The 264959-nt window shown below is 41.8% G+C and overlaps 1 protein-coding gene across 3 annotated transcripts; it reads right to left on the bottom strand.

Moving 5' to 3' along the window:
- Nucleotides 1–11039: 11039 nt before the first annotated feature.
- Nucleotides 11040–233510, bottom strand: pvrl2l (PVR cell adhesion molecule related 2 like). Of its 3 annotated transcripts, none has more exons than XM_026299770.1 (10): nt 233056–233510; nt 142254–142366; nt 140112–140355; nt 131420–131713; nt 128701–128818; nt 127882–128030; nt 17830–17956; nt 16762–16819; nt 15302–15394; nt 11040–15052 (listed from the first exon to the last, which is right to left on the bottom strand). In XM_026299770.1, the coding sequence occupies exons 1-10, from the start codon at nt 233141–233143 to the stop codon at nt 14846–14848; spliced, it is 1491 nt and encodes a 496-aa protein (XP_026155555.1). In that variant the 5' UTR covers nt 233144–233510; the 3' UTR covers nt 11040–14845. The 3 variants fall into 3 exon arrangements, with proteins under 3 accessions (XP_026155555.1, XP_026155554.1, XP_026155553.1); XM_026299769.1 differs by having other exon boundaries at nt 17830–17959; XM_026299768.1 differs by lacking the exons at nt 11040–15052; nt 15302–15394; nt 16762–16819; nt 17830–17956 and adding an exon at nt 103040–103938.
- Nucleotides 233511–264959: the final 31449 nt, after the last annotated feature.

Here is a 264959-nt window from a genome sequence, read left to right on the forward strand (position 1 = left end):
TGCTATTCTTTACATAGAGGGATGGTTGGATGCAGAAAATATATAACCACAGTATCTGCCTGTGCCTTTAAATTAATATTCCTCTCTGTATAAATCTTTCTCTATTCTATTTTTCTCTCCACCTGTCTCCACACGTCTTTTACTCCACCTACCACCCTGTCATGCTGTCATCCTGCAGATTCCATCCATCCATTACAAGGACAGCTGTGGTTACAGTCCGATGGGCTCTCCATTTTAACAGCAGCAGCACAGCACTGTCTAAAATGGTTCCCAATCGCAGCACTTGTGGGTTGTGGAAGCTGCAGAGTGAATTAACTTTGGGTCGGAGGAATGTTTAGTGTATGACATGAAGATTATAGTACAAATAGCACATGAATGTACCGCTGATGTATATTACGTCATTGACATATGTATGACCATGCAGCTGTATCTGGGTTATGCATGTTTTTTTGGTATTTTGATGTAAAATTAACTCTCTCTGTATGGATTAGATAATTTCACACAAATGGATCTTCTTGTTTCACACTTCCACACTTCTCATGAGTCCTTGTCATCTTGTCGTCACTCTTCTCACGGCATCTATGAATGAATCTGCCAGAGAAAGCGAGTGAGCAAAGAAAACCAGCACAGAGAGAATGAGAGAGAGAAAGAGACATAGAGATAGAAAGGGAGAAAGGGAGACTGCAAGTTTAATTTTAGACTCAAGACGTAATTTCCCCTCTCACACTCCTACGGCTTCTATAAATATGTTGCTCTCTCTCTCTTATCCCCCCTCCACCCACACAATCACTGTGTGATAGACTTAGAAAGACATGGGGAGATGGGGAGGATGAGAGGGTGTTGCTTAGCAACCGTATCCTGACTTGGCAGATCATGTGATCTAGAGATGACATGTGGTAGTAGCACACTTGTGTCTGGGACGGGGGCACACACACTTAGACGGATCTCCCAAATACGTGCACACACACCAGTGGTGGAATGTAACTAAGAAATTTTACTAATGTGGTGAAGGTACAAATCTGAGGTATCTGTACTTAGAGGCCACTTTATATTTGTACTGCACTACATTTGAGAGTGAAATACTATACTTTTTACTGCACTACATTTATTAAACCCAGTTACTCTACAAATTGAGATTGTTAACTGAACGCATGATCTATTAAAACCTGAAGAAACCAACATCGGTTTTGGTGAGAGAAGAGCGGTATCAGGTGCAATTACTTAGTCCGCTGATAGAGAAATTTAAAGGATAACCCAGAGAAAGACGGAGCTGGGTGTGACATATGGATAGGTGGATGAGCAGAAGGTAGGAGGCAGTAATTGATGATACACTCCGAAGAGCTGTGAGTGAGCGAGAGATTGAAGGTGTGAAAGAGAAGAGGATCAGTCCACATTTACTGGCAGCAGCCAAATAAAAGTCTCAGTTAAAGGCCTGATTTAGTGTCACAGAAAGACACATGCGGTCTTTCTAATTTACAGTCGAGTACTGATTTATATGACATATGACGTATATCACCCAGGCTGCCGTCTACTACATATGAGTGCATTTCCCCTGTAAATGTAAGACAACCCTTTCTTCACCTGATTCATAAGATTAAAGGTATAGTATAGTATAGTCATAGCAGTGGTATCACATGGATGTAATGCCATGGCCACTTAAGAAAACAATAAATGAAATCAAACAGAAAACATTGTTATTTCATGATTATTGCCACTTGTGGGGAGAAATAGTGCTAGACCTGTCCAAAGACCCTAAATGTATAGATAGACATGTTTAACTAGACCTTAGGAAACATTCTGCTGTACCAGGGTCTCTTGATTGTCAGTGCAGTATTTGTTATTGCAGTGTAGACTTATTATTTTATTGAATAAAACTGCATGAAAATTAAATTTCAGTTTTGAAGACCAGTGTGACAGACATTAAACCTGACTCACAGTTTGTGTCAGCGACAATAAGAACATGAATGCCTTACATCACAAAGGTGGAGCCATCGCTTTGCTAATATGCAGAAAGATGTTGAGCTAAAGGAAGGAATTTAATTTGAAAGTTGCTGTGATGTGTGAGCGCCTGGAACAGAGAGGAAGGAGAATCCCTCATCCTTCTTTGTGTGTGTGCCCTTCAGGTGTACCCACAGGGACATATTCAGCCACAGTGTGAAAGGTGTGAAGACACTCTCCCTCGTTTCCTCCCTTTCCTCCTGACCTTTATCCTCCCCTCCGTCTGTCTCCTCCCTGAGTCTCCCTCTCCGTCTCTCTAGCTAACTGCTCCCTCTGCTGGTGGTCTGTTGAAACAACATCTTTGGCTCCTTTAGCACAACATTTTTCAGCAAGAACTGCATTAATGAAACAGATCACTTGAGGATTGTGGGTAATTTAAAACTATAAATAAATCTGAATCCAAATTTTATCCTTTTATGTCCTATCATCCTTTTATACCTCATGTATAGTTATAGTTCTTTGTCAAGTTAGTTTGTGTCAACATTTATGGTTTTAGGCCATTATTACAATTTTAATGTTTTTAACAAACTATACAGCACCTTGTGTCCTCAGCCCACTGAACTGGAGACACACAAACACTCACCCAGTAAGAGAAATTGATGAGAAATCCCTCTGCTGTATGAAAAGACAAAAACAGAGCCCAGTACTTACAATCAACATTAGATATTGTACATGTTTATGAAAAATATGACCCAGAGATTCCACTAATAGATGCTGTACCTGAGCCAAATAACTTCCTGTCCTCCACCTTATGGTTTCTAAATATTGGCAAAATGATGAGAAAGTAAATACAAACATAAAAAATAAAAACATTCTCACAATTTAAGGCCCTGACTGTGAAACTGCAAAGGATTCAAAGGAATAAATATTTGGGGAATACAGCAGTGAACAGCAAAGATAAACAGTGCTGCCTGTTGACGCTGCAATCTGCAAACCAAGAGATATTGAGGCAAAATCTTTTATATTTCAAGCTTGATTTGGTCAGTTATTGTTGCCGCTATCATACCTGACAGAGTAATATCATTTAGACCGATAATCCACACTACCTTTGCAGTTTCACAGTTGCAGTGGGTCACAGCTTTTTATGTTATAATTTTGGGTTGTACAGATGGGAGATTTTTAAAATAAAAATTTATGGTGGTCATGGTTTGTTTCCATCATTTCCTCCTTGTGCAGCAGTAAGGCCTGTTTTAAAATACATCTAAATCAATAGACGATGTCAGCTCTCCCTAAATGTTATTACTAAGAAACCTCTTGCATGCATTATAGCTAAAATCTAAATGACTCTTTCGCAATGTGGTTATTTCATTCAAGCCTGGATTAACTAATATAAATGTTCCTCTAACCTTGACATAAATTGCAAATTATTCCCTCTACAAGCTCATACCCAAGAGAGTCATTAAAGCAACTGTTTCAGGCAGAAAATCTAATTCATAAAATATACAGTCATTTTCTCTCTCATTTGAATACAGCTGACTGATTGGTTTACAGCTCAGTAGCGGTTCAAGCAAGCAGACAGAATGTAAATTACTGTCACTGTGTTAATGGCTCAAACTTTGAGCTATGAAGAAGGAGCAGAGAGAGCAATTAACCCAGTGAAATTAGCAAACACGGAGGCATTACGCCACTGGAATGGCTTTTAGATGGCAGAAATGACTGTGCAGTAAAGCCTCAGAGATGAGAGACTTATCAGAGAACGCCAAACTTTACAGCCTGTGTGTCACCATACGTACAAATGCCTGCTGTCATTTGATCTTCTGCAAAATTTATAGGCTGCAGCCAAAAAATGAGCTCAGTGACAGAGTTACTGTTTAATGGGTGGGGTTAATGAGGTGGCAATGAGCCCTGAGGTTTTTTTTTTAATTTGACTTGATTTTGCAAATATTCAGAAAACAGGAAGAAAACAGTTGAGGAAGGAAGATTGTTTAGAGAACTCTTTAGCATGAGTCCACAGCAGTGGCAGCTGTGGCTCTGTGGAATGCTTTGAGCTAAATGCTAATATCAGCATGCTAACCTGCTCCCAATAACACTGCTGTGGATGTTTATCAGGTGTAATAGCATGTGCTAACATCCACTAATTAGCACTAAACACAAAGTGCAACTGATGCAAATGTCATTGGTTTGTCTTTACATGTCAATAATGTCTAAAATGAGTCAGCGTCAATTCATCCTGAGGGAAAAGGGATTTTCAACAAGCAACAAGCTGAGATCCTTCACTCACAAGCTCAAGTGTCAACCTCATGGTGGCACCAGAGGAAAAGACATGGGCTCACCACAGTTGGTGGGATTATGGGCACCATGAATGTGTTTTACAGCAACCCATCCAATGGTGACTGGATGGATGAGATGCCGGTCTGGATCAGTGGTGAACTGACTGACCAGTCAACAGGCCGATGTTGAAACCTACAATATAGCTCTCAGCTTGTGCTTTCACAGTGACTCCCCGACTGCCACCACAGAAAACACCTCATCACCTGAGACCTCTCCATCTGCAGCTTCTCTCATTAACTTCGAGTGTCACGCTTTAACATCTTTCTAGTAAGAGAACAAAATATACAATTCAAAAGAACCGATAACAGAACGCGGAACATTTCACTTGCTAAAAACAGTTCAGCGCACCGGTTAGTTTCCTTGACACTAGCTGCTTGTTAACTGTTAACTGAACAAAGAAGATATAGAGATAGATCTTTTTCATCTCTTATAACCTTTTCTATTTTAACCTATTTATGCAGAGGCTTATATAGACTTTAAGCATGTTCTGGGCAATATTACACCTCTATTTATTCTAGTATTAGATCAAACTGTGGTCTTGACACAGCAATTTCAGAGTAAAACAAAACAAACAAAAAAGGAACCTTGAGCGAGATGAGATGTAAGGCCCTAATACAGCTGCTTTTCATTGACACACACAGCATTTGATAATTTTTAATGGTAACACTTTGCATCTTATTGCTGCTGACAGTTTAGATCCTGTTTTATGTCTCCCAGCAATGACTGATTATCACTACACTCTTTAATCTCTCTATTTCTTTTCTTTATTGCTCCCACTCTTTGTACATTATGACACTTGTGTAATATAAACTTTAAACAAATCTGATTTGACAGCAGATTTAGATCTGAAGTGCCTCAGGGTGACAATCACTCCTACCTGCACTTCCTTAGCACAGGCACAGGGGGGCAGTGTTATTACAGGGCGATGCTGAGAGGACTGACTGGCAACAACACACTAGTACATGCACTCTGAGACTGAGACACACACACGCACACACACACACACACACACACATGCACAAGAACATACACAGACAATGATTTCTTGTGTTTGGGTCCATTATGGCACCTGACAGTGTGTCACCAGTATTCTCCTTTCTTTGCTCAAATTGCTGCAGGACAGAAAAAGCCCACAACCGGAGCTGTGATATGTACTGAGATATATGTATGGTAGGAGTGTGTGTGTGTGTGTGTGTGAGAATGTATTTGTAGGTGTTTGCATATGCCTGTGATAATTCTCACATTGTGAATAAGGGTGCTTTACTGTGTATGCGTGACTGCTGCATGTGTGGGCAGGTGGAGTGTGTGTGCTAAAGTGTATAGTTGGTAGGAGTGTTAGAGGGAATATTTGTGCATTTATGAAAATGAATGATTTTATGTGTAACTGAATCTCAACATGTTTGTGTGTGTGTGTGTGTGCGTGTGTGTGTGTGTGTTTTGGCATCTGAGAGGTTTCTGTGCTTAACAATTTCACATGTTGTTCCTGTTGACACAGACTGAGCTAAGATACCTGGGTTTGTTAGAAAGAAAAAGAACAGCAGTCTGTAATTAGTGCTTGTGCACACACACACACACACACACACGCTGACACACACACAGACACGCACAAAGCTAGTGGTTGCTCTGTATACAGACAGTTGTAATTCAGTGACGCTCAAACAAAAGCAAGACACACACCTCAGAGAGATAGAGACATCAGTGCTTGTCAGACGAGATGTTTGTTGTGTTTTGAACAGGAGATTCACTGCACACACCCCTGGGACCGACTGCTTTCCCCCCACGAAACAGAGATTAAACCCACAAATCATGGACCGCAATCCATCATCGAGTTTACCTGCTAAATCATGAAGTGGAGATGAAAAGGCAGGGGGAGACGGCTAAAATGAGGACTTTTTAACTTTCAGATAAGGACCGCATCCTCCTCTGACTGGAGACTTCTCTGATGCAGCCTGCAGCGATAGCATCTCTGCTGAGGAGCGGCTGTTGTTCTGACTGCAGCAGCATTTTCTCTCTCATTTGTCTCGTCAGTGTCGAGAGGGAGAAAGGAAATGTCAGCCAGCAAGTGTGAATGTTACAGCCGATATCATTTTTAATAGGTTATGAGACCCACGTGGACAGAACTTGACAATAAACAGCTTTTTATAAATAAAATGACCTTCCGGGCTTTTAAGATAAGGCCATTTACAGCTGTGTCCTCTGTTACTGCAGCAGCTGCAGGAACATTATCAGCCAATCCACGGACTAGTTTTTTTGGTTAAATACGTCTCTAATTTAAAAGAGGAAGTGGTTAAAATTGATTTATCCAGAGGAAAAGATGCAAAACACAGAACAACAGCCTATTCAGTCTATATTAATCACTGATGGAATCGCCTGCATGCTAATTTGCCAATATCTCTACAACCTGGTCGTCAGGAAATGTTGTTCACACATTCATGGTCACCAGAGGAAAGACCTCAATGGTCAGCTTCTCCTTGGTTTATGACTAAATACTCGCAGAACTAACGACTTTTTCATGAGCCTCAGCTGTACTGTCAGTTTGACCTACGATATATAGTGCGTACAAAGGTTTTTACCTTTGGAGTCCAAATTTTTAAAAGGTCATGGTCGCCTCAATCTCTACAGTCCCTCACCTGAAGAGAAGGGCAGTGCATTAGTGGCACTGACAGCAAGCATGTCCTATAAATCGACCAAAGCCAAAAGTACACAGGACTTTACGTGTACCCATTTGTTTTTTACCCGACTTAGATAGTTGGATTATTTTGTTAACTGTGGTAATTTCAGAAAGTGCAGCTGTAACTGTAGCTATTGGTTTTCTACCACATCAGTGGTGGTTTGAAGTGCTCTAGTGAATAAAAAGTCTCTCTTGGGTATGAAACATGTTTTCAGCAATTAGTTTTTTTTTTTTTTTTTTTTTTTAAGTAGGAGCCTGGTGGAGCACTTTAAAACCAGTTTCATCTCTGTAGATTCTTGAAAATGTGGCTTTTTAAAAAGGTTTTGAACATAATCATCAGCTGTCGGTTGTAATAACCTCGGGCATTCTGCCTCACAGCTTCTTTACATTTTGTCCATCCTCTAGCTGTCTGTCATCCCGAACACAATCATTAATTTCCTACTGAGATTAATGATTTATTGTACGTAATAATTTCTTAAATCAAATATGAGACTTGTATTACCTGATCATTCTTCCTGTGGATCCTTCAGAGAACAACTGTCAGCCAATTATCTTGATTCTGTACCTGTTTCAGATGATAGCTCTAAATAAAACAGGTCTTTTCAATCACTTGTGGATTCTCATTTTCTCTGGGACCATTTTTCTCTGTGGGGCTCCAACACAACAGGGGGTGTTTTCCTGCACCTACTTCATGCCATTTTTCTCTCTCATCACATCTCTCCCACTCACAATCGACTCGCTCATTGATTCAGCGGCCCACTCTCTCTTGGTCTATCTCACTCTGTTAATCTCTCGGAGTCTACCTCTCTACCTACTTACACTAATCCCTCTATCTTGCAATTTCTTTTCCTTCGCTTTCTCACGTCTCTGCTCTCAATCACAGACCCCTTTGCTCGCTCTTCATCTCCGCAGTCGTTCCTCTTCCTCCACCTTTCCCTAAATCATCATCACTCCTGGCTTTGGGAATGGGAGTGCTAAGTGGCCTTGTTACTTCCAGCTTCATGGCTGTAACTAGAGGTGAGTCTCTACAGAATCCAGACTGTAAACCTGTAACCCACTAACCTCACTAACCCTCAGGAGTCTTTGCCTCATGTTTATATAAGACATTACAAATGTTTACCATGTCTGGTATCATTTCTTCAACCTATCAGCTTTACAGACCTGACAGTTGATTGTCTTTTACGTACTGTATCAACATCAGACCTTAGACATTTGACCCAGACACAAAAAAACCCCACATAAATTCAGATTTGGAAAATGATGTGTGTTCCCAAAAAAACACAAACTTGCTCCAGGGAGGATTTTAAAGGTTGAAAATGTAAATAAAATGTGAACTTATAATTGTCAAATCAAGCTGTATACACCTTATGATTTATATGAGCTATATTTCATATCAAATTTATATTGTTATATCTTCAGTAATTGGGGACTGCCACTGGTTAAAGCTTAACCCAAATCATAAACTGAAATGGTTTTGTTGGTATATAAGGTGCTATAAAAGCCTCTGGTACACTTGTCTTTTTATTTTTTAAAATCAGTTTATCTCTCCCCCATCAGGGGACAACAAATTCAGAAATTCAATGCACGATGTCAAATCTTTATCTATGCACATAAGCATAAGATAAAATATTCACAGGGGGGCAAGGATGTGTCTGCACAAAGTTAAATGTTTTAACGTGAGTGAAAAAATCATCCTGGTGGTTTTAGTGGATGCAGAATTACTTCATAAATACACAGAGAAGAGAGGAAGAAGAAGAGAGACTGCAGATTATAGTGAGTTTAAGATCAGTCACACACAGATACAATCCCACACTCAGATTTCGAGTCACATTTCTCGAGTCATGTTGCAAACCAACTCCTCACAACAGCAGCTGCTTGTGTTTACCTCTGTCTGTCTTGTTATGGAGGGTCCATGAATCTGTCTTGTTCGATCCATCTCAATTTGAACGCTACGTTCAAACTTCACTCTCTTAATTTCTTTAAGACTAGGACAAATTATGAAGATGCATCATCCCTCAAAGGTTTGTCAAAGTCACATCTGAAGCCCGATGTTCCAGCTTTGACTGATGCTCGACGCCACTGGATGGAGGACATAAATCAGGTAATGTGCAGCCTCTCTCTCTACAGTAGCTGTGACTCTGAGCTTTCATCATCCATGCTGTTTAACATTTAACATGATCGTCCATCACACGACAGTCTGTGCCTCTGATTTGAAGTAAATGGCTCCTGATGCCCAACCCTCTTCTCACTCACTTTATATCTTTGTCAGAAGCGGAGCCCGGAGGGGCCCAGGCTGAACTTAACGATACAGTTAATTAACCACAAAAGTGAACAAATGCTCGCTGACAATGACTGTGTCTCATCTCATCTCATCTGACAGGGCTGAAGCGTAGAAGCTCCCACATACAGTAGCTTAAAGTGCACACCTGCTCCACAGCATGGAAATCTAAAATCCTACTGAATATACTGCAACACCAGTGTTATAGTACCAGCTACTGTTCTGTGTTTTTTTTTATTATTTGCCCAGTACCAATTATTTTGACGCTCCGTCAACATAAAACTGAACTACAGCATCATCCTTAACAGCAGAGTGAGCACTCAATCCAGAGTAAATTTAACTCAGAAACAACAGTGAACCTCTTCACTGTACCACACAGTTTTAACAACATCCCACTGAACAACATCTGGGCAAAGCTGAGGTTTGTAATAGTCACATTAGAGTCTGGGTTTAATGTTAAGCTGTAACCCCAGATCAAGGTGCAGGTACATGCGCCTCCATATGAGTCATCCGAGTCTTTCCGACAGGTTTAGCTGCATGCAGGATGAGAGCGTTGTAGTGTGTGTGGGTTAATGGATTTTATGGTAAACACTGGGTATTTCTCAGCTATTTTTTCCTGTCTGACACTTTCCTTTAGCAGGAAGCATAGCAGACCTTGACCTTGGTCAATGCTAAGTGTTGAGCAGAGCTGCTTTTTTAAGGAAATGTAGCTGAGTAGAGTTTGTCTGAAATAAACACTTATCAGGGCATGAAGGGGAAGTGGATTTTCTCCTTCTATAATATATTGGCAATGTTTCTCACACTGAAAGCAGAAATAGATTACATAGATTGCAGCAGTGAGGTAAATATCATCCCTTCAATACAAAATAGCTCTACGAATGCAGTGAATATCAGAGACTGAAAATATAACACATTTTACAGTAGAGTGGAACAGTCTCAGTGTCACCTTAACATGTGCTGGTTCCTGCTGGATATTTCAAAAGAGAAACTATTACAGCAAAACACATCAAAACATTAACAACAAAAACTAAAGTAGAAGTTAATAACTGCATCGACCCCTGTTTGCACATTCAGCAGGCAAACAGCAGCATCAGCATCATTTGGATCCAACTGATTAATGTTCATCCATTATTCACTCTTCTTTTAGCTCAATTTTCTCTCCACCAACTTATGAGGAAAAGATTTAGCTGCGAAATAAAAAATAAATGCTGCTGCTGCGTTGACATGCTATTTTTGCTGTCATGTCATCCATCTGCTGTCTGAGGCTACGTAGCTAATGCATTGTGGGCTTTTAGGTATTTTGTTCATTCCACACAATATTATGAGAGCAGAGAGTGAACCACAAGACAGGGCACTGGGCCAGAAATCCAAAACAAAAAAACAAAAAAAACTGAGTAGATGCTTTAACTTACATTCCTGAGCATGTTCTCAATCTCTTTGTGTCACTCTTGGAAATAAGTGGATGTATTAAAGGTATTTCCATTAAACCCAGAGATTTCTGAGTTTCTGAACCTAGCTGACACTAGTGATTTTCTTATATTATTAACAAGATGTTTGGACTCACCTCATCTGCAGGACGCTGCTCTGCTGTTTCTTCAGGTTATTTTTCTCGGCCCCAGGGAGGCCGACAGTGGTAATAACCACCAACACCTCTTGCTCTTTTCGTTTACATTTTATTTGACAAGACAATGATCTGTAAAACATGTACAATAGGTTTCCCAAAAAGCATACAATCTGTGATGAACACAATAAACAAAGGAAAATTGATAAACACTCAAAAACATGATTACATCTCCAGTGTGTGTGTGTTTTTCTATAGCATTGCCATCATCAATGTCAAACCTGTTCTGTTTGTGTTTCCACCTTGCATCGCCTGCTCTACTGTCTGACAAGAAATGTGAGAATTGAAAAGCTAAAAATAACATAAAGAAGGCACGTCTGGCTCCGTGATGAAAAGCTGTGATGACAATGGATGAATGAGAGAGAACGGAGAGGAGAAAACGCTAAAAGAAAGGGAACAAACGAGGGAGAGGATTCAGACTGAACAGCGTTATCGCTGACATTCACAGCTTGTGTTTCTGGCATTGAACCCGTAAGGGGGGGGGGGGCAGGCCACAATAGCTTGGCCAACTAGCTCTTAGAGAAGGGATGGACCCAGAGCCTTGATCTAACAGCTAATCCATCTGAAATCAATGCTCGGCCTGCATATCACCTTGATACTCTTGCAGTTGGGAGAATACAACCTGTAAACCGAGCTTGGGCTCATAGGTCTTTCTCTTTCAGGAGGCAGCTTCAAGACTATTCCTGGAGATCTCACAATTGTAATTCAAGAGAAGCTCAGTGAAGCAGCTCTGTTAAACACAAGGCTCTGGGTAGAGCTGAACAATCCTCCAAATGAAATGCCAGAGCTTAAATTCATCAGTAAATGCTTTTTCTGAGTCACTGGTGTCTGATATAATAGGTCCCAATGATTGTCTTTGTCCTTTTGCTCAGTCTATCAACAGCAGCCTGATGGCAAACCCATTAAACACATTAATCCACAGGAAACTAAGTATTCATTCATTCTGGGAAATTAATTTACAGGCAAAAGAGCAAAAACCATCAGACTTAATTCTGCTTTACGACAGTTTTTGTTCTGTTACGTTGTATGTGATTGTCTCACACTGCGCCATATAAGTGAGTCAAATATATCTGTCATTGTGGCACGACTCCTCTTGCAAAACAAGGAAATATCTTTATTCCCATAGATCCATGCAGCATGCAGACATTCCCTTTAATCAAAATAAACATGTCAGAGACTTGTAGTGTTTTGCTGTCGTAGAAATCCCTATTCATCCTGCATGTGTCCTGATTTTCTACTGCAGATTAACATGATATAATATTGACGTTCTACAGTTATTGAATTTCACACAATAATGTGGTTTTATTATGATGGACCCAATTGAAACTGGCAAATAAACCTGCAGCAAGAAAACACTAAGACCTTTAGTTTTCATTTTTAACCCACCAGTGGATCAAAGGTGTCGCAGTATTTCAGGTAGCAAAGCGTAGAACTATCATGACACTAACTACAGTATATGAACAAATCTAAATATTAAGATGTGACTGTCACACGTTAGAAAAACTAAAATATGGCATTTAGTTCTCACGTTGCAGAAAGTGAAAGCAGTGGTGATGTAATTTTTTCCAGTCCACTAACATTTAATTCTTTTATGTCTTTATCCTATGAGTCTGTTTCATTTCTCCACGTACGTGTGTCTGCTCTTGTTCTGCCAGCTCCATCAGCCTTTCCACCTGTCAACAAGCTGTTTACAGATCTGCACTTTATCCACCACTTGAATATGAGTCTTTGCAGGTGACTTTACATGGTGCGGTCAGCTGCAGCCTGTTGTCACATCGTCAACACGATATCTCAGGAAGATTTGTTCAGCATGACGTCTCGAGCAAGAGCTCAAAATTAAGCATGGTGAGAGAAAAGCCCGAACCTGTGTGTGGCTGTGACAGATGATGATTCCATGCTGACTGGATTTCTGGATCAATGTTAAAGACAAAAAAAAACAGGCAGCCTGCCAAGCCAAAAAAAAAAAAACAAAAAAAAAACTCCCGCTCTCTCAACTTAAATTGGTCTTGTGCTCATGGTGTGCATGGATGTGATAGATGCTTTGAGATGGAGATAATAAAAAAATAAAAAAAACAGCTTTCTTTTTTTTTTTTTTGACATTCAAAAATGTTTTTACAAATGAAAGAGATTATTCTGCAAACAGCCTTGGGAAAAGTGTTTCAACATCACCGATCATGCCATGCAGAGTAATATGAACAAGGAGTAAAATCCACACCATTTCATTTTTTATATACTCAAATAAAACAGTTCAGTATTAAGTGACGACCGCGGTGTACCCGTGAAAAGTAAAATAGTAATATACACTTTGTTTTTTTATGCTCTTAATTTGACATTTAACAAACTTCCATCCCTGTACACAGGCACTGATAACACCTAGACTTGTTTATTTTTTATGTGTACACATTTAACCAACAATATATTATTCATCAATAGTATCAGTAATATTTACACCACTTTTCATCATTTGGTACCATCTGACATCTGTAAAGACCAATCTTTGATTCAGCCAGGCATAGTTGTTGCTCCCCTTGTTCCCTTTTTATTTAAACCTGACTGAATGCATGTTTCCTAAATATTCAAAATGCTCTGCATATATCAGCGTGTGGCCACTTTAATCTGTTAAAATGGCTGTAATGGCAGTATTTCTCCAATACATGCTGAGCATTTTCACACTGAAAATACATTCCTTGTAATGTTTTTGCAACCTTAATCGTGTCATTTATTAAAGGTGACTGAATACAAACACTGGTGTGTGTGTGTGTGTGTGTGTGTGTGTGTGTGTGTGTGTGTGTGTCACACATGTAAGAACCATGTGGTGTGTGTGCTTTGCTGAAACTCTCCAACACAGACCCTCACCAACTCTTGCAATTAACAACAGCAAATATGAATCATGGAATCTTAATCATGTAACGTTGCCAGGAGACTCAAAACGATGTCACTTCCCCTTCGTTAGTGCTAACGAGCAGCCCGGCACACTGACAGCTGCTGTGGTCCAGGGATGCCCTTTGACAACATAATAAACTGGAATGTTTCTGTATTGGACCATCGCCTGGGCATGACTGGGAAAGGCTGTTTGTTTTTCTAGTAGCTGATAAACAAATGAAATAGTTTCAAACATCTTGTGTGATTAATTGAAGCTGCCTGGAGAGCCAAATGATCAGGCTTTAGACTTCCTGGGACCCATTTCAACTATATGTAATTTAAACTCAACCAACCGTGGAACTGAAGTACTTTAAAAGCATTTTAAAGATGGTATTTTTACTTTTCAGTACAAGGCAGCAACAGGGGGTTGAGGCTCTATCCTTATGTAAAGTCACTTTCCACAGCTGTAAACAGAAGAGACGCTGACTGGCAGCCACACGCATAGCAAAGATTTAGTGATGGGGGTGTTGTATGTTGCATATAATATTGTGTTAATTAGCTGAGTGAGTGTTCCAGTTAACCTACACTGCAACACCTCTCAACCATGTAATTAACACATTGTAAAAGCCTGCCTCTTCATATGCAGCTCACATATGATTTCAATAGCTATCTGGCTCTGCAGATATCAGGAAACTGCTGTTTGTGCATCTTAAACTGCTTTGAAAACACGTGTACTAGTTTTGCTTTTTGTCTACCAGATATTTGAAAGGTAATGATCATTAAAACTCTGAATGACACATCCATCTGCAAAAGTTAAAAGAAAACAGAAACAAAACAGCTTTTGTTAATATGCCCATTACTCAGTAATCCTTTAGTAGAAATAAAAACACTGCTAAAAAGCTGTTTTTCATGGGGAGATGTGAAACATTTTTAACCCATATTTTCCCTGAAATGAGTCTGATTAAAATAAACTACATAATGTCACCGTGTGGAAGTTCAATGTTTAACATTTTTAAAAGTTGAATGCATAATAAAATGGGTTTTTAGGTGTGAAAACAAGTGTGCTCGCCTTTGCTGTTCATGCAAATTTAGGTGTCCTGGAACTTGCCTACATGCCCATGATGAGATGCTGTGGTTGCCACGGCTACACGTACATGGGAGGAGATACAAAACTCTCGCCACGAGCAATGTTAGCAGCCGGCGGCTCATGATTGGATGAATCCAAGTTATTGCCATGGTGACCGTCGGCAGTGTGGTCTTTGAGCTCGTTGCGGTTGTCGTATTTGGCCGAGTCGTCCAGGACGGGAGGAGCGCCGCCATTCAGGGCTCCAGTGGTCTCATCATCCATGTTCTGCAGGGTTGAACGTTAAACCATGTTCACTGTTTGTCACTTCATTTATTCATTGAGCATGTGTGTAAAAACGACGTACGGTGGCCCTTAAGGACAAAGCACATTCTAAAGTGAAAACCTTAAGTCTTTAACCTTAAATACCATCAACAAACTATGATTACATGAGCACAATAATACAATTTGGAAAACTCATCTTGACTGAATGTGGTGCATGTGTCACTGTTATATTTGTGTGTGTGTGTGAGTTACCGTTACAGGCTCTCCCCCTGTGGGCTCGTAGTAGACCTCTCCTGGGCTAAGTGGTGCTGTCTCTGTGGCCATGGGCCCTGATGACTTGTTCAGCTACATGCACATAAACCACATCAACACAACGAAACAGAGAACAACACAACGAAACACAGCCGAGTGGAGAAGACAAAAGTTTACGTTAACCACTGTAGGTAGAAGAGGAGGATATAAAGAGAGACTACACATATCTAGCTGGGTTTAAGGTTTTTACTTGAACTAGCATGAAAAAGTAAATTTACTGTTAATATTAAACTTTAACGAGCTGTGTTAACTGACATTAATAAATCAAAAAGCAAATCCGCTGAACTTTCTATATCTTTGCTCATGTTTAACTTCATTGTGAGGAAGAAACGTCACGATGTGTTAAAAGCAACTGAGTCAAGAAAACCCTGGCAAATGACAGTGACAGTGCCCTGCGGCCACAGTGGCTGCTGTTCAGCAACAATCACACAGTCTCGCTTTTATTACAACTTCTTTTTCATAGCTCTGGCAATCGATATTATCAGTTATGGTAGCACCGCAGTCACCTAAGTAACTGCTGAGATCTGGGAATGTGATCACACTGCTAAAAATAGTTGAGACCAGGCAACAAACACAAGCAGGCAGATGATCAGACAGACTATAAGTAAACTACCTGCTTAGTAAAATTATTTCAAGGCCTGAATAAAATATGATAAAAATGAGGACTCGACGCTTGGCTGCTGGAAGACTTTACCTGGGGCAACAACATTCAACAAGTCTGAAGTTTAGTGAAATAGTGAAATCTCAAATAATAAAGAAATAAGGCTTTTGTCTATGTGCACTGCTCAAACATGTAATAGTTTGGCTTTAGCGTCAACAACGCTGAAAGCAAAAAGTTCAAATGAGATTCAGACTCTTAAAAGACTGGAAAGTGACTTGCATATGGAGACATGGGACAATCCTTAACCTTCCCTTCAAAGACAGGAAGCTTCGTTTGTACATGCAAATACAGCTTTAGACATAATGTTGGTTTTTTTTTTTCATGCTCCTCAGATGGAAGTTTCTCAGACTTTGTGCAGACGTCTAATAAACTTTCACTGTTGAACCCTGTGAACCCCATTGCAGCCAAGGCATTTATGGCCATTTAGTCGTCTTTTATACATCTAATCAACATAAAATTGCGGAGTTGTAGTCTCATTACATAATGTGGTACAAGCACAACAAAATGTGATAGAATGATGGAATAAAATAAATGGAGAGAGGAGGAGGAGGCACTCTAATGGAGCTCTTTACAAACCAAGGTAATTATTTCGACACACATAAACCAACTCAGATCTCCAATCAATAGCCATTAGCCCCATTATGACTGCCCAAATGGACTGTGTGTGTGTGTATTTGTGTGGTTTGTGTGTGTAGATTAAAATCGCAGTGACAATAAAGAATCCATGTAGACCACTCACCATCTCTGTTGAACTGCCTGCCTTCATGGGGGGAGGGGGCTTGTGCTTGGGAGGGCCCCTGATTGGACGAAAAAACAGAGATAATATGTTATTGATCACGGCTTCGTTAAGACGTCAGATTTCTTTGTATAACGCAGACGGAAAGTTGGGCCACAGAGAGAGAACAGAAGGAAAAGTCTGAAAATAATAAGCGCGATAGACATTTTTGTATCTTTCAAATCAGCTGAAATTTACTTTTTGTGTTGTTTAAAGATTTTAACACCAGAAAACAAGCAGGAGGTGAAATCAGTCTTAGGGGAGGAATATAAAAACTGTGCATTTGCAGCTATTGTGCAACAATTTGTTTACTGCTTTGTAACGTGTGGATGATGTTGTTGCTGTCAGAAATCCCTGAATGCTTTTTCTCACTTGGACGTCCACAATTATGGCTTGAACAATATCAGGTGAACACGACATTAGCACATAATCCATCACATAAAGACCCTGGCCATGAGACACGATGTGACCCTGCTGCTCGCCCATTGTCCAGCTTGGATCCAGCTCTGCCCCTGCGACACTCTGAAGGATAAGCGGGTGGAGCTGATGGATGGGAGGAGTGTTGCATCACTCTAAGTGGCTGCTCATAAGAGCATCAGCAACTTGTCTGCAGCATAAACGTGAATCTAACTAAACCCTCTGACTCAGCAGCGAGGCAGGGAACTGAGTGTGGTTGTTAAATTTACAGTACACTACCCTCCTTGTTCTACACAGAGCTTCAATTTGGAAAGTCACCTTTAAAGCTGGAATTAAAGCAGGGAAGGCTTTATAAATTCCTATTTACAGCTGCAGCCCAGGGGAGGAATTGCACAGGGTGAAGGGGAACTGAGGACCAGGCATTTTGGGAGTAAAATCCCCAGTCGGCCTGATGCTGTAAAGTTCAGGTCAGGATTTGTCACTGAGCTACCTCTCCTGGGTTCTCTCATCACAAGTAATAAGTTTTAATGAGCCTCAGTCCTGGAGGGGGAGATTAATTTTTGCTCAGGAGGTTAAATAAACAAAGTACATGCAGAATTGCTAATGAAGACTTACTCTCCATCCTCTTGGCGCTTGCGGATAAAGAAGGCGGTGGCGATGATGATGCCGATGAAGGCGAGGCAACCGAGGATGCCGCCGATAACGGCTCCTGTTGGTGGGCCTGAAGTGATTTGTCTCCGCTCTTCTTTGAACGACACAGAGAAAAAAGAAGAGAGAATTTTATTGCCCTTTCATTTAAATTTCATGTGTTTGCTTCTGGCACTTCAGCGTTGCTCACTTGCAATATTTGTATTTTTATGTGTTTTTCTATTCAAGTTTGTTTGAGAGAAAATAGTCTGTGGCCATATGAGTAAGCAGCATTTAATTACTAACTGTAGCTCGGCAAGAGCTGCAAAACAAACAACACACACAACAACAGCAGGGTTGATTTTAATGGGATAGAAGTAAAACAACCATCAGAAGACAAGCCCAGAGGAAATGTAACATTAATGCAGGTGATCAGACGTCAGGTTTCTACCCAGCATCAGTGCTGCAATTATGATGTGACACTGAAGTACAGTCGCTCAAACATAAAGAATCCAATATGAGCTCTTATAAAACGAAAGCCGCTGTGGGCTGTCTGTCATACACTAACTATCATGAATGCCACAAATCTTTGTGATGCAGCTTCACATCAGCTGAGTCGCACACTGACCTCCGCATCTCCCTTCAGTTAAGAGGCTGTTTATGATTTCCGCAGGGCGGTGAGGCATCCAAATTGACTGTAAAAGCCTCTCATTACAGTAGTGCTTTTATTTAAAAGAAAAAGGCTGACAGCAGCTGCACACAGCACACAACAACTGTGGATGCTTCTGTTTAATCATTGCCTAGAACAGAAATTTTGGCAGGAACAACAAAGGGAGGCCTGGATGGTTTTCACAGGTTGTTGTACTTTTTTTTTTTTTTTTTTTTTTAGGAAATTGTATTTTCATCAGTACCACTGAAGTAAAAGCACTCCACTGTGTTTGATACTGAAATGATAAAAGGATAATTGCTCCCATGATTTCAACTCATTTAATTTTGCCACATACATTTATCTGATAGTGGATTATTCACTTAAAATGAAGCAAAATTGTGCTTCTCTCTAAGAAAAAAGTATTGTAATCACTGCACATTCAATAGCTTGACCCTCCCTTTAATTAGGGCTCTTGAAATATTCTAAATGCAATTTTATACATTTAAAATCTAATTTGCATCAAGAGCACACTTTCCTTTCTCTCCTATGTGTGAAAGCTGTTCATCCTCATTTGCTTTTAATTCTCAGGTTAAAACACTTAGTCTGAAGGGGCCAGGAGAGGACACACACACACACACACACACACACACACGCACACACACACACACAAAGAGCAAACGGTCTAAAGGTTCAGTCTACAGAGGCAATAGTTCCTGCTGGAGTCTTTGGATTAACAGACAAGTTATTTTCTCATTGGTCTTAAACAATTTTTAACACTTGTTCATCATATTGTTTAAACCCCTGACTTCCATTGTTTGTAGGTGGCCACAGAAGCTTCAGCTGCTGATAAATAATCATAAAAAATAAACATTAAACTACATGCTTAGTCGGATATTGCTTGGGATTTGAGAGAAGGTATGCTATGTATGAAGGTATGCTATGTATGTAGACTAACTCTTTTCAAAGAAACCTTTTTAGATACACATGAGTTACTGAGTGCATGTCAGATCATATCAACACTGCTGCATCTCTTCCTCCTCGCCAGCAGGTGGCGCTCTGCTCCAAGCTTACACAGTCCTCCAGGAGAGAGAGAATGAGTGGTTGCAGATAAATGGACAGATAGCTGAGGTGAACATGCAGATTGGTTCAGGGAGGCTCAGTGAGGCCATCTTTGCATATTCATGTCTGGGCTAATCCACCGGCGAGTACGTGCGAGTTTAGTTACCATGTCTGCAACAGTGGTGACAGACAAGAGGGAGCAAGTCTCAGTTATTCAAGTTCACAAACACACGGCAAGGAAGGAGGGAGTGAGGAGAAGCATGAGGAGAGAGAGAGAGAGAGATAAAGGGGAAAACAAAAGGAAAGAGGAAGAGAAAGATTGGAGGCTGGAAGGTGAGACAGAGATGATGCTGAGGATGAGGAGCCATGCAAACTAACAGGATGAATACACAATGATGGCAAAGCAGACACAGCCCCCCCCCCTCCCCTGACACACACACAGGGCGTATGACGAAAGTGATTCCTTACTCCCTCGATGTGTGTGTGAACATATCAAAAGCTCATTTTCTGTGTGATATGGTGTTACCAAAGTTTACAGCGGCGACGTTTGCCACTGATGTTGACAGGCGATAACAAACTTCCTTTTCAAGAAGCAACGTGAGGTGGAGCTGCATCAAAAGGGCCACACGGGGGGGAGGAGGGGGTGGGATTAGTTGCATGGGCAGAAAGCTAATTGGTCAAAGAACGGCGGTTAAGAGCAAGCAGCTTACAGGAAGTAGTGACTTTCTCTGAGGGCAGATGCCAGTGTTAACATCACCGAGAACACGCTCACACCTTTCATACTCATTACATCCACAAATAGACAGAAAGCATCACACATTTTCCTCATCAAGCACACCTGTTCTTCTCACTGCAGGCAAACCTGAGCTGTTAAACATCACACTGCAACAAGAAGGGCTTCCATCCACCTGCCCTTATCAGCAGCTTGAATTAAGGCAGAAAACACAACAGAAGGGAAATGGTAGAAATGCACGGACCAGATGTCATTCAAAAAGTTTTTTATGCCCTGCTGCTGGGAAACGGATAATGAGAATATGCTATAGCTTAATAATAACAAAACCAGTGAAGGAGAACCAAAGAACCTCAAGCTGTTTCCTCCGTGCTGTCGGTGCACGGGGTCAGAGCATGAAGAGCTAAATAAACTCTGATTTTGTGGGTGCTCAGTTTGCACTTTTCTGTCATAAAAGAAGTCTGTCTTGTCGGACGAGACAGCTGGAGGGCTCTTGCCAACAGGTTTCAAAAAATAAAACCTATTTGAATCCCTCCATTCACTATCTATACCTGCTTATTCCTAAAATGCTGACAGGAAACATGGGGAAGTATTGAAACCTGATGGCAGAGAAAACATGGAGTTTAAGTCAAATCCAATCGGACTTAACTGTGTTTACACATGGCGTTTGCAAGCAAGTGGAAGTGACGGTCAAGATGTAGAAAGATGGCAAACAACTGATATCAGGTTGCTTCCTCACGACCCCGAGGATCCCCATGATTATCACTCACAGAGCTCAAACCATATCCCGCATGTAAAAAACTGTTGATCTATACTCTGGACTAATTACTGCCCAAGTCTGTTGCAGCACGTCTGTGGTTTTTCTGGTAATTAACTTCTATACAAAGCTACCATGTCAGGTGGGAAACATCAACAAAATGTTGTGACCTAATGTTAACCTGAGGTTACACAGACAGTCTAGAATCATTATTAATTATATCATTGCTGGTATCAGTGCCAGGGCTCCTTGGCAGCACAGCAACTATAATATAGTGTCAGCTATAGTATAGAGTCAGGATTTGGAGGTTGGGGTGGTCGATAACTGTCTGGGGAGTCTGACTTAGTGCAGGAGAACTGAGATTAAACTGTGACCAAGTACCAAACCCTAACCAGCTTTAACTAGTGTTTATTTATGTAACAAACTTTAAAAACATCAACATCATCCGGTCCAAATGGCAGAAACATCCAATGGGTGTTCCTCTTCAGCAAAAGGGCCGTACAGAACTGTGGCGCGTGTTCGGAGGTAGGTTTGTACTTCTGATTTACATTCAGGCTTTTTTAAACATTCGCCAGCGATTTGGGAATTAGCATGTCTGTGACTTTGCTTCTAACTTCAGCTCAGATTTTGGTTGAAGTTCAGAACGGCAGCGTGGGCAGCAAAACAACCAGAAAGTGTTTCCATTCATGTATCTTTGAGCTCCAACAGGGACCACATGACTCTGTTACTCCACTGCAACTTTTCAAATCTTTCATGTGCAGTTTGCACCGAGTCAACACAACCGCTGACCTTTAATGTTTGTCGAGGGCTCAACACGTTTTCATTTCTGCCACACACACAAACACCGGACGACTACACCTGTCGCTTTCATTCACCTTCATTAGATTCCATCATTGTCTAACACGCAGCTCAATTTCCTCGTCAGTGAATCAGCACCAGCTCCTGCAGGAGTTAGAATATTTATATGAATTATCAAACATTTATACTGCTAAGTCAATAGCCCAGGCTTCATACTCTTTCACCGCTTTTTAGATCAAAAAATGAGTGGGTGGGAATTCGCTGGCGTACATACTCATGCTACAGCACTCCTGCTTAGCTCGATCTGTTTCTGTCCATTTCTCACTCCATCGCCTGGTGGCATAACACCCTAAATCTGCAGATATAAGGCTATTATCTATGTGACACTCAAGTGGTAAGAAATTGCTGCTGTAGCACATGCAATTTAAATGAAATTGAAACAACAAGCTCTGTCTAAAGCGCTCCGTTGCTCTCTTATAACCAACACTCCAGTGTGTGGGCTGCATTAGCCATCAGAGAAACACAGCGTGTCCAAGGCCTGCACTGAACCGTCTCTCTCTGCTGCACAACATGGATGAGAAACATGCATTTATTAAAAACCAAACTCCCAAACACCCACTGCAAAACAAGTACTGTACTTAAAATTGGATATGATGTTAGGCTTTTTAAGCTTGTTGTTACTATTCCCATGGCAGTCATTATTATTTTACATCATGTCACAGAATGGGAAATATGAAGCTCGAAAACTTGTCGGAGCAGAGGATGCACATGAGATCAAACGAGCTAAAAGGCAGCAAAGGAAATTAAAGGGAACAATTTTTTCTGATTTTTAAGGTTTTGTCCCCAGTTTGGTCAAATTTGAAGGCAGTAAAACACGTAAAGGTCACGTTTTGTGGTTGCATGATGTGACTCTCTATGAAAAGGCTGTAAGTCTGTGAAAATAACAGGATAGTACATATCCTGTATCTATATCGATAGTACCTATAATAGGATTTATCTATTGAAAATGCTATTTAACATGAGAAAAATGGCTGTTTTTGACATTTGAGTCTGTACTGACTGTAGAAAAACCATGGGATTAAACAAAGAGCATCCTAGCCTACAATATGATAGTGAGAACACGTGACTCAATCCAAACACTAAGCGCATGTCTGTTAAAAAAAGCAGATGAGTCAAACACACACACACCATCTCCAAGTGTAAATGTCAAGAAAAACTGTGTCGTGTTTGGATTCTACTGTAGTTGATGATAAAACTCTGTAGCTTTAAGACACTTCACTGTTGGCATTTCACCTTATCGTTGCAAAACTAAACTAAACTAAACGAATTAATGCAACAAAATTACGATGCACGGATGCCATACTGTTTAGAGACTGTAAATGTGATGCATCATGTTGTAAAACATGCCATAACTGAGAGTCAGAGAGAACAGCGAGCTATGAGCGTCATGTCCGAGTTTTCCCAGCATTACGGTTCTTTTTGTGTAATTTTGCATTAACGTCTCCAGAGACCTGGAAAAGTTCAAGCCCAGAAGTTCTTTAGAAAATGGTGAGGACACAGTGGGCTGTAATCATAACAATAACCACTGGAATGATGCTAGAGAGAACTGAAGCCTGAGCCTGGTGCTGCTGTTCACCCGTCCATAAAATGGCATTTCCAAAGTGAGCATTTTAAAACTCACAGCCGATTGAACGGCTGCCTCAGACTTTTTAAGGCCATGTTGTTTTTCTCCGGACGCACATGAGCTTAAAGGGAACTTTTGCTATAATTGAAATGTAGTGGGACACAAGACTGTGATGCGGTGTGACAGCATATGAATAAAGATTACCATCAGATTGAGCTACTGAAATTTGTTGCCATGCTTCACTCACACATATACACATCACACATTGCCTTACACTCTGCCTGCTTCTCTCCTGAACGTCACGCTCGTGTACAGTTAGTCCGTCTATAAATAGCAGCTCCAGTGTTGGGGGGGGGGAAGCAGGAGGGAAGATGAGGAAAGAATATAAGGATCTGAAGTCAGCGAGGAGCTAAAGAAGAGAGGAAGGAAGACAGTGAAACAGAGGAGTGTGAAGGTGAAGCAGGGATGGGGAGAGGGAATTAGAGTGGGGCTGCGATTCAAGGAGGTGGTAGGGCTGAGGAGCGACAAACACGGGAAGGAAGGTGGCAAGGAAGGATGAGGAGTGGGGTGATACGAGTGTTAGCGGCCTGCGGAAAAAAGAGAAGGAGATTTTAAAGGTCTAAACACTCCTGAGGGAGGCCATGAGTGACAGCTTCTCTTTCTCACTCTCAGTTTCCCACAACCCCTCTGCACATTTCCTGCTTTTTCACTTTTCTATAACCTTCCTGCTGCATTTTAACCACTTCCTGTCTCTTCTCTCACACTTGTCCTTCAGCCTCTGTACAACTATTTGCCTCCAGTTAAGACACAGTCTCTCAATCACTTTGTTTTTTTCCTCTTCACAGCCAGTCTGTCGCTTTCTATCGCAGTCTGTTGCTCACTTGGTCTCTCGGCTGCTGTGCCAACATGAGAAATGTCTCTGTTGCTTTGTCCTTCCTTTACAAAAACACCTATATTTCCCCATAACCCCCGTCTCCCCCCATCCCATCCCGGCAGCAACATTACTGCAGCCTCTCACATTTACCAATTCTGAAAAGAGACAAACTAGCTCACACACACACACACACACAAACACAGAGAAAACAGGAATCCATAAATATGGTGAGTGGTGTGTGGACACCAAGAACTAAAAACACGACTAAAATTATGAGTGCACAGAAATGACTGCAATCAGCGAGCAATTATAATGAATAAAAAAGGAATGATTATAATCTCAGAGGCTAAAAGCATCTTTATTTCTTCCAGCACGGCACTTCAGAAAAGATGTAGAGCTGGGATTGAGAGGGTGAAGAGTAGGAAAAGGTGAGTGGGAAACAGAAGGAGAGAAGCTCTGTGAAGATTTGCATAATTGAATGATGTGTTGCATATTAAAGCTGATTTTTCACATTGAAAAACCTCTTCACCGCACAGGTCCCCTGCAGGGAAAATCTTAGTTTTTACCATGATGTAAGTCAACAAGTGGGATGAACAGAATAACACTTGCAGCCAGTAGGTTTAATATACATGATTTATCACAACAAATCAATTGAAATAATGTATTTTCATTTCCTTAACGCTTCATTTCAAAAATTGCGAACATGTAACTAGAGAGTTATAAAGTCCATGCATGTCAACACAGCCACGTCTTTCCATTTGTGTCAAATTCAATCGCACACAGATAAAAGTTCCCTGCTGAGGTAAAACTTCACCATCAACATCAGTGTTGAGGTTCTGGTGCTTGATAAAAGACAGCAGAACCCGGAACCCGGCACGGTGGGGCCTGATGCTAAATGAAACGTGCTTGTACAGAGTGGAGATGGGAGCAGGCAGCAGAGCTCATTGTTTTGTATGTACAGCGTTTTGACATGACTCATCACACCAAGCAGTCCTTGTGTGCCGTTGCGGGGAAACAGGACACTGGTGTTTTCTGATGCATCGATGCTCTAAAAAAATTATTTCATCCCATTTGCTCCCGTGACTAATTCATCTGTCGGTCTAAATATACACAGACAGTTAAAGGTTTTAGGCTGCTGTCAGTCCTGCTGTCAGTCCTGCTCTCTGTTCTGTTTATAGAGATTTACAGATCTGTTCTGTGTCCTGCATCCGACATGCTTTTAAACATATACCCACTGCAAGCCACCGTCGGTCTGAAGCTGCTCCTGGTTTTTCAAACAGTTTCTGGATCCACTGCATGTTTGGTGGTGAGTTCTTTTCTCTGGAGATTGAAGAAAAAGCTAAATTTGAAGGACCAGAAGTTTTATCGAGCACAAAAGGAGTTTTGTCACTGAAATTATTTTAATGGGTCTAAAACATCAATGGTAAATGTCAGGAACTTGAAATCAGCCCTTTGCTAACGATGCATTGATCAACCTATATACAGACTCTCTCCATGGCTGATTGAAGAGATTCTGAATAAGTCTAAGTATATAAGTATGTATATGAGAGGGTTGAGTTCTCTTTTTAATGTTTGAAGCTGTTTTAATCAAAAGAAAATGAAGGTGAAGGAAGCATGAGGAGGCCAAATGATTTGCTTATTGTGGCTGCATTAGACGACGACTTGGCTGATGCGAATAAGTGGGAAAGTGGAAGAATCAGAAATGATTTTGAGACAGTTCCATCATCAGACCTCTGAGACGACACAAGAGCCACCCAGCCCGCCGCTCTCTACAGTGTGTGGCGTTTCCAGCAGCCAGCAGGGAAACAAAACACACACGATAAAACACACTTGCGCCTACTCATGGCACTAATAGGGATGCAGGTCTGATGGGATCTTTAAAATCCCATTGCACAGTGCAGCTCTCACACACACACACACACACACACACACACACACACACACACACACACACACACACTTACACGCAAGCTGAAGCGCAGCGTGACCTTTTTGAATAAATCTGCCTATCTGTGCTCTCTGTGTTTGTGTGACGGATATCTTTGGATATGCAACACTTCACAACCTTATCTGAAGCCAAAGATCCCCTTTCATTTTCTGACAGCTCTCTGTGCGTGAGCTTTTTCCTGGCCTTTCTCCCCATATGTCTCTACCCACTTAACAGATTAAACTGCACACATATGCACACTCACACTCTCACACTCATACGCATGCAGGCACATTCTGTTGCTTGCTTCCCCAAATAACATGGAGGGTAGAGGGGGTGATGAGGGGAGTGAAATGGCATTGCTCTCTAAATGATCCAGAGCAAATGAGTTTATCTCAGAGACAGACAGCCCCCAAACCGTTCAGGATCAAACTAGGTCACACTCAGAGACGGGGAGAGATGGTGTGGAGGACAAAGGAGAGAGAAAACACAGATGAGGAGGGAGCAAACGGTGACGAAAAGAGAGAGACGACAAGGAGCGAAGACGCTGGCTGAACTTATCTCCTCTCCTTGGCCCCACTGCGTCTTTTCCTCCATTTGTGTAAACACACTGAAGCTGACATTTAGAGTTGTCCCCTCTCTTAAAAGAGCTGTCACCTACCCAGTCAAATTATATCAAATCACGCCGAGCAGGGGAGGGAGGGGGAGCAAAGCAAGGTGCTTCAAAGGAGCTTTGTCAAGAGGACCTGGAGGACGTGCTCAGTCTGGAGTAGAAAATCTGCTATTTGATCCACCAACACAGTGAATTGTCTCTTTGTGTTGGCCACAGTGTCAGAAACTACCTGTGTTCATATTTTTAAAGTCTTAAATCATCGTTCGTGAAACAACTTACAACATATTGTCATGAACAGACTAAACTGCAGAGGGGCTTCTGAGTTACAATGAGCTGTGGGCCCCTATTACTCCTCTGCTCTCAGAGCACACAGTAGATTACACTTGGCATGTTAATTATATTTAGCCAATAGCCCCAGAGACCAACCAGTGTTTCTCTGGTGGACTAATATCTGGTCCAGGTTACCTGGGTGTCAATTAGCCTGCAGAAATATAATTAAATGCAAATGTATATTGGACCAAGTGCCTTTTAACACACAATCAACAGAAATAACAAAGGCCTTGATGAGGTTTTTATAACCACACTGAGGTGGCCACATATCACACATATTAGTTTTATGACCAGTGCTGCAAACATTGTGCTATTTTCTTGATTAACCAAACAGCCACTTTGTCTATAAATGTGAGAATTTCAAACCTGGACATATTTTAGTTACCATTATAGATGTTTGGTGCTTTTGCTCTCGTTTTTAATGGATGTGCCTGTGCTTTCTGTTGATACTGATCCTCATATTCTTTTAAACTTTAAAGGTTTTGTAAAAACACTGCATCACTGAGGAGGCTGCTTTTTTTTTAAAAATCGAGCATAATGTTTTCTTCAGTATTACTATTGACTCCTGTAATTTACCACAAACTCTACTGTACTGAATACCTGAAACAACAATCTGCAAACATCTGTCACGTTGTGGAACAAACAGGATTTATGGATCATAAGTAGATGTTGATATATGACGCATGTTTGTCCAGGCTTGTTCCCGACACGTTAAACATGTTAACATTAACTGGCACCTTGATATTTTCTGTTCATTATTTCTGCATCTTTTAGGTGGCGACGTGGTAAAGACCGAAAGTGCCGCAGCAGGTTATGTCAATAATATTTTAATGAAAGTTTTAATGGATTTGAGAGGAGAGTTGGGGAGTATTGACAGAAAGAGCAGAGACTGGGCAGAAACGCACATGAGAAGTTGGATGTATTAAAGAGATGAGAATTAGAGATACAGACTTTCAATTTTAGCTGTTGAAAAGATGCTTTATTATTAAGAATCTCCAGCTATTGATAGATTTGTCTATTGCTGAGGGTTTTTAAAAAGTTTAGGCTCATTATTTTCCCTTCTTAGTAAAACCAGTTTAGATTTTGCCTTTTGTTCAGTGTTTCTAGCCTGGTTTTGTTCATTCTGAAGGTGCAGTCTTCACACCTACAGAATCCATTGTGGCTGAGGTCGCCTGGGCTGGGGAGATCTCTGCATTTCCTCTGAATGTGATTTATTCCATTTTTTCCTCTTTATGTCCCAAGGATGTTTTTCTTTGTTTTCACCGAGAACTCGCTCTCTCGATAAGGAACCATTGCTCTAGTGAGCCTGTAAATACATTTTTTATGACATGGGGCAAATAATAAAAAAAACAAACAAACAAAAAAAATGGGGAAAATCAGATAAAAAAATAAACTGAAAACACAAATACTTTTTTTTTCCAAACAAAAAGGCTTTAACTTGTCCAATGATAAACTAAAAGGTTTTTATGTTTTTGCACAAGTTGCTTAAAATCCTTCATGAACCATCTGAGGTTTCTTTGTGTTTTCATGCCTGTTTGGCTCCATTAAGTTAAACTCTGACACATTTGCCCTTGTACAGTATTTCTGTTCATTACGGCAGGAACGAAAGCTGCAGACTGAACAACCAGACCAAGAATCTTGTTAAGGAGGATCTCAGTTTGTATCCAAGCAGAATCTGCTGAACTATTTGGTTTAAAATGAAGCTGGTGCAATAGCCACCTGCCGATCTACGTTTTTCCATCGCCATGTGCTTATTTTTCATTAACTAAGGCTGAATCACAGGTTCTATATCTCTTTATGACTCCTATGTGACACATCAAATAACTCGTAGTGCTGATGATAAAGAGTTCAGACCTGAGTCACGCTAAATATCCAGCCCTGTGCTGCCGTCTGCACGTTCATCTTTAGAGTTTCACCCCTGCAGGAGTTAGAGTCAATTTGGCTCTTGATACCATTTGACTGAGCGCCACAGTTTAAAGGTTAAGCGACGGGGATAATACCTACATGAAAATGGGAGAACTGAGCGGTAACATTTAAAGGACTTGGGGTGTGTTCAGTTTCAGCTTCACCAGAAACTTGGAATGGCCTTGAGAGTGGAGATCAGTTAAATCAAGCACTCGGTGAGTTATTTCAAGCATCTAGAATATATTCAAGTGCTATTTTGCCCAGGTCTGGAGCCAAGGGAGCACTTTTAATATTCAACCTACTTCACCGCTCAGTTCACTTACTCCTGAACACACTCACGCACACACACCCCCTCCACCCACACACACACACACACACACACAAACCACATGTCACTTCAAGCCACTTCAAACACACTTCACGCTACAACTTCAAGTCCTGCAGGCTCAAATCGAGGTCATATTCTCCTGACAGCCAATCATCACGGCACTGAGACTGAGGATATGACTTTCTGTGTGTGTGTGCGTGTGTGTGTGTGTGTGTGTGTGTGTGTGTGTGTGTGTGTCCTTATCACTGGGACTCAGATCATGTTTATATGCATCTAGGTGAGTTTGGGTCTGTGTGCGTGAGAGGGAGAAAATAAGAGCACCAATCGACAGCCAATCATCCGTCATTCTGACAGCTATTTGGACACCTGGGCGCCTGGCAACAGCAGTTGTCTGTTACCAGGCAACTGTGCATAAACAATGAGCTTAGGGTTTAGGCAAGAGCAGAGAGGCATTGTGGGAGAAACAGAGGTCAAGAGAGGCGCACACGCACTCTCACACAGGAGACAGGGGAAGGTCAAACATGCAGACAGGTGGCAGGTGAAGGTCTCAGATGTATACTCTCTCTCTCTCTCTCTCTCTCTCTCTCTCTCTCTCTCTCTCTCTCTCTCTCTCTCTCTCTCTCTCTCTCTCTCTCTCTCTCTCTCTCTCTCTCTCTCTCTCTCTCTCTCTCTCTCTCTCTCTCTCTCTCTCTCTGGGATGCATAAGCATGCAGACAGCCCCATAAATGCCCATTAGATATACATATTAATGCAGAGGCCTGAGCATAAACAGGACAAAACACACAAACACACACACACACACACACACACACACACACACACACACACAGAGTTTTAAAAGTACATAAAGAGAATAAAACACATAACGAATCAGAAACCACCATAATACACACACATTCATACAAAACATACAGTTGTGCTGACACACTTACACTTCATGTTACTGTACACTTATGGCACACATACACTCAAGCACACAAACACACACTAATGACTAATCTCCTCACCCTTTTGGTTTCTGTCACATTTAAACTGTTATGCACTGAGCATCACACTGATGGCTGCAACACAGCCTGTGTCAGTGTGTAGGAGAAAGGTGAGGGGAGAGAGACACAGTGTGTGTGTGTGTGTGTGTGAGTGTAAGTCCTCAGATGTTATTAGTGAGAAAATGATCTTATGTTACACAAAGCAATCATGTTGTTCAGCATCTCTGCTGATCTGGTTTTTTGGTTATGTTTCAGGTTTGCTATTCCTGAAGTCCGTCTTAATATGTAGTGACAGTGTTTTTTTGAGTGTGTGTTGATTTCACATATTATTGTGTTCAACAATAACGATGTGTGACAACAATAAAGTGCAGGTTTGTTTGTCAGTGAGCAGGCAGGTGAGTGAGTGTGTGTGTGTTTGAAAAACAGTTCACACATTTGTACTGTATGTGTTAATGTGTGTGTTGGTATATTGTGCATGTGTTGCCTTCCTGTCTCTGTGAGTAAAGTCTGTGTTTAAGCCTCAGTGTGTGATAGAGTTTCAGTGAATGAGTGTGTGTGTGTGTGTTAGCTCCACTCCCTGTGACACTGCTCTCTGCTCGCGGGGAACGTATGCTTCCTGCCATCCACTGCCACACCGAATCACTCTCTCACACACACACATAAAGACACACACACACACACACACACACACACACACAGACAAAGACACACACACAAAGCCCAAGGCCAACATGGCCTCTGTGTCCTTGCAGTCCAATCGGTCATCTGTCCCCTCACTGCTGACCTACACACACGCACACAAAACAAATCCACGCATGCATACAACAACAAGGTGAATGAAACCACAACCACAATCCAAAATTAGGACAGATCCTAGTATCATGCACAGACACACACACACACAGACAAATGCACACACAGGGCACTGAGATAAACAGGATTATGAACACAGACAGAAACAATACGCATGCAAACACCCACAAACACACACACAGGGGACAGAGGAGTAATGTGCAGATAAAAACACACACACAGAAAGAATCAACCTGCCCTAAACCTCTGCAGTGATGACTACAATACTAATAATATATAGAAAATCAGTAGCAAACACTAATACACAGTCACAAAATCATCCGGGTAAAATATGTAAAGATTTACTTTGCATTTAAATTCAGAACCTCTGGCCCTTTGGAAATGTGACAGAGCAGGATTTACCCTGAAAGTTTCTACTCTCTGCTTAAACACTTCTGGAGGATGAAAGGCACCGCAAATCTTTTCTTAACAGAGTTTGTGATGCACTTTAGCTCACAATGGAACAAATATAATGACACTTAAAGGAGAGAGCAGCCAAAAGTGCATCACAATGAAAATGCTCCAGTTCAGAAAGGAAACAGTGGAATATGGACATTTTGCAACACATTTAAAAAGATAATAAACTAAACAGACTCTTTTTTGATCAACATACACTGACATACATGTACAACGACACCTTTTCTTGCTAAGGTATATTGAACTAAATACTAACCTGCATCCACTAAACCCATTTAGTGTAACATGGCAACTGAGAATTTCTGCTTCTGACTGGGTGGGTTTTACTACGTGTGCATTGAAACTGAGCATCTAATTACTGTACCAGTCTTAAGCTGTAAACAAGGGGAGTGAGGCTACTTTATCACTTCGTGCTACAGTAGAGATATTTGTTTAACCACTGACAACAACTGAAAAAACAGCCTCTTACTCCCAAAGCAATTTTAATTGTGAGCACTGTGCTACAGCTGGAAAAACAGTTTTTAATAACACTGTATGGCAAACCACAGAAATATTCTCTGTTCTTGTGTTAGAGAGAGCAATCAGTGAAATTCTCTCCAATGACTGATGTTTTAGCCCCTTAAGCTCCAGACAATATTTCTGCTTGAAAAAACAGATCCCAAATTTAATCAGTAATAGCTTCACAATTTTAAGGCCAAAATAAACAACCTTGGGATGTTTGGGAGTCCTGTCCTCATAAAAAAACAAAAAAAAACAAAAAAAAAACCAGCCTTAAAATACTGAGCCACCAGTCGATGCTGGTGTTATTGAACCAGTTCTAAAAATTCTGAACTGCACCTCTGCTGAACGTGATGCTGTATTAATGAGGTACAACAGTGCAGTTTTTCAGCTTTGGAGAGTAAACGTGCCACTCTCTGCGACCTTGCCAGGTCATATTTGAATAACAGATACAGCCTGTTCCCAGCACCGGGACCACTGGGGTGGAAAGGATGAAATGTGATCACATATTGCTGTTTTTTGGCAAGTGGTCACAATATGAATGTGGCTATGTCAGCTCTCATCACTTAGCAAACACCACTGTACACCACTCAACCTTCATCTGTGTCAGCTGACTCTAAAAAGGCTGTGAACCCTGCAGTTTATTATATGAAATGTTAATTATTGGCTAACTATTAACCAGTTCATGAGGTGTACCTGGAGGTAAACAATGATACTTGTGCGTCCTGTTATATCAGCAGTTCACTAGTGAAACAGACCAGAGTATTTTCATTAAAAGAAATGAAAAGTTCACTTACTACTTTATAAATTTCATTGTGAATTGTCGCCTTACTCAGGGCCAGAAGCTTTTAATGAGAGTAGTAACTACAGACTCCTTTCAGCAGCCTGATGAAAAAGCTCCTTTATATTTAACCACCAGCACTTAGGTCTGAAGAACATTTTAACTCTTAAAATCAAGCAACGCCTGTTTCAGACATCTCAGCAGTACGTCCGGCTGTTCACACCAACTCATAGCATTTATTGTTTTTTCTCATTTCAGCTGAATAATAGTCATGAGAGGAAAAAATAAAGGAAAATTTAATTTGGGGCATCTCGTGACCCCTTAGATTCACCCTGAACAATATAATGTAGGTCTGGAGCCGCAGTACATTTAAATTGAAGTACTTAAATACTTTAAGCTCACAAAAGTAATATTAGGATTTTAAATGTTTCTGTGAGAACACTTAATCCTTCAGGTTTTTGACAACACTACAATTTGATTTAAAATACACCCCGTCAGATTTTGTCAGGGTATAATGATAAGGTTTTATTTCCCTCTATAGGACTTATACACACTTAGTACAAAAACTGGCTGCACATTTGGATTGTATGAGTTTTTCTTATAAAGGAATATTCTAAGATTATAGTATTTCCTTTTTTCACTTAAGGATTCTCAGTAATGTTTTCATCATTACTATAAAGCATGAATAACATTTCAAACACTGCTCCTGTGTTTGCCTTTAAGATGGAATAATACTATAAAACTATCACTGCATATAGGAAGATGTATATACAAAATACACTCAAACTAGCCCATTATGTTGTTGCATTCTGTAACCATTGACATTTCCTCAGCAGATGTGAGCTGAATTATTATTATTACTTGTTTATTATATAAGGACACCTCACAGTTGAATTTAATGCAACCTGTCATGTTTGCATGTGGTATTTTCATGCTGCAGATAAGTCACACTAATAAAAATGTAAATGTATTTGGTGCCAAGACCCTTAACAAATATACATGCGAGTTCACACTTAATATACTGTATGTGCTGAATGCACGCTTTGGTTTCCACATCTTGTTTGTACATGACAGATACATAGGTATCTGTGCCCTTAAAGAACATAGTCACACTGTTACTGTGCTGGCAGGTGGTTTTGGTGTGTGTGTGTGTGTGTGTGTGTGTGTGTGTGTGTGTTTGTCTGGGAGTGATTTGTCGCAGTGCCAACAGCCAGTAACGAACTTTTTGACCTCAGACAATATCCTCCCTTGACTAGATGCTCCTGGGTGAAGACACACACACAAATATAAAGACACATACACAGACACTACAGGGCCAACAGCTGATTTTTCTTCTCTGGCTTTCGGCACCAAAGCAACCGTTTTCTCATTCTGCACACCTCCTCCACACTCATCCATCACCTCACACCTCCGTTAAAGACTCCTCATCTTAAGTCTTTTTCTTCTCCCTTGCTCACCCTGACCTCATTTCCTCCTTCTCTCTCTTTTCCTGGTTCTGTTTCACGTTTTCCTCCCTTTTTTATGCTCTCTTTCCTCCATCCACTACCTTCTCCTCCCTCTCTCTTTCTTCTCTTCAACTTTTCTCAATTCTGCGTTTCTTTCAACCACTGAATCCTCCACTTCATCATTACCTCAGGTTTTCTCCCAGTCAAACATTTTCTGAAATGATGCATTAAATAGCTGTGAAAACCAATTTCTCAAATTATGTTGGCTGAACCTTGATGAATGGCCCCGTGTCAGATGAAAACTGACTTTGGACATTATGAAATGTCATCAGCAAAATATATGTGTTTCACTAAATCTCAGAAATGTCTTGCTGCATTTCTGCTGCCCCTGATGTGTTTTATGACTATTACTAGTTTTATTGCCAAGTATATTTGTTTTCCTGTCTGGTAAAAGCATGAAAGAGGGTCAACATTAGCTGATATTAAGGAACAATAACAGCATGAATAGTACCAATCTTCTTGAAAGGGTTCTAGTCACAGGTGGAAGTGGTTCAATAATTTATGTTTTATATATAAATTTGCTTGTCAGCTGAATGAGAAATTCACCAGTATCTAAAACAGACACGAAATGTTACTGAAAAGGGAGTAAAGCAGAAGTTGGAGCAGAAAAGAGAAGAAGGAGAGGGCTCAAGAGACCGGACAGAGGAAGAGAATGAAAGTATTAAGTGTGAGCTGTAGAAGTGACAGGAGACGAGAGGGAGGAAAAGAAAGAGGGTGAAGAAAAAACAGAAGGAGACGAATGCTTCTCTGAGAGCTCTTAAGCTCTTGTTGTGTACTGTGATGAGTGATAGTGTTTGCAGGGTTAACAACCCAAAGCCCAGGACTGTAGGGAATACACAACACACACACGCGCACATGCACACATACACACAAATCGAGGTGGGGGGGCAAAGGCTGAATGATTATACCCACAACAGGAAGGGATGAGGGCAGCAGAGGAGGCTGAAGACCATATGATAGGGGGAGAGAGGTGTATGATGGGAACATAGGAGAGTACGGGAAAAACAGAGAGACATGAGAGAGACAACTGGTGACCATGAAGAGGAGGGTTTGCTGCCAAGAGACTCAGCTACCAAAGATCAGTGGTTAGACCAGCATCTCAGAATTTCAGGCAAACGTCAGTGGATTTTAATAAGATAAAATGTAAGTAAATGTAGACTTCAGTTGTCCACTGGCATATATCCCTGTTCTGTGTGTAAACGACTTTAAAAACGACAGGCATCATGGTCGCAGTCAGTCATGAGACAGGAGTCGCTATAACACATCTACTGTACTGACATCTCTATACTGACACCTACAGGAGATCACATGCATCACATAATGTGAGCACCACAGACCTTTAAACTCAATCTTTTGGTTTTACAACCTGCAACTTCCAGCTCTTTGCAGCACAGAAACCATATATAAAACCACTTTATGTCTTGTTGATTAGCACCTGAAGACTTATGTGTTTCTCTCAGGAGTGGCTGGAAACCAAAAACAGAGCTAAAAGGACTTGGATTTGTTATGTGGCCAGAGTTCCGGATAAATGCTGTTTTGCTTCTCGTCTGCTGGATGTGAAAATAGACGTTTTGCTAACAAATTGCATGGAGCAGGTAGTTAAAGGGTGCTAATTTGTCACTGGGTTTCTGCTGCCCCCAAACGACCACAAAGATCACGTTAATAAACAGCAGACTTGGCTATGAAACACATTCATTTATCATGAAATCAGACAAGGAAATGTATGTTTTCAGCCTCAGTGCTCTGGGGGTGCAGTCAAAGCCAAGAAGGAAAAATACACAGATTTAAATCCAAAATCAATTGCGAGACAGAGACCGCTGGTGAGGAAGATCCATTAAATGCAGCATCTGATGTCATTGATCAGAGTAAAACATGAAAACAGTAAAGAAAAATCCAAAATTAGCTTGCTAGCCATTTTGTTTCTGCTTCTCTTCCATTTCCAAAGACACTTTCTAGTCATGTCAAGTGTTTAATGTGCTCTGCATGAGGCTCGTCTGCAAAAACCCATTTTGCTCTGAGCTAGAAGATTCAGCAAATTACAATGCTGTCTTCAGCGGTGTAAAACAATGTTCACTTTGCAGTAATTGTTTACCTGCTACAGCTGTGGAATACTAAGATCCTGATTGTGTGGAGGAAGAGGGTTAATGGCAAGGATTTTATTTACTCGTCTTGAAAGGATTAGCTCCAAGCTCATGTTTTCCATTAGTTTCCTTTTTAAAAGAATGAACCAGAAAAAAACACCAAGAAAAGAGAACAAAACAATCTACCAAAACATAAAAGAGGAGAGAACAAGATTAACAGTAGGTTTGTTGGCAAAATGTATTGCACATACAAGGTATTCAACTTGGTTCCCCGCCCTGTAGGTTTCAATTCCATAGGAATCAATAGAAAATTACACACCACAGCTGGAGCCTGAGGAAAGGCACTGGTGGGAAGCTATCAAAGGCAAGAACGGAGACACACCACAAACCATAAGGGCAGTAAAAAAAGACATTACGCGAAGAATCAAGTGGCACGCTGGCAAAATTACTGACTCGAAGCAAATTGAATTAAAGAATAAAAGAATTTAGGTATAACTGATGGTTGTTGGTAGTTTATGTGCTATTTTTCCCACTGGCAAACTGAAACGGATTTTCTTGGGAGAGATTCATTCAGGAACTGGAGATTTAGATGTGTGTGTATGTCTGTGTGTGTGTGTGTGTTGTGTCTTTTGTTGTGTCGAGGCAGGGGATGGGCACATGTTGGCCTCCATTTCCGTTAGCAGGGGGTCTATGTACGGGCCCCGGTACAGTCAGTTCTGTTTCCAACCAGGGACAAACTCTGTCGTCAACAAAGCCGACGCATCAGGCCACATGACTGTCACAGTGACTGGATTGGTGCAAATACTATGAGGTCATGTTGCCATAACAGCAGAGCAAAGGGCCGTACTTACACGGCATTCAGCATTTGCTTATTATTCATAATTCATAAACAACATTAGAACATTAGGGCCTCACTTGCAATATTACAATAAAAACCAAAGAATGGTTAGCACCAAGGGCTCCGTCAGGCAGAATACAAACTCATACAACTAGTTATGTGTTGCATTTTACAGTGAGGTGAAAAAACTGCACAGAACCGTGTACGACGCAGCTCGGCATGAGAGATGGAAAATGCTATGAATCATATGTACATGTATGTGAGACTGCACCAACTTAGCTTTATCGTATTATTTTAAGGTGCTGAGAAGTGTTAGTGTCGTATTTTAATTCAAATGAAGGCTACAGAGACGCACAGGAAAACTTTAGAAGGTGACCAATGAAGGTTAAGGTCAGAATGAAGTGAATGTTTATTACATTCCTTCACCCCATGTGATGGCGTTAGAACAGAACAGCACAGAAATAAAAAGAAAATGTATATCATGTTCTTGCTACGTCCTGCATACACCCAGCGATCACTCTCACACACACACACACACACACACACACACACACACACACACACACACACACACACACACACACACACACACACACACACACACACACACACGAGTTTCTTTTAAATAGAAACTCAACAAAAGCTAATTACAAAGTCACCTCTCTGGGAAACAAGAAAAACGGGACTACACATGCTCTTTCTCTATATACAACAACTATATATATTCACATACAGCTGCAAGAAGAGGTGCATGAAGAATAGCTAATGACTGCTCATAATGGTTGATGAGGTCCAGTCAAAAAAAAAATGTTGGGCCTTTTGCAGAACTGAGATAAAACACATTGCTACAGTTTCCCTGTTGAGGACCATGTGATTATCCTGCTACAACGTATTAGCAAAGGCTTGATTTGGTCACAGGACATTTCATCCACATGGGCGATAATTTGCAGCGTTAATCATGGCAAAAAGGGTCAAATGAAAAGTGGCAGTACTGTAAAGTGTTGTAGAACATCTGCATTGAATTTACAAATACATCAATACAGATAAATATGTAAGGAGATGTTTCCTTGGGTCCGTGTACCTGACCTTCATTCTTCATCTGACCAAAGACACATCTGTTGCTCTGCTGTGACTTTAACATGTACAGTGTTGAGCCAATTTCAGTATGACTGTATAATTATAATTAATAATTAATGTTCAACACATCTGTGATGTTATGATGTTATCAGCTGATGCAGTGAAGGATCGTATGTTGAGGCATCTTCAGCAGTGCTATACAAAAACATCTACCTCCAGCTAAGGTTTTTTTTTAATATTAGTTCTTTATCTTACTGATGATTTGTGTCTGACATCCTTCTCTATTAAATCTGCTGAGACTTAACTCACTGGTAGTAAATGAGACATCTTCAGCAGTATGATATAAGAAACGACATCGTTCCTTTGTGGTGGTGAAGTTGTAGTTGTCATATTTTAATTGGCCATTTACTGCACAGGGGAGGGGATAAACAAACAGGCAATTGCATGTTTTAAATAAAGCTTTAAACCAATAACAGCACAATTATTACAAGTTTTGCAGATCTGCCCAAACTTTTAAACTAAACTGCTCTTCTCTCTAATACCAATAGGCAATTAGTTTACACTTTAGATGAATTCTTCACTGCTAATGTCCCCCACCATCATCCCGTTGCAAAAGAAAATACATCACATTAGGCCTGTAATGACTTGTTAAATAGCCACTTAAAAATGAGATGGTGCATCTCAAGAGGCTTATCCTGTATACACTACATTTGTTTGAGTAATGATATAATTTCACGGGACCTTTAAAACAAACTCACCTTAGATGTTGCTTAGAAACTGGATGTGAAGCCTGAACCCACCTACCTCCTCAGACCTCCTACCTAACACAGTTTGCAGTATTGTAAGAAAATCAGGCCACTACTCGCTTTGCTACCTCATGTAGATACTGTAAACGTGCTGTCATTTTCCAGAGAGACAGCAGAGAGGAGAAGACATCTGCAAGATGACCTTAAGAAGTCCCCATTACGAAGATCTAATGGGGACTTCATTTTAGGCTGCTTGAGCAAGGGATGAGTGCTGACGTTTTTATGGTGAGCACAATCTCACAGAACACAAGAAACACATTTCCACATCAGCTCTCTGTCTGGCTCTTGTTCTCTTATTTTCTATCTCTGCATCTCAATCCTATTACCTTTTATCTCCTCCCAGCCCCTCTCTCTCTCTCTCTCTCTCTCTCTGTCTCTCTCTCTCTCTCTCTCTGTCTCTCTGTCTTCCTCTCTAACTATATATCATGCCTGGAACACAAGCAGGGTTTCTCAGTAATATCTGCATTCCTCCACCTCTGTTTTTCGTATCTATTACTCTCCGTCTCTCTCTGCACATGCTCCCTGCCATACCAAGACACCAGAAGAGGCTCATGCTAATGTCTGTAAATGAGAGAAAGCAACAGGCTTTACAATAACAAAATGAAAATAAGCACAGTGGCACCGAGCACACTGCAAACACACACACACACACACACACACACACACACACACACACACACACACACACACACACACACACACACACACACACATAACCACAATACACGTGCTTGTACATCCAGGGCTAGGTGCCCCATCTCACACACACGCTGAGAGTATTTGAGGGTAAACAGGAGTAGTCCATTAGTCATACTCAGAGCACATTAGAAAGAATACTGTACTGCTGGGAAGCAGGAACATAGACAGACCACAATCTGAAATATCACACAGTAGGACCGACATCAGCCAGGGGAGGCACTGAGTATATACCCGCAATCTGAAGCATTGATTATATAAATGGAAAACAAGACACTGCAATATGGAAGTCTGTTTAAAGAACTGCAATATTTAAGAAAGGAGACGAAGCCAGAGCAGAAAACTGAGCATGCAGGGAATAAACTCTAATACACTACAGCATGTAAATAAGGCATGTAAATGAATGACACTGTGCTGTACTAAAGAGCTAGAACACCATAATGAATGATAGGTTGGCCATTCTTCAAGTCTGTCTTCTGAGTAACAATTTACACAACCACTCCTGAGCACAACAATTTACGGCTCTAATCATCAAAAACCGTCAGTTTCTTCTCATGTACACAGAGAAGAGTTAAAAACAGGCTGATAATCAAGAATCTGTGATAACGAATCTTCAAAACTTGCAGTGGAGTTTGGAGTTAGAGGTGTTTAGTTGCCTTTAAAGCACAGAGCTGGCACTTTAATAAAAAATTGTCTTTTTGTAATAGAGCTGCACCATTTGAACTGCCCCCCAGTGGTGAGTGGGGCCAGCAGAGCTGCCTGCCAGTCACAGTAGTAGTTTAAAACCCTCTTTAATGTCTGAGGTTTTAGTGCTCTTTGTGCTGTAGGAGCAGATGGCCTGGATATCTGATGGGACTGTTGATTGTGTGTATGCGTGTGTGAAGGGGTATGCTGCTTAAACTGGATGTTCTTATTTTTCTACATCTTTTGAAGGAAAGGTGTCACCAGTGTATCCTACTTTGTTTTCCTTTTTTGGTGCAAACAGTAAAATAGTCCATGTAATGACGGTGGTCATAAGTGGCTGACTCCTGCTGTTTCTGCAGCTGTTGCTGTAGAAACATTACAACAAACACAACAAACTCAGCTTCGGAGGGTCTGGAGTCACCCAGAGGTGTTACTACTGGGAACAAGTGCAAATTAGTCTGAGGACTGGAGATCAGGGATGTACGGCTCTTTAACACTAGAGGTTTACTTGCAGAGCAACGTGCTAATGAAGGCATAAATGCACCAAAACTGGAATGTGAACTAAATGAACATATAATACAGGATGTAGAAGAGCACAGAAAGAAAACTGCAATATCGGGAATAACAAATGAAAGACCAGCACGTTCTGCACAACCTGCAGTCAAACCACAAGAAAGCCAAGACAGATGAAGAACTGGACTCTCTCCTAAAACGCAGCGCCGCAGTCACTCTAAAGTATTTTAACACCCATGAGGAGCTCTTACTATTTGCTTAGGTAAGATCACACCGGAGAGCAGGTCCTGCCTCAGGCCCTTGGCAGCTCAGCTGGCATGTGGCAGGAGGCAGGCAGTAATTAGCTCTTCAACATCAGAAGACAAACACTTAGGCAGCCAGACAGCCCCAGCCTGCTTAAAGGAGCAGAAAAGAGTGGCGCACTGACACGATTTAGGTGCATCCAGACAACAGGCACACACCCACCCACACATGCACACAAACACACACGGAGCTACACAAATGACACATTGCACACACACAGGTGATGGTGCAGCTGGAGCAACCAGAGCATCTTGAATGTGTGTGTTCTTCAAATGCAGCTATAAGAATTTAGATGTTTTCTTGACCACTTGCACTGCACCAAAGTTGTAATTAATGAGGGTCTTGATGAGCTGCCCCCCCCCGTTCCCTCCCAGTGTGTGTGTGTGTGTGTGTGCGTGTGTGTCATCAAGGCCTGTATGATGTTAATGGGGGGTAATGATATGGATATAATTGTTATGGTGGCTAACCTAGCATGAAGGGAGGCTTCTCTGAAATATATACCACCACACACACACACACACACACACACACCCACACACATACACACACACACACACTGATGATCCCCCACTTAACCTCCTCCAAAGCTACTGTAGCTCAGAGATCGTTTTTGTCTGTGTCCACAGTTTATTATGTCGGCTACTAGAGCAAAATCAAGATTCAGATGTTGATCCTTATTGTGATCTAATAGGTAATAAAATAAAAATAAACAATACCCAACTGTTCACACAGCTGCAAAATAATCAACCAGTGTCAAAACAAATCAGAGCTGTTTATAGAAACACAAATAAATAAACCCTGTGTAGATGTTTTGGCATATTTATTTAGAAAATGAAATATGCACGTCTGTGATTGACTGTACAGGGCGTACCCTGCCACTCGCCCAGCTTGGCTTCAACCCCACAGCAGCTTGTTAGAATAAATGGGCACGGCTGATGGATGGATGTTTATCAAAATTCAGACATAATCAGTAACAATGCCAGAGACCCTATGTCAGCAACAGCAAAAGAAGCACCCTTTAAGTCACAATCCATCATCCAAAAATGTCCAAAAGCATGTTTAATGGTAAGTTCTTAGCACCCTGCAGTGGTGATATCAACGAAGACAGTATGCAGACTGCAATGGACTGAAAGCAAACATCCAGATTTACACACATTATTCCACAAAAGAAAAACTGCTGCCACTGCAGTGAGTTCAAAGCTTTGAAGGTTAGTTTGTCCTGTACCTCTAATGTCTGTTAATGCAGCAAAAACAAAGTTAGAATTTTAGCATTGATCAGAGTTGAGAATATAACTTAGATCAACACACTTCGCATTTGTGGCTGAATAAATTACGCAGTGGGGATTTTAAAGCAGGAGCCTTAATGCAGCCGCTTCAACCAGCCCTCAATGCAGCAGTTAGAGCTGCTAAGTGTAGCATTTTTACATCAATAAATCATTACCACTTTCACTGAGACATTAATGTTATTATGATATACAAACGAGACCAACACTGACAACGTCAGCCGCCTTATTGACTATGTTTCCCAGCCATATGGAGTCAGCGGCAAAAGGGTTGATGGGAATCGTGACGTTAATTCTGAGAAACATAAGCATTGATAACACAAGAGCTGTGCAATGGAGAGGCCCAATTTCCTCTGTAGGGGTCTTTTGTTTACAATAATTATACCACCATATCACAGCTAATTTGACAATGACTTATTGATGTTTGAACGCAGCAGTGAAGTGAACCACAATTGGAGGAGCTGATCAGACAAAAGCCCCTGCTGGCATCACTCATCATACATGTATTGGAAGTGACAGCTGATGGGTCCAGTTGCACGTGCACGGACCAGACGTACATGGAGGTCTTAATAATAAGAACAGAAGAAAATACAGATGCATATATTTCCAAACTAGCAGGTCTGCACTGGAAAAAGTCTCAGTTAACACCAAAGGACACACACAATATCCTGTCCATGTTAATCAGATGGTTCATTAACATTATAAAGGGGTGTGGTGTCAATTGGACTAATGAATGCTGACTTCTCCTCTGGTCACCTTGTCACCTTGCTGACAGAAGGCAACCAGAAAGGTTAGGGGGCCGTGTGTGTGTGTGTGTGTGTGTGTGTGTGTGTGTGTGTCAGTGAAAGAGGAAAAGACTATGAAAGAGAAGACTTAAAAGAAAGGTACTGTCAAGCCAACAGTGATTTCTGCTAATTTATTTGTTCTTTTATGAGGGAAAAAGTGAGATGGCAAAAGAAAGAAAGAAAGAGAAACAGAGCTGATGCACAATTCTGGGCTCAGGTTCCTTTCATTCCTCTGACATTTACATCCCGGCTGGTGTTTGTAAGCAGTTGTTGGGGCAGGTGTGTGTGTGTGTGTGTTAGTAAGTTAGTATGCAGGTGTGTGGGCACAAGTTTTCTCTTGCACTATCCTCAGGGTGAAAGCTGTTAGAGCTGCCTGCTTGTATGGGCTGTAATCACAACTCTCAACCTGTGAGACATGCACAAACACACACACACACACACACACACACACACACACACAATAGAAGATGTCTATACAGTTATACATTCATACTGACACACACGGACTGAAAGGTAGCCGCAGGAACACACGGGCCAACAGACAGTGTGTTTAAGTTAAATATTCACACACACACATGCTCACACACACATTAATGTGGAGGAATTGGAGGCACAACGATGACAAGCCCCCCAGAGCTGGCTTTTTTTCTGAAACGCCTGTCAAACTGTCTTTACCTGTGGTGTGTGCAGGCACAGGGTGCAATAACACAATATGACACACACACACACACACACACACACACACACACACACACACACACACACACACAGAAGAGGAGGATACAGACAAGCACAAACAGACACATTCAAGTCAACAAAAATATAAAATGCATAGAGAGCATGACATGTTTGTGTTTTTTGTTTGTTTTGGGCACAGACATACACACGTTTCCAAAAAACACATATGTTTAGGTAAGAAACAGATTTGTCACAGATATGATGAACACAAAAATGAATGCTAGCACACGTCTTAGCCAAACTCAAGCAGACAGAGCAGACCTAAAAAATCTCTTACATACACATTGTTGAGAGGACACTCAATCACAATATGCATTTTCTAACCCTTTACCCTAACCCTGACATAAACCCTAAAACCAGGTCTTAACCCTGACATAAACCCTAAAACCAGGTCTTAACCCTGACATAAACCCTAAAACCAGGTCTTAACCCTGACATAAACCCTAAAACCAGGTCTTAGCCATGACATAAACCCTAAAACCAGGTTTTAACCCTGACATAAACCCTAAAACCAGGTCTTAACCCTGACATAAACCCTAAAACCAGGTCTTAACCCTGACATAAACCCTAAAACCAGGTCTTAGCCATGACATAAACCCTAAAACCAGGTCTTAGCCATGACATAAACCCTAAAATCAGGTCTTAACCCTGACATAAACCCTAAAACCAGGTCTTAGCCATGACATAAACCCTAAAACCAGGTCTTAGCCATGACATAAACCCTAAAACCAGGTCTTAGCCATGACATAAACCCTAAAACCAGGTCTTAACCCTGACATAAACCCTAAAACCAGGTCTTAGCCATGACCTAAACCCTAAAACCAGGTCTTAGCCATGACATAAACCCTAAAACCAGGTCTTAACCCTGACATAAACCCTAAAACCAGGTCTTAGCCATGACATAAACCCTAAAACCAGGTCTTAACCCTGACATAAAACCTAAAACCAGGTCTTAGCCATGACATAAACCCTAAAACCAGGTCTTAACCCTGACATAAACCCTAAAACCAGGTCTTAACCCTGACATAAACCCTAAAACCAGGTCTTAGCCATGACATAAACCCTAAAACCAGGTCTTAACCCTGACATAAACCCTAAAACCAGGTCTTAGCCATGACATAAACCCTAAAACCAGGTCTTAACCCTGACATAAAACCTAAAACCAGGTCTTAGCCATGACATAAACCCTAAAACCAGGTCTTAACCCTAACATAAACCCTAAAACCAGGTCTTAGCCATGACATAAACCCTAAAACCAGGTCTTAGCCATGACATAAACCCTAAAACCAGGTCTTAGCCATGACATAAACCCTAAAACCAGGTCTTAACCCTAACATAAACCCTAAAACCAGGTCTTAGCCATGACATAAACATACCTGTGAGACCATAATGGTCTCACAGGTAGCAGCTGCATTTTAAGTAGGTAATTGCAGCCAATGGCCGTTGCAGAAACAGAAGGAAGACACACAATCACCAAAATACAAAAGTCTGACACACTCACTAACACACGAACATCACACACTCCAGTCTCCCTATTTCTTTCAGGATAATGTTCCCTTCACGGAGCACACCCACGGGACCACGCAGCTGCTCAGGTGTGTCATGTAATATATTCACAACACATACAGTATGGTATACGCATATAAAGCCACACACACGGGAGCACACTACTCACAATTACATCAGGTCCGCAAACACAACCATCTGTCACATTTAAAGTCATATCGACACTATTTCAGAACAGGCAGGGTGTTTTTGTCTGCCGGGAAAAGGTTTAATTAATGAACAGCTAATTTATCAAAGATGCCTCTTGTAACGTTCTGACATCAATAAATCATTACAACATTAATATTTGTATAACTGCTGAAATACAACAACCCAGTGAAACAATCAACAACATGCATTCGCCTACACAGCTATTGTTTCCACACTTTTGTGATTTTTGTGCTTTGAAAGATGAATGCAACCTTATTTTTTACTAATCTTTGACCTTCAAATTAACTAATCTTAGCAGAACAGTGTTATTTCGTGCAGCCTGCAGTCATTATCTGTTGCTGCTCTTCAAATCGTCTCCAGGCTGTGCAGAAGCATGGGGCAGGTTGTGAAGGAAAACATCATGCCTGTTTGGGAAAATAACCCTTATTTTGTAAAACAGAAAGTCTTAAATACATCATCTTTGAAGGAATGTGCTATCTCCTGAGAGGTTTATCAATAGTGGAGAAACAAATCTGATGCAAGCCAGTATTTTCTCAGAAAAACTCAGTGAGTCAAAGTTTCCAAGTCAACAAAAAGCATTATGAGCTTCTGAGAGCGGAGCGTCGGCACAGCAACAGACCGTCTTCGCACTTCCATCTGAGGGTGTGTAACAAACCTACACACTGCAACACTCAGAGTCAATCCAAAACAGCCTGAAATAACCACCAGCAAGTGTGGGAACACTGAGAACTCTCAAGAACAAAATGTTAAACACAGTAACACGAGTAACGTTACAGAAGAATGCACAAGTAAAAACTAATGTCCACAAACACGTGGCACTGGTGCATGCTGGGGAATTTTTCCCAACACCTACTTTCCTTGGGATGCCTCAGTGTGAAACCGAGGCTTATTAGACAGAATCCCTGTTTCTGTATTACTTAGCTTTCCATTACCTATTGTCATGATTATGGGTCACTGCGGCGAAAACGTAGAGTCTCTTGTCAGAATGTTAAAAATGAAGCTACAGAAATTCATAATGACTTTATTATTGTTGACTCAACCCGTGCTCCATTCATTCATTTATTTAATCAGTGATTTGTTGAGGTGCCTATCCCAAAATTCATTAGTCCGAAGGTGCAGGAACACCTCAGACAAGTTGCCAGTCAATCAAAGTGCATTTGGTGCTTGAATTACAATCTGATAATGAATCAAATTTTCCAGCAGAGCTTTTGTGTGTGTCTGACATGGACTGCTCCTCTGACAGTGCTGTTATTTTCCTGGAGTTAACTGCAAGTGGGCCGCTTACCAGCACGCCGTGCTCCGCATTTAAATTCAGCATGAGTGTTGTGCCTGGCAGATGGTTGGTATGTTGTGTGTGCAGCATATGAACAGTTGATTGCAACATTTGCATGAATTATTTGACTTCCTGATATGCTTGAAAATTTCTTCTTTTTTTTGTTTAGTCACAATTTGCTATTCTATAAATCTTCTTGGCAGCTGAAAAAAAAACAACGTCCAAAATCTATTTGGTGTTTTTTTTTTTTTTTTCAAAATCTAGAAATCAGTATATAGACAATATAGCACTCAAAAAAAAAAAAAAGAACAAGACTTTCTACCTTAATCAATGTGACTGCAGCTTTTTACTTCTGAAGTAATTTCTCTCCATTGATTGTGAAAGGCCAAGGCGATCTGACAAAAAGCAGAGCTTTCAGCGAGATAAAAACTGTGAGCTGTGTATGTGTTTTCGCTGTGTCACACATGTGCGTGGCTGCTGGCTCATGTGTATTTCAATCTGAGTGTGTGTTTGTGTTTGCGTGGGTTTCTTTGCTTATGTGATCCCAGTTTAAAGGACTATAACAAAAGCCTCAGAAGCTTAGTACCTAGATGGTACAAAGTGTCAAATACCCACAACAGAGGGGAAGAGACTGAGCGGGCGGTGGGTGTGTGTGCTGGCAGGGCCTGGTAGTAGAAATTGAGGACGAAGAATAAAGGAAGGAGGAGGAGGAGGAGGAGGAAGAGGAGGAGTGTAGGGCAGGTGAAGGCATCCAACATCAAACACAGAGGATTTCTGTCTTTCTGTGTTCCTGCCTACTGAACAGCTAACTATGGTTGAAATTCAAAGCTAGGTTCAGTTTAGCTAGTGAGTATTGAGGCCCAGGGGCCCTGTGCCTGTGTGTGTGTGTGTGTGTGTGTGTGTGTGTGTGTGTGTGTGTTTGTGCATGCACCCTGGTGTAAAGTGTGTGGTGGAATATAACAGGTTAAAGTTAGACAAAAAAGAAATATCGGTGCTGTTTTGAAGTTGTGTATGCAACCCAACACATGCGCAGCTTTTAGATTCACAGCAGGGAGAGTTGCCAGGAGAGCAGCCATGGTTTCAGAACAGAGGAGAGAAGAAGAGACGTTCAGAGAGGAAGAGAGGTGATGAGAGGAGAAGAGGCTAAATGAGATAAAAGTGGAGAGAAGAAAAAAGAAGGAAAGAGGAGGTGAAGGGACAAGAAGATACGGGAGTTGAAAGGGGAAGAAAGGTGATGAACTAAGAACTGATGAAAGAAGAGAAGATGAAAGAAGAGAGAGCTGAAATAAGAACAGAGAAGAGGAGAAGAGAGGAGGGGGGGAGGAGAGGAGATGAAATGAATAGTAATTGCGGCTTTAACGCTGCCAAGGTTAGGTCTCACTTTCCCACTCTGGCTGCCTGTGCTAACAACGTGCGCAGCCCCTGTCCTGTAAAGTGGATAAATGCCTCCACCAAACACTAAAATTTTATGAGATGCACAAGTGTAAGTATACACGATAAAGAGCTGCAGCCCCAGTCGTCCGCCTTGACAAGCATCTTGTTCATCTTTGTCGTATTATGCAGATAAAACAACACAGTGCTGTGACCGCAGGCTGCAGTCAAGTCTCTGTGGATGACAGATACCCTCTCCTGCACCCTCCCTTAGCCACTGCCTTTCAAACTGCTCAGCGCCTCAGCACACCTGTTCCCCACCCCCTTTTTCATCCGCTCCGCTCCTAACTCTGTCTCCTCAAACTGGAATGAGATTAAGTGGAGGCACAGAACAATATTTTTTCACTGGAGAATTGATTTTAAAGGGGGAGCAACTAATCTGATCGGACACAGCAGTAAAAAAGCTGCCACTCTCAGACTTCAGGGCAAGAGTGAACTCCTGGTCTGATGAAAGTTACACCAATGCGGCTATGAAAATCATTAGTCACGAGCCCTAAGGTGTTTGTCAAGAAACATTAACGTTTATTACCAGGCTCTTGCATGACCACTTACTCCAGTAAACAAAAGTGAACATCTATTTCTTGAAGTTTACTTGTCATTTTAATGCATGGTAAAGTTATTTCAGTCTCAAGGAAGTACTGTTGCCATGGTTACAGTTTAAAACTACGCCATCCATCCATCCATCCTCTTTGTGTAGTCCAGTCCAGGGTCATGGTGGGGAATGGAACTAATCCCAGCATGCATTGGGTGAGAGGCGGGTCCCCCCTGGACAGATCAGCAGTCTGTCACAGGGCCGACACACAGAGACAAACACTCACTCAGAGTCACCAACCAACTTAACCTGCATGTGTTTGGACTGTGGGAGGAGAAAAACCCATGTAGACATGGGGACAGCATGAAGACTCCACACAGAAAGACCTGAGTTCAAATGGGATTTTCACTGTTGCATCACAGGAACCACTGAACCACTGCACCACAGTGCTGCCTACACTAACCAGTATTTTTATATCAGTGTATCCAATGACTAATATGAACTCTTGACGAGGCCACTGATAATTATAACCTGACTTCACAGCTCTCGTCAGCTGTTTGATCTTAGTGAGCATTTAGCAGCTCAAGAGAAAAATATCTCCATTAGGAGTTAGACCAGGAGAGTAAATACATAAATGTGCACTGTCCCTGCTAACACAACTCCATATATGCTAATGTTATCTGATGTCTGCTGGACATGTTAACTGTTTGCTAACACAGTCAGCACAACAAATTCAGGAAGTGATAATATGTCAGTGTTGTGTTTGCTGCTTGTTCCACTGCTCAAAAGTAAACTATTGCTGCTTTATAACCTTAGGTCTGCAGCAATTCAGGTCAGTGGGTAGTTTCCACATTATTACACATTTGCCCACATACCATCAGGCTAAATGAGGTAATGTTTCAAAAACCTCAGTGCCAAAATACATCTGTGTTCAATTATGTCTGGATCTGTAGTAAGATTTGTTTATGTAAAAGTGAGTCTGAATCTGTTTTGAAGAGCCAGGAAAAAGGTTTATGGGAGGTTTGTGCAGCTTTTGTCTTTCGGTTCCTGTTTTAGTTTCCCATGATGAGTCTGCACACTGCAGAGAAGCAAGATGAAGATAAGATAAGCTAGACTTTATTAATCCACAAAGGGGAATTCAGGAAGGAGGGTAAAAGTGAAAACAGCTGTGGCAGAAATGTGATTTTTAGCACAAATGGCTTTTTTCCTTCATGTTTCCTCATTCAACATGCACAGTATAGACACCAGCATATAACATAATATAGGAATGACGCTGCCTGTGATACCCAGACTGCAGCCAGATTTGTGTCCACAGACAAATGATGTGTGATGGGAGTATGTGATAGAAATTGCTGAATGATTTTGCGGTCCTGGGCTCTATTTGTATTCCTTTGAAAAAGGGAAATAAAACTGTATTAGTCTGTTATGGTGATTTGCAGTGTATGAGTGGAATTAGTTTGCCTTGTACTAGGCAGAAAACCTGACCTTTTCTATGACCCATTGCCCCATCAATAAACTAAGATGTTGCTGTTTTGCTCAATGAAGTAAAATGGAGACCGCTAGTGAGCTGTGCAGAGCAGATAATCAAGACGCAAAGGAATCTGAAAAGCAAATGTGCTGAAGTACTTTTTGGGGTTTTACTTCGTAGAAAGCAACATTATGGGCAAATACAAAGCTAACTTTGTTAAACAACTCTCTAACCACAAATCTGTAACTTCAACACAACAACAATATTGGTGCCATAGCACATTTTAGGGCTGAGATGATGCTGCAGAAGAATTATTCAGACATTCTCCTGATCAAACCTCCACTTGCCTTCATTAGGACCCAATGCAAACTTCAGCATCATGGAGAAACAGTGGTCAAACTGTCACCCTGTGAACCTTCAGGTGTCACAACGTTCTGACCTGTCCCTGTAACCCCTTCCTCTCCCCCCAGCTCCATCTGGCTGTTACAGCTTTTCCTCTCTCTCTCTCTCTCTTCTCCTCCTCTCCTCCCTATTCATTCTCACCATCGTCACCATCTGCCATTTATATATCATGCATGCATGCATGCTCCAGTTATTTTCACAGGTACATGTTAGTTGAACTGCAAAGTAAAACACACAAAATTGGCTTAACTTGGCAAAAGGTTATTGCTGTAAATAGCTGCAGAATAGGTTTCACAAAAAAACATACACACAGTGTCCCTACAAGAACACACCTTTCCTCTTTCACACACACACACCCTCATGGGGATGCAGATCCTCAGACTCTGCAGTGGCATCCTGATTACAACAGGGGGTGGGGGTGAGGGTGCAGGGATGGGTCTGATTCATAAAGCGCTCCACAACTTCTTGTTATTTTATAGTCAGCCTTGGGTGGATGGATTATTCATGGGTGGGGAAAGTGGGAGAAATGCGGGGAGAAGCAGAGAGAAAAAAGTATGGGAGTCAGAACGAAAGTAAGAAAGGAAGTAAGAAAGGAAAGGAAGGAAGAAAGGAAGATTTAGCTGCTTGACAAAGGTCAGAAAAGAGAAAATGATTGAGTTGAGAAGCTATAACCATTACACTCTTGATGATCACACTGCTCCAGCTCTCAATCAATCACGCAAACAGACACACACTCAAATACACACCTGAATAAACATGATCTACTCTCCATCAGACAGATCCATCAAACACGGACGTAAAAGCACACAGGTGCAACTGCATAAACATGACACGGCTAAAACACACAAAGCACAAACATGCACTGAACTTGAATTAAACCACACTCATCTGCATTCAGCAGATTATGTGGCTGTTGTGCTGCAGTTGGGCCTGACTTTTTGTGTGGGCTGAATACTCAGTCGCAGCTGAAATGTGTGTCGTGTACACACCGATAAACGTTACAATGCCGATAAAAAAAAAAACCGCAATTGCATCCATTCAACACTAACACACTCGACTCCAGTCAGAACGGACACAGAGCTTTACTCCACAACTCTATAATTCACAGACAAAGACACACACGCTGTAAAACACTCTACATACGCACACATAAGAGAATACACTCACAAAGTCAGTGCACACACTGACAAGGAGAGCCAAGCAATGAGGCGAAGACACATAACCAGTGACATAAATAGTGTAAATAATAAATAAAACTGCACAATATCTTTTCACACTGCTGCTCATCCTAAAAATCCTTTCCTCGAGTTGGAGATCTAAATCAGCCTCTGTACACACACACACACACACACACACGTACACAGATAGACCACAGTGAAGTAAATAACACAAGAGCAACAGTAGTGTCAGTGTGATGCCCGTAGAGAATGTCAATAAGACTGACAGAAACACACACACAAACACATCTGTATAGAAATAAATGAAATGAAATAAAATGGAAAAATACAACACACATTCACATACACACATGCACTCACACCACTTCTCTCTCTCTCTCTCTCTCACACACACACACACACACACACACACACACACACACACACACACACGTAAATGCAGAAAGGTCAATGCTGTATTTCTATGCTGACAGAGTCAGTGTGACTGTGATCGCTGTAGACAGAGGTGAGCTGACCATTTGTAATTTGTAGTGACCTTTAAAGCGCTGCCTAACCCAATGAAGAGCCTGTAGGCCTGCATCTGCGCTCACTAATGTGTGTGTGTGTTGAACATATGAGAACTCAAAAGCCTCTAAGCTGGTGGAAACAAATTATAAAAAAAATTTGGAAAGTTGCAGAAGTTCCTGCAACGAGCAGGAGTCACACTCTGGTCCATCTTCTTTTAAAGATCGATTTAAGGAGCGCCAGCACTTCAAGGGTTAGAGGTTTCATTTCCACCGGTGCCAACTATGACTGTAAATGTGTTTGCTCATGATGCTGTAAGGCATTGTGGGTTAAAAGTCTTTGTTGAGGCCTTCACTTTCAACATCTCATATCTGTTTTCTGCCCTTTGGGATGGCTGTTGAGCTCTATTTCAGGACGTAACCAGATCTGATGTCAACGTGAACCGACTGTGATGCCAGAAAAGACAGAGATATAACAAGAGACGGCACATCTGTTTTTGGAACTGCTCTCTTCCATTAGACCTGTTTCCCATAGACCGGTCCTGGTATGCACCTTCATCCGTTGACTGAACCTCCAGTAGCAAAGACATGGCACAGTAAGTGTGATAAAAGGACTGATGATGAGAAAGTCACAGAGCTGTCACAAGTCGAGTCTCAAACCATTTAGAGGTTGAGTCACGAATCCTTACGAGCTCAGACGTGTAACTACGACTTGACTTGTGTGTCACGTCTCTGGATTCTGCCAAATAAAATCACACATTTAAAAAAAAAAATTTCTGTCACATCTAAAAGTGATTTATTATTACTGAGACGCTTCCATGAACACACGCTTTTTCTTTGTTGGACGATTTTACCAGGTCAGACCTTGGTTGTTCCATCTAGATCATTCAAGCCTTCATTTCTTTCTCAAAGCCAAGACAACTAATAAATCTACAGTCATTTGGTTGTTAATGAACTGAAGAAGGATGAAACTGGTCGTGTGGCACAGAAGAAACAGAGTTTGGGTGGAAAATGCAAACCTGCTGCCGTCCTGAAGGGCTGAAGGACGTGGGCCTCCTGTCCAAACTGTCCCGTCTCCTCATATGTCATGGGGGGAAAATACAAGTCAGCCAAACGAATTTCATGTAATCTTTATAATGCACTTGATAGGTATATTCATTATAATGGCAACACGTTCATAGTCTGATTTGTGAAAAATGAAAGTGACCTTGTTCCACATCATCAGGCGTGACTGTGAATCCTTTAGCTGCTCTTACTGAGGAGAACACACACAGTCTGTGCAATATGTGCGGGGAAATCATCAGAACTGGCACTCTTCCAGCTCAGTGCACAACCGAGAGACATCAGTGAAAATATGACTGCTGAAAGCTCATTAGAGAAATAAAACACGTCTGATTGGTGCCAGTTTGAAAATTAACATTCAAATTGAGCATTTCCTTCTATCACAAAAACATCTGACTGGGCTGCGGGTCATTGGTCAAGTGCTTTTAACTGCTTCTGTGAGAATTTCTTATGCCAGTGCTCGACCCGAATTGGACTGTGCAGCCTAATTGTAATTGGCATGAATCCTGCATGTGACTTTTCATGGGCCATTAAAGCCAAAACACTCTGTCCATTTTGGAGAATGGTGCTACCAGAAAATCAATATTTCAAAAACATAGACGATTGTATCCTCAAGGTTATCACCATTTAGTAAGAGGAGTGTTTGTAGAGTGGCTCTGAGCCTTAAAGTGGCTGACATGATTTATATTCATGCCATCAATCACTTTTTAAATGGGGTCAGGTCCTTTCAAATGCTCTCTATCACTCCTGAATGAAAAGGTCTTTGCATGACTCACGACTTTTAAAACATAACCCAGACAGTGTTTCTCGCTTGTGCTGCCAAAAACTGTGTAATAGCAGGAGACAAATTCCTTTAAATTGGAGATCTCTCATTTAGGCTTTTGATGCTCTGGAGGAAACTCCTTGCTTTAGAAATCTGTTTTCCTCTTCTGCTGTGGACTGGAAATCACACAGACAGAAACCAATTCTATCTCACCCAAAATATGTTTGAATGGGCAACGTTGCTTTGAGGAAATATGTTCTGAAGTAGACAGAATTGATGCATGGATTATGCTTGCTCTGAATATTTTTCTAATCACAGAATTGTGATTCACACTAAGGACACTGGAGACCAGGCTACCAGTCCTGTCTCTGCTTCTACAACTCTTGGTTGGTTTGAATATGTTTATACTAATATTGGAAAACAAATGGTAGAGCTGTTGCTTCTTATGATGAATCAACACAGAGTTAACTTTTTAAGTTGCCCTCAGATAGACAGAGAATCGTTCTATAATTAAACTCATTCTTTTGGTTTTCTGACCTCCAGCTCTGTTGTTATTGACTGAATTTCCAGCTGCAAAATGCGGCTGTTTGTAGCAAAAAGCTCCGGCACTACCTACCCAGCACCGATCGGCAGACAGACACAGTTAGCTGGTGAACAAAGTGGATCATTTAGCGGCTAACAAGCCGGATATGCTCCCCAGGAGTTAAAAGAGAGCTAGTGCAAACGAAGAGCCAATACTGGGCTCATCAGGTGACAAGACTCCACGTGAATGCTAATGTAGCTCCATGTCTGCTGGATCTGTGGGCAGACAGCTGTTTATTACCAATTTGACTAAACATAACCATAAATATTTTCATTTGTTCTTTCATCCATCCATCATCTATACCCGCTTATTCCTAATTAGGGTCACAGGGATCTTTGGGGGAAAGGCAGGCGTACACCCTGGACAGGTCTAGGGCAGACTTTACTCAACAAACGTTAAAACACAAGCTAAGACTGATTCTCTTGTGTAAAATTCATCATCAGGAAACGTTATAATATATAAAATCTGTCTGCAGCTATTCAGTGGTAATTTCACTGTTGTAACGTCGGGTGTGTTAGACTGGTTAGCTGGTGTCAGCTCAAAGAGGCGCAGTATTAATTTATTATTAAGCCCCTATTAAATAATAAACTGGATCCATTTTAAAAGGAGAACATTCTCTTGGAATCCACTTATTACACGACATGGACTCCATTTTCAAGACCTCAGACTTGACTCAGACTTGCATCCTGCGACTCACCAGCATCTCCAGAGGGTGAATGTTTTGCAGACAGAGTGCATTCAATCTAGTTTCCTTGTTATGTTGATCAAAACTCAATCTGGGCAGCGTTTCATGTCTGAAAAAATTTGATTTGGTAAAGCAAATTAGTTGTGTATGAACAGTCATTAGGAGAGAGGCTGACAGAAACACACACTGTTCAAACACAAAAGGCAAATGAGACATCTTCAGGTACACACATACTGCTGGGATTTGGTCTTTTTCAGTCTGTGTGTTTGTGTGTGAATGTGTCTCCAATCTATACACAGAGGTCATTTCCCCACAGTCTGCCTCTGATTGGATTTGGCTTAATTCAAACAAACTGAGGCCTTAATTTAAATGGAAAGCACTATAGCCTATTACACAACACAGCGGAGGACTGTCTCACTATATCAACTCTGAATTGCATTAAAGCTCTCACTCACAATCCCCCCCCCCCCCCCCCCAAGGTCACTGTCTGACTGACAGGCTTGCACTAACAGCAGCGACAAAATCCAGAGCAGAGACTGTAGTTCGCATGTGTGAATGTGTGTGTGTCTGTATGAAGGGAGGTCACATACACGATGCATGAACACACAAATGGCACACACATATATACAAAGAAATAAGTGCCAGGGTGCTGACAAGCTACGATAACTTTAGTGCCACTGTACACTATTGAGGTTGGGTTAGGTGACAGTATAATATAAGACTTTTATTGCTGGGTGGAGGTGTGTGTGTGTGTGTGAAATAGAGATTCAACAGGTGGGTAATTGTTCTGACGAGACAGAAAGTCCCATTAGCCCTCTGTCAGAAAGAAAAGTAGCTCCCTCCACATTGGTTGCTGATATAGATCTGTGTATAGGTGTGTGTGTGTGCGTGTGTGTGTGTGTGTGTGAGAGAGCGATAGAGAGAGAGAGAGAGAGAGTGGAGACAAAGAGAAGAAGACAGTAGAGAGCGAGGGGGTAGTAAAGTGTCTGGAGTGAGTCTAAAGGGATGGAGTGAGCAACTGTGGCCGAGAGAGGAAGACAGAGTGCAGAGAGAGAAGAAGAGAGGTGAAGTCAAAATAAAAGAACGTGACATGAAAGAGAGCTGTTTGATCATCTAAAACCAGGGTCAGATTACTGTAGCTCCTAATGGACCCAGCCGCCTGTCACACACACACACACACACACACGTATACACAGACTCCATGCAGCAATATGAGATTGTTTCTTTCTAATGGAAATGGTCCCTGTATGCACACACAGTCACATATATACATTTCCACAGCAGCATCTGATTGGCTGCTCCCTAATGGAGACAGACCCTCTCATAGAACAACATACAGCTGTCTCTCTGTCACACACACACACTGGGTACAAAAACACACCTTCACGACAACACACACAAACACACAAAGCCTATTTCTCTTCTCACTAATGGACCCGGACCCTTGAGAGTGACAACCAGGCTGCTACGCATCAGTTGCCATTACCCACAAGGCAGTGCGGTAGGGCCATGGGGCCGGCTGGCCGCCCACTCTCTTCGCCTTTCACCCCACATCCGTCAAAAACAGGTACACACTGCTTCATGTGTTCCTCCACTCTCTCTCTCTCTCTCTCTCTTGCTATAAATATCGTTTATCTCTCTTCTTCTCTGTCTGTTTCAGGGTGAAAAAAGACAAATTTAAGACTTTTGAAAGAGCTTGTTAAAGCCACCCAGCCAAGTAAGAAAGTGCATTTTCTTTCAGGGGACTTTTAGACTCTCAATCTAATTTTAAAGGAACTCGTTCGCCCTCAGGAGGGTTTTTGTCGAGCCATGAATTAATCACCCTCTGTACTGGTAAGTAAACAGTGTATTGTCTGTCACTGACATTTGTTTTATTTTAAATCACCACATACCTTGACATTAACAGCGATATTCCCGTCTGCTCCAGGCTGAAAACACTGTTTGTTTTCTGCTCAGAAACCATTTCATTTTTACACCTGGAGCACACTGGGTAAAAGTGCCCAGTGATAAGCTATCATGCATCATCTACGGTGGCCCACAAGGGACACTGGCTGCATTCAGGAGGAAAGGGCAGAATGTAAAAAAAGATTTACCCTCTTCTTTTTAGTCACTGGGCAGAGTGTGAAAGTGTGAAGTGTAGTTTTTGCATCAAGCCTTGTTAACCTGTGACACTGAGTGGATTCAAACTCATTTAAATAAGAGAATAATAAAATAAACTAAATAATACAGGATTCAAAGCAGCATGTTATCATCTGAACACAGCTGATTAAAGTCTTGAAACTCAATATGGGGAACCAAAGAAAACAAACAGGAAATTAATTGTTAAGGGACATGAAGCCCAAACGTGTTTCATAAAATGAATACAATACAAGTGGAAAACCAAAAATCACTGCTGAAAACAAAATATCAGGAACAACCAATATAATAGACAAAGTAATTAAATCTAATACAGCAAAACAAATGAATGCCTCATTCAGAGCAAGAGTTAATCCAAAACTTTCTCTGACATCATGAAGCAGATGGACGTGGGTCATGATGTGTGTCAGCGTCATTATAAACTTTAGGGTTTCTGCTTTCAGTCACATAAATTGTCAGTGGCAGTGTAAATGTAGTCCACTTTGTTTGGCCACCACAGAACATTCCCCCCTCATGTCTCACTGGTATCAGAGCTGCACTTTCCTGGGAAAATTAGGCTGATGAATCCCTGAGTAACTCACGGTTTACAAAAATCACTGTTTGTGATTCAGTCCTTCTCTCCCAAAACATGAATATATGATAATCCTCCAGACTAATCCAAATTAAATCAAATATTTTATCTTTGCCCTCTAAAACAACCCAGATTAGCATTTTTTTTGATGTGGACGACTTTAGCTTGTCAGTGCATTAAAATGAATTGGGTCTGGCTGACCACCTCTGTGGTTTATGTTGGACTACCCAGTTAAGGTTAGAGAAAAATAGTAGTCACTGCTAAAGGAGCCCAGCATTGCGAGGAGTGGTCTTCAAGTCACATGGTTTGTTTACCCATCCGTCCGACTGTGTGGGGGGGGGGAACAGTCACATCATTTGTTCTAATGCAACCACTCGTACAGCTCTGCAGGGGAGCCAACCAAGACCAGCTCGACCTGGATAACTCCACCCCACAAAGAGCTGCATTAAATACATGTAAGTGCATATATGGTTGATTACTTAGTGACAATGACAATGACTGTGACAATGACAATGACTGAAAGGTAAAATGATTATCACAGTGACTGGTTCCAGCCCCCCTGTGACTCACTCAAGTAAAAACAGGTGTAGTTAATGGAGGGATGGATAAAGGGATGGATTATAACTGACGACAGCAGTACAATCCTGTCTCACTGCGATACAGCGACGTGCACTGTTTTGCCGTTTGATAAAAAGCCTCCAAACTTCTAGGATTTCATCATCTTTGTGAAGCAACACACTCCCGCCTACACAGCTCCTTGCATTTTTAAATCTCAGGGCTGTTTTCTGTCTGAACGCCCACTGAGAGGTTACAAAGTGCAATAACAAGTTCACACTACTTCAACATTTGCTTCTGACAGACGACTGTTGTAAATGCGGCACGGGCAGAAGAGGTCTTTTTCAGGTAAACCTACACTTAACATATTTTTGGAGTTTGAACAAGAAAATGTTGGTGTTGGTGCAGCATTTATGCTCTAAACCTTTTCTCCATTAGTCTAACTGTATCTGTAATGTCAGTGAATCCAGAACCTATTTGAGATATTAGTCTGTGAAGTAAAGCTCCGTTGTTGTTGTCAGTCCTGAAAGTCCTGGACCTTTGTTGTCATTTAATAATCTACATTCTGACAATTGCCTGTTTCTAACAGCACCAACTCTTTATAGGCCCTTATGGCAGCTTTTGTTTGGTGTTTGTTGTTTCTCTCATTCTGTCTTCAATGCCTTTCAGTCATTCCCCCAAGTATCTGCTGTGTCTCTTCCTTCTTTCCCCCTTCTCTCCGATTGTCACTGTTGTTTCCTCCTCTCTTCGCTGTCTCCTCATCATTTCCACTTTGTCAGACTAAAGGGAGCAGACAAATGGATGGACAGATGAATACCCAGATCTGCACAGGGGCAAAAAGAATGATGGAGCGATGAAATAAAGGAGTGGCAGTGCGTGACTGCGCTCAGCTGAGCCCAGTTCAGGGCCTGGGGGGGGGAGTGGAGGAGTCAAAGAAGAAGAAAAACACAGACAAAAAGGAGAAATGAAAGCAGTTCTGTAGGAAAACACATTGAAAGGCCTATTGTACCATATCTAATGGTAAGGGGTGGTAATTCATGACATACTCTTGTAAACAAATGTCATTTGTTTCATTATGCTGTCTTTCTGTTGCCATTTGATAAATCACAACAATGATTCACACTTTTGTCGTGAAGCCACTTAAATGTGCTGCTTTAAACACCCACTAAGTCTAAGTCTTAGAGAGGAAACTGTGAGGCAGGTGACCTAGAATTTGTAAAACAGAAGAACAAGCCCCATCCCTCCACTTATTACTGTACACCTGTCAAGTATTCAGGTCTCACACAGCACATTTGCAGTTTTCAGTGACAACAGTGGCAGACTGATCACTCAAAATGTGGGTCAGAGGACACAAACGTGGCTTTTCATTTCTAGCTGGTACCAATCAGTTCAGCTGAAATGACAACTGTTGCTGGCAGCTTTTTCCAGCAGGATCAGCTCGCTACTGAAGCTAGCTAATGAAGCTAGCTAATGAAGCTAGCTACTGAATTTAGCTAATGAAGCTAGCTACTGAAGCTAGCTAATGAAGCTAGCTACTGAAGCTAGCTAATGAAGCTAACAGGAAGTGCCTGAGTGGTCCTGAACATACATGGTTACATCACAGATATTATGCTGAAAGGTTAAGGCTGACTTACAAATCATTCACTAGTTGATGGTGCACATAGAAAACACAAATACAAAGCACCAGCTATCTTATCTTGTTGTATCTTATATTCTACAACAACCCTGTTTGGCTTTGTGCATTACGATACACTAAGTTAAGAGTCAAGTGTCTGCGGACATGTTTTCACATCAGTTTTATTTTGTTGGTGTCTAATCTAGCAGGATGTAATTTGTGCGGTGGCCCAGAGAGCTCAGTGAACTGCATCTTAAGAAGACACACAAATAAACAAAGAACAAACCAATGAAATAAATAAATAATCAGAAAATGTTTGTTACAGTACTTCATTTTCGAAGCCACAGTGGTTATCTACTCCAGTAACTTGTGCATCACTGTTGCAGTAGTTTGTGACGAACATGGAGCTCTATAGATTATTAAGTTGCTCCTGGAAACATTGTCATTGTCTTCTGTCTTTGCAGGGCATTTCTCTATTTGGTTGTTTTGTGTATTTTGCAGCATGTTTCTATATTTGGTTGTTTTGTGTATTTTGCAGCATGTTTCTGTATTTGGTTGTTTTGTGTATTTTACAGCATGTTTCTGTGTTTGGTTGTGCTTTCGCTTTCTATAGCCTGTTTGCATATTTACTTCTAAAGTTACAGTATGTTGAGCTCTCAGGGCCACTGTAAATTTAAGCTTTGCATTTAAAGTAGCTTAAATACACCTTAAGAGGTTCCAAGCAACAAAAACTAGCATTTAGTGTCTGTTTTCTTTATGAATTATTAGTAGGAGTAAAACTTGTAGACATAACCTTTCTTAAAAAGGAGGCATAGTTGAATGTTAAAACTATTTCTTGTATTTTGCTGTGTTTTGTAATATTAGACGTGTTGGAGTGAATCTGTGATTCACAGTGTTACATTTATGTATTGATTTTTTACCTTTTTGGATCTGCCCATTGACATGGACAAAAAATAAAATGAACTGGCTCTGTCAAAGAAAAGACCGAGTTGTATTTATTTGTCCAACAGTCAAACATTCAAGGACACACTATACAAAACAAGGCAATCACACACATCATAGAAAACTCAATGGCTAAAAAAAAAAAAAAAAAAAAAAGCTCTAAAATTGTTGAGGAAAACCAGACGTCCTTATTCTTTCACAGTCCCATTCACACTGCTCCAGCACCCACATCACAATTTAATTGTGGCTTTTTTAAAACTACTCTGTTCCATGATCCCTTAAGGTATGGTAATCCTATAATTACTGGATTTAAGTACATAGGTAGCTTCAAAACCACAGCCTTGTAGATAAATACGGCTCAGTGCATTTTCTTTTCTCATTTAAGAAGCAATAAAATGTGTTGTAGTCTCATGAGAGGCGGGCCACATATGTGACATGATAAAACAAGCACAGCTGAAATCACGTGAGGCACTCTGAAATACAGAAAACACCCAGGGGGATGTTATTTGCTGGGATTAAAGGTAGAAGACTGACACAAAAATACCCATAATCACAGTATAAACACAGCCCTGTCTAAAGAGGTGTACATGAAAAAGAACAAAAAACAGGAAGCAAGAAGAAACTGAGAGACTGCTTGGTACAATCTTCATCAGAGGCACATTTTTGCTTTGTCGACTCGACCACAGGGAATTAGATTTTAAACACAAAGAGGTTACTGCATTGACTTCCAGCCTCAGCTTTCAGGTGTGTTAGAGGTTGGAGGATGTATTTTCATCTCACAACTAGCCCAATAACAATGTTCACTTTTTAGGGTTAGGTCAATAGAGGGAGTGCTTTATGTCAGACGATTGTGTCCTGTCTTGTACGTACGGTAATGCTTTTGTTATTCAACGATAATTCCCTGAGAACCAGAGAAAAAAACATTTAGCGTTCTTGTCTGGCAATAGAATTGGAAAAACAATGAAGAACTTCTGGCCCTTCTGTACATACATCACTTTATAATGTGTATAAAACACTGTTCACTGAACGAAAACACCCTCAGAGACCTTTAAAATTCAGTACATTCAGTACATTTAACTCGTAATCACAAATTTCATTCAGATCCACAAATTGAAACAACATCACAACCCAAATAAAGTTGTTACTGTGCTGCATGATGCCAAACAGTTTGCAATATGTCAGAGGTGGCCAGAGAAAGTTAAATCACAAAACAGTGATTTAGTGTTCATTAAAATTCATGTGGCGGTGACAAAGTTTTCCACAGCGTCACTGGTTTATCTAATATATTGATACAGCTGGTGTAAAAAACACGCCTGCGATGGTTTGGATTCCTGTTTCCACACTACAGCATATTTTCCAGTCAGACAATTACTTCAGCAGGTGTAGATCTAGATATGCAATATACATCAGGTCCATAATAAGCTGCTGGATCTAACCAGAACAAATTACGGCTTTTTCAATTTGAAAAATTGATTCGCCAACATTTTAAAGATATTGACGCAGCTGTCATGAAAATGAAAGTAACACTGAGGACACTGGTGGATTTAGCTAATCTTTGCTTTATGGTACCAAACAGAGCAGGGAGAGGAGGCTAACTGGGTCTAACAAGTAAGTTTTTCTTCCAGCCAACATATTCCAGTGGAGGAAACTCACCATCAAAAGCAATAATTAATCGTTCCTACTGACAACTATTGTCCCAGTGTGTGTTTGAACTCCATTAAAACACATCGGCGAGTCACACCACTGCAGTGAGTCATTCTGAAAAATGTGCGGACTGTAATTTATTTCAGATCAGGCCTCTATAAATGACCTGGTGTTGTGAATACTTATCAAATGTAAAATTAATCCACAGATGAAAGAGTCACCAACAGATGACTAATGTTTCCTCAAAACTACTGTGTCCATTTGGAAAATGACTGATCCTGTTTTAAAAGTTGACACGTGTGCCTTGTTTTTAGGGAGGTACTGTTTTTCTCTGCAGTAGCAGCCAAAGGGCTCGTCAAAGTGGTATCGAGATATGAATTAAGACGTTGCTGCTGTTGATCTTTTCGAGTTCTGTTGACAGTAGGAAAATACTGAACAACATCCACCTCACCCTTTACAATGGCCGACAATGGAATTGGTGAAGCAGTTACTGAAAATAGCTTCCACCTTTGTCCATCCTGCTCAGTACTGACGCAAACATGGAAACAAGACAGGTGAACAATTTACTGAAGACAAATAAACAGAAAAACAGACAAAAATGAAAGAAAATTACTGATGGGAAATAAGGTCTAAGAAGATAACAGGCAAAGGGTACAGGTCTTACATTAATTTAAATTCTTTGAGAACAGGAAGGCCAAACGGCAATCGATCGTAAAATTGATTGACCACTGCTTTAAATTAGAGAACAAACAGTGTTCATGTCTATAATATTTCCTGCATAAATCACTGTAGTTGTTGAAAGTTGTTTAAAATAAAATTGAACCTTTGACTTGATGGTGCTCTTTGAGATAAAACTTCAGCTTGTAAAGCTTTGCTAATGTTTCTGCCTCTCTGAAAACATCTTAACTTAATAGCTTAAATATGTTTTCATCACATGCATACTGCCATCACATTGGTGAGATGGAGTCTGTTGAGATGTAATTTTATATCCAATTATCTATGAATCCATCTGAAAGGAAAAAACAAATTGTAAAATATGCCTGATGTCAATGTATGAAGTGAGGCAGGTAATAATGGAGATAATGACAGGAATGAGTTAGAGAGGAAAAAATCTTCTTCTTCTCCTCTGGGCTGCTCCCTTCAGAGGTCTCCACAGCGAATCATCCGCCTCCATTTAACCCTATCCTCTGTATCCTCCTCACCCACACCAACTATCCTCATGTCCTCCTTCACTACATCCAAGAACCTCCTCTTTGGTCTTCCTCTAGGCCTCCTTCCTGGCAGCTCTAACCTCAGTATCCTTTTACCAATGTATTCACTGTCCCTCCTCTGAACATGTCCAAACCATCTCAATCTGGCTTCCCTGGCTTTTTCTCCAAAACATCTACCATGAGCTGTCCCTCTGATGTCCTCATTCCTGATCCTATCCATCCTCATCACTCCCAGAGAGAACCTCAACATCTTCAGCTCTGCTACCTCCAGCTCTGCCTCCTGTCTTTGTCTCTAAACCAGACAACATTGCTGGTCTCACCACTGTCTTGTCCACCTTTCCTTTCATTCTTGCTGACACTCTTTTGTCACACATCACACCTGACACTTTCCTCCACCCGTTCCAACCTGCTTGCTCACGTCTCTTGGACTGTTGGACTCTAGGTCCTTAAAATCCTCCACCTTCTTCACCTTCTTCACCTCTGCTCCCTGTAACCTCACCGTTCTACTTGAGTCCCTCTCATTTACACACATGTACTGTTTTACTGCGGCTAACCTTCATTCCTCTCCTTTCCAGAGCAAACCTCCACCTCTCTAGATTTTCCTCCACCTGCTCCCTGCTCTCACTACAGATGACAATGTCGTCTGCAAACATCATGGTCCACGGAGATTCCTGTCTCTTGCTTCCTGTCCATCAGCATTCTCAAAGCAAATATTGCATCTGTGGTTCTCTTCCTTGGCATGAAACCATACTGCTGCTCACAAATGCTCACTTCTGACCTCAGCCTAGCCTCCACTACTCTTTCCCATAACTTCATTGTGTGACTCATCAGCTTTATTCCTCTGTAGTTTCCACAACTCTGCACGTCTCCCTTGTTCTTAAAGATGGGCACCAGTACACTCCTCCTCCATTCCTCAGGCATCCTCTCACTCTCCAAGATCTTGTTAAGTTGCCCAGTCAAAAACTCTACTGCCACCTCTCCTAAACTCTTCCATACCTCCCATCTCTGTCTCTCTGCCTCACCAACCTGTACAAATCCACCTCTCCCTCCTTAGTGTCCAACCTGTCATACAAATCCTCATACACCCTTTGTTTGGCCTTTGCCACCTCTACCTTCACTTTACCCTGCATCTCCCTGTACTCCTGTCTGTTCTCTTCTGTCCTCTCAGTGTCCCACTTCTTCTTAGCTAACCTTTTCCTCTTAACACACTCCTGAACTTCCTCATTCCACCACCAAGTCTCCTTATCTGCTTTCCTCTTTCCAGATGACACACCAAGTACCCTCCTACCTGTCTCCCTGATCACTTTAGCTGTAGCTGTCCAGTCATCTGGAAGAACCTCCTGACCTCCCAGAGCCTGTTTCAGCTCCTCCCTGAAAACCACACAACACTCTTCCTTTTTCAACTTCCACCACCTGGTCCTCTGCTCTGCCCTTGTCAGATATAAATAAAAATGAGTAAAAAATAGACAGATTCGAGTGTGGAATGTGAAGATAATCCAGTGGTAGAGCACATTTGTCTTCGCGTGCGGAGATGAACGGATAGTGGCTCGTGGAAACAGATGGACGGAGGTGTGGCCGGACGGATCGGTGGATGGATGAAATGAAACTTCTAATCTGAGTGATGACGTCTTCTGGCCTGACAAGAGCAGATACATAATCTAGTCTGCCAGGTGTAGACGGATGAATGGAGACAGAGAGGGTGAGACAGCAGCAGGTAATGTAAAGGAAGACGTGACGGTGTCCCTGAAGCCAAGATTCTTTAAAATGAAAAAGTGTCTGACTGTGCCAAATATTGGGAGAGAGAGAAAGACAGCACAGGTAAGGGTGTGCAGAGGTGAGAGCAGATGCTTTTTACTGCATGTCAGTGCAAGTACAGACATCCAGGTTAAAGTGACAGATGGAGACCGATGAAAAGCAGATGATGGAGAGAGTGAGGACAGGAAGAGAGTGATGAGACAGATGTGACAGAAAAGAGAAAAGAGGAGAAAAATATTCTGCATCTGCCTTTCTCTCTCTTTTGTTATCTTTCCCTCCTGTTCCTTTGCTTCTCTCTAACGTGAGCTGATGGAGGAGCTGAGTAAACAAACCAGAAGCTGCATGTTTGCTGTGAAGCTGTTTTAAATACCACACGCGTCAAAGACGACCTATTGATTTGTGAGCTAACACACACACGCACACGCACACACACCAATGTATTTCTTCATTCTGCTGCTCAGTGAACAAAAGGAAAACTGATTAGAAAACTCAGATTCAATATAGCTGCAAATACATGTACAGACACACACACAGACACACACACACACACACACAGTTTAATTAACTATTGACAGATGGTATACTGTAGATATTTACTGTCTCCACAAGTAGCTGCTCCAGGCATGTGCAAATCACTCAAAACACCAAACTGTAGCTAAAACTCTAGATATGTATATAGTAAACAATGGAAATGGAGCCACTGGATTGAAACAGGACTGACATTTTAAATATTTTAGCAAAACTAATATATTTTGCTAATTAAATTACTGCCAGAGCTTTTAAAGCATATCTGAACTGTCTGACATCTCAGACTGACCCAGCTCACAGATCAACGATGCTGCAGTTTGTACAAATGTACAAATCAACATCACCGTCATGAGAAGATTTGCATGAGAAGGAAACCACAGCATTTTTTTTTTTACCTGCAAGTTTATTTATTTTCCACCACTGTGCTCAGTGAAGTGTAATCTCCCCAGGCAGCCATTCAAATCCCATAAATCTCCTCCTATGTTTCCAGGTAACTATTTTACTGACTCCATGCTGATCAGTCAAGTTGTTCACCTATCTGCAGGTCTGTTTACGGACAAACAGCATGAAACTTTGAGTGGGTCTAATCAATAAAACAGCAGCTGTTTTCTTCCTGTTTGTTTCTCGAGCAGGTCACTTGAAAACCATTTTGATCACTGAACACATCAGCAGTTTTAATGTTATTTATACTGAGGCTGTGGGGAACGGAGGACACTGAGGCCAGACGACGCTTCAGTAGAGCTTCAAGAGTAAATTAACAAATCGTAAACTTTCACGAGATAATAAATTACCTGTAGAATACAGTACACCCATCAGCTGTGGATCATTTGCAGCCTTTGTTCTCAATCTTTATGTAGAAAAATTAAACTGAAGTTATAACTTACTGTACCGAAATGTTGCTTGATGTTATATTTATGTACTAAAATGTCTAAAAATGTCTGAAAGACACCAGTGAGACGACTGGAGCGAAGACTTGACACGGCTGTGAGCGGGGTGGGAGTACTAGTGTTTATGGAGGTGGAGCTGTGAGTGTGTAGGTCAGTGTTGGGGCGATGAAGGTCTCAAACTCAGGTCTCTTGGCAAATCTTGTTCTTCGTATGTCCTCAAACTCCATCAGTTAAACAACATCCCCCTCACTGGTTGAGGCAAAGAAGTAAAGCTGATCTAACAACAACGGCTTTAAGAGCATAGCAAAGAAAATGAGTAATATTAAGAGACAGGTTGGAGGTGAGTATTCTGCAAAGCGTACACAACAACAAAACCACAGGAGTACTGTAAAGCACAACTTCAAATATGACTTTAGAGGAACATAATAATACAATCAGAGTATTCAACATGGCCTAACAAAAACAAGCGAACATGCACACATACACACACACCCACACACATTCATCCTCCAGTCCGCCCACACTCTCCCAGATCACGCTATTCATTTCATCTTTGATTCCCTTTGCGGAGATGATGAGTTGGAAACATAAAAGGAATCCAGCGAACTGAGGACAGACCCGTTCTAATCGCTCCATCTCCCCCTCTGTCCTTCTGTCTCTCTGGCTCCTTCCATTTCTGTTTGTCTCTCTTCCTTCATTGCTGTCTTTCCTCTGACTAACCCTCTCCTGCTTTCTCTCATGTTCTTCATGTGTCAGTGATTATCTTGTTCTACCTCCCTCTGTTTCTTTCATCCCCTCTTGTTCTTACGTCTCTTCACACATTATCTCTCCTTCTCTGCGCATCTTTGTTTTCCTACGCTCTTTGTGTTTCTCTCTCTCTCTCTCTCTCTCTCTCTCTTCCCTCCTTCCTCTTTCTTTGTCTCCATCACTTCCCTTGGGGATGTATCGGATAGTGGATGTTGCCACTTGGGAATGACGAGATCGGTGAAGCGGTGGATTAAACACTGAATGGAATGCCTGGAGTCACTCGCACACAAACACAGACACACATACAAGACACCCTGAGACATGCAGCACAACACACACCGTCACATCAGAGTCTCCAGAATCTATTCTTAGAGTGGGAATATAAAGAACATCCTCTCTCCCTTCCTACTGCTCCCATAAACATTCATCAACATCTGACCCACCCCGCTTTCCCCTCTTCACTCCCTGCTCCGGTTCTGCCTCCGTGTGCCTCTCTTCATCAATCTTCTCCACTCTTGTCAGAAAATTTCATTAAGGGAGCTTCAATTAAGGCTGCTGGTTGCTGTGACAACGATAATTCTCGTATTATGATCGGTGTGGCCGGGACAGGGAAGGGTGAGAGAGGAAAGTGGTCAGATAGTGAAAGAGAAGGGGAAGGCAGAGAAAGAAAGTCTCAAGTTTGAAGCGTATAATGTGTTTAATTCAATAATTATCATAAATGTTCCTGATTGAGGGACTGTGCAGAAATTCTAAGAGAAGGGAGGTCTTTTCTTTAGTTACAAAAAGGAATAAGGGCCTTTTTTAGAAACGTTTCAACACCACACATTTATATTTTAACCTTCTCCTGCAGGGATGATAATCAAAGAAATCAAATAGTCAAAAATGATTGCTTTTGTGTGCCCTCTGCAATCTGCCATTTACAGAGGGCAACGACATCCGAATGTATTTTTCCTGTCACATTAAATGTTAGCACTGCCAAAAGCAGTTCGTACAATCAGAAATTTTAAGTTAAACGTTTCATAAAGTCTATATTTTAAACAGATTCAGTCTTTGGTTATGAATTTGTCTTTTTGGCTGAATCGAATCAGTAATTTATTTTAGGATATTAATGGGAAGGTGATGATTTAGTTTGAATAAAATATGAATTATGTTGAGAAGGGCCTTTTATTTCAGATAATGAAACAATTCTGTTAATGAACTATAATAATATAAGACTATACAGTACATGACATAAGCATAACACTACAGTAGTGTCTAAAGTCTCTGATTGTAAGAGACTGGGAGATCAGCTAAAGGTTCATATCTGGTAAACATTCCTGCCTTATACATCATCTGTATTTTATTTCAATTCTTTGCTCCATCTGAGAGAGCTGGATATGGCTCTCAGGCCCTGGGGAGGCAGAGCTGAAAGCAGCAGGAGAGATAACTAAAATAGCTGCCATAAAGGAGTAAGAGCTAATTTAGGTCAAACAGTGGTGCCTGAACAAATTGAGACTCGCATATCTCTAAAAGGGGGAGAATGAATTTAAAGATGACATAACTTTTAGAGGACCCATAATGATTTTAAGGTGAATGAAAGATGGGAAAATTGTGATGAGAATGAAAAGAGCCCGATGAATATAAAACCAGAATAGATTTTTTTTTGCAAATGAGTGAAGGATTGGATTCGACTGTCTGATTTCATAAATCCTGAAGCTCTGATATGATTAAAGCAGGTTGTTACTCATCATTCAAGCCCTGAACTACTGTGAGCTGTTATCATTCAGGGTGTGCACTGCCCAAAACTCCAACACTCCACACAAACAGTATCTGCTTTGACTCTGCTGTTCTCCCTGAGGCGTCTGCCCCTGGGATACAGTTGTCGGTTTGAGTTTGAGTTTTTGCTTGGACCTCTCAGATCCAAGGAACAAACTACATTCCTGAAAATAGTTGTGTTGCTTTTTCAAATCAAGTTAAAGCTTCCAGTCCTCTGATCTGCACTATAGACTATTGGTTGCAAACTTCCACCTGCTGAGGATGGGACAGAGAATGTATAAATATAAGTTTGATCAGTGTTTGAAGTGTGTTTATTGTATATTGCATGTTTTTCACAATGGGTAAGATAACTTAATTGTGTTTACACCACACAGACAAAAAACTATTTGCATACAACAACACAACAACAACACTACATGGCTTCACACTGAATGTGCAGAACAGTCCACTACACATCGATTTTCTTACATTACACTGGGCTGTTTATCTCGTTCCTCTTTCAGTCCGTGAAGACAATAATTACTCTGTTGGCAAACTCAAGTTACTAGAATGTATGTTGGGAATATTGCAATTTTAAATAACAGTGGAATCAAAGCAAATATTTAATGGTCCTGTCATCATTTTAATGGAAGAACAGCAGGACTTAATTTTAAAACTCTACCTCATAAAACATAAACATTTTAATTTGACATTAGACTCATTAGACACGGTATCTTAATGATGAATACTCCACTAGCTTCCACCTACAGACACAAAATTTAATCAAGTTTTCAAATATTAAATTTTTGTTTTTCTCAAATATTAAATCTCGGGGTGTATTTACCAAATATAACCAACCAACCTGCCAACTATTTGAATTTCATACACGTGTTAATAGAAATTCCCACACATGAATGTTGACATACGGGATATTGGTTCACCATTGACCTGAGAACACACAGTGTGGATGGGGACCAACAAGCACATGATTATGTACCTTGAAGTCTTGTTTGTCCATCTTCACTCATGTGTGCATGAAAACACAAAATGCATGAAAATGTCTGAACACAGCAATGAAACAGAGTAGAAACATAGTCTATTGTGAGAGAAATCTACCTTAAAGCGCTTAAATGAGCTATTTAAAGCATGAAGAAAGTCAAATTGCTAGTTGCTAGGCTCTGCATCTCAACAGGTAGAAATGTACTGTACACAAACAATTTCTTCACACCAGTAGCTCCATCATACCAGAATGCAATGGAGCCACAACTTGCATTTTAGTAGATCTGAAGTCACAGAGGGTGAAATGCGTCTTCGACAGCTTTTATCACAAGCTGCTGCCTGGAATGCGCTGAGCGTCTTGAACTCATGATATCTAATAGCATATCTGAGGGTGGATTTCTTTCATTTTAAAAATCAATGATTACACTTTGCAGTCATTTCAATCAAGCTATTTCCAATTTTTGCTACAGTGAGCCTCAGCTTGCCTCGAGCGGCACAGAAGCAGCACTGGGTGGAAAAACTTGTTCAACTAATCCAGCAACATGCTGATCTGTGGCTCAATCTGATTTCCCGCTGCGCCCAGCAATGTATTTGCCTCTATCTGCACTGAGGGGAGATGAATCACAGGGTGCTATCCTACTTTCAAACTCCCACACCCAGGGCTGCTACAGAGATGCATACACACTCATACACAGCACAGCGGTGAACAAGTATTCAGACCCCTTTCCTACGGTACGTGGAAGTAGCAATACATCAATGGAGAAGTATTCATTTACAAGCTCCATCAGCAAATATACAGATTCCAAGCCAATTTTGAGTCATGGCAACTGGACTTTCAGTTTTTAAGTCGAAACATTTCACCACCCATCCAGGAGGCTTCATCAGTCTGAGAAAAAGCTGGACTGGAAACTCCAACTTAAACCGGTTGGTTTCAGGCCACCCCTAGTCCCATAGAGGTTCACTAGGTGAGCTATGTAAATCAGGTGAGAGTCCTTAGACCCACGTCCCTGAGCTGGTTTCACTTCACACCTGGTCTGAATAGGCTCGTTAGGTGAACAAAGGAGTGAGGGCCATTAGGACCTAATGGTGGACTCATGTGACTCCTCTGATCCACCAACTGGCTGCAGAGTGTGTCCTCCCCGGAAAACATTTGATTTGTTCCTTAATTTCCTGGGAACAGATGGAAGGGCAGCCTGGTAGATTGAAGACAGATTATGTCTGAGCCCTCCACCCCTGTTGAGGAAGGGTTTTTCCACTTGAACATATATAGCTTCCCTGACCCTTCTCTCAAACCATCTATCTTCTCTGTCCAAAACATGTACATCACTGTCTTCAAAAGAGTGTCCTGTTTGCAGGACTATGCACATCAACATCAATGACTCAGGTCAATAAATCAATTGGAAACTGATCCAAAATCACAGTCTTGTCTCTTTAGTTTATTGGTGTGATGATGTTTTTGTTACATTTTCAATTGTACATTTACTTATCAAAAGTTGATATAAGACAGATTCATATACAAAGTTGATTTAATGGGCTGATTATCTGTTTGAGATCTAAAAACTACACGTATAATGTGCACAGTAACTAGTAACCATAACGTCCGTCATCAGATGCAGAGGACTAAATGGTTTCTTTCTGAAATGCAGCTGAGTAGAAGTATAAAATAGTTTAAAATGGATATACATAAAGCTGCCATAAATCCACAGATAATTACTCTGCAGTTCCCCTCAGCTCTACTTAGCTCTGCAACATCTTTCAGCTCATTGGTTTGGTTTTCCAGTCCACCAATTTACTGTTCTGGTTCCCCATTACTGCTCTCATTAGCATCTTTTCTAGATGCAACAGAGAGCTGTTTACAGTGAAAGAGCTCAGATAGACCTATAACCTTCCTGCTCAGAGGACAGTTTGTGAAGATAGTGGAGTGTTTAGCAGCTAAAGAGCCAGATGTTTCCCTCTGGAGTTGGTGGACAACAAAACAGAGCAAATATTGGACTTCCATTCATCAGGTGTCAAGAAACAACTCAATGAATGCTCGAGTTTCTCTGTGTGGAAAGGATACTAATTGCTAACACATCATGACACCAGCCCAACAGCTGTCCAAAAATGTTTTGCTGCAGGTTTAAGTAAAGAAGAAACTACTAATTCCATTAAAGGCAGTAATTTCCACACTGAAACACACACCAACATCTCTACACACATGAATTCCACCACATTCAGACTCCAACCCATGCACAAATTGCCATCCTCTGACTGTAATCCAGTGTAGCCTAGCAGTGAGTTATAGCCTATTATTCCAGTGCTACACAACAGGATTCAGACTATGGAGGTGGGAGATAGTGGCTCCTCAGCCGCTTAGCAGTCACACAAAGCTTATTCTACCTTGTGTATGAGCGGCAGCCAGGGAGGACCTGGGCTGCTTATCAGTATATAAAGTGGCCACAAATGGAAGAGTATTACATGTGTGTCGAGGAGGTGTGTGTGTGAGTGTGTGTGTGTGTGTGTGTGTGTCAGTGTGTGAGTGAGAGAGAGAGAGAGCATCCATCCCAGAGGTGTCACAGTTATCTCCTGAGGCCAGAAAGACAGAGTGCGAGACAAGGCGAGAGCAAGACAGAGATGGATGGATGGATGGGTTGATGGATGAATGGATGGATGGTGGGAGAGAGAGGACGAAGAGGGGAGAGACATAGAGACTGAGGAAAGGAAGTGAGACAGAAGGTGAGAGATACAGAGTAGGTGCTGACAGCGATGTGCAAGGAGGCGTGTAAGATTTGGTCACTGTGTCAGTGGCTGATTCGATCCCACACCGACATATGAGGTGGACACACACACACACACACACACACACACACACACACACACACACACACACACACACACACACACACACACACACACACAGAGGAACCAATTGACCCCCACCCTCACACACCATCTTCCTATCTAATCTCCACTGGCTCAGTCAGAGTCAACCTATTAGTGACACTGACTTAGGATCAGCCCATCACTGCGGCTCTTGTTGGCCTCTGTAGGCTGATCTACAATGGAGAAATGTAAAACTGTAACTACGGTAAAATATGACGCTGATAAAATCCACGCACAGTGAAATAACCACTTAACCCAACAGTGAATGTTTTGGATTTAGGATACACCATCATATAACAGGCCAGTGCCAGAATGATTTTCAAACACTAAATAAAGTGTGTCAGGTATTTCTGGATACTGGTTAGTGCTGTTTGTATACTGACCACAGAGAGCAGCCTGTTATTGGTGACTCATGGCCATCACCGTGTGTGGATGGATAAATGCGTGGCAAAGTCTAAATGGTAAAGCACTTTGTGGAAAAGTGCTTTACCATTTACATAGATTTGCTAAGAGGTCATGTCTATCAGTCATTAGCCTGACAGCTAAATTCAATTAAAAATAAATTGTATAATTCAATTACAATTTGAAACCATGTCCTATTAAAACTATACATTTTGCTGCTGACATTGTGGAAAACAAAATCTCTAACCAGCTTGTTATTCTCTATTCAACTTAAACAACTTCTGCACAGCCCACAGTCAGAAGCCTAGACGAAGAGTCAGAAGATAATAATTTTTTATCTAATGTGCACAAAATATGGATTCTAGGCAATCAAGATAATAACAAGTGTGTTAAAGATTAAAAAAAAAAAAGTGCAACAACTTATCTTTTTGGATAAAAAACATATTCCAGAGACCAGATTCTTCTCAAGCTGCAGTTTCTTCTTCTTCAAAATAAAAAACAATTTCACATTAACTTCAAACTGGGCTGTAGACATCTTTTTCACAATATTTTCTATAATTTGCTCGCCTGTTTTGAATATAAATAGCATTAGTGGTTGTGGATGAATATTGTATGTTCTGTGCAAATTAGGAGCAGAGTGCAAAGAAATATATTAACACATTTAAATGGTACAATTTTCACATGGTTTCACAACCTTCTTCACTACATAGTGTAATTATTAGTGATTTCAATAGTCATATCAAGGTCAGTAAGTAAAGAAGTGTGCCCAATAAACACAACGTTTCCTGGGGAGTTTCTTTATCTTAGAAAAACATGCTCTCCAATTTTAGCAGCAGTGGTCAGAGGGAGCTGAATATGTCACTGTGAACATCAGGACACACACACAAATACACACTCACATCTTTACACACTCACACATGCACACACACACACACACACACACACACACGGTGCTGGGCAGCAGGCTGGAGCAGACACCTGCTCCCTTGTCTAGAGTTGTTGTGAAGAGGTGAGGAAACGCTCAGCGGCTGTGACAAGGTAACACACAACAACACCATTCCTGGAGGAGAGAGAGTCGGGGCGAAAGAGAGAAGGAGGGAGGTAGAATTAAAAAGAGACACCAGCTGCGATGCAGGTGGGCGCAGTTTCTGTGCATTCTGCCTGATGATGATAGTAGGTGGAGGGAAACAATGAGAGAGGATAGAAAAAGCAAAGAAAACAGGAGGCGAGGGAGAGAGAAAATGTGTGTGTGGCTGCAGAGGAGGCCAGACAGTGGAGGGCAGAAGTCAACAGGTAAATCCTACTGGGAATAAAAAGATTGACACAGAGCCGAGTCCGTCTGTGTCAGTCTCTGCAGCCCAAACCGACTCAGTGACCTCATGATTGAGTGACTGACTGGCAGAAATCCCTTTCTGATTACCGACACACTCAGTAAATGGCTGGCTGATTTTATAACTCACCCAGCTCACTGGCTGAGCGTGTCACTGATCACCTGACCGACTGGTCCGATGACCAACACTTACGACTGATCACTGGCAATAGAATACAGGGATTTACTGAGCGGACACTTAAGGCATCAGCAATAAGACGACTGAAAGTGCAGAATGACACTACAGGACATGGTCAAAATTATATGGACATGTTTTGGACTAATCCTTTCATTCAAATTAATGTTCTAAAAAAATTTATTTTCATTTATCTCTTTTTTTAAACAATCCTTTTGGACTGGATTTGATATTCTTGCTCTTTAGCTAAGCAAAAATCCCTCTTGAGTCAACTCAGTTTTATTTTAAGGGGTCATAAAAGAAAAAGTTAAGAATGAAGGCCAGGTCTAGAAAGTAATGGCTTCCACAGTTTGGTGTGGAAAAACGTGACTGCAGGCTGCAGTGAGCCCTAAATCTCTGCCACTTATTCCTGCCATCCAGGGTCACAGGGAGGCTGGAGCAAATCCCAGCATGCTTTGGGTGAGAGGCAGGGTCCCACCTGGACAGATCAGCAGTGTATCACAGGGCCGACACACAGAGACAGACAAACACTCACACTCATATTCACACATATTGCAATTTAGAGTCACCTCCCAACCTAAGCTGCCTGTGTTTGGACTGTGGGAGGGAGCCAGACTGGAGCAGAAAGGCACCAGGTCCAGCAGGATTCAAACCATCCTGCTGTGAGGCGACAGTGGTAACCACCACACCACCATGCTGCCCATGTTTGGATACTTATGTGCATACACTAAAGCACCTACATCTCTATTGCAGATCCTCAAACACTTCTCTCTGTTTTATTGTAATTTATGCAAATAGTAGATTTTCTCTCCTGGGTACATACGGTTACTATAAATAATAATAGCCAGGCGATGATGATTTCCAGCTAATTGAGGAAATGAATAAGTAATAAGTGGGGGCTGTTTTTCAATTAATCATTGTTTGACAAATTACATATGAAACACCAGCCTTTCTTCAGATCATTGTATGAAACGTTATAATATGACACTCACTCACAGTGAGGCAGCTGTTTCACTCTGACATGCTTTGTGTGTAAGATTAGTTTACTGACCCTCTCATGTCTCGTCTGTACCTGGTGTGAAGTCCTGTTACGCTTTGTCCTGCGCTCTGTGTGTGTGTCAGCTGTGATGACTGGCATTAATGCATCACTGCCAATTGGCCAAGTCCAATTGTGTTTGTACCCGTAGTAGTTGGCACGTCAAGACGATACTGATTCTAGTTGTCTTTCCGCTGAAAGAGTGTAGCAGAAAGTGCTTGTATCTGACTTCTCCTCTCTGATCCTTTTACATCAGTGAACATATCTATCAGGCTTTAAACAAGCACCTTTGGGAGTTGCAGTAGGTGTTCAGAGCATTTAAATGTCCAAGTCAGAAGTGCTCTGGCAGACGGCCGGACCATCTGCTCCACTGGTCGGCTGGCCCGCCGCTACAATAGAGGTGGTTGTTCAAGTTCTTCTTTTTTTTTTTAATTAATCCTGAACTTATTCTCTATTTGAAAACTGTAAAACAAAACTCAGTTGTCTCTAATCTTTATTAAATTAGAGCTGGGAGATGTGTGGGTGTCGGGGCTTATAACACTCAGAGGGACATGTGTGTGGAAATACCACTAAAACTTGGACCAATGCATGAACACACACTAACACACACACACATGAGAAACTCATAATTTAGAATATAATTAAGAATATCATATGATGCAATGACCTTCCAGCGCGTTTATGTTTACACAGGTAATGAAAGTTTAAAATGACAGTGACCTTGTCAATTAGACCTAATCAGGGTCAACACTGATTGACTGACACATTTTAATATCAAAAGCCACATCACGACCACGTGCAGAAACAAGCTGAATCATATCAGCTGAAATAGAAGAAAAATCTCTGGTGTCCTCTTAACCTTCTCAACTTCTCCTTCACATCCAACAAAGGGTCCTGCTGCTGTCAAGCCGCGAAATTAATTGCTGCCATGACACATTCTCAGTTTTCTTTCATGTTGTTCATACGCAAAACAAAACCTCCCAACAAACACTCGCGGCCTCACCCTGACCTCTCAGCAAGCACTTCACTTTCACATAATTTCTTTTTTTCCAGTCTTGCGCTTCATTCCCCTCAGAAAGACCAGCACATTTCTAAACAGTCTGGTATTTATGAAAAGTATATCATGAACTTTTTATGACTAATTGTTGGACTTAAAGTGGGATGCGTGTGAGGCAGCTGTGGATTACAGAATGACTGGATCTGACAAGTGGAAACTTGTGTGATTAGAGTTTACACATGGTTTTATAAATCAGGTTGCGTTAGGCACAGTTCCTCTTTTACACTTTTCCTCCTTCCACCATCCAACTGTGGCACACATGCACATTTTTATAAATTTGGCTGCGGATCATTCCCTTCTGGCATATGACATCATGTTTTTTTTTTGGATGTTTCCTTTGTGCCAAAATGAATAAGTTAAAATGTGACTCCTACAGTGGCTATATCAGTAACTGGCTGGCTGGCAGGATTTTTAGGAGCACGTGAGGTGACAGAGGAGAAGGAGGTATATTTGAAGGTGTACACACACACACACACACACACACACACACACACACACACACACACACACACGTGCAAGCACATGCATAGAGAAAGCCTGAGGCAATGTGCTCTCTGGTCCATTAAATCAGAGCAAATGTAGCTATCAGAAGAATGTCAGTAAGATTAAGAGCAGATCAAAAAGATCACTGAGATCATATCATTGGAGTGGAGACTGTCAGACACAGACTGATATCTGTATCTATCGCCTGCAGTCAGTCGGAAACAGAAAGAGAAACAGGCAGACAATCCATGGCATCGATCAGTCTGTTTAGCACAAGTCTACAAATACACTTCAGATGCAGACAAGCTCTAAAAGAGACTATCCAATCCTAAAAATGACCAATCAGGTAAATCCAACCCATGCTGTTAGATCCCTGCTGGCTCTAGTATTGTAACGTACTGTATTATAACATCAGGTGACAATGGTGATGACACCTGTAGCCATAGAGGCTCTATTTTTTAATGGGTCCTACCTGAGAGCGGAGAAAAACACAACAGTGCATATGGCTTAAAAAGTAAAAGCATTGCAGATCTCTATAAATCCCAGGTTCACATTATGTGCTGACAGCATTACAGATGCAAAACGGTCTAAAGATTTTAAAATCATCGTGAAAAGGAGGAGACATCCCTGGGAGAAGGGGTTACCTGTGTCCCCTCTGAAGACAACTGGGATGTTTTTACATGACAGTTCAAATGAAAATCTTCCCATTTATTTTTTAAAGCGCCAGTAAAGTTGTGTCTGTTGGCCGAGGCGCCGCCTGAGCTGCCTGTGCCAAAAACAAATTTCTGAGGAGGAAGAGGAAGCGACAGTTATCGTAGCTTTTCATTAGCCACCATTTCTGACAGCTTATCTGCCCCGTGTTTAAAAAAATCCCTCTCTTCAAAAGGCTTGAGAGACTTTAGTAGAGAGAGGGGATAAAGAGGGAAATTCAGAGGGAGGGAGGAAGATAGAAGGATTCACTCCGACTGTGGTCCACACCAAGACCACAGTTAGTAAATCAAAGCTCAATCAAACATATTTTCCAGTAACAAGCCCTGCAGATATGGCTTATATTTGGAAGATTTAGCAGCATTTACATGTACAAAAAGGTCTTGCCCTGAACATTTTATTATGCATACTTTGAAAACAACATCAGCAGGGGTCCTAAAACAAACACACCAAATACTGAGGGTCATGCAGCACAAAAAAAATCAGTCTGATGAGTGCAGGTCTACGTTACTGCTACTGCAGATTACTGTGGAATATGAACAGTCTAGGCTGAGTGGATTGATTCCTCAAGTATTTATACCTTTTTGTAGCAATGGAAGCAGAATAAGACTAATACCAAAGCAGAGATAGGTCAGACATTAGAAAACATTATGGACTCATTACCAACATCTTTAATGCTACACACTTGACTTCTTGGCTGCAGTTGTCGGCATATTTATGTAAACAGTGTAGTCTCTCACTTAAACTGCCCATCTCGGATTCGTTTCCTCACATTCTACTTTCTCACATTTTCAGACATATTGTATTAATTCAGTGATATTCATATTCATCTACTGTAGTCACCTGTGCAAACTGCAGCTATTGCAAAGAGGGAAAAACAAGGTGAATGCGAGAAGGGAGAGAGCAAGTCTCCATTTACACTGGATTACAGATGATCTATTCCCACTACATATATCTGACCTATACAAGGAAAAAATATCTTACTGCAACATGGAAAAGGACACAGCACACACTGCCATAAAAAAAAAAAAACAACAAAAAAAAAACAATCATACTTGCCAGACTGCTCCCCTGTTGGTGATAGCACCTCAGCGGGTCAGCGGGGTTACAAACTGTATGTTTACATTTGTGGAAAAATGTCCACAGGCATGCGGAAACTAGCTGTGCTGATAAAAACCATCATTGCCAAGTCATCGCCTTCGCTGCTAAGTAGAGGGCTGGTGAGGACCAGGCCTCAGGAAGTGATAGAAAAGTCCAGGCTGCAAACCCTGCCAAGTTTGTCAATTCTCAAATGTTGTTCAGGGCATTTATTTACTGCAGCTGAAGATCCAGGACTTTATTTAAGGCAGGTTATTATTCGACTGACCAACCTTATGCATGTATATACTGAAGATTCAGAGTGAGGTGTAGATCTGAGAGATTTAGCATCAGCCCATAAAAAAAAAAAAAAAAAAAAACAATCACGCAATGTTTTTCTCATTTGATCCAAGTAAAGCAACGAAGCAGGAATAAATCATGTTATACTTTTTTAAAAAAAAAAGCTGTGCAGTTGATTTTTTTTCCTGTATTTCTTGTCATATTTATGCCAAGTGGGAAGGAAGGAAGCGATGGAAAAGATTCCCAACCTAATGAAGTGCATATGTTCAGATCAGTGGATGTGTGGTCCTATGATTCATATCAACGTTAAACATTTTGTGTATATTATATCACAATATTCATTAAATTTGGCTTTAATTGCCGTAGGATGGCTGATATCAGGCATCTGTGTTTAGTTTTCAAGCCCATGATAAAGTGATATATCCACATAGATCATAAGATCATTTCTCTGTCGAAAATATGATTTGGATGTTGCCAGAATCTTGGGTCTATGATAACCCTAATTAGACACAACATGGCCTTATTGCCTCTGTTGTCTGCTCTCCTCTTCTGTGCAGTTTTAATTTGACATTTGCTGTTAATGCAAACTCAACACTTCCTCCATCTGTTTCACATTAAAACACTTTTGGCAGTTTAGGGACCATAATCACTTCCCTTCTTAGGAAGCAATCTACTGTGAAACATCTACAGGAGGTGTTGATTCTCATCAACAGCAGCTTAACAGCAATAAACAAACAGCACTTTAAAAATAATCTGAATTCAATTAACACACACACAAAAAAAACCCAAAAAAACAAAAACGGATTCAGAGTAACACAGTGACCAGTACCGGAAAATTAGGTACGCCAAATTCACAATCAGCAGTTACCATCTGCAATCTACCCTGAATGTACTACCACCAAATGACTCTGATAGTGAGAAAAGCTAAAACTTGATGATGAGCTCCTGAGGTTAGAAGGAGCTTCTTCCCTGTGATTTCTGAGGAGGATTTTTCAGGATGGAGATGAGAGATAACGACATCCTCAGAAAGTGTAAGTCACAGTGGATCTGCAATAATTAACCACCTGATATTTCATTTGCTTCAAAAGTTACCTGCACATTAAATGGCCTTTTCTCAGTAACAGGTGGGTTAGCAGGTCTTTACGGCTCAGTGTGTTTTTATCTTCATCACAGTTACAATAACAATAAGTGCAAAGCGTAGCAGGTTTAGGCAGGAAACCTACCTGGTTGGGCTGAGAAGAGAACATGTTTTGGGTTTGACTCCCAAGCAACAGACAGCACCAGCAGAGACTTTTGCTTCTGTCAACTGGAAGGTGCAGTTTACCCTTAATGAACCATAATTACTGTATGTGCGTTAAAACAATTTAATGGGGTAATATAATTCGAAACAGCTGGCCGTTTTTTTTTTTTTTGCTGCATGCACCAGTCCCTTTCACTTCACAGTCTACTAACCATCCATGCTTCTCCTAAATTAATTTAAATAATAGTCAAGCAAAATGAACATATTAAAATACACAGGGTCCATTTTGACTAAGCCTTTAAAACTGCTGGCCCCACTGAGCTTCGCTGGAAAAAAAACTGACCTGTGGTTGAACTTAATTGATTCTTCTTTTCTATTCCCCCTTTCCCAGGCTGTTATGTATCCATAAAGAGCAGGCTTCCTGCCTATTATCTTAGCCCCTCCTGCACTTGAATACCAGTATTTATTTGACAATTTACGGTACTGTAAAAGAATAACAACTGTGCAGAGTAGACGGCGACATAAAATAAGGGCTGAAAGAGAAGAAGTGAGCCAAAAAGACATGGAAAATGTGGCCCAGGCCGGTGAAAGAAAAACCACAGTAAGAGAGCATAACCTTATTAACACATCTTTATGAAAGCTGCAGAACAACAACAGCCCATCCCTTTGCAATCAGCTCTGGATCAGTTAAAAGCCTGAAAGGTAAATGTGTATCTACAGGGGGAGAGCAGCATGCAGCTCATGTAAAATCCTCACAGTGAATTAGGCAGTTCATCCCGAAGGCAAAGCTACATGGCAAAGAGCTCCACACTCTTTTCTTCCACAGAAATGAGTGGGTTTGGTTTGAAATCCATTTTTTTCCCCCTCTCTCGACCTTGCTGAGCTTTTCCCCATTCAGTCAGCGGTGCCTGCATCAAAGCTGCTCGAGCACAAACACACACACACACCGTGTGTGTTCAAAGGAAAATTCACATAGAGAATAGTTAACACATGTAAAGTCATAACTAATCATATATAAGAGGAAGGCATGGTGGATGGAAGATAATATAAATACATCTTCACATTCTAGCTCTTCTAGCTGAGTGTAAAGGAGCCTGCCAACTGCTGGCTCTTAAAGAAAGTCATTTATAGTCACTTTAACTTCAGTGTCTCCACAATAAGCTCTACTGGACGAGGATGCTGCTGAGTGAAATATTAAAGTTACCCCTGAGTGAAAGCCTTAGAGGCAGGCTGTTGAAAAAGCTCTCAGGGGTTTGGTCGTTTCTCATGTGGATTCCTCTTTTGTTGTTTTTCAGCTATGACTGTAAACGGTCTTTTATTGTGCAGGCTGAACTAAAATTAAACTGACAGCAGCGTAGTTTTGCAGGGGAATTGGACCTGTGGCAGTGAGAAGCTGCAGCCCTGGAATAACCTCTTCTGCTTTTCATGCATCTATTATATTATAACAATTAATAGTTTTCAGAAGGGAAGGAGAGATTATTAATATGATCTTTTTTTTTGTGTTGCCTGTTTATTAACTGAATCATTAAGGCTCTTAACAAGCACATACATATCAGTCATGTCCACAGTAAAGTCATTCAACCTGCTCTAACAACATTAAAACAAACCTATAGACCGTCAGTGTCTGTCACATCAAATCATCCAGAACACACCACACAAAGTATGACATGTCTATGAATATTAAACAGCACACCAAAATATACTACACCTAAATATAGCCCCAGTGACAGAACATTAAACTTCATATTCATGAAGATACCTTTGTACTGAGGCAGCTATACTATCTACAGTACAGTACAGTACAGTACAGTACAGTACAGTACAGACAGACAGACAGACAGACAGACAGACAGACAGACAGACAGACAGACAGACAGACAGACAGACAGACAGACAGACAGACAGACAGACAGACAGACAATAAGCTGAAAAGTGTGATCATGGATATTTGCAGCAGCAGCATCACTGATGGTGCTGGATTCATTCTTTAACACAGCCGCCATATTTGACTGTACAAACTGTGAGGCTGTGTGCAGCAGCTGATCTGTTTGCTGTGCAGACAAAAACCTTTGGGGTAATGGTGCTACAGTACAATCACTGTCCCAACAGGAGATTTAAGTAATGAATGGAATTAGTGCTGCACGTGCATGAACTGTGCTCCTCTCTCAGTCTGGAGACACGTATTGATCCTGCTGCTCTTTGGTGGCCGTGGCACTTTAACAACGTTGGTCAGCATGAGGCTGTGCCGTCAGTGGAGGTTTCAGGCTCTAATTGTGGCCTATGGTGCTAAAGTAGACGTGAGTACACAGTCATGTTTCAGTCCTGCTCTGGGGAAAATTAACTAAGAGGAGCACTCTGGGATCTAAACACCACAAAGCTCCTTACTGGTATGAAACGCTGAGCTCTGCTGAGGCAGAAAGACATGAATCTATGAAACGAATCATTTTCACTTCAGCTCTACATTTCTGTTGCTTAGATATATAAAACAATAAGATGATGTGCTACCATCTCCATTTGACATAAAAGATCTCTTCACGTTTAAAATCTCTGCATATCACTCCTTAGTTTTCAGTATCCACCTACATACAGTATTAATCATCCTCGTCTCTCTACTTTTTCAGGTGAAGACAGTCAACACAGTCAAATTAGTTTTATTTAGACAATAAATGCGATATTTATCTTAGAAGACGAGTTAATAGAAGTTTACAGCAGCAGGCTGGCACGGCTAAAAACAGAAATACAGCGAAGGGAAAACCTTAAAAGCTCTGACAAACTAATGAATGCAAAAAGCAGCACCCACCATTTGACAATCTGTCCACGATCCCTTGAAGAGGCATCTGTATTCTCCACAAGGTAATGCACATGATCAGAGAAGAAAGCACAAGGTGAAGCAAAGTGGCATTTGCATGGACAGCTATTAGCTGTGCAACAGACAGAAACTGAGACGAGCCCTTGTAAAGTTTTCTTTCTTAAGCTAATGGCAGGTTGTTTTAGCAGAGCATGAAGGACGAGCGGAGACACGGGCTACAGTAACGTGCAAACAAACCAAACAAGTCAAGATAACGACTGCAGGATTAGAACTGAAACGGGAAACGCACTGAAATAATTTTGGCAAATGCAAACAGAGCTGAGGATTTCAGCATAGTCTCCAGTGTTTGTCAAGTGTGTACCATCAGGGAAAAGACCCAACGGCTTTCATATGTCAAAGCTACAGATGGTTCAAAATCATGGCAGCAACATCATGAACTAAATTGTTAAAATGTTGAGAGAAAAAAAAAATCCCACAGCCCTGAAATAAAAGTAAAAGAGGGGAAGCTCAGAAGAAATATTTGGCTGAGGTAACAGTGAGGAATGGGAGAGATTAGAGGATTATACTTTCCTGGATGTTACTGATGGATCAAAGATGTGTATACAAAAAGGTAAGCCTTCAGAAATGATGAATGCTTATTATTCCTCATTGATGCACATTTATTCATTTTTATGGGATTGTGTCTGCAGTCAAAGGGTCATGAAACAGACTCAGTAAACTGTACAAAGGAGAAAACCTGGAATTTATGTTAAAAAATGCAAAAACTGCAGTTGTATGGGATTTGAGGAGATCAGCATGTTATGGTTCAGTCAAAGTTTAGACTTACCGAGGATGATGATGCATTAAGACGGAGAAATGTAAGGTTAAGCCGTGAAGACGCAACATGGTTTTAAAATAAGTCCTTGCCTTCTAACTTTAACACTGGATGGACAGGACCTCAATGCTGTTGCTTCTTAAGTTCTGTACCTATTGATTTATTTCATTTTATGGCACAACCTCATTGGCCAATGACACCTACAAAAAAAAAAAAAAAATGCTACTTGTCACATTTGATCTTCCTCTGAGAAAATTCCCCTGCCCCTTTCTCAGAATTATATTGTCTGAGAATATTTATAATATGGCTCATAATGTTTTTGTACTTTCATCTATATAAGAATATAAATGCATGGCTTTAATCTAAGAAAAGTCAGGTAGCTGCAGTTCAGTGCCCCAAACCCAAATATTCAATCCCATCCTGTGGTGAACTCGTCCTCTATAGTCAAACATGTTTGAAACTCTCACTTTATTTTTAATTCCTGAAATCTTTCTTAAAAAACAAACATTTGAGCTGAATTGTGGTAACGTGGTTCCAGACCTCTGGATCGCTGAGCATATCTAATTTAATTTTCAGTTTGATCTAATTCAGTTCGGTCTGGTGCTGTGATCAGTGACCACTGTTTTCCCAGCTGGAAACAATCAACCAATCAGAGCTTTGTACATGGACTTACTCACAGGGACGTCATCGTCGTGTCTCAGGGCCAATGAAATTGCCAATTAGTGAGAGAGTAGATGAGGTGGCCACAGAAAGGTTACAGAAACAACACGACAAATGTTAAGTTAACTGCCTTTGGCAACTTCATCTGTATTGAATGAAAATAATGGAGATTTGAGAGACACGGTGTTCGGTTCAGGGGGGGAAAAAATCCTCAAATGGAAATGCGGTCTAACGACCAGCCGAGGACTTTAGGAGACTTGTCCAGTATAAAGTAGCGTACAGCACAAATAGAGTATCTGCAGGCAACAGGATGGTGCAGCCATAAACATGGACGTTGAGTATTTCACTCCGTATAAACATCCAGCAGCTTCAATTAAAACACAGAACAAGAAAACAGAGATACGATACTGTCACTGATACTCAAAAGGGTATCGAAAGAAGAAAACCCTGGATGTCTAACCTCATTTAAAGGGAAATTCAGGGTCAAAAAAACAAGAAATCCACAGAACAGATACGACAGAAACAGCCCAGGAATCGATGATCTATGCACTGCAGGTTTGTCACTGCTGCCTCCATTTAGATATAAATCTCTGTCATTCCGACTTTGAAGCTGCTCCGCCATTTCTCACCGTGCATCAAATCCTCTGGTGTCTTATTTTAAAACTCAATTTCCTATTGTTTACCGTCGCATCAGTGCCACTCACATCATCAAAGTCCGTACTATAAACTCAAAACCAATTTCTTCATAAATCCGTCCCACTTTAATAACGCTGAAATACAAAAATAATGTGACTGGGCCAAGTGTAAAGATATGAAATGAAAAAAAACCAAAGAAGAAAAAGGAAAACAATATAATCACATGCCTCTGCAGTAACCATAATGATTGATAGATACAGAAAGCATTCACTCAGCTGTGCAGGGGAGACAGCAGGGGTGGAGGGGTCTGTGCTGCCCGTTTAGATTTGCATATTTATGTTGAACTGGGTGCACTGAAGCCTGCTGCACCTCACAGAGGTCATTTCACCACAAACCTGTCTCACTTAGCCACCAAACTGTGCTAATTAAAACTAAGTTGTCTCTGTTTTACCAAAGAAAACCACAGTGTTTACACTGCGACTCATCTGAAGCTGCTGGGAAAGATCAGACAGACTGAAATCACCTGCGATGATCTGATCATATGCAGACGGTACAGATCCACATGGACCGCTTCTAATATTTTCACCCACATCTGCATTACTTGGTGTTTCTGATATTAATGTGAAATGGTTTCTAGTGTTAATACTAAAGCATCAACACAGCAAGCTGCAGTTCCAGCTACTTTCAGCTCAGTCTGTGGGTACAGACTGTGTACTGTGGTATCCTGAGCTGAAGAAAACAAGCATAAGAAAATAATCTGGCGAACAAAAGACAAATTGCAGTTTCTTAAATGAAATTTTTCTGAACACTTTATTACAACCGGATAGTTGATGTTGTTCTGATTCAGTGGAAACGTGAGAACAAATCCAGAGTGTAATTTTTGCAGGAGTGGTGCATTCAGGTGCTGAATAAATGGGGAGGACACCTCATGTCGAAAAGCGTTGTACTTCACTTGGAATGAATTTTGACTTCCTGTTATTGTTACCACTAAAAATAACACTGCTGTGGACACTTGTTACACTCTTACATTTATACCTGGATGCTGGATGACAGCTAGGTCATATTTACTCTGTGTATCTGTGCGGAAACAAAGTGGAAAATCAAAACAGCCATAAAACAGGACGAGTAGCTACATCAGTGCCTGCGATAAATGTACCTGCACCTCGAACTGTGACCCGCTGCTGCAATAAGCACCTTCATATATGTATTTATGCAGCATAAATGCTACATATGGGATTAAATACTGAGGTTCTTAGAGCCTCCCTTGGTCCTAATAAATAAGAACCTTACTAACCAGTTTCTGACTTCAAATTATTTACAACTGATTCGTGCCCAGTGGTCAGCACTCCCAGTAAACTGACAGCTTTGTCGTTTTATTTTTCTTCCAATAACATCTTGTGACAGATAGCAGCTGCCGGCCACTACCTTAGAATAATTTCTTCCTTGAACACAAATCAAAAGGAAGTTTAAACCCCTGCAGACAGAGGCCAGAGCCTTCTTTCATCTGCAGAACAGATGGAGAGAAGAAAGGAGTCACAAAAACTTAGAAAACTTAGAAGAAGAAAGCAGGAGAGGCAGCTCAGGAATCTGGTTCTTGTTAGAGCAATAGTGGAGGTGTGGTGGGTGGGTTGAAGGATTGTGAGTTCTAGTCTGTGGGTTTGAAAGAGACTGGTGTGAAAGCAGGAATAATGAGGAGGGAGACAAAGAGGTGGCGTGACAGAGACAAGTAAAGGAGAGGCAGGGTTGAGATGCAGAACTCATCTCTGAGGTGAGAACCTGTGTGATGATGAGCAGAGACTCAGCCTCCTCCTGTCGTGCCATCAAATAAAGTGTTTAATGCATCCAGGAACACAGCACGGCCCGGTCAAACTCTACCTCGAGCATTTTCTATTAAAATGAAGAATCTGCCATGTTAAACACCATCACCTGTTCTATCATAGCCTCTTTAGGAAAAACATGTAAGAGAATATTTAAGTTCCCAGGTATTTTAACACCTTTAAAGCCTGTGTGGATATTTTTAACTGACACACTAATTAAATTAGTTTGAGGTAAACAGTATCCATCAAATATACCAACCAAGAACCAAGAGCGATAGTCAAATTATCTATTAAGTTAACAGATGAAGCCTCTGCCAGTTTTCACTGCCGGAGGTTTGAAGACAGAAGCATCTGTCAGTCTGTGTGAAACATCTGTACGTGTGAAACGCCACACCTGAAAAGATCTGCTGCTACCTGAAATTTATTAGTCAATAATTCCAAAGCCGAGATTACTCTCTGCACATCAACATTTTAGGTTGATTCATTACCTCGACATAAAGTACTTTCCTTGCATGCCAGCAATCATGTTGTCAAAGAAGGAATGTTTGTTTTTCTTCACTTGGAGGCCTTCACTTAAAAATTCCTCTCCCCAAGCAGCAGCTAACTAAAAAAAGTACTCAGCCACAGAAAGATTTATGTGGCCCCAATCTACAGATAATTTAACTTTCATGGTCATTTTCAGACTAATCTGCTTTTAGTCCTATTTGTATTCTGGAAGGTTAAGGCTTTGTCTGAACTGAATACAGTCCACAGAGAGAGGCAGCAGTGATGAGTGCTCAGTCAAAAGCACCGCAAACATTCAAATGACGGAAACCTAAACAACAGGCTCAAACGCTTTTGCCACTAGGTAAGAAAATGTATGAGTGTGTAGGAACACACGGCGTTCTCTGAGCTAAGGCTGATGTTGATGGGACACATCTACCACACTGTACAAAACATCACGTTCACGTTCTAACAGAATATTTTAGGCTCATCATGACGCTGCAGTGTGTGTGTTTTTTGTGACGCAACACAGACTGAAACTAGTTAGTAGTTACTCAGACAATCCTGTCGCCTACAAACAGGACTCTGCCTCCACAGACCAGGGGGTTCAGGGGTCACTCTTCAACATAACACAGGCAGGACACATGGTGGTTAGTTGCATGAAAGCTGTAGTTTAGGAGACAGGGTGGACGAAGAGTAAAAGCAAAAGTGCCACAGTCAGTCCAAAGGTATTGACAGAAAGTGGAAGAAGAAGAAGACATCACAGCACTGCCCACAGTACCTGACTGACAGGTGATTTCTGGGAATTGCAGTGAAGAAACAAGACGGCAATTAATGTTTAGCACGAGCGACTTAGCAGAAAAACAACATAAGATGAATATGGTATGGCTGGCTGCTTTCTAAATGATCACACGTCAGTAATTGTTCGGTGAGCAGCTCTGGATTTGCCTGTGAAGACTTCACCGAGAGATCTTCAGCTTCCCACCTCTCAGGAGACTTTATCACATCAGTAAATTAAAACTGTATGAGATGATGACTAACATAATGAATTCAGGGAATGGGTTTTATAGAGGGTATTACTCCTCCGAGAACCTTCACCATTACACATTTCTGTACATTTATTGTACTTGGTGAACAAGTGTCTCTGACACTAATTGTAATTACTCAATCGGCTCTGCAACAACAACAATTACGCTGCTTTTCATGCTGTTTGAATACACAGGAATCTTGAGTGCTGAATGTACAGAGTTTCAGGGAAAAGCCTTTAGCAAATAGAAATGTTTGTCTTGCTTCTCCATAACTACACCGAACAGTGGTTCTACAATCAAAGTGTTTATCTTGTATCTTCGGCAGCGAGAGCCCAGTTTTTCTAAACCTTGGAGCTAAACAGATATTCTGTTATTGTCAGCGTGGAACTCAGTTTACACTGCACTGGCAGTTATTGGCTGATTGCACCAATTTATCGCACCCAAATTGCAGATATAAATGATAAACATACTCATATCAGAAACTCATATATCACCACATATGCACACGCAGTCGAGTCCCTTCAGACCGAAAAGCCAAAACACCCTATTTGCTTGATTGAGTTAGAGAGAAGGGGAAAAAAAAGGGGAGAAATGAGGAAAGTGGGACAACCATCCTCACACTGTAACCACTCAGAAAAGATCTGGTGAAATGTAAATGGCAGCGATTATGTTTAATGTAGATCATCTTTTTTGCCTTTATTCTCTTTTTCACATTTTCTTGTCAGAGCCAGGCAGCACACAGGGGGGACCTGTGCAGAATGAAACAGCTGGCGGTGAAATCAAAAGTGCAATTTAAGCCAATAGATTCGGCAGAGAGGCAGAAAGTCTGAGCACAAGACAGCAATGGAGGACGTGGCTGCAGATCAGGGATGCATTTATTAATCGAAAACTTTTTCAATGATCTCGTTGCGTTCTTGCTTTTTAGTCCGGCCGGACTGACAGAGAGACGGCCAAGGGCTCGCTGCTTTCAGAGCGATCCAACTGGCTTCATCACGCCACACACGATGAATCAAACTGGAGGAATAACTGAATCCTTTCCATCCAACAATCAGAGCCTCCTCTCACAATCTATGTTGTTACAGCAGTTGTATTGAATTAAAGATATATCACATTAGGTGTTGTATTTCAGTAGATGCTTCTGCTGCAGATGTCACGTCTCACAGGAGTGATAAAAAAAAAAAAAAATTCTCGGAGTTGCATGGTGGTCAACGTAAAAAGAGATTGCTTTTCTTTTCTAAGTGACATTCTGAGAAAATGAGATTTTCATCCAGCACCAACCAAATATTGACACGGAAAATAAGCTTAAATTCCTTGTTTGGTTAGAGTTTAACCAACAACGAGGCCTCAAAGGTCAAACCTGGATGACAGATATGACAAACAATCTTGTGCCTCTACTATGTTATTTATGGCACAGAGGAGACAGACAACAGACATGAATCCATCTCCTTAAATATGGTTCTGTCTGACTTTGTCTGAGTCTCTCTAAAGGCAGTAAAAACCAGACAGCCCAGACTGGAAATCCTCCCTCCTGAGAAGAACCTGAACCACTGTCTTCAGGCCACAGATGAAATCAGACTCAAGTTACTTTTGGTTGAATTGTGAAAGATGCGATTCTTCAGCTTCCACTGCCTGATAATTCACTCCAGTGCTTATACAGCTCAGCCTGTGTGTTTCTGTAGATATGAAGTGGGATAGTTTGTCTCACTGCAAGACATATCGTGTGGCTGCTCGTTTAAATGGTTTAAAACACATCTACAGTAGCTACACAACAACACAACACTATTTTATCTCAAGCACTGAGTGAACAGGCGCTATCTGCTTCTATGCTAGCTACTGTCTATAACGTTGGATCACAACACATGATCATCTCAACAGCTGCATCATAGTTTACAGTGTTTTCAATCCTGAGATGATGCTCAGTGTCAGTGAACCTGCAGCAATACTGCATGTTCATAAGTCAAAGGTTTTGGTCTTATATCTTTGATATTTTAACTTTCACTGTAACTATAATAATTTGGTTTCTTACAAAGCTCTATCACATTTAAACAATACAAGTTCACTGGCTAACGTGAAGATAATAAACTATAATAAACTTTGTTAATGTCTGTAGTTCTTTTCGTTCAATGAGACTTATCACTGCTGTCAGAAATTTCTCAAATCTCAACTCAAACATCTAAAGCTGACAAGAGCAGTTTTCCCATTTGGCTGCTTGTATGTACAGTTTAAATCTAGCATATTATACCATGCTGCAAATGCTGTGACACTAATCACTTGATTTAAACCCAATCCCTCATTCAGCTGAGCAGCTGAAAAGGTCCATGAGGTTAGTTTCCAGCGGTAATGATTTTATGTCAGAAACTGAGTTGTGAAACTCATAAAGAAAAAGAACCTGCAGGGTCATTGTTATTGATCAATAACCCTCTCAAGTTAAGATCATCTTGTTCTACGGGGCTTTGAAATTCCTCAGATAACGTGCAGTAAAGAGAGAGCAGAAGTCCTCATCTTTGGGCCACAGACAGAAAAAAAACCGATCCTAATAGAAATCTGACGTCATGAAGAGACGTACAGTTCTGATCTTTAACTACATCTCAAACAAAATCAACACTGACACGTAAGAGCCATGTAAAAAAAACAAAAAAACAAAAAAACTCTGAGCCAGTGAGAAAAAGTGATGAGCAGCCATCTGTCTCCTGCAGTGACTGTAATATTTTGGACTGTGAATCTGCAGCTTTTCTTTCTTTCTACTTCTGTCTGACTTTGCTCTGCTCCTCATGACAGCAGAGCAGATACTGACATGATATACGGTGCTCTGTGCATGTGCATGACATTACACTGATTACTGCATAATGCCATCAGCGATGCTCCGAGAAGTGCACCAAGAGAGAACACACCTGCAGGCACACAACTCACACACTCACCCATCAAATCCGTTCCCTAAGGTAAAGCAGCATACACTCAGATGCACACTGCAAACACACACACACACACAAACACACAGCACACATCAATACTCACCAAGAACAAGCCTGTTGATGGCATATGACCCTGCTCATCTTTAGCAGATCATAAAAAAAAAAAATCAGCTAAAGCAACATATCAGCTCAGACCAGTTTAGGACAATTTGGAAAATGCAGTTCACTAATTAGATGAGAAGCGTGACACCATTTTCTGAGCAAACAAACGTACTTTTGGAGCACTGGGGTCCCACAGGAGGCCGTAGACGTGTAGCAGCAGTGAGTAGCTCTTGGATGCTAATTTTGTGGTCGGCCAATCAATAAAATCAAACTGTGCTGACTTTCCAGACGCAACTGTGTCACTAGTCTGTTTATCACTGTGGTGGAGTCTCCAGGGTAAAGACCCAGATCCCAAATGGAACATGTCATACTGATGAGGGGATGAGGAGACTCTGAAGCTCCAGGGATATGAGGTGACCCTGTTCCCCACAAGACCACCATCTGTAGTTTCCTCACTATGTCTGAACTGCACCGAGAGACTGCAGGTCTGAAAAATTTAAATCTGCTTCAGAATCTGGAGGAACCTGACTGGGTTCTGAAGCCTTTCCCCATGAGTACCTTTCCAAATAAAACTGATAACCAGGAGCTTCTCACTGAGATACAAAAGACCGAGTACTCACACACTGTGGGAACAGGTTCAACTTCTGCTCATTGTTTTCTCCACCTTCTATTTTGATGAGAAAAGTTTTAGCCAAAGAAAACCGGCTGAAGTTGATGGCCTTAGGTGCATTCAGGCCCAAGTACCATCCCTCCGTCCAGCCATAAAGCAATCAGCAGCAAATCACCAGGCACAGGCCTCACACTAATGTGCTCACACAGTGAAAACTCTCCTCTGGGTAATATTAGCACTGGGAGGCGCTGATGAGTTTTTTTAATTGTTATATTTGTTTAAAAAGTAAATGCAAAACTTGGTGCTACTCAAAAACCACAGTGCTCCAGTAAAGTAGGTGAGTGACTTCTGCAGTAAAGGGCAGACTGCTCTGTAAGCATTAGAGCGTGCAGAATGGATGGACAAAACCTGACACACACACACACACACACAAGGATGGAGTTTGCAGCTTATCTGTCATTACGAGAACAGACTGTCAGGTAACACTCTGGGAGTTCGAGCCCAAAATGAGGCATCTATCATTTGACATCATTTGCACAGAAACTGCTCATTTTTCTTTCTTTTTTTTAAGAAGAGGAAGTAATTTAGGTGCTTGTCAGGCAAAGTGAAACCACTCAGGCCAGCTGAATATGCTGTAATTCACAGGCGCTGAAAGGAAAATTTTAATTGTCCCCCCCCCACACACACACAATGTAAGTTTTCAAGCTGAAAAAAAAAAGGCCTGAACAATGAAAAACTCTGACTCAACATTTCTTGCTAAAATTTCCAAGGCTTAATCTTTTGGGCAGGTTAGTTTTTCCATCAGCTTCAGGAATATGAGGTGTGAATATTCTTGATTGCTGTATGGGGCTGCAGTTTAGCTAATTTCATCTATAAACCACTATAAAAAAATGTTATTCTGTCAAAGAGAGAAAAGGATTTTTTGACAGACTTGATGAATCTGTTAGATGGTGAGTTTTTCTTCTCATCCTGTGGTTTTCGCTTTTAAAGGAAGCAGATGAAAACAGATGCTGGGCTGCTCTCCAACACGGCTCTGACTCTGCACTATAAGGAACATCTGTCTTTGTAAGTGTTGTAATCTTGTATTCAGTCATAAAGTCTAAAGAACAAAATCCACCCGTGGGGGAAAATAACCTCACTTGTTTCCATCCAGCTTCACTTGTTTGAAGAGTTTAACATTTCCCTAAAATGAGTCACAGTATAAACAGAGAAAATCATCCAGCTTGTTTTGCCACAATGCCAAGTGATGAGAAATCTACGAAAATAAAAAAAAAAAAAAATCATTCTTCGCTATGAAAAAGATCATTACCATTTAGGAATTTCCCGGTTATTTCAGATTTAATAGTTAACACCAAGATGCCAAGATAAATCTTCCTCTTCTTCTTTTGTTGAATGATGAATAAGACAGTAAAAGTATGAACATGATGTTGTCAATAAAGAGTAAACAAGTCAAGGTTCACTTGACAACAGATTTAAAAACCACTAGATGACTTTCAAGGACCCAGAATTTCACACTATGTGGTAAGACAGGGCAGTTTTCTCTAAACCAGACATCACAGACGCTCCGATGTTTACTTCTGCCACGAAGTGCTGATGAAATTATTTTTAAGTGTCTGCTGAATGAAAACAAATCTATATCGCATGTTTCTGTGTTTTGATCCTGAACCTCTCCAGCCCTACAGAACTGAGGCATCTCCAAGGCATCTCCTGTTGTATGTGATTAACAAAAATAAAGTATTGTCTGGCTTGTGTGTGTTTGTTGTTGTATTGCTACAAAACACTATAAAGTCTTCAGACTGATGAAAACTCTAGAAGTCACTTCAGGTCAATTTTATTTATGTAGCTCAAACTCAGTCTGTCTCAGAGGGGTTTGTATGTGTAGGTTTGTATACTTTCATCACACTGTTTCATACATTATTGAACAGCCTTAACATTACCTTCTGCTTCCTGAAGTTAGCACTTAGAGTTGAATTATTACAACAGGGAAAGTGAAATCACCATCAGAGCCAATAACTGATCCAAACAAATAAGAACTGACCAAACAAAAACACCAAATATTTTCTGGTCCCCTACTTTCACGTGTTCTCTAGCATTTCACGGCGAATATATCTGACTTTGGGATTGTTGGTCAGCTATAAATGGTGACACACACACTCTGACAGTGGACGTGTTGCGCATCACATCCGAACGGCCTGTCAGAGAGTTGCATTGTGGGTACGTTCATCATGTTTGTTTGGACAACAGATCACAAAAAAAAAAAAAAAAACATCTCCTAGTGTTTGAAAATCTGTGTAAATGTAAAAACACTCTACACAAAACACTTCTTCTGTTCTGTTATTTCAAATTATATTTGTTTTACTTCAGGTCACATGGTGATTCTGAGGGTAAATGTCAAGTTACCAAAACGCAACTTTATCCAACACAAAGCACCAAGAGTGCTACAAGCTCTCAACCTTTAGATTTAATAAGAGGCTTAAAATTACAGTCAGGGGTGAAAAGTATTATTCCTTCTAAAGCCAGTAAAGTCCTGACAGAGCTACGGGGGGTATTTTTGTCAATTGGCACCACATAAAGCCAGAACCGTTTCCTGCACAAGTTGGAACGTCAAAGAGCCTTTTGATTCAGGTGGGAATAAAGAGAGTGATGGTCTTTTAGGCAGGAGGAAATAAAAGCTCTGATGTTTCTTACTAAAAAGAGCCAGAAAACAGGCCTGCACAAGTGTTTTATCTGAATATCGACGTTAAGGTCACCGTCTCAAGCTGCCGACATTATATCAGCTGATCCAGTCCACATGCAGTCTGAAATAGATCAATGGCTGTGATACCTGGAATTCAGGATTTTAAGGATCGGAAACAGCAGCAGATACAAAGGGCTCTTCAAATCCACTTCATTAAAGAAATGCTCCAGGATTCGGAAGTGAATTAAAATTTCTTTTTTTTTTTTTACTTTAAAATAACTAAATGGAAGATGAGAGGAAGGAGCCACTCACACTGAAGTGCTCAGTAAACACAGAGGAGCCTGGAGATGGAAGATGGCTGAAATAAGGACGAGAAAAAATCATCGTGTTTCAAGCATAAAGTACTGGAAATGAAATTCATTTTCCATGAGTCAAGATGGATTTTAATTAGTAAATACATTGACAGGCAAACAAAAACTGTTTTCTTTAGCTGGGACTGAGGGTCACCCTGCTTTATTCTCTACCAAGTAACAACCAGTGTTTATTATAAGGAGAAAGCAGTCGACAAACTAACAGTCACAAGGCTTTCAACTCTTTTTTTTTTTTTTGTCACAGCCTGTAGCTTCTCTGTTTTGGTTCATTCTCACTGCTGCCATAGCCCTGACATGCTGAGTTAGCCACTACCTGGTTAACATAGAGAAGCAATTAGCTGCTGATGAGCTAACGATGTTTCTACGAGGTGGTAGAGACCAAAGAAAAGCTAAAAGGAAGATGTATATGTGACTTACATTCCCCAGAGGCTACATCTGCAGGTGTCTATGTGAAAATCAAAAGGAAAATCAACTCAAAAGGAAACATAACTAACCAAATATCAGAGTTAATGTATAAACTAAATCAAATCAACTTTTTTTCTTTATGGTCACGATAAATAAAGTTCCAGTTAAAACAGGGGGACACATTAGTAGGATTCTTAAATGTTGACAATCTTCCTCTTTTTTGAAAATACACACTTATACATACGTGTTGGTGTTGTTCTGCATAAAATGCCATTTGACAGGAGACATTTTGATCATGCCAGTTCAATAAAAGGATAAACTGGACCATCTGACAGGACCGTGGGGGTATGGCCGACAAAACAGCTTGCAAATCACTGCTATACAGAGATACTGCTGGTTCTGCAAAACCCAGGGACAACACAAGGAGAATTCATCTTAAACTGAAGCACCACACCATGAAAAAAAAAAACATGAAAAATTATAGCAAACATTTTAAATGAATTGAACATTACGTAGCAAACCCTGAAATAATCTGGACCAAAACAAGAAGTGCCATGACGAATTACATCCCTAAGTATAGCACAGAACACTGTGCAGGAGCAGCACTGAGAGGAGGAAGGTATCCTGAAAGGCAGGAAAGCCGGACAGCACCGTTAACTAAATTGGTTACAGAGTACAATGAGACCTCTTCTACACGGTGCTCGGAGGAGGAAACTTCTTCCATATCTGCTGGAGTCTCAGCTGGCCTGGCAGATCCTTGGCTTTAACTGGATTAACCACAAAAGCCGAGCTCAATAACTAATAGGCCTCTTTTTCCTTCTCTCTGTTCCTCCATTCTCCTCTAACCCCTTCTCTTCCCTCTTCCTCCCCTTCAGAGCGAAGCAGAGAGATAATGTGAAACACTTTCATGCCTTCTGCTGAATTAAACATAGAGAGAACTGTTTGTACTGGGTGCTAAAGCTGAAGAAAAGAGACAGAATAAGAAAAAAAAGAGGATATATACAATTCTGCCTCCGCACAGGGGTCCCTGCAGTGCTGCTGAACATTTCTTTACAATTAAAAAGACGTGTCGCTGATAGACTGTGCTGAGGAAAGCTAAACAGGACAGCCTTTTTTCACTAATTGGCTAGGCTGATAAGAACTGTCAGTTGTCATTCAGTGGAAGTGGCCAATCTCCGAGCTGAAGGGTGGAACGGTGCTCAAAAATCCTCCTCTGAGGTTTCCTGGACACCTCTAGCTTTCATTGTCAGAGCCATCAATCCCAGCTTGTCAGTCTTCTATTCCTTTCACATACTGAGTCATCTTCACGCTGCAGCCGACCAATTGGGCATCACAAGTAACAAATCTGCCCATCTCTAACTCCAGGCTCGATGGTGAATAATTGACAGTGTTTCAAACGTTTTTAGTCTCAGGTGAGTTTACAGAAAAACCTGCTGCTGTCTTCTCATCCTCTCAGCAGGGGCTGAGGTTTCAGTTCCTTTTTTTAACTCTCTTTTTATGATCTGAGAAAAAAAGTCTCCTTTTCTCTCCCTTCTCTCTCTCAGTCTATTTGATATTCCCCAGATGAAGCATCAAGCTTCCACCCTGATTCTCCATCCTCCCTTCCCTCTGTTCCACTCTCTTTCCCCCTGACGGAGCCAAGTGACCTGTTACAGCAGCCTCTGCTTAGCATGGGTGCCACACTCTCAGCAGCCAGGACGAGACTTTACAGGGGTTGCATTTAGGCCTGCAACCCCCCAGAGCACACAGCATGTGCTGCAGGGCAGCAGGCGAAAGATCAGAGAGGGATGCTTGTAACTAGCATGACCCCATTTTCAACTCGCCGGACAGGCTGCTGTTTTCACTCGCGATGCAAAAGAACAATTCAAGAAAGTCAAAATGACTTATGTTACCACGATATGATGTTATTTATTCTAACCACAGACAAATAATATCATCAAGTGGCATTTTAATTAGTTCATTAGATTTGCACAGTCTGGTGAGATTTGTTTCAAGGTTGTGTTTTATCCTTCTTGCGAAGTTCCTCGACATAAAGCAGCAGAATTCATTAGGGTCCTTAGATATGTCTCTGTCGTGCCTTTTTAACTTCCTTCTCTGTTAATAATAAAAAGATCAAGCACGGTTATCTGAAGATTCACTGCTTTTATTGAGTCTTTATTAGTTTGGAGGTCAGATGAGACACACGAGTATGAGGGACAGGATTTTATCATTTACACTTACTCTAATCATATTTTGTCTGAAAGCACATTTCTCAATTTGAATTGAAGAGGTGGTGTTTTTGGAGTAAAGGCACCAAATTCTTTCACCCCATTTGTATCTGGGTCACATCTGTATCAACATCTGTACATTATGACAAAATGCACACAAACTGAAAAGTCCCTTCCTGGAAGCCTGGGAAGAGCCGCTGCACAAGAAGGAGCAGAACAGCAAGTCGCCGCTCTCAGAAAAGTGATTTACGGATAAATGAATGTTGTCAATGAGAGCCTGGGATGCACCGGATGAAAATGCTAAGGCCTGTGGATTACATTGCCAGCTAATACAGATCACACTTTAATACCAGGGGCTTTCAGTTGTGCTGCATTGCAGGTAAAAGTGTTATATAACAGGAAGCTTTCAGGTGTTTAAGCATGTGTACGTCAGCAGGACAAAGGGAGCGTACCTCTTCCTAAGTTAGAAAAACTTGAGCCAAGTCCTGTTGCATATCTGTTGAGGAGACCAAACATCCCAGTGCAGGTGCACTACACTGTGTCGGTAAAAAATAGATGGGGACACTGGTATTTATAGACTGTTAGCACTGAAGATTTGTTTCAGAAAGGGTTTTTTTTTATTGAAAATGGGTTGTGCAAAAACAAAGTTATGACTGATGATGAGTTTTCTCACTAGGGGTACATGCACACTATAAGAATCTGGGACTAATTAGGCACCAAAGTTGTGATCACAGTCAATTGTTTAGAATTATGGAGCTGCTAAAAACCTCTGGAGAAAACATATGCTGAGGCACACAATGGCCGAATAATACAGGGTACATGTGCTGGAGAGAGATGAAACTGAAGGCCTGCAAAAAACGTCGTTTAAAACAGAAAGAAAACATGTTCCATTTTGTTACTTATGTTTTTGCAAGCATCTGCTTAAAAAACTGTAAATCACTTTTATTACACAATATACTTTTATCTATCCTCCTCGTTCTCCAGTGTTTCTTAGAGTATGCATGCACCCTGCAGAGCTGGAAACACACTTCAATACTTCAATCCAAAATGTACTGCAGTGATACAATAAACACATCCTACTACATGTGACATGTGGCAACAGAAGATATAGTATATCTAATTCTCAGGTACTTTGAGATTAATTGGCAACCTGACCAAACACTGTGAAATGTGATGAAATGTTGCGTTTCATAGCAGATATAACGGTCTCATTTACAGAATAACAGATTGCACAGCTTATAATGTTTGACAACAATCAACAACAATGGACCTGCTCTCAGGACTAAATGGGAAGTACAGCAGAGCTAAAAGTGGCTCCTTAACACAACAAAATCAATTTACTGGCTGAGGTTTTGAATTTCATCAAATCTGAAATATCAGTCTACTATTTATGGACAAGCCTATGCTCAGACTTTAAACCCAGAGAGAAGTGGTTATAATCATAATCACAATATTCTTACATCGAAATAAGAAATGAGTATATGAAATTGGAAAGTTTTATAATATGTGGCTTAGATCTTGGCCTTTTTATCCATTTAAATGTACGTACGGACATTTACAGTATTGATGATCGTCACATTCCTGCATCAATCCCTTTTCTGCTCCTTTTTCATAGAGATTATTTGTGTACTACATTTACAACACCTTCAAAAATACTCTGCAATGAAAATGACTCAGATTATTTAAATCTGTTAATACCACTTTTAAATTTCATTTTTGCTCCAGGTGTCCTTGACAGAAAATGACTTACAGTAAGACACCAAACTAGAACACAGACCACACAGTCACACCAGTGCAGTGAGTTTTAAAAGCAGAGCATGTTCTCAGTTCAGCTGCTGGTGCATGTACTGCAGCATCAGTCTGATCTGTTGTTCTTCTCTAGCTCTTTAATTGTGGTCTTGTTCTCATTTTACTAAACTTTATCGGGGGCCGTCTGTTCATCTGTTTGCTCCTGTTGCAAAGTCTCCTCTGTCCAAACACGTGATATAACTCAACAGCTCAGACTCCGTCTACTGTCCAAGTGGTGAGCAGAAAAACCTTAGTTAGCTTAGCTCCCAACTCAACTGACAAATACGTTGTTAAAAATGATCCCCTCTAAAAAGAAATGGAATTAATTTCACCTGATCCAAGTCCTTAAAATGAAAACTGCAACGTTTCCCACAGCAGTTCTGCAAGTTCAATCACCTGTTTTGAACAACAGGCTGATCTTAATGTTTCGTGGAATATCTCATTAAGGACAAGTGGTCCCACCTTGTTGCTAATTGTTTTAGTGTCACCTGTAGTTTCAGTTCAGGTTTGGGCCTTGATTTAGGCTGCTTTTATGAAATGTGGCTTCACTGTGTCTTTCCGACCAATCAGAATACAGAACATGGACTAATCCGGCACATAGCCCAAGAACATTCTGCTGGACAAAATGAATAGCGTTACATGAAATACGGCAGCCTCCAACAAAGCCGGTGAATATTTTGCCTCGTTGAATGCGACCCAGATAGGAATATAAATACGAGTTATCCCCTTCTCCCGGCACACAGTCATCGCGGCGCTCGTGTAAGCCGCCCATTATGTAAATAAAGAAAGAGCAGAATGGGAGAAAAATGTAATGTGTGTGTGGGACAGAGCGAAGGGAAACATTCGAATGTGTGTTTACCATAAAGAAGCAAGAAAAAGAGGAAAACAGAGAAAGAGAAAAGGGAAATAAAGAGGAAACAGGGAAATTGAGGAGATTTAAAGAGGAAAAGGAGGGAAACAGAGTCAGAAACAAAGAAAATCTTTTTTTTTTTTTTTTTTTTACCCATTAAATGAGTCATTACCGACCCAACGTGGAACTGTGTGAAACTCCCAAGGCTCCTGGTGCGTCTTTTCCTTAGCAAGATCAACACCATTACACAACAGTAACAACAACAACATCTACAACAACAATAACAACAACAACAACTGTGCTATAGTGACACGGCGCCCAATATATAGATGATGCACATCATTAACACCACAGCCAGCCGCACATTAGCACACACTGTTAGGTCTGTTATGTTACTCGCTTTAGTGGCCCTCGCTTCAGTGGCACCCATCAGAAAACCAGGTGGTGTCACAGGGTGGGGTGGGAACCCTGAGTAACCGTAAGCCCAGAAAAAGTCCCCGCTCGGTTGAAAAGAAACTCTCACGTTTTAGCCTGAACAAATTCGGTCTTTTCAAGTTTTGAAAGTATTCAGGTGGACTCTCAGGCATATCAGAAGATCCAGCGTCAGCAGCACAGCGGCAACATCCACGAAGCCATTTGGACACTTTCATGTAGAGTGGAACATGTTGATGAAGGTTTTCTTCTTTTATTTTGAAACAGGAAGGCGACTGGGAATAGTGGTTATTGTTTGTGGCTTTGCACATTAGGTCTTGTAGGTATAAAACAAACGATGCAGTCACTCAGCACATAATCACACATTGCAAAGCAGAAGAAACAAGAACGTAGCAATAAGCAGCATTGCACAGTCACTGTTGCTGTAATTTTTCTTTGCTCTTTGCAGTATTTTTTTTTTTTCCATTTTGTCATATTTGGCTGACACTGAAAAAACTCTGTCTCCATGATACAGTTACACACAGTCACATATTTAGCCACAGTGCCACCCCACAACTTTTGCTTCATCGGCATACCAGGAGCTTCGTTTTGACTTTCCATTTCCCCGTAATTCATTTTTTAATCCTCATCTTTAGGAAACGATACAGTCGGTGTCAGGCAGAGAGGATATCACTGATGGCATCTCTTTGACAGGGTTGATGTTAAGCTGGTAGGTGTTTAGCTGATGGAGGTGATGTTGATTTATACAGTGGCAAAGTAGGCTGGCTCAGACTCTCCACTTCCTCCACCACATCTACTTCCCCTATTTTCAGCCTTCTTTCCTCCCGTCCAGCCTCAGACGTAAATGGCAGTCCGGGAAATGACAGACCCATCTCTCTGCGACTCCATGTCATCATCGAGGTACACATCCATTTCTTCTTCGCTGCCATGGCCTCTGCGGACATGATAGGCTGGGGGTAACATGTTCCCACCTCCGCCGACGCCTCCGAAGCGATCGTATCGCTCTTCGTCGTCCTCCATGCTGTCATCCAGGTCGAACTTCCTCCTCTCAGCTTCGACCATGTCACCGCTAAGGAGGATATCATGAGCAGTGGGGGCGTTGCCAGGCGAAGTGTGGTGAAGGTGGTGATGGTGGTAGTCGTTGGCCTTTTCCGTTAGAGTCCCTGTGGCATCGCAGCCCTCCCGGTACGTGTAGATCGGCCCGTTATTGTTTGCACCGGTCCCGTTCTTGCTGCTGTTGTTGCCAGTCCCACTAAAGAGCAGGCGGGCTTTGTTGCCATAGTCTCCGCCATTGCTGCCGCCACTACCTGTCGCTATGGAGTCCCCACTGCTGGGGTACCCACGCCTCTGCTGTCGCCGGCTGCGGGTCAGGAGAACGGCAATGAGTGCGACAACCAATACCAGGGCCAGAAGGGAGCCAATCACGGCACCCGCCACAACGCCGGCGCTGGACGGATCCTCCAAGGCTTCTGCAGAGGGGATGGAAGGGTTGGAAGGAGGGATGGAAAAATGGATGGAGGAAAAGAAAAAGGAAGGAAGTGATGGCTGAATTTAAGGAAGTCAGCTTTGGAGGTTCAAAGTTCTTCTTGTATTGTAAGTGTGCTGTAGTGATAGCAGTAGTGTCGTCTTCTACATGTGTTACAATCCTCTTACAAGTGTGTAGTAATGTTCTTCTGCAGTCACTGATTGCTGGGATCAGGCTGAATGCGACTCTTTCACTCTCTCCCAGCAGCTTGTTGCGCTGCATTTTGCAGACATGTTGCTCATACACATGTCTGTCCAGCTGCTGGCACGTCAGCGTCTGTTGCCCTGCCCCCCTTTGCAAGCAGAGCAAAAGCCTTTATCACTGTAACGGTCCTGTGCTCTATACGTCATGTTGGTGTGAGCCAAGTTTGCCTCTCCACTCTTGTTTCAGTTGAAGATTGAAACAAAAAATGAGAGATGGGCTTACAGCATCAGCAAAAAAGCAGTTTGTTTTGCTTCGTCTACTGTCTTTGCCATGGGTCAGAAGCACAGCAGAGCCACACACACACACACACACACACACACACAGAGACACACACACACAGGACAGACAGGCACAGGGGTTATTTGAAAAGGGTCAATGGAAATGAGCACACAGTCTCTCATGGAAAGTGCCGCAACGTTTCACATCCCTCGAGTCCTCCCATTTCAACCCTTCGTTTCCTTCCAAGCCTTCTACTTATACCCTCTTCTCATCCCCTTTTCTCTTTCTCACCCACCCACCCCTCTCTGTCCTACCCATGCCATTCTTACTGGTCAGCTACTCAAATCACAGGGCAGAGCGGTCACCTGCTGTCAAGCCAGGACCAAGTCCAAATCCCACTGATCAGAAGCGCACAAAGGTAAAAGGTTCACACTGCGGAGCAAGACTCATGCCTGGACATTTTTAAGAGGATTCTCTGCAGGTCTGAAAAGAGGTCTGGCTCAGATAGTGTAGGATTTGTACAAGTGGATTCACACTGGGTTAAAAAGAGAAGAAAAGAAAGTGCCAAATCAGGCCAGAAGAAGCGTTGAGCCTACAGTGAAGAATTTCACATTGCCAGCTAATTTTTTTTCTGTATTCATGTCGATTTTTCTTTGGGGTGCAGCAAGGGCAGCGGAACGCAGAACAGCAGGGAAAGCTGAACCCCCTTCCTGTTTTATGCAAATAACAGCGAGGTCCTGCCAGCACTCCTGGCAAACAAAGCAGTGAATGCCAATCAAACAATTTGAGCTAGTCTGAACCGAACACTGTGTAGGGTTATGTGCCAGGGCAACACCAGTGAGGGAAGGACATTATTCTTCTTTCAGTAAAACCACATTGGACATCAAGTGACGATCTGTATGCTGCTGGTGAGCATGACTTATGCTAACAAAACCAGTAAGTGGACAGAAAGCCTGTGATTCATACCAACTCTTCATTCTGAGGGTGCAGTAGAAAAAGGACAACAGATGAAAGAGGGGATGAAATGAACAAGCAGAGGAAAAACCAGGAAGAGGTTTTTGGTAGTGACAGGAGAGCAGGACGAGAGGAGAATTAAGGGGAGAGGTCTTAGATTGATTTCAGACACTCTCCTGCTCTGGTCTCACGTGGGGATGCAGGAGGGTTATGCCAGCATGAGACAGACGGGTTTGGCGAATGAGGCAGGACTCCTGGGAAAGGATATGATGTCTAAATTAGGGGACAGTGTCTGGTGATATCCAATTGAAGTGACAGAACGCATTAAGGATGATAAATCCAGCTTTCTCTGTCCTACTTTTCTCTCTCTACAAACCTAAAGACTGCATGGAATCACAACATGCAGGCCAAAATGTTATTTATATTTATTGTGACATTTATCAGGTGCCTGAGTGAGAGACAGCTGAACAAAAGCCTTCTCTGGAAGGTCTTTGTGCCTGTCATCTTTCTTTTAATCAAGTACTAAAAATCTATTAGTCTGTAAAGGCTATGAAAAACAAGGCTCCAACAAAGGCCCATTAGAGCTGGCAAGTTCATTTTTAAATAAATCTTGGGTCACATGCAGGAGCAGCACGATTTTCTCTCCAACTTTCTCTCAAAGCCCCAGACTGAGGGGATGATGACTGATACTTAAACAGAAACAAACTTCTGTAAAGGAATGTTTTGCCTGTGTGACGACTGGGAGGCAGATGTCTCCACTTTGTGCTAGTGAATTGGTTCAATGTGATGAATAACAATCGTCTGCTGTCAATATAACATGGAAACCATGTGCCTGTGTAACTTTTAAGTAATGCATAACTTCACGATCACCCACAGTTGAATACTACTTGTTTTTCTCCCAACACAACTCTGAAATGATTCGGTAAATATGAATATTAGTCAAAAGATCCCAACGGTAAAAACCACAGCTTGTTTTTGTGTGTATGGATTATAACAAGCAGTATGGAGTACGTTAAGTGCATGTACCAAGGAGGTACAGTTGTTTCCCCCTACTTCCATTTCTTTTGCCAAGCTAATCGCCTGCTGGCTACAGCTCCACACTTAATGCACAGCCATCTGATGGATATTGATATAGTATCCTGTTCCCTTACTCTCTGCATTAAAGTGAACCAACAAAATGTCTAACCAGCCACTTTCAGGGGTTTTGTGTTTTAACGTAACGTCAGGGCAAATATTCTATAAGACTAATTTGACTCTCCATCACAGACACACTGGAGGATCATGGTAAATGGGCACAGGCCCCGGCACAGATTAATAAGCTCATAATGTCATGGTACATGAACTCATCATGACACTATATGATGTTTAATGCCTTTTGTAAATGCTAAAAATACATATATGTAAGAAAAATAAATGTCTTGCATCAGGCACAACGTTCCTGCAGGCGTTCTCTGACATCACTTATTGCTTTCTAAAGCACTAACAGATTCTAGATCAGCTCTGACAAAAAAAATGCACCAGATGCATGATCAACATCAATGTCAAATCCTTGTCAGCTGCCTTATGAGACGATTTGGAAAAGACTTTTCTGTGAACACATTTTTCCAAAAAAGTAACAAAAAAACATAAGTAAAAAAAAAAAAAAAAAAAGCCAGGAGACTATCGTTAGCAAGAAAATAGGCCATGCTTGTCATCCTTATTTCTCATCAACAGCGGCAGCCTGCCTGCATTAAGAAGCATGGTGATAAATGTCATGGAGAGAGGCAGGGGAGCTTATATCAGTCTCTGTATTAGTGTCATGTACATGGAGGAGATTAGGAGAGAGAAAAAGAGCAAGAGGGAGAGAGACCCATGAAAACTACCCATTTCTACTCAGTTACATTCACTTTGGGACGGATAATCTAAATGAGAAGATTTGGGATGTGGAGAGGCAAGGTGGAAAGACTTAGAAGGGTGGAGAGAGGTAGACAAAGGGAGAGAGAGCGATGAGAGGAATAGAAAACAGTCTGAGAGGTATGAAAATAAATAATCTTTGTTGATCTCCTTCACCACCTCTGTCCTTCCTTTCTCCTTGGTTCGTTCTCAGAACTGAAATCAGGCCCAAAAACACAGGTAGCTACTTCAGTCGTATAATAAGCCAGAGGCAGTGACTGTTAAAGCTCCATAGTGGGAATTCTCATTAAAAGCAGCTTTTGGTCAAGGACAAGACATAAAAATGTTCCCAAGAAAATGCTCCAAACATCAAAATGCTTTATACTTAAAGACAAAATGGAAAAAGACCACACATCTCTGCTCAACACCCACTTAGACAGAAGAGCTGACACTTTGTATTAAATAAAATATAAATTCTATTTACTATATTGGATTTCACATTGACAAGCACCTGGGACAGGCAATAAAATAGTTTTTATGTGTTACTGAACAGAGTTTTGACTGTGAGCTTGGTGGGCTCGTAAATTGTCTGGACATTTGCCTCAATAATGACGTTATTACTATGGATTGCACATAAAATATCAAAAATAGCACTTAAATGTTGATTAAAGCTCCCTGACCTGTAGAACACGGGTTCTAGCAAACTCCTACACAAAGTAATATACATTTTATTAACATGAGCAAATTCCTTAAAATGTAAATTATTGCAAAATTAAAACAAAGAGCAAAGTTTCAGCTGAAGCATCTTCTAGAAAAAAAACCCCACAAATAATGCACAATTATAATCAAGTGCCTGCTGCATAAGTGGGACAACCTGCAACCTACAATAGTGGTTTTAACCCAGACCTGCTCCAGAGGACACTCTGACACTAGCGAGCAGAGCTAAACAACCACAGCTGCCAGTTTTACTTTCTAAGGTTGCACTGAAGGCCGGGATGAAAAAGGATGGGAGCTGCTCACAACATCAAGCCATTTCTTCAGCTCAGCCAGTTCAAGTTCAAGTTCAAGTCTGTAACTATCCCGATTAGCCAGATATTAGGGAGCTACACATAACTAGCCCGCTGACCTTCTAGCATTACATGTGCTATGGCTGTGAAGAGTCAAAAACAAACAACTTGCTCTCAGAAACTTGGTAAATCCTTTTTTCCATCTGTCAAACAAGGTGCAAATGTTCCCCGTCACCTACTTCACTGTAAACAGACCTTGGCTGTTTTTGAAGGGCAGACGTTCCTACTTCAGGCAAGTTTTGTTGTCTCCATGTCTTTCCAAATTTAAGTCAGTACCAAAGTCACTGATGTGGATGTGCACCGTGTTTTCTACAGAAGATTATGAAGGGTTGCCATTTGTTGTGTTTGCTGCTTATTTCTGCTTTAAACACCCCTGAGCTTGTTTTTTTTTTTTTTACTGTTAGTTAAAATAGACAAATACTGTGTGTGTAAGAAAAAATATTCTAAATGAGCTTTAAACTGTGCTTGGGTTATGTTTTTTAAGCCAAAAAACAAACAGTAAAAAGTATAGAGTCATGATTTACCCATGTTTATAGGCATGTGGGTTTGGGAGGCACGGGCTCACAAACATACCAGCTGTAAGTGTGGGGGAGGTGAGGCCGGGGCTAAATGGTATCATGGTGGGTTAATGAGACCTGGAGGCTACGCAGACTAGAAATCACAGATGTACAGTAGGAAGAGGATTTGAGGGTTAGTAACCTCTCCACTGACAAGGCAAGGTGAAGCTAAATACTTTACTGCTTGCTTTGACACAGTGCATATTTCAGGAATGCATCTTGCATTTGATATCATGACGTGAAGGTGGGCTCTTATCTGCAGCAGAAGAGGTCAGAACAAAGGACACGCATCAATATGGATGATAACGAGTTGCAATTTTCCAGCTGATGATTTACATCTAGCACAGGATACTTCTGACGTGGCATCAGTCTCGATCTGATTTGCATTAATTCACAAATGACAAAGAACAGTGGGTGTACAGATCAAAGTCCATACAGGCCATTAAAGCTGTGTACAGACCAAAAACTGACTCAGGAGATACACCCTTTAGATAGATAGACCAACAGCAGGTAACATGAATGATTTGTTTATAATAGTGAGAGACAGACATGAAACGTACTGGTACAGGTGTGGTGTACGACAATAAATTCCACTTTAATATTTTTAATTTCTTATTTATCTCCCATCTTTGCTACTTCTGGCCCTCTGCTGTGTACTTGTACTTTGCTGTTGCTGTTTGCTACAATGCAATTTCCCCATTGTGGGACAAATAAAGATTTCCTATCTTACCTTATCTTATCTTAAAGAGTTACTGGGCAGCACTGCAGACATATTCCCTTCTAAAGTTTATGAGAAAGCCTCGCCAACGCTCTCCTACTAAATCAAGCGACATTTCTCTCTTTACAAAAGAGCCCCACCAGTTTTGCATTGGACTCCCAAAACAGTATCAGATTCACAACACACAAGATAAAAAAAACAAATTCAGTGCCTCAGGCAGAGATATTGTCTTTTTTTATTCCGTGCATTCAAAACCTGGCACCTGTACTACCCACAATGCAACTTGACTGCTGACAGTTTTGGAGGATATGCAGAAGTGCACATCTGTATACAATTCCTCTTTAATGGCATCTGGAAAGCAGAGTTTAACTGGTCTCTGTGGGGTCAGGTCACGCCCAACATGACATAAAGGAGTGGGTGGTGTCAGAGGTGCACCCGTGACCACACCCCACAGGTGATGTCACAGTGTACTGACCCCACAGGAAGTACACTGTGACATCACTGCAGGAGGCTGCAAAGTTAGAAGACATAGCAGCACTTTCAGCTGGTGCTATAATTCAAAAGTACTGGGGAGAGTCAGGTCAAGGTCCAGTCTCCTCCAGTCATAGAAAAACATTTACCAACTTTTTCTTTAACTACCATCCAATTAAAACCTGACAGATGTCAGGGATTAATTTGTTTTTGACTTGTTTGTGTGGAGTAGAATTTGTGCTCTTGAATTAATAATGCATTCATGAACTAATGATTAGTACCCTCAAATTAATTACAGTGCTATAATTAACAACACACAACACTGAACAATGCTGCTATCCTTTTGAATTATGTTTAAGGGTTGTCAAAGATAACACAGTGTTGTTTACCAGGCAAAACTCTGAATTCTTGGTGGAGTGGACACAACTTGTAACTTTAATTTATGTTGTTGCAGGGACTTCACATTATTCTGGCTGCAAAAATTTAATTCATCCAGCACCTAACAGGCTCCGTATATTGATTTAAAGTTTAGAACGGTCATTTACAGTTTAAATGGGAAATATATCACATTAAGAAAATAGTGATATTACATTTAATGGGGCTTTAAGTTTTTTAACTCACCATTTATTCAATAAGTTTTGCACAATAATGAAAAACATTCTGGACTCAGGTTCTTTCTTTATATAAACACCCATAAACCCTCTACACACACACACACACACACACACACACACACACACACACACACACACACACAGCAAGTGGAACGCTGTCTATTCAATTACCGATGATTATCCCTAATCTTCACACCAAACACTTCATTTGCCCCACAAACAAAATCTTACACAACCCCCTGCATCGAACCTCCAGTGTTTCCATGACGATCTCAGTCATTTCCTCATGCAACCCCTCGATGCTGCAGTGAGGGAGGAAATTTCCTGCCTAAATCATCTTCAGTTCTGTTTCTTCATCATGGATTCTAGCCAGTGCTTTTCATCTCCGGTTCTCTCCCCTCACTTTTCATCAGCGAGGAAATAATCACAGAGTTGTAAAGAAAGAAAGAGAGAAAAAAACTGCACTGTAAACCCCACAAACAGATACGGAGAAAGAGAGTGGGAATGACTTTTTTAAGCATCTTGTTTTTGGGATTTTTCTTGGCCCATTGAGCCTCACTGTGCTCTCTCCTCTGAGACTCTCAGGATTTTAAATGGACGCTTTCTGACACAGAGCAAGCAGATGGGGTGAAATCTAAAGAGCACAGACAGACGGGAAGGAGTCAGAGAGAGAGAGAGAGAGAGAGAAAGGGAGGGAGAGAAAGAGGTTGGATGCAAAGGGTGTGGATAAAGGAATGGATGGATATGATTCATGGATGGATGGATGGATGCAAGTGGAGATAAATGGGGAGTTCATCTCTTCCGAGCTCATTACCCCTTTTCACCTTGAAAGCTCATCTGCGTTGCTTTTTTCAGCATAAAACACACATACAAAGTTACAAAAGGCCCATGTGGGAGTTACAGCTACATTCATGAGCACACACACACACACAGCGCAATCCTTTCCCATGTGCACACATGTACACACACACACAGTCTAATTAAGTTTTCCCATTCTTTGGCCCCCTGCAGGGGTTATGAACTTCATGAGGTTTCCCAAGTGCCTCCCCACCTTCCTCTTTGAGCTCGGCATTCATTTAGCATCCAGCTGCTGCTCATACAAACACTCAATTGACTCGCTCACACACACACACACACACACACACACACACACACACACACACACACACACACACACACACACACACACACACACACACACACACACACACACACACACACACACACACACACACACACACACACACACACACACACACTCCGCAGACAATTTCCCCCACTCCTGGCTCCATTCACCTTAATAACCACCCTCAGCCTAAAGTGTAAATGCACAAAAATTACAGCCTGTACACACACACACACACACACACACACACACACACACACACACACACACACACACAAACACACATTTGTGCAGGCTTGTGCTCACAAAAAACACACAAGAGAGCATGAACACAGAAAAGCAGTATAACTCACTTTGACAAGCTTTTGGCAGCATATATGTGTTTTAGTGCACAAACATTATGTTGGTTTTCTAACAAATACACACTAACACTAACACACACACACACACACTAGCACACACACAGACGTATACAAATCCCACTCTGACACAACACCACAGGAATGTAAGGTCTTGCAGGGAATAAACTCCAGCCAGGAGTTTTACTGAGCACAGATTAACTGTACAGTCATAAAATCCAGCCATAAAAACACACTGCTAGGCAGCAAAATGGAAGCAACAGGACTGGGCATTGATTTTAACCAGTTGGATGAGATGAGAACCAATATTAACAGAATTTAGTGTACATTACAATGTAAAAAACTGAGACCATTAACAGTTCTAGCTTTGGCTGTGCAGCAACAGGGCCAAGATAAAAAGGACTCTGACCAGTTAGAGTATTTAACGACTGAGCTGAGACAATATTCTGCAGAATGGGAGCTCCATGAGTTTATCTGAAGAACTTGCTAAATCTCAGAGTCAAACAGGGTCAGTTCAAGCTTTGAAATGACTCAGTTCATATTCAAACAAGACATGAGTTGTATTACTTTACTTTGAAAGTATTTACTCCTGAACCAGCAGGTCATTGCTATTTTTGCTCATCATACAAGACGACGCCGCAATATAAAAACACCCTTTTTGACTTGGTCTCATTTTCGTGCTGGAAATGAAACCGTTAGTTTATATCGAGAGTGTTTACAGACCTTTGAGCCTTTCAACCTTTTATTAGGTTTACACACGGGGGTTCAACGAGAAATAAAGTTTTATTTTCAACGCAAAGGCTTGAAAAGACTCGGTTACAGATGACAAGTGCCATGGTAACAATCCACTGAGCCGTACACAGACACATATCCCAAGGTGTTATGGAAATGTCTTCTTAGCCTGCAGATCTTAACATTTTTCTCCTTCTCCTGTATCATTATACAGGGCTGTGTGACATCCTCAAGCAGTGGATAATTAGATACGCCTCTGAAATTTGTGTCTCCTGTAAGATGAGCACTGTGACCTTAAAAAGAGTCGAGAGCCTACGGATCACTGGATGTCTTGTAACGCAGTCATGCTCGCCGTAGCTGTCTGCAAGGCACAGTTCTACAATTACCCTTTAAATCTTATTACAGGTAAAATACTGCAGTCAAGTGGTGCATTCATTTTGTAAGTCTGATTTAATCAAATCCAGATTGCTACTTGGAAAATGAGCTCTTACTACCCACCGGGCCAGCAGGGTGGCCTGTGATTACAGACAAGCCCTGTAATACAAATACAGGAAGTTTGATTCCACAACGTTGCCTGAGGATGTAATCACACCAGTTTGTTTTCGGAGTCCAACTTTACTTTGTTGCCTTTTTTTTTTTATATGGTTGATTTGTTTTCACACTACACGTTCACAAGACAACCACAGCGTATACACAAAAAGTCCCAAGATTCAACTGGATTTTTTTTTACTGTGCTGTTTTAGAAAGCTGACATGCTGCCTGGTGAAGAATTACTGGAAAAGAAGTGATTCAGGTTCCTATAACCTTTGTGTCTCCTGCCATAATTTCACCCCTTCCTGTGAGGATGTATGACGAAACACAGTATCGATCCAGACTGCAGTCTCTCATGGGTTCAATTTGTTTCAAAAACAGTTCGTTCTCCAGAAATGAGAAATGTTCAGTATCAGGTATCAGCATCAGTGTAGAAATACATTACAACCCCAAAAGTTTTGGGTGAAGTCCCACAGTTGGGACACTAAAACAAGCTGCACCACATGGCTCTTGGATGAAAACACAGACTCACGCTTTTAGGGGTTTTGGTTGGAGTTGAAACGGCACTGTCTTCATCTGCACAGCCAAACCAACTAAAGTAAAGCACAAGCATGTCACGCTTTTATTAGAATTCTCAACCCATGTGTGGTGCAAATGTGTTTATCTCAGACTGATTTGGAAAGAATCAAACTACCTTGACTGAAACGGCCCTGACACTTGTACTGTAAATGATTTGAATGAATGTGCTGATATATTGTATTTTTTTTATCCTCAACTCTCACTTGAAACTTTGAACCAGCAGTGATGAGAAAAAATAGCCTTTGTCAGCCAGCGGTCTCCACATAAAAAAGCATTTAATGCAAATCTGTGGTGATCCATCACCCAACTGTGGCGCTTACTCTGCTAGTCGCTTTCTCACACACACACACACACACACACACACACACACACAGGGACACACAGGCACACACAGGCACACACAGGCACACCACTACCCACCACACACGCTCATGCACAGATCTGTCAACTTGAGTGGGTTCAGTAGTTTAATGAACATTATTGATGGCAAGGCTACAGCTCTGCTGGTGTAATTAGTGTGATGTCTCACACCTACATGTCTGTGGCTTCATTAATTCAGTACAGATTCCAGCTAATGGACACGTGCACATGCACACAGATATACACACAAGCTTGAATGAGCACTAGTACACTCATGCGTCATAATTCAGAATCATGGGAAATGCTCTTGTGTCCACAACCTGTTTGTGCTGCCTTTTGCACTGAATGTACACTGGTGTGTGCGTATTGTTTAAATGTGTATATTTGTGTGGCCATACACTGTGAAAACCAGTTTGAGTTTTATACAGTGGGAGGGAGGAAATTTAACTGGTCCTCACTTTTACAGACACTATCTAGTGAAAGTTTGAGGGGTCAGACTTGGATTCAGGGTTCAGGTTAGAATTAGGTCCAGATTGGGATCAGGGTCAGCGTTGGGTTGTGGTGCTTAGTGGTTAAAGAATGCATTACTGTATGTCAGTGAGTGTCCCCACAAAGATAGCTGTACAGTACAAATGTGTGTGTTTGTGTGCACTAGTGTTGTGCACTGTCACATATATTTTTAGTATTATTCTGCTTGGCTGAATGCAGGAAGCTGATTGGATCCAGACCTTGGCTGTTGATACTGATCAACAAAACCAGCTGAGTGAAAAACAGCCATCAGCCTCCCTCAACCCCCTCACTCTGTCTCACTCCTCATCCTTTCGCCCACTCTCACTAAATCCATCTCCCACTCCAAGTCACCCTGCACTCCTCCACCTCCCCCGCCTCTTCTCCACTGTTCCCTCCCTCTTAAATGGGGTGGTTTGTGGTTGGGTGACTCATTTCCAAGCAGATCTGGACTATAGAAGAGAGTGAAAGACAAGGGGGAGAAAGAGAGAGACAGAAGTGGGGCGTTAACGGGGCCCAGGAGAGTAGGAAAAAAAAAAAAGATGGGGAAAGAGACAGAGAGGGAGGGAAATGAGTATGTGCTTGCGTGCCTGAGCTTATTTCAGATGGATCGTTTCCATCCTTTCAAACCAGTAAGAGCGAGGGAGAGGGAGAAGAGGGAGGATGGAGGAGGGAGGAAAACAGCAAACCCAGTGTGGACAGGATTAAGGCTGCTCTCTAAAGCCACTGCTCTTTTTTTTTTTTTGCTCATGTATGCACCTCTTCCTCTTCTCTCTCATCTCCTCATACCCTGTTCATGAATATGATGAGGAGCATAAAACGAAAAGCAAACGCCAAGACAGCCATAATAGCCTCCACCCCACTTTTACTGCATAGCTGCATCGTGTAGCTTTTATGGGAACCGCTGATATTTCTGCACAGTGACAGAGAAATTCCTGCATGTTCGATAATTTGAAAACGCAGCCAATAACGTTTCATACTTATGGTCTTCACTCTTGTGCCGTGAGGAAGGTTAGAGGTATGGAGGACATGGAGCGTGGAGAGAAAGGTCAGGAGAGCCAAGTGCAGCGGACACATGAGAGGGCTCTTGTGTAACTTAGGCTGAGATTAATGTGGTGCATGAAGATGCCTCACAAATACAATAAGGAAACCAGCTTCGCAAAATGTGCCCCATCAAGTATCACCAAGGAAAGACCAACATTAAGCCCCTGTTTTCATGGTGGCGCAGGCAGACAGGTGGGAGGCGGATTCAAATGAGGCAGTGCAAAATAAATGGTTGGTATTTTGGTGGCGAATATGCCTCAGACTTTGTACTGAGAATTAATGCCACAGAACCACATCTGTTTCTGTTTCTTTGGTGATTTTATCTGAAGGCTTAAGTTAAATAGAAGATGCAAATGTGGCAGCAATAAAGGGATAAAGCTGAAAATGTAAATAACCCATTTTAACTAATCTAATTTAAATCAGAAACGTCTGTAACTCAGTCTGGTCATAAATTACTCTAAGTCATTTTTAAGTGTCTGTTGTCCACAGCTCCTTTATACTGTATGAAAATATTCACCTTCAATTCATTACGTCCCTGCAGCCATTTAAAGGACACATCCAGTGTGTTGATAAATCTGCTCTTTCTAATTTAAGAAGTGCCACGTCAGAGTGCACGGCTGTCTGCTGTGTTTACCTTTATTAAATCATGCACAAATTACACCAGGCTGCTACTAACTGGCTCATCCATCCAGCTTGTCGCTGCCTCCTTTAGAAGTCTTGTTTTAGTAAAAGTAGCATTTCGTGTTTTATTCTTCAATTACATTATGATGGAAATGCTGGTATGCTGCACTTTTACACACGTTTATAGTGTGAGATACAAAAAAACTTTTAACTGAAATTGCATTGGATTGACGCAGTCATATAAATGACCACACCGCCGTGTTTTATTACTTAATACCTCAGGAGTCTGCCGTCACGCCGCCATGATCAATAGACAGAAAACAGGCCTAGGCTTCTAAGGGTTATTAATATTATGATTCTACAAATTGAATGAAACCCCACACCGTCTGCATGTGGACAACAGTACGATTTCATGGAGAAGCCTCTTTTCATTTGTTAAGCTGTGGTTGGCACAGCTGTTTCAGAGCCAAGTAGGAGACGGTATCTCCCACCTGGTGATAAAACAATGCACAGACAAATCAACACTCTGCTGACAGAACGGCTGCTAATGCTCCACCACCGGCAACTTCATCAAAGTCATACATTAAGACCAATACCCTCGACGTAGCTCATTTTGTAACAGTTACAGTTCACACAAACCACTACACGTGCACAACACTGAAGGTAGTTTTAACTATTTACTGTATCTGCTGTGGCTACAAGCTAAACCTTGGAATCACGTGTGAAGTAAAAGTGAAGAAAAAAAGTGGGGCAGCTTCTCATGAACCAAATATTTGAGGAGTTTTATTGCATTAATTGTCTTTGACTATATGAAAAGAGACTTTTATATGGCAAAGCTCAGTTACAGCTAGTCTACAGATCTACGACGGACCGCCCAGAGAAATTAAGAACTGCTGCGTCTTTGTTTCACTTAAGTGTGGCTACTGCTGCTCGCAGCCGCTTTTCATTGTGCCTGAAAAAGGTTTAGCGTTTAATGGTTGTTATTTCTGTATGTTGAGTGACAACGACCTGCGGAGCGGATTTAATCACTTCTGGCTGCCATTTCTGTGCCATTCTTCTGTTGCTACATCCCAGGAGCTGGATAAGGATCAAGCTATGTGGGAAGTGGACATTCTTAATCCTACTTATGAAGCTCTGATTGCAAAACTGCTTTTCCAACCAGTAGGACCTGCCGTCAGTGGGCCCATCACCATCCCTCTTTAAATCATGGCACAAACTGGAGATGTAGGCAGTTATTCAGATTTATTTATCCAACCTGCCTATTCTTGATCCCTCTCTCCCCAAAGGTCTTTATGCATCTAACCTTTCCTCTCAGCCTCCCTCAAACATCTAACCTATGTCCCTCCTTCTCTCCCTCCTTCTCTCCATCTCTCTGCATTGATCAGTCTGTAGTGGATTAGCTGTAGATTGTGATAGCAGTCTAACCCTGCCTGGCCCTGAACATGCCCTGCTGGCTAATTGAAAGACATGGACTGCAGGATTAGAGACTACTCCGTCTGGCCAATTATTACACACATGGACACACAAATAAACACACACACACAAACAGAGTGTGAGTGTGTGGCTTATTGATGTTTTTGGATGTGTTAGGCCTGAAGGGAATAGCTCGCAGTTGCAACACAGAGAAATGAGAAATGTGACTAAGCCCTCGACACAAATTGGATGTTTTGTGTGTATTTGTGTGTGTCTATGGTGCATGCGTGTTTCTCTGTAGAATTCGACTGTTGTGTCTGTGTGCGTGCACTGTATCTGCTTATGTAAGTACTAGTGTGTGCGTCAGTGTGTATTCATGATTGTGTATCTGTACCTGTGTGCAGGACTGAACTGCAGTGGAGGAAAAAAAAAAAAAAAAGCAGCTGAGCTGTGGTCAAGGGTCTTTCATATTGAAATGGAAAGCAGTAGCAGAGGTAATTCATGGATCGTTCTCTTGCAAAGCCTTAGCTGTGGGTAACACAATGAACATCTGACCCTGTGAGTCCAATGAAGAATGAGCCTGTGCATGGCTCCAATGCCAAACATGCACTGAGCAGAATAAATCTGTGTGCAGAAGCAAATATGAGCCATAAGTACAATGTGTGTTTGTGCATGTTATATTGCAGGATGGAGATTTGTGCTTCACCACACCACATAATAAAATCAGAGATGTACGTATAGAGCACAGAGACTACATTTCATGGATGTAATGTGCACTATCAAAGCGTTCTGTATGTGGACTTGGCTGGTGAAGTCAGAAAAAAACCACAACTACTGAAAAAAAAGAGATGTTAAGGACTGGAAAGAAACCCAGGGGTGGTGGATACAGTACTTGATGAGTCTGTCCGCGAGCGCGTGCTTGTTTGTGCGTTCACGGGTCACCCACATGCTGCCTCTCCCTGATTGAAACCAGCAGTGCCTCCACTTGGCTCAGCTATATCAATGAGCTCAGCCTTCTCTTCTGACTGGTGCAGTAAAAAGGTAAAGTCTTGAAATCTTGACTGCACCAACCCACATGGGCCCCAAATGTAAAATATTTAAGCAAGGAATGTAGAGAAACAAGTACCTCTGTTTAAAATATTTATACAGTATACCACGCAACACTCAACCCCCTCTGCTCCTATTCTGACTCTGCTGGCTGCATATCAATAATGCATCCTGTTCTGACAGGATGGATAGATTTCAAATTAGAGGCCAGGTTTGGCTAATGGAAATATGTCACAGACCAGTTGTTGGACTGGAATGCACACTGATCCTTAAAACGACAACACCGAGGACATGGGAAACATTTTAAGGCCCATGTCCAGAATGATGATTGATTGATAACACTGCTGTTCTACACATGTTATCAACAAAGACTCCCTGTGGTCAACTCTGAGGGCAAATTGAAATAATTTAACGACAAGACAGAATCTTATCAATATCTCACTTGGAACTTCAGCACTGCCCATCAACTGTCAGCAGGGTCCAGCAATGTCAATTTAATTAAACAAAAAACTGAATAAAAGACTTTAAAAGCTGTCGAGCTATAAAGCAGACCTCTCTTCTTAAAGACCGTCTTTCATGAGACGTTAGAATCCTCTTTCCTCATTAAGATTCACATTTTTCTGATACAGATATTTGTACTTGAACTCAGCTGGTGGTAGATTTTACTCTGTACTCCGCCTTTAAGTGTAAAAACAACTTGTCCTTTAGAAGCAAAACACGAATGACACCTGTAAATCCTTCAGAGGAGACGGGGCTGTTCGTGTTTCTGTTCGTGAAAGAAGCCTTCAGCTCTAAAGGTCTGGCCGCATTTCAGTTTGGTTCTTTGTCTCTGGTACTGCAAGGACAAAAAAGGGAACGGTGCCAGCTGAGAATACAACCCTAACTTTCTGGCTTGCGTCCCAGAAAATAATCTAGCAATGAGACTTGGTAGAAATAACCAGACTTCATTCTGTGGTGCGTGCACCCTCCCAATTCCTCTATTTTCACCTCTCGAACCCTATTTTTGTTCATTTTCAGTTAATCAAGGGCCTAATCCCCCCTGTTAATTCTGCTAATTTGTTCCTGTACTACACATCCATTCTCCCAAATTTACATCTATTAGGCTCTATGGAAGTATTTTATATTTTAAGCTAATTATAGGCTTAATTCTGATGAGGTGCCATATACCTACCAGAGCGAACAGGAAATTTGCACAAATATTCAACAACTTAACTCTACTTCAATTTGCTTTTCTGTAATTATAACTCGACTCAAATGACAACAGTCATTGGCTCCATGTTCCTCTTTATTTATGTGCAACAGTCGTAATATTTGCTCTAACTACAAAACTGGTGCTGACATTGTAAAGGTGCCACTTGTACGTTCTCTTGAACAGCCCAACACCAAAAATTAGCAGTGAGTCACAAATAATAATAATAAAAAAACAAAGAACTATTAGATCCACATTTGACATTTTAGTCTTTTTTATCACTGACTACAGACATACTGAGGTAGTGGGGCTGCTACACTCACACAGGCTGACGCTTGGACTGACTGACCTTTCAATAATGCAACCTTTCTCCCAACTAAAACAAAATACTGCCCCAAACACACATCCAATATTATTCCTGTGCTGGTGAGGTGCAGTACATACTGAAAGACAAGGTACTTCAACAATACTCTGAACAACAGACTCCGTTTGATCCAATATGCAGAATGAATGCATTTAAACAGCCTAACACCCCAAACAAGAATAAACTTCAGTGACATTTTAATTTCTAGCATGTGGGATAGTCCACTGAGCCCAAGCAGCCTGTGCCTTTCACTGAGGGGTCATTAGTCTCTGTGTTACAGAAAGGACATGTCTGTTTGCTAAAGTGTTGTCATAAACCAACCTCTCTCTCGTCTCTTTGTTTTCTTTTGCATTTCCCAGAGTGCTTTTCAACAACCCACAGACACAGAGCATGAAGTTGTTGCATTCAGCACTGAGGAAGGAAAATAAGCTTTACTTTTTTTACTTATTATTTTATTTATTTATATATATATTTACTTATTATTGCTGCATAATTAGAAGCAAGGAAGTGACGAGAGAGATGAGTAAAAACCACGTTGCATTAATGTCTGTTGAAGCTACAACCAGTGGAGGAAACGTTAACTGTTCGGTGACAGATTTGGTCTACCTGCACTTTAAAATCTCAGCTGGAGTTAACGCCACATTGTATTGAACAGCTTAACATACAGAACTCAAGGCAACGCCTGATTATCTGCTGACACATCAACACACATGAGATAATTTAGCCACAGTGCAAGTAGAGCTACAGCCTGTGAGTGCTGACCGTCAGCCCCGCTGAGTCTCATCATCAACCGGCCAGAATCACACGACTCAAGATCAGATGATTATTTTCCGCATCTGCTCCATTAATACAAACACCACCGTGAGCGTTTTCTCCGATCCCCCCCCTGGGTCAGACACCGAACGAGCTCTAATCATAAATACTTTATGTGCTAGTGGAAATGTTATATACAGACAGCTTTCTTTCATTCTGAGCCCTGCACAGGTGGAGGTAATCTGTGGACTAGAAGGTCATCCTGCTGTGAGACAGATAGAGAAATAGAGTGAAGTTACCGCTTGCAGGCTCTCAGTGATACTGAGGTGAGATATAAACCTCCCCCCACCTCAGCTCTCGATGTGGAAGCCTCGACACACCCCCACCCCGTGCATAGGTGTGTGTTTGTGCCTTCCTTCCCTCCAGGTCTGTGTGTGTGATAAGCCGTAGCCTGGAGGCTCTCTCCTCTGCTCTTATCTCCCTGACAGACGTTACCCCTGCGTGGCCGCTGCCCCTGCAGTCCCACCAAGGGGGCAACAGCGGGGGCTGTTTCTGTTATTTCTGGAAGTTTCTATCAGATTTCTTTGTTTCCTATTATCAGAGAGAAATATTTTTATACAAACATGGCGCAGCCCTCACTGTCTTGGTTCTTTTTTTTTGGGGGGGGGGGGTAAACTTATTTGGAAAATCACTTCAGTGTGAAAATGAAAGTTATCTGGGTGAAATCGTTCCCAGTGTTTGATTTGGCTTTGGAGTCACAGAGTAACAGAACTGATAGGAGATCAGTAATTATGCAGACTGAAAATCACTATGAATATAAAAAGGATTCCCACACCATGGGGATGATAGGGTATTATTAAAAGTATATAATTATAATTTGATTAAAATCTCTTTTTTTTTACCTCATAGTGTACAACTAGGAAGTGATAAAAGTCACAGCCTATATCATTCGTCCTTTTTTTTTTTTTTTGAATAATCTGTCCCTCAAACTATCATCCAATCTCTGAAAGTTAAACTTTCACTGCGACAAAATGACAAGACACTTTTATTTAATACTATTCGTGCATAAACCCTCCTCCTCACACAGAAGCCGTATTCTGATGTTTCTAATTTTCTTAGTTTGACTCATTCTAATTTTTAACACTTTGGAAGTACCTCTCCCTCTGTGCCGACAACACAACATCCAATTTAACCACAGCTGAAATGCTATTTCCAAGTGACTTGTTTCTATTATCATTTTTTTGGGCACATCCTAAATGGAGCAACCCATCAGTTAATAACCATCTCTGCAAACTCTGAGAACGCCAAACAGCTTTTAGAAATCACAGCTCAGTGTGTGAGCACACAGCCAAGATGAATGCAGGTACTAATAATAATTTCATAATGAAAGAGAAAAATATTTATTATAGTTAGACAGGTCCTGTGTTGTTGTTGTTGTTGTTGGGATCATGATGGTATTTAAAGCCAACTAAACTGATCATCTAAGAAAGCGAGGGCATCTTGGTCCCCCTTCCTGCATCCTGCTCAATCAGATGCTACAGATTGGTGGCCTGGGGCCAAAAACCAGGGGAAACTAAGTCAGCTCCATCAAGACGTGAAGATTAGATAAGATCTGACTGGTGGTCTAAACAGGCGCCCCTTTCCTGTCTGTTACTGCGGCAACACATCACATATACAGGAAGCCCCGAAGACCTGCAGCAGAATGTGTGAGTTTGTTTTTTTTTATTAGGGACGCTATTAATCAGAAAACTGTTCAAAAGGTCAATCATTTTCTGATTATTACTGGTCTTTGATTATAGGAAGTATACATAATAAAATAAAAGCAAATTTGTGGATATAAAACAGGGTGTTTCCTATAAACAATCATGAGATGGGACATTTTCATCTTTTTCTACATTTTGAAGGCTGCAGGATTAACTGAGAAAATAATAAACATTAATTAATAATGGGAGTTGCACCTTTACATACTTTATGGAGGTATTTTTGACAGCTGTGTAATGAGTTTTTTTTATTTGTCTATAGAATATAAGACCATGATCACTGCTCCTTAACCTCATCTGTGTGTATCTGCATACACACATTCAGCCTGTAGACAGTCATGGTCTGGGGGTTTATGTCTGAGAGTCCGAGCCAGCATTTCCCCCATGGCAAGATCATCTGATTATTTTATGCACAGAACTGCATGGTCCAATTTGTGTGCATGTGTGAAACACTGTGTATATGTTCGCATGTGTGCCTGCAAAGTGTGTATGCGACTTTCCAGTGGACAGCTATCTCACTTGCCACAGGCAATCCAGGAAATGCTTCTCCACTGGTCCCCTTAGATGTGACTGATGTGTATGTGTGTGTAAAAGGGTACAGTATGTATGTGTATTAGAACGGCAAAAACAGCCCCCAGCCCAGAGCCAGCTGGACTCCCCATGAAAGGCCTGGATGTATGGGTGGATGTGTGAGAGGACAGAGGGGGTCACAGACTCCTGCCAGCTCACTCTTTCAAACTGGACCAGAAGTCAGCAGAGTTTTTAGAGGTCTTTCCTGCTCCTCTCCTCCTGCTGTTACCCCTGTTTGTGGCTCTCCATCACTGTGTGCTTTTTCACCCACCCTCCACTCCCAGCACTCGCCTTTATCTTGCTTTTCAGCACTTCTGGCTTTTTTTCTAATGCCCACCCTCCGTCATATCTCCTCCCATCCTCCACTCCAGTCGCATTTTTCTGCCAACATCCTCTCCCGTTCTATCTGTGCACGCCGCGCTTGGCCGATCCAGCTGGCGCCATGGCAACCAAACAAGCCATGCATAGCTGGCATCATATGCATGCTGATGGATGCGGGTCCAGAGTAGGGCTGTGGGGTTGTGGTGTCTCTGTGTGTGTGTGTGTGTGTGTGTGTGTGTGTGTGTGTGTGTGTGTGTTATTAGGCCTGTCAAAATGTTTCTAAGTGCCATTCAAGCTTTTCTTGAACTTTTCAACATCCCTCTCCTTCCCTCCCCACTACCTTTCCCTCCTCATCCTTTCTTCTCCTCTGGCCTCCTCATCCCTTTTCCTCACGCAACCCCACCTCTCCTCCTCCTCGCAGGCCTATTTGAGGCTGAGGGGAAAATCATGAAACGTGACGGCTGCTTGACGGCAGCAGAAAAGCCAGACAGCGCGGTGCTTTCATCTACCATTTAACAGAACAGAGAGGAGCTGCTAACAGTTCTCAGCAGGGAAATTAGCGGGGTGTGCTGGGCCCATGTCCACAAAGTGCCAGGGTTTTAACTGGTACATTATTGAGAGCCGGGGCCTTTTGCGCCTGACAGTTTTGATGTCATGCTGAGAAAGTGAAACTGGCTTCAATCACTACAGGTATTGACAAGTGGTTTACTTGTGATGATTTCTTTTTTAGAAAACACCAATTTCTTATGAATAAAAAGGCAGAATCACTCTAATCAACAGACGTGCTGTTTTTGCCTTTATGGAAAGATGCGTGTGATGGCACCTAACTGTTTTTCTATCAGTCAATCTTAGCAGCTGAAGTCCAAAATAAGAAAACACTTCATCTTTTCACAGCTTTAGCTCCACCAAAGTGCACTAAGCTTGATCACATGCATTTTGACTGCAGTCCCACAGCAGAAGCAACTGGCCTGACCTTTGGTACTATCAGACTGAAGGGTCAAATGAGGCCAAGCCACAGTATAATGGTCTCCTTCCTCAACCAAACTTCTTTCTGTCTTTTGCTGAACTAATTGGCTCCTTCCGTGCCTGGTACTGCAGGTGACTACAGAAAGAACAGTATTTTAAAATGTCTTGCTGTGTTCAGCTTTCAGTAATGTCTCAGTACTAAGAATTTTTCATTGCAGTCCACTGGGAGGCTTTTATTGTAAACCAGAATATAGTTCTTGTTTTTTAGCAGTCTACAGAACAAGGATTTGCCATTTTTAGTCGATGATTTTTGCCGTATGTACAAGTTAGCTGATAAGACATAACACAAACCTATTGCTGTTTGAACAAATCACCTCCTACATGTGAACAGGGGCTGACAGAGATCATCATGTAGGCAGAAGATACAGGATTAATTAATTCTGTGTGATCACTGGCTTAACTGCTTTAATTAGTAACTAACCTACTGTATCAGCCTGAGTCAATAAAAACCATGCATGTGATCATTTTCACAAAGGTGCATCAAATGATCCAGTCCTGTTGTGATTCACTATCAGTGACTGGCCATCTGGAGTGCAGGGAATTTCTCCTGCTAAGCTGCTGTTAGAATTGGGCCAATGCAAAAGAAAAGGAACCTAAATAGTCATGGGCTGAGGCTCTGATGGCTTTCCTGGGGGAGAGGGTTAGTGGCCCAATTCATTTTGAGAAAGGCTCATTACTGTCCCCACAATTTGGAGTTTATTTAATTCATGTTTGCAATGCAGTACACTTGAATTAAATTTTTATGTTAATCCAGGGATACCTGGTCACCCACACTAGGATTTGGTGAGCTGAGATTTTAGCACTACAATTCTGAACAAAGTGGCAGAGACTGAGGAGACATCTATGTATGAATTCAGTCCCACAGTCACGTTTATGCGTCGGGTTGTGCCACAGCATCTTTAAACAACCGCAGGAAGTCGTTGGGAAAAACTGTCAAGAGTAAAACCGTCTATTTCTGTTTGTCCATTCAACTTACAGCCACAGCTTCACTCTCATTTCTGATTCTCACCTTCTACAAGTTTTACATATTGAACTCAGAGATTCAGTCGCCACCTCACTTTATAGCCATCTAGTCGTCGTCCTGTGGTAAACACAAGTGAACCGTGAAACAGCAAGGAGACATTTAACACAGAGGAGGATGAATTACAAGGTTCGGGCTTGATTGCAGGTACTTGAAAAGATACAACATTTGTGAGTGTGTGTGTGTGTGTGTGCGCTCTCAGACTTTCCATGTGTCTGTGAATGACTTTAGTGTGTTAGGCTTATGTGTGTGCAAGCTAGAAGAGGAGAGTACCCTTGTGATACTTTGAGTCTGTTAAAATGCAACGCTTTCAGCAAGAACAGTAGCAGATTAGCCACTTCTGAACCTCCCACACATCCCTCCCAACACACCGCCAGGCTACAAAGCATCTTTGTCCTCAGAAGAGACAATTCAAATCTCCAGCTCCAATTTCCCACGGATTTTCTAAATGTAGCTTTCTCTGTCTTTTGGCAAAAGAGAAGTTTTTTTTTTCCTGTTTTGTTTTGCTGTAAATCTCAACATGATGCTTATTTAGACTAATTCCTCAAAACAAAACAAAAAAATGTAGAAGAAGGATGGAAAGCATTTTGACCAGTCAAGCAGCAAGTGTGGAGTGCAGCACTGTGGGAACACAAACAAACAAACAAAAAAAGACACACTAACAGGTTTCGAGGCCTGGCTGCTGATGTGCAGTGAGGCTTTACAGCATGCCGACATGTTCCTGGATGTGTGTGTGTGTGTGTGTGTGTGTGTGTGTGTGTGTGTGTCAGATCAATGTGTGAAAGCACCAGAGGCCAGAGAAAAAGAAAAACATCTGACCAAACACCGTGGCAACAGCAGCCGAATCACCGAAGTATCAAACGTCAAAAGTCAAGACCAGCAGAAAGATCAAGAGTGCATGCAGACACAACTATCACCCCCTTACCAGACAGAAGGGGGGGACTCAAAATGTAAAAGGAGGCAGAGCACTTATGCTTAGGAGGTGTTAGTTCGTGTTAGAAAATAGTGGGTGCAAAAAAAAAAGAAAGAGGTAAAAAAGAAAATAAAGAAAAACAAACCTGTGCAAACTGGCTCACACCAACTTGAACCCCTTGGAGGAATTTAGAAACTCTCCAACAATCCCAACACCACCACATCCACTGCAGGGCCACAGCAGCCTAACAAGGGCCTACTCTCAGACTCATAAACCATTCACATTTAATTTACGTCCAAGCAGAGCTGCAGCATGGTCGTATAGAGTCCATTTCCAAGGGAGTGGTTTCGATCTGAAGTTATAAACATTTTGAGTCGGCTCTTGTTGTGTAGTGCGGCCCTGCTGTGGGGAAAGGGTCAATCAAAAGCCTCCGTCGTGCCTTACTGAAAGCCGACCAGCGAGGAGCAAAACATGAAAAAAATCCAATGTGAAGATTGAGAGAGACCAGCATCCCTGCAGATCTCAGATCAGCCCTGATCCCAGCACGTGTCTGTGTGTGTGTGTGTGTGTGTGTGTGTGTGTGAGAGAGAGAGATTTATGTTTCTGTGCATGCATGTGTGCAGGTGTATCTGCATGTCTAAGGAGGAACATGGACTGTATGTGCATGCAAATGTCTGTCTGAGTGTGTGGTGCTTGTGTGGTGTCAAGGCACAAACAAGAGACTGTACACGTGCACTTACAGGTGTGCACGGCATCATATGTGGAGTAACATCAGTTAACTAGTATGATCCACAGTGTGCGTGTGTGTGTCTGTGTGTGTGTGTGCAGGCAGTGAACACATGCTGTTTTGATGGGATGTTGTGCTGTGTCACCTGTGTGTGTTCATATTCACAGTGCATGCATCACCAATGTGCTGTGCACACACACAGTCAGCAGGTATGTGAGTGTGTGTTGTCTGAGGGTCGCTGGACTCACCGATGACGATGGTGGTGATCTGGTGCCTGCTGGCCCCGTGCTTGTTCTTGACCTCGCAGGTAAAGGTGGTGTTGACGGCATCATCCACCTTCCTTACAGTCAGCTTGTTGCCATCCACCTCCACTGTTTCCGGCAAAGGACCAGACGCCCTGGAGAGACAATAAAAGGAGATGAGTGATTGAAAGAAGAATGGAAGGCGGGAATAAATGAGGATGATGGGGTGAAGTGGAGATTGGGTGAAAGAAAGGTTAAAAAAAAAAAAAAAAGGACAGGATATACAGGATGAGGGATAACGGAAGAAATGAGAAGAAGAAAAAAGAACAGAGGAAAGAGGGAGAGTGAAATTGAAAAAAGTTGTGAGGAGAGAATATGTTTTGAGATATCGGATAAATTAAGATGAAAAAAATCAAGAAGACCAATCAATGAGAGAGAGAGAGAGAGAGAGAGAGAGAGAGAAAGAGAGAGAGAGAAGAAAATGAGAAAAAAGAAAGAGTCGGAGGGGAAAGATTTGAAACCAAACCATGAAAACCAAGAATAAAGAGCCTGTGATATTCAAAGTCGGCATCAATGTGAAAGAAATCACAGACGTCCTGCTCAATATTCATCAAGAAACCACACACAACACAACACAACACACCATCTGTCCATCAGGATGGGCTGTTAAGAGCATTTGTTTTTATCAAAAAATGACTGAGAAATGATCATTAAAGGGGGGAAGGCTGTGATGCACGATTACAGCAATAATTAGAAACTCTGGGACACTCTCAGAGGGGGGTGGAGGGATCAACGCCACAGATGGACTCGGGGCGGGATTCTTACGTAGTCCAGGTGACGGTGGTGGGTGCAGGGTTGGCGTTGGCCAGGCAGAGGAGCGTGGCATCTGAACGGCCGACGTACCAGTTGTTGTCGTAGCCCTCTATGGAAACAGAGGGGGGGTCTGAAAGAGACAGGAGATGTTACAGGACTGAGTCTGCTGTTATTTCCCAGTATGTCAAGACAACTAGAGGTGGACACTAAATGGAACTGAGGTCCATGATGACAAGAAAAGTAAACACTTTTTGATTTACTTCATTAATTAAGCATCAGTCCATCAGTACTGCTATTGCTAGTGAGCAGCAACCTGATGGAAATCAGAGCTGCTGCAAACTATAGTCGTCACTGTGTCGGGAACAGATGAATTCACCCGAGCAGAATGTGGCATCAGTTTTCTCAGCAGTGCAGCCCTTTTACCACCAGGCACCTAAAGGTGTTGTTCTCTTCTTACTCCGTCCAGTTCATTTCACTTTTCATCAAAGAACAGCTGAATCATAGCAAGGACACCCAGCTAGCGACTGGTTTACAGCTGCTCTGTTCATCGTGTCTGTAAACTGTGGCCGAGCAGGGAGGACAACAACCCGACAGAAAGCAGGTCACATGCCTGAGTGTGGTTATACTGATGAACAAGCAGGAAGGTAAAAATAAACCGTGCCCTGTAGAAATGTTTCAATAATCTGTGTCACATCACAAACAAAAAACAAAAAGCCTATGATGTGTGTGTGTGTGTGTGTGTGTGTGTTGCTGCTGCTGATGTGGGAATCTACAGTCAAATGTCAAAAAAAATGTGCAAAACAAAACCTTTTCACCTTAAACCGCTTCCCCCTCAAAAAGCAAGGCACTCTTCTACCAGGAGGAGAAAATCTGTGAGAATCTCTCTCTTAAGAGTCTTAAAGTGAAGTCAAAGCAAGGCCGTGTGAGTGGGAAGTTAAAACAAGCACAAAACCTGAGTGACTTTCTTCCCTTTGGTGTTTTTCAGGCTGAAAAACCTAAATACAGAGAGACTGGAAGGAAAAGGAGAGAACCAGAGGGAGGGCTGCGAGGACAGACAGAGTGTCAGGGTAGTGAGAGACGGAGCAGCAGGACATGAGGGGAAGTGTGTGGTGTAATGTGTGTAAGTGTGTGTTCCTCCTAGAGTGCACTGACCTATAAAAGCTGAACTGAGCTCCACGGCAGACAGCAGACATGATCCCTCACACCATCTACAAGTTAACACATACACGGCGAGCTGCTGCAGCGCGATCGCTCGGCCTCTGTGCATCTGTTTGTGAGGACTTATCTGAGAGGTTCAGAGTTAGGAGGCTGGTGCCGCGTTAGGTTAAAGTTTCAAACTAGGTAAATGTCCTCACAAGTATAAACACATCTGCGTTGGTCTTACAGCCACAACACACCCAGTGACAGCTTGACAAGTGAGGTCTTTCAGCCTTATTCATGTGTTTCAATTAGGTGTGTTATTGTTTACAGACGCTCCCACACACACACACACACACACACACACAGAAGCTGAATTTGCTTACCAAGATCCAGAACTGCAGAATCTGTGTGTGTATTTCTAAAAAGTCAGAAAAGCCCATTTGACAGCTTGATAGGCAGGCATGACCTTGTGTGAGAGAGTTTGTGTTTTTTATTTGTATTCCTTGTTATTTCTTGCAACAGCCTGACAGGCATTTTGATGTGTGTGTGTGTATGTTGTATACGTTTGTGCAGATTATTAAAAGAGGCTGAACAAAGACAATCTCTTCCATCTTTGCAGCAAATGGCAGCGAGGTCACACAGTAGAGACGATGCTGTCAGCATCTCTAAATCTCTGTGAAGCCACTGCGAACCTGTGTAATATTTTAATCCCATGTAAATTAGAATGGAAATTAATGGATTAAATGAAAGCTGTGTGTGTGTGTGTGTGTGTGTGTGTGTGTGGGTGTGTAAACATGCAAATTTGTGATTTTCTATAACTCTGAGGACAAGGTACAACAGTCCAACTCTGCGCCAACATTTATTTTGTGCCCTTTGCGTCTGAAGCGCAGCTCTGAAAGTTCAGGTTGAGGTTTATAATTGGGCGTCACCACCATCATCTGTTTTGTCTGACAGAATCGTGGATGAATGCATTTGTCACAATCTGTGCAGAAATGAACAAATAATGAGAGGCAGTGATGAACACAGGGCAGTAACACAGTGGACTCCACCCTTCGGTTGCACAGCTAAAGCATCGCAATACACAATCCATATGAGTTTAGACTGCTGCATTTGTTCACAGGCTAACCAGGGAACTATATAACAGGATATATTATAGACACAATAACACTATGTTTTATTTGTACATTCAGAGTCTTTATGTGCAGGACTCAAGATGTGCCCTCAGATGTTACAGCAAATAGACCAGATGTCGTAGTTCTGCTGCACGCTAACATATTAAAGGATCATTATGTCGTCACTGCTACCTCACAGCTTGGATATAAACGTGGACTGTTTGTTTTTGTACTTGGCAATCTGTGGGATGTCTGTAGATTAGTGGTGAAGGGCCTGCAGGTGACTGCCAAAGTAAAGGCCTAAAGGCTCTGGGAAGACTATGATCTGTGTCTGAAGTTATTGGCAGTCGGTACTTTTGGAAACCCTCAAGGTATCTGTATCCTTAGTTGGACTCATGACAATTATCCTCCAGGACTATCCATCATTTATATATGTGTGTGTGTGTGTGTGTGTGTGTGTGTGTGTGTGTCTTCCTTACACTCCACAGAGAGCTTGACAGGGTAGACCCACGGCCGTTCCTGAGTCCTCTGGTCGACCATGCAGGTCACCTCCCTGCCGTTATCCGCCGGAGTGGGAACCAGGCGATACTCGCTGCGTACCGTCACTGTACCGTCTGGGCCGTTTGTGGTGCTGGTCGAGTGGTTGCCTCCGACTGACGCCAGCCACTTAATGGTGGCTGCTGGTTTGCCCTCTGCCGCCTCGCACTGGGCTACCACCACAGACTTAGTGCCGGCCTGGACCGTCACCACGTTGGCTGAGTTCTTAGGCTTGGCTGGAGGGGAGAGAAAAGGGGGAGGACAGAGAGGGAGACAGAAAAAGACACAGACAGAGGGCATGAGTGAGAGGGTAGAGATAGGAATCAAGACGGGACACCACAGGTGAAGAGAATAGATGAAAATAAAAAATGTCAGAAGATGGATAAAGATGGAAAAATAAAGGGCAGTGAAAAAGAGACATCAAACGTTAGGCAGAGGTGGAGAAGAGGGAAGAGGGCAGGGAGAGAGCAGCGGAGGAGGAGGTTCAATCAGTTTGTTGTGCATATACACCGAGGCATCCCACTGTGGCTGTAATGAAACTCAGAGGAGGGGCAGCCCCTCTGGTGTGACCCTGGGCCACTCAATATCAGAGAAACAGAGAGGAAAACTACAGATTGATCCCAAAAGAGCCTTAAATCATCTACATTCAGGTGTGACAGAGCATTAGTAATATTTAACTCCAAATATTTCTACCTGTCTCATCATTTAATAACAGCCTTTGTGCTCTTACACTAATCCAGAACAAAACTCATTCATCATGCTCTAAAATGATGAACCTGCCTTTGGCTTCATGACGATGCAGTTTTTGACATCAATTTTTAGTGATCTTCAGAGTCATCCATTTTTCTTACAGCTAATCCCTCAGTTGAAGGGAAAAATCAAAGCAGCGATACGCAAATCTCTGCTTTCACATTAGCTTTCTTAACTCAAACTGGACTCCTTCGATAAAGTGGCAATGTTCCATGAAAATGTGGCTCCTTTCTTAAAGAAAAGCATCCAACCTCTGACACACAACCAAAATTCTGTAAATGTCAGTGAATTCCATTATTATTAAGTGCTGCAATTTAGGTTTTTGTGCTATACCTGCGTTTTTTTTTTTTTAAATATGTCCTCGCATGCTGTCAGATGTAATTTAGTCAATTCCCTCTAAATGCCCTTCATTCTGTTGCAGGCGGTTGGATACAAAGACAGTGATGGACACACTGGAATTGAAAGATTTTACTTATCAAGAAAAAGTCAGGCAATTATTGAAAACACATGTTCTTGTCGGTGGATTGCCTGTTGCTTTATTGAAGCTACTGTGAGTGGAGAAATTGGTTTGTTTGTGTGTTCTTTGTTCGATTCTGTTCCCCTAAGGACTCAGAAAAAAATATTTGCTCTTTCATTCTAAGGGAAGGGACAAATTTATTATTTTGTTAATCTTTAAAATGAGTGATTTTCTCCCAGTCAGATTCATTTATGATAATAAGAAAAACATATGAACCAAAGACTCTAACCTCCAAATACAATATTAATAGCCTTGTCAATAGTACTAACTGGCATAAAACAAAAAAAAAAACATTAGGGCTGTGACGGACTAAAATGACATATCTGTTGTGTCATGCGTCGGTTATTTTGACATCACAGCATTAATCATGCATCAGCTGCATGTTGTTGCAGTGATTTCTCAGTTTCATGGAAGATCCACAGCATCTTTAGTCAAAATGACCAGACTTCTTTCCATTCACTATCATTATTTCTGCCTTATGTACATCCATAGGCTTAATTTGTGGATGGTGCTTTATTGTGTCGGTGTTGTTATTTTAATTGGCTTCGAAGTTGATCTTCAATCCAAACCCAAGCAGGTTTTAAAACTCTTGTATATGTTGTTCCAGACACCTGAGGTTATCTTTGACAAGAGGCGAAAGAGGAGCGGAGACAAAACAGAACAGGAAACTTAATTGATCTGGGGACTTTAACAAGATAGGGGGAATCCATCCCATATGGGTTTCGTGACACTACATCCAATTGAGCCTGCTGCTACTCCTCACATCGGTCTGAGGCTTTCTGAGTGCAGAGTAATTAGAAGGGAAGCAGGAAGTCATGCTAACAGAGCTGAATAGACACTGTACCCGCCCCCACGCCTCCTGTGGCAGTATCAACAGGCTGAATGCCAGACGCTGACAGAAAGACAGAAAAAATGCACTATGGGGATGTTTCCAAACACTGGTACTGTAACTGCATGAGGTGAGTTTGGAGCACTCAGAAAGATTAAAAGGTGAATGCATTTCTGCAGAAACCATATTCCCCACCTGCGTTCATTTCAAGGATTCAAACTGCATTTTAATGAGTGGTTTTATAACAGAAATATTTCAGTTATAAACTCCCACTCACACAAATATGATTTATACCGTAGAAACAACCTGACTTCTAGTTTTCCATTACAAACCTTCTGCCTGGGAAACTGTCCCCGTCTCTTCTGCGGGACAGACACTTGCCCTAACTTGAACCTGGGACTTTCTCTGAGACAAGTCTTTCTTTTTACCTTGGCAGCAGTCACAGCACAAGGCGACTGCACGATCGCCAGTTTGAATCTTAAACAAGTTTGAAATGTCTGCCAAGTGCCAAGATTTGTAACTGAGCGAGAAGCCGGCTGTTGCCGTATTAAGGTGGCATTCACACAGGACAGCTGACATCTGTCGCGGTCACAGAGTTTGTGTTGGAAACAGCCAGGCGTCCATTTCAATAGTGGCCCACATTATTATTTACATTTGGTCCACATTCTGTCGTGCCACACCAGCAAGACATCATCACAAATGTAACCTTCATGTGCACCAGCCCTGGACCAGGATGGAGCCAGACTACAGCTTCTTTTGAACACCCAGATCTAACCAACAGCACAAGTGGATTGTTGCTCTTGGCTGCACATTTCTTACATGTGACTTGTGAGAGGAAAGATATTTGTGGCTCTAAACTCCCTTGCCATCACCAGAACTGACCCATTTACTGCCTCAAATCAACAGAATTCGACCCAGAATCTTTCTATCTGGGTTGTGTTGCTGGATGCGGCTCTTGAATATGATTTAAAGCAAGCTGTGCAAATTGAATAAGCTGATTATGTCCATTAGCAGGTCATTTTGATCACTCTATGGATGAGGTCTACCAGATTTGGTAATCCCTTGATTTTAATTCCTGAGCCAACATGAGGTTTAAGTTTATGGGTTTTAGTAAAATGTCTTGACAACTGTTGGATGTCCCCCTGATTTTTCCTCATCACCAGGTCAAAATTTAAAGTTAATACATTCACATCAGCTTCACACTGCTGTGCCTAACTACAGTATATCTTACTGTTGTTGTTTGATCCGTCAAAAGTCAACTGTTAGGCTTCACTTTCTGAAAACCCTGACGTGACGTTTACCACAAAGGAGCTTTCTTCAGCTCCGCTGGTTCAAGCGTAGAGTGGAAACAAAATTAATTCTCTGTATCTACATCAACTAAAATATGCCACCAGTGTTCAGCTGGGTTTTAAGATAAAGGGGGCTCAGTAGGCCGTGTTGTGTAACACCTTAACTGAGACACCGTTGGATTGAGCAGAACTGGCTCATGGCACAAATCAGCGTCTCCTCCTCCTCTTCCTGTGTAAACACGGATTTATTTATTGTTGTGCCCTAATGAAGGCAGCCAACTGTTGCCACATACATTAGGAAGAAAAAACAAAAAAAAAAAAAATCAATAAAAGCTTCTGGATCTTGTTAATTTTTTTGGAATTCATGTCTCACCAGCTGCACAGGTTTGTAAACATCTTCTCTCGGCTTGACACACTGCTGCTGAATATTTCCAGACACTATTGGGAAAAACATCTGTTTGGCTTTTCTACATCTCCTCAACTGCTAACAATACATGAATATTCAAGGAGGACTAAAATAGCTTATACAACAATAATTCAGCTCTGTGTGTTGTTTTGACAGCTCATTATTGGCTGCTAGGAAGCTTGACAAAATGCATTCATTTAAGTTTGAGGCTAATTTAACTCATTTAAACTTGAGAACACCAGCTAAGTGCCTCAATTGCAACGGAATAAATCAATACATAGGGAATAAAGCGTCAATGTTAAAAGCTGCAAACATGTTATGTTGAATCCTAAACCAGCTCAGACTTGTGGCTGAACACAAATAAAAAATAAAAAAAAAAAGAGCCTGGAGGCCTCACATTTCAAGACACGTTGTGCTGCAGCAAAGCTGACTGACTCCTACCTGAGGCCAAATGTGCACTTAAAGACATTTTCTCTCTTATTGTTTTGCTTTTTTACCTGTTTACACACAACAACATTCAACATTTAGTTTTGATCTGTTAACAAACCTTCAGTGCGTGGAAAATAGTTGTGTTGAGTTTAAATATTCCATCAGCACAGAAGAATCTGCCCTTAACTGTGGTTGTTAATAACTCAGCAAGAAGTCAAGATGTTTTTACTTCATCAACATTCAGTTTGGAAACACACTCATAAATTCACTGCTAGCTGGGGTGTGCCGGAACCCAACATGACACCGAGGCTTGGCCTGAGGGATTAACTTCTATAATTTCTGTTTAACCTTTATTCATCCAGGCAAGGTTTGCTTTGCCCACATGACTCTTTTCAGAGCAAGACCCCATTTCTCACTCTTACACATGCTTTCGTCTGGGAGCTGCCCGGCACAACCATATCCTTACCGTTGTTGGCCACCGAGCAGCTGACCGGAGCTTCTGGGGTCAGTACTTTACTAAAGAATGACTGAACAGCAGATGTTGAGGATGAGGAGGAGGAGGACACGTATTCCTGTGCTCACCGGCTGGAACTAATGAATCATTTGTATGAATACACAGACTGAACAGACCGATGGTTCTGAGATGCAGAACCGTCCCACAGGTGCCATTTTCTGAGTTTAAGCAGAACACAGTTTTAGTATATGGTGCACATTTCACCAGTCAAAGCAAATGCTACACTAACAAGCTATGCATTACCATACAAAGGCTGGCAAATGTAACTACAATTTGTAAGCAACAATTATTTGTGAAACATGAGGCTGCCACCATTTGCAATCTGTGTGCAGGCAGATTGCCGTAGTGAAAGAGAGCTCTCAGTATCTTTTAGTGTGTCACAATTCCCTAAAATACTATTTTAACAACAGACACTGTGCTCATGATCAACCAGCCCCCTTCCTTCACTGAGCATAACACCACGAGACAAGTGTTTAATGTGGTCACCTGATTAATAGTCTTTGTCTGATTGACTGCCTGTTGCCTTGTTCAGTAACGTTAGTTTGCCAGGAAATAAATTTTTAGCTCCACCCACCAAGGTCAACTCCACCACTTTGAGTCATTTCTGGCTAAGAAAAAGTGTTTGCAGAATCTACAGTACAAGCTGCCACTTCTTCACTATGTCGATGCGTGGACTCCAGCCAGTAATCCTCCACTCTGCAGTCCACTCCTCTGACCTCTGGACTCTCGCCATTTGCCTCTTCAAACTCGAGACGACAACGACGATTTTTCACCGTGAGGGCTTAGACACGCTTGTAACGGGCTACTCACCCAACACAGACACTCCCTCACCTGCAGTTTTATTTCTGTACTGCTGGCTGCACTAAATCCAATAGGGTGCAATATAATTAGCCGTCATTCATTTCGTATGGTCCTCCTCCAAGACAATATGATACTGCTCACTGACAAGTGAGTGATTCTTTATTCCCAGCCTAGTAATTGGTAATCTGATTGGCTAGCAGTGGTGCTATATTCAATAATTTCTAATACGATCGGCTGTCAGGATTATGTATTCATACTTAAATACGTTCTGATACGATTGGGGTGCTGGTGGTTCTATATCCAATAAGACATAATATGATTGGTTGCCAGCAGCTTTAGATTCAATAAGATCTAATGTGATTGGTTCATATGGATTCCATATCCAAGTAAAGTGTGACCATCTTCCAGTGACTTTGAGTTAGTCACTTTGCCAATTGCATTTCCATAGACCCGGATCTGTCCCAGAGAGCTTGGCACTGCTGCATCCCCAAACAAAAGGCGAGTCAGTGAGCTTTCCAGCAGGTATTTCCCAGTCTACCTCTGCTTTGTGCCAGCAGCAGGAGTTTAGGAGGCTTAGCCCACATCCATCTGCGAGCCCGCCAGAATATCTCTTCATGTTTTCTCTGCATGACAGCCAACTTCTGCATCTCCTCTGTGTTGTCTTCTGTGTGACAGAAGCTTCCAGAGTGGATTTGGTATTGTTTTGTGAACATTTACTTAGAAAAACTACTGGGAAAACTATTACTGGCCAGCTGGGAGAACACATGAAAGGAGCTGTAAAGCATTTCTTTCTATAAACTATGCTGGCTGCAACGCTGTAATGATTTTTTTTAAAAACTATTTCCTGCTTATTATACAACATCTCCATAATAATTTACAGAAGAGTATGTGTACTGTCTTCACGCAGAACAGAAAGAATAACCAGACCTACATTTGTGACAGCAGTATATTAACTATGTATGTGTCTTTTTTCATTTCATTGTACTTGCCCAAATACAACATATGCTGAAAATGCACCCTTTCTATAAGACTCCCACGATCTCACACATCTCACACTGACAAATAAAATCCATACAATAGAAAAGGACTCACACAGACTGTATTCAACTGTGATGAGTGTGAGTTCTAAATGCAGTGTCTCACTTTAACGTGGATCATCTCAGACCTTTCCCTGAGCCTACCATTATATGACAGGAGTGCCGAATCTATGAGCTCTTTATCACATGAGCACTGGAGCTACAGGCCATATACTGTAAGCACAGCTCTTCCATATAGTGAGCAAGGGAACTGTTATTATTCACGTTTGGTCATGAAGGCTCCTCGGTGCTGTTATATACAAGAGAAAGACACAAGACATCTCTTTCCTTTGTAAGGGGAGTGCAAATGGGAGGACATGTGGGTGGATGAAAAACACCAGCTGTCTCCGATTACAAACAGGATGTGTCCCCTGCTAATAGCAACTAAACATCCAGTCAGTTTCAAAAATCAAGACACTGAGGTAACTTTAAGCGGTTCTCCAGATTTCCCATTCTCGTCTGTACTTGCTAAGCGTTTGCAGCTGATGAATGGGAACAAAGCTGTGCCAAAACTAAAAGCTAGCAGGTGTGTAGAGTGTCTTACCACTTGTTAATGATATATTTTATGACTTAATGTATCATAAGAGCAGGGATTTTCAAAAACTGAGTCTGCTCAAACAAAACTAAGACAACTGCACCCCCAACACCACCCCAGGCCACATATCAAACTACAATTTCCATAATTCAGTGGCTTTTGCAAATGTAGACAGGAAGCAAAAACCTTGCCTTGAAACTAAAGAGTAACTCTAATCGGCCTCATATTTTCACCTGTATTATTTGCACACTTTGGAAATTTGGCACCATCGTGAATTAGCTGTTAGTTATTCCTGCTTACTTTGCACCCACGGGCGTAGACAACTAGTCTTGGATTATCTTCACTGTGGGACAACACGAAGGTAGAAGGAGCATCTTTTTTCCCCAATTTAAAAGACATTTAATAGACATGAGGCTGCAGTTGGACATTGGACATAATGACATCTTTGGAAAGTGCAAGTCACTCTGCATCTAACAATGTGTGAATAATAGATGTGATTCAGGCACCATCACATTCGGTAGCTGAAATCCTGAGAGAGAAATGCCAAGTGAATGTTTGCACGCACAAGAAAAATGTGAACACAAGGATATGACAAGATAATGTTCACTGCCTTCTCCTGTTCATCACAACAAGAGTTCAGTGGCTTTTCCACAGTGTGGAAGGGAAAAAAGGCATCATACCAAAAAAGGTATATAAAAAGGGATCATCGCTTCTTATTATTAAATCTGATGTTGCTTAATGATTCTGAATGAGCTGACTAAGCAATCAAATAAATCCACATTACCTCCAAAATACATTAGTACCAGCCATTTAAATGAACCTAATCTCCTTATGCATTGTACATAAACCAATTTACGCCTATGTAAACCCATTACTAAACGTGAGCTTCATTTGTCCCTGCAATTACTACAACCAGGCTATCGTATTGCTAATGTACTAATATCATTATAATTACACTGCCGTGCAAAAGCAAAATTCAGTTACGTCGAGCGCAAAAGTAACTCAAAGACACATTGGTTCAACCTAAAGAGTGAGGTCTGGAATTAAGACTCGTACTTTATCTCAGTCTGCAGACTGACCACTTGTCAAATCACACCTAAAAGGCTGATACTTAACATGTAGTGCCATGTCTGAATCACAATCTTCCTCACCCATCGTCCTTGTTTTTCATTCTGCATCTATCCAAGATACACCCTGAGAATACTTTCCAAATGCTTTAAATTGCTTCTTCTTAGACTTTGGGTCCGATGGGAACCTCTTTTATAGAAAGCAGTGATAAGCAGATGGCTGGGGAGGCGCTTGTCAAGGCTGATGTAGCAGAACAGCTTTTGAAAGCCTGTTTCAAGCCTGGCTCTCTTTTGCAGAAAAGTGGAAATACTGTTGACTTTCTGATGATCCAGGCCCTCACATGTGAGGATCAAAGGTTCATATCTGAAGTATACAAATATTCTCTTAATAAATTTACGTGTGATGTATATTTTTACTCACCAAGCATGACGAGGGTGGTCGTCCCCTGTTCGTTTCCAGAAGGATAGGTGGCGTACTCGCAGGTGTAGCGGCCGGCATCGGACATTCTTAGGTTTGAAATTTTAATGGACGGGTTCTCCAGAGTGTTGTGGAGGAAGGAAACTCGGTCTTTGAAAGACAAGTTGGGGAAACTCTGCCCGTAGATGGGATGGTACACAGCAATGTTGTCCCTTTGGCCATCAGTGGGCTCCCATATCCAAGACACCTGGGGAAAAGGGAGTTTGTGAAAACCAGTGGTTATAGTGTGTCCAGGTGTTTCACTTTCCATTCACATCAGGGCTAACAAGATTTCTGAGCAGTAAGCATCTCTTTCCAGCAGGTTAATGAAGAGCTGTTGGCCCCCTGAGACCACTGCACCTACTCCACATCCCTCCACCCCCAAGTCCTTAAAGCTGTGCTGGTCTATCTTCTGTAAAACTAGAAATAATTTCACTTCTAAAATATCAAACTCAATTAAAGCTGTCTGACTAAGGAGCCAAAAATCTATTAGGAGATGAAATTAAAGGTCTCTTAGATTTGCAAACACTCTGAAGGACCCGCTGCCATCTTAAAGAACGACTGATATTACAGGCTTTTCTTCTTCTTCTTCTTTCTGATATGTGAAAGATATTGATGTCTCTTATGGCAGCATGGGACTCTACTGTGAGCGAGAGCAGTGTGATGTTGTACCAAATTGATTTTCTATTCTTTACTGTGGCAGTGTCAAATGCAAAGCCCTGGCCAAAGTGATAGGCCCAGGAAGGAAGGGGAATAAAGTTCATCAATACACATTTAGCAAACAACTATTACATTTGTGACATCTAGAGGAAAAGAAAGCAAGAAAGCAGAGGAGGTTGAAGGTCGCGGAGAGGAAGACGGATTGTAACCCAGATGTCAGAACAAATTAGTGGATGCAACTCCCTAGTTAGCCGTAGACTGTGGGGATCAGCGGGCAATTTATCCTGTCTGCAATTTTAGTTTTTATATGTGAACAAATTGACTATTGATTCTATCCACAACTCAGAGGAAGACAGATCACGCCAGGATCAAATTGAACCAGCGAACCACTGGTAGTATTTTGCTTTAGTCTGCTTGGCCTGTGACGGTGCGTCAGAGCAGTTCAGGTGGTGTCAGTTAAGTTGTCATCTGGAGCCAGATAAAATAAATTGACTTTAAAAAATAGTCAGCGGTTTGATCATCATTGTGTTGTGTGTGCTTGGCCTTTCCATCTGGTAAGAATAAGTTAAAGTGTGTCACTCTGGGATGAAAAAATATCTCTAACTAAATATTTAAATACTGCTCAAATAGTGATTTTTCTCCTGCTGAGTTACATGTCACAGCCACAGAGCAGAATAACACTTCACTTTAACATGTTGGGTCACGTGTTTGTTTGCTGTCTCGCTGGGAGCTTCATATCTGTGTGCTTAGCAGATATACAGCAGTGGTCCAGGATATGTTTAGCTTATCTTCAAACAAAAACTAGAAACAGAAGGAAACAGCTGAATAATTACTGTTTAACAGGTTGTGTTAGTTTGCAGGATAAATAAATAAATACAGCAAACAAACAAATGTGGCTTTTCTTCAGAGCAGCCAGCATCTTTACTACAAGGGCTGGACTGGCTGGACGTCACTATCAGCAGGCAATGATCCTCTTGTGTACATTTTGGTAAGTTGGATCATTGAACCTCCAGAAGTCAAACAAAGTGTTAAACTATTTGGTAGCAGCAGTAGGACAAAGGATCCAGTCCTGGACCTGCACCCACATCAGCTGTCCACATATGCAACATAAGAAGAAAGCATCTCTTCTCCTGGACTGTTTAACTTCGACTAATCTGATCTTCAGGTTCATGTTCTGTGTAGTTCTGGTTAAGAAACGCTTCTTGGCAGGAGCTGTGAGTTAGTGTTAAACCACCTGACTCTGTAAAACCAGTGGATATGAATAGTTTAACTGGGCATGTTTGCATAAAAAAAGGATTATGGGAGAATCAACTTTTATGACCTTCAAATTGTCAAGTGAATTCACTCCATTAGACATGAGACCACCTTGTCAGTCCTACTTTGACATTTTGAGCTTCTGTCCCTCCAAACACACTCAAACCACATTGTTGTCTTTCATCTTCCCACCTGTGTGAGTTTGGTCCGGCCTCCCCTATCGACGAATTCGCAGTGGAGATCGACAGACTCCGTGGGGTATGCCTCCAGCTTCTCATCGACTCGCACCTTCTGAGCCCCTGTATCTGCAGGCAGACAAAGGGGAGACACAGGGAAGGGATGATTATGCAACCATCCACAAAACAAATATCATTTGAATAATTCAACATGTTTGTTTGAATTGCAACTAAAAGCTGAACTCGAACGAACAGAGACTAAAAGGGAGACAGTGAAGACAGGGAACACTGGCAGCAATGAAGTATTAAAGTATTTCATTATGAAGCTGGTGTTATTTAAATGAATTTGCTGTGATTGATAGTTTTTACTTCCCACACGCTCCGTTTCTGTCAGGGAGGAGGATCAACATCTTAAATGTGCTCAAGACTATTTAAAACTAGACTACAGAGAAGTATGATGGAAACAGATACAGGGAGACAATTAAGATGGAGACAGCGAGAGGAAAAAAAAAAAAGAGTCGAGTTCATTAAAGAGAAGGAAAAAATTCTGAATCATGACGCCTTGATAATACGCCTCAGGCCGAGTCTTAGCCGGCTTCCTCCAGCTAGGCCCTCCTCATTACAGCAAAGCTCGTCTACCAGGAGGTATCGCTAGGGGGCGGGCCCGGAGGAAGACAGAGCAGCAGCTTCTTTAATCGGTTTGAAATCCAGCGGAAGGCACCTGTGACATGAAAATCAGGGTTGAGAGAGCGTGGCAGGTCAGCCAGGCCAGGACAGGTTCCCCAAAAACAAGCTGGGCGAGATGCACCGTCCATTCTCACTTAGAGATGAAAGGTCAGAGCCACGTAGTGTTTCAACAGCTGCCGACCTGCAGGCTGAGTTTAAATTGGACAAGTGAAATGAGTTTTCTTAACAATCTTCTCTTATTCTGCAATCAACTGTGGCTCAACCGTGTGTAGTAGTCTGAGGCCCAAATCAGAAGTTGCTAGACTTCTTTTGAACCTATGCTTTCCATTTCAGCTTTTGTTAAAAAACGCCACTGTCCTGCTGTGATACCCTATTTTTTCCCCCCCAAACAAGAATGAGTGTTGCTACCGATTCTGTCATGTTCTTGCATTCAAATACGCTCCAGGCTTCCACTGAGTTTGAGATGAACAAAACCGTTGTAGCAGAAAATACATCTGAGGTGGAAATTTGAACTATTTTGCATGTGAAAGCAGCAGGACACCACGAGCAGGGGACACTGTGCTGAACAACAGAACCACAGAAGCACTTCTGTCAGGTTTTAGGTGTGTAAGCTTTGTCTTGTTTTGTCCCACCTTGTGAAAAATGTGTTCATTAAAAGCACTTCAGCTGCTGACATGAATTGTCCTTGCCTCTTAGCAATGGCTCTTTTATTTGGATTACTTGTCAACAAGCAGCTCTCAGCCACTGAGACAAATTACTGCAGTAGTGCGTTGTTACAAAAAAAAAAAATATATATATATATATAATATATAACCAACTAATTACAGCTGCTGTATTAAATTTCTTGAGATTAATTAACTTTAATAAACCTGTAATCCTTGTAATCATTATAGGGACACAGGAGAAAATGGCTCAATATATATATATATATTAAAAATATAAATGTATGGGATCAGAGAGCAAAGCTGAGAACTTCTAATCCTTTGTTAATGCAAGTCCAGTATCTCAATGTGCCTGGCAGCTTCCACATACAGGCGTCAAATGACATTTTCACAAATCTGATTGTTCATGCTTTGGAATCGAGTCACTGCACCACAATGAGCCTCATCAAACCTCTTGACGCTCACTTTAGTATCTCAAACATATGACATTGCTGTTCTTTTTTCTGCTCTTCCTCTGCTCGCCCTGTTCCCTTAACTGCTCTCTGGCTGACACTCATGGAGGGACTCAAACTCCTGCCATGAACCCCCTGCTGACCAGGGATCAAATCCTACCAAGGTCTTTGCTCCTCCACCTCCCCTGACTCTCTGCCCTCTCAGCCAGCCTCTGTTCCTGTAAAGATAAAATTCTTGTGGGGAAACAGCCTCTCACTCTCTCCACAAGAAAAACGGGATAAGCACTCGTTAGCCACTAGTTAGCCCCGGGTGGTTCCACTGAAAAAGCCTCTTAGTGTGTGAGGGATTGATTAGGACAATATGTTACATGCCACAGCATGGAGGTGAATGGGCTGGCTGGGACTTAGCCTGCAAATCAGCTGTAAAACACAGACACACTAACAAAGGGTGGGAAGTGTGTGTGAGCTTGATGGGGCACTTGGGTTATTTGGATTTACAGTGTGCATGGCTCCACGTGTCCCCCAATGTGTGCGGGAATGGGTTTTGTTTATTCTCAACTTGATGTGTGTGTGTGTCGATATTGTGCATATGACTGTGTGAGTGTGTGTGTGTGTGCATAATCAGAGCATCTCATTGCAGTCTATGTGCATGTGAGACTGATGCAGTCATTCATTCAATTCTCTACCCTGAGGGAGACAATGGGCTGTCAAATCAGTTATCCATTTTCACTGTAAGACAGACACACACACAGATGTAGACATGCACACACACACACACACACACACACACACACACATACACATTCAAAACACACAAATGTGAAACAATAAGAATTAGTGCATTCATCATTATTTGTATTCACGTCCATCACATTCATCTCTCAAATTAATTTCCCCTAATTAAACACGTCGACACACAACTCAGACTCTCAAAACAAAGACAAAATGCAAAAATACACACATGGCAGACCCTAAAGCCATGAATCATGTAAAGTAGTTATTCACACTGTTCACTGACATCTCTAATGTAGAGCAGGAGAAAAGAAAAGAAAAAGAAGAAGGGAAAGAAAAATGGGCTGGTTAAAGATTAAAGAGCTAAATAGTAAACGAGAAAAGTGAGGAAGCGCATGAAAGCTGGAGAAACTGAAAAAATGATTGAGAAGTATAAATGCAAAATAAATAAAGTAACAAAGAAAGTTAGGAAGAAGACTGATAAAAGTGAGTGAAGCAGAGAGATGGAAGACGATGGAGCTGGGGGGGTGAGGCTGAGCAGGGACTAAAAACCAGATACAGTGGAAAGAAGGGACACAAAGAGCCAGACTCCAAAATCCGTTAGAGACTGGACTGTCTTGCCTCAAACGGACCTACATGTCCTACTCAGTGAGTGCTGTTTTGGTTAACACCTCTGAAGTAATACTTTACTCCAGTGACATTATCCTCACACATGTCTATGAAACACTACGGCTCCTAAATTAGCTGCAAACATGCTCTAAACAAAACTACACGTGATTCAAACCAGGTTTTTACTGCTCGTGATTCCGGCTACTGGTGGTTCTGAGCTAAGATAGAACTGCTGGGATCTGAAAATGTAGCAGCCCCTCTAAAAATAGGATCAGACAGGTTGTATACAGACTGAGAATACTGCTGATCTTAGTGTTGTAAACATTTATACCAATTACAGACCGACATCAAGCTGTTTCTATAGGGCAAGACATATATCAGTCCTGATGCCAAACACCAATAATGAACGTTGGGGGAAAGAAATTTGAGTTTTTTCTCTCAGACACACACACACACACACACACATTTGAGAACCCTGTAGACCCCAAAGTTCATTGATAAGGAAAAATGAATACCTACATTTTCCTCCTGCTTATTGATTCACACTCAAGTCCAGTTATATAATTCTCCCCGACTTCAGTGAAGCACTGCCAATTGCTGCAGACGATTATCGGGGACAGGCGTTCTGCCCTGTGAATTCACATGTAATTGCTGACTATAGTTATGGTCTTTATTTTCCCAGAAGAACACCACACACAAACTGGTCCTGCCATCAGGGAAATTGTTGTCAATGCACCACTACAACCCTTATCTTTTCAATCGCTTCCATTATTTGCCTGCAACCCCAATGATCCACAATTTGCTGTTGAAGTCACTGTGGATTGGAGCATCAGCTTAACGTAAATGGAAAGCTAAAGAGGGTAGGCGGTTAAATGAATGGCCAAACTCTGCTTCTCTCCCAATGCACCAGAGAGATGAATCACAGTTAATTGACATTTAGAGGCTTGTGGCATTTGCCTGTTTATGTGGAGCTTCCCCATATAGACGGGCACATGGCGTAAGCGTGAGGAATGTCCTGATGGAGTAGACGCTCAGTCACATTAACATCCAAATCGCATACTTATAGAAGGCAGTGAACCAGAGCTGTTTTGTTTTGGGCTTTTTTTTTTTTTTGTCAGCCCGTCATGATGTCAGTTATGTCAGATTGTATCTGGGTGATTGCCAACAGCTGTCAAACGCTAAAATGAAAAGAATGAACAGATTTGAAAAGCTAAAGCTGCTGCATGGAGAATTATTTTAACATAAGAATGAATGATGGATTTTATTTATTTACTTGGTCTGTTCACTGTATAATTTTCACAAGTTCTCGATTTGATATATTTATTGTTGAATAAAATAAGTGTTTGAGAGATTATTTATTTCCAGTGAAATGCAATGGGGTTAGACTGTCCACACCGCAGCTTAATTAATGTCTTCACACCTGTCTCGGAAAAGAAATGAGCACTTTCAGTGTAAAAGAGTATTAGTGGTGTGTTTCTTTTCAAATCGAGGTCTTTTATTTTGATACAGAAACAGGACTCATGCAAATCATACTGTAAATCCTTAAAGAAAAACCTCCGTCGGGGCAGAACCTGCAGCTACATAGGGCTAACAGTGTGATCACTTCATTTGTCCGTCCTCCAGCTCAGGTACAAACACAGGTTGATGGATGACGTACCGTCTTTTGTGGACAGACGGCTGTTCACAGCACCGAGCAATCAAGCATAAATTAAGCCCGAGGCTTCTAATATGATAGAGACGGTAACAAGGCATGGAAGATGTTTGAAAGATTCATGCAGTGAATATTTTAATCCAAAGTACTTGGCACTTTGTATCTTGTATCTAGCCCTGCAGTAAATTTATTTTTCCACTAAGCCCTCACTATCACCAAGCTGTCAGGGTGATGCACCATCCTGTCCCTGGTGGTTGAAGAGTGATGATCAGGGGCCCACTAGGGGATTTCTCTGGAGTGGGGAGGGAAGGCTGGATACTGTATTCCACCGATCAACAAATGGCTATATCATCATCCAGCTGCCGGCCCAGAACAAACAGGGCCCCCCTTAGGGTCTGGAAGCAGCTAAGGAAGGGACCAACCACAGGGTCTGTCCTCTCCTGTCTGGGTCTGGGGGCGACTAAGCTGGGCTAGGATCGATCACCGGTCACTCACTTTAAAAACAGATATAAAACACTGTTTACTTTTTAATTGAATCATTTTAACCTTTCTCACCATCTGACTTACCCGTGACTCACTTAAACTCATTTCATTTCAACTTTCTGGAAGTAGTTGTCTTAAGAAAAGCTGTTTAAGCCGTGTGTCTTTTCATTTAACCCTGGACATCATGAGTAATTCAGGTTTATGGTACTTGGCATCAGTCACCGCAGGTTCTGATGAACGTCAAACACAGCACAGTCGCTAAAAAGGTCAACACCCATTCAAATCTGATGTCGATGACACTCGTACATGCAAAACAAAAAACAGACATAATTCTTCAATTGTGATGTGGAAGGGGAGAAGCAGGGGGAGGGCTGGCGTTGAGTGACTGTCTCATCCACCACACACTGGGGAGCTGAATTAGCGGTAATTGGCATTTGACAGCTCATAATCATGGCATTTTGCGCTGGCTTTTCAGTAACAGGACACTGATCAACAATGTGGTGCAGGGAGAGGAAAGAGAAGATTAGTTGTCACGGGGACGGCTTTGCTTTCACACACACACATACACACACACAAACACACACACATCTGCTGTTAGCTGTGAAAGGCTCCTGGCATTTGTATGTGTGTGAGGATTTTCTTTTACCGCAAAGATGCTAGCACAGCTAAAATTAATTCCAAAAGGAGATATCCACCAATTGAAATATAAATCACACCAAATCAAGGCTGACAAAAACTCTCTAATTTTGTGCTACCATGATTCATTTCCAAAAAATGGCATTATTCCTCGTATTGCATCTCATTCTGTAAATGTCCATATTTTCTGGTACAAAATTGAAGCTAATTATTGTGGTAGTTGAAAGATATTGAATGATCCCTTTGTTGTGGCTGCTCTTTCATGTTAAGAGATTGTGAATGACAAACTTGAGCAGGAAAGCAGGGGCACCTTTATTTAACAATCGAAACCTAAATAAACAGTAATAAGCTGTGATTAAAAACCACAGTTGGCATGTTTGTCCTGTAGTGAAACGTTCACAGCCTGGATATAAAAAAAAAAAAGGCTTATCCCGCTATAAAGCAACCGTCAGCATCAAATGAAAGCAAATATTCTTTAATCATTGCACATATTAGATACTTTAGGTCCTTTCTTTTGAAAACTAAGACTGGATCATCCATGAGATATTAAACTGAGTACAATATTTCAATATAAAATGGATGTAAGAAAAGGGCAAGTGACTGCAATGTAAACTGAATTATTTAAATTTGGTGCAAAAAAAAAAAAAAAAAGCATAATGTTTTCACATTATTGCAGACATTGTTGTCTCATCACACATCAGTGACCCTGAAATAACTAACTGGCACTGATCGCTCCAGGCTTTGCTGGATTAGATATAGCTCTTACAGCAAATGTGATGAAAGTGCACATCGTTGAAATTTAAATGGAAAACGGGGGAAGGCAGTCGCAGCTGGAGGCATCCTCAACAATCTCTGCAAATGTGTAACTGCAGCTTTGTTGATAAATGATCTGTGTGATTAGCTCCCAGATGTGATTTCAAAGAGACTGTTCTATGCTTCCTCTGGATTTCACAAGTGGAAAAGAGTTTGGAAACGCCGAAATGATGAAACAGACCACCAAGCACATCCCAAGTGATAGAGCAGGTCTCTGAGTGTATTCATGAACACAGAAGTGACATCTTGACTTTCATTACTTACATTCAGATACTTAGGGAAAGGGTGGAGAGAGCTCTGACTTTGTAAAGCTCTAAATTTACCTAACACAATGTTTCTGCTTCAAGTCACATTTTTGAAATCACACAGAAATATCATTTTTAGCACATTTCACTCAGTGTGTTTTATTTCCCAGCAGGAAGGGATCACTGCAAAGTAGAAATTAATTGGATTCGAGTTAGAGAAAGAAAACTGGTTTTATTTGAAAGGAATGAAGTTTTTTTTTGTTTTTTTTTTATTAAGAATGCAATGGTTTTATATTTTGAATTCTCTAATAATTTGCAGTAAGTATATCCAGTGCACTCAAAGGATTCACAGCCACCTTCACTTCTTTTTTTCTTAGGTTGCAGCCTGATACTACAATTGATGAAATACACTCAGTGTCACATAATGACAAAGTGAAAACTGAATTGAAGAAATGTCTTTCAATTATTTACATAGAAAAAACTGAAATACCACATTTCCATAATTATTCAGCCCCTTTAGTCAGTACTTAGTTGAAGCTTTTGGCAGCAATTTCAGTCTTTTTGGGTATAATGCAACAAGCTTTGCACACTTGGACTGGAGGATTTTCAGTCATTCTTCTTTGTAAATCCTCTATTCTCTATTTTCTCTCCAGAGATGTTGGACAGGTTTCAAGTCAGGGCTCTGGCTGGGCCACTCCAGGACATTCACAGAGTTGTCCCTAAGCCATCCCTGTGTTGTCTTGGCTGTGTGTGAACCTTCGGCCCAGTCTGAGGTCCTGAGCGCTGGGGAACAGGTTTTCATCGATCTCTGTACTTCGCTCTTGGTTTCATCAGACCAGACAATCTTGTTCCTCACAGTCCGAGAGTCCTTCAGGTGCTTTTTTTTTTTTTTTTTGCAAACTCCAAGCAGCTTTCATGTGTTTTGCACTCAGAGGCTTCGTCTGGCCACTCTGCCATAAAGCCCAGATCAGTGAAGGCTGCAGTGATGGTTGTCCTCCTGAAACTCAGTCAGAGTGACCATCAGGTTCTTGGTCTCCTCTCCTACTAAGGCCCTTCTCACACGAATGCTCAGTTTGGCTGGGCGACCAGCTCTTGGAAGAGTCCTGGTTGTGCTAACTTCTTCCATCTGAGTATTATGGAGGCCACGGTGCTCCTGGGAACCTTCAGTGCAGCAGAATTTTTTCTGTAGTCTTCCCCAGCTCTGTGTCCATCAACTGTCATCATGTGGCACTGAGTGTAGATTAATGAGATGAAAATGGATTTAAACAATTGTAGTATCAGGCTGCAACATAACAAAACTGAAAAAGTGAAGGCAGTCTGAATCCTTTCTGAATGCACTGTAGGTAATACAATAATTATTTTGGGCATTAATTGTCAAATAACTGTGATAGACTGAGCTAAAAAGCTAAAAAGTAAGTTTTAATTTCAGTGTAACATTAAAGTGCAGCTGGCAGCTCTGATAATTGGCATGTTTACACTATGGGTGGCTTTTCAGTGGTACCATGTTGTCAGCTGACAACCTGTTTTGTTTTTTTTTTTTGTTTTTAATGAAGGGCTGCATAATCCCCTGTGCACTGAGAAACCGATATGACCAATGGGCTTATGAAACCCTTTGAAAATCCCTCTGCATTATCACCAACATTCACAGTGGACTAGCTCACAGATTCGTGCTGCTACACTTTTCTGAAAAGTTGGTATTTTGCAGATGTAAAGCATTCACTCACCCGTATGATTAGGCGATGCTGTAATTGCTGTATGAGTGGGTGCACGTGTGTGTGTGTGTGTGTGTGTGTGTGAGATCTGACTCTAGTAATTAGGATTTGACATTAAATGACTTTACTGTATATTTATGTCTGTAATCAAATTTTACTGTCCTTTTGATGATGGATGTAAAAAGACTTTCCCATTCAAACCTGCACCTTTGCACCATCAAGAGGCTGATAAGGTCCATGATACTTCACACAAAAGCCATTGTTATCATAATGAATAGGTGGTAGATATGCAATTTAGTTACACTGTACAAATTATAGGGAACCTTAGGGTAGATAGCTTTCAGCTCCTACTTACTGAGCTATATAATCTATGCATCTTTCATAGAAATTAGCACCTAAAAGTCAAAACAGACAGGTGCAATCTATAGTGTCAGGATGTTACTTGCTTGTGCAAAATACTCAGCTGCATTGTAAAAAGTGAGTGTCTACAAGCATGTACTGCTCCATTTCTGTGCATCAAACCACTGTTTTCACAGGAAAAACGCTTTGTTGCACCAGCTTTGGGTGTAGCTGCTACCTTGATATTTCTATCACTCACTTGTGATATTTGTCATGGGATATACTGTAGGTGTCATTTCTCTCTCTCTCTATAGTCAATCCTACTGCTAAAGACAAAAGCTTAGAGTATATGTGTCTTTTTCTATCTTCTATATACACAGATTAACTGTAAAGCCTTTTGAGATTTAGTTTGTAAGCACCAAACATAAATTTCACTCATGTACATACAAGCACTTTGGATTTGAGCACTTCCTACAGTAGCACAGCAAAAACACCTGATGAATAAAGAACAACAGAGGATTTTTCTCCCTCTGAGTTTAGACACATGTCATCACAGACCCAACAGGACACATGATGTTGGACAGCACCTGCTCAGCGTGTTGGTCTTCACAAAAAGCAGGATTATGGAGTTAACTGGATATCTTTGATGAGCTAAACCCAGAACTCCCTTCAAAGCTGGAGCAGGGTCTGATGTTCAAGGGAGCTGTTCTGGGTGTTACATGCTGTCCAGATAACTTTGTAATCCTGCTTTGTGAGAAAGGCCCCTGGACAGGGTGGAAATTTGTGGAAAAAGTGAACAAGAGATGTTATTTCTTTCTTCAACAAATCCAGCCCAAAGCTGCTCAGAGGACACTGGTGTAAAACTGCAACTCTTGTTCACCGGTGTGAATCTATGGAACTGAGAACATTTAAGACCTTTTTCTGGGTAAACCAAAGACAAAAGTTCAACAGCGTGTGTTTGCACATGTTTTCTCGGGTGTTCTTCCTGCGTATTGTTACCAAGAGACATCCCTGAGTTTCTAATCTACAAACAAAGCTTTCCCACTGCAGGCTGCGTTTACATTAAATAACAAGAGCACCAAGAGCAGTGCTGGAGTAAAGAACAGCAGGTTCAATCTTTCTGGTCTCTGTTTTCAAAAGGCCTACCTTTGCTGCTCGGGCTCTGGGCCCCACACAAATAAAACTAAAGCCATGCATCCACTGTGAACAGGACAGGAAGGACATGACACATTCAGGAGCAAATAAACGAAGCAATTTCCACAGAGTTTACTCAAAGTAGATTGACTGTGCTGCTTTTCCTGGAGGACGGAGGGTTGTAGAGGGGAAAAAGCAGAGCATGATGCTGTCTGTAGTGCACGTCGCATTAAATGACACATCTCTGTCGTATCTTAACAAAACAATGGATCCACAGTACCCGTCTCAATTGTTCCGTACTTTCTTTCATGTGCAGCCGTTTCTTTTCAAGCCCCTGCCTTGTTGATCAAGGCTGCGGGGCTCTCCTCGGAGTTTCAATGAAGTGTCTGCCTTCCCTATCTGATGTTCTTCCATTGCTCAATACTCTTACATTCTGCTGTGCAGATCAAAGCCGGGCGAGGGATTCATCAAAAGGAATTATTCAAAAAAAAAAAAAAAAAAAAAAATGAAGAGGATCAAGATTTAAGGGATGCAGCTCTGAGCAAATAAGATGGTTATCTAATATTGGTGGAAAGGCCACGAATAGGTAAAGTGGACACAATGGGCATAAAATAGGGAACACATATTCGGTATATCTGAAGTTGTTATTCCTAGTTGAATCAGACAGAAATACATTAGATTACATGCTACACCATGAAACCCACTCAATAGTCCAAAAACTTCTGTAACAGCTCTGCTACCGTCACTGCTAGTCATCATATGCTTATGTTACCTTAAATTTAAGGAAACTGGCTGATTAATGAAACCAGGAAGTGAAGACCACTGCTCTCACCTGTAATATCATCTGCAAAGTCATCACAGGATGTAGCAAAGGTTTCTGAATAAGCTTCTGCAACCTTTATCCATCACGCCAACCCAACACTTTAGGGAGTGCTGAGCATTGTCAGAATTGTGCATTACTTCTCTGTAAGTCAACTAAATGCTTTGTTCATTAATTGATTCCATGTGAATATGGATGCAGAGTGCTTGAATGTTCGCCAGGCTCCTCCTGGCACAGTGGTTCCTTCTAAAAGCAACAACCAGGATCTATTTTCTGGTCACTATTTTTGGTCAGGTCTCTCTTCGGCCGCCTGCCGAGCTCTGGATGAGAGGATGCTATCCAAGTACATACAGTGCCAGTCTCTGAAATTATATCCACCCACACCACAATCAGGTGTGCTCAGTGGCACTGTTAGAAGCCCATTAGCAATTACTTACATGAAACTGCCTCCTCTTCTGCTGTATGATCTGTTTTAACTCTCATGTGCAAAACTAAAAGGGTTTATTACACAAAGTAACCTGGTTTGTTGGTGTATGTGGCTTTGTGTGTGCGTGGCACCTGCAATCTCATATTTGTTCGTATTGTCACACTTCCACATCCAAGTCAGAGACTGTTTGATGTTGCCTTGCTTATCTCGACTATGTACACTTCACAGAAGGTAATTAAAAACCATCTCTGTATCATAAGGGTCCACTTGTCAATCTGGCCTGTGCATAATGCAGCAAGTAACAGGTATTTGAGTAGAAGTCTGGACCTACAGCAGGTGATGAGTCTGAGCCTTGCCAGTCTGTAAAAAGCCCAAACTGAAGCCACGTCGCTCCCAAATGAAGTCATAAGTATGAACATGGTTCTAGTTCCAGCAGAGGGATTTTTAATTACCTATTATAGGAAGAAACCAAGAACCTGGAAACATTTAACGTTTTCCAAGCAACACAAATTCGTCAGAAAACCTGAACTAGTTTTTAAATCAGGTTTCACAGATTAAATCTGTCTTTAACCTATCTCTTCCAAAAATCCACTCGTGACTCATCAGTCTTGGGTGTGCTGAGACTGTGAATCACTGAACTAGACGAGTGGATTCCAACAATAGGGGTGGATTTGGCTCATTTCATTTCAAAGCAACGCGGGTCCATTTTAACAAGCACTCTTCAATAAAACACTAAGACGAGAGTAATGTGGCCAGCCAAGCACTGAACCCTAATTACTGATATTTTCTGCCAGAACGAGAAGCAAGTGGCAAATAACCGGATTACAAAGCTGAACACAAATTAATAAGGGAAGATCAGGAGACGAACGGCATGGATCTGGGATAGGAGGGGGACTTGGGCTGAATATGCACAAAAAACAACCAGGAAAACATTAACAGAAATTAAATTAGTGGTTGTAAAATAGTGCTCACAGATCACTGGAGGCCTTGAAGTGGTTCCAGGGAATCCCCAACAAACAGAGTGACAGTTTAATATCTTTTGCTATGTAAATGTTCACAACTCACATTTGGGAGCACTTGAATGTTTACTACATGTTTCTGTGTCAGCAAGCCAGGAGCGAAATAGCATCTCATTGGTCTCAGCTGGGATCCATGTCTTTTTATAATTATCAGGTATTTACCATCAAAGACTCATATTTGCCTTCAGTAATAAATCAGTTGGTAAAAACCAAAGCTCCCTCTTCATACAGCAGGTTTATGCTCACTGCAGATGTTCATAGCTGCTTCTAAGCGAGAGCATGTCTGAGAAGAAGTAAACTCTTGGTCTTCAGGTTGTGGAAGAAGAAAGGTAGAGGAGGACCCATAGAGAAAAATCCTCCTGACCTCACATGCATCACCAATGTGAACAAAAGATAAGTTCATAAAGGAGCAGCACACCCCCCTGGGACACATTATTAAGGCGAGTAATGAGCAGCACAGACAGAACAACAGGAAGTACAGTGGCATGGGGAGCTGAATAAAACAAAAGCAAGAACAGTGGTACAGGAAATACCTCTGCTCGGTAGCACGACAACTAAACTGTGATATGAAAGACAGACGGACGAGGGGAAAACAGCAGAACAAAGTGGAGAGAGGAGTGTTGGAAATGCAAAAAAGGAAAAGACAGACAGAAAAACAGAGTTGGTGCTCTTTGTGTTCTGAAATGAAGAGAAATGAGCAAATATGGATGCAGGCCTAGAGGAGGGAGGGCAGAACACTGTGTACCAGGACATTATAATCTAAAATTACACAGGACGCAATCTCTCCTCGTTCCCTGCTACAATTCAATTCATCCCCTGAATTCCTATTTGTCTCTCGCCTGCTCTCCTACAACTGAACCCCCCCACCCTCAGTGCAGTGATGACAGCTCTACCATATTAAGAGTGTGAGAACTGCTGTGACTGGGCATCTGCAGGTGGTGTGTGTGCATATGTGTGTGTGTATATGTGACCTCTCTGAATCTATTATCTCTGCAGGTATCGCCATCACATCCAACAGTGGTGCAGGCTGGCCAATGGCTGCCAACACAGGCTGGCTATTGTGCTATTGTGTGTGTGAGTGTGTGTCTTTGATCCCTGGCTGTCCTTGCTATGCCCCCATCTCTCTCTCTCTCTGGTGTAAACACACATACGCCACACACTGGGCAGCCTGTTGTTGCCGGTAACACACACACGCGCACACACACGCACACACACACACACACGCACACACACGCACGCACACACACACACACACACACACACACACACACACACACAGTGAGAGCCCCCAGCTGTTTTCAGTCCCACTCCTGTCGACCTGACAGACACTAAGCAGACTGATCTCCTTGTCAGCCTCTCCTTCTCCCCCCCCCTGCCCTCCGACTGACTCCATCCCCTCTGCCATCTCTTTACGTCCTTTTCCATCTTCCTCTCTTGCATTCCTCTGGCCTCCTGCAACTGTTTTGTGTCTATCTCCCTCTCCATCCTCCCACACACATTTCTCTCTCTGTCACCTCCTGCAGACCGTCACTCTCACGTCTGTGCTGTTCTATACAGAAGGAAAAATAAACTTTAAACACTTTACCTGAGGAATTAAACTAGAAGGAATATAAAGTAAACCTCTGTATGAGAAACACAAAATCAACTTTGCAGTAACTTGATAATGTTTATCACGTTGACCAGCTTAGTATAATGTGGTGAATACAATGCATTTGCTAATCTCCATATAAAATAGTGCAGGTGAGACTCATGGACATGTTGGAGTGTTCAGCTGAAGGGGGGTCCTAAAAGTCAGGCCAAAACCAAAGTTTGAAGTATACTAATACCACATGTCATGGTAATCCATCAAACAGTTGTAGAGACACTTCACTTAAAAGTAGAGATTACAACGTAAAAGCAGTGCTAGATCAAAACTCAGAGGATCAACAAAATCACTGGGATCCATCCTCTCTGGACCAGACAGTCCTGGTCCAGAGACAGGTGGTGGACCCCCACGACACAACAGCACTGCCCTCGACAGGCACACTACTGTGGGTAAACTCTACCAAATGTTGAATATCAATGAAGTACATTAAACTAACACGTATTTAAGGCAAAGTAAGAAGAACTTATCAGCAAAAACTGATTTCAAACGGAAATAAGCCGTTTCTGCATGATGCACTGCACCTCTTATTATCTGAATAGTGGCCTCTTGACTTCAACAATATGTTGCCACATCCTACTTCCAGTTTGACAGCGTTATCAGCCTCTGGGTAGACATATTTAATTGATGTAGTGGGTGGTGATGCGGCTGCCCTATTTATGTTTCCCCTCACTTATAAATAAGCTCTGACTACAGTAAGTGCACTGCCTGGAAGGTTACTGTACTTCAGTTTCAGACAAAAACCTCAACGGTCAGTTTGCCTCAGCAACTCTTTTCATAAATACTATCAGTGTTAAACTGTATATGATGCACCAGATTCTCCTCATTAAAAAGTAGATCCACAGAGCCCAGAGGATCCAACAGCCCAGAGGATTGTCCTGCACATGGGTGTCACTGTTTCTACAATCATGTGTCGCTGCTTTTTAATTTGTGTTTTAATGACGGACAAATAGTGTATAGTTGATGAAATGTGTTACTTTATAATTTAGGTGAACCACCTCTTCATGAGGCTGTTGGATATTTTCATATGTCCATGTAACACCAGCAAACATTCAGATTCAGGCCATCACCAATATGGCACATGGTTAGCTGGACCTGTTATTCACTAATACTGTTGTTTGGCTGCAATCTACCCAGCACTAGTGTTGGACCTCACTAATTTTCCTGGGGCAGAAAGGCGTGCAGCTCCCTGCAGCCAGGGGGTAAAAGGCTGGGATGTTTCCATGATTTTGGTATTATAACAAAAATCAGATGGGAGTTCTGAAGTTTTCAGTCGTGTCAGAAATCCAAAGCAAATCACATGCATCCTACAAAAAAACACTAATGCCCGTATGTCTCAGACAGTCCCATGTAGTTTATCAAAGTACTGAAGAAACACTGTCATCATATACTTAGAGACGTTCTTCTTCACCTTCCCTCAGGCTCATAAGCTCTTTCAACTCTACCTCTCCTCTTCTTCTCTGTTTTTGTTTCTGTCTCCCTTTGTCTGTTTCCACTCCCACACCCACAGTTTCTCAAGGTCAGCCTCCTGATCTCCGCCTCTCTCCCTCTTGTTCTCGTCCTCCCTCTCTCTCTCTTTCATTTTCAGCATTTTCTTTGCCCCTCTTCATCTCTGGCCCTCCACTGCCACTGTTCCTTACTTTTATCTGCTCCTGGCCCTGAGTCATGGACCCTCACACCGAGTGGCCTCTATCACATCACTCATTTTCCTCAAAGCTCCCTCCATCTCCATTCTTTCAGTCGGTTTTCCCCACTCATTGTCCTTTTAGTTTTCCCATAACCCACACACTCTTATATCAGTGAGGTATAAAATGATCTTAGTTGCTTTCTTCAAGAAACCTACTTATCTTAAAAGCCTGAGGGTCTTGACCTGTGTGGGCCATCTCAAGGCCTATAATTTCCTGCTACCCCTGCAGAATGTCGCTACCTCTGCGTTTTTCTTTGTTGAAATGCATTAATATACAAAACTGCCTGTTCCTGACACTATTAGTTTCTTTGAAACTTCACTCTCTGCAGACGCTCTGTTACTCTACTTCCACCTTTCACTTTACCAGAGTCCATTTCAGACACACAACTTGGCAATTCACCGATTTCAAACACTGGTTTGGCATCTCAGTAAAGCTCTGAGTCACTTTTACTTAACATCACATCAGCAGTCTTACTAGGTCAGACAGGAATTTTTCTTCAGCGCTTCCAACGCATCCCACCTCTGAATTGCATGCAAATTAACACTGAGCAGTTGTACAACGTAAAATGTGCATCTTGTTCTGCCTTAAGCGATAAATGATAACAAACACACCCCTCAATTATCACCCGTCACGCAGGAAGAAAATATATACAGCTTCCAAAAACAATGAAACTCTAAATAAGCAGATTTCAAGTTGCTATGGTGACGTTTGTCAGATCAGCCTTGTTTCCCTCCTGTACATCAGATCTTTACAGAAGATCAACTCAGACTCTCAGCTAAACAGCTTGTGCACTGTTGAATTTTAATGAACTGAGTTTGTTTTCTAATAAACTGATCAAATTGTTGAGAAATGTTTTAAGTGGAGTCAAGAAGTAAAGGCCACTGTCCTTGTTTGTGATGGTCATTAATCAAGGCTTTGCCAACAAAACAGGTTTTTATTCATTTCACCTTCACTGCCTGTGAAGGCACCAACACCTCTAATTTAAAATGACTTAAATCATTTAAATCATTTCTCTTTTTTATATCAGTCACTGTTGATAATCAGGTGGCCCATGTCGTGTAAGCACCGCACTAAAAGCACAGACGTCTAAATAACATTACAGACTGAAAATAGATAGATGAAGAAAATCAATGCTGAGTTTTCTAGTATGCTCCTCATCTCTCCAAGTCTTTTCAGCCTCATTAGAGACTTTGTACCAGGCAAAACCCAAAACAAACATGAGCTGTGGCCAATTCTGCTGATAGTCAGTGTCAAACTTCAGAAAATGATGGGAACAATGTGACGGAATCCGTTAGGAAAGCAATCACTATTTTTAACACGACAATTAGCAGGAACAATATTGACATTTTCTCATCCTCTACCAAACACCAGCAGTTTGTTAGAGCACTGTGTTGGTGCGGCCACCACCACCAAGCTTTAAGCCTCTGTCTCTAAATGACTCTCCAAATAAAGAAATCAAGCCACCTTGCCTTGCCTGGGACTTCCCTGTCTTAGCACACTGAAAACTGAAATCAGAGGTTTCCAGCAACAGTCTCATCTAAAAGCATATGGTTCATTTTGGAAAAGGTTCAGCTGCAATGTAAAGTTTAATTTGGATTTAACTGGCTGGAACATGAAAAAGCATCAAGATGGTTAGAAATGTTTTATTTCATGTCATGGTATTCTTAATTATCTACATGGTATATATATATATATATTTCTATATATATATGTGTGTGTCTTTCTTCCACCACACCAGTGTTTTTACAATCCGTCACTGTCGCAGCTTTTTAATAATTTCTGTCTTTCTCAGTCTCCATTCACTACTGTCGCTCTCATCATCTCCCTCTGTCACTCCAGATCCCAGCCTGTGTTTTTATTTTTACCCATGTGTCCATAAGTCTCTTTGAACACTCTCTCCTCTACACCGTTCCTTTCTTTTCCTCTTTAACCCTCTTGTTGCCCGTCTTTTCCCCCTCCTCAGTGTTATATCTTTCACTCTTTCCTATTGTATCATCCATTTTCTCTCCCTGTCACTCCTTCTTGCTTGTCTCTCTCCATCTCCCTCTTCCCCCATTTTTTATCTCTCCCTTTATGACACTTCATTCGCATCATTTGTCTGTGCTGATGCCTGCACCACTGGTGTGTGTGTGTGTGTCTACATGTACATTTGATTGGTTGTGTACCTAAGCTATATAAAAGTAGCATACTGAGAAAATGAAAAAGAGATTTAATGGTTTTTTTTGCATAACAGATGGAGAATGAAGTGAATCTGCATAACAAATCTGTGTGTGTATGTTACAGTATAATAATCAGCAATGCATTTGTACATGTCTTTATCTGGTTGTGTGGACAAGTTTTTGTCGTGCCCTTTTCACTTTCTCACACACCTTTCAAAAGCTGTTTCAGGGTTCGGGCCTGGTTTTAGTGTTCAGATCAGGTTTAGGTTTAGGTTAGGGTCAGGGTCAGGTCAGGGCTATAGGGTAAGGGTCAGGGTGAGGGATTTAGTTGTGAGGGGCTAATGAATACATTATGTCAGTACAGTGTGTGTTTGTGTCGCTACTTCAGCTTGAATACTGAATTTTCAAATAGCATGATACAAAGGCAGGCGCACCGGTTAGCTAGTGAAGTGCATTAGTGTCTTTGCTGAGAGCGTAGCTCTTCAGAGACTACCTCTCACTACCTGTTACCACAGTGTTTCACAGCAAATAATTCTGGGAAAAACAATACATGAATAAGTAGAATAGTCTGCCTGGGTTCAGGGATTTTAGCCCATTTCAAATGCCTCTCTTCACAAGCCTGGAAATGCCACAGTAAAAGCAGGTATTCAAATGACTGGGTTTTAAATAACAGGTGCCGTGAACAAAATTTGGCTGGTTTGTAGCAAAAGGTATTTAAAAGAAAAAAAATGTTGTGTACAATACGCTCAAGTTAATTGAGCTAAGTGCTAAGTTTGTCTGCCATTTAGTGCTGGGTTGAGTTCTGCAGAGATGCTTTTAGAGCTTTGGCCAAAAATTATGCTATGACTGAACAGAGAGTGAACCGGGAACCTTAAAGTTGAAGGTCGGAAAACCAGAAAAAAAAAAAAAAGATGGATTGCAGCTTATTTCAAAAATTCAAACTAAAATCTCTGTTTCCACAGGAGAATTTCCAGTAGATAAATGTGTTTATTTATATCATGTGTGTGGTGTATCTGACAGATCCATTCAGTGCAGTTGGTGGCTCCTCCAGTTCGCACAAACAAACTGCGGCGTCCAGAATTAGCTGCTTGAATGGCAGCTCAGTCACCATCAGTGTGCTCATGAGTAATGGGTGAAAAGCAAATTGCAAAGTAGTTTGTTTGTTAAGATAGTAAAGCATCTATTAACAATGCAGCACAGTCCATTAACTGTTTAGCATTCCTCTGATTTATAAATGATCGCAGGCATCTAAAAGCAGCCAACCTGAAACAAGTGGAAGGTCTTCTGTCTTGCTCAGGAACATTTTAATGGTCGATCAGCCCGTGTCCAATTCTCATGGTCATTTAATCACCAGGCCAACCAGGAAATGCAGCTTTACAAATGAGAGTAATAATAGCAGCTGATCTTTAAACCTCCTGCTGATTACAGTAATAATCAGAGCTCTCAGAAAACCATAAGGACGTCAAAGCAGGTCCCAGACTCTCTGGGTAATTTGTCCACATTTAACAAGACAGGTACATCACTCTGTTCCTTTCAGGTTCCCTGCAAAATATGGAATTATCATCTTTGATGCATGTGATGAATTAACCAGGCAACAGGGAAGGATATCCGCCTCCCCATGTACCAGCTACCTCCACATTCAACTTGTCAAGTCTCCCGGAGACGCTAATGAGATTCCACAACAAAGTCCCAAGACCTGAAAGAAAAGCTAACACGTCCCTGGCAGTCATGGCATTTCATTTTTAGCATCGCGTGGCTAACAGCATGTTGAATTTCATGTGTTAACTTTACGGAGGCATCATGCATGTTAGTCATCACTGATATCACCTAAAACTGCTGATTTGCACCCAAGTTTCTACTGACCAGCAGGGAAATCTTCAAAGTGGAGCCGGTGTGTGGCGTTAACTAGGCGATGTGTCGTGCAGCAATACTGTGGGTACTCTGAGAGCACATGGCTGTGTCGCTTTGAAAGGTGAAGAGCTAATAAGCCTTTTTCTCCCTGACTACAGCACAGACACACTATGAAACCCTACACATGCTAATTAAAATTGACAGCAAGGTGGAATGTGTGGTCATGCAGCACATGAATGAGTTTCCAGGCAAATGTCTGCGTATGAGCGAGAGCTGCTGAGCCTCAGTGTGTAATCAACGTGTGCAGGACAACAGGACAAACCCAGCAGAACCAGCAAGAAGCTGGAGAGGAGGAACAAACACACATTACTACATTACTACATTACTACACACTTCTGCTCTCTGGCTAAAAAAATATTACCACTAAACTTACAAGTAAATCTCCAAGCAGTATTTCCACGTACTGTTGTTGAAAGTGCTCACCTACCGCACACAATTAAATACATAAATAAAGTAAACACCTTATACTTATTTTGGCAGCCATAAACAACATCCATCTGCCCGACTGTGCTCTGTCTAAGCCACTAAGGCCTCCTCCAGCTCCCAGCACAGCTCTGCTGGGTCCATGATGGATGCTGCACCTTTCATTGAGATCTATGTAGCCACTGGCTTCAAGCACAGCAACACACACACACACGATTCTGCCACAGAAGGAGATGGATACAAGCACAGACAACACACACACACACACACACACACACACACACACACACACACACACACACACTACAGTAACTTAGGCACCCAGCTACATGTTCACACATCCACATTAACATTAATAACTAATGCTACAGCTACACTTATTTAAACTCTGTGGTGAAGAATAAAATCACATTAAGCTTCATGTTTCAGCTTTTCAAGCCATACATACACAACAAAACACGCACACACACACACACACACACACACACACACACACACACACACGCACAGGCAAGATAAATGAAGACTGCATCTCATTTCCTAGGCATTGCAGACAAACACGTATGCAGCGTATCCCAAACTACCAGCACCTTCACACTTGCACACCCACAACAATCCAAACACAGGCGGCAGAAAGTCCAGATTTGTGCTTGGCTGGCATGCTCCATCATCTTTTGACAGGCAATTATTTTATCACGCTTCACACACAAACATAGGGGCCGAAACATATACACACAATCTACTGTACAATCACATCGGGTGCAAGGGAAGGTGTTTGCAGCAACACATACTGTACAGTTCACACGGACACGCAGGTTAATAATTCAAAGCTCTGGTTAAGAGCGGCGCGCTCCCTACTTATTAAATTATTGACGAGCAACATCTAGACTCTGCTGATGACCTGAGGGATGGCCAGCAGGGAGGGAGGAGAGGAGGAAGGAGGAGGACAGGAAACACAAATACGAGGGAGAGCAGAGTGGGAGAGAAACGGCAGTAGAGACGGTTAAACAAGGGACAACTTCATCTGCATCACTGTCCATCAGTCACTGAGGAACATGGACATATAAAAGATCAGCGGACGTGCTTTGTTTCTTTCTTTGTTGTCACATCTCTATCCATTACTTTTCTGTTTATATGCCACAGTTACAGTAGACTTTATGTATTGCAGTACATAAACACGCTGCATAAATGTTAGAGCTGCATGATATTTTATGTGCACCGACACAATATCACTTCAAGCAGACAGCTGTTCACTGTAATCCAAGCTCAGCATTTTGTTTTTTTGGAATAGTCAAGTTGATCTGCCCTGCATCATAATAATATATCACATATATGTATCTGATAAAACTTTAGATGCTGACTGACGTGAATTTCAAAGTTTATTCACCAGCATGTTGTTGTAGTGACATGCATGCAGCTGGTTTGGAGAGCTAAGTGAATTAATCAAGTGAACCCTATCACTACAGATGAATTACACATGAATTATTTAAATACTATATTCTTAGCAGTAATATTCACGACTTCAAAATGAACATTTCACATCACACTACAAGTGTGAATGTTTCCCTTTTTTTTTTTTTTTGGAAGTCTCATACAGCACGGAAGGTTATTAATCAGTCTTTAGACTGTGAATACAATGGAAACGTGTTAATCCTTCTCACACACGTAGACTTTCATTTACTTCACAAAGGGACTTTTTGTGAGCAGTTACTATGAGAGGTTTGCCATTGTTGAACAGGCGCTATGAGCTTTTACTGCAGCAGCATGGTAATGATTTTATTAGGTGCACTTGTTTTGTTGATCTGTGTGCTTCACATGTCGCCTGTGGAACCAGTAAGCTCATCTGTGACAATGTCATTCGTCAGCGTCGGATTATTCGTGCACGTCCCCGCTCCTTCCTGGCGTCCCCCGTTCCACGACTGACCGTGCTGCATGACTTCTGCAGATCCTGCATTTACATCCTCCCCAGAGACCTTTCACTCACAGTTAGCCGCTGTTCACATCAAAGTCAGAAAAATTCCTCAAAATAGATGTCTTATGGTTTTCGGCTATCACTGCTTAAGGACTGGATTTTAATGTTCCCTACCACACTGTGCTAGAATTATGCATTTCTGGGCAGTTTTACTTTTGCTTTAGGGTTCACACTGTTACATAAAGCCTGCAAACACTACTTATGACATTTTTAAAGGGATAGCAGGCGGTCTGGCTGCGAAGCTTTTTACAGGGTGAAGATTTTTTTTAATACACCATGAAAATGCAAATTCTTTGTATTTTCCCATGAAAATATGTAAATATACAATAAACTGATGCAATTTCATTGAGTGATGAGACACAATGATATTTACCATGTGTCCCATAAACCTGACAGCACAGAAACAGCTTGGAGACTTTTTCCTCTACGCTTCATGAATTATTTTATCTCATTTTAGGCACCAGGTGGATGTTCTGTTTTCTGTTTTGAAAATTACAGTGATACTTTTATCGCAATGGTGCAGTACACTCCACCAATCTGGCACTTCATGTTCAATGGAAAACACACTATTTGAAGTTCTAGTGCAGATCAACTTTTTCGAATAAAGAATAAAAAGGAGAAGATGTTGTCACCTAAAACTTTTGAGGTTGAAGTTATTGAATAACTCATCCCCTGAAGGAAAAAACTAAAATTATACACCCTGCAAGGTAAAATAATAGACTACTCAAGCAAGCCTTTCAAGATCTTCCTAGGCTGCCTGACAAAAGACAGCTTTCACACCTCCATGCAACAAGTGTAACCAGAGAAGAGAAAATGGAGGCAGATGAGACGAACGTCAGACAGCAATAGAAGGGAAAAGAAATTTTTATGTAGAGATTTGTCATGTTTCAAGCTGAGAGAGAGAGAGAGAGAGAGAGACTTAGTTTTTCTCTTATTGCCATATGTCAAGACCACAGCTAGCAGTCACACCACCACAATTACAATCCAGCATCCACACAACCTTCCATTGGTGGTGAATTTAACAACACACATGAAAACTCTACAGGCATAAATTCCCTCCCACAGACACACAGAGCATCTACAGTGCTGCTACCACAGATTAGCCAAAACCAAAATCTCAAATATCTTTCAGTGTCTCTCACTGTGAAAACCTTCAGTGTTCATTGTGTGGTAGAAAACTGGGCAGGACTGTATTTAATTCCCCCAAATTATAGGTAATATTCACAATTAAAGGACTTTCATTTATAATCATGCATCTCTAACTAAAACCCTCAAATAATGAAATCACTTTTGGTCTGTTCATTATTGTGCAAAAAAAAAAAAAAATCTGTTTTCTTACTTCCCTGCATTTTTGTGTTACTTTGTGTGTACGGATGTAAATACTTCTAGCCTCAAAGCAGTGGTACTGGAAACAAAAGCTTCACTAACAAAGTATGAGACAAAAAGAATTTCTTACTTTTTGTCATTTTTTTATGTTACAGCATTTGTGCAAAACTAAATTCTGACATTTCCAGAGACATATTTCTATTAACCTCACAAAACCTCCTGACAATCACACTTAGACCAAAGCAGCCCAGTTTCCTAAGTGTCCACATAAGTCAGCAATAGTTTCATTTGACATTAATAGATATTTAGCAGAACCATCTAACTCAGCTACTCAGAAATTCACTCAAACAGTTCCAACATTTGCTTAGAGCCTACCGCAACAATGCGAACAGTAAAACACACAATGCACAAAACATAATTACATGATGGTCACAGTAAGTCCGATCGCCAAATCCCCACGTGGATCTCAAAGTATTTGGGAGAGGCATGAAAGCCTGTGTTTCCACTAATCCTATGTTTTACATCCACTATGGGAGGTTTAGGGTGGTGTGCGTGTGTGCGTGCGTACATGTGTGCGTGCTGTGGACCTCAGACGGTGTGCCACTTCAGAGGACACAACGAGCTGAGACCCGGGCAGAAGGCCAGACAACATAACACAATAATAATCCATCCAAAAACTCATTTTCCCACAGTCCCCTCTGGCAGAACATTTCTTTTGTGAATGGCTTGTTTGTGTACCATGTAGTCTGAATTTGTGTGTTTGTGTGAGTCAGTGAGTTTCTGTGTGTACACACTGGACATTATGTACGTGTGCATGTGTGTTTTGCATGTACGGACGCCTGTTTATGTGTAATCTGTACATTGTATGTGTGTTTTCTTACTGGCTCACTCTTTCAGGCAGGCTGGCATATGGCACAGACAGAGTGAGAGGGGGAGGGAAAGAAATATTGGGTGAGAGAAAATCTGACAGAGGGAGAGAGACAAATCTTATGTGCAGAGGATTAATGTCATGGTCTTAGTAAAGGCTATTTTCCCTTTCCTGAATCTGGACGTTATTCGCATTACCTGTGAAAGCAGTGGGTAACAGCACACAACAGCACCTTCAAAATCAGGACAGGGAGAAATATGGGGGAGTGGTGGGTGAAGGCAGACACGGGCCTGAGGCAAAAAAGCAGGAGAAAGACTGAGAAGTGTAGGGATGATGGATGTGAGAAGACGGGACAGGAGAATGTGCCAGACTGACGTCCTCATGGATGGTGTAAGTGTAGGATGAGGCGAAGGAGAGCGATAGATCAGTAGACTCCACTTTCTCTAATCTATAACTCCAATTCACTCTTACATTGTTATCCCTCTCAAACCCCTCATACCTGAAGCTGCAGTCAGGAGACACCAACTCATCTCAGCATAAAGTCTGAAGGTTGGACAAACTGCTAATCTGGCTTTAAAGATCTAAAGCCCCATTTCAAATATTAGGTCGTGATTACTCAAAGTCTACAAAAGGGAAATTGTAAAAACTGGTTAAAACGGGATTGAAAGGTTGTTATGGGCCAGACTATTTCTTGAGCGAGAGCACTGACACCATGGAGTCTCCAGGCGATGGTGGCAACCAGACAGATATGAGACAGTATAAATCTTATCTAACTCCCAGCAAGCAGGTGGATAAGTGTTTTTCTCATAATGTCAACTGTTACTCTAAGGTTTCCATGGCCGATCTTTTCTTAGTCTGGTCAGCCATGGAGGCTGCTGCTACTTGGGCTGTGTTCACAGGGTTACAGTGCAAATCCTCTCTTCTTCTACTAATCCAAACAAGTTGTACTGCTGCCAGACAGGAAGACCTCCTGTGCACAGGAACTTTCCCAGTCTTCGCATGGAAGGAGCATTACATGTCAGATAATCAAAACAGCAAACAGCAAAAGAATTCAATTGATTTCCTGCGTTAACTGGCAATAAAAATAAACAGTTATGTATTTTTACCAACGAACAGTTTCACCTGAGAAAATAAGTCAATCATAGTTTTTCTCTTTCAAAATAAACATCAGTATGTGCTGCTTCTTGTAACTGTGGTCTTCTTTTAAGTAACTGGACGCCCCTCGTTATATTATTCTGTTGATATCCTGACAAAACAGTTTTGATCACTACGTCACGACTCCTGTGCTTTGATCGTGTTTTTGTTCACATAACTACAGATATTTTGACTGTGATCAAACTCGTCTCCGTCCACCAGGTTCAGTGCATTGTTCAAACATTTGCATGTGGATCTATATTTCTAGTACCAACATGCAAACATGAAAGGAAGCAACAACAAGCGGGAAGACTGAAAATGACAGGAAACAATAATGAGGTAAAGCAGCAGATTGCAGCAGCACAGACCAATTTCATTTTCTCGAGCACCTCTTTCCTTTTTCCCCCCCGATCTGTACTTTAAACACTGTTTGACAAGGTGTGGTGTGGCACTGTGTCATTATGAGTATAGCCTGATACTGGTCCTTAGGGATCCGTGTTGTAATTAGCTACTGTGGCAGTAGAGACACTATCATGGAGCCTGATCTGCATTTGCGGCACTGCAGGGAGGGTTTAAAAGGACCTAACTTCTCGCTTCAATTACCTGCTCTGCCACTGCCTGGAACGCAGTCAGCTGAAAGAAATGACATTATCTGCTCCAAAGTAGTCTTATTTCATGCCGTTTCTTTATGTCAGTGTCATCTTTTATCTTAGTGAGGCCGGCCTTTCTTTGTAATTATTAGACAGAGGTGAAGGAGTGATGGATGGATAGAGCGATAGCTGGAGGGAGGCAGGGCGAGCCCTCAAGGTGCCAGGATCACTGATGAGTGAACACTGGCAATCCGTCATGTGGTTGGTCGGCTGGAAGCTCAAATACATTCCAGTAACGTCTGCGTGGGAACGAACACCATGTCAAACTCACCAGGAAACCCTGGCAGTTAATACAGCTGTGCTTATGGGCAAACATTTGCACCATGCATGAGTCCAGGCTGCTGCGCTGAGGGCCACAGTGTGCACCGACGGGACACATCCAGATTTATCAAAGGGAGTCCGTCTGCTTCCATGCTTGGTCAACAGAAGGTTTATTTATTAATTGTTACCTTGGCAACAACAAGCCTCCTCGCCAGCAACGGTCACACTAGTGTTTTTAAAGCTTAATCTCATATATGCAGTTTTCAGAAACCAGCTCTGTGTATGTGCAGGTGACATTTGATGCTCTGTGGTGCATTCAAGTATAGTGGAAACTGGAAACTGCCATGATTCACATCATCTTTCTGACATCTATGTTTGTTTACTTTTCGCCTTCCTGGTTGGATTTTCTGCCAAAGCAGCAGCTCATGAGCAGAATACTGTCTGACAGCTGACACTGAAGCTTCAGGTTTCAAGAGCAGCAGATTATAAGAACCAAACAGAGCCACACCAAAGCCCTTTATATCTGAGTCAGAATAAAGTTTGGGGTCTTATGATTATGTTTCTGAATCCAGGTATAATGCATTTTTTTCATCCTCTAACTTGGAGTCTGTAATGTTTGCTAATCTTGCTATTCTGATGCTCTGAAAAGCAAAAAAATTCAATGAGCGAGAAAAAGACTCAGGTGTTGATGAGTGAAACTTTATAATGTTTTTCCACAACCAACCAAGCTTGACACCAAAATTCAATTTGGGAAAAGACGGACTCGTCTCTGCTGCAGCAGTGGCCTGAGAACACAGTTGGCTTCTTCCATTAATATCTTGCCTGGTGCACTGAAGTGTTCTGGTGAATTTAGCAAACACACAATATGATAAAAATGATGGTTTTTAAAATCAAATCATTCTGCTCTCTGTTTCCAGTGTAAACAGCAGGAAGACTTTAAACTTTGCAGTGTTTTGGGCCGTTTATATGATGTGAGCTTAGAACATATTCCTCGAATTAAGAGTATTAATAAACAGTTTGGGGTTTTGTTAGGATCCATGCCTGTGACAGAATTTTAAATTAATATCTTAACACATGTATTAAGCAAAAACACAAAAGGGACTGCATCTCCAAAAGAGTTTGAACTGTGAACTGACCTAACACAGCAGATGGCTTTCTTCACTTTCTTCACTGCGACTTATTTAATGTGAGGCAGCAAACCGCTCTGCACGTTACATAATGTCAGCTTTCTGTCTTCAAAACACATGGGACTGTGAACAGCCTGTGTACAGTATGTATGTGCTGTGTAGGTGGGAGTGTGTTGTGTATATGTGTGTGTCCATATGTGCGCACACACACATGGGAGGATGACTCAGAAAGCAGGTGAATCTCACACACACACAGACACACACACAGTGGGGTGTCGAGGCTAGCCTGCAGAGAGAATAGCACATAACTCCTCCACCTGATTTAGTCCAGTTAACCCTCCAGTGACACACAAACACATAAACGGGCCCAGTAACACACTCACCTCATTCTGGTTAGTCCTCCTTGTAATGAGGAACTTAATGTGATGTGCGAAAACAGTCGGAGCAAACACCAGAGGTTCGCCGCCCCACGGCTCACAGAGGAACTTAAACAGAACTGCCTGTTTGGGCTTAAGTTATGGAGGACTTGGTAAACCTCCATATGGATGAGTGAGTGTGTGTGAGCATGTTTTATGCAGATTATAGGTCAGCTGAGTGTCACTGCCCGCGTGTGCCCCAAGTTTGTTCAAATGTCATAAAAGGTCAGCTGTAGCCCCGACAGCAAACCATGACATGCATACACTTCAAACACACGTACAGTACTATGAGTGTTTGAGATGCAGACTGACAGTGGACCTTAGATTTGCATACACATGTGTGTGACACAAATATCAATAGACTAGAGGCTCTCAGCATGACATAACATATGTCACCTGACCACCAAACCCCCACTGCTCTGTTTCCTTCTGACATACTGATGCATGATGGGAAAGAGGCTGTTAGGAAGGAAGTAGGAGACGTGCTGTGAATGTTTTTAACCTTAAACTGGAAATATTACTAAAAGCTACTGAAAAGTTGGGTTAAAAGTGAAAACATTCATAGAGCAATGCAGACTGAGGTTCAATATGTTAGAGTGATCTCTCAAACTATTTATCTGTATCTTAATGTAGTGAAACAACAGGTTTCTTGTAAAAATAATGTAGTTCCAGTCTTAGTTCTATGTTTTAAACCACAGCTGAAGGATCGCACCAAGCCTCCGCTCCATCTTTCTGATTAGTTGGTTAACTTTGTACTGTTGCTCAGTCATGTGTCATCTCTGAAACACATGGCATCACCCCAGCAGGGAGCTGTAATGGGAGGTGGAAACACCCACAGAGGTTCATACATCCCCTGCAAGACGTCCCATTTACTTCACCAGACAGTCGCTACTCAGGCACCAAGAGCATGATCCCTCACACGCTTCTCACCCGCTTTAACTCTGTGGGTAAGATCTTTATCCACTTGCCAACTGTGCATACTGTCAGTGAGAAAGATCCTGCCGATCTTGGGCCAACATAACTTTTTCTAAACTCCTTAATCACAAAAAATGCAAACTGGAAAAAGCTGTTGCGGCCAAAGGGTTTCCACTAAGATGTGGACAAGGATGCACAAAATTTCGCAGTTTGAATCCAGCTGGGAACGTTTTGATGCATCTCATGTTTATCCATCTCCAACTGTGTGTTGGCCAAGTCAGTCCGGAATAACCAGACAATGTTATTTCACAAACCTAAAAACAGAGCTAACAAGCAAACCTGATGACATGTCAAGTTCTGCACCGATTCCTCAGAAGCACCAATAGCCTACAGTATTTGAAGGAGTCACTAATGCAAACAAACCAATTACAGCCTTAAATGTGCATGAACACTAAATCTCATGTTTCTCTGTCATACTCCGAGTATTCGATCCTGTGAGGCCGCCGGGGCTCTTTCAATCATTTTGAGACTAAATAAAATGTCCTCAGTCAAATAAATCAAAGTAGAGCCGAGGGCGGGGTGACAGTGTTTCAGCAGCCAGCACCCTGGTGCAATTACAGCACAGGACTTTAAGTAAGGGCCCTGTGTGGAAGAATAATGTAACAGTGCTGAGTGAGAGAAAGATGCAGAGACAGATAATGAAGGGTGTGGTCACAGGACGCGAAGGGAAGATGATATCAACATTAGGCAGGAAGACGGGAGATTAAAGGGAGAGGAGGGTGTGCATAGGCCTGTTTCAGATATAAAACATCCACCATATGTCAAATACTTGAGTGACAAGCAGAGGACTTCGTGTTACTCCTCATCATCTGTATTCCCCTCCAGCGCCCAAGGATAAGGACGTGAGAGGGATGAGAGCAGGAAGGACAGAGAGGTGAGGGTCATGTTTAAACTCCTTATTGGCTGACACTCCTGCACACGGAGCATCTTTCTCAATGAGCCACATGAGACTCTCTGAGAGTCAAATGATGAAATGACATCAAAATGCAGAAGGTATTCCTGAAACGGGGATTGATCTGCAGTCGTGAAGGAAATCTGTAAAATCTGCAGTGACAACCAGCACACTGGTTTACCAACAAGTGCTCGATTTGACTTTCATTAAGATAATTTCAGCCGCTGAACATCCTCAGCTGCGCCGATTCTTGCTTTTATCAACCACCTGAAATAAATTTCTACTTTTAATCTCCCGTATCAGATAATTGCATTGGTCCCATGAATTTATTTAATCTGTAGCTGTTGCCTGTGCTGCGATGCTTGAAAGCTCTGCACTAGGTGTGGGCTTATCCAATTCATTGTTTCTGTAACAACACTGATTCAAAAGAATCAAATTTAAAGCGATTCAATCCTCTCGAGAAATCAGGAGGCACAAATGCTGAATTTTAAATATGTCGAGTGCCTGGTCAAGGTGCAGGAGAGGATCATTTGGGAGAGCAAAAGAAATGAGGAGAGAGAGGTGGACCAGCTCTGTGATGTGAATGCCAAATACAGCTGAGTGATGTTATTCATAAAGAGCATTTAACAAAAAAAAGGTTTATCATAAAATGCTTTAGAAAGCAGCCGTGGATAAGAACACATGAAGATGAAACAGACAGAAAAATAATGAGAAAGAACGATATGAGCAGACTGAGCTGTTGATTAATGATACTTATCACCAGCTGTCTCGTCTCTGTTACAATAAACCGCTTTAGACAAAAATCAGACACGCAAACAAACGTCTTACAAAGAGCAGGAGTGGGAGTTTACAGCCCGGAGTCCAAAGCGTGTTGTGAGGCAGTGATGTATGCACAACCAACTCTGGGGAGACACACACACACACACACAAACTATGCACACAGCCATATCCAGACCCAAGGACAGAGACAACCAGCACAACATGTACATGTACGCAGACACAAAGAGAGAAGAGTGAAATCTGAATCACAGCCAACCTTAGCCTACAGGCTTATTTTCACCATGTGTCGGTAAGTCACACACACATTCACCAGCACACACAGAGATTTGCTGGCCGGTGAAATCAAGCTGGCTTTGTGACTATAAGTCCTGAAAATTAGATAGCTTGCCGCTATTGCGCCCTATTGAGGGATCACGCACTAAAAATCACACACACGTATGTGCACACACAGATTATAAAGACACCTAAATCTTCTCTTTCTCTTGTCCCTGGCTCACCGCACTGCTGGCATGTGCTACTGCAGACTTGATTACATTCATATGGCTCTGCATGTGGGTGTGTGTGTCAATAAGTACATGTGTGGCCTGATCCTCCGGATTTCCAGAATCAACGTTGCAATCTGTTGCATGGATGGATGGATGGATGGATGGATGGATGGATGGATGGATGGATGGATGAAAAACATACCACAGGAAAAACTAATTACAGAACATAAGGTCCTTGGGCTAAGAAACACACACACACACACACACACACACCAGCTCACAAAGTTGCTCTGTCACTGTCTCTGTTTCTGTCGCTGTGACACACAGACACACACTACTTATTACACACACTCGGTGAAGGATGGGTTGTCCCTGTCCTCTGCAACCTTTACCTCCATAAAAATAACCGCCACCTGATTGGACAATCATCACGATGGAGCCACCTCTACTGTTAAAAAGGTGAAATACAATGGGTCACTTCATAAAAGCCAAGGTTTCTCCCTGAAAGAAACTAAACACCACGGCTGCAGATCCAGAATATATTGTATTTAACACACATACACACACACACACTCACGCATCCACAATAAAAACACGCATTTGTCTGTGCAGACTGGAACTATCCAATAAATCTAATTTGACCTTATCTTTTCACTGCAGATACGATTTGTGCCACAAACACTTCCTGAAGGCTTTTGCTGTAGACACTAGCTGAATCAAAGAGACAGAACACTGGTGGCAAACTAACAATACAGTGGACGAGGCAGCCTGGCACTCCTTTTAAATTTACATCTTAGTTGGATTCATCAGTGGGGCACGAGCAGCAGACTCTCAGAAAGGTTCCAGGCTGTAAAACAGTATGAAACCAAATGCCTGTTGTTTCTTATGTTGGTTAAAGGTAAGGTGATATGATATAAGGCTCTTACCAGTCATCAGATCTGTGCATACATAAAAACACAGAGATGTATTTCAGCCTCCATAGTCCCTAATTGGGATTGCCTTAGCAGTGCTGCAGGGTGTTTAACCAAGGCCAATGAATTCACCCACCCACAAATTCCAAACTATGAAAATAAGCAGAATTATAAAAAGACATGTTGTTTCCACATTTATAATAAATCAAACAAAATATGTGATGCAAAGTTGTTAGAGGCAACAGCTGAAGGCTCAGAGCAGAGTTGTTATCTGCACACAGAACAACGGAATTTCATTCTGAGCAAGTTAAAGGTGTCTGAACGCTCAGTTAAACATAGCTGTGTGCAGCTCTCCAGCTATGCTGCAGTAAATTATAGTGTTGCAGATATTTGATTTGCTTTTACGCATAAACTCCACAAGAAAGTTGCGAGTGGTTTACAGGTTACAGGCTAATTTTGTAAGAACATATAATCAAGTGTGAGAAATGGCTTCAAATTTCATGTGCAGTCTAAAAAACAGTTTCAGTGAAGGTATCCGCAGTAGAACAGTCCCCTGCTAAGATGTAGGCTGCAGTGACAAAACTTTTGGTCCAGAAAGTTCCCATGAGTCACATGAAGTGTCCTTCATCAGTTGATTAAATGATGATGTGTTAAAGTAGGTGGCTCTTGTACTAAGACTTTTCTGAGACTAGTTTGAAATAATCTTCATTCTCAGCAATGACGTTTTTTGTGTAGTATAGTTTTAAAAAATGTATATGATGTTGGTTTTATGTGAAGGGAAACTCTAAATTATTTAGTTTTCTTTACATTTTTCTTTCTGTGGATCATTTTGTGAAGCAGGTGAAACACCTGTGTGATTATTGTAGCGGGCTGATTTGTGTGAATCTACATCAGGTGTGTGTTGCATATAAACGCCTATTAATATTCCCACAGAGTCGTGGTGGGACAGTGACTCCTCCAGGCTGCTCCCGGTGCTTCTATCTCGCATCTTCTCTGAAACTGTGAGCTGTATTTTAAAATCCACAGATATAGACAGGAAACGACTGGAATCCAATTTCACTTAATACTCAACCTTTACGACTAGTCCTGGAAAATTAGGTTTTAATCCCTTCTGGTTGTTGTGGCTTAGAGCCCCACAAAGTCAAGATGCAATCTAGCGTCTGTTTGCTGTGGAGCCTCGACTGTCAAATACTGTCACCTGCTTCCAAGTGTATTATGAGTACTGTTCAATTTCACATTAGACCATTAGAGCATATTATTAGTCAATAAATAGCATATTGTACACTGATGTAGAGATAAACTGAACTGGTAGGAAAAGCTTGCAAACTGTACCTGCAGCTGCTATAACTGCCCACCAACATAATGCAAACATAAACTCTGACACTCTGGTAATTACTTTAGTCAGTTATAAAGAAAAATCCTAAATCGTTTCTAATGTTTTGTCTGTTTTGTAGGATTGTAAATTCTTCTTTAGGTTTAGACCAAGTCAAAAATAACTAAAAACATGATTTGGTGCTCTGGGAATTCATGTTGAGCATTATTTGCAATTTTTGACATTTCCAAGAGTAAGTGAATCGATAAAATAACTGACACAATAATCAATGATGAGAAGAATCTTTAGCGACAGCACTGATCTGATGCTGTGTTGTTCAGACAGGTACATCCTGTGATTGGCTGTGCTTTGAATACTGGATTCTGGATTTGAAGGGTTGGAGTAATGTGCTGTGCTGTGTATTTCCCAGCTCAGTTCTATCTCCTCAGCAACTCCCCTATTCCTCATCTCCATCTGCCTAATCCCAGCACACACACACACACACACACACACAATATGCACCCAATCTGCTTGTTGTACTTGTGTGTGGGTCTTTGTGCTTGCAAACAGTTCTGCAAGGTGCAAAGATGCGCCCTTATATTGCTATTTCCCAGCATTCCTTCAGTGATGAGCACACATTCCTTCATGTGCGAGAGTTTTGTGATGTATTTCGAGAGGTGGGACGCTGTTCAATAACAGCATCATTGTGCTGATCTGCTGGACAGTGGCCTGTCCACCTTCACACACACACACACACACACACACACACACACACACACTCTGCCTTTCCAGCTTTCTTTGTTTCTCGCTGTGGGAATATAGGACTTGTTTCTCAATCTGGATCGTCTTCTGTGTCTGTTATTCTCTGTGTGCCAGTTCGTCAAGCCAGTCATTCAGTAAGTCTGCTTCTCTGCCAGAGTGTCCATTATTTCATTTCTTCCTCTGTAACGATGGTGCTGCCCATCTATAATGCTTCCAATTTCACACTTTCACTGTCAGAACATGCACTTAATTACAGCGCCAGTAGGTTTACACACTCCCACACACTCACACACACACATCTAAAAACACACAACATGACCAGCATTTATTATTTCACCACTCACACCGATCAGACTCCCTCCCAAACCACAAGCCCTGACATCAGGAGGCGGGATTTGAACCTAAATTCCCCATGACCACATGGAGTTCCTGTCACCATGGCAACCGTGAGGATGTTGCAGCAACGAGACAGGCAGCTGTAGAGCTGAGTAACAGCTGTTCATTTGCAGCCACATCTGGCAGCATCTCTTTGCAGTCCACACACACACAGAGCACAGTAAGGGTCTCAGTGGAAGGGAAGGGTATTGGTGTGTACTCTCATCATTCGTGTGTGTGTGTGTGTGTGTGTGTGTGTGGGCACAGGCAACAAGTCACATGACAACATGTGTGTGATTTCTCCCTCCAGGCCAATCTGATGTCACATTTACTGTACAGGGAGTCAATTTTGTTTTTAGAAATAAATCTCCCATTTTATTGTGTTACCCTCCTCCCACCCGGTGGAAAACTATAATTATGTAAAACATCCATTTCCACACTTGGTTGGCGGCACGCTGCAGCAGACCGGAGAACGATCAGGCATGTTTGCATTCAGAGAGCAGCAGCTGAGAGATAAGGATGTGTGAGCAAACCAACTGCAGTCAAACACTGTGTACGACCTGCTGCCAAAACTTAAACATTAGAATCAATAGTCCACAGCTGCAAGATGCTTTCCAGTACAAAACACACTTTATAATATCTTAAAGCTGAGAAGAACACCTGCTGCCTGGGCAGGTCTCCTATATACTCGCATTTACACACACTCTATATCAGATTACCTCACTCACCCTCCGCATCTTTGTGTCTCTTCTTCACCGACAAATTAAGTTTGTTGTTTTAATTTTGTTTTCGGTCTTTGGTTCTTTGTGTTTCTGGGCTCTCGTTTCTTTCCCTTCTCATTCTACAAACCTCATCTACTAGTTTCATCAGTCCTTTATTTCCTCATTGCATTTGTCCTAAATCATCTCATATTTTCTTATCTCACATTTTCTTCATGTCAAATATGCTGAGCCTCGTCATCTTTCATTGTCCGCAGGTTTATCATACCTTGGGTTTTCTCATCCTCTTACATGTTCTCATTATATCTGATTTCTTTCATTTCTACTTAACGCGCCGTTACGTTCTCCCATTTTTCCACCTTTATAATATCTACTTCTACCTGATCCGTCACTTTACATTTTCTCCTCTCCTTTCACATATTGCCTCGTCCTTATCATCGTCGTCTTCATCGCCCTTGTTACCACGTCATTCCATCATTTCTAAGTCCTCCTGTTCTGTCATCCTGACCTGCGCTATCTCTGCTCCCTTCTGTTCGCCAGCCTCATCATCTCCTGCTGCTGCTTTCTGTTTTTCACCTCCCTCCCTTCTCCTCAATACGTCACACTACACTCCTCCAAGACAAAAGACAGACAAAGGAAGATGGTGTGTGTGTGTGTGTGTGTGTGTGCATGCATCAGTTTCCATATCACTCATCAAGATTCAGGTTATTTTTTAAAGAGAACTGACAAGAGGAGTTTCCCCAAAATGGAACATCCACCTGTTATCAAGTACCTACCTCTTAAAACAAAATTGGTGAGCAGCTCAGAAATGGAACAAATTAAGTTGGAGTGTTTTCAGGGTAGTACATCAAGTCACGTGAGTCCATGAGCTGACCAGTTTAAGACGCAGTTAAAGCCTAGATGCTAAATGAAAACACTTGTTTCACTGTTTCTCTCCTCAGCATTGCTTTAGACTAGATTGTGTGTGTGTGGGAGTCTTGTGATTGCTGCTCTAGGTGTCAACAAAAGGGTTATGTGATAATTATGTAGTAAGTAACTGTGGAGTCAAACAACTGGAATAACACTGTTTGACATTAGTAATTTTTGTAACTTTTTCTATAATGTTTTATGATGCTGTGTGGGGGCAGCACCTGACATCAGCTTAAAGTGTCAAACTGTATTATCTAACACACACACACACACACACACACACACAGACACACACACAGACACACACACAAAAAGAGAGAGAGAGAGAGAGAGAAACTTGCAAATTGAACAAGGTCACCAAGTGACTGAACAAATATCAAGCCAACACACTCACTCACAATCACAAAGTGAGGCGATTTAGACTTTGGGCTGTATTTAGAGGTTTAGGAACACACTATATAGACTCTCTTCTATCTGTGATATCTATCCACTTCCTGTAAACTGCTTTACAGGAAAATAATCCATCTAAAAGCACTTTCAGCATGGCAAGAAAAAAAAAAATCATGTTTTATTGCACTTCAGGATCAATGTTGTTTCTTCACATGGATAAGCAGCAAAACACACACAATGCGAACCAGGTCATAAAATCTAATGGCAGGATTTTTTAGCTTATCTTGAACATTGGCAGTAAACATCAGGTCTTGGTGTCAGCCCCTTCACAGCAAAGAGCAAACACTCTAGCTGGCTGTTAGCACCAGCAATCAGCAGCCGCACAGAGAGAGAAATCCATCACACCAGAGGGATAGACACCAAATTCTGCTCTGACAGCAGCCTCAATAGACCAGAGATTAATGCAGGAAGAAACTGTGATACTTTTAAGTGACGGAAACAACTCCACTATTTGAAATCTTTCACTATTTGATTCACTCTTGAAAAGAGTCTGTTATTAAGCTATTTGTATCACTCAGGTCTGGCATGCTCTCAAAAGTAATTCTGGGAAGTGCAGACTCAGTAATTAAAGTACACGAGGCAAGTTGAGGAAAAAGAGGTTTCCAGTAAATCATTGTACTTAATCATTGCAGGTTTATGAAACATAAGAGCAGAGACGCCTTTCGGGGTGCAAGCTCCTACAAACTGGGATAACGTAATGATGCAGAAGGTGGCTAAACAACTAACTCACTGGAATCACATCCTCCACTGCTTTGCCGCTTTCTGCTGGCAGGTTGTGGTTTGTGTCAGAGCAAACTCTGATTAAGATTTCAGCCTCACCTGTTATTCAGGTGCTGTCTGGATCTGTGGTCAGCGTTTCTACGACAGGAACAATCATGGAATTCATGTCTGTGGTCAACAGGTCCAGACTTGGGTTGTGGTTTTTTTTCTAAAATAAATGGTTTCACTTCATTCTTCCTGTGTTGTTACAAGGTAAAATGACGTTTTCCAAAACTCCCGTTAATCTGCTAGTGCACACGGTTTCCAACATGGACCTCCCCCCAAGGGATCACAAGACCAACCAGAGAATTAACAGGCTGGGAAACTGAAAAATACATCTCTGCTACAAAAATATATCAAGATAACGTGTGAGTTTATTTAACCTACATTTTTCTTTAGGAGTTATGGGAACATTTACAGCTTCAGGCCAAGTGTGATTTGAGATGACTGGTTAACCGCAGCCTTCACATAAAACCACATTAGCAGATGGGTTGTAGTAGTTAGGACTGCCGTGTCATAGGTTAGAGGTGTGTGTTATTATATATATATTAGCTGACTTTGTTTGCATTTCCAAAAGAGTATGGTCCAATTTTAATTGACATATTTCCCCTTCTTCTCCTCATGATCTGAGACAGGTGCAGTCAGAGCCCAAAGGTCCATGGATTCAGGATTCAATTCGCATCTACTTGTAAGAATCAGGTCATTTCAGCACGTATGCAAGTTTACCACAAATTCACTGAAAATATTGTTTACACAAACCAGCTAATATGTTTCAGAACTGCAAGAAAAAGAAATTACTGACAAATTCTCTTCTGTCAGCTCAACAAAACAGTCAGACCTAAAAGTCTGTAAAAGTGTCTCACATTTTCATCTGGCATGCCCAAATGAAAGATCCACTGGAAGAAAAACACTCAAATGTGTTCCTACACACCAACAACCTCAAATGAATAACAGCTGCCACGCTGACTGCAAAGCTGCAAATTTTAAACCTGCTTTCTCCTGGAGGCAAATACCAGCCACAATTCCCGCTGCCGCAGCTGTGGCACGTCAGGTGCTGAGGGGATTTGTATATATTCCCTTCTTTTCCTCCCATATTTTGCAACCCTGAATGGTTACACCTTAAAATACATAACGTACGAAACCAACCACACAACTTATGGCACTGCCACTTTTCTTGGCACAAATCCCCACAAACACAATTTCAGTGTTTAGTGGCACAAAATGAGTAAGTGCGTTAGTAAACGTCCCCCTGCGTCTTTAAAGGGCCATAAGCCAAACATTCTGGGAGCCACCGATAGATGATGCACATGTGCCGACTGTGCCAAACGTGCAGGACGTCTGTGTGTATATGTGCTGCTTTCCTGCAGCCTGTGACTCAGAGGAACAAAAGAGACAAAGTCAGACAATGCTGGGTGGTACTGAGACTAACCAGTGGTTTCCAAACGGCAGTCAGAGTAAAGCACATTATAACACAATGTAAAGAGCCTACCTAATATTATCTACCTACACAGAGATTATATTCCTTGTGCCGTCAGGTGTATCCTCACCAAACTCAGGCCTAGACACCACAAACTGTCAAAAAGTCAAAAGATGAAAATATTTGATCGCTGCTCGAAAGAGGAATTGAGACAGTTCAACTTCGTCTTACAACATCAAATAGTCAAGGGGAAATTTTAAGTTTCACACACACTAAATATATACATACTGATATGAATGTTACTGTTAACTGCCCAAATGACTGAATACTTATGAACCATAAATTGAATGCTACTGTTTTGGCAGCCCTGTTATGTTTGTGTATCTTTGCATAGTCAATCTTACCCAGTTTGGCCCTGACCTGCTGCACAGTGTGTATACAGTATATATATGCAGCACTGACACGGTGCTGAACATCTCTCCCGGCCTGTTAATTCCCATCACACCAGCCAACTAAGCAACAAAGCCGCAGCCTGCGATGCGATCGGGGAGTGTGTTTGTTTAATGGGCTGCATCACCTGGCAACAGGATTTCCTTTTCCTTCTTTGCACACAGTCTGTAGGAGACATTCACAGAGCGAACTATTTACACGTAAAACAAAACAACTGCCATCCATGTGAGAGTGAAAATCTAAAATTCAAGTAAACATGTGGTTCAGACTAGCCATCTGATTGGTGAATGCCATGCTAACAGTTTCCATAAATCCCCCATAGGTCTGGGGTTATTCGTTGCTATGCCAACACTTGACATCACCAGGGAAACAATGACATTTATTGTTTTCTCCTTTAGTGCTGCTGAGCCCATCACCACAGAAGAAGAATTCTCCACTGTTTCATGTCCATCACCTCAGAGAGCATAAAAGTCCAGCGAGCTTAAGGTCAGTCCAGCAGCTGTGCAGCTCTGCAACACGCTCCTAAATTCACCTGGACTGACTGCAGTGTAACCGAATCCATTTCAGCGGCACAAGATTACTGCAGGGCCGCAACTCGATTCACGTGTAGTTGATGACGGTTTAACACTGACGCCTTTTGCACGTTTTGTGCTGACTGATAAGGAATTAGTGAGGCTGAGTGACGTCAGTCCCATCCCTGTCATTGTTAGATCGAAGCTGTAAATCCACTGGAACCAGTAAAGGTCTAGTCTTTGGAGTCTTGATCACACACGAGCATCTGAACTCTTTAAGACCTAGCTTTTCAAAATAAAATCTTTGAGATTCTGAATACGGGATCACAAACATCACTGCAATTTCTACTGCATACACATACATACTGCATATATTTGAACACCTTTACACCTATTCTTCCAGTCTCCCTCAGTAAAATGCTTTCTCAGGTTTCTGACAATGATCTTCTAGATGGACAATTTTCAGCGTCCCCGGAGTCTGTTATCAACTTTGTAAAGTAGCATTTTTACACTGTGTACTCTGAGCTTGGAGCAATTTATCAGTCATCTGGAAACACTTCGTACCAGGCACTGAAATGTCACCTTTAAAACATGTTTCATTAGGAATATTTTTCTATTGTGAAACCTCTTTCATGCCTCACAGCTCCCATTTAACATGGTTTTTTTTTTTATTTAGCTTGATCAAGCCTTATTTCGCATATTGAAAACACATCGCTCTGCACCCCCACCCCACCTATTTCACCACCCCCTCACAGCTGACTGATTCAGTATCCCTCCATCTTTCTGTCCATCTGCACCAAACAATTTTCAGTCACATTTTTCAGTTGTCTGCCTCACGTATGTCTGATGGAACGGATATTCTTCAGCTTTAATCAATATAACGTCTTACAGTGGGAACATAACAGCACAGCAGACTGAGCAAAACTGGAAAACCAGCAGAGAAGACATGAAATGTTACTGTAATTTCTGTAAAAGTCAGGTGCTAATGCTGAATGAGGCTTTGATTTATCATTAAGCCCCCAAACAGGCTTTGCTGTGATAAATCTACTTAATCCTCTGACATGTGACACCACTCAAACTCTGACCTAATGCACTAAATCCTAGCATCACACTTGAAACAGCATGTACTTGGCTGCTAAACCAGGCCTCATATCTCCACTGATCTCGGGCTGAACCACATCGGTATGGCTTGTTAAAGCTTTCCTAATTCAAAAACATGTTCGAGAGCTTAACTTTTTGTTGCAGACAAAATAAAACCTCATGTTTTGGTGCGAAGTGTGAGCTCTCCACGTTTACCATGGCTGAAATTTCACAGTGCATTACGTCAATATGATAACAGCTGCAGGCAGAGCTTCCCCAGAGTTTCCCTTACATTAGCTGATGTAATGCTCTTTTCACCCTTTGAGCTCCTCTCTGTGTTACTCTTACAGTTTCACTTTGCGTTTGAGCAGCACATCCCCCACGATCACAGCCTAAGTGTTGAGCGCTGGTTGTATTGCAGCAGTCGAACACATTCTGCAGCAACCTGGGCATGAAACAGACCCTGGGACGCATCTGGCTTGAAAGCTGATTCTATCAGGCCATCAAGGGCAAAACTAATCAAAGTCTAAATTTCAACACAGGTGACCTCAGGCAGCACACCGAAACATTTGTTCATTAATTCTTAAATGCCCACTCAGATCGACATCGAATACTTCGGAGGTATGAGGCGGAGCTCTCTTTCTGAGAGCATCACCGTGGTTATGCAGCAAACATCCAGCAGGTTGATGCAGCATAACAGGGCATTTAACAAGGGACTGACTTTTTCTTCCCCTCTTTAACAAGAGATGCACTATTTCTTCAGTTGCGGCTGGTAACTTCATTTGCATTGAACATCTTGCTGGTGTTGACTAAATTGTGGTGCTATTACACAGAAGGCAAGATGAGGCTGAAATGAACCCAAACAGAACTGTTTTCATTTTGGATTATTCATATGAGGTGATTTGTCAGAGCTGAAAATTAAATTACCCATGTGGCTGATATTTTAAACAATTTTCATTAGGGGGAAAAGCAGTATGTTGCATTATTAAGAGGTGGCAATGCTGAACATGCAGACCTGGCTCATCACTGCTGCAAAGCATCAGGGAGTAAGAAACTGAATTCAAGACTCTTGTGAGTTTAAAGGAGAGAAAATCCCTGAACCTAGAAATGTCATCTTCAGAATTTGTGGACGTATCTGCACTCGTGAATGGACTGAGCTGTATGTTCCAAACCAGAAGCATCTGGATGCCCTTGGTTTGTGCAGCATGGTTATCTCACTGCAAGATACAGACATCCACACTACATCCACACTCTTCTGTGGGAAATATTCCACAATGAATCAAGGATTTAAAGCCTTAGCAAAAAAAAAAAAAAAAAAAAAAAAAAAAAAGCACATGCTTTTGGATCTTATTCCCTTTTACTTGAGATATAGCAAGGATCACAGTGATGTGTAACGTGACCTTATTGATTCTCAGTTTGATACACTGCTGGTAGACTGCACTAGATCTGTATCTCTGCAGAAATTCGATTAATATTCTCCAAGTACAGAACTGTCCACAGCTGAAGAGACACGCTCAAAGGAAGCCTGCTGACTTTGGAGTGACATATATGAGAAGACAGCCTCAAGAAAATGTTTATCAGATAAACATCTGTCAACAGTGCATATAGGCACATCGGCAATTCCATCTGACCTAAATGTACTTCAGACTTCATTCCTCCTGTAGGGAAAAAAAAAGACCAGTCTGTTCAGGGCCTGTTGTGTCATGAAAACTCTGTTGTAATAAATGTTTCTGTGCCACAAGTGCAAACATGTGCACTACTTGAAGGTCAGTAACTAAAAACTGTAATCCAGCCTGAAAGCCTGAAGTTTTATTCTGGGCTTTTCAATTATCTTCAGTGCTACACCAGGCATTTCCTTCTGTACATAAGTTGACAAACCCTGAATTTGTTTAAACACAAGTTGTAATTACATAATGCTAACCTGTCACTGCCTCATGTGCAGCAACAGACTCAGTAAACAAACCTGACTCGACTTGTTTTCCAAAATTGTTTTTAAAAGGAGCAGTTCACCAATTTCACACATGAGGTACGGTTCACTACTCATGACACGTAAACTAATACCACGGGGTCAGTGCCTCCTAAACTGCAATAATACAATGCTGGTTGCCCCTTTAATTATTAGATGGATCTAGTTCTGCAGCATAAAGTGTAATATTAGATATCTACATAAACCGTAGTTTACAAAACAAACCCAGCACAACATTCACATAGCAACTGATCATGTATGTCAAGCTGCTCAAAATCCATTTAACCCAAATGACTGGCTCTTCAATGTTGGTTTAAAAAAAAAAAAATCTGGATTAAAAGTTTGTTTTTGACCTTGAAACAGCAGCAACAAACTAAATAAATAAATAAACAAACGTACTTTTAGATGTGGCCAAATTCTCATTCATCAGTTTTAATACCTGAGAGTAGATTTGTCCTCCAATGTTCTTTATTTCTAAATTTTCAGATTTATTGAATCAGTTGAAGACGGAGAGAAAACAATCCCAGATCTGTGCTGCTCACACTGACTTCATCAGAGACCTCCCCAAACAATACAATCCCAATATTGCATCACAATGCTTAAGCCACCAAACAATAATGGTGCATATTTTCTGTTTCAGCAAGTTCTGCAGCTCAATATCACCCACTTTCCTCGTTGCATTTGATTAGATCAGGACAGTAAAGAGCTGAGGCAAACTCCCAGCACAGAAATCAATTAGGCACATAAACAAAACAAACTCGTCTTCAAATTCAAGCGTTCAGATACTCAAGTACACGTTAAGTGATTACTTGATATGAGGGATTAAGTTCTGAGCCCCCAAAGCCGATCATGCTTTGCCTTCGCCAGGTTAGCTGAAAACTCGTAGAAAAGTGCAGAACTGGAACAGCGATGGTGCGGAAAACCAAAATCAAAACAGAAAAATCAATCAGAATCCAATCCCAGTCTGTGTCAAGGCCCGATCGGTGATTTGGAGCCATCAAAAAGCAACTTCTCCTGCTGCAGTCGCTCATGGTCTTGTACTTTCTGTACCTGCAGCGTATGAGGCAGACAGGGTGATGTGGTAAAAGCAGGCAAACTGACAGCATCACAACTATAATTACCAAATCACTGCTGTCAAGTAAGTGAAACCTATTAGGCTATATTATTGAAATTGAAGCTATTAGCTGCTGCCAGGTCCTTATGGCTGCAGAAATAGCTGCAATTTCAAGGACACACATCAGGCTGTATTTCAGAAATATTTAGAGATGAATATAAGAGAATGAGATCTGAGATGCAATGATGCTGTGGAATGAGACCTGGCATTGCCATGTTTCCTCGTCCTCTCATTCTCTTAACACTGGATATCACAGACATTTACTGAAGAATTTCATTGTTGTCAATTTCCTTCCTTCCTGCCCCCACCCAGCAACACACAACCACAGGCAATCTGACAACGCACTTATTCAGGGTAAATCCCAAAAGGTCTTTTCACCATTCCATATTTAGTGCTCTCCTTTTTCCTTTTTCTCCTTTATTTTCTTCCATTCAAGGTTCTGTTTCCATCTGAGATTCATCCACTTGAAACTTGTTTCAATCTCTCTCTCTCTCTCTCTCCACTGCTTCACTCATTCATGGTTTATTCTTAAGCCGCTCCACCTTTTCCTCTCAGCACTTTCATCACTTCAGCTGATTAAGGCAAGTTGTTGACACCTTTCCCATAAATGTTTCTCTTCTCTTACCAGCCCCAGTCATCTACCCCTTCTTCTTATCTCCACTACCGTCCCGACCTCCTCCGGTTCATAAGGCGACTCTCAGACACACCTACTTTGTTTAAGACACTTCTCTTCCCTCTTCACTTCATCTTTGCTCGTCTCTCCGCTCAAGTTACTATTAAAAGCCATTACAATCATGGTTTGCTTCCATAATTTAATACTTTGCATATAAATTTGAGTTTCAAAGGTTTTTCAGTGAATCTGAGTCCATTATATTAATAAGTGGTTCAGAAAATATCCAAACAAAGCTGAAGGTACCACTTTACCACATTACTCTAAAACCTACAGCCACTGAGCTGTCATTTAAAACAAGCAGCAGTTCAACATATTATCAAAGTAGGTGCTCATCTTCCTGCTAATTAACAAACTGATCACCAATGTGTTCGAGACGTCAAAATAATTAATAAAAAAATCAAACTTTTTGGTTAAGAGATGTAGAAATAAAGTATTTTTTCCCCATTCAGAAATGTTTTGTTTCATCCAGCATTAAATTAATAGTTACACTTGTATATTAACCATATATTCTGGGTATATTCATAGGTCTGTGATGCAGGATATTCTATAATAAGAAAGGCATGTAATATTAGAGGGTTACACTGTGACAGGAAGAACTGGCTAACAAGGTGAAAAGTCAGCAAAAGACCTGTCGTTTAACTTTCATGGAGGCTTCAGTGACTCTGCCACACCTCATGACATTCTCATTCTGTCTCCACAGGCTACACAGACTCTCTCCTTCCTGCACATCCTCACACTTTCTCACCCTGTGAACCCTCCTGAATCTGTAATCTGAATCTGCTGTAAGGTTCAGCCCAGTGCATTTATTCCTCCTCACTCGTCTTTCTCCTGCTTCTGGTTTTCCCCTACATTTCCTCCCATCTGGCTCTGTTTCTCCTTTCCACAAACTCTCTCAGTTTCACTTCACATTTGAATTTGCATTTCCAGCTCAACAACTGCTTCGCTGGCATGACTGGACAACTCACACTAACACAGAAAGCAGAAAACAACCACTAATGACTTGTCTCCAGAGCTGCTGCTGCTCCTCATAACTGTGACGACACTCAGCAGACTTTTAAACTCCAGGGACATTCATCTTTATCAGCACTGAGCTTTTCCCTGATAGTTTTGACCTGCTGCTCAAAGTAGCCTGGTAGTGCCAACTAAGTTCATAATATCATATCACTGCTCGAAGAGTAAACTTAAAGGCCAAGTCAAAGTCTCTGAGAAAAGGTCACGTCTGTTTGGGGTTTCACTTTACCTTTGCAGAAAGAAAATCAACCGTATACAGTCAGTTTGTTTACAGACTCAGCAGTAACAGACTGAATGAAAAGTCTAATTGTACATGTCATCGCTTGTAAAACAAGAAAAACACAAGCTGGATGTTAGAGACACCAAAACATAAATCAGCTTTAAATCCTGAAATGACATGAAGATTCTCCTGAAACCTGCTGTTCCTCACCAGGCAGTGATATCTGAGACAAATGTCTGCTTTACTGTACTTTCCTGCCCAGAGCTGACCCTGTAAAGGGGCTTCTTGCTCTTATCACCCTGTTTCCTGTGTGATTCTCTTCATGCGTGTGAGAGTCACCTTCAACTGTCTGCAGTGAAGTCAGTAACACAGGTTTATAATAAGGCATCACTACACAGGTTGGGTGTGCATTTGGAAACCACTGCCTAAGAAAAACAGGCTTTTTGACACTCACATTCACAGCTACAGGCAATTTGGAGTCACCCATCAACCAAACCTGCATGTGTTTGGACAGTGGGAGGAGAAAAACCCATGTAGATGCACTTGAGAGTTCACGTTTTCTTCTTCGTGGACTAAAGATGTAGCGGAGTGTTCAACTAAATCAGCGAGTGGGGCTCACATCCTTTCCACTGTCTTGTTAACTAATCCGACATTGACTAATGCTAAAATCTCAAACTCAACCTACACAAACCACCGTTCAAACACACGAGATGTGACCATTACGACTAATTGCAGTTTAACAAACAGTTTGTACGGAAGTAAAGAAAGCGGCGTTTAATTTTAACTCACAAGCCTCGTGCTTACTGCCTGCTCTTCCACGGAAAAAATAACCCTCACACCTCATTAGAATAAGCACCTGGGTGTCATTATCACAGCTGAAACGAAATGACAGGCATCTTTAAACAGCTCCAGCCAACCATGATCACAATCATCATCACTGCCTACACACAGCATGTGTGTGCACGTGTGTTTCCTAACCTTTCGCGCAGCTCGGTGCGAAACTATAAATACAGATTCCACATCAGTGACAGCAGGTCCCTAAAGAACTCCGGAAGCACCGTGCGACGTGGGAAAACAGACAGAGTGTGTGTTTGTGTGTGTCAGTGTGAAACAAAGATCTCTTTTCCAGGCCAGGCATCTTGTTCTGATTGCTAATTAGCTACTTGTCAACATTGATTCCTGTGTGCTCTCCTGTCACTGCTGTGGCACTCGGTCGCAGGAACGGACACACGTCTCACAGATGTACAGGTACTGTACACACACTCTTTGCATGTGCGTGCACACGCATGCAGGAACAGACACTGGATTGGGTTTATGATTCTTCTCTTCGTAAATGAATCTACTCGGTATTTTTGTCAAATTTGAAAGGAAGGAGCCATGAAAAACATCATGAAAAGTTAAAATACTTTGCATCAAAGTAAGAAGCAAAGACACTTGAGAAGCTGGAACCAGCAAATACTTGGTATTTTTTCATTATCAAATTTAAAGTCACTACATTTTCTGGTAATCAGCTAATTGATTTCCTTAACAAGCTGTGTCAGAAAATTAAAGTCATACATACAAATTTCCTCTGCCTCACACTCACATATACAGAGGGGTTTTTTTTTTCCCCTCACTCATCCTCACACACACACACACACACACACACACACACACACACACACACACACACACACACACACACACACACACAGCAGCAGCAGCAGCCTCCAGTCAGCACGTACAGTGTGTCTAATGAGGTGCAGTATAGTCACCAGGCCTAATAGAACAGTCACAGTGTGTTATTCCGCCACCGTCTGAGGTCTGCCGGAGCTTCCTCACTCGCTAAACACTTTGCTCTGCTGTCGACTGCTGGGTGTCAAATCACCGAGCAGACACTCCACACGTGCTGATGCATTTTCGCTGCAGCTGCTTGTGCTTCACTGCATTCAAAACAAAGAGATCCCCAGCTGGTATGTTGGAATTATTCTACCACTCCGGCTTGGAAAAAATGCATAGTAAACATGAATGACTTAAAATCTTAAGACTTCACGTGTGACATCATGTCCTTGGATATCTGCAAAGATTAAAGCTCTCATCTTCCACTAGTTTGCAGACCTTACAGAAGGTTGGACCCCTGCAGTTCATGCTCAAATACCACCTGCTCTCCGGGGACTTCCTGTCTTGTGCTCTAAATACACAGGAGTCGCACAAAGTCCAATAAATGTTTGCAGCTAAACAACAAAGTTTTGTTGCTGTCGTCTGAAACAGCCTGTACGACTGTTGCAGATGATGTTTTCTGACGCGTCTGCATGGTTAGCTAAGATTTGGACGTTGGTGGAGTGAGGGCGAATCACCTTTACTGCTGGCAGGTGATGTCGGAGTAAAATGCTTTATACACTCAACACTCCACCTTGACCTTTCTCTAAAAAGGTTTCTGCTACATGGGATGACGTCTGGCTTTGCTACTGAGACAGGAGAGTCCTTTCTGCAGGACCACAACAGGTCACATCGAAGAGAGTCAACATGTCATTTTAAACTTTTAAGCAGCTGACCACCACAGTATCAAAAGTCCCTGTATTTTGGGAACATTGCCTCTAAAAAGTTGGGATTACTTCACTGCCCCCCCCCACAGGGGTCCACACAACTCTACGGATGGCTTCCTCCATTATCCCAGCAAACATTTTTAAATGTCAAAACTGAGTTTTCTCTGTTTTGAAAATCGACTGGACTGATGAAATAGTAAAAAGGTTGGTGAATTTAATTTGGCATCCATCTTTAAAAATTGGTTTTTTACGTGCTGTGAGTTTCAAGTGAATCCAACTTCTGTATTCACATTTCCTGGAGTCATGCTCACTGAAACAGAAAATACCTGTGTAACAAGAAGACTGCCTATTCCTCTTAAAGGAAAAACGTAAAAGGTAAACTAATACCTCAGCCAGGTGCTATATATAGTCCAACTGTAGCCATCCACCAGCTTCTTTGGCAGGTAATTAACCATTAAATGTTATTTTAGACTGCAACCTTCAGATGTTCCACCTCTGTGGATGGTGGATTAAAAAAAACACCTGCAGGGCCAGTGCTCCAATTAAATCACCACTATGGCTCTGCTGTAAACTCATTTTTACAGCATCTTTGCTTTACTGGATGGTAGACCATAAAGACATACACTTAAAATGTCACGAAGTTCAGGTCTCAGTAATATTCAGCCAAAGGGGTCACGTCTCAGGACGAGTCCTGGGTTGTAATGCGGTACTTCATGTCTGTTCGTGTCACTGGTTGAAAGCAAATCAATGCCTGTGAAATCCAGGTGCTAAATTATAAGGCTTTAAAAACGTATCTTCTTCAGAAGAACTGAAAGAATAAAAAGTGCATTTTACGCAGGTGTGGATTTTGTTCATGATCGAATCATCCAAATTTACATTGAGTCCAATGTGTTTGTTTTATATTTTAGGTGGAGCAAAAGACTAATGAGCAGTCTTGCTTTGACAGTCCTTATATGTTTACTCACCATAACTCAGATCATGCTTTCATGTGATAAACAGGAAAACCAACATGATTTATTGCTGCACCTTTTACAAACAGTATTTTCTTCCTGCATCACTGCCGAGACAGATGCCCTTGAACATAACAACGCAGAAGCGAAGCAGCATATTCTAAAATATATGTGCGTCTGTGATCCAAATAGAAAATGTTAAGTCTCTGAGAAAACCTTCATTCTTTCAAAGTTTTCAAATGAACCAATAAAAAGGACTGTAAGTCTGTTTTGTGCTGTGCAGACACAGCTTTCACTTTCGCTTCGCCCCAACACGTCACCTGCACACCTGGTGAGGAAAGGGATCGCAAACAATTTATAGTCGAAAGTTCAAAATGTCCAGGGAAATTCCACATCATGATCCCCACAGTCTGATGTTCGGTAACTCCAGGAGGTTTTCTGTAACGATAACACACAGCTCCACCTCCCTTGTTGACTGTTACTGCTCTAATAATACACTTCCCAGAAATATGAGCATGTGCCTGAACATGCCTCAGAAATTCAGCCGTCAGACACTTCAGAGGATTAAAGTCCTGACAACAGTGAAGCTGTAATAAAGGAGAAGTTAACCCAGAGAGGATATGACTCAGAAACTTAGCACTGATGCAAAACTGATGCACTCGTTTGCTCCAAAGGACTAAGGCAGCATCATCCAGTCAGATCACACATTCTGAATGGTTGAATATCATCATAATGGTGTTTCATATGTTTTTATACATTTATGTGCAGTGTTTTATAGAATCGCCTACTATGAACATAGATACCTTCATCATTCAAAATCCCTAAACAGAAGAGTCAAAGCAGAAATGATGGGAACATCAGTCAAAGTATTCTCAGCTGGGCGGAAGAAGCCAAAATGTACGAGGAACCAAAATGATCCCGAGGCCTCCGGTGTTGAAAAATGAATGTACCTTATGGTGTGTTGTTCAGTGAGGGCAGTTTAAAGATTTAAAAATAATCTCTACTTTCCTGCGAGTGAAAGAGCACAGAACTTTAGTTTAGCTCAACCCCGTCTGAACCGGTGAAGCTGACACAAAGACCAGATTTAACCCTCCACTTGTCTGCATGATCCAATCAGCAGCAACAAGCCTCAGCATGAATCTGTTTCTTACCAGGGTGTGTTTGTTTGTGTGTGTGTGTGTGTGTGTGTGTGTAAGCCTCAATGACTGTCAGGGTCATTGGCGGCGGTGTGCATTGTGCGTGAGATGACACATTAAAGCATATTTGTTCACGTCTGAGCTCTTTCAGCTGAATACACAGTGACTGTCCTGTAGTCTGCAGCCTGACACTGACGCCACTTCAGGGCCGATTCTAATTCAACAGTCTCAATGAAGAAGCAGCATGTCTGCTGTTTAGAAAAAGAAGTGACACTCACCAAATGCTGCAGCTGAAGAGGTGGTTGCACAGAAATGAATGGGTGCTGACACAGAAGGTCGAGGTCACCTGCTTTAAGGTAGGCAGGCGATTCCTCTCAAATGCTTTTTTTTAAATTTTATTTTTATTTTCATCCTGATGACAGTGAACAAATGAAATTTTCAGTCAACCGAACGGAACCATTGGGTGGCCGTCCTGCCCGTCAAACTTCCTACTTGCACCTTAATGTTACTGCACATCTGAATGAGCCTTCACAGATGCTGGGTTCCTCTTCTCAATGCTTCTCTCTCTCATGGAAGAATAAAATGACTCTAATAGTCCGAGGGGAGGAGGTAGATTCTTGCTGGGCAGGGGCGTAATGATTAACCGATACCACCCCGCAGCTCACTGACGTGCTCCACAGTCAGGTACCTGCTTCAGGCCATTCACACTATCCCACACTGCATTGCACACAAATGACCATCACACTCGCCTTTAAAATCTACACATCACTTTTCAATCCTCAGAAGAGTGGAGCAGAATCGTAAAATACGCTGATGGCATCTGAAAACACGCCAACACAAGGAAAACTGGGAATTTCCAAACCAGCAAATGAAAACAAAGGAAAACTTCCAGTTCAGAAAAATGACACTGAAGGTTGATTCTCCATAAGAACGACACTTCACCACAGTCTGCAAACACTACACTCAGATCCAGCAAACAAAACATGAATAACTGGGAAAAGCCAAGTAAACTTTAACAGCAGCAGACACACAGGCTATATATATATTTCCAATCTATTTAGTCCAAAAGCACCCAAAGGTGCCACTTTTCCAAACCGTTGTCAATTAATTCCTGTGACAAATGAGTTCAGCTTTTAACTTCTGATTACAAAGGTTCCCGGAGTAAAGGTTAAATTTCTCTGTTTGCAACAAACATTATCTTCACAAAATTAATGAGGAACAAGCCATGAAAATCAAATAAAAACAGAAAATAATCCCTGTGACGGACACTCGGGTTTTAAGATTTGATTATCCGAGTTTCTGTGACCCTGAGGGCAGAAACATTCCTGGAGCCCCTGGATCAGTGCATGTTTAAGCCCTCCAGCTACCTCAACAATCTGAGCACTTTCAGTCAGGCCTTGCAGCAAAACATTTAGAGATGCATGACATGCGTTGCCGTGCACCTTCAGTTAACAGGAATCAGGAGATCAGACGTCACTTTTACAAATGGGCACTTTTGAGTGGAGCTTTGAAATATTAATAAGGGGATGAGGCCACTGGAGGCAGCCTTTAATCCATGCCAATGCAAATGGACCCCAAGGTCAGTAACATAACATTGCAGCAGCCTCTGGCCAGCATAGATTGACTAGGAAAGAGCCTGTGAAATGGGGACTTTCATAGTCTGGCAGAGAACAGATCGCACTGTATAATATAATGGCCCCGAGCCCACAGCAGGTTCAGGGGGGAATTAGCTGGAGCCAGGGCCACATCAAAGTGTCTGCAGCACAATGTGTGTCTTTTTAAATATTCACCCCACTGACCTGCCATTTTCTCTGGCAACAGGATTCACAAAATAACCACAGGAATGTTGTTCTAGAGGACATGAGCGATAATGAGTGAGGGCTGTACCGGTTAGGAATTTCTGTTTACAAGACTGCTGTAATTTCCCTCATTATTTTCAGGATGGGGTGAGGATGGCCCTCACAGCCAAGCATGCTTTGAGTGGAACAAGTTAAAATAAATTTTAACTTTCACTAAGAGAGCCCTGCATTTTAAGCACGCTCCCTGCAGTTGCATAGCAACAGCAGCACCTCCATTTTTTTCTATTAAGGTGGTCCAGGTACATCCAGCGGTGGTCGACTGGACACAGGAACTCCTCAGTTGCTAATAAACTCTGGTTGACCCTGCAGAGGTGCCAAGACAATTAGTGGGTCTGAAATGGTTTTGTGCAGCTCAACTAGAGTATTCTGCCAGTACGGCTAAGTCAGACCACTACCGCCATGGTCTGTTAAATAACCTGAATAACACACTCAGGAAAAAAAAAGTTCAGTTCTATAACACCTCTTGAATTTCCCTACAAGTGCAAATCCACTTTGCTTCAGCACTCTATTTCTCAGCACGTTTCCCCCTGCAGTCTAAAAATCTGATGAGAGAAATGTACACTTCATACAAATGCCAAAGGGTCTTTCCATCACATCTGTTGCAGAATTGAAAGTGACAATCAAAACTCCAAGCTGGTTTCATTTCCAGAGACAGGCTGATATTTGTTACTCAAAGTACTAAAATGTGCAGAGGCAAACCTGGATGCTCAGATGAAAAAATATCACCCGTAGGGTTTTTCCACTCAGCAGTATGTGTATTACTGTTGCTACACTAATCGGGGGGGGGGTGGTGATTTTGGGGCCTGGCTGCAGGTCTGTCCCTGTTTTGCTCCCTGCTACAGGCTTTATAATATCAACAGTACACAATTAATTGTGCACAACGGACTTCGATTATTCTCTTGAATTTTTGGTTCTGCAAAACAAGGTTGGTGCTCTCACCCCCCACTCTCCTGTAGATTTTCTTGCTGAGGTGGCCTTTCACTGCTGAATGAGCACAGCCCTGCACAGTGCTTTGTAGCTAATACCTACAATAATCTCTTTAACTCTTTGTAGTCCTGTGGTGTAAGTGCTGACTGCTCCAAACATTAATGGCATGACAGAATGATTTGCCTCGAGCAGACTCCCTACCGCAGCTCCTCTTCCATGTCAATCTGCCAAAGCACTTTTTCCTTCTCATCGGATGAACTTCTCTCTCTCGCTGTTTCAAACCTTCTCTTTTCATTTCACTAACTGCCTCCATTTTACCACCGTCTCGCTGTCTCTCCTTATGCTTTCGCTGTTTGAATCTGCAGCTGCCCTAATTAGTGGGAATGGGATGCTCTTCTGTCGCGCCCCCAATTTGAGATTTGGACTGATAAGCAGAATGCCTCTTTTTACATAAAACACTTTCCTGGTGCAGCGTTAATGAATTACCCCCCCCCCAACCTCTGTGTTTCATTAAACATGTTCACAGGATAATGAAATTCACTGAAATCACAGGTGCCCCAGATACTGTGCAGCTCTGTAAGGTTAAGCTTTTACATCACTAACTACTAATGTGTTGCAAGAAAGGTCTACACACCAAAAACAGTTCAATCTCCCTGCAGTTTGCTCTGTTATGACAGTTTTCCTTGAAGTTTGCAGCATAAATGTATAAATGTATGCTGTAACTTCACACATGCATGTATCAATCCTTCTCTTCTGACGCCAACTCTATTAGCTAATCCCAGGGTACAGGCGTTGAGTGTGACTGATGCGTGACTCGATCTATACAGGTTTAAAATCAAAGGCAGTCACAGCAACTTGTACAAATCACTGCATGATGAGTCACATGTAGAACAGAAGTCTCCACCTCTTGTGCCTGATTTCTCCCTGCTGGGGCCGATAATGTATCAGTCTGCGAAGTGTCCAGGAAGTGGAGTTCTGCAGGTGCTGGACATGATGTGAATCCTTTTCTTTTTCTATTCACAGTGGGTGATTTTCCTCTGGGTCCTGGCAGTAACTTAGTGCTGCAGAGACTTTTATTTGTTCCTATTAATTCTTGCTTTGATTTAATAAACACATGAAATGAAAAAAGGAACAAGAATTTTTTTTTTTTCTTCCATTTTTACATGAAATTCCTTTGTTAAACTAAAAAAAGCTAAAGAGCTAAAGTTTTTCTGTGTGTCAGGAAGGTTAGGAACAGTTAGCTTAGCGTAGCATAAAGGCTGAACTCATGGGAAAACAGCTAGTGTGCTTCTGGTCAAAGAAGAAAATCTGACTCCAATCAACACATCTAAAGGTCCATTAGACCATATTCTGTACAAAAGCCAAAGATTTAAAGCGACAAGTTGTGGTTTTAGTGATTTATGTGCTGGACTATTTCTTGGCCAACCCTGTTATCATACTCTTCTTCATCTATTCCAGAGATGAAACTGCTACCAATCCTCTTTGAGCCGGTGACAAGGCCAGAAACAAATGACACGAGAGAAGACAGAGGGAGGAATGAAGAAACTAGGGCACCAGCTCCAACCTGGATACATCGTCCAAAGCAATTTTCTCAAATGGAGAGCGAGGCAGGGAGGAGGAAGAAAACAAGGAGCTTAAGAGCATCTCTGCTAAAGAGGGGATGGCTTAGAGAAAACAAGCAAAATGGACTGACAAGCTGAGCCATTGAGAGGAATAGAGGGAGAACAGGAGAGACGAGTGAAAGAGAAAATGACAAAATGGACAGTGTGACATGGGAGAGAGAGAGAGAGAGAGAGAGAGAGAGAGAGAGAGAGAGAGAAAGAGAGAGAGAGAGAGAGAGAGAGAGAGAGAGAGAGAGAGAGAGAGAGAGAGAGAGAGGGGCATGTTAGGAAATTAGACTGGCAGGGGACAGAGATAGACACTGAAACCATAAGCCCCAGCACACGTCTTAAGAAAGAAAGTAAATGATGGTTTACAGCTCTAGACACCAACACTGGTCAGTAACTTGGATTTTTATGTCTCTGCCTGTTTGGTTATTAATACTATAATTAATACTATGAACACATCAGAAAGATTTAACTTCTACACCTTCATCACAATCGCACCTGAAAAGATTAGACAGGTGAAGGCGATCACTGCAATAGTCCAATGGCTGCACAGTTTGAGCACCTAGTGAACACTGCTGTTTGCCTTTGGCTCTCATCTTTGTAAATATAACAATAAACAGATGTTGTAGTATCTTTCTGGATTGTTGGTCAGACAATACGAGCAGCCGAACTAGTGGCCTGAGGCTCCGAGATATTGTGGAATATTCGTCACCGTTTTCTAAAATGACTAAATGATAAATCTCATCATCAAACAACAATCATGAGATTAATCTACAGAGTAATGAGGATAATCAGCAGCCACAGAAAGGCAGATACAAAACAGTGTAACAAAGACAGCTCCTATCAGTGTGAACGTCAGCTAGAGGCATTTATCAGTGTGAAAACAACCAGTCTACCAGTCACTTTTTAAACAGCTGATGCCAGTGGCAGACTACATGATATCTCCTGTTATGAGACGGTCAAGACATGTCAGACTATGCACTGAACCCTGACCAGTACAGCCTGTAGTTATGGAGCTTCCAGAGACAGAAGACACAAACAAAGATAACAGAACAGACTACTGATCCGTCAAACAAAGTGAAAGGAAACTGCCCCACTGGAGCCTCATGAGCTGTGCTGGAGGAAACTGGTTGGCCACTACAGAGTCAAATACAGGTTCCAACGCTCATTATTATTCCCGACGCCACACATCAGGCCGCTGAGTGGATGCTCTGTAGTCTGATACAGGAAGGACGGAGCTCCAGAGGATAAATCCTCTGTGCCCAAACTGGTGCAACAAACCACAAACAGCGATTTGTTTTAAAGAGGAATATGTTGAAAACCCTGAAAACGGATAAATTGTTGTGACGGAGAGAAACAGAGGACCCACTCTGAGACATAAATCAGAGACTCTGTTGAGAGATAATGCTAACTGTCTTCAGACCTGTGACTACCAGGTAAAACTCTTCATAAACAATTCATAAACAGCGCGGTAAAGAGCACTTCTGTGTCCTTTTATAAATGAAACACACACTCACACACACACACACACACTTAGGGAAGACTGGAAGAGAGTGGGGCAGTTAGAGCATTAGCTCTAAGAGGAAAACTGGTGCTCGAGTGGAAAAGTAGTGTCCTCTGACAAAAAGAGGTTAAAGAGGTCACTGGACACTCTGACACCAGCCGGAGATGACGATGCAAACACAGAAGGCAGAGGTGGATGAGAGCGATGCCGCTTGGTGTCAAAATGTCACATCGATCGAACCTTGTTTGGCAGGAGGAACCTTATAGACCAACAGCATTGATTTCACTGGGAACTTTATTTAGCCAGAGTTTCCCCAAAATCCATTAAGAATATGTCAGATGAACAAATGCACTAAAGAAGTCCGAGATGTAGTCCAGTGACAATGAAATATGGAACAGGGAGGAATAAAGATGAACTGCAGAAGTGGCCACAGAAGGAGGGAGAGTGAATGAGCTGGTATTCCTCAGAAAGAGGAAGATAAAACGATTAACCGAGGCTGGAATGAACCAAAATGAGGGTGAGAGAGGATGAAGATGAGATTGAAGCAAAGATTGAAAAGAGGTGAATATGTGAAAAACAGATGAACTGAGGAAGCAGCTGTGGGCAAAGAGCTAGGGCAGGTGGGGGAGCTGACTCTACTGAAGTGGGAATGAGGAGAAGAAAAGAGGAGGCTCAACTCGGGAGACAGAGGCAGAAAGTGGGAGAAGAGATGGATGAAAACACACTGTGGCTGCAGGGAGGTGGCGTAAAGGGAAGGACAGAAGGGGAGAAGGGAGCACAGTCACATGAGGAGAAAGAGGAGGATGGGGGTGGCTCCTCAGAGATAGGCCATTAATAATCCATGGAGCCTTAAGTACTCCTATTGAGGGAGAAAATCGCTCCTGTGAGCCTGAGAGCAGCCACCATGCCCATCCTCCCTCCTCTCCTCCTTTTCCCCTTCATCCACTCAGCCACTTTTAAATATGGTGGATTTTGTTTCCTGTGTGCTTTGTACAACACAAATTGTCATTTGTATTTGTTATACTGGGCTGCTGCTCTTCCAGTAAGCTGATTTCTTCACAAGAAATCCAGTTTCTGTAACAAGAGACTTCCACAGCTCAGTTTAAAGTAACTAGTCCTCAGGCAGGACCAATGTGAGACCAGGTCAATGAAAGAACATCATCTCACACTGACACAAAAACAAAAGATCTCAAATATTAGTTCCCACTGCTGAACATTTGGTTGTTAAAAGTCTAAATGGGTTGTATTGTATTAATAATAAGAGTCAAATAATCCAGTCATGCATCCATTTAACGAAACGGTTGCATGATTTGCCTGCAAACATCCTGACTATAAAGCAAAGAGGTCACCACTCCTTGTCTCACTACTGTCAACTTTCATCAGGACCATCCAAGGGGTCTGCACTCTGTCCAACCTTATGCTCTCTGTCTTTTTTCAGCCCAGCCTCATTCCTGTCCTCCTCCCTCTCTCTCCAGCCTCAGCTCCCCCAGTCCTCACCACTTCCCCCTCAGACACTGTATTTAAATCAGGCTCTTTGTTTCACACCTTGCACTTAATTGCAATTTCTGCAGCTTGCCTCTCCTGATGTTGGCCCCATTTCTCCTCCTTTTTTCTCTTCTCCCTTTCCTCCCACACTGTGGCCCCTTGCTCTTTGTCTTTGTTTACCGACAATCTTTCCCTTCTCTGTTTCAGCACGTAAACAGAGAGTGAGGTAAATGTAAGAAAAGACGGGAGAGAGGAAAAGAATGAAGGACACAGGAGAAACATGAGTGGGACAAACAGAAAAAACAGATGAGAGAGAAGAAGATGGATAAAAAAAAGGGATAAACCAGTAAATCGGCCAGAGGCACGGCACAATGTTTTAAGTGACAAATAAATTTAACAGCACCTTTTGAATATCACAAAAATAAAATGCAGATTAGATGCATCAGTTTCCTGCATGTCAAGAAAAAAAAAAAAACCTTTGAGCTGAGGAATATTGGACAAGTTGTTTTTGTTCTTTAATGTCGGCTAATGCTCGGCATATTTCACGTTTAGAGCTGCAGATGAAAACAGAGAAAAAAAAAACATCCACTGGGTGATATTTTCTACCTAAGGCTCATTTAGAACGAGAGTGACAGCAGGTGAGACGCCTCTCAGACTGTCTATTAGTATTAAAGCCAAACGTGACAGTGTCATGTAAAAATACACATCTGTCTTGCCTGTAAAACACTGAGCCAATGACACGTTTCACATTTCAGGTTTTGTTTGGAATCTTAAAAAAAAAAAAAAAAAAAAAAAAAAGAGAAACTTGTTGGTGTGAGCTTTAACAGCTGAACAAAGACAAACCCCACCCACAGGAACTCACACTCCAACAACAAAAGGATCCGAGGATTAAGACGCCACAGTGCTGCCCACGGTTTGACTGACAAGTCAAGTGTTGTGCAGAAAGTGTAGAGCGATGAACACTGAGCACCAAAGCTGCAGACAAATTCAAAAAAAAAAAAAAAAAAGCATTGAACTTCATGATGTGACAACTGCATTTCCACTGCTGAAACAAACCATCGTGCTGTTTTGCAGTTCGGGTTTAGTTTCCATATTTTTTTGGAATTCGACTAGTCATAATTCATATAAGGGCCGAGAGATACGGAGAAAATGGAAACAAGATTCATGTAAAGCCATTTCTCTGCACGTCTCCGACTGGTGACGGTGATGAATTAATGAAATCACTGACAAACCACAGCACGCCAGTGGCAGACAGGCTGAGACAGACAAAGATAGAAGAGGAGGAAGATGGAGAGAACTAAAGATGAGAAAATTAATGAGTGAGATGACAGGGACTGGTGAGAATGAGAGACAGAATGAGAATGAGGCCGAAGAACAGAAGAGTGAAAATGAAAGAAATAAAAAAGGACATGAAGAGCGAGAGCAGACGGGGAGATAAAGAGCAAGGGATGGAAAAATTAATGAGGGACACAAACTAGAGGGGGAAAGGGGAGAGAGAGAAAGAACAAGGTGGAGTAAGAAAGAGATGAAAATAAGTGAATCCATGAAACACTTGGGGAGCATGTAAGGACTGTACAGACAAAGAAATATGAGGGGGAAAGGGGTAAATAGGGTCAGAAGACTTGTACAATAGTGAGACAGAGATGGAGGAAAAAAGAACAGATGTGCAGGTGAAAGGGAAACAACAGCATATACAATGAGGAAGAACAGAGTCTGGAGCCTCAGTCAGCCATCCATTGCCTGGGGCGATGCCATTGTCTGTGTGTGTGTGTGTGTGTGTGTGTGTGTGTGTGTGTGTGTGTGTTTACACTCAGGGAAATGTACCTGCTGTGCCAGAAAATGTATCTGGTGGACGGATGCCCAAAGTCGCCTCCTCCCTTTGGTTTCCTTCCATCCCTGATACTCCGCCCATCAATCCCTCGATTATTACGTCTACATTTGGAAAAGTGTAATCCTGTTTAGCTAAGCTGAATCCAGGGCATGTTGGAGCCTGACATCTAAACAACGAAGTGTTGATTTCTGGTCAGTAGCTTTATTACACTGAATATGAAGCACATGTAGTCAAGATGACATAATTATCACACTGTAAGATTAGATCAACTTTAGTCATCCCCAAAGGGAAATTCAGAACGGTTTTGTCTTAAAACCTGCAAGACAACATATGGAACCGATGCAACGTAATAATGAACCCAACAAATCTATTGGACATGATGTGAAAATGACGTATGTCCCCATATTAGTCACTTGAAAAGATGTGGCTGTGGTTCAATAAGAGTTGTGGTGTATCTGCCAGGTTGTCTTTTTAATCTGCCAACAATAAAGATTAAAAATAAATAAATAAATAAAAATCCTCGTTCCTTCAAAGCATAAGTTATGGTGAGCATTCAAAAAAAAAAAAAAAAACCTGCTTTCCATGAAGTTCTGGATCCTTGAGTCTCAAGGCTCATCAGATGCCAAAACTACCAAATGAATGTAATATAACTACTTATATTTTCCCGGTGGGCAGAATACATATGTTCCCAAGTGGCATGAATCACTGTCATGTTTGCTAATCCTTCTCATACTGCATAAAGTATTGGCCAAGCTGCGACTCAGTGGCTTTAAATCAGGAACAAACTGGAACCTAACCAACTGTGAAATGACTTATCATGTATTTAACCCCCAGCCCCTGCAGATTAAAGTCTTCTCTGATCATATTTCCATTCTTGGTCCATGTGCAACTGTAGTAGTGCGTTCCAAGCTTTAGCCAACATGGCGTCGAACGTGCAGCTTAAAGGGTAGTTAAAGGGTAGGGTAGGGTAGCTTAAAGAGTATCAGGACTCTGGGCTTTGGAAACCACGATGGGGCTGTTTAACATGCAGATGGGAAATATCTGCAAACCTCTTTTTCTTAAAATGAAAACTAAAACGTCTTCCTTTGTCGGGTTTCCAATAATACGACCTTGACAAAGTTACAGTGCGTCCAATGAGACTCTGAATGCCACACTAGTGCCTTGTTGTTCTCTTATCTGCTACGCATAGGAAATAAAAGCTCAAGCCCTGCCAGTGTACCACTCTGTGCATCACAGTTTCCTGTCCATAGCAAGAATTACAATCCCCCAAAATCCACAGTGTTTAAGAAATACCTGCTAACCTGCTAACGCTGTCGTACCATGTTGCCAATACTTGTAATACTGTTGTTTTCTCTTTGTGGCACACAATGCATCTCTAACAACCTTCTGTCTTTCTTCTCTCCCTCAGTCACATCCACCTCCCCCCTTTTTTCCCCTGCAGCTTCCAAAGAAGAAGAAAAAATAAAAACAACACTGGCACATGTTACTGCCAAACTCACATCCAGCCATGACAAACACAACTAGTCCAGATTTATGGCAAGCCAGGCAGCCATACAACAGAGAGAGACACAGGCAACTGTGGAAAACATAAAGATGGAGGACTGGAGCCTGGAGGCCTCTATAGGGCTGTTAGCAAATGGAGGGGTTCAGAGGGAGGAGGGGGAGGGTCCCACTCTCCCCCCGTCCTCGTATCATTCCCGTCTGTGCTCTCTAAAACATGCACCAATGCTCTCCACGCACAGCGGCAATGTGCAGTCGCACGATAAACCAGCCAGGCAGGGACTAACATCCGCGCGCACACAAAAGTAGAGTCACACACATTCACCGATACATATCTGTTTATCTTTACATGCTGTTTTCATCCTATAAGTCACTGCTCTCTCCTCTCTCCATCTACCCCTCTCCCTCCATCCTCTCATCCTCTCATCCTCTGTCTGCTCCCACCCATCTGCTTCATTCTCAAACAGGCTCTGAGGTAACACTGGAGCATCATGGGAGTCCTGGTAGCAGTCTCAGCATACTGAGCTGCCTGTGACATTGTGGGTTCAAATAAAGGTCACGACCTGCGTCATCCATTTCCTCTCCCATCTAACTTTTTAAAATCTGTCACAACTGTTTTTTTTTTGTTTTTTTTAAACCTTCAAATTAGGAAAAAGAAATGTGCATGAAAATACATCCGCTCCTTTTCACATATGCCCACGAGCTCAGAATCCCTCTGTGCACACAGTCACGGACGAATTACTATCAGCTACCACCCCCTGAGCCCACACAGGCTCTGTAATCCACTTCACACACGCATGCCTGACCCAGTTTTGACCTGCCCCGACCCCTATTTGTTTTTTATTGTCATGTCCCTGTTTTAAATCTTCCAGACCAATTCCAAACAGCAGACGACCTTCCTATAAATCCTGTCTGAAAAGGACCAAACGCCAATGAAGTGCTACTTGAAAGAGTATGAAGGGTTGGCCACAATGACTCCCTCAACAAAATAGTGACAGAGAAATGAAGCTCCATCACGGCCCACGACCAACCTCACTGATCAAGTGCACGACACGTCGTACCCGTTCAGCGCCGCCATGGCGAAGCCAGCAGATAAAGCAGTGGAAAATGGCAGCAGAGCGAGGTATGAAGTGTATACTGTCAGACAGTATTTTTCAAAAAGTGACACACAAGACCTTTCGGCTCAACTCGGGCCCAGGAAATTCTTTCTTTGATGTAGTGCAACACCACCACCCCCCCACACACGCTCCTCACGGTCGCTAGGTTCATCTGTCATTCCTTAAAACGATGAAAAACGCCATTGTTGAGCAGCCTGAGGTGCCACATGTGCAGCCAGGTGACATTTTTCAGGTGCCAGTTCGTAGACGTTGGTCAAAATAAACCTACAAATGCCCACGAGTTTAAAATGTCTGGTGAAAGATGAGTTTTTGTTTGGTTTATTTTTTTTTAGAAATGATCAAATGAAAGCTACTATAGCTACGACTGAAACAGCCACGTTTGTGCAAATACTCAGACTCTTTGTTGAAACTGTTGTCCGAGAGACCAAAATGTCAGATTCCACCTTGTTTTGATAAGAGACATGCCCGCTCTTGAAAAGCCAATTGGAAGGTCACATATTTGCACATGTGACAGCGCGACAACTTTCATTACTGGCCTCCTGCAAATGTCACCTGATCACACTTCAACGATATGAACATGAAGAGCTGATGGTTAAGCAGGAGCAGCATGGTGGATAAGTGGTTAGCCCTCACAACAACAAGAAGGTCGTGGGTTCAAATCCCACTCGACCAAGGGCCTTCTTGGGTGAAGTTTGCATGTTCTTTCTGTGTTGGTTACTCCGGGTTCCACCCAGTCCACATACACGTAGGTTCGGTTGACTGGTGATTCCAGCTCACCTGTAAGATGGTCCCTGGACTAATACAGGGGATTTATTCAGATCAAGGTAAAGGTGCTGCTTGCAGAACGGCGCTTTCTCGTAAATGTCATTGCTGGCTATTTCTAATTCAGCAGCACTGGAAACACCGAGTTCCACCAACTTTTAAATAGAAGGGAAGCTAAACTATAAACTGTTATTTTAACAAACGACTCCTGGATTTCTATTTTCAATTAGTTTTCAGCAGGTCAGATGAATTATTTTATTCATGTCTGTGGTAAAACAGTGCAAAGAAAATAAAGGGCTCAGGCAACAAAAATAAATACATATTTACTTTCAAGCCGTCTATGAGTTGTTGACTGATTAAATACCAGCTATTGTTCATTTGGGAGCCTGATTGTTTCCTAGTTAGTATCTTGATGTGCCACCAGTTCCTGTACAAAGAGTAAGGTGATGACTGATAATTATGTTTGTCCTTCATTGTGGTGCAAAAACTCTCAGCAGCACAAGCAGCAATTCAGCGTTTTTAATTAGCTAGCTTAGACGAAAAGGTCAGGAAATCTACAGACTGTTTTGTCTCAAAACACCAAGCAAGAAGAGAGAAAAAAAAAAAATCTACCTGAAGTAAAGACTCCTCTGTTTTGTTGTTATAAAGCTGCTGGGAAGGACAGAGCTTCCGCCTCTCCCCGGGACTTCTGGTGTTTAGCATCACCGAGCTTTAACGTGCTTATTTTTATTAATTCCCAGAGCAACGTATTTATCTCACACTTTTTCTCTCTCCATCTTTCTCATGTTTCTCCCTCCTTGAGTTTTATTTTGTGCTACCAGGTTAAAGTGTTTCAACAAAAGGACCAGCCTGAGCATCGAGTTAATGACGAGGCTGCTCGCTGTGTGGAACCATCATTTTCCCGTTAATCCACCAACACCACAAACAGCAGCAGCACACAAGCTGCAAGGATGGGGGCTGTTTGTGTATGTGTGATCACTACACAGGCTTCTTTAGGTTCTATATTAAATCCTCGTATTGACAGATCTGTGTAGAAAAGTCCCTCACAGTAAAGAAACAACACTTGAACAAGTTTTTTCAGTGTGTGTGTGTTACAGTGTTTTTATTAACATGTGGGAAACAGGTGCCTATTTCTGGTTAAAGCTTCTTCACCTCCTGTTCTCCCCTCACCTTCTTTTTTCCCTTCTATTCTGTCGTGTCCTCACACTGTTATTTATCTCTCTCTTAGTTCCCAGTGTCTCGTACTTGATATGTCACACATTTCTTCTTTTCCTCCTTTTACCAAACGCTTTCCATCGTTTCCTGCCTTCCCTCCTGCATCTCTTTACTCGCCCATTATTCCTCTCTCTCTCTCATCACAGCTCATGATGGCTGTTTATTGACCCGTCCCAGGAGTGTGTGTGTGTTTGTGTGTGTGTGTGTGTGTGTGTGTGTAAACTTGTCCTATAGGTGTCTGTGTGTTTTCTCACCAGATACATGTGTATAGATCTGAGCGTCTGTGTTCATACCCAGGCCGCATCAACCCACATGACCCTCCGTTATCTCAAGTGGTGTCAACTCAGATTCCAGGTGACAATTAAATCTCCGTCCCAGAGGGCAGTCAACTGGCAGAAAACAAACACACCTGCGACAGCCAGGGCTCTGTGGAGGAATGACATATGCGCCCACCTGTCAGCCGGGTCTGGCAGGGTTTGATAGCCTGGATTGTGTCGCTGCACCACCTGTCAGCTAGGTCCTGGCTCGTGCTCCTTAACTACAGTTTCGGCTTCTTTTCCAAGACTCAGCAGGCAGGAGATTTGCTCAAATGGAAAGTAAATCGATGTCTTAATTATTTATCTTGAATTATTTATCTGTAATTACCCCCGCAAAGGGTCTGAGGTGCATCTTCGTCCGTTTCCAGACGAGCTTTGTTGTGTAATCAAACACTCATTCACACCTGAGAGGAGGCACACTGCAACCACAGCTTCCCTACACCCAGCTGCAGAAGGTTGAGTGCTTTTGGTAATCTGATGGTAATTGTCGAGGGCAGGCTTTTGTCAAACTGCCAGAGCCTTTTAAACATTCAAGTCAATTAGAAACAGCTACGAGGTGGATAGAAAGCCTCTGCTTTACTCCGACTCTGAGCCTGAAGCCTCGGTTAACGCAAAGAAAGTCACTCAGCAGTTTAAGTTTTTAGACCACATGGTGTCACCTGTCATTTATTGTAGGACGATCAGTCATAACACGGGAACTAGAGTTTCAGGCTGTACAGGCAGCTGACATATTACAGCAAAGAGCACAATAGAAAATGGAAAAAGCATCAGTAGGGAGTTAGCACCACTGTTCTCCTTTATGTCAGTTAAAGGGCCAGTTTACCTAAATTACACCAAAAACCATATTTTCCCCATTTACCAGCAGTGGATTCAATTTCTGAATTTAATTTGAATAATCCATCTCTGAGGTCTCTGCTTACACCAGGAACCTGTTATGACCAGCTCAAACAAAAATCGGTTGTTTTATTCAATTAATGACTGAAGTCCTAAAGAGGTAAAAATTATACAGTAATTTTAATAGATGTTAAACACCAGCAGCCTCGGAGCTTTACCGTGCGACCCCGTAACACGGGCCCCGGCCCTCGGGCTCGGCACAGACAGTTTACCGTAGATGCAAATTAATAAAAGTGACTGTTTCTTCATCTGGCCTGTTATTTTCTCTTTTTCCATGAATTGGATCATGAATAAACAACCAATATGCCAATATCATACCAATTGGTTTGAATCCTGCTCTTTTCATAAAGTTCATTCATACTGGGAACAGTTAATACCAACAATTTCAATTACACTGTCACTGTGGTTGGTCTGCTGCAGATGTGAACGTGTTAAATGTGTTTTCAGCCTTGGTGAAAAGAATTAGCCATGTTCAATCAACCTTTTCTGGATAAATAAAGGTCAAAAAGTATTTTAGATGATAATGTGTCGATTTAAAAGCCCAGGCACTTAATTACCACAGTACCTACACAATGTCTGCAATTTTCCCTTTAGGTTGTCAGCTCTTTAAATTTTTGCTTTTGCTCTTGTATGAACAAACAAGCTTCTGTGTGACATTTGCAAGCAGTCAACAATTAGGTTTATTGTGGTACTTTAGCTTGTATAAGCAGTCTGCTGCATTCAAAGTAATAAGAATCTCTGCTTTAACACACGACCTTTGGCGCTCTCAGAGCACCGGCGGCGCTGTCTCGCCTCTGTGGAAATCAATTGAGCATGACCTGATAGTATTTAGAAAAGCAGATGGCATGTCTAAATGCTAAGTAAGAACTAATTTGTTCATTTCACACCAACATCAACAGAACACACCCATTATGTCATTTATAGACACACAGCAACTGCACTGGGCCTGTGATCTGCACGTCATGCAGCCATCTGATCAATACGCATAGACGTGTGTAAGGAATAAAGACGTAATCACCAACAGTACCTGAAGAATCACTAAGACGGTGGATCAAATGTATATATGAAGCACTTCATGATAAATATCTAAAAATAAATGGGATATAAAGACCAGAGGTATCAGACTCATATATATTAAAAGACAAGGAAAATAGGAAGATTTTAAGTGATGATTAACGAGGTAAACTGTTCCATAAGTCAGGGGCTGCAATAGTAAAGGAATGGAGGACTCCAGTGCTTGTATCTGGTCCTAGGAACCTCAAAGAAACTGACATGATGATCTGAGGGATCTGTTGGTTTGTGTCATCGCACTGAATCACTGAAGGCCCCTATGGTCAGACATGTCCATGCACCAACTAGCTGATCTGCAAAACACCTCAAACTTCAATCGAGACTAAATTTAGTTTGAATTGTAAAAGTCAACATGTAAATATTTAAATATATTCACTGAGCTGCCTTTAGAGACAGCAAATAGATGTATAGTACAGTAGCTTGGATGCTTTTTGCTCAACACAGATTTCTTGGTAGTTTATTATCAGATCAGTGAGTTGCAGGAGTGACTGGCACAGAGACAGAGACAAAAATATAATTTCCTTCAAAAGTTAGCATCAAGGTACAGTTTAGCACTCCAAACAACTTGGTATACAGAAAGTTTACCAGTAATTTGCTTTCACTTTTTGAACTTCACGAGCAAAAGCATGTGGTATGCGCCCAAATACAATCCTTGTTTATGAATCTGCACTTATGAAAACTGTCACCCTGGAAAAGAGTGGGAGCTTTCTGAACAGATTGTGGAGCTGCAAGCTCAACAAGTCACTTCAGCTACACTGAGCTGGAGACGACACATACTGAAGGTCAAAATCAATGCAGTCAAAACACTTCTGGTTCACAGGTAGGACTGCAATTAAACGTGTGTTGCCAGGCAAACCCTTAAGGCCTTGCAGGAGCAGCACTGTCAGTCTGTAACAAACAGAAATGAACAGCCAGCAGTAAATAATTTGCTGTGCCCGTTTACGCTGCACAGTAAGAAACTGATGCAAACACTAGTCTGGTGAAAGTCTGCAGAACTAGTTAAAAAAATTCAGTTGACATGTTTCTCTATGCTGAAATCTTTAACTGGATTAGGGAATAACACTCACAGCACACGGCCCTGCTTTTCCATTTAATCATGTTTTTTTTCCAATGATATTTCCAACTCATAGCTGCAACATCCACAGCCCTGATTCCTGCTGTAAACCTGTTTAAAATAATCCAAATGGGAAGGACAAGCAGCAAACAGACCTCAGAGCAAATGATTAGAATCCCTAAAAACCCAAAGCGTATGATTTTATCTCCAAGACCGGAGCAGACTGGGTTCACTCACACGCTACATCTAAGTCAAATTACAATAAATAATGTGTCCATTAAGCAGTCACTCCGCTCTGTGTGATTATAGGATATACTTTCACTTTGCTTTGCCTTCAGTGCAGCTTTTATTCTTCTCTATTTACAGCTGATCTTTTTTAAAGCCTTACAGCGTAACAAAACAAAACTCCTCTTTGTTTCACATCCCATTCACTTCTGGAGCACGGTACTGAAATATAGAACAAACAGGAATTAGCAACTCTCATTTCCAACACATGCAGACCTGAGCTCCTGGAATCAACTCACAAGAGTCGGTGGACGGTTTAATATCTACTGTGTAGTGCTGAGTATGGACAACTGTGATTGAAACAACATCAGCAACTATGAATGTGAAACCGTGCAGACGGGCTTATTATCGCAGCTCCAAGTCGCCTCCTGTGACGATAACACACAACACTGAAGACCGTCAGTGTAAGGCAGAAATAAGCAAACTTGTTAGAGGAAGCTGAGCTGGTAGGCTTTTCTTATCCACTGTTTTTTATCCCCACTGGGCAATAATAACAAAAATCATTAAAAATAACAAATAATCACTGGTTTTATTTTTTTGAGACCCCACAGTTTGTCCTTTATGGGTCCTGTGTTCAACAACGATGTGCTCCACCACATGGTTGAGGACATGAAGACACACATGCTATGTCTGTGTACATGTCTCACTAATGAAAATACTTCCCTCCTCCAGACGTCTAAGCCTGTAGATCAGACTGGAAACTCAAATACAGATTTGTTTTTTTTTTTTAATCGATTTCTGGTGAGGAACTCTACATCTTTACTTCCTGTTGTAGCTTTGGTAAAGTTCAAACAAAACACACACACACACAAGTTTATATGCTGATAACCCTGGTGCACACAGCAGAGCTGAAGTCTGATGTCTTTTTATCTATTTTGACAAAGAGCAATTGAAACCTCCACAGCACATTTGCAGTAAATGGGTTTAATTCTTTACGAGAAGGAAGGTTGGCACAGGACAGTTATTACCTGCTGTACCTGTGTGGTCTGTAATTGTCAGTGTTTTATTCTCACAAATAACAATTTTAACTTATTTTGTTAATCAGACAAAATAAAACCAGCGAATTAGAGAATGTTATTTTCCCAAGTGTTCTCGACTGTGATCGAAGTGTCACCGTCTGCCTTTTTAATTTGACTTTGCCTCCCTGCAATAAAAACTCTTGATTATCAATTCAGTTTCTGTACAGGTGAAGAGTGAAAACAAAAATGTTTGTGTCGTTGTGGCTTTGTTCTACATGCAGTGGCGACTCTGATCACTGGGTGAGAATGAAAAACGCAGACACGAACGTTTGTGTGAGCTTCAGTGAAGCAGCAGCAGGTGTTTGTGACGAAGCTGCTGCTGCTTTCTTCATAAATCATCATACAAGACTGTAATTAGTACACACTGTGTTGGCCCTGATTGATAGCAGTCAGACTGGCAATCACTCAACTACACACACACACACACTGCATAGAAAAAGTAGTCTGTGCTCTTATTTAAAACAGAGACACATTTTATCACTAGCAGATGCGTGCGGTGTGTGTGTGTGTGTGTGTCTGTGTGCGTCTTGCATGGCTCCAAGTCCTGAGGTGTTGTCTTGTAATTGAAAACTTAGAAAACAAACAGAATGAGCGGCTGCTAACCAGACAGGCCTCATTAAAACAAATGGGATGTTCTGTCGTCTGTGCAACACGGTTGTGATTAACATGACAACAACCGGACGAGCACAGACACACACAAAAACGCTTGTAACCAAGTTATCGACACGGAAACATATTCATACCCCCCCCCCCACCACACACACACACACACACACCCCACACACACACTGCAGGTTATTGATCTGAGCCATGGTGAGATACAGAGAGATGAGGTCAGGACACATTATCTTAATGTGCGCCTCTCGCTCCACGTGCCACACAAATACATTAGTGAACAATTACACTCACACAGATGACAGACGGCACGTGAGCACGTATAGACACAAATGGAACAAAAACAGATATTCAGGATGAGAAAAATGAGCATATACAGCAGAAATAGCAGCAAAGAGGATATCAGATGGCAAAAAGATCAATTTACCCAAAGTGCAACAAGTGGAAAAAAATATGAGTAGTATCATTCAGTATAATCAACACACACTCGACTACAATTACTTTCCGTTTTCAGTTTAAGCCAGAGGAATTTATCAGTGTGTTATTCAGAGGATCAAAAGAAGCGACTGAAAGTTGGATTTTAAATAAGTCAGAAATATCTATTTCAAAATATCATTTCCAGTCTGATGTTCGGGCGTTTATGAATTTATTCTTACTCTGAGTGACACAAAACCAGCAGCTCATTTCTCATCACTGTCTGTTACACATCATTTGATCAGACTGACTTGTCCATAGGCAAGGAAATAAAATCCAGGTGGAAATTGGTTAAATCATAAACACACTTCTTTGCTTTCTTCCCAAGATGTATGAGAGAAGATCAGTGTGTTTTCTACATTGACTACGAAGCTACAGCAAACATCTGTTGAGCTCAGCATCCAGACTTGAAACAGGGAATCATTTAATGAGGCCTCTACCAGACTTCCTAAACCTCCTCAAGAATTAACAAGTTTTATTTGTTTTATCGACATGAAAAAACTAAGTGAAAAACTTGTCTAGCAACTTAGTGAATTGTGGTAAAACCACTAATTGTTTTTTGTTTTTTTTTTAGAAGACCTGACATGTTAATTGCTTCACTGCAGAGGTGCTGGCAGGTGGATTTTTATAATTTTTGTATAGACCCGGTGAAACAGTTTGCCCATTTCTAGTCTTTGTGCACTGCTAAATGGCTGCTGAATGTAGTTTCATATATTTATACATACATTCCCATACATTTACACACACACACACACACACGCACACACACACACAGCACGCCTGATATTCTCCAAGCCTTCACACACAATCACTAGAAAACTACATTACTCATCTCCCTCACAGAAAAAAAAACATATACAGTTATTTCTATAAAGTACACACAGCACTGAAGACATTCACATGTTCAGAGCAGACATCATCTTTGCACAACACACACACACGATCACACACATCAGCCCACTGAAACTCCAGAGAGAACTGTACAGAGATCATAGACTGAGGGAAGGCCTCAGGGGGGCAGGGCGGATATGTACCAAGAATCTAAAATTAGGAGCAAGAAAGCCTACAGGTGTGTCAGCTGGGTGCTGAGATATTTGCTCCCCAGATTTTCTGAAGAGAGAGTTGGGGAGGTGGTGACCGGGGGGGGGGGTGTAGCTAATCAGGGTGATAGATTATACATTGGCCCATATGACAGATCGTTGGTAGAAACAGCAGCAGGAAATTTGCCAGGGAACGGCATCTCATCTAAGATTTAACAATAATATTTACATAGCCAGCCTGAAATGAGGGCATCAGCAGGCCTGACAGGATGGTAAATCGAACCAAATTGAGTGAGCGAGCAACAGAGACACAGCCGGAGAGAGAGAAAGACAAAATGAGGCAAGGAAACAGATTGTCAAGCCATTCTCTTCTGTGTTTGTCTGTCTGTGTGTGTAAATGTGTGATTAGGCGCCTGTTTTTCTGTTTGCTTGTGTGCAAGTTACATATATGGCTCCAGTGGTGTTTGTGTGCCTTTATACTTCTGCTGCTCCAGTCTGCATTTGTCTCTGTCTGCAATCATGTTTCGAGTTTGACTGTGTGAAATTGACTATTTCCCGTATTTTTATGTGTCTGTTTATGTGTGTGTCTGAGAGTGTGTACGTGGGTGGATGGGTGTGTGACTTCAGGAGATATGGGAGTGAGGGAACAGGACCTTAGACCAGCAGAGAGAAAGACAGAGAGAGAGAGAGGGAGAGCCGGGCAGATAAATGTGGAGAAGGAGAGAAGAGCAGTTAAAGAAGGAAACGTCGGCTTCTGATGTTCTATAAACATATCACAATCTTTAAAAAATAAAAAATTACCAGGAAGAGAGTAAAAAAAAAAAAGAAAAATCACTTTAAAAATTTCCAAGCCTCCACACACACAAACACACAAACACACAATAGCAATAACAAAAAAATAAGCATAAACTATCTGCAGTGAGGGCCATGAAAACAGGCACAGCTGGCATTTAAATACAAACACTGTGACACCCAGCTAACTGAACACATTCAGGGTATCTGCAGGTTCACAGCCTGTGGGAGGCTTTTTCTTTCTTTCTTTCTTTTTTTTTTTAAAGCTGGAATTTAACTTAAAAATGTAAAGAGCAACCAAAGAACAGTTCAAAACCAGCCAGCTGCTAACTTAGCTCCTGCCTAGCTGCACGGAAACGTCCACTAAGGAAGCTCTGACCATTAGTCAGTCACAGGTATTTAACCAGCAGAGCCATGAATCAACTGAATGAAGTGTTGATATCATTTAATGAACAAAACATTTGTCCTGCTAAATTAAATGTCATATTTTTTTATATCATAATCTGATTATCTTTGAAGTAGATGATGGAAAAAAACAGCTGCTGCTCTAAAAGAACAGAAACGCAGCCATGTTTAGTAGAGCAGATAAAACAAAGTGATCTAGTTTGCTAAAAGACTCTTTAGTCATGTGATAAAATGACTCCACTGGTAAATACGGTAAAGAAGTTTGTTGTTTCATGACAAAAAAACATCATCATCAGAAAGTCGTAAACTGCAGCTCGTCCTGACGCATCATGTTAATAAACAACAAAAAACAGCATTTTGTTTTTCAACATGGTTCATTATCATGTCACAGAAGTTAAGTTTCTTTGACCCAGCACCTTCACACTGCTCCCACGTCTATACGTTAAACTATGAATACGCCTTTTCTTCAAAGTGCCACATGGTTTGAAAAAGCCATACCTCCTCTGAAAGGCCTTAGATTCACATCGTATAAGACTTTTAGAGCCAGCACATGCCTTGACGTTGGAATCTGGCTATTCTCAGGCAGCAAGACTAGAGATTAAACAAAAACGGGAAAGTAAAGAGCCATATCAGTCCAGAGCTAATGGAGAAGAAGAGGGAGGGGGGGGCAGGGGAGATACTATAACAGAAAGCAGACGCATGACAGCAGGAACACATCAGATAAAGAGAGGTTTGAGTGGAAGAAGGAAGAGGAATGAGGAGAGACAGAGGCGTGAGGCATGAGGCGAAAGGTCTCAGCTACAGACGAGCACTGAAATAAACATGACCCAACCTGCCCCACGCTGGAGGAACAGGGTCAGCTGGAGACAGAGTAGGTTCCCAAAGAAACGGTGAAAAGTAAAAAGGATAGCAAATGGAGAGAGGGGTAGAGTCACAAGACAGACAGGATCTATAGCATAGTGGAGAATTAATCTTGCACAGTGCATTAAGGACTGACAGGCAGGAGAAAGGAGGCAGAGTGCAGAGGAAAAGAAACACTGAGGGAGGAGAGATGAAGGCCAGAGGGAAGAACAAGACGCTGAAGCTAAATTGACACTTATTTTGAAAATGCAGTAAAAACATGCATCCAAACTGGGGTTAGGTCATTAATACGTTCAGCAGACAATAAAAGGACTGAACGAGACCGTTCATCCTCAGGTAGTGAGGTGACTGCAATGGCTCCTTTTAACCAGATAAATAATATGCACTGTTGTCAAAGGTCACAAGGTTGTTAACGCTATGTGTGTTTTCTTTGTCTGCAGATCCAGATTTGATCAATATGTGATGGCATTAATGCACAAAACGCAGTTCAAGATGCCAACAAAGGCAAGGACAAGACAACAACAAGCTAGAATGCATGGACATCATACTGCACTAAAATATTCCAAAAAATAATTATTAGACCTCGAGGATACGCACAACGCATTATAATAAGAAGCTGTAAATATTAACATAACTTCTCAACAGGGCAACTTCAATTTCACTGAACCCATAGCCCTGGCAGGCTTTGGTCATGATTCTAGTTTAAAAAAAAAAAAAGCTTTGTTTTCCTCACCCACACCAAAATGTGTCGGCCAGCGTTTCACTCCAGCAAAGCTAAAATCTTCGGTTGTCAAATACGCCAGCTGAATGTGCACAAAGGGCCAAAAACAGAGAGGAAGAAATGCATTTTCAAATTTGGCAGGGCTAGAGTGAACATATTCTGAGAGAAAGGAGAAGATAATACCTACATGTGCAAAGCAGAGACTGGAGGCCAAAAACAAAAAAAAACAAAAAAAAACAAAGAGAAACAAAGTAGAAAGTGAAAAGGGGAATGAGCGGAAAAGGAGAGATAAAGAAAGACAGGAGTGAAACGGTGCGATAAACAGGGGTAGACTGAGACCATAAGAGGGAGAAGCGACAGGACAAAGAGGATTGGGCACGAAAACCGAAGCCACAGAAAGACAAGAAAGGGCAGATTGCCAATTTAGCCTTCACTGGTAATCATTCCCACTAAGCCTTTCTTACACCGGAGCAGGAGAAACATTCTCCCTCCATTTATATTGCTCTCATTTTTACTTTTCTTCTTCGACCTGGGTCATTTTCGGCATGTTCCTCAGCCTGTCAGCCTGACTCCCCCCTTCTTCTGCCAATAAGCTACAGCGACTACATCAGGGCTGCTGGTGCGGCCATGAATATCAACAACACCACCGATCAATGGCAGCCAAACCCCTACAGAGTAACAAGCATGTGTGTCACTTTGTATATACACAGGTGTGCGTTTAATCCATTTAACCCTGATATTTTAAAGACAAGGTAAATATTCAGAATATGAAAAGGAAATGAACTGAAAACACAACAAGCAGAGATAAACACAAAATATATGTATTTGAATTAGTCCTGTTTCAGAAGGAATTACTACACAATAAAGACGCTGGCATTTAGTTTCCAACACTAATGCCCAGACAGACAGCGTTAATGTCTGGCTGTTCTGCTTGATGTGTAAATAAGCCACCGCTTGCTAACATGTTCATCATCCTAAGGTAACAATACATCAGTGCTGTGTTTACAGCTTATTTCTGCAGCCCTCAATTGGCCAATTGGCAGGTTAGAGGGTTTTTTGTGGCTTTAGTTCGAGCTCTGAGAGAGCAAGTAGGAGATAATTGTTAGCAATAAGACAATAAAGTGTCCTGGTTTACATTTTCCTCAACCGAGTCTATTATTTTTAATATATCAGGAAGCTTTTGAGGGTATTACCACACACACCCAAGGATCAATTTTTACAGTGTTCTGGCACCAGCCTCAGTCATGTCATGGTTAGCTTGGGTCTCTTAGGACTATACTGGGTCAGTCAGAGGAGAGCGTTCACAGCTACTAAGTTAACTCTCAGCTGACCAGTTTAACAGACTGTCAACCACACACACACACGTCACTAGATCAGTTACAGGTGACACGTCTGTAGAATAAAGGTTCAGCTTTGCCTTCATCCCAGGCTGATTTTGACTGAGACGTGGACGTCTATGATTGGAAGGGGAGATTTCCAAGGAAACGAAAGTATCTCAAAAGATTTAGAGGAAGACAAGTGGAGGGGAAAAAAAAAAAAAATAGGGGTAATCTGTGGAAAACTGATGAGATGCATTGATTGAACTGGAGTGGAGGAAGTGGAGAGGATATAAATGGCATGAGAGGAGAAACAGAGACGAGAGGAGGAGGAGGAGGAAAGTACCGGGAAGAGCAGAGGGAAAGCAAATAAATAAGAGGGCAAAGACGAGGAGGAAGGGTGAGAGGAGAAGAACAAAATATCAAAGAGAAGGCGAGGAGGGGAGGTGCATACTAAAGCAAGAAATAAGAGTAATGATAAATAGAGCGGAAAAGGCGAAGGATGAGTAGGTGAGAGAAGTGACATGAAAAGCAGGACAGAGGTGATGAATGGCCTATGAAGGAGAGGAATAACCAGAAATAGATGAAAAAAAAAAGAAAGGAAATGACAAAATGACAAGGAGAGGAGAGGCCAAGCCAGAGGCCAGAGGCGGAGAGGATGGAAGAGTTTACAAGGAGAGGAATGGAGGAGTGATTACACTAAACAATCCTGTAGCGTGATGGTAATTTTTGCATTGCGCTCTGTTGCCCATATATGGTAATGGAATGTGTGGTAAACCTGCGTTGATCTGAGATACGACCCCTGCAGTTGGCAGACGACAAAAACCAAATCCCAAACACGGGCCTGCAGCAGCAGACTGGACGGACGCGTGGTCACATGAAGGACAGACCAACTAAAATAAGCAAATGAGCTTACGTGGTGGAACCCAAGGACAGATGGACACATGCTTAAAACACTTAATATTCCCACAGCTACATGCACAAACACCCTGAGGCATAGAATCGGTTAGCTCCGGGGCGAGGGGTGAATTTCTCAAACAGCAGAGAAACCACAAGACAAACCTGGACTGTGCTTCCTTACATTGGTACCAACCAGCATCCACAGAGAAACACAAACGTGCGGGGGGGGGCACCTTGGGAGGAGAAACCTTCATGTTGAGCAAACCGAGAGCCATTTCTGAGCTGAGGTGGTGACCATGCACATACACTCAGACAGGCATGCATGTAGCTTCTCACAAATTATTACCCAAATATATCTCAGCGTGTGTGTGTGTGTGTGTGTGTGTGTGTGTGCATACGTGTGTGTCCACATCTGTTCCTGTGTGTGTTTGGGAGACAGACTTAATTAATCACACTTCTCATTAATCAGAACTGACTTACTTACCGACTCTAATCTCACTGATGGGGTGAGCTTTTTAAAACACAATCATTTATTGGATTAGTTACCAGCTGCTGTCTGTCCCATTCTTCTTTAATTTTTCATCTTTGTCCTGCCTCGTTCCAAATATGGCAACCAGCTAATTAATTCTGAATGCGAGCACCTTCGTTTCAGCCGACCTTGTTAGTGCTACTCCGGGGTGATTCCTTCTCAGAGCATGTGTCCCATGAAACAGATGGGAGTTTAAATCATTTGATCTACTAAATCTCGTGATGCCCGTCCATTTTATACCATCACTGTCCAACAAGTCTCGGCAGGCTCCTGGAGGTCAAACTATGTTGATGGGAAAATTAGAAAACTGACATGTACAGTCTCATTTAATTAGCAATCTGTGGTGACAAACGTGAGCAGCTATCACTATGCTACGTGCATGTGTGTGTGTTCGTGGGCAGCAGTGTGCCTACACACTTGCCAGTATTATGCTTGTTGATAGCACACAGATTAAACATAATTAATCCAGCTGTGGTTGTATATTAGAAAACGACACGTTTCCTTGTCCTGGGTGCTGCACCAAGCAGATGATACCAGAGGTGGAGCGAGAGTAATCCAGATGTGCCGCTCCTGCCAATTAACTAACTAGCAAACCAGCTGAACACCACGAAGAGGAAGAAGAGGAAGAGGAATCCGTGTTGTTCACTCAAACACAGCTGTGGACACAAAGCCTGAGTAAAGATTTCTGTGGATTTTTCCCTTATTGGAAATAAATAACTGCAATAAGAACAAGAAATAGGTACAAGGACAAATGACAACATGGGGTGAAGAGCAGAGTCAAACTGGTAAAGTCACTGTCACATAGGACACATCATAACAACTCTCAGACTTGTTCATGTTATGTGGATATGCGATTGTGTATGAAAACTCTTTAAGCTTGTGTGTGACTCTACATGTTCACTTTGTTCCACACAGACGAGTGACTCAAGTTTCACTGCAGCTGCAGATCAATCAGACATTTTTTCTATAATTAAAACAGCTGTGTCGTCTAAAAACGTCCAGCGCGTGTCTTCAAAGTAAAATGTAACATCTAAGAATCAATTGTTTCATCAGTTTATGTGGGAAAAACATATTCTTCAATATTGGTTTGTAGGATTCAGAGTAAGTAGCAGCAGCAGACAAAGCTCTAGTGTACTGGACAAATGTTAAGCATTTAACAGCCCTACTGCTGCCACTCAATGTGAGCAGGTACAGTGCAGCGCTGTAGTCAGTGTCGCTCTGTCTCAATCTGTCATTCACACATCTGCACAAATATAAAGTGAGAATCCCCAGAATGCATGCCCACACATATAGTGAGACGCAAACGTTCACACAGAGACTGAGACACACATACATTTTCCCACCACCCCCACACTTCACTGGCAGCAGAAAGAGACAAAGACAAAGTTGAGAGAGATGACATGGGAAAAGACTTTAAAAAACAGCTTTTATCTGTTTTCTGCAAGAAGAGACTGCAACTGGATAGCTGTCAGGAGGCTGCCAACGAGACTGTGAGCCACTGGGGGGATTTTTTGGGTGTTTTTTTTTTTTTTTTGGCATGTATGGGACTTACTTCATGTGTGTGGGGGCAGACAAACAGTGTGGTGAAGGGGCAACACAGGGATCATTGTGGTGTCTGTGCATGTGCACTTGAATACCCACATGTATGACGGCCTTCCATCAGCCTCTCTGAGCACGGCAATGGGCACACGCTGAATAAAACATGAGAGCAACAGCGAAGGAGAATAAGGCGAGGGTGAGATGACAGGGTGAGGGGGGGGGGAGGTTAGGACCCTCACACTCCTCACTTTCACACATTCCAGTCTTCTTTGTTCACTCCCTGTCATTTCAAGGGGACCAGTGGACTGACACTCAAGACTGTGAGAGTTGTCACACAGGAGTAATTCAGTATCCCAGTAAAACAGAAAAAGAAAAAAATAAGAACCAGGAATAGAAGCAACAGGATGTCAGCACAGCCAGGCCTGTCACGTCAAACATGAAGCGGACCCAGAGCCCTGAACTGCTTCAGGTTGCAGTGAGCAAATGGTTCTCCCTCTGCACCGCCTGGCTGCACCAAGCCCACATTTACTCTGCTAATTGGCATTTAACCCATCATGCCTATTGCATATTTAGTCCTAACAAGCAATTGCAATATGCTCACTATCATCTCAAACCACCTGAGTTGTAATGGAGCAATGATAAGCTCAGTGCTGTGATTGCCTCCTGCACAGACAGAGGGTCAGCTGGAAAGTTGCAACTCAATGCATTTTAATCTTCAAAGGTGCTTTAAATTCATCAGGCCAGTAGTTTATCATTGCATGACTCCAGAATGCATGACTACATTTTTGTGCTGTGCACATAGTGCTATTACATTTTACTTTCAAAAGCACAGTGTCTTTGTAAGGCAAGTACACTTTAATGAGGTAAATACAATGTGTGCTATTGGACATCACTATGTATTTAAAGTACAAGTAGACACAAAGTTCATTACCATCTTCATTCTCCTTAGAAGGACACAAAGGTGATTCCACTGCTACACTTCAGCAGCAGAGTCCAGGACTCAAGCCACAACACACAGCGCTGTGTAAACCAAATCTCCCATAGTGCATGCTGGGAATGTTCCAGGACTGTCAGCCATTAAAACAAATGAGGACAAAAGTAATACTGTAGGCAAATCTAACAATAAGATATTTGTGGTAAGCTACAAACTATACCTTTCTACCTGAAAGGTACTCTTTGTGTAATTTTACATTTTATCTAAATGGTCATTACTCTTTATTCATGTCAGTATGGAACAAAAACATTACTCAGAGACTTTCACAATTAACATCCTTCTTCTTTGAATCAGCTGCACAAAGCATCAGATTCAGAAGCTGTTTTCAAGAACAAACAAATATCAAACTTAAAGAACAACTGAGATGCAAACATTCTGCAGCTGCTGTGGAAATCGTCAGTGTTCGCTGCATTAGAAAGGTTCTTTCTTCTGGCAGGCGAACCTCAAATTCTGTGCTTCCTCAAAATCACAAACAAGGAAGAAATTTCTAAGCAGATTCTGCATGAGGGTATGAAAAAATAAAGGCTGAAGAACGAAACTATTGCTGGAAGAGAGAAATCTCTTCAGAACGTATGGCAGGCTTGGCACGGTTCATAAAAACATGCAAATTGTTTCAGCCTTTAAACTCATTACTTAACAGTCCTCAGTGCACTCTGCATTTTTCAGTTTTAATGAGATTTCACTGTCGGATACAAGCTCATCTGATATCAAAACATCAGTGTTCATTTTGATATATGTCACTGTATAAGCACCGAAATATGTACCATGGACTTTAAAAAGGCATGAGAGGTGAACTGGCAACATTTTGTTTGAAATGGTGTAATCCTGTGAAAGAAGACATCTGGAGAGACATGTGGAGATTCATTTGACTTGGCTGCTTTTTGATTTCATTTATTTAGGCGCAGCTTTAGCCTTTAGCTCTTTGACTGTCATCCTTCTCTTTCTTTCCCCTCACTCAGTCCTCCATCTCTTTGGCCGCAGTTTGTTGATGACAGTGAGGAACGAGTGATGTTCCAAACCAGCTCATTAACACGCTCCCCTTCACACTGCCTTTCATGCTGAAAAATGCCTGATTCAATTCCAAACCCTATTTAACTTTTCAGTGCAGACACGGTCACTTTGTACATTAACAGTTGGAAACCTAGACGCTTATAGCTCAGACACCTACAGAGTCCAGAGAAACAGCATGCAGGGAGGAGGGGAGGACACACATGAAAGAGCGGCGTGCATCTCATTAGCACCCTTTTCTCTCTGTCCAGCCAGCTGACTGGGCAGCCGCTCTGCCACCCGTCAGGGCGCCTGCATGGTGGGAAACAAGAACAGTTGAAGCATTTCGCTTCCATCCTCAGATGCATCCCTGGGGATTAAGAAATCATCCGCACATTTCGAAAAGCCCAACGCCTGGAAATAGACTCTGAGATGAGGGGGCGGATGGGTCAGAGGCCCAAGCGCATAAGTCATTTTCTATTTCCCAATCCTAACTCCTTAGTTAATGGAGTTTTTTGAGGTAAGCACAAATACCAGGAGAGGGAGGGAGGGAGCTGCTGGCTCCCTGAAATTCACCTTTTTAGCCTTATTGGACTGAGGGGCTGACTCAGACTAACATGCTGTGGTTTCAATGGCTGAATTTCTTATTTAATATCAGCAATAAGGGTTTACGTAACACTTGGAGTTTTTGATTGTAATTGTGTTGCAGGTAATGACACCTGCAATAGCTGACAGTTACAAAAGAACAGCACGGTGGATTTGATATTGGTTTCTCAAAAAGCCCCCACGTCAACACGACTTTGGCTCAAAGACTGAAAACACAGATACTTTCACCGTTAATGAGCAAGGATCATTTATTTTCTGATCAAACACAAGCTGCATGGCTGATTAGGAATTGAGACATATTTTATCGACACTCTTTGACTAAAGTTTAACCTGTTTTTTGAACTGTGTTGCTCGTTATACCAGCAGCACAAAGCGCAGCAACTAAACAGCGTCGGTACATACTGATTTGCATTTCCTACTCCAGGTTCAAGCCCTTTGACAGACGGGGGGTATACCCTCCGGACCCGTTTGCGGTGTGCACTGCCGCTCACTCAGTGCATGCTGGGATAGGCTCCAGCCCCCACAGCCCTGAACAGGATAAGCGGTTTAGAAAAATGGATGGCTGGATATTCCAATTTCAATGCAGATTAGCAGATTATTGCCATAATTGCCACACTCATAACACAGTTACCCCTTTTGTTAGCCAGCTACACTATCCTCCATTATTTCCAAGCTAATTTTATTATTGTTTGCCAACCACAGCTTCAGTTTTAGACCCTGCAGTTTAAGCCCTTCAGGTATGGTTTCTTTAGCATAATTAGGTGGATTTCTGTATTAGTAAATGTGATGGAATTAAACATCCAGGTAGTGACAGTCCCCTGACTTCTACTCCAATTTTTCCTTGTCATTTTAAATGCAAAAAAGCCTATAAAGTATAATCTGCTCAAACATTTGCTCCCCAGGGTGGAGCAAAAGTGCAGCTGCAGTTCATAAGTCTGGTGGTATGACAACTGCCATCTGCAAATGAATTTTTGAGCCACTGAAGAGAACTTTAAGTCATTAATGATTTCTTAGGTTGTGACATGTGAGCTATTTAATCCCCGTCCCACTTGGCTATGATCCATTTCCAATGTTTCAGTGTAAGAAGGAGACGAAAACAGAAACGATGTCATAGACATGAAAAGAAACCACTGTTTTATTTCGTTTTTAATATACGTTCCATGTCGTGTTTCACAAACACATACTGCAATGCTACAGGCTGCACCTCCTTATTACTGCGAAACAGCTCCTGATTACGATACTGAGGCTCATTCCAAGGATCTGAGACGTTTTAATCACTGAACACGAGGCACAATAAACACAGACCTTTGTTTTTGGTAGCGTTTCTGCAGAGAGATCTGACTCCTACATTTACCCTGAGCTCCACGATGCTGACAACACACCCCGCTTATAAGGATGACAGATGTTTGGCGGTCGCTATTTACAAGCAGCAGCTTCACTAATCTGTTTTGCACTTTCATTTGGTCTAATTGAGAAGGACTTGGACATGATCCTCTCTTACGAAAAAAAAGAAACCACCACAGATGCGTCTGGCTGACTGACAGGTAAGTGTATGCATCAAAAGCAGCGGGGAGCAGAAATAACGAAATGACTTGTGAGACGAAAACCCATGGGGCCTATAGAAAAGCACCAGGCAATATCTCAAGTCATTTGGAAATGATATACTATTAAAGAAGAAAATAGAAAATCCTGCTTTGAAAGAATTCTATTATTCTATCATGCAGTGAAAACGTCCAATCAAAGGTTGCCAAAAGACCGGATGTCTGGATCTGTCTGGAATACTGAGGCAGCGTCATGTCAAAAGAACACCAACATTTTTTGTCACAAAAACTCAATTTTCAATTCATAGTAATAATTCATGACTCGCGTGAATAGAGAGGTGACCCCCAGCTTGGGACTAGAGAGAGGAAAGTCGGGGTATTTTTTTAAGGGTACCGGTGGGGTACGGTGACGTCAGGGTAGAGGAGAAAGACAAAGCATCGTGCTGCAGCTGTCACAGTGAATCTCTCAATCAACAGCTGAATTAGTGAGGGATGCATGAGCAATTAATCAGGTTTACCAGCGGCCGCCAGGAAGAGGCGGGGGAGGAGGGAGGGGGAGTGCAACCTGTCTCTACATCTGTGTTTGTGTACTGTTTGGGTGTGAGCTAACTTATTGGTAAATTACAGGTAAACAGGGACAAAACAATTCACCAGACAACAACAGGAAACGTTAAAGACAAAGTGGTGTCTCGGGGTTGAATGGTCGCCACTTCTCCAGAGCAGGTTTCTACATTTTTAACATATATGCAGTTTGAGGTTTGGTGTCTTGACGCTTCCAACTTGTCAACCCCCACCGTGCTTCACCACTTTATACCAAGTCCAGATTCTGAGACCTCCCTCTTCAGAGCAGGCTTCTCCCCAAGAAACACCCCCAGTTCATAACTTGGTCTGTGGATTATGGCAAGTAACACCATAACAGAAGTACTGCAGAACTACAGTGTGCAAATGCATCTATTTCACATTTTAAAGACCAGATGAAGAAGATAAATTAAGGCTAATGATTCAAGAAGCCAGTTTTCTGTCAAACGTGTCAGTTATTCATTTCTAGCCCACTTTTATGCTGGTGCCGGCACACAGGCATGTATTCTGTTCAATTAGTTTTTTCTATATTGTAAAAACAAATGGTTCTATCAGAGTTTGTCTGTTTAGATGTTTAACTGTGCTTCGTAAATGAATGTTTTCATAACAGTCCACACTTTGAGTGACCTCTCACTGGATCACAGGGTATTTCCACGTATCTGACTGAAGGCCAGCAGGAACCCGTTGCTCATTGTTGTTAGAATATAAAGATTTTCTCAGCTGTCTGTTTCCTGTCAGTCACCGGACGCCCACAGGAAGACATGGAAGTCTTCCGCAGGAAATAATCCCTGAAAAACAGGCAGATGTAGCCTGACAGATTTAATTGTCACATCCATGTGTTTTGTTTTTTTTGTTTGTTTTTTTTTTACATGTGGTCTCTTTCTTTGCAAGAACAGCCATTCATTTCAAGCCAGGTTTGAAATAACCACAGAGCTTCTATATTAAAAATGACAAAATTATATAATTACATCTGGCATGCATTGCAGAGTGACTGGTGGAAACGTACACTCGACAGTCAGTAGTAAATGGGCTGTGACTCTAAATGACGCTGCTATTCTCCTTTAATGTGCATGTGACTTGCATAGAAATGTGCTGCTGTGTGAACAGTAGTGGCTTGTGAACTGAGTCAGGAAGAGAGATGTTAGCTGGCGTTATGCAAATGAGAAACACAACTGTCAGAGGATGACACACACACACACACACACGCAGAGGAGACCCAGTTAATTTGAACAATGATACTGAAGCAGTCAACAGAGGTGAGAGAAGAGCCAGACTGTTGGCCACACATCTTTGTCTTCAGCCCTGCATCATTTTAACATTTCATCAATACAGTCTCTCCCTCTGCTGGCTCGCTAGCTGCTGACCCCCACTACTTGTTGCTAACGGTCTCCAGGCTGCACATAGCAGGACGGTTATTTATGGATGGAGAAGAAGAGATAAATCAATGCTCTCCCTCTTCTTGCCCGGTTCCATTTGCATTACTTGAGTGAGGTGTTGAGTTACTTCAATCATTCCAAAAGGACATTAAGATTCTCCACCGTCCTGCTTTTGTTTTACTCAGTGTTATGAAATTCAGATGAGCTGGATGTGAAACGTTCAGTAGCTTTGTGGAGCAGTAAAAAGAGAAGGCCAACAAGCTGTCAGCACAGGACAGTAAAAAGTTACAGCCCACTACAAATGACTTATTTTCTTGCATGGTGATTAAATTCCTACTAAAGATTGTAAAGAAGCAGCATCTCAGAATAATAACGACACATTTTGAAGACAACTGGCAGAAAACTCAGAAATCCTAGTGACTTCTGTGACCAGTTCACTTTCCAACCAATCCCCTAGAGCAGAACAGGCTATGACAATACTAACACCCACCAAAATGGCAGCTGATGCTGAGATTTAGGAGTGGTTACAAAATGTTCCATCTGCAGCTGTGATTCACTCTCTTCATAGGTACTATTACAGTGTTTAGGGCCAATAATGGGAACCTGAGCCAGAAAAACGCCTATTTTAGCTTTAGTATAAAGTGAATGTGTTGCTACAACCATGACTTGCTGATCTTAAATGGGAAAAATGAAGTTTACAATGTGTGTAGCGTGAACACAGCCATATGAACTGTGGCACTTTAACCTCAATCGCTGATTAAATCAAATGCTTTTTGATAAAAAATGTGTTTTAATTTAGGTAACAGTAAAAAAAGAAATAAATAAATAAGACCACATTACCTGTTACACAAGTGCCACTAAAACCTTATCTTTTTAACAGCATGGTATTTAAAAATGTGCACTGGACCACACAGTACAGCAGGACCGCATTAAAACCTGCTTTCGTTAATGAAGCTGCTCATGTTTAGTTTTTGCTGAGAATGTGCCAAAGCAGAGGTGACTGAGTCCTTCAGGTATTTGGTTTTTTGGATGCTGAACTGAGAGATGTGTATAATATCTCTACTGTTATGGACCAAATATCGAAAAACACAAATGCTAAAAAGCCAAATGAACATCTGTTGCAAGTGCATGAATAAAGTAATGCTAACAAGTAGCTTAATAGAAGTATTTTGGCAATTGCATCTTATTAATGCAAGTGACATTTTAAACAGCCTGTGCTAATTATCAGCCTGCACAGTTACCTTTTCACCTACCGCCTGATGTGATTTCACTAGTTAGCACAGACACAAGTAATTTTCTTTAAGCAAGTTTTATTTTTGCCAACAAAAAATTCTATTAAACACAGGACATCATGTGAACAGGGCTGTCGCCTTCGATTCCCTCTGTATGGGGAAAAAAAACCAAGCTAAAGCTAAAAGCTCCATGATGATATAAGTGAGGTAAACAATGTTGCTGCGGTTTTTAATTGCCCACATGGGTATAAGGGAAATGTCAAAGTCACATCACAGCCTGGCCCACTGCTGCACTCCTACACAGAGAGCGATGGCAATTTCTAGCAAGCTGAAGGAGAAGCAGCGGCTGACCGGGCGGCGAGGACGTTTGCAGACTGGGCGAGCTCAGGACTGGGAAACAAAGCAGGGATGCTCATCCAAACATTTTCAGACATTTCTGTATATTCGTCCTCCCGCGCCCTCCCTTTCTAAACAATGAGGCTTAGGAGCACGGAAAGAGCAGCAGAGTGGACAGAGGGAGGAAGGGGAGAGAGGGGGTGCACTGGCACCCTTTTTAATTCCAGCTAAAGCTGTTCCAACAAAAGGGCCCTCACTCGGGGACCGCCACAGAGCAGCAGGCTGAAAATAGGGTCATGAGCGAAAGAATGGCAGCAAAAGAGAGAGAGCAAGAGAATAAGAGTAAGGAATAAAAACTGGTGAATGAAAGAATGGGAAAAAGAAAGACAGAGCCAGGGATGAAAGGCCGGGTGGAACTTTTCTTTACTCTGTATAGCTGTAAAAGTCAAACGCAGGAGGGTGGCCACATTGATCATTTGTGTGTGTATGAGAGAGAACCTGTGTGTGCATTTGTGTGTGATCCGCAAAGCCATTCATGATGCAGTGAGAGCAGACTGGACTCTGAAAGCAAAAACCTTCCCCCGACCATCCTTGGATCAGCTCCATTGTAATTCATGGCGCCGTTCCTGTTGCCACGCTCCATAATCCCTCGGCCACTGACACCTGTTTGCTGAAGAACCACTAAGGAATGCCAAGGTGTTAGCCATGATACAGTTTATTTCTAGAAATGTGATCTGGAATTTGCTTAGTAACAGGTTTCCTCAGAAGTGGAATGAAAAAAGAAAATGCTGACCGAGTGCAGACACATGCTTGCTGGGTCTTGGCAGACAGAGTGATGAATTAAAACCTGCTTCCCAGACTCTCAGCAAGCCGGACCGACGGAGCTTCTCACAGCAACACAATCTCTCCCACCTAATTGCAGTAAGCTTCTTTTACAAAGTCCACACAAAACCATGCACACACCAAACAACAAGGGGATCTGAAATTGTCTCATCCACAAATGTTGTATCCATAACAACCAGCACCAAACCTCTGCAGCTGACCTGCAGACCAACCTCTGCCCCTGGTCCTGAGCACTGCCATGGGAAGTTTTTAAATGTAGAAAAACAAACTGTGTTACACAATAGCCTGCAGTCTAAGGTTAGTAGTCCATCGTTCGTCACCCCACAAAGAATTATGGGAACTCATTAACATTTTAATCCTTGATCAATAAGAAAACCTAGAGGCGAAAATTAAAATGAGACAAACAAACATGAATTCAGACTAACACAGCACAGTGCACAAAACAACACAACAACATGTGAGAGTCCATGTGTGAGAAGGCTGAAATTCAAGCTTTTCTCTCTCACCGCAGCCGGACTGGAGCTTGTGCTTTCCTCTGTGAGAATCATCACCACACACGACAGCCCAGACAATGACAAACAAATTGCTATAAACACTAACAGCCCCCAGCATTACTATGCAGCTCGTGTCGGTGTGAGTCATTAATGAGCTCTCAATGTGCATCAATGTTCTGCTCTCGGGGGGGATGATTACAACCCCATGTCTCACCATGAACAGCCATTGACATCTGAGTCCAGGGCCTATGTGCTTTAAACTGCAGGTCAGGTCAAACTGCAGGAGCCAAAACAGCTCATTTCTGGTCCACAGCGTGACAGCAGTTTGTTTTAATGCAGTGGGTCTCAGAACATGGGGCGAAACTATTTTTCCCGTTTCATTACATGGGATTCATTGTGCCTCTGTTTTTCTCATCTTATTCCAGCTTCCTTTTATTATATCATGTTTAAACTCTTAACTCGAGGAAAGTGTCTTATAAAAACTTCCCTCTACAGAGTTCCTTAAAAAGTAAGTCAGCAAAATAAAAACTCTGTACTAAAATATATCACCGAGCCCGAACAGGCTCTTGTGAAGCATCCAGCTGTTACACATCATCACTGACATTTCAACCCAGATGAGACTATACCTATGATCGACTCTCAAGGCAACAGCCGATCCCTCAAACCTCTCTCTCACACAGAGACGATCACGTCTCCCAAGTCACACTCCTTGACATTTAGTCTATCTGCCATCAGCCACAGTGGGGTTGGGACCTTTGCACCGCAAATGGAGGCTCCAAAACATTTTCAGCTGCAGGGTCAGGGCACTGTGCTGGGTTAAATTAGGATTTATGCAAAGTGAGAAACTTCAGTTCATTAACCCGAGAAAATTACAAGGCATTATTATTCAAACTGGCCTTTGCTTGGAAATAACGGGGAGTGGGGGGAGGTTCAGCCTGGAGGCTTGTTCTAATAATTAATCAACTAAAATATCCCACAAGGAGAAAAATTTAAATAATTGTGTTTCTGTCATCGAGTGGAAGTCTGAAGCAGGTAGCTGTAACTGCACTAACACAGTCCAGTGATGGTTTCTGAGGCTCGTTCTTCTGCACTGGCTCCCAGATGAAATCAACCCACCAGAGACCCACACCGGAGCCACTGCACTGGATACACAAATATTGCAAACAAACGGCAACACGAGAGGATGCATGGCAAGTGATGAATCATTAATAACAGCTCTCAATAATCAGGCTGCACTGCTCTGAGGATGATAATCATCGGCCGCCTGCTCTCCAAGTGATAAGCTAATCAGCCCTTCGTCTCCACCGAGCCGTCGAGGGGACTCATCATCATTGACATTTCAGCACAGACTCTGGCCTATAGAGACGAGCATGGAGGGAGACACCTGATGTGACTTAATTATCACGGCTACCTTCTCAGCTCCGCTCTGCCTGTTTCACTGGAGATGCTCATTGGTCCACCATGGTGAAAAAAAAGTTTCACTGGTGCTGCCCACCCCTTTGTCAAAGCGCTTGTTTATTTTCCACAGTGTGATCATCAGCCCATATGTACGGTGCTTCACATGCCGGGACACACGTTTCTATTGGTGCATTCAGGGTCACTAACTCATTGCTAAGTAGCTGCGATGGGAGTGTGGAGTTTTTCCTCCAACCAGACAGTTGTGTTGCTGCACATTCAAATTAACTCATAACCTGTGGGGATAGTTCATGACAATCTGACAGCTTTTTAACAATACAGGCCTGAGGTAGCAGAGTCTCAGCTGAGTATCTGTCATCCTCACACCAACCTGTGTTGCATGGCTCACAGCACTGCGGTCTGCAGCACCATACTCCTCGTTTTTGTGCCATTACGCCGTGGTTTTCCTGTTCTATCGGCTTACGTTGCTCCGACTTATGCAGGAGGACAAAGAGAGTATCATTACCAAGCAAAGTCCAATCAACGTCAAATCATCCTCCTGCTTCGTATGCTCAGTAAAAACCTTAGTCCACAATGGTGCCTATTAAGCAACAGATGCTAGAGCAAAATGCAAAACAGAGGCTCTGTGGCTCCTGGCCTTGAAATAACTTGCACTCCCACTTGCTTTAATCTCAGCGGCATGTCTCCAAGGCATGTCAACACATAAGACGACACATCCTCAGCTCCGTAATGACCCATCTCCTTTTCCCTTGGTGACAATTCGGGGACAGCACTGACAGATGATACTAGTTACACCCAGGTGAAAACAACAGGCTGACAGATTCATGCTGAAAGAGTGGGCTCACAGAATTTTATGCCGATCACTGTAGCCTGACTGCCTTCTGTTAAGAATTTTGTTACTGGTCCCAGTTGGGGGGGAAAAAAAAAAAAAACAATTGTTTCTGTTGGGAGTTAGAGCGTGATTGTGTTACTCAGCAGTGCATTTTAGTGGTGTTATTCTAGTTCATGGTTATGGTTATTTCCATATCTATCACTTTAATGTTCCTATAGGAACATAAAGTGTTGCTATAATCAGCTGCAAGTTTATTGATTCTTTTTGTTTTGTTTATGGTGCGATATTTCCACAGCATTCTGATCAGGTGTCCCAGCCGTGGGTTTAGAGGAGCATTATTTATAGGATCACTGGCATTTATCAGAAACCTTTTAAGCTTTCTTTCAATTTAAATGACGTTAGTGTTATTGTATCTGTCCTGTAGTGCTGCAGCGGGGACTGTGTGTGTGTGTGTGTGTGTGTGTGTGTGTGTTAGAAATAACTAACCTTGGAACACATTGATATTTTTATCTCAAAGTATTATCATATTCTTGCATTGTGCTTGCATCATTTGACAATACGTTTACAGTAGAGTTGAACTGATATATCAGCCAGCACTGGCACAGTGATTCACTTTGTATGTAAATACAAATACCAGTAAGTTCTTGCTGCACCTTACCTTCAGTCTTAACCCTTAGTTCAGTTTTAATATGGTTGTAATGTTAAGTAATGCAGCTTTGATGTTTAATGTTAATCCTTACAGTTGCAGCTTTAAAATGATTATGGGAAAATATTTGTGTAGCGAATATTTTTTAGTGTTTGTTCTGCTGATAAATATCTAAAAATCAAATATTGTTCGAGCTCTAGAAGCTTAATGTTTTGGTATTTTATCTCTTTAAATGCAGACTGTTGGTACAGAACTGAAATTCTGAGATTTTCATCCCTGCTGCCAGATTTCACCATAGGGTCCCTGTGGTGGTGATTTATTTATGGCTCTTGACGAGGTAACGCTCGTGCAGGGGCCACATGAAGTGCAGGGCCCCAGCGATTCTCGTTTACAGCAGAGTCCGTGTTTCCAATCACCACCCTGTTGCTCTGCACAATGACCAATTTCTGCTGCTATTCAAAGGGGAAACAATCAGCCCCCGCGCCCATATCGCACTTCACAACAGGTAAACGCAGATTACAGGTCAGTCGTGTTGGATGGGCTTTGTGGAAGCTCAGAGAGGATTAGGTTTCCTGAACGGTCACCTGCCGTCTGAAGCTGCGAGGATCTAGGACAGAAAGCCCAAACCAGAAGAGCCACACCTCGCAGATCATGGCGTACCAAAACTCCACACACAGACCTAACAGAGAGCTTTGACTATAAACTTTTACAACAGGTTTCACGGTCGAGCAAACAGCAGCCAGAGAGGACGCAGAGCCGCGACACACAGACATGCAGCACTCCCAGGACGCTGGGGGGGGGGCGGCGGGAAGCGCTGAGGGTTGCCCACACTCAGGGCGCACGAGACTGGAGGAAGCGGAAGACTGTAGAAGCTATTACGGGTTTTGAAACCCAGCTCGGGTCGTTTGGTCTTACCTTGGGCTGCGATGAGGATCGCTGCTACCACCAGCCAAGTGCTTCTCACCAGAGAGCCCGGCCAGCGCGCTGCGTAATCTCTCGCCATTCTTCTAAACAGGAGACAAGGTGGACGTAAATATCCACAACAGCGCTGTGTGGAGCGAACGACCTCCAAATTATTCCGTCTCCGATCAGCCAAGAAACTTGGAGTTGAGTTCAGACCGACTGGGTTGAAATCAGCCAAGTCTCTTGTATGTGCACACCTCTCTGCTATCAGGACTGTTTAGTTTCTCTCTCCTTTGAATCTCTTCACTGACTGGATGAGTCAGACCCTTCTCCGTGGGGGCGCACCGGCAGCACTGCGCACAGGTAGCCCACGGCTGGTTGTGTCGTGGTGCGTCTCGGCCACGGCGAGCGGAGCGAGATGGAAACAAAGTGTGGACGGAGTGTGAGAGTCGGTGCAGCTCGGTGTGTGTGTGTGTGTGATGAGGAGAGCTGAGCGGGGAGTATCAGAGTGATGTCAGCAGAGCGTCACCAAGAGGACTTCAGCCGTAATACTGGATCCTCGGCGCTGCAGACCAGCTCCCCAGTCCCACAGTGGCACCGCTTTAAGACTCATAAATACTAGAAAAACACACACCTGCACTGCAGGCTCAGTAGGGACCTCTGCCCGAGGTGTGTTTTTAGCCTGTACTGGACTTTAAGTCTCTCCAAAAACTAGACTCCAGTGCTAATGTCACAAATTCTGGAGCCTGTTTTGTTTCTGCATTTTTCTAAAAAGCCGTTTCTACAGGTCCCATTTTCTCTTTATTGTGTCAACAACAACAGCTGAGGCAAAACCAAACTTAGTGTTTGTGCCTCTTTAACTTTGCTTCAGTTTCTTTTCTATTCATTCTGACTTTCTGTTTGTAAAGTTTAGAGTTAACTGGGTACATTCATTTCTGAGCCTGAGCACAAAATGCTTGGTGCCTGATAAGAGGTTACATGTGCAGCCTGTCAATGCAATAACAGCTGCAGCTACTTGACCCAAACACTGAAGCTCCTAATCCAAAACTACTACATGTCTAAACTTACATTGTTGATCCAATATGACCCTGCTGGACTTCAAAGTACAGAAACATTCAGTCCGCTGTCTGGTTGAACAACAGTGTGTTGCAGTGGAGCTTCTCACTGCACAGATGATCTTTGGCCTCTAAGTCAAGCTACTTAGAGAATTAACATTAACTAGCGATAATAAGGAGAGCAGCCCTGTAACTGCAGCAGCTTTGTTTTAACCAACACTGACCAGTTAAAGTGCCCAGATCCCTGGACCTGGTCGGGACACCTCCACTTCCTGCTCATCACTGATAATAATCAGTTATAGCTGCTGATCGTCAACGTTGTTCAGTGATATTAGACATTTAGAAGAATCAGACGCTGGTGGAATATAATCACAATCCTTGTATTTCACCTGCATAGTTCAGCCTGATGCTGAAGAGAATCATTTGTTTCCTCCACAGTTACGATCGTTTCACAACTGGTGACTTTGCAGATTAGGATTTTATACACAATCGATGAAATGTCAGGACCTGGTGCAGACTAAACAACAAAATACATGTAGTTTCCGTCCGTCACCTACTGGAGCTGCCTCCACCAGCTACAGCATTAAAATGTGGCTCAAACATCAATCCAACCATAACAAAATGATACGACAGGCTATAAATAATCACAGGGGCCACTTTTTAAAGCAGAATAGTCATTTTTAGGTATATTTTGCAGATAATACGTACTTCACTTTGAACACTGTCATAATGGTACTTTTACTGCTTCTTCCACCACTGATTATTAAGTGGTTAAGTGTATTAAGTGTATGAGCATTAATCATTCAATCAAAATTACAGCTGTGTCACTGGAATCAAAACCAAAGCCAAAGAATAACGTTTTAAAATAGTTCGCTCTTGATCAGCAGCCAACATTCGTTTATGTTATTTATACAAATCAGTGAAATGCTGCGGCAGCTAATAGTAACGTTATCATTTATCAAAATAATAATTGATTTCTGTCAATTGACTAAGTGATGCATGAGGAGAATGTCAGAACAACTTACTTAAGATATAAATATTATTAAAAAATTATAGCGTTAGAAATGGAAACTTGTTTCCAGGGCTCAGTGTGTCCCTGTGTGGGCGTCTACAGCAGCCACACCACACGTGCACGTGCTGGGTTGGGGCTTTGCAGGCACATCACATCAGCAGCTTCAGTTTTCTGAGACAAAAAAAAATGAAAGATCTTAAACACACAAAGCTCATCGGGGGTTAAAAGTGGAGGAAGCTTTGGAGATCAGTCTGTTTGGGTTAGAAAAGAAAATGGTTCAGGGAGTAGGAAATTCAAAGTGTAACGGCACCAGCGCAGTTAAATAAGTTGCAATAATAAAAATTATTCTCTGTGTTTTGAGAATCTTGATCCAAAGTCTACACTTCAAAAGCACAAAATGCAAATATTAGACTACTACTGTACCAAGCTATCAGTGCTTGTGAAAACAAGGACACCTAATGCAGATTTCTATTCATAGAATCTATTATTACAATGTTTGGTCTTGGAAAACCACAAAGTGTTTTTCTCAAAAAAAATTTTTTTAAATATCTTTGAATCCACATCCTGAGCTACACTTGTGATAATGTATTTCCTCTATTACACCAAAAACAAAAAGAACAGGAGACTTGCAGACAAGAAATTGCAAACATAAATTCAGGTTTGCAGCTCACAAGAAAACGCCTTCGGGGAGTGAGGTGGGGCTGAGTTGGTGGGTTGGTGGGGTTGGGGGGGTAAAAGTCTCTAGATGGATGCTGTCATTTACTTTGTTGTCCCTCCTACAGAAACAGTGATGCAGAGAAAGTGTTTTTAAAGGCAGAAATGTTGGAAACATGGATATGTTGGAGGGAAATAAACAGACTCGTGTGTTCACAGAGAGGACGGTCCCGTCTGCCGAGGACGATAAGGGAACATCTTTGAAGTTAACTGCAGCAGCTTTTCTACGTCACTGTTGAAATAAGTAACAAAAGGCAGATTGACTGAGAAAACACTTACTGTGCTCACACACAGACATCACGGCGGGGCTCAATTAACTGTGTGACTGAGTCATAACTCTAAGACAATAAACAATAAACACTGTAGGAGGGACCGACTGCTCTTCTTTGTGTGTCAATGAGTCTGCTTATTGGTTTATTCTTCTGTGGTTATTAACGTGAACCTGATGCATTTTTAATTCAGATTAGAAAATTAGAGACAATTGTTGACACCATGAGTTATGTCACTCCAGATAATGGGAGTAATTTAGCTGTTCACTTTAGCTGGGAACAAACCGTTTTCCTCACTTATCTTGTAGCGGTCTGGAGCCACACAGAAGTCCAGCTCTTGGATGTCAGTGGTGGATAAAACACTGAACTGACTCATGAGTCACTGGGTCCTCAGAGCAGCCCAGTTACACATTCATGCACGGTAGTGGCCCGGTGACTATAAATCCAGGGACACATAAGCTTGTGACAGTGGTAGGTTCATTGTTTAAATGCTTTTTTGTTGAGGCACACACCTACAAGTCGATTACATGTCTGCTCCGGGAAAACTCATGTTTCTTTAATTACCAGGGTCACAGAGACGTGGTTCATTGTTTACATGACATTTAAGAAACCTCCTTCCTGTAGAGAGTCAACCTTGTCACTTGGGATGACTGGACTCAGTGAACAGTGTTTATTTTCCACCCTGTGAGTTATTCCCTCCATTACGTTAACGCAGCAGTAGAGGATCTTACAGACGTGGGCCTGGGCAAAAACTAAAACTATTTAATGGACTAGATTAAAAAATATGAGACTCAGCCCTGCACATTATAATCATCAGTCATGTGTCCTCCCATTAAACAGGAACGCAGACAATTATGAGCCATAGCTATGTTTTTCATTAAGTGACAGGTAGCATTCATGAGACAGCATCAGTTAATGTCAGAGTGATAAAACTTTATAGAGGCCGTGGCAATTATAGGGATAAATGAGGAAGTCAGGCAACACCGTTATAAAACAACAACGTCCGTGTAGACAGGAGGTTAGAGTGGGTGGATGGGTCACCAGAACACTAAACAGCTTACAACCACGTTAATGTTTGTTTTAACTGTGACCTATAACCCTAACCATGTTTATTAACCACACCAAGAAGACAAAGGCACTTACTGTAACCTAAAAACAATCTTTACCCTAAACCTTCACCAAATCATTTCCTACCACAAAATAAAATGAAAGATTTGTTTCTTTAACTATATCTGTGCCATATCTCCTGAAACCTGGCTGATTCAAATAAAGCATGTGTGGGTCACATCAGGGAGCAGAGACAAAACCTTTGTGCATTGTCATTAAGGTTTTAAGACCAGGCTGTTCTGCAAAAATGATTTACACTTGGGGACCGGTTTTAAGGATCCATGTCGTGTTCAAGAACATGTCAACATACAGACAGAAAGAGCCAGCGGTCAAACCTCGGACTTCACACGGAACCAGCTCCACCTGCAGCTGAAGCTGGAAAGACCACACAAAGAACATCTTTAAATTCTAAAGCCCAAGAACATCTGGACCTGTGGTGAAAATGTACGCACAGTTTTGCATCAATAAGTCATGCTAAAATAAATCTGTTTGCACCAACCCACTGATATCAGCATGATAAAGGATCCTGAATTGCAGCTCACAGTGACTTATGATGCAACAACGCTTCCCCTCCAGCTCCAGTAGGACAACAATCCCCCTTATTCCAAACCCAGTAATCACTGTCACAGCCAAAACATCTCTTCATCTCACAGAGTAACCACCTGCCTCCTCCAGCTGTAACATTCACAGTGGAACGCTCTCACTGCTGGAGTACATGATTTCTGCTTCGAGGCAAACCAAACAACCACCTAGTTTATTGCAGAAAATCGCTGTAAGCATCCCCATGCCTCTTTCCACCTATGCTATTCAGAACATTTCATTGAGAAATAACACATGGAAGCCCTCTGGAAAGCCTGCCTGTCTTCCTGCCTCTGAAATCTTCCCCATGAAGCTTCCACCATTTTGCTGGGTGGCAAACTGGGCTGCCCACCTCTCCATTATCACCTCATTAGCGGCCTGCAAACTGGCCCACCCTCCATTTTGGCTCCTGCCTCAATCAGGCCATTAATCACAGAAGAGCAGGGAAACCTTCTGTCTCATGTAGGCTGAGGATGTTTTCTGCCTGCCCCTGCTGTATATGTGAGTGTGTGTGTGTGTGTGTGTGTGTGTGTGTGTGTGTGTGTGTGTGTGTGTGTGTGTGTGTGTGTGTGTGCATAGGCATGCTGCCGCATACAAATGATCAGGCTGCATCCTGCCATCTGTTGACCACGAAAAGTAATTACCTCTACACTGACAAGTTCACCATTTTTTGTTTCTGTTTGCTGATTCCAAAAGCAAAATCATGTAATTAAAGTTTTATCTCTATTAAACGAAAACAGATTAAAGAAAAATACTCAATGTCAAATTAACCATCAAAACGGGTTGTCAGAGTATTAAGAAGTACAACTGTAGTATATGACATGAGTATTCAGTTTAACAAACTACTTTGGTGAGGTTGAGGAAAACAACTAATACTGGCAGGAAAAAGGATGCAAACCTTGGACTCTGACACTGCAGCAGTATAAATTTATTACTCTGCTGCTTTGGTATTGAATGTGAACAAAGATTTTGTTTTTGGCCTCAAGACGTTTCTAAATTGACTGGCACAGAACTTCGTACAGACACTGATGCCTCCCAAAAGATAAATCCTAATGATTCTGATAATCTCCAGCCTTTTCCTGCAGCAGCACCGTGAGGTTCACGTTGGTGGTTTTGAGTGAAATATTGGATGGATTGCTTTGACATTCAGTACAGACATTCATGCCCCACTAAAGATGAACTGTAATAACTGTAGTGATTTTTTTTAGTTTTCATCTACAGGAGATAAAATTCACTGCAGCTCTATACTGACATTATTATTGTACACGCTCAATCTTAAAACACACACACACACACACACACACTTTATATATTTAAAACATCACACAGCTGGCAGATAATCTATGTTGGCAATGACATGCAAAAAAAGACCACATAAATGTAATTTGAGGGGAATTTCTGTGACATAAATAATGAGTCAGCCCTGGCTCTAGGCCTGCGTGGCCCTGTAGGGGAAATGGAGTAAATTAATTCCTCCTGCTGTAATGATGTTGTAAACAAAATTTATATCACTTTATATCAACTCATATGTCATGTGGTGTAGATGAAAAAGGTATGTATCTATGTCAATGCACGGATTTGCCCCGTCCCTGTTATTCAAGCCCAATTACGGTGCTGATACATGACAACACAGTATTCTGATGCATAAATCTGGTTATCTTCAATAAAATAAACACAAATAGATACTTTACACTAGACCTGTCCATCTACTTAGAAGAAACCCAGCAGATGAAACTTATTTTCTTTTTTATTTCCCTTAAAATTTGAAGTCAGCAGGCTTTGGGAAGGCTTTGAATAATTCAGCCAATAATTCATGTCTCACCACTTTGTGCTTTCTCACTCCCCAGGGCCGCTGCAGTTTAAACCAGTGGTTCACAACCCGAGGGTCGGGACCTCCCCGAGCGGTTTGCCAAGATGATTAACAGAATAGAAAAGAAGAAAAAACATATTTCTGCAGCACAGTATGGTTTTTATTTTATGTTTCCTCTCCCTGGAATCTTTTGCAGTTTTACTTCTTGAGGCTCTTTGAGACTCTCTGGTCAAACTCCTCACAGCTCATTGACCAGAGGGTCACGTGTGTGCATTTCATTTCAGTAACTAAATTCTCTCCAGCTAAAATGATGTAGAACTGCTGCTTTAGACATTAGAGGAGTGAGGCTCTGACTGCGTAGAAGTAAAGAAGTCACACTGTCTTTGCTGTCATAAATTATTTCTGATAAGCTTCGAGCACAGAGGTGAAGCCTGTAATTGTATTGTAGTCAGCTGCTCACTACAGCGCAGTGCAGCTGCAGTGCAGCTGTGAGTCTGTTCAACTACCTGTTTTTAAAGAAACTACCATCAAACAAATCTGCTCATGCATCTTTAAACTCACACTTTTGCATTGTATACAGGTGGAACTGGGGGGTGTCCCACTGGCCTTGGCTCTTCTATCGCCCCCCTCTCCCTCTACCTGCCCTCACCTGTCCTCTTCCACATCTCTCCATTCTTTCATCTTTCCCTCCCTGCACCTCAGTCATTCCAGAAAGCAAAATAAATCAAATCATATTCGTCAGTGACAGCCGACCAGCCCGAACACCTACTGAGTTATTTACCTCAGCGTGTCTGTGATCCACCGAACGACCCTGCATTAGCAGTAGCGCTGTCAGCTCTACACATCCACAGACGTATCTGCACCGAGCGCCTGCAAATACACACAATCTGTTTAGCTGCGTTAGAAGAGATGGAAGCAGGACTGAGATGTTTCTCCCTCATTTTTCTCCCCAACCAGCCCATTAATTTTATATACAGCAGCCCCACTGCTCTCATGCTCACCTCATTCTGGAAGCTACAAGCCAATGAGGATGGTTGTTATAACCACACACAGCTGGGATGTTGGCCTGTGTGGTTATGGATTGGTATGTTTTTATGTCTTTATAGTGGAGGAGAAGGCAAGGTGGGAGAGGATGGATAAATAAGGGCATGTTTGGGTGTAGATAATCTTTCGTTCCCTAAACACAGTGGAACAGAGGATGAGAGGTGCCTGTCAATCAGGAGGAGTCCTCACTGAGGCAACCCGGGTTAGGGTTTATCGAGGGATGGGGGGGTCATTCCAAAGGAAGGGGGTTCAGCAGAGACAAATACACTTTGAGAGGGGACTTTATTTTTTCAGAGGAAACGGTTTATTTGAAAATTCAGTCAATAACTTCTCACCGCACCAGTGACTAAGAGGGAGCTCTCTGGGGACGGGAACGATGAAATAAAAAGCTGGTGTTTGAGTTCACCAGACGAGCACCTGAGAGGAAATCTGGAGCCTTTCAAGCCCCCAACTGATGAGACCTCACTGAGAATAAGAAGCAAGGTACCACCTCATCAGGGCATAGGATACCCTGGTTTCAAATAAACACAGATCACTAGTGAATGTTGAGCAAAACACTATATTTTTGTACAAATTTGGGTTTGTAGCCACATTTTATTTTGACAACCGTTGTTGCCAAGCGGTTCTTCTCCTACTGACTACTCTTGCACCATCTCAGGTCATCATTTGTGGTTTGAGGTGAAAAGTCTTGGCAGTTCCTGAATGAGTTTCAATTAAATTCGTTGAAATCATTCCTGCTGCCTTCTGAACGAAGTCTAATAACTTTATTGATTGGTGCACATTTAATTCAGCAGCATCACAAGGTCAGATTTTCACTTAGGTTTATGAAGAAAAAACATTCCTGTCAGCCTGAGCTGTGCTTGACCACGGTAAACACCAAAAGTCAAACATATTTAGCTTTGAAAATACTGGAATCAGCCTGTAAAACATGTCCCCACAGGTTTGTTTATATCTGCAGTGTAAACATCCCATTGTTGCTCAAACAAACTCAAAAATCCCAGAGAAAATACAGAGGCCATAACCTCGAGTCCTCCATGGCCCCATGCACATCCCTGCAGGCCACGTGAGGATCAAGTTGAACTGCACAGAACCTGCCAAAATAACACACAGCTGCACTGTGTTCAGATTAGCCATGACTTTGCAAAAACATCCACCACAGCCCTGCAGAGAGTCCACACACCCTGTTCCCATTGTTCTGTAATCACGTTGCTGCAAGGCAGCACACAGAAATATGGAAGAATACGTTGGATGTTTCAGGAGCTAAAAGAGACAACTGGCTGACACGGAGCTACGAGGGTCAACGCACTGTGTTCATGGTGAATCAGACATAAGGGTCTTTGTAACACCAAGGTGGACAGCTGCTCTTTTCACTCTGACCAAACCTATTCCTATATCATCATTTTCAAGTACTTCAGTGTAGCTGGACACGTCGGGGTGTACGACACAGCAGATGGTATATTTCAGATTGACAGCTGAGCCAAGAAGAAGATGCTGTGCCAGGTTTTTGTGGTGGTTCTTCACGGACTCGACTCTTTCATGTTACCTTGTTTAATGCCGCCTTCAAGTCATCCTTGTAAGCTCTTAGTTGAAACTTCTGAAGTGGCAAATACGATGTGTCGTGCATTCAAGTGAATTCTTGATTCCTGAGCAACATTAGTCAACTGTTGCCTCTGCGTCTCTTATCAACGGCATGAGGGCGACATCCGTGCCCAGAAATGTCACAAGCGAAGAGCTATGTGAAATTTAAATATATCAGTATGCAGGATTTAACTGGAAAGAATGAAACGTCTTATCAAGACAAATCTGAAAGCATCTATGCACCTTTGAAATCACTTATTTATAGTTGTGGATTATAAGATGTGATAATACAAAAATGGAAACAAGGGCAAACTCAATGGAGAATAGAATGAAAAATATGTTTTTGCTTTTAGTTGTTACTCTCAGCACCAAGAACAATATTTTTTCCACAGTTTTTACATTCGGAGCCTCTGCTAAACAACTGAGGTCTTTATTTATATAGAAAATCCACTTTTAAACTAATGATTTACTTGGATTTGCCTCAGTGAAATCAGTATTGTGCCACCAGCTTCCTGGAGGGAAGCCACCTGAAAAGTCTGGCTCTAAAATCCACAGTGCCCCATGGCTATTACTTTTTTTGTTTTTTTATTTATTTATTTCCGTGATGTTTCGGCTAAACAAGATGTCACAACTAAAATGTGTTTCACCAGCCACCGCAGCAATGGACTTTGAAATATCTCCCTGCTGTGGTCACGTGCTTGAGCTTCTGTTAATGAACAAACTGACCCAACCACCATGTTGAACAGTAGAGATACTGAGTGAGGGGGGGGGTTGGTTTTGTTAATGAATGAAGAGAATAAAAGTCGAGAGGTGACAGAGGAGAGAAAGCGAATAGAGAAAGACCTGAATGTGCACAGGAAGCATAAATGTGGGAAGTCTCTAAAAGCAGAGAAGCTAAACCCGTGCAGTCAGCAAAAACTTTTCCAGGTGATTTTGAAAAAGTCTCAGACTGAGACGTCTCATCTATAAAACTTTCCCCACCCCAAAATAAAAAGCTTTTGACAGAAACGGGCAAGAGCGTACTTCCCCTGCTGGATTTTTCTGTTTATTAAAACCTGCACCTCTGCATGTTTCACACTACACTGCAATGAAACAACACTAGCAGAGCCAGGGTATATTACAGCAGCCTCAACAAATAACCAGCAACACGCACGTGTGAGCTGGGGAGGAAATTCATTAAGACCATAACAGCTTTAATGCCTGTATGTCTCTTAAGATCCCTGTCGCTCACAAGACGTCTCTGTCGTCAGAGTGAAACCACTTCAGATTGAACAGAATCAAGACTATTGCTGCCATCAGTCAAAGCCAACAGCGGGTGAAGTGCAGGGCCAGAGTTACCGTGGCCCAGCATCTCACCCAGTGCAGACAGCTACGAGGAAACTTGATGGAAAATTATGTTTTACCTCTGTCTTGGAGTGGGGTCAAGCTGATTAGATGGGGGTGAATGTGTGCAGCTGTGTGTGTGTGTGTGTGTGTGTGTGTGTGTGTGTGTGTGTGTGTGTGTGTGTGTGTAGGGGCAGTGGGAGGGGAATCCTTCAAAAGGCTGCATGAGTGAGCAAGTCACCAGAAATGAGTGATTACCTTCCTCCAGGCCTGTTGTAAAATGTCACCCTCTTTGAGAAACGGGTCTTTGCTGGGTCACCTGTAAACTCTGGCATCACATGCTGTTCTGGTATTTGGGATTTACTCTAAAATCAGGGATACTGTTCTCCCTGTTCCTCTATTTCCCCTCTTTAGCTTTTTTTTTTTTAAATTGTATGTGTCTTGCTGGAGCCACGAAATCTTTTTACTTTTACATTTTAATATTTCTACTGTCCAAACAGCCTCATAACAAGAGCAACTAAATCATTACAACCATCCTAAAGCTAAAAAAATTTAAGGAAATATGTAACATTTCCTTGGAAATTTCAGTAACACAAAAAGTTTTAATATAACTCCAGAAACATTGGGACTCTAAAAGGAAAAACATTCCTTCCACAAGCTAAAAGTTCTGGTCCTAAATTCTGCTACTTATCAGCTCCTCAGGTCAAAGTGAATCTAACAAAACAAATGTGCTGTTGTAAATTAGCAGTATACGACTGTTTCCCCAGCACACTGATGCTGAGATGTGCAGCAGCAGAGCAATCCACTCAGGAGAAGCAGTGTACTGTGACAAGATAGATGTTCCTACCTCTCCTAATGGAAAGTTAAAACTTTACTTCGCTAACTTCTCTGGCAAAGGCTGCAGAAATATGGCATAAGTTCCAAAACCGAGTCAAACAAAGTGAACATTTCCAACTGTCCGTAACAAGCTGAGCTAAGAGGCGACTCATTAATCCTGTTGGTGGAAACATTAAACTTCTGCCTCCGTCTGTTTCGCATTTCACGAAGCACAAGCGATTTTTACTCTGAAAACAAGATTTTAATCATGAAATTTACTGAGTCTCCAGGTCTGAGAGTGGAACTTATGGCAGCACATGTGTTGGCAGGGTCTCGTCCATATCGTGCTGAGAAAAGAGCACATCTTCAGCAGGTTAACACAGAGTTCAGCATCAACAGATAAATTAGATTCTGGAAAGCTTCAGATGAAACGGCTCAGTACACTGAAACACAGCAGGTCTTTGTGTCCTGACCTAATGTGGACCCTTATTGTACAGAAGTTATTTTACTTGATTATTCCCTAATCAGGCCAAAGTAATTAGAATAATATCAGGCTGATTCTGAAGTGGCAAAAATCACCTGAGTAAATAAGAAAAACACTCTGGAAATCACAGAGTTTAGACTGGCCAGCACAAAGCGCTGCTTGATTTTCAGTCTCCGGAGGAAACAGATAATGTTACTGGCCTCTGTACTTATGATTAAACTGAAATGAACACGCAGCTACACTGTTAAAACTGGGATCAGAGTAATTCTGATCTCAATATGGGGTCACTGCATGAAAAAGACTGTAAATCACCCTTCGCCCCAGTTCCTTCTGCTGCAGCCTGTCATTGCTTTTTCCCCAGAAAGCCCAGTCAAACAGCTCCTTTCCAAACTCCCTTCTTGGTCCTGAGCTACATATACATTATGCGTTTTGGCCCTTTGACACCAAACACAAAGGGATCACAACCTAAACCCTGTTCTAGCACTTTGTCTCTACCTGAGGCTGCAGCTTTACTCCGTCAAAGCTCAGGTCTGTCCCACTGGAGGTGAATTTAAAATGCTCTTCTTCTTTCTCACCTTAAGCTGCAGTAGCTCTTCAGCATGAGAGGCTGTATATACTGTAGTAACTAACCCACTCAGTCGAATGCTGCGTTTGTTTGGACGAGGGATCTTCCATATTGCATTTCAAAACCTCAGCCTGCTCATGTTAAGTGAGTCTCTCTGTGGACTGAAGGGGTGATGCCCGGTGCATTAATTGCTGTGTAATCTCTGGTGTTGTTATAGATGGACCTGGAAGACCTCCAGCTGTTAACAGGCGATGATTGGCTCCTGCTGGAAACCCTTTTAAAAACTCTACTGGGACACACTCACGCTCATTTCGTAGGAGTGTTCCCATTTTTCACCTGCCATGTTTTTAAGACAAAAAGACATTTTGCAAGTTGCACGTTGTGACTCCTTTACATTGTGTCCCTAAAGGGTCTAACACTTCCACATACATGCTGAGACTGTGATGGTGTTATAGTGTTTAGTGCAGTCGGAAGCTAAAGGTCATCCTGGAAACCTATAAAATCTGTTTTAAACTTAACCTTTGTGTTCAGCTTAATGTGGAGGCCAATTTAAAAGCAGAGATTAGCAGAGTAAAGCATCAGATGGACTTATTGCATCTAAAGAGACGTGGAGTCAGTTGGCTTCTTAGTAAGAGCAAGTGAGCCTGAGGAATATGACTCCACAAGATTAATTATGGCATATTTTCTGTGCAACTGTCAGAATGGAAAAGAACTGAGTGGAAGATCATGAGTCAAGATGCAACACAATGTAAATGACAATTTAATGTTTGTAATCTTGAGAGATGTTTCTAATAGTTAGTATCTTTACCCAAATATATTCAGCACACAGTCCTTTTTTAGACCCATGTATTGACAGACTGGTCCCCCCTTACATGAGGGTTGGACTCAATGAGGAAGTGAAAAATAAATGAGCTGGTGAAATGATCAAACATGGGTAAATATACCATGTGCAAGATACACGTTTCCACTCATTTCTATTTAATCCGAGGTTTTCTATTTGTGAATAGGGGAGAAGTTTGTAAAAACCTGAAATACTGAAACAAGTTCACATTTAGCTGGTGGGGAAGTTGGCTTATTGGAAAAAAGAGGAGATACAGTACAGGCTCATGAAAACACTTCAAACACACCTTGATGTTGCAGAACCTGCTTCTGCAGAAAATGTCAGGGTGCTACTGACAATTACTGCGCTCAAAAGCACCGCGACAGGAGCAAAGACACGAAGAACAAAAACATTGGAGATTGAGGGGAAACTGGTCTGCAGGTAGATCAGAAAAGAAAAACTAATGTCATTAGCACAAATGTTGTTTTAGGTGCGAAGCAGCAATGAGACGCCACGACGTGCAGAGGAGCTGGTGGTAATTAGTGACGTGATCTTGTCATGTCGTCACAAAAAAGGAAACGGAACAAAAAAGAAGAAAATATTCACCGACTCAAAAATCTACTGAAAACCATCACACTGCTTCATATTAAATCATCACTGGACAAACACGGCCCCATAGACTCTTCTCCAGCCCCGTGCCCCAGCCCTGCCCCCCCTCTCAGAGGGCCATGTGAGAGACCATCCCTGTGGGCAGGGACCAGGGAAGTCAGATTGATTAAACAAGCTTCGGGCACAACGTGATCATGTATCAGTCAGCCCACACGTTTAACTCTGTAATTCTTTCTCCACGCAGCCTGTCTCCTCTCCAGCTTTGGCCTTTTGAAGTTGAGATCGCACAAATCCCCGTGCCCCCCCCATTCCTCTTCATCCTCCATCTGTCCATGCCCCACCTTCATCATCCTCATCCCCTGTGTCCCTGTCCATGCAGGCCTCCAGCACTTCTCCACCCTTAATAACTCCTCTCACACTGTCGTGACCTCCGGCGATCCTTTGCCCTCAACAACCCCCCTGCCCCGGTCTGTTTGCCCCTCATGTACTGCTTCTTCCCATCATTAGGCATTTTACCCCGCTCCCTTCCCCTCCTCCGGCTGTGGAGCTGAGTGTTGCTTTGCTAATGGCACTCCAAGGGAGCGCGGAGATAATACTGTTGGCTTTAATTAAAGACATTAAAGGGCTGGAAAGACACAGAGCCCCCCGGGATGATGTGTTCTCTTCTCACACCTCCCGAAATACCTCTGTCGTCTCTTCTCCCTGCATCACTTTCCCTTCTCTTCCCTTTGCAGTTGCTCATTTGATTCCTTTTCTCTCTTCCTCTACGCCTACTCTCATTTCCTTCCTGTTTTCCTCCTTTGCAGAATATTTCTCCTTTTCCCCCTCACCTGTGAATTTTTATTTTTATTCTCTTAAACTCTTTTGTTCCTCTCTGTCTTTAACTCCCCCTCCGTCTGCATTTCTTTCTCCCTCTCTCGTCTTTTTCTAGGCACCGGGCGACTTGTGAACATCTGCATTAGTTGTGATGCCTCAAACTTTGTTTACCATTAATTAGTGTTTTCCTTGTGAGTTTGGTTCAGATCACAAGACTGTTGCCTGTTTGCAGAAACCTGTGTGGCTCTGTGTTCCTTCGTTGCTGGCAGAAGGCGAGCCCTGCTAATTTAAATTTAGATACTGCACACGGAGTAGCTGCACAGATTTTAAAACTAATTGCGTGGGTACATGTTTTGTGTGCATTTCTTCTCTCTGCTTATTAACCAACCAACCTTATTGTGTTTTCAGACCACTTTCAAATATGGCACTACAAGCAAAACACAGGGAAGAAACACACACTTAGGAATCAACATAATGTTGCTCTGCATTTTAGTTGCGAGTGCTGTACTAATATGCCTTATTGTATAATAAAACACAAAGAAAGCCGTGGAGTGATATTATCATCATCAATCAGCAGTCAGCCTGATTGATGTTTAATTAGAGGTTTGCTTTTAAAGCCAAATCTAAACAGACCCTGTGCCATCGCGCTGACGAACAGATAATCCATCTTTGTCTGGACAACAGATCACAGCAAACACCCGTAAGAGCAATAACTCACATCACAACACAACAATCATCTGGAAGTTCTTCCTCTATACTTAGTTATTTCTTTCTTCTCATATTCCTTGTTCATTGTTATGTATGTGCAGGTTATATATTGCTGATTTAGGCCACCTTCCAACCAAAACTCTGAATTTGAGGGCAACAAAAAACTATAAGAATGAATCTTGAAGTCTTAGAGTAAATGTTGACTTTCAGTAGACATCATCAGGCAAAGTAATCCATCTTTAGGTTGGCAGAAAAGAAGCTCAGTGTCTGTCTAAAACACATACTGTGAAAACACTGGAACAGCTCCAACCTGTCACAGGCTTTGGCAGCTTCAATCTCTGCACTAACAATTCGCACATTTAGAAAACCAGAAGCCTACATTGATTTTTTTTAATTTCACATCATGAAGGCTGATAGAACAGTAAAGACAGATGACTTATACTCTGCAGAAAAGGTGCAACAGACACTGTTACTAGCTGTGAACAAGTGGCATCAATTAGTGCAGAGTGACATCACTTAAGAAATGTTCAATGTCTAATTATTGCTTTGTCTTTCCTTGAAACAATCAAACCCTCAATTCTTAACGTTTGTAAAAGGTCCTGAGCTCCAGTGTTTTCGTACTTGACCACAAAGACCAAAGCTGGTCCCATCTTTGCTTCTGGACAGAGCCCAAAGGAAAGAGTCCAAAGCTCCAAGAAAAGAGGGAAACAGTCATTAGCTAAATAGCCCAGCTAGTGCTTGGGGGGTTCAGAGGTTTGATTTTGATGAGGCTCAGTGGATTTTGAATTCAAACATCCAAAGTAAAAGACTCAAAGGCTGTGAGAAATAGACCATAAGAAAAAAGGGGTTTGATCAGTGTGATGCTCCCTGTGTTTGAAGTTCAGTGTCTAGAGGGACGAGTCAAAAGCTTCAAGTTTCTCTGGTCACTCGGGGTGTTGGAGGACTGTGGTTCAATCCTCATGGATGGCAAAGAATTTACAAGTAGCTACTACTGTACCAGCCCAACACACTAAAGGCCACTAATATACACTGCCATACAGACAGCTGTGTGCTTTGGACGACACCCTAGAATTATTCTATTTTAGAGGATGTTTAAATGTTAAAAGCAAGAAAGTTAAATGATTAATATTTTTGAACAATATTAAGAAAGCATTTTTACATTATTCATGTCCTAGTCTGGTTCCACTGCAGGCTATGGAGATCAGCCTGGGTTACTGCTTTCCTCCTGACAATTTTTCAGTAGAAACTGACAGCAGTTTTGCATTATTTTAAAATGCAACATTAAATAGAACATCCTTTCTGCTTTTTTCTTACAGCGATTAGAAATATTGGTCCACATTTGGTCTGTGTGGTCCAGCAGTCCAGTGCTGGGGAGGTAGGAGCATGTGCAGCAGTGCTCCAGTCTTGAATACAACCATGCTAGAGTCTGTGTGTTTGTGTGCTTGTGTTAGTAAGTAGGTATGGGCAGTCAGTCACAAACTTCCACCAGATGTGTCACACGCAAACAGACTCACACACACACACACACACAAATATGCGTGCACGCCCCATCTTCCTTCGCCAGGAAAGTCGTGCACTTCAAGGAGTTGATTAGTCTGGCTGGTGGTGCTTCCCTGCATCTCCATTTAGTCATTATTGAAGGCACATCTGCTCTCATGAGCTGGCTCCTGTTTATATCAGCGTCATCCACAATGCAAGTACACACACACACACACAACACAACACACACACACACACACACACAAACACCTTGACAGGCCTGAAAGCAAGTACATATGCACATCCACACACTAAGACATTCCCACGAGTTAACTCCTATACACACCAACGTCTACACAAGCAGACACACATACAGTAGATGCATTTGCAAAAAACACCCACACAGACACACACACACACAGACACACACACACCTCAAGGAGGATCAAAATGGGTGTGAGGCTCTTTCCGATCATCTCACATCAGCTCAACACCCCTCCATAAATAGAAAAACTGCCTCAGCACCGCAGGGATGGAAACAACATTTGGAGAACAGATTAAAGTGGGGGGTTCTAGAGTAGATGTGTGTGCAGAGTGTGTGTGTGTGTGTGTGTGTGTGTGTGGTATTGTTTTGTAGAGCTCTGTATGACAGTGTTTGTTCATCAAAACAGGTTCCTGGGTCAAAGAGTAATGAAATAGAGTCCACTTTCATTTCCTGATACACTATGTACTGTGTGCGAGTCCGCAAAGCCACGTGTGGATGTGTCGAACTACTTGTATCAGTATTATCTCCAGTGTGTGTGTGTGTGTGTGTGTGTGTGTGTGTGTGTGTGTGTGTGTGTGTGTGTCACCCTCTGGCTTGCCATCCTTATCCCTGGCACCCCGTTCCATGTTTAGCCCGGCGGCAGTGACAATGAGAAGTCCTCTCGATTCAATCAAACAGACGACATGAAGGGAAACAGGAAAAAAAAAAAGAAAGAAAAAAAAAAAAAAAAAAACGCAGAAAACAATTAACTTTGACAGAGAAAGGAGCGACGGGTGGGAGCCAGAGAGTTTAGGTGGAATTGGAGAGGGGACTGAGGGAGTAAATAAGACAAAGGGTGAGAACAAAAAATAAATAAATAAAAAGATGGATTGAAAGGTGAAATGAGACTAACCGAGCAGCACTGATATATCCTCTAATGGTATTCAGAAATGTGTGTGTGGGTAATACAGTGTATTTCAAATGCTTACATAAACTCATATATATTCAGATTCTTTTCATTTTGCTATATTTGAGGGATTAAGGGGCTTGTGAAGAAGAGAAAACCTACAAAAACAATTATTTGCCTGAACATACAGAGCTGCATTTTACAAAAACGCTTTACAAGTAAGAAATCTTTGAGTTTAATATTTTCTCTTTCATTTATATGACGTACTATTTCTTCATGTTCTACTTCATCCTTCACCAGCACCAGTGTTTTTCAAATGGATCTTCCTCTGAGTATCAGACGTGGCCAGAGCTGCACGATTCACTTCACTACATGTTTTAATTCTCCTTTCTGAAGAACAATAAATGAAACTTATCTGCTCGCTCCGAACGTAAACATGCAACACCAATGGGCGTTGTTGACGATTTCAATAAAGTTTGATTCAAACAAAGCAGCCAAAGACAAATGTGGACCTGCAGATGACGGACTGCGCTGCCAAGTTCGGTTTTATTTTTAACCACAGCAACACAATATGTGAAATTCTACTGCAGTAATATCAAAGCAGGCCAACAACACTGGAGCCATGTTTGAAATCAGATCTCAGACCTGCTGAAGCTGCAGCCAGCCAACAAACACTTCAGACATGCCAGAAATCCATCCAAGAGGACCGTTTGAAGAACTGATGAAATAATGTCAGGCCACTGATGATCTGGCAAACATTTTGCCAAATTTGAAACTTCTTCCATTCCAGGGTTCAGTCAGAGTGTCTGCCCAGCTTCTTTTTGTTCATTCTGCTGGTTGTCTATAAGAACAGGGCACTAACAAGACTGGTTAATTTACTTTGACCACACATTGTTCCTGCTGCATGTCCTCAGGGGCTAATGATGTATAATTAGTTGCACGAACAGAATCAGTGGAGATAAGATGTTATTTGTAACAAGCAATACACTGAAAACAAAAACAGGCTTATAGAGGTAATAATGTTCTGTCAATGTTCCTTCTGTCTAATTTGGACAGCAAAGTTATTTTTTACAGGGTCGGATTTAATCAAGGTCACACTTTCCTCCAGTGGCTCCTTAAGTCAAAATGCCTGTTGAGGCAGGTCTTTAAATGCATCAATCTACTGTTTTTACTGTTTCACTTTTCCCTATAAAATTCTTTGACTTTCACCGCAACAACCGTTTTTTTGTTTTTTTTTTTTTCAGCTGGGATCTTTTAAATTGAGTCTAACCTAAGAGCAGTGGTGTTCTACGAGCTGTGTGGATCTTGTAAATTAAACGCCAGAAACGACGTAAAAAACACCAAACGCAGAAATCGGCAGAATTTCTTCTCTCTGAGCTTCAAGTTAAAGGTAAATTCAACTTGTTTAACATCTGCTGGTATGTTAGCTGGAGAAAGTCACTGATAACTTCATTCTGCACCGGATAAAACTTAAATCAGCAGAACTCGCCTGATTATACTGAAGCTCAGGTGGATTAATGGTGGAAAGAAAACAGGGTGGGAGCTGAACACAATGGAGAAGACATGAGAAACAGCTTATACTGTTCAGAGTGAATGGGCTTTCTGAATGCAGCTGGTAATTTGAAAGCAGTTAATCTACATTGAAGAGAAACGTTCCTCCACAATCTGCTAAATTAGAGCTACCTGTCAGTGTTTCCAGTTATGCTGAGTGATTTAGAGCTTTTCATCCACAGCAAATTACTGCTGAAGTGTGGCCAAGTCCATTTAAAAACAGGAGCTATGTTTTTAGAATACAGCACGTCACAAGGACCATTTCAGAAATCACACAGCAAGACAGCTTAATTGTTTCCCATCGCCAAAAAAAAAGAAAAAAAAAAAGCAGACAACCGCGTCAGTCCTTAGGAGGAATATTGTATAAGTGCTGCATCTGCACATATACAGGAACCTGCGTCGGGCGCTGGTGTAAAGTCACTGTAAAAGCAGCAGAACCTCACGCTCGGTGCAGAGAAAAGGTGAACGCAGGTTCACACTCCTCAGTGTTACAGCCGTTCGGAATATGGACAGACTCTTCAGGCAGAGCTTCAGCTGCACCTCAGCTCCTGCTCTTTCATCTCCAAACACTTGGCCGCCCGCTGACACAACAGAAGAAGAATATAGGGTGTAAGGCGAGTGCTGATGGGGCTCAGCTGCTGTCTGTTGTCTCATTAGGCTGCTGCTTGTGACTATCAACCGTTGCTTTGAAACAAGAGAGAGTTAGCATCCATAATGCATTGCATGTGCCACCTAATGACTCTCACTTATCAAACCTGTAATAAATACAGGCTGTACTGTTCTATACAGCATCTTATCACTGTGGGGTGTTGATAATGAGTGTAGGAAGAGTGAACACCCGGCACACACAACACACACCAGCACACACATCAACACACTGTAGTAAACTGGGCCATGCTTGAAAAGAGGAACAACATACAACCACAGCACAATGTTATTCCCACATCGCTTTGTTTTTACACTCTTTCAGTCTGAGAGCTGAAATCCAACAAACTCTTAAATATTTCACAAAGAGATGCTTCACTGAAATGGTAAAGTTGGCACACCATAAACAAACATGCAACAGCAACTGACAGAAACAGATGTTCCAAGTAGACCTTGATGTTGTGGTACCTGCTTCTGTTTCTTCTTCCATAGACGAAGCATGCACCCGCTGTTTCATGCCTCCACTCCACCACAAAGCCCAGAAGTAACACACTGAAAGCTGCAATGCTGTTTGAAACCACCATGTTAAAGCCCACACCAGGGATCAATATCCTACTGAAGCTCTTCACAGCCAATAATCTAATCTGTTATATCTGAATATAAGAGAAGATGTTTCCTTAAGTGTTTCATTGCCTTGAAAAGTAAAGCAGAAGTAAAAGAAAACTGAACAGAACAAAGGTGAAGATGTTTGTCTGTTTTTATGAGGAGCATTACTTAAAGACATGCTGCTTCCTCTCTGCTAACCGTAACTATTTCATAAGATGTGGACTTTGCACCCATAATTACCAATCTTCCCAGTAAGCAGATCCAGCGCTGTGCTTCATAATCAGTTCTGCACTGTAAAGATCTGCAGCGATATAAACTCATGGATGCTGGTGCGACAAAGAAATTGCACAGGAGCGAGGGTATTGATTTCATTTATCTCCGCTGGCGCTGGGACTAGTAAACAGGTGTCTGCTGATTCTGTCGTGGAGTTATTCCAAGCTTTGCTGGTAATGCAGGGGAAGAATAATGCAAAGAGACATATCAAGGTCATTGTCTCCCTCAGCAGCTTCCACAAAGGTGCATCTTAACCACCTCATTGTCCCAGCTCCAGCTGTCATAGCCAGGTGTGGACAAGTGAAGCAGGCTGTTTATTCCTACTGACTGAAATGTTGAAGAGGATCCTGGTCAAACAAAGCAGACTTTTTGTTCCAGACTTTAAATATGGCTGCAATTAATAACTAGGTGCATTAATCAATAAATTGTTTACAGACAGTTTCTTTAATCAATCAAAAAACAAAGAGTGGGGAAAAAGCTGTTCACAAGTTCCAAGACGACATTTTTATATTTCCAAAAGCAGAAAATCCTCCCATTTGAGAAGCTTAGACTAAAACTGTTAATTTGTCCTTGTTAAATGATGATTAATTCAGCTACTAATTGTTTCCACACTAGAGAATAGTGACAGTAAAAGGGATTTCTCTTCACCAAGCAAAAAATCTAAAGCAAACAAGCCTAAACTCCTTCCTTCAATCTGCTTTGCATCATAAAGTAAATTTTCAAATGTAACACAATCCATCTGGCTGGCACCGTTTGCTATACACACTGCAGGGCTTGTCGCTTTTATTACAGTCATGTCAAAGTTTAAAGTATTAAATTTTGGTTTATTTCTCATATTTGCTGCACATTGTGATTTGTTGGTCTGTTATTTGTCTTGTTTCCCACTATTTTCTTTCATCAGCCATTCTGCTCCCAGTTTCTCTGAATGAACTCCACAGTGCAGGATTCAGGAGCAGTCTGCAGCCCCACCACTACATCCAGTAGTAAATAAACCAGTATCCATAATTAATATTCCCTGAAGAAAGGAGTGCAGCAATGCATATCATAATCTGTTCTACATTGTTAAGCTAAGATTTAACAAGGGTGCAGGGAAACTGCAAGAAAATCAAGGTATTAATTCCGACTCATCACCAGCTGCGACGAGTCAAAAGGTGTTGGATAAAAATGTTTTTCCCTCTTTGTTCGTCTTCATCAGCGGAGCAAGGGGGAGAGAAACAGGAGGTGACATATCAGTGTCACCGACTGTCATTTCCAACTGAGTCATAAACAAAAACATCCTTTAACAGACTTTAATTTGTTACTGCGGCATCGGAAACAGGAGTCGGTGAACTGAATCTGACGTTTTTATCCACATTTACAATTCACCCAAACAGCCTGTCACTCTACAGCCTCAGACTGATGCAAACGCCGAGCAACAAGATTAGTCTTTCATTATCCCAGACAACAAAATTAAGATTCAGCAGGTAAAGGCCTTTTATAGCACCTTGCTGTAAAACATCAGACCTGTGAGACATCAGGGCTGATCTACATCTGTGAGCAGGTGTCCAGAGAAGTCACAGAACAGTGTCCTCCATCATATATGCTGCTATAAGGACGGCAGACGGCCGATGACTCTGCCATCAGACATGACACTGTGTTCATCTATAACTCATGGTACAGAGGAAGATCTTTCTCTATAAGGATCCAGATACTGTACTGATGTGGTTTGATTTAATAATAAGCACTTTTCCTGTTGAAAGCTTTCACTAAGTACAGGGGAGACTGTGCTCATGGTTACAGTGGAGACATCCCTGGGGAAGCAGCAATGTGCAAAGCAGCGACCCGAGTTAAATGAGAAGGAAACCATGCTCAGCAAGGGGCTGACAGGGAGCCTGTGCACACGCACATTTCAACAGGTTAAAGCACTGACACCTATCCACTCAGGTATTTCTGTCCTGTTTCTTTTGTGATGTGTTCAAATAAAAGAAGCTTTAAAAACAAAATCTTGAAGCCACGCTCCCTGTTTTGATAAACACTGGCTCCCTGTAGGTTTGAAGAAGTGGTTTTAAAAGCTTCTAGCTTGTTCCTTCACTGGTGGAAGGAGGCACATAGTCATGGTGGGTAAGATGGATTCCGGTTGTGTCCCAGTTTCAAAACAGAAACACAATATACTCAGTATAGCTGGCACACTATTGCCAAACACACATGTATTGGTTGGAGCTTCTGATTAACAAAACGAACAAAAACAACAGTCACTTTTCCAGACCAGTGAAGCAGCAGGATGCAGCCCACTAACATCACAAGGTCACAGACAGACTGAACTTCCAGTAACTAATGGTCTGTTAAACAACGTCTCACTTCAAATTACCACACGCAGAACTAAATGTACATGAGCAGCTGGGATTTTGAAACGCACAACAGATGAATTAAGGTAGAACTTCCATTCTGCATCCAGCCATTCAGGGATTAATAATAGCTGAGCATTAAAAATGTGAACTCCCCTGTGGAGATGACCCACATGTATGTGTTGTTATTGTACAGGTCAGGGGACTGGGAGTGGGTTTGTAAAAGCTTCAGCCTGAGTTTCATTTACTTTTCATTTTGCATCCAGATCTGATTTAGTGGGATCCATTCTTGCCTCTGAGCCAGTGGCTGTCACACAGATCTAAAGCTGAATATTTGCTAAACGTTGTGCCTCACTAGATTATAGTAGGACACGGTAGAAGCCCAGACGTTTGCATGAGCCATAATTAGTTTTATTTTCCATTTTAAGTTTGTAAAATAAAACTGAAGAATGCATTGACATTTGAAGAAAGGCCTCTTGTAAAGCCTGGTTGCTGCAGGGGGCTGTATTTTTTTTCCCCCACCACAAAATATGTATTTGCACAGACATGCCTAAACATCTGCACACAGCTGTTGCTCTAACACAACATACAGTTGGCAGGAACAAACCCAAACCGATGGAATCACTGGCAGCAGCGTCATGTGCTTCCAATTAACAAGCATTTTCCTGCACTTCACATTTTACACCCTTTGTCTCACCCAAAAAACATCTTTCTCATATGATGATTATAAAGCAGCATGTGATCAGTGCTGACAGAAACTCCACTGACACGCAGACCCCACCGCAAACAAAAGGACCTCCACCGAGTCTGGCTCGGACTTGTGAAGACCTCTGCCTGTGCCCTGATCGCACACGGACGAACTGTCAACCAACTCTTGGTTAGAGCAAGTTTCATGTTGAGCATTTTGTTTATGAAAAAGAAGCAAGAGTTTGTCACTTCAGCAAAGACAAATTAATCTGATTCAAGGACTGAGAACATGAGCTGAACAAGAACAGTGAGGAATAAGTAGACTCAAAAAAAACAACAATTATCTTAGAAAGTCCACCGTGCGTTCAGTTACAAAAGCTGTTTCTAATTGTTTCACTGATTGCAAAAAAAAAAAAAACCTTTGCTAAAATCATTTTAATTACCCGACCATATCGGTTACTTCATTCTAGCACATTTCTCCATGTCAGTATTTTGCTTACAGTGGGTCTCAACTTGGAGTCAGGATTTGCTGTCTCTTTCCACAGACTGTAATGAAGGAAAGCAAGCTGAGGAATTAATGTGATCAGATTTCATTATCATAAAATGATCTGATATCAGCCCTGGCACTAACGTGGGAGTGAGAGCGAAGCATCGTATTGTATTGACAGCGTGCAAACACAGACATTCAGACAGAGACACCAGGGAAAAAGGATGAAGACAACGTGAGACACTCATTGTCAGACACTTCATGTATACTCGGAAACAACCGCACAGTCTCATGCAAAACTACTAAGAAGTAAAAATAGTCTTAGTTTGCAATAGTCTGTGAGCACAGAGCCAATTAACTGGTATTGTGGTTAGAGGCTTCCAGCACTCCAGGGGCTGCACAATCCAGCACTGAGAACCCAGGGCCGTTAGCTAAAACAGACATCAGCTTTTGTTTTAGATGCAGAAAGGAGATAAAGAAGAAATCCTCCCCTGGAAACTCAAAACAGAACATTCACTGTTGTGATTTCTCTTTCTGGTCGACTCACTTGCCTCCTATGCGTCTGCCTTATCTACTGCTGCTTGTACCTATATTTGTCCAAAATGCCACTCGACTACCCCCCGAGGACAGACATGAAGCTTTCAGTCAGCTACAGGTTTCATGAATGTAGCTTAACAGAAAACAGATAATTTATCCTCATGCCTTTTGTGCTTTGTGAACCACGAGGCACATTTTGTCTGATGTTGCTCCATCGCCTCAGCACAGTATTCAAAAACAGCAGCATACGGCACTTTCTGATCTATAAAGAAGGTTTTTCCTCATTTCATCCCTAATCCTGACAATAATGTAAACACAAGCAAAACAATTCAACAAGTATTTCTGTCACTAACGTGCTGAGGTTGCATCACACTGCAGCGAGGTAAACACAGGACAGCCTGGACTTATTTCTCCCTGCATCATCACTTCCCCCAGTTTTAAATGCAACTACACAATGTGTGAAATTCCCTGCAGAGGAACATTTTTCCCCAAACGGGAGCCTTGAGTCAAGCCTACCGTAAGAAAGGGAGGATGAGAACATCACGATTATCTTCCCCAGATTCGGGCTCCTCTGAAGATTCAGACTCCCGACCTGTGTAAACACAAAGAGGTCGTGTTTGAATTGCAGATGAAGCAGTCCCCACTTTAAAAGACACTCAAAGCAAATAAGACACAGATCCATTGCTGTAATCACTGCATACTAGTTTTAGAGTTTGTCTGGGGCAGCAGCATCTCTAATTATATACACGATTAATCGACTAACTTGTCATTTAGTCATTCAAACAGCTACACACCAGCCCACACTCATAAACAAAAATGACATTTCCAGATGAAAGGACTGAACGTCTGAGCTGGTCATGGCCAATGTCTTAAAAAAAACAAACCCGTGCTTGTTTTCATGTTCTGGCACCATGTTGGATATCACACAGCCTTTAGAAACACGTAGCTTCCCTCACCATAATTATGACAGATAGACATGAACAGTATTTACAAGTCAAACTAATAATTACAGCACACACACAACGCATGATGTGAATACTGCAAGTGTGCACTAGACCAATACACCTGTTTTTACAGCAGGTAAAGTTTCCCTAATAATAAGTATCAGGGAAACTTGCTAATAATAATAATTATGAAATAAACACTTGGAAGAGGTACAAGAAAAATATTATTTTTACAGTTTTTCTCCAAACCTCAATTTTCAAATGGCAGACTCCACAACATTTATATATAAGAGTATTTCTCATTATTTCCCACAAATAGATGTTTAACACATTTCAGCAAGCGATTTAGTGCAGCAGGCCCCGATTTGAAGTATTATCAACTGTAAATATCCTTTGGATCACAGCAGCTTAGTTTCCTCTCAGTTAAACAGCCTTATATTCCAAAACATAAGAATTATTTCACTCTTCATATCATCACATGCAAATTAGTTCATGCAGCTGTCAAAATATGTAAAGTCCTCAACTGTTTCCACATGCAGAGACACAGTCGCTTCATGAAGTACTTACACCCCTTCACTTTCTGCACATCTCAAGTGTAATTTGTCACTATTTCGAAGTAAATTGAAAACAGTAAGATGTGAAAAACCTGAAACTGTGAATACTTTCTGAAGCACATGTGGCCTGTATACTATCAAATCTGATGAATTCATGAAGTAGTTGTTGTGTGAGCTTGAACTTTACTGTGTTTACTCTGATTTTGTGTTGTTATCCACATGTTGTTGGGTATTTTGTTACCACACTATGTATATTTGTTGAAACATGACTGGAGTATACAGAGCTGTGCCCACATTCTGCTTTGGCCCTGTTTTACATAATCATGTTGAATTAACATGTTACAGGAAAATAAAATTGTTTGCACACATTTGAACCTTGACTTGCCCACTGCTAATGGGCTGATTCATTAACATAAGGCTTTTATTTCCAAACAGGAGCTAAAGGTTTTGGACAGGGGGAGATTTAGGAATGACAGCAGTGGTTCAAAAACACTAACAGTATCTGTGCTTCCTGCTTTAGCCAGCACCTCAACATGTCTGCCATGGTGAAGAAAAATGTCTGCCAAGGTCCTAGTCAGAGCTAATTTTTTAAAAACAGTCACAGCTGGTAAGTAGGTAATATTTATATTTAAAAACACAAGTGTCATTTATCTAGCAAACAAAACCCAAACACAACAAGCTGATTTGCTCACCTGTGTGTACAAGCCAAACACAGCTCCTGCTCCTGCTCCTGCTCCTGCTGCTCCTTCTTCTTCTTCTTCTACTTAATGTTGCATTAATGTCGATACATTTCATTTGCACTTCTAGCTATGAAAAGAAGTTTAAACAGTTCTGACTTATTCCATTTAGACCAAAGAGCTGCTCCTTTCTGCACAAAGGAGGAAGTGGAGAAAACCAGCTTTGGCAACCAACAAGACTGATATCACAAACACCTGTGCGGCCATGATTACCTGCAGGTGTGCAGTGAGGTCCTGGTTTAAATCCGGTGGTCCACAGAGGTGGAAAGTACCTACGTACATTTACTCAAATACTGTTCCTGAGGTACAATTTTGTGGTATTTGTACTTGAGTGTTTCCATTTTCTGCCAGTTTATACTTTGAATTCACTACATTTTCAAAGGCAAATCTATGTTTATCTGATAACGTGGTGCAGCCATCTCAAAATATTCAACAATCAATAAACATTTATGAGAAATTGTGCTTGAAATACAATAAAGGTAAAAATAAAAAGAACTGTTATTTGCCTCTTGGTGTGATTTCCTGTCAACAATTAAAATGGCGAACTCATTAAGTTTCATAAGGAAAAATCATTTATTTAGCTCATAACATCAGAGAGTTGGTTCTTATTATCTTTTTACCATCCATCTCACGACAGTTACTTCAATTAGTCTATTAGCTTATTTGAGTCTATTAACATGAGCATTGGAGCCCAAAGACACAAAGTCTGTATATTTACAACAATAAGGAACATGGCTGTGCTGCTTTTAAGAAGTTTTACACCCGTGAACATTTGGCATTTTTGCTTTAGACATTTCTCAGACGATTTGTGTCTGAACCAGTGATTAATTGTTTCAGCTCTTCATGGAAGAGAAAACAGAAAGAGCCGACTCTCAGCGTGACCCACATCACTGTGACTGTAATTTGTCATTTTCACTGTTCCCAAACTCCAGAAGAAACTGACCATTGATGCTACTGTCACTTTTATTGAGTTTTCAAGTTGTCACTAAAGGAAAAATAAATAAATAAATAAATAAGCATCTTTCCAACACTGTCACAAGAAAGTCAATTGAGCTGCGTGAGGACGGTTTGCTGTGGTATCACGGTGGGAACTACTGATTGTTTGGTTTACCACCTGTGGGCTGCAGCCTGGAGAAGATTGCCAGCCGCCTGCTGTGGAGTACTGCTGAGTGAGTGATGGCTGTGTGTGTCAGAAGATGTCCCAGTGTGAGGAACAGGCTCTGTGTGTATGAGGTTACAGTATGTGGCAGCTTCAGAGAGTGTGTGTGCAGATATGTGAGCGTGGTGTGTGTTTGTGGAAGCATGGCGGAGAGGAGGTGTGAGCGCTCTCACGTGCATCAGAAAGACAACGTTGCTCGTGTGTGCGACTAAGCCGTGCAGGTGTGCGTGTGTGCACATGCCTGTATAGACGTGTGTTTGCGCGTGAGCACCAGAGGTCTGTCAGCACAGGGTGAGAAGTAGTCAGAGAGACACCTCGAGTGGGCCGCAAAAACAAAAACAGCACAATCTTTGTAGTTTATGGTTCTGAAATTGAATTTGTGCATCAAGCCTGTTCACCCGCCGTGTCACAGCAGGTCACGTCATTTCAGCTCCGCTGGTGTTTTAATCTCCAAACTCAAGCTAACCGGTCTCACCAGCTGACCCCGAAATGGCTGCTACCAAGCCATTAACCTGTCTCATCCAATTAGAGAGACACTTTATCGGACACACACAGGCACTTTCAGCAGCAGTCGCTCACTACCTGCTATGTGATGTCTGTTAATACACTGCTATCATAAAGCAGCTATCATAAAGCTTTAATGCCCCCCACCCACAGACGCCCCCATTTTGGTTTAACTGTGTACTGTAAAGTAGGAGAATCTGACCTATTGTTAGCACTTTACACTGCGTTTTATATGTGTGTGTGTGTGTGTGTGTGTGTGTGTGTGTGGTTCTCCTGCAGGCCTTTTCTCCTTCTATCAGATTTTCTTCCTCTCTTGCTTATTTGTCTCAGTTTCTGTGTAAGTTAGTGTCTCTCACAGTCGCTCCATTCGGGTTGATTCAATTCAGTTCACTTCAGATGCAATTCAGTTTCATTTAGTTCATTCAGCTCAGGTTTAAGGTGGTTTGAGGTAAATCTGAAATACGTGGGGTTCAATTACGCAGGTGAAATCAGTATTCATACCATTTTCCTCCCAGTTTCACAGAGATGTATTTTGAAAACACAATAAGGTAAATGACACCAAAATAAGTGCAGGCTATTCATATTTAATTCACTTTAGTTTGTTTCTGGACAAAAGCAGAGAAAATGACTTACATAGAAATATAAAATCAGATACAGACGTTACATGGAAAGTATGAGAGGAACAGCTACGTTGCCAGTTTGCATAATATTTGCTAATAATTATAGATAGATGTGTGATTTGTTTTCACTCCTCAGGGATTAAGAATCGCCAGAGCAGATGTCGCATCTCATAAAATGAAATGACATTAGCTATATGCACATTCACTGAAGGACTAAAACAACCATCTACTGCAAGCAAAGAGAAATCCAAATGAAAAGACTGCGTGATTTCAAAGTGGATTTATAATGATGGCACAAAGTGTAGTCATAATCGTTATTGCTGGCACATTTGCAGAGTGAAATGTGAGTCTAAAAGGGGCTTTTGTGTCTCACGCTCCCTTAGTCTTTATTACTAACCATATTTTTGGGCACCTTTCTGTTTCTGAGTTGATTTTCTTTCTCCTTCCTCTACTTCTGTCTGATTTTCTCATGCTCAGTCTTTGTCTCCATTTCTCTCTCGTCTCTCGTTCCCTCCTCTCCTGTGGCGATCTGTCCCCTCCGAGCTCCTCCGAGACAATGGGAATCTGAATCCATTCAATTAACCCATCAGCCCACTCTGCTGTCTCCCCCTTTTGCCACTCTCCCTTTCTTCTCTCTGCTCGACTTATCCCCTCAGAATATCCCTCAGCTATCACCATTACAAAAGGCAGTCCGACTGTACAATGCAGTCATAATAGCTGTATCAGTCAGACGCCACTCACCTGCCACTGAACTGCTTTTGACAGTAATTGAGCTGCAGCCACACAAAGGTGCTCAGGGACCAGCACTGCCTTTGTTTCCAAGATGCAGTTGCATTATTCCAAAGTACATCATCATCTCTACAGAAACTTCCCTCATGAACGAAGTAAATTTGAGGAAAACAACCAAGTATTGTCGAAGGGGCCCTTATTTTCCTGAGTGCTCTCCAAGTGCCAGCTCACTTCTTTGTTAGCTGGCGTCCTGCTGCGCCGTCGGTGCTCCTCTCCTCCACGTTTTCTCTCCTGACTTAATGGGAAGCTGGAGGATAAGGGACAGCAGGCTGAGCGTCCACTAACCGGAAAGGACCCGATCACGCTCCTGTCTGGTTTGTTTCTATAAAAATAGCTTTACCTGCCTTTCCTCCCTGCCTCCTGCTCTGTTTACTTTGCTTTTATCTGTCATACATGATCCCTGGAGGCACAGAGAGGCTTCACGTATACTGCTCCGTAACACAAAACCTAGTTTGGAGTGACTTTTATCTTCATCTATCTTGAGAACAGATTTTTCAGCCAGAAATAAGACCCAGTCTCCATCGAAGATATTATCATCTGACTTTATTTTGAAAGGCTGTGTCTCTTCGTCAAACTGCAGCTTGGTGAGTGACACGTACAGTCTGTGTTGTTGGTAGCTTGACTTCTGCATGCTTTCCAATTCTCTTTAGTGTCACAAGTGTCAGCACAAGCTTTACAATATGAGGAGCATTGTGTGCTGCCATCTCATATATAAACACACTCCTTCCCTAAACTGATCATCTCTGTCCAGCAGAAACATCTTTTCCTGCGTTTTTCTCTTGGTTCTTGTGGTAAAAGAAGGAAACATATTATTAAGTTTGCACTGTTGAGCTCAGACTGTCAGAAATAGATGGTGTTAATGGAGGAGAATAATAATTTTACTTTGCAAACAATATCAATGTGGACAGGATGAATTTTGAAACTAGTAACAGCGCTCAGGTGGATGAGTCGTCATGGAGCTTATTCTAAGCCTCCACGTAGACAACAAGATAAGATCCACAGCATGAGTCACGTTGGTGAATTGTTTTAAAAGGAAAACAATCAGGCCGTCTCTCCAGAGCACAGAGAATGTACTACACACATTATAGGACTAGTTCAGCACTTTCAGAAACAATGTTTATTAATATTAGTTTAGCAGTAATCATGTAGCTGGGAAGAGCAGCAAGAAAATCCAACATATTCAGCACAGTTAATGTATGTGATGTTATATCCACCAAGAAATAGTCAGGATTGGACTATGAGCCTCCGTGCACATACTAACTCTTTATCCAGCAAAGAAACTAGATGAGAAACATCCAACATCCACTTCAGTTCCTGTTAAAGCTGCTTTCTGCAGCATCCTGATGATCTGCATGCTGATCACTTTTTATGAGAATTATCTGACACTGTCGTGTGACAATAGAAAACATTTCACTGGCCGAGCTGTGAGCTGGAGCCGTAGACGTATGACCGTCAGTGCTGTAACCCATTCACGTTATCTAAACGCCTCTAAAGAAGACGTCCAGCTGACGCATTGTTGCCTGTGCTCCATACACTCAACGCAGACTGAGCTGAGCCGTT

This window comes from Mastacembelus armatus, chromosome 11, assembly GCF_900324485.2.
Source record: "Mastacembelus armatus chromosome 11, fMasArm1.2, whole genome shotgun sequence".
Taxonomy (NCBI): Eukaryota; Metazoa; Chordata; class Actinopteri; order Synbranchiformes; family Mastacembelidae; genus Mastacembelus; species Mastacembelus armatus.

What these genes read in the sequence shown, in the direction of transcription:
- pvrl2l (XM_026299768.1), bottom strand. Translation starts at nt 233,143, where the DNA reads ATGGCGAGAGATTACGCAGCGCGCTGGCCGGGCTCTCTGGTGAGAAGC. An exon ending in GATCCTCATCGCAGCCCAAG is followed by an intron (nt 142,367 to 233,055) that starts GTAAGACCAAAC and finishes GTCTGCCTGCAG; the next exon opens with ATACAGGGGCTCAGAAGGTG. An exon ending in GCCGGACCAAACTCACACAG is followed by an intron (nt 140,356 to 142,253) that starts GTGGGAAGATGA and finishes CCTTTTCCCCAG; the next exon opens with GTGTCTTGGATATGGGAGCC.